A 288,358-nucleotide genomic window follows, 5' to 3' on the forward strand; every position below is an offset into this window, starting at 1 on the left:
CTGATACAACAAAATTAATATATCTGATATAAATACCTGTGGGAAAAGTTCACCACTTGCTTTCAAACAATCCATGCAAAATTAAATCAGGATGTCATTTTGCTTTCTCTATACACTCTTTCCATCAGGAGAGCTAGGTTGTTAAGACATTTTTGGAAAAAGATATAATTGGAGCATTTTGTGAATGAATCAGATTTTCTGGCAAGTGTTTTCATAGAAAACACATGACTATGACATTATTGTGTTACTGGATCCCAAATAGCAATTATTAGGGGCGTTTATTCCTTATCCTAAGTCTCACTTTCTGTGGAACTTGTAAAGGTAAATGTTTTTGTGGCATTTTAATTGTTTTTATTACAACTAAAGGAATGTTATTCCACTGACATGTGGTGTCACTGCACAGCTTTACTCTCTTGGTTGAGGTTTCTTTGGGACAGACTCAGAAATAAGGTTAAAATCAGCCACAACTGGCTTAAGGTTTTCCAATTCTATTGATGGTAGCATTCATAGCATGATTGTTCCCACCTCATTCCAGGTCATTACGGACACTTTCTCCAGACCTGAACTCTTCATACACAAATCATTAATTTCAGGTGTGTTAGCTTAATTAGATCAATGGGAGAAAAACGACCACATTATCCAGAATGCATCAGGCTATCACACAAAAGTCTAGGACTGGAAACAGTGCCCATAGTGATCTTGAATTAGGTTGGCCATCCCATCTCTGGTAAAATAGTGGCCCTTGCATACTGGCTGTGGTGTAGCAAGGATACCATTGGCTCCATGCAAGGAAAATGAGCTTTGTAACCGACAGAAGGTAGCAATAGAGAACTATAACTTGGGTGCAGTGGACCTTTTTACATTCCTGGGCTTGGTGCCATGGCATTCATGACCTAGGCCCTCATTATGACTTTGGCGGTCTTTTTGTAAGAACGCCAAAGCCGCTGCAGCTATCAGACAGCCAGTGCTGGTGGTCTGCTGACCGTCACATTTGGAGTCATTGGAGGACTTCCACTCATTTATGGGTAGAAGTTTAACTCCTGAAGAGGTGGTTGCATCGCCATGGCTGCAAGACTCCACCCACCATATTACGAGCCGCAATACAGCTTGGCGAGTCTTGCTGGTGTGGTGGTGCTGGCGGTACAAGACTGCCAGGACCCATCCCCTCCTGGACTACCATCTTGACGGTGACAGAGAAGGTAAGTTATCGACCAAAAAGGTGGGCACGGGGGAGTGTTGGGTGCATGTGTGTGGGGTGTGCGTGCATGTGTGCGAATGTGGATGCATGTGTGCAAGTCTGAGTCAATGGGGTGCATGTGTGCAAGTGTGCGTTTGTGGAGTGGGGAGTGTGTGAATGTATGCGTGCGTGGAGGCGTTAGGGGTGTGAATGATTGTGGATGGGGTGGTGTTTGTGGATGCGTGTGTGCATGTGTTTGTGTGAGTGAACATGGAGAGCGGGTGAGTATGAATGCAGTGCCGAGGGGGAAGGAAGGTGTGAATGTTAGCAGAAGGGGATGAAAATGTGAGAGTGGTGTGTGTCAGTGTGAGTGCGGGTGTGGATGGATGGATGTGTACAGTTGGGGGGATGTAAGTGTGAGATGGTAGCGGATGCATAGGGGTGTGGGGACATGTGTGTGCTGGCACAGGAAAGGAGCATTCCTATAACCGGGTGCATTACTTCCAGTGTTTTGGTGGAGGGGTGACCGCCACGGAGAGCCTGGCAGTCTGCAGCCTTGTAATCCAGCCAGCAGCAGGCTGAGGCCTGCCACCGGGTTGGAGGTGCTCACCACCGTCCGGCGGCGTTGTTGAGGTTTGGCTTCTGCCTAACCCCACAACTTGTAATATGGCAGTCTTTACCGCCGGATCCGCGACAATAAGACCGCCACTGTTAGGCTGGCGGTCTGATGACCACCAGCTTTGTAATGAGGGCCCTAGTCTGGACATCCATGACATGATGGTAATCACCTATTTCATCTTTGTCAATAACAGAAAAAGGTGTATATAGCATCTGCAAAAAGGGCAACGGAGGGACTGCTGAGCAAAGTAAGCCAAAGTTAGGCTTCTTCGTGTGTGAAACTGATGCCATGCATTTTAAATAAGTTGCATGGACAAGCCTTAATACTTCAATTTACAAGATGGTGGTCTTTTGTAGATTTTTGAGTGGGGATGTCTAATGGCTATTGGGGGTGAATTTATGTAAAACCCACTAAAGAGAGGCTAAACACGTACCATCAGTGCATGTTCTAACAGATCTCTGAGTTCTAGGTAAAATGTAAATCCTACTGCAGGACTGTGGTATTTTTAACGTTCATGAATACAATTGATTAGTTTAAGGTGTGAACTATTCTAGTAATTTGGTGAGAATAAACTACTGCTAAAGTACTGTAATTGACCTAGAGGTGATCCTTAAGAATATACCTTTGTCCCAGGTTTCTATCAGGGACTCAGGCAACCGTAATTTTCTCATGTTCCTCACCAATCCCCAATCTCTTGGTCCCAAGATGCCTCTGGCTTCTAGACCTCTATGACGAGGGCTGGGGCATGTGGATGAACAAAAGCAAATCCATCCTAGTGCCTGTCAACAGTGACACCGAATTGGTTTCCTGGCAAGGGTCTATACTAATCCATCACCTTAGTTTATCTAGGCATCACCATATCTCTCAAACTCAAGCGGAACTTGAATATAACCCTGCTTCTTACAAAGATATGTATTTTTTAAAAAAACAAGTCTCTTTCTACAAAATAATAGTCCTCCATTCATTCCTATGCACCCTTTAAAAATCCCCATTGATGATCCCAAACTCATGTCCCTACGGCTGGGGCCTCGGAAATCTGCTCCTTTCTCTGGGCCAACCAACCCCCGAATTACCAAATAGAGACTCTACATATGCTGGATGGATGGGAATGGTCGATATGAAACTATACTTTTTGCCATCCATGTGTTGGTTGTCAACATTTGGCTCTGTGGAGGCTGGAACGACCCAGCATACCATGGAGGACTCTTAGGGTTGGACAAGTTGGTGGGGTTATTATATGGTGACCTGATCCTCTAGGATCTCCCTGGGATCACTAGCATGTTGTTCCTGATCTGGCGGGCGACGCTACGCTCCACAGAGTGGTGGACCAAACAAACTCTCCTTTGGCACAATCAATACCCATGCCACACAGCACAATTAGAGGGGTTTGCCAAATGGGACAAGATTAAAATTGCAACTTTTGGGGGCGTCTAGTGTGGAAACTACTTATGCTCTTTTCAAGACCTTCAGTCACACTTCCAGTTTTTTTAAGAACCAGTTTCTGAAAAACCATTCAACTCTGACACGCACTGGCAGAATATAAGATCTAAATGACGAACCTTCCCAATTACAACAGTCAAGGCCAATCTCCTTGTGGGGAGCAAGGGAGGAGTATCCCAAAACTATTGGAAACTATTGCTTAAGGCACCCTATCCCCTGGTTCCCCTCAGGCAGAAATGGGAAAGCTGGGTGGGCCCCGGTCCCCCCCCCTCCTGAAGTTGTTGACTGATGCGAGGCCTGTTGCCCCCTTGTGCACTGGTCGTAATCTCCCATCTCTGGCTGACTCTGCTCCACTACCTCTGCATTTTGTACCTTACACCCCAACTCTCATGGCATGCTGGCCACGTCACAAGTCAGGCCTGCCCACAATGTGACTGCCCAGATGCTAATTTCTTTCATGTGTACTAGTGGTGTTTTGTGATTGAGGTTTCTAGAACCGGACTACTAGTACCCTCTCCCGAGTCCTAGGGAGCAATATCTGATGCACAGGTCATCCTTCTCGGCCTCTCCAGGCACTTGACAGGAGGAACATAAGAGGGCTTATGCAAGAACCATATACGGAGTATTGTCTAAAAACACAGCACTCTGTAGGCGGATGTCTGGACTGCACATCTGAGGGGCATAATTAATCTACAATTCAACAATCGATTTTATTTAGCAGACATACTGTGCATTTCTCGGGCAGCACAATATATCTGTTAAAATGGGGCATTCAGGGCTAACATAAGTGCATTCAGGGGCCCAACAAAAGTCCATAAGGAGCATCAAGGATGTGATCTCTAACTCGGTCCCAGATTACGGTAGGAACGTGCTTCATTCAAGTCCTAGCAGAAGCTAGCAATGATTCTGACCCTGCTGCTCCGTCAGGATTCTCGTTTCCACACACGAATTATATCTTGCTGTCTCGAATGTCCAGTACGTTATTCCTGTGCTTTTACTACATGAAGGAGTCCCCGATAGAGGTCGCAAGGTAAATTTAAAAAAACAAGCCAATGTTACTGCCCTGTTTATGTGCGAGAATGTGTGCATGTGTGTTTGTGGGTAAATGAGACTGAGTGTGAATCAGTAAGGGTCTGAGTGTGTTTGTATCTAGAAGTAGGTACCTGGCAGACAGACAGTGCACACAGCATATATTTTTGAGCTGTTGGAAGACCAATAAAGTTGGGAGTGGAGCTCCGGATCCATGCTGAAGGGCCCAGAAAGAAAGGAGCTGAATTCAGCATGCTGGAGTGGTTCATATATGAATGGGACTTCACGGTCACTTCCAGATTGGTTTGGAGGCAATATAGAGTTACATGGCACTACCCTTTAACCATGCAGAAGAATTGCAGAGAAAAATATTTTGATCCATTCTGGCTCCTAGGGACATTGTTAAAGTGAGGAATCTGGTTAGAAATACATATAAGAATGTTCTTTATTAATGAATCATGTTACACTATTCCATACACTCCCACTATAACATACAGAGAATCAAAATGGCCATAAGGGTTTCAGGAGAAAATTACATTTATGAAATCACAGGGGCTATAAAGACGCTAAGTAGCACCTGTTATCTTCCATTAGGGTCACGGTAAGGTTGCTATATTCCCTGCATGGAAACTTTATAAAACGAGTCGGAAAACTAAAAAGGGATGCTGGGAAATCGGTAAAGCACCAGCCTTACTTAAAAAACTGCCCATCTTTTCAAATCTATTCTGAGGTGAGAGACCTCCATATGCAAATCATTTCTAATGCTATCTCAGGAGGTGCACTTATTCCGCAAACATGACTAGGTGTGGAAATGATTCTAGTGTTAAAAAAAAAAAAAAAAAAGTAATGGCCTGGGCAATTGTCATTAAGACTTATTGGTGATATATAAACACATTTTTGTAACTCTGCCGATGATGAGAAGAATTCAGAAAAACGTCAGGTGATCCAAACAGTGGCACTAATGGCAAACACTATTCTTCCTGAGGGCAACTGAAAGTGAGAAAACTGACTCGCGTCTGACATACTGGATCTAGGAGAACTGGCCCTGTTATGCCAAAGGTGTGCTCTCTGCCCCACTTAATTGCTGTCAACTGGTCTTGGACAATTTGAAGGAATTGACTAATGACCCAAGTGCACTTTCCCATCTTCAAGCAGGATTTACAGGAAAGGTTGGGACTGCTGACCAAGTCCTATTTTATTAATTTGAAAAACTGTGCCCCCTAAAATGGAAGCATAATACTTTGCATTTGTCGACCTATAATCAATCGCCTCTGATAATGTGGTATATTCCAATCTGTGGAATACTCTCTTTTGAATGACTATTTAAGGACATTTGTGAATAGTAATTATTTGGGTATATCCATATAAGATGGGACCGAAACAAGGAGACCTTGAACCTAAACTGGTATTAATATAAGTCGGCACCATGGGTGTGGTGGCACTCCAACTTTTTTCACCCTCTTAGATGGTATTATTGACTCCTACACTAGCAGGTGAAAAAAATACTCTAGTTTTTACAGAGGATACTCTGATTATTTGAAAGAGCCCCACGTGACTGCAATCTCCTCCGAATAGGTTTTCACAATTGTGCCAGAACAGAGCCTTAGCACTAATGTACCATCAGCAAAGGTTCTTGCCATTAAGCCTCAGATATTTTCTAGACAGCCTATATTTGTTAGAAATAATGCTTGAAAATATCTTCTAATTCGACTACATGAGTATTTTAGTGGCTAACAATTCTTTTTTTGTTACAAACAGGTTGATCAGACTGAAGCACACAGCCAATTCAACACTCCGCATTGCAGAACAATCCGTCTATTTCTCCTGGTTTGAGGGTCTATTGGGCGAAGGCACAATCTGCTTTTTAATATGGATCTACCCTATGGGATAATAATGTGATGGGTAAATCGAGAGCATTGGGGAACGGTTTCTCAAAACACTGCTAAAACTATCTTCAAGTACATTTTCTATTACTTTGCTATTAGAGTTGGGAATAAAGAACTGAGAGCTTTAAGTTTGGTGGACCAGATTCTCCATCGCAGATGTAGGAGCTGCCCTGTCCACCCTAATACAAGCGTTGTGGCAGTTCTAATATAGCAGAAGGGATATCTGCAACGATCTGAAGCAGCATTAGTTTCACCCATAGTTTCCATTGCAAATGTTAGACCACCAATACTTTTGGTCCACTTTTTGTAAAACTAGGATGTATGTCCCTAAAAGGCTGCACATTGCGAGGTTCTACATATTGGGGGTGCCTAGAATTTGCCATGGTTTCTCCATAAACGCCTAACTCTTGCATCATTGGGGCTGTCACAATATTAGAACCACCAAGCATCTAATAACTAATACGTCTAACTTATTAAAACAAAATTTGGTGAAATATTGATCATAGCAACTTAAATAGGTTCTCGCAAAAAGGCATCAGAGGGAGCTTCATAATTCTTTAATATACACCATAATTTAAAATGTATAGGGAAAACATTGAACCCCAATTCGATAGTTTTGTACATGAAATTTAGACTAGCCATTTTACCTTTCTTTATCTACATACAGCAAAAACTGGACTTCAAACAGGATATTGTTGATATGATAGTTTTGTGACTCAACTGCCGAGATCGAAGTCCATTTCTAATTGTCATGTCGAGCATATCGATCAAAAAGAGAAACTGAATGTGCCATCCCTCTGTCATCTAGTATCCGCTTGGCTTCCTTTCTTTTTGATAAAACGTGATACTCTCAGCCTCCCAGTTTTAGCCTTATTTAATTTTTTTAGTTTTATAATTTGGTAGGCTGGATGCATGCTCGTCACTTGCTTCTTAAGGTATTTTTATGATGATTTTCGGGTAGTGAGACAAGTGGATTTTCATTTCCTTGCATTTCTGATTATGAATGAGGATGTTGTCACACTGCACTTTATAATCAAGTTCCTGGAATATTTTAAGTACTATTTAGATTCATTTTGTGACTATGAACTATGTTAATCTGATTTTCTTTTAATTACAATAGCTTATCCATCTCATTGTACTTTAAGTAAAATACGTTCCTATTGAATGTTCTGTGTGTTATCTTATCCGAAAATAACTCTTTGATTCTTAATATTCCAACTCCAGCCATCTAGGTTGTGGGGCAGGATGAAATTTATGTAGGTAGGCACTATGCAAGTTTGAAATGTTGGTACCTTATGTGTTTGCAAAATATGTTTTCACTTGCTATCCTCCAAACCATAAGAACTTAATTAAAAAAATGATACTTACATGACCCTCCTATGTCTCTGGTGTCTACAGCCTGTCAATGTGAGGGTTCTTGTTTCTACCTTGCCTCATTCAAGGAGGTTCCTTATCCGAACATACAGCTAAGAATCCCCTTGAGAAGGGCAGGGTGAAATCACGAATAGCAGTAAAAGTTACATGTGTCGAAAAGTACAATGCATGCTGAAAAGTCATGTTAAGTTGAATTTTCTAACAAATGGGTCATCTTTGGCACACTACCTTTTTGAGATAAATCATTCTGAAAACGCACTATTTTTCAACCATTTGTTTTGAGTAAGGTGAAATCCTAACAAATGTAGTTTGGGCGGGTAAGTCTGACACAGCTTAAAAGTATTGGAACCTCTAGATCTTTGGCTTTTGAATAAAATGCACTACATAAGCACTTTAAAAAGTTAATTCCCATCCACTGTCATTGGCAATCCTAGGTATCTCGAAAGGCTCAAGGAAGTCTAATTTTCCATAAACAGCTAAATTGATTCAGTGTTCAACATCAACTCTGAAGGCTTCGAGTGGGAGTGACTGCCTTTAATTATGGGCATTTCACTTTGGTAGAAAGTAAAGTAACTGACTTTAGAATTTAGGTAAACACTACTGGGGACTTTTAGGTGCAATTTCGGCAAATAGGCTAATTTCACAAAAATCATTAACACCCCCACTTTCTGCCTGAATGCAATGTTAAGTTGGTTGCCCTACTCAACAAATGGCCTCTACTCTAAAAGAAAGTGCCAAATAGTTTAAGTCTTCTAAAAAGTACTGCAAGTAAGTTAATGGAAATTAAAAGGGACAGAGAAGGAAAATAAATGCACACCAAGTGGTCAAATGTATTTCTGAGCACAGCCATTGTGTCTTCCTTTCTAGGATTGTTTGCAGGGGTAATTGTCCTCTCACATGCTTCCATTTCCAGTTATACAGCAGCAAGCAGTGCAGCAAAATCACAAAGTAAATATGCACAGCAATAGAAGAGGTGGATATTTTTTAGGTAAATATGTACCATTTGTGAGCCAAGAACACATTTTTGTAATCAGACTTTGGAAACCTTCATGGTATGCTGGTGTCTGAGCGACTACTATTTTGTGTCATGTATTTGGCATTTTAGGGACCTTAGCTTCGCCATTTTTGCGACAATGCTACTAATGTTGTGGAGCCTGTCTCCAATCTGAGAGTCAGCAATCCACTCTTAAGAAAGGTGTCTTATGACAGAGTAAATGTCCTTCAGTGGACTTTGCCAATGACTGACTTGGGGGTGGACATGGAGCATCTGGGTGCATGAATTTTAAATCGCTCCTTGGTCCAATGAACAATTGTAATCTAACACGAGATGGCTCTGCCAACTTGTACTCAACAAAATGCATGCAATACCACCAACAGTAGGTGTGAGTATAAAAGAAAGAACCCACCCAACTTCCATGAACTAGTAACTTCCTTGAACTTTATTTCTGTGTACACATGCAATCATCTTTACATTTATATAAAAAATACAGTAGACCTTCTGCTATTTATAGCGAAGATGTTCGTCAGGGGGCACGAAAAACGGCACACAGTTTTTGTACATATATAAAAACACTCCACAGAAAACGAATACTAAAAACGATACTTATTTTTTCCTCTGCTTATAAATGCGGTACATTAAGAAATGAAGTTTGTCAGTGAAGTTTAATGAACAATTCTCCTACACAGGTAGGAAGAGGTTTTGTGTTTTAAAAGAAGCACTGACAAATATGAAGATACTACCGAACTAAAACATATTTGTAAATTCCAAGAAATTGCGAAAACTCTACTCCGGAATGTGTGGGAGAAATGTATAACATTTTAACAAACACAAAATGCAGCAGGTAAATATTCTTCCTCTTCATGGAAAGGATCTGCATGCTCTTCAAGGTTTGATAATCTGGCCCATAAAGAGTACAGCACCTAAGAGAGAACAAAAAAAAGTTACTTGTGTGTGAAATATTGCACTCCTTATCTTAAGACGTCTACCTTTGCCAGCCTATTGAAATTACCATGGCCCTCCTTATTTTAATTAAAATACGACACATTCTATAGGGAAGCGCAGTGAAATAAAGCTGTGGTGCTGTGGGTGTGTTCTCCTGCCTTTCCTGCCCTTAAGAGAGCTACCTGGGAACACAGTGCCAGTGATTTGCAACTGATCACTTCTAATTTGGAGGGCACATTTTTTGTCACACTTATCGAAAAAAGTAAAACAAACTAACTACTAATACAATCGCTTAGACGTCTGTACAGTGAAAAGGATTCTGCAAGCTGCAGTAAGACGCACAAAAGCAGCACCACATGGCTGCAGCAATGCAGAATTCCCTCACACAAAGACTAAATAGAAAGTTCTGTTTTTTTTTTTGCTAGCAACATTTGACTTCTGTTCACACAATTGTGAAGCAGTGTGCAGGGGCCCTTGAGCAAGACAATGCTGGATCCACATGTGCAAGGAGGCGCAGTCGATACACTTGGAAAGAGATACAAGTGAATGGACAAAGAGGGCAGAGGTAGGAAATATGGGGCGGGAGTCACAAACTACATAGATACTTTAGGACTCAGGAGGTTGGAGTAGGAAGGTGCAGAGGTATGAGGGAACTGGAGAGTGGGCAGTGAGAAGCTAGGATATCAGGGAGGTGCAGGCTGCGAGCATGGAAGAGGGTCACGGGGTTTGAGGATGTGTTGGGAAAATGAGGAAGGTGTAGTGGGGCATGGGGTTACATAGGGAGGAATGGGCAGAGAAAGCAGAAGAAATGGAACGGATGCAGTGAGGCACGGGCAGTATGACTGAGCAGTGGTCTTAAAATCAATGGGAGGTCCAAGAGGCATGGCTGCGACAGGAAGAACAAAGTCGTCAGAGTCTATGAGCAGTCAGTCCAAACTGGTGCGCAACTCTGCCATAGTTCCTAGCTTTCCCACCCCAGGATAGTCACCACCACGAGCCCCAGCCAACTGCAAACCTAGTCATAGATTCAAAACCTTCGCCACAGGCAACACTTAAATAGGCCTCCGGCAGCCTTCTGTTTCATGCTCCACTCCCACTTCTAAAGGTGGGAGAGAAAATTTCGAAATGTCAAAGTTGCAGTGCCCTGCTTCTCTGTGCGAGTTGTCAACAATCTCCAATGTTTGCAGGGCGTGGGTCAAGAGGAATCAAGGACATTTAGGATGTTGGGTGGTGACAAAATGAAGAAGGCTCCTACCAAACTGTGTACTAAGCTAAATTTCAACCTATGAAGCATCTCATGCAAGCGTCTTATTAATATTATCAATATAATTAATATTATTATTAGGAGATTTGATAAGTGCTACGTTCACTCTTGCAGAGTATCTTGGCACTGCGGAGGAAAGCTAGATTCCCATTCATTGCAGGAAGTTTCTGGTTTTGAGTTGCTCTCAACATTTTTAGAATTTGGGGTTCTGTGTTGGCTTCCAGGAGGGACATATTATAGGTCAATGTTCCTACACCCCATTGCCTATATTAAGTTTTTGGGATCTCAAACAGGTACTGAGGACTAACATCAGCAGGCTTTCCTTTTACTAGAGTATGTCAGAGACATGTCTGAGTTATGTAAGAACTCTTGGTGACTGACAGGACTTAAGTCTAACGTGCTGACAGATCATCCATCGCTCAACAAGCTATAAAGAGGACAATGACAACTAAAAGAAAATCTTCCTAAATTAACTAATAATCAGTAGAGCCAGTCAGGTGGCTTGAATATGCTCCTGGTATTAGACTGATAAAATCATTCTCATATACATTTTATGGGCCACCTGCAGTCAAAATAAAATTTGGAAAGACCCAAATATGGTTGCCTTAGACAAGTCCTAATGAGATCACAGGTGTGAGAATAATTTTGTTTGTATTTATTTGATGGTTGAAAAATTATCCTAAGAACTCAGTGTGAAAAAAGTCCAGACCATTGCTTTGCATACAGTGGCAAAGATGAGATATGATCAAATGTAAGCACCCAGCACCACGATGGGCACAGAAAAAAGTGGAGTCTGGCTGGAAGGTCACAAATTACAATCCAAATTCCAGCATTTTGGCACAAGCTGGTTACCTTGTGTTTTTGAAGTTTACTTTGAAGTAGTTGTATGCCAACCGGTATTCAAGATGAACTAAGCCTCAAGATGATCTGTGCGCCATCAGCCTGCACTTAAACAATACAGCTAAATGGGCGAATTAAGGCATTCAGTGGAAGACACAGTTGTAAAAATAGAACTTCAAGAGCACTCTTAAGGTACCACAAAGGTGGCAATAGGTCAAAGTACAAAAGGGTAGTGCAACCATCCAACCTTTATACGGCAGTAAAGAGGCCATTCATTATGTACGATTGCACAAAAGCTTACTGTCTTAAGACGGGATATCAGAGATGGGAAGATGGCAGTGCCATAGGTCATTGCTACATCCAATAATATCAACCAGAGACACTGAGGCCATCCAAAGTTCTTTTCACGTCATCAAGCATTACAATACTGTTATGTGCCTCACAAAAACATCTTTCAATGTAGTCCTCGGTACTATTACAGCTACAGTTGATAAAGAATGAAGACCAAATTTCAAAATGTCAGTTTTAGCAAGCGTGAAGATCAGACCCAGGCTCTGAAATGAGCAACATTAAAATCACGCCTTCAACTGAGAATGTAATTCGAACTCTATACCTCCTGAATTAATCTGCCACAAAATGTTCCTCTCTTTGCCTTTTCTCACCAGAAAAGTGTGCTAGAAGCTCCTTATTACCCTCAATGTAGATTTTGTTCTAATTTTAAAGCACCTATTCAGTACATGCTGAAAGTTAGTTTTGTCAAAGTAAATTGCACGTGATGTAGCTACATCGTGTGTTTTCTTGCTTTTAACACAATACGTCGCTGTGCTGTAACATTTTGCAGACCATGATCCCAGTCTACATAATGGCTGGACATCAGCTTGAAAGGCAAATATGCGGTCTAAGTGAGAGAGTCAGCATGAGATAGATATAAAATGGCTTTAGGAGTGAGGGGGTGTTTTTTTTTTTATGCACCAGTTACATTACACAAGGACACATGTTGGAGCATACATTTTAATAAAGCTTTAGTGGCACAGAAGTCAGCACTAGGTGACTTTTATATTTGTATTTAAAGCTGAACAGGCAATTACACTAACATATTTTAAAAGTGCATATGTTTTAATATTGTGGTGGACATTGTACCTACCATGGCAGACGTTGTGCCTATCAGAACCGAGAAAGTGTCAACATGATTTAACAATGTTGAAAGGCTGTGATCATTAGAATGAATTAGTATGAGTAGAAATGAATAGGATTTATGATTTATTATTTTAAAGTTACAGATGTGCAGAAAAAATGCATATCTTCGTCAAATCTACTGTAATGCTTTAACAAAGATTGCAATTAACACTGAAATGCTTTTGCATATTTTTATGATATATAATATGAAATGTCATGTCATCTTCTTTCCCTCCAATATGAATTTTTCCATTAGGTTTTTTCGCATGAACTGTAAAGCGCATTATGTATCATGTATTATGTGTAAGCTTTTCTCCACTGACCTTAAATATGGTACATCAAGATCTGGAATCAAGACAAATCCTATTGTTTTAACTACCCGGTCTCATAAGAAACATTGAACGTGACCCATGGGAAGATGTTGGAATGTATCAAGTAATGAACAGAAATGCTGGTTATTGCTGATGTCACATGGAAGAAGAGATTACTAGACCTGGGAATCTTCATCGTTGTTGCAAATTTATATTGAGTTTCATTTTTCACTGGATATGCCCTTTTTGCGCAATGTTTGCCCCATCGAACTGACCAACTGAATTGGTTTGCATATTTTAGTATAGGGATGGACATTTCAGTCAGCTCTCTTGATTCTGGTCCTGGGTATTCCCCATTTTGCACTTGAATTGTTAAGCCATACTCTTGGACTTTTCCTGTTTCTTATCAACCCATGTTCTGCGCTTTCCCCTTGATGGTGTTTCTAATGGACTTTGCCGAAGATTCTTTGCTTTGTTTACAAAGCCTGAATTGCCTGCTGATCCCAGGAGAGGTATATTCAATTGAAATGCTAATTGCCCCCCTTGCCCTGTTTTTCCAGTTAGAGTTAGCGTGTTGCTAACTGTCTATTTTTTTTTTTTTAGTTAGACTAACTTAGCCCAAGGTAGATTTTTCCAAATTATTTTTGTCTTCTTTTTGCTTTTGCCTGTAGGTGTCAGCCTGTTCCAACACATGCTTGTCCTAATCTGAAATAGTAGTACGTTGTCCTATACGTTGTTCATCAAAATTTTATATATTGATTTGTGAAATTGGCTTGACTAATGTTAACAAATTATTTGAAATCTCTTTCTGTTGCACACATTTTTTTGTTGCTAGTATGCGTAATTCTTTTGGAATGTCTAATGGGGCTGATATTGATTAGTTTAAACTTGTTTCGTAGATTGTCAATCTATGTTTTTTCTTTACTTGCATAACTTTATCTTTCACATTTTACGATACTTTAGCTCTGTAGTTATAATAAAGCTCTGAAACTTTTCACAGATTGGAGTTTTGTTTCCGTGGCCACATTGATCATGGTGTTTAAGTTTTGTTGCTGTATTGATTGAGATTGGAATGATTGTATACAGTCAACTAGGCTCCTCACTGGGTCCAAAGATCCCATCGACCTTGAGGAAAGTGTTTTCTAATCCTGACTGGGAGGAGAAAACACGTTAGCACACATTCATCTTTTGTAGACACAAGGAGATTAAGTGATTTGCCCAGAATCACACAATGCTAAGCCAGCACAGAGACTTGAAGCGGGTTCGCCATCTGCAAAGTTGGAGCTCTGGTCGTTATGCCACATACTCTGCCAAAGGCTCAACATCTTGTGATTCTGAATTACTTAATGTCCTGTGCACAAAAAACACATAATGAGAACTTGTGTAAAGTAACTGGTGCTTATGTAAAGCGTTCCAATACCTTCAGGTCGGGTCTTGGTTGCACTACATAAAGATGTCAAAAATAGAAGAAACAGTACCTCAATCACAGCGGAGTAGCATGCGGACACTAAATAACTTGAATTAATCTGTACTTTGCTGTCAAAGCTCCAAACTAAGAACAGGAAGTGACAAGTCGCTCTCAATACTGAATTAGAAAGCAGCAAAGATTAGTGATAAAGATGTCAACAAATGGTAAGTAATGTGCTGGCTAAAAGCCCCTTCAGATTTTTTTTGCCAGATCGAATAGGTTGTTGCAATAGTGACAGCACATGCACGCTGCCCCCAGGCTCAACCTAAAAATGGTGGCTATCCCATCCACCGTGTGACAAGTGGCAGAGGCTATAAACACAAGAAATCCCTCTAAGCAAGACAAAGCCAAAATAAGTAAATCAAGGAAGGGTTCCTGAAATCGGAATCCCTAAAACACACACGAAACAAACACAAATTCAAAGAGTCATCCACACTAATAATATAGATTACACATTTCATACTTTTTAATTATTCAAATATATATTATTTAGTTAGATCACCAAAATACCTTTATTACTAATCAGCTAAAAAAATAATAAAGTGGATAGTCCTCTCTAGGAGAAATGAATGAATAAAAAACAATATACACAATCACTCCAATACATTCACACAAATCCTAAAAAAATATATACATAAAAAAGGACAAAATAAACTGTAACAGCAAGGGGAAAATCCCCCACACAACCAAATAGATGCTATCAAAATAAACAATCTTTCTCAGAAATACAGGATTAACATTACTCCATAATATTGCAATGTCCAATTTTCATAATCCTCCTAGTCTCATCTGTCATGAGATTCTTTGGAATCTTGCAACTTGATGATGGTTCCATTCATATTCCTGGAATGTCCATATCAGACCTTCAATTAGTGCCCACTGGGCTATGTGGCTATGTCAGGTCAATCCAAAGCAATGTCCTTGATTTATAGGCCAGTGCCGACGTACGTTTCGGTGAAGTGCCAGAGGCTATAATTCACTTGTAATATGGCAGACGGTATATCCACCACATTTCATGATGGAGTATCCCATCTGGAAACTCTAAATAAGGCCCTCTGTCGGTATTGCCATATCTCTTGTCTGTTAAACAAGCATCCTTCATGTTACTAGTTTAATGTTTGTTTCACGCCTGATCTGCATTCAGCATAACACCTGCAAGCCAGGTATGATTTACTTGCTATAAATTCTCTGAAAGCCAGGACTCATTTACATTTAAAATGGGTCATCCACATTAGACATTATCACATTTCCCATGTCTCCCTTGAGTTCTACATCTCATTTTCATTGCAAATATCCTCTGTATTCAAAATTTCTCATATAGATTCCAAAACTCTTGTGTAGCCCAGTTTGCATCACAAGTCATGCATTTGTCACACACGAATTCTAGATCTATGTTTTGAACCAAATATGTTAATCTTTCTCACACCAACTGCCAGCATTGTCCTATCTAAATCTATCCTAGTTTTTGTAGTTTGTCTTTCAGGTGACCATTTTCTTCTGAATGTCACCCTTGCCCTGGTATGTTCCCAAAATTCAATCTTTATTTTCAAATTCTGCCTTACTCTTCATTGACAACATGCTGTGTGCAACTGGGAAACAAATAAAGCTACCCAAGAGTAAATATTACTCTTGGGATGGAATTTGCTAGCTCGGAATGGAAGGGTGAATGCGACACATTCCTACAGCAATGTACCTTACTGTGTTTTTTCATTGTGATTTGAACAAACATTGGTAGTTCAATAAAAACAGGACTCACCTGTGTAATTATGTCTGATGAAGAATACAAATGGCCGATCTACTATAAACCAAGGAGGAGAGGACCTTGCCATTAGGATAGCAGCTGCAGAAAGAAAAATACATTATTAGGCAATTCACATACAAGTACTGAAAACACTTATTTGAAAGTTTTTACAAAAGCAGTTACTGTCCTGTTCCACAGCATTCTTTAAAAAAAACCTGGATGGGCAAGCAGAGGGTACAAATTATAGGAGGGGAGTATAGTGGAGGAAAATTAGGATGTGTATAGGAGTACCATGATCCTTACACTCTTTTGGTCGCCCATTTTTAAATCTATACCATATATCTTACTCCAGGGTTTCAAGGCTGTTGTGTTGTAGGAGGTTCATCCTGATTTTCTCACATTCTGAAGTCCGGAAGCACAAGGATGAAACAGTCAGTGTGTCTACCTGTCTCCCCAGATAATGAGATGAAAAAAAACAGAGCACAACACGGTCTCACGCAAAAGCTGTGCAGCTCTCAGGTTTCACACTGTGTTGCACATGGCATACGGTCTTCTGAGCCTAGATGGGGAAAAAAAGCATGCTACAAAGTCTTAAACACACCCCGCTACAAAGTGGCTGAACTCCCAACGGAGAGCAGGCAGGTGGAAGGGCGAAGCAACTGCAGTATTTAGTGCAGTCACTCGAGAGAGTAGTTTGGCAGAACTGAAGTGCACAAATGACAGCTTCTGCCCTGTCCCCCGCTCATGTGCGCAGCTGTTACTCAGTCCCACCCACTGCACCTTGATGCAGAGGACATCCAACTCTTAAGAAACAGATCTACCAGCAGGCTTGACATCCACAGAGGCCCATTAGCTAAGTGCGTCTTTCGAGACTTACTGAAACGAAGTTAAAAAAGGCACAGATATATCAATCAGCTCGTATCCTACTGCATAATCTAAAAGGATAGCACCTAGGCAATAAAGTTATCAAACCTAGATGGCTGCAACCAGGGTTGAGGCTGGGCAGGGGCAGTTTCCCAGGGCTCTGCACCAGGGCAGCACATTCGGCCACAGCAGCAAACTTGTTCTTTTGTGCCCCCTGCCTTTCGAATTGAAAGGTGTCTCGTAATTGGGCTCCACAGGAGAGGGGCTCCCTCATATAGTCCCAGTTGCAAGGAGACATTCTCCTGGGTTGTCCCGCAATTAGGCCTCCTGCCCGGCTTCCCACACTGAGGCATCATGGGATGCATAGACTCACAAACATTTTGCCAGGGGGCCACAAAGTATGGTTTGTGGCGAGCCAGAGGGCCGCACTGATGCTAGCAGGGTGGGAGTGAGGCTTTGTGGGTGGTGAAATGGTGCAGGACTGTTTATTTGCTTCTTTTCCTTTACTTCAGTTAGTTTGTGAATAAACGTTTCCCCATTCATTTAACATCTTTCTGAATGTTTGTGCACAGCCCAATGCTGCTGTTAGCCTGGGGGGCCGCATGTGAAGGTTAGGAGAGCCGCAGGCAAGTCCGGGCCATACTTTGAGTATGACTGTCCTACAGTTTACCTTACTCCCTCCAGTATTAGCACATTAGCAGCTCTCACGCCAGATGCTTGAGGGTGGCTGAGGGAGGGGCTACAGCCCAGGAGGGGTCGACACAAAGCAGCTTCAAGGCCATCTATTGAGATGCTAATAGCGCTGAATGTTTCTCCTTGTATGAAAATTAGAGGGGCCAGCCCATTCCCTTTCTGCTCTGGGCAGCAAAAATCATAGGAGCGTCCTCGGCTGCAACACACTTTAGGTATAAACTGAGCCAGCGGATTAACAGTACAAGTAATTTATACAAAACCCTGGCACAGTACCAAGCACAGTAGCTAGGAAGAGAGAACACGGAGCTGAAAAGTTACGACCACCCCACATGAAACTTAGAATAGCTACAGCTTTGGATACAAGGTGCAATACACAACAACCCCTCCCATCTCTGTGGGCAATGAACATTCCTGGAAGCCCGCCGTTCCAGGCTTCTCCCTCCCTTCATTGCATAGCCTGCAAAAATTACGTGGGTGCCTATTTACTACTTATTTATGGTAATTTTAAAGTGCAACTCAGTAGTGATTTCTTGGTGTTCTACACATTGTTTCAACCAACTGACATGACCTGGTTTCAGGTAGACAGAACTATAATCTAAGTAGAGAAAACCAGTCGTTTTAGCATCTTTTGGAACCTCGGGTGGATCCAAATGTTTAAAGGAACACATTTCCAAAGCAATGCCCCTTAAACTGTAAGGACTCTTCTGACCCATAACATCTCAATTTTGGAACAAACAAAAAAAACAAAAAAAAAGAGCATTTTAGGAGTGGATGGTAGATTTTCCTCAAGGCAAAGCTTTCAAGTAACATATTTGGTTTTGAAAGCAATTTTTTTTTATTTAAAGAAAGCTAGTTCAGCTGATGGCGTGAATCAGATGCATGGTCAATTTTTTAACCAAAATATACAGAATATATTGAAGTCTGGCAATGGTCTACCGAAGTCTATCTGGAATAGGGGGAATACAGAAACCGTCATAAAATAAAAAATCTCAATGCCCAGAGATAACAGAAACAGTGATTGTGTTTGCCAACTGCTACAGGAGAGCTGCAAGTCAATCCATGCCCACATTCTGAACTATCTATACTCACCATACCAAATGCCCAGTGTTTGTACACATGTTGATCAAATACACATTTTTACCTGTTTCATTAGGATGATCTTCGTCTTTGGCAGGTTAAGCTTTAAGAAATCATTATGCAATCGGTCACAGACAGCATCTAAGGAAGACGCGTTTGTTTAAACACTTCAGAATACCCTCCTTGCAAACTGAAAAGGATGTGGGCTTTGTCTACATACATACAGAATGTCAACTGGAACTTGTGATATGGATGCTATAAATAAAGATGAAATAGCGATGGGGACAACGCCAATGTTTGTGGCATTACCCAAAAGACATGTTTGTGTTCAGAGAAGTAACCAAGTTGGATTCTATCACTAGAAAGCAGCCTTATCCATTTTCGCACTGTACCTTGACTAGAGTAGGCTCACAACCACTAGTTGAGCAGTTGACAGTTCATGTCAAAACAACTTAGACAAATTATATAGGACCAGTGCAACCAAACTCACCACCATTAAATCCTTAAATAGTCTTTCTTGAGTCGTCAACTGTTCATTTTAAGCACTCTGCAGGTCGATTTTGGATCAGGTGCAATATTCCGTAAAAAAAAAAAAACACCAAAAAAAAACCCCCTCAAAACCCATGTGTTTTAGGCCTCCCTCAAAATGTGCATGTTTCTCATCTGTCCATCCCAACCAGGTTTCCAAAAAGCATACGTGGTAAGTGTGCTACAACCTCTAGTGCATCACAATGAAAAAAATTAAAAATGTGTAAACCATACTACAAATTAATCTCTAAATGAAAATCACATTCACACTCCCCGGGGGAATACTGCGCAACACAAAAAAATAAGCAAGAGCACCAATTTATATTTCTTTCATCAAAACATAAAAAAGGAATGAATGTACCAAAATTACGTTTCGTGGAAAAAACGCACCTGTTGCAGCTGAAGCTTTTGTTCCATCTTCATTTACTTCAATTTTTGCTTTTTGTAGTACCTGGGACACATGAAGGTTTTCCGTTCCTAGTTAAAAATATATGAACATATATAAGAAAGAGGAAAAACAGGATCCTGGCTTGTATGTGGAGTTCTTTTACAGACACAGGCATGCAGATGTAGAGTCACAAGATCACATTTTTGACTTGCATGATTCCCATGTAAAAGTCTTCACTCAAAATAAACATATTTCAAGCCTGACTACTGCCAGACTTGGCTCCTTCGCAAGTGCTTACACTACATATGTGCACACAGAGGAATAAAGAACCTACATTCTCAATTATCAGATGTGGAAATGTGGCAGCCATGGTGACGGTTGGACCTGGCCCTTTTTGCTGGGTAATTCCCAAACCTTTTGCATCCTTCCTCCTATTTTTTTTACCTGTTTTGCTGGCTTTAGGACTGTAGGCACTTTACCACTGCTATCCAGAGCTAAAGTGCATATGCTCTCTGTGTAAATTGTATTGGTAATTGTATTTCCACGATTGGCATTTTTGATTTACTGGTAAGTCCCTAGTAAAGTGCACTAGAGGTGCCCAGGGCATGTATATCAAATGCTACTAGTGGGCCTGCAGCACTGATTGTGCCAACCATACGAGTAGCCCTGTAAACAGGACTCCGGCCTGCCACTGCAGTGTCTGTGTGTGCAGTCTTCCACTGCCAATTCGACCTGGCAAGTGTACCCACTTGCCAGGTCCAAACCTTCCCTTTTACTACACGTACATCACCCCTAAAGTAGGCCTTAGGTAGCCCAAAGGGCAGCATGCCGTGTATTTAAAAGGTAGGGCATGCAGTGGTGTGTTTTACTTGTCCAGATAGTGAAATACTGCCATTTCACAACTGCAAGGCCTATCTCTCCCATAGGTTAACATGGGGACTAACTTCACATATTTTTTAAGTGCCGTTTCCCACTGGGAGCAGATAGAGCTGTGGAGTTTTGGGTCTCTGAACTCACAATTTAAGAATACATCTTTTCGTAGAGTTGGTTTTAGATTGTCTGTTTGGAAATGCCACTTTTAGAAAGTGGTCATTTTCTAGCTTAAACATTCTGTGCCTCTGCCTGCCTGTGGAATCCATGTCTGGGCCAGACTGACAGTGGAGCTGTTTGTGAATTCCCTCTAGACAATGACACAAAGCGAGATGGTGTGTAGCCTGCATATCGAGGTGAGTCTCTTGGGCTAGAGTGGGAAGGGAGGAGCTAACACCTACACCAGAAAGGGCTGTGCCTGTCCTCACACTATGCAGTCTCCAGCCCCCTGGAGTGTGTCTGATGCCAGGCCTGGGCAAGGCAGGATCTTGTGAACAACAGACTTTCCTTTTAAGTTTGCCTACTTCAAAGGTCATAACTGGTATAAGTAGTGGACACACAACCCCAGACTTTTAGAACACTTCTGGATCAAGAGGAACCTCTGCCAAGATAAAGAGCTGGAGTAGGAGTACTGCCCCTTTGCTGTGTATGCTTTTCTGGGTTGGAGTGCAGTTGCTTTTTCTGCCTTAAAGAGGACAAAGACTGGACTCTGCCGAGTATCCTGCTTGTGAAATTTCTCCAAGGGCTTGAAGTAGAGCTTGCCTACTGTTGGAAGTCTCAGGAATATCAAAGACGTGAAGTTCATCTGCCTACAGCACTGGGAACTTTGCGTTTTGTGCTGCAACAGAAGAAAAACCACCACGATGCCATCAACGACACCGATGACTGCACTGTGACCTGACGGAGATGCACGGAGTCGTGCCTCGATTTGAAACGCAACCCTGGTCTCACCGCCGCTGCCACCTTATGCAGTCACAGAGTCACTGCTTGCACCGTGACCCGTGGGCCCTGCACGGAGCATCACCTTGCTCACAACGCAGCCTTGGCATCCCCAATGATGCCGATCCATGAGGACTCCGGCACTGCTGCCTGCGCAGTGGCTCGAGGTCACCGCTCCTGAGGTACACAACGCACTATCCCGTACTGCACCGCAGTCCTGGTCCACTGATGACAGCACCATTGACTCCAGCCTCGGCAACAGACGCCCCTGTCTGCACCACAACCCGTGGGTGCCTCACAGAGCCTGTCCCACGCTGCACCACCGCCTTGGGCCTACCAACTACAGTGCATCAACAACAACGACTGTTGCTGCCTGCATCGTGATCTGGAGACACCGCATGTTACACCGCAGCCCTGGTCTCATAGATGCCACAGAACACCATCACCAACCACTACCTGCACCCGGATCTATGGGCACCGCACGTCGCATCGAACCACTTTACACCGCAGCCCCAACGCCATCAATGCCAGCACTTCTGACTTTGTCATCAGCCCGGAGTTCAATCTGCAATGAGTGTGACTTCAAGGGTCCAACGGCTCTCACACTGACCTCCGGAACAGCCACCTGCAACGCCGCACTCCAGATCTCATCGCAAGGATCACAACGCCCTGCATTTCCAGTATACTGTTTGCCAGTCTTCCGAACACTGTAAGCTGGCCTGCGATGCCGTGGCCGGCCTGAAATGTTGGATTTGTTGTTCACAACACCGTGATAGCCCCGGACGGATCTATCTACTTAAAAATATTTTTAAATTAATTCTTGCAATACTCATATCTTTATTACTGTATTTTTCTCGTTTTGGTCTGGTTTTTACACGGATACATATTGGCTATTTTTCTAATACTGGTTTGGTGTCCTTTTGTAGTGTTTTCACTGTATTACTGGGTCTTAAGTGCAAATGTTTTACACACTGCTTCTGAGATAAGCCTGACTGCTTGTGCCAAGGTACCAAGTGGGTGAGCAGGGGTTATCCAAGCTGGGTATCTTACTTAACCTGACTAGAGTGAGGGTCCCTATTTTGACAGGATGTAAACTGACTGCAAACTAGAGACTTAGAGCTATTAGTATTGTAAATTCCTATCTGGACTTTTCTTGCCACATAAATTGAAAATGAAAAGTAAAACAGTTTACATAAGCAAGTCAATCCAAAGTGCCACGGCCGCTATGAGTGTGAGAGTTATTGGCTCCCTGTGTGAATGTCTGGAAAGGATGGCGGCTGGGATGAAAGGCAAACCAAAACCGGAGGAGGGGCCATCACACACTGTAACAGGAGGAAGCGTGACGTAGTGTGATGGCCAGCAAAAATGTTCACTTACTGAAATTGCTTGGAAGGGAACTCAGCATACAAAGGAGGGACATTTCACAAAATGCACCAATAAAATGAAGCATTTAAAACAAGCACACCAAAGAATGAATAGCACAAGCGGCCGTGGTTAAAAGCCCACAGAGAGATTACAACAGGCCAGAGCGCTTGCATGCTCGACCCTAAAAAGGGCCACATGGGTTGCGTAAGCTACTTGGGTCCATCACAGGGTTAATTGGGATAAAGTGAAGATTGTTATTTTAAAACAAATATTGAGGTGCGTTTCAAAATTTGGGTCATGGAAGCTGATATCTTTGGGAGACACAAGACTTGCTCCCAAACCGAGCCATGTCCTGTGGGACAACTGAGACAGTCTTGGACTTTTAACCAACAGCACTTTGTATGCTTGAATATTTTTAAAACACATACCACTTGTTGGACCTGGCCCTTTTACGGGGTCATCCCCCAGACTTTTTTCTTTTTGCCTCCTTATTTTTCTGACCTTTGTTGGCTGACGTTTTGACTCCGAGCACTTTTTCACTGCTAACCAGTGCTTAAGTGCGTGTGCTCTCCCTTTGGTATGATTGGATTATACCCGATTGGCATATTTTATTTACCTATAAGTCCCTTATAAAATGGTATCCCTATACCCAGGGCCTGTAAATTAAATGCTACAAGTGGGCCTGCAGCGCTGCTTGCGCCACCCACTGAAATAGCCTGTCAAACCTATCTAAGGCCTGCTAGCGCAGAGCCTGTGTGCGCAGTTTCCTGCCACAGGGACCTGGCATCTAAATTTACTTGCCAGGCCCAGGACTCCCCTTTTACTACATGTAAGTCACCCCTAAGGTACGCCCTAGCTAGCCATTTGGGCAGGGTGCCATGTATGTAGAAGGCAGGACATGTGCCATGTGCGTGACCTGCCCTGGTAGTGACAAACAGCCTAACTTGGTGTCTCACTGCTGTGAGTGCTCCCTCCTCATAGGATTGCATTGGAAATGCCCTGCCTTATGTGTATGGGGTATTGTCTGATTTATGAGGGGTAGCGTAGGCATGTTTGGTATGGTTGTGATAGTGGTGAGAAATGCTGCTTACTGGTGTAGGTGTATTTTTTATTACTATCACAGAAATGCCACTTCTAGAAAGTGCCCATTTACCTGTGCCTAGGACTTTGGTGTTTTGCAGCTTGCCTCCAATCTACGTCTGGGTAGACTGACAGTTGGGGCTTTGTGCATACTTCTCAGACAGCCTGAACACACGGAGGGTGGAAGTGTCACAGAGCTGTAAAGCCTTCCGGGGCTGAGAGAAGGGAGAGGCGGGGCAAACCTGCATTTGTAAAGGCTGTGCCCTGGCCTCACACAAAAGGGCCGTTAACCCGCCACAGATGTTTGGAGCCTCTGCTGAAAGGAGAGAGGGGAAACTCCCAGAACCAGTTGTAACTGTCTGGAACCTCCTCTCCCTACCATTGTGAAACACACTAAGTCCAGTATAAGTACAGGGGAATTTTCCCCACAATTTGAACATTCTTGGAACTTGAAACTGGACACAGAATGCTGATGAATGGACTCACCAGGAAACCACCTTGGACTGCTGCTGCTGTGCTGACCTGTGACCTGCCTGGTCACTAGGAGGAACTGCCACCATCTGCACCCCTTGTGCTGGCCTGTAGCTGGGCCCACCAACCCTGTGCTTCTTCTTGTTTTGTTATTCCCAGGGGCAGGGTGCTGTGGCCCCTGACCCCTGCCACGATCTCTACAGCTTAGCCTGTAGCGCTTGGGAAAAGCGCTCTCTTGAATTGTCTGCAGGAGATCAACGCCGCAGCCCGGGCTTCAGTTGTGCCTTAGCGCTCGGAAAAGCGCTTTATTTTTATCCCTGAAATCACTGTCGCAGCTTGGGCCGGGGACAGAGCCCTCGCGCTTTCCATAGCACACTGTTTTCTTAGTGCCCGAATCACCGCCACCGCTCTGGGAAGTTATTTTGGTAAAGCGCGAGTGTAGCACGCTTACCGGTGGCCCCAGGGCACGAAGAAAACCTTATTTTCACCTGGAACAAGCGTGCTCCTATTGGTGCCCCCAGGGCGAGGACTGCTCCGTGGAGCACCCCCGGGGCACTGGAAGGCCCTGCCTTGGGCCAGGACATCGTCAGGAGAAGGAGGGAGAGGAGGACGCCTCTCCCTCGCCTGTGGGAGTCCCGGAGGACTCTCCTTTGATTGGCAGCCAGGCGGTAGCCTCACCGGAGGCTCGCCCGGACCGCCGACTTCCTTTGTGCCCCCCTAGTGGGCCAGTGGCCTTTCTCGTAGGTTCCCCCCGTGTGAGGGCCGGCAGAGGCCCGGGGAGACCCCAGGAGTTTGCGGGTCCCTGGTGGGGCCCGCTTTCAAGCCAGAGGGGGGTGCGTGGTGCCCCACTCCTTCCTCAGAAGATTTCCCTGACTTGGAGCCCACCTCGTGAGGGCCGGTGGAGGCCTAGGGAGGCCCCTAGTAATCTCGGTCCCCAGAGGGGCCCATTAACGGAATAGAGGAGGTGCATGCCGCCCTCTTCTCCTCAAAAGGAAATCAGAGGCCCCCGTTTTGCGCATAGGAGCGCAGGGGGCCCCCTTGTTCATCTTCTAGGCACTAGGAGTGCCTCTTCATCAGAAACAAGTACTCTCTTGGCCTACATGTTTTACCAGTGTTCTTGCTACGGGCATTAGGGATGTGTATTTTCATGACCTTGCATATATGTGCTAACGTTCCTTTTATGGTCATGTCTAGCTGATATGTATTTTATGTGATTTGTAATATGCTCTCTGATATTCCTTCTATGGGTAGTTCCCTTGCAAGTGCATAGGACTTTTACTGTAATTCCGGACTACTGCTTATGTTGCAGAATCCTGAGTACTTACGTGTTCTAATGTGACAACTGCCTATTCTTGCAGAGTATTAGTAACTTGTGTAACGATCTGACAACTGCTAAGGTAGCAGGGTATTACTTACGTGTAATGTTGGTCTAATTATTTTTTGTGCAATACAGATCATTTTTACATAGCTCATTGTTGTGTTTACTTTGTGGTGTACATTTTGTGTCACGTGTGTTGTGCAAACGCTTTACACATTGCTTCTGGGATAGGCCTGACTGCTCGTGCCAAGCTACCAAGGGGTGAGCAGGGGTTATCTTGGACGTGTAACTCCCTTGCCCTGACTAGAGTGGGTAGGTTCTGCCTGGCTGAGGTGCATACCCTAGCCAACCAGAAACCCCATTTCTAACACCACTTATAATACAAGTCAAACTACAAGTTCAAGAATGCCAAATACCATTAGCTGCCATTTAACATATGGGGCCACATGGTCAGTATGCCAATGAATATAATGAGAATTACTTGTAGTTTCAGTACATGATTTAGGGTTTAATGCAGACAGACGTGATTTTGAAGTCACTGTGTTCTGAACGAGAACACAAAGCTAGTCAGGCAAGGAACAGACAAAAAACCCATGTCCCCTGCTTGCCTCTCACACCTCTGCTTCCTGCTTACATCCCGAGGTTTAGGAGGTGAGCAAGCATTTTGGGCGTCAACAGCTGTGCTAGATCAACAGTAGGCTTCCAAAAAGTCACGTTAAAACATACAAACAGGCATAAATATTCATAGATCATGAGATATACAGGCACCCACACAAGTGCAAATAACAAATCGGGACAAATATACAGATACTCATGCTCACTAACACAATATATTCCTGATCACAAGCAGAGGTAAAAGTATAACATTAATAGGAACCCCTTTACTCAGAAACACACGTACAAAGGCATGTATGTACAGGTACCAATGCTTACTGGCCAACAGGCGGCCATATTAGTATCCACGTGGAGGGGTTCGGATGCACAAAAACAGCCACAAGCATTCAGGCACACATACTGACACACATTTGCTCAAAAGCACGATTATATAGAAGAAATAATGCAAACTCAAACAGCCACACGTGCAATCATAGAGCATGTTTAAACAAACACATAGTTGGGTAGGTGATCAAAGGGGTCGCTACATGGATAACCAGGAGTGCGGAGATTGCTAGATAAAGGGATTTTTGACTCAATGGTATGAGGGTGTATAAGAATGACACTGATCGGGGTGATCGGGCTTTGAAACCATGAGTGGGTTAATCAATAACCTATTAATTGATGCACTCATCCATGCACTCACTTGTCCGTTCACTTATGCCCCTACCATTCAATTATGTCCGCACGCATCTAAGTATTCATACAAGCATGCATGTGGTCGTTTATCCATTTATGCATCCACTCAGCCATTTACTCATACTCCCATTCACCCACAAAGAAACTCTTAATCGACGATTAATGAAGTAGTCACTTACAATGATCAGACCAGTTGTTTTGTCAATGTTTACTTTGCTGTTGTGCCACAGTTCAGAAACCACTCATTTGTCTACCACATCCTCAGGATATACTAATCGGGATGATTCACTATTTGTGTTTCAGTATCATTTAACAAGTGTGTGCCAATAAAATTGCTAACCTGTTCTAAATTGTGTTGGGTATATTACTGACATGTTTGGCGTTTTGCAGCTGTTGTAATGAGATTCCCAAGCTTGGACTTAGAGCATTAAATGGAGCCAACACTACATGATAACGACTGATATAATTGTGTCTGCAGCTGTATTCGTGTAACCGATGTCCCAGCAGACCTGCATCTTTCATCTAGTTCATAGTTCGTAGCCTAGGGCACCGAATCCTGCCTCGGAAAAATCAAAAAGATTTCGCTTTTATGTTTTTTAATCTTGAAAGTGATAGTGACATTTATTGGTCTGTAAACGCAGGCCTAAGTTCAACCAATGCTCTATATATGAACCTCCCTGCAATGGCGTTTACATAATGACTAAAACAAGATACTCAGAGTAACACTTGGCTTGAAATCACTTCTTGTGGTCGAAAGACAATATTCCCCTTTATGTACTTTAGATAAGTGTTTTTTAAACTTCAGATTTCTTTGGACACCCACGTCATCATAACCCGAATCCGGGGACTCCCTCCCAACGGTTCACTATTGGAATCCGGAGACCCCCAGAGTCATTATTGGAATCAAAGGACTAAGCAATTTCGAGGATGTGAACCGTAAAACAAAACACACAATTACGGAAACAAGCATTTATTAAACAAATACTCAAATGCTGAAATCTCTTCCATACTATATTCTGTTTGATGAGCTTTCACTTCCCCCGCAAATCAATCAGATACCAACTTGCGGCCTCATTTAGAGATTGGTGTAGTGGGTACTCCGTTGCAATACTGACGGAGTACCCTCTCTGCCAAATTGAAGGTCTCCTCTCCTAATTTGGAGTCAGGTGGGTCTTCGTTATGTCGAAAGTGGAGACAACTCCATCTCTGCAACCTACATAAGCCTCTGACGGCAAGTGCTTAATTTAAGCTGATGGTTTCCAATGCTCGGTACCGGCATTTAATTGTAAGTGCAGGCACATAATTCTCAACATTGGCACTTATAATAGTCTACCACATGGTGGGGCTCTCTGTCTAATTTAAAGACAAGCACAACAATAGTGGTTAATCATTCAATACACATTAAAAATTACTAATAACTTCACCCTACTCTCAAGCCATTCTTAGTTTTCTGGGCCTGGAATAGCCTGAACTGTCACACTTGTAGGAGTGTGATGCTTAGTGGTTGTGTTGGTAATGACACTGGCAGTGCAGGAAAGGACAATGGAAGATGCAAGTTGCAGTGGCCTTTTCAAGTGCACAGATGCTTCATTTTTCACAACTTAAGCACTGCTGATGGCCCGACAGAGTGAGGGCTGTTGGAGGTTTGGCCATGCGTCTGCCAGATTATAGAGTGGACGAACGCAAGGCCAGTTTTCACGGTCTCTAACCTGGTGGTAAGGGGCAGGGAAAACTGCAAAATGCCCCCCTTGCACGGGAGAAAACTCCAATGGTAAGCATTGTTTTTTTTGTTTTCCAAAACAAAATCTAACTTTGGGTTTTTGTTTTGGAAAATCAAAAAATATATATTGTAAGTTTGCCATGCAGCTCTGTCATGTTGACAGAGTAGTCAATCAAGCTTACAATACATTGACAGAAACCACTGTGATGAAAGTTCCTGCTAATGCTACAGGTCTGTCAAGTCAGTGGACATCTAAAAATTGGGCAGCTAGGGACTCAATGAGGGTGAATAATTAACATTACTCTGTCGAACTGACTGAATAAACACACTTCCGTCAAACTCTAAATCGGGCATCCAATTTCAAATTCATTCACATTTACAGAACAGTTTTAAATTTTAAAAACCACACATTCTGATTCCTTATCTATCCATTGATAATCTCTTAATATTATAAAATAAGCAGAGGCAGACTCCCTGTGTATACCTTGTGGAACCCCAGGGGTCCCCGGTCCACAGGTTAAGAATCGCTGCTCTAGACAAGATGTTGGATGATCTGTGTGTTTTGGGTTAGTGAAGTACTTTCATTTAATGGCTATCCATTTAGCAGAAATAGCTGTGCTTTTGTTTGGTAGTGCCAAGTGTGGACAGTTGGTTCTCAGTCTCTGTTACCAAAGATAATGGATGTCCCTCTTACTCACAAGAACCCAAACAAATTACACAGCCTGTGTAGTGCTCCACATCGATCCAGGAGTGTTAGACCCATTCATGATAACAGTCTACCTAAATGAGTTCCAGACACATTCAATACAAGCAAATGAATCTTTTGTCACTATTCCAAAAGTTTGGCATGGATCTACACAGACCTGCTCTCCTTGCAGGATAATTACTTAGGCCTGCATTATAAGTGGCCTGGTAAATGGGCTGGGTTTTCCTCACATCTGAAATTACTGATACTAGTAAATCTGGGTGTAGGAAAAATCGGTCTCTTTACAAGTTGGAACCTGAAGGTTCACTAAGAAATATGAATTACTATGGTAATCAGGAGTTAAATTCCACTGGTAATGCCTTGTATTGGCCTGACATTCCCTCTGGTGATTCGTACTGATTAAAGCAGCTGAAATATTAGGCTGAAAGTTAAGAGATTTAAGATGTTCCTGCTGGTCTCAATTTCGATGGGACTGGTAACTACTATTAACCATCCCATCAGAATTAATAGTCCACTCATAATGAGGACCTCAGCCATACCAAAGACTTTGAATCCCTTGGGTCCCTCACGGATAACATTTCTTTAAAACTCTTAGAAATCTCCCTGGTTAGAGACAACATCAAATTGCATAAATTTTTTTTTTTTTTTTTTTAAAACAGTACCAGCGCCAAAAGGACAAGGTTTTTTGAAGCAGACGTGGTGGTTATTTTTTAAAAAAAATATATGGCTATCATATGCAGGCCTCAAAAAATCATAAAAGTGTTACTAGACCTGCAGGCCGAGTAACGTGAATAATCGACTCAATCTAACTGTAATGTACTTGACCTCAACTCGGATACCTGTACGTGTCTCAATGTGTATGTGTGATACTAGGCAAATATTTTATTTTACAGAGTTGCCTTTTTCTTCATTCTCACGAGTGCACATTCAAAGAAGTTGAACATTTCTGCTGAACAAAAAAAACACACTTGTTTGATTAAATAGACTAAACGTTTGCTTAATCTATAATGAGAATCTAGCCCAATTATAGGGTGCACATGATCCAGGACTTGTGCTTAGTTTACTAACAACATTGCCATCAGGGCAGGAGTGTTTCTCAGTTTATGTTTAAACACTTTAAAAATATATATTACTAAAGCATGACGAGGTAGCACACTGTCATTTACAGACAGTAAATTTCTAAAAACCTTCCCACTAACTTGCAGCTTTCCTGATAAAACTAGTGTATTAACGATAATCAGTGAAAATTGATTTTCAGAAAACATATTTATGATTTGCACATCAACAAGTAAAAGGTTCTGATCTGTTTTCATCCTAATACATTTTTTCCATCACACAAATACAGAAAAATGGGCTTCCATAATTACTGACATATTTTGAAGTGTTTGTACAGTTGACTGATATAAATATCTTGTATGTTAGGAAAAACCTAACACCATGCAGCTTTTCATTTCACACTTTACAGCAGGTCAGACTGTTCACCTTACAAAATCCTGAAGCTCTGCAGTCAGAAAGAAATAAACTGACTTTTGACCTCTGTGTCTGAACACAGAGCAAACGGGACAAGAACAAGATTTAAAGGTGTCTTGATTGCTCCTTCACTTTTTGACTGAACAGGGGGGAAGAAAACTATCACCTAATTGTGGCGGCCATATACTTGCATTACAAAAAATGTAATGGAAAAAACCCATCACATAAGTATTTAGTAAAACATAAGAGTACTTCATATCAGGCAGAGGTAATTAGAACATGTCTAAAAACAATTTTTCACTTTAATCACAGCAAAGGAAAATATTATCTACTCTCTATCTGTTCATAGAGAACAGTGTTGTAGAATCAATCACAAGCTCTGCATACTTCCTCCATCGAGTGTTATGATCATGCATTTACAACTTATTTTTCTTTGAATACATTTGAAGTCACAACACCTGCTGTGACTCCTCCCTTAGTATATAATACACCAGGACAAAGACTTCACCGCAGATTTTGTTCTCCGTTGGTGAGAAGGGTAAGTGGAGGGTCAAAGAAAAGTGTACTGCACATTGTGAACTATAAATTCCAATGAAAGATCAAAATATCTGATCATCACTGGCTTCCAGGGAGAAGCTTGGCCTCATGTGAATATACCGCTCTACATTCTACAAGACAGATGTTTACAGAGTAACATTTTCTGTTCATAGCATGTGTGGCGGTACATATGCCCTGCACAGACTGTAAAGCTGTTTTCCCCTAAAGTTGTGGCTAGTGAGCAGATTTAGATGTTTGTAATGAAGTTCTAAACATGGTTGGCCAATTAAAGCAGTTGATCAGCTTCAATGTCCACCCAACAGTGTTTAGGAAACGTGTGGGGTATTGACTAGGTGGCAGCTTTACAGATGCTAAAAAGGATGTTATTTTCAAAATGTGACAGTGGCTACCCTTTTCCACATGGAATATGCTCTAGAAGGCAGAGACTGTGTGCCCTTTGATTGTTAAATGCATACAAACTGCTACACAAAGGCCATCTCGCCATGCAAGAGTTGGAGATGTGGTATTCCACATGTGGTTTAGCAAAGGCCAGGAAAAGCTATTTTGTCTTATGGAAGTATTTTACACTGTCAATTTACTTCATGAATGCACTTTTAACAATTAGTAGTTGTAAACCCTTTTTTGTTATGGAGTCTGGGTAAAAAAAGAAAATGGGCAGAAAAATGCTTTGGTTAGTATGACAAGGTGACACTACCTTTAGCAGGAATTGGAATGGTTTTTGAGGACCATCCTTACCCAGTGGACATAAATGAAGGTCTTCTCTTGTTAAAGCCTGCAACTCATTTATGTGTCGGAGGGAGGTGATAGTTCTCAAGAAGGCCGTCTTCCAGTGGGGTGGTTCAAATGATAGACTCAACAGCTGTGAGAGCCATATTCAGGTTCCACATAGGGGCTGGAGACTTTATGGGAGATATAACTCTTGAATTCCTTTAACAGATATTTTAACAAAGGGATGTCTGTTCCCAGCACTGTAAGTATGCTGCAACTGCAGCCAGATATAGATGGATTAAAGTGGATGCTAACACGTTCTTCTGGGGATGTAGCAGGTAGCAGATATCTTGCACATAGACCTTGAGGGGGCTATGTGTTTAGCAACGCAGTAGAGGACAAACCTTTTCCACTGTGCTGCATAGGAGGCTCTAATAGAGGCGTGTGTGCCTCATGCAGAATGAGCATACACTCCTCTGGGAGCATGAGGTATTTGAACTCCAACATCTTGGGTTCCAAATCGCAAAGTTTCTCAGCTGACCCAGTGAGAAACTCTGGCCTCAGCAGACGTTACTTACGCAGGCTGACCAAAAACTACAGGAGCATGGAGTACCAAGGTTGACTGGCTCAGGTCATCACCACTAGGATTAGGGTCATGGACACTTCTCATTTTCCTCACCACATATGGAAGGAGAGGAAGAGGAGGAAAATAATAAACAATGACCTTTTATCGTTCTCGACCTAGTCATGAACAACATGAGGCAGTATCCAATCCTAGAAAGAAAATGCTTACTGATCCCACCCACCCTCTGGCTACGGGCTAGAATTAGCTAGCCTTACCACATCTTTTCTTGTTTTGTTTCCAGTCTCCGATGGGATACAGCTGATCTAGACGTGACTGACGGGCTTTCACCTCCAACAGTTCTGGTCACTCGATTCTCCTTCTGCAGGGCTTTTGGGGCACCTGTGGCCAACGTGGGAGCCGCAAGATTGAGAACGCGCATATGGCCTCCTATGACCTGATTTACTCCAGGTACTGATTATGCAATGCGGTCTGCATGCCGCCGGGAGAACTGCCCGCTTGGCTTGTTGGTTCTCCGGTGACGGCGTCGGAGGCAAACACGTTTGTTGTGTTTGCTCCGGTTGTTTTTGCGCCATCTCCCACTCAAGGCAATGTTTGCAGGGTAAGTGGGGGTGCCAGCTTCCTTCTCCAGCGTGTGCAGTCAGAGATCTAGCCACCTGCATGCGCTGCAATACCAGAAAAGCTTTGCTCTTACAGCTGCAGGAGCAGCGTGTATGAGCAGGAGAGAAAGAGCGAAGGACTGGATTGGAGTGTAGCGTGCAGGCATTCCTGCAAATGCCACGTGGCGATTGTCCGTGAGTTTTGGAAACTACTCTGTCGATCACGCACGCATTCAAGTTTAAAAGCTCTTTGAACTGCTTTTGGCTGTTGTGAAGGCAGCAAAATACTTTTGCTGCTGGCATTCTGTTCTGATGAGTTATGTGGAATTCTGCCAATTAAGATTAGAACATGGGTCAACGTGCAGGGAAAAGGAGGCATTGTTCCCCAACTTCATCACCCTCATCAACGTCCAATCTATCGCAGCCACCCCACATAAGAAGAACTTGGGTTTGGAAAAGAAGCTTAAAAGGCTGATTTGGGAAACCTTATCTACACTGAAGAAAAAGAAAGAAAGCCCTCAGCCTAGAGGTGTTCAGAAACTATATGGTGGTCGACAATGCCCAAGACACAAAAAAAAAAAAAAAAAAAAAAAAAAGAAGAAATAAGACAATTACGGATCCAACCACTAGATGGCAGAATAATACACAGCATGTGAATCCAGAAAAGGAGTCATGCTGCAAAACTATATTCTAATATTTCCAGTTCGATTTTTCAGACGAGTCTTCTTTGGGTTCATTAAAGCATAAAGGAAAATATATATCTAAGAACATGTTAACCCACATTCTTGCTCATGTAAGTGATAACATCGGACTTCCAGAGGAAGAAGTGGCCACCACCTCTCACCACACTGTTACCATAATTTAGAAAGCAAGTAAGGAAAAACATGGCCATTCATCCACATTTGTGATGGACGTTTTCTTTGCATGTACAGAGGATCCAGAATGCTTTATTGTGCCCCGCTTCATGTCGATGGTTTATCCATTGAGACATGGAGGATAAAAACTCCTTGGAACTGTCCATGTGGACTCTACTTTGCAAGTTTGGTGAGGCGCCAGTCAATGGCTGAAGAATATATTCCTAAAGATGGGGCAGGCAAGACGGTTGACACTTCCTTGAAGAAGGCTTATGCTGGGTCTCATCTAGCCATTCATTCTGGAATATATGGGGCATATGTAGCACAATCTTTGTTGTTGGTTGACTTTAAGACTTTGCTTGCGACTATGCAAGAAGGTGGACGTTGTCCGGAATTGCTAGAGCCAATGGAAAGAAACAGAATTTCTTTCTGATATAGCTTTTGACTAAGTCAGGGAATCGGATCTGTTTTGTAGTACATCTTTTGTGGCCCTGCATAAACTTTTTCTGAAAAGTTGTAATACTGATTCTACTCAAAGTTCTATGGCTGTGAGGTCGCCAATTACAGGTCCACAACTCTTCAGTAAATCTTGGAGGACAATCTTCATAAGGTTTTCAAAGAATGGAAACATTCTCTTTGCATTCGGAAGCAACAGCAGAATGAACAAACACTCTTTCTCCTGCTCTGCGCAATAATTTAGTCAGCCTTCCTGCAGGCAAAGAAATGCAGTGGTGGGCAGAAATTCCATGGCAAAGGGTTCCAAGGAAAGTTCTAGAAGAAATCCCAGCAGGATCTTGGAAATTCTATGTTGCCACAGTGGGTCCAAATGACAAAGTACACGATGCTGGTGGGAGACTTCTATTTTTTCAGGAGATTTGGCGAGACAACTTCTGAGAAGTGGATGCGGAGTATTCTGGTAAATAGTTATCAGACTGAATTTGTGTTTTTACCCCTCATCGTCAAGAACTGTTCAAATGCCTCTTCCAAAGAATCCACCTAGAAGAAGGGCATTGCTGGAAGGGATATGTTCCCTCCTCAAGAAAGCAACTGTTCCAGTCCCGAAGGAGCAGAGGGGGATGAGGGTGTGAATGCCTTGTCAAAACATGGCCTCCAATGTTGCTGTATGCCTTTCCACTTATTCAGTCATTTCTGTTAAAGGTTCAGCGGGAGAGGGCTCTATGGTGGTGTTGTTGATGTACTGGCCACTTAGATCTTGGTTCCTGTTCTTGATGAGTACGACCATGATTCCTTCTTGTATCCGGCCTTGGATTCCATCTCCTCTACAGTTTCAGTCTGCAACAGATGGTTCCTCTAACATTACCGGTCTGGAAGTTGCATGGCAGGCTCCGAAGAGGCACAGTTTGCCTGCCCACATTGGTTCAGTGGTACAGGGTTCTCTCGAAGGACTTCACTGTATTCCTATTCTAAACACTGGCTAATTTTGATATTTGGTGTTCTCTTCAGGGTCTTTCTTCTACGTCTTGCTCTATCTCTGCTACTCTATAATCCTTTCTGGATGGATTTAATAAGGGTTATGCATGGTCTACTTTGAAAGTCCAGTGGGCAGCTATTCGGGAATTCAGAGATTCAATTTCGTTTTCCTCAAATACCGCACTTAGTTTCCAGGATGTTTTTTAGTTTTTCCCCTAAAATCACCCAATGTCTAACCTTTTGTTCCTGCATGGGATCTTTTCTTGGTTCTTCACACCCCTCAATTTCCTCCATTTGAACCTTTATCCTCTGTGGATGTTGAACTCCTTTCCTTTAAAGTGGTCTTTCTAGTGGCTATCCCGCCAGCCAGGAAGTTAGGGGAGCTTTCGGCTCTGAGAGGTTCCCCTTTGAGATTCATGGAAAATACAGTGGTTTTGAGACTGGATTCTGTATTTTTTTTTCTGAAGGTTCATTTCAAATTTTATTCTTTTCAGAAACTGGTATTACCATGTCTATATCCTTCTCCCTATTCTCCTGAGGATCAAGTGTTGCACACTTTGGATGTCAAATGTGCTTTGTCTGCATATGTTGACATCTGCTGCATTTCAGAGTTCTGACAGTCTTTTTATAAATTTTGGTCTTGCAGGGCAAAGAAAGGCAGTGTCTATGAGGACTAAGTCGCTGGGTTAAGGACACCATCTCCTTGGCATATCATGGCTCCGACTTGTCCCTCCAACATTCAAGCAAAATCCACTAGAGGAGTATCAGCTTTGTGGGTCGCTTTTAAAGGAGTGTCCTTGGATGAGATTTGTCAGGCTGGGATTTGGGCTTCTGAGCACACTTTTATTACACACTATAGTTTGAATTGTGCACAAAACAAATGTTTGAATTTTGGGAGTGGTGTGTTACGGGCTACTGTTGCGCTTGCTTCTGTTTGATGTTTTTTTGATACAGCATTAAATTGACATGGGTATGCTTTATGCCCTGTGTTTTTTTTCAGGTATCAGTATTTGTGAAGGCCTTCATCTTGGGAGTATGCTTTGGTATATCTCATGTTGTTTATGACTGGGTCGAAGCCAAGGGATGTAGAGGTAATGTCCTCACCGGTAATGAGGATTACTCTTAATCCTACTGGTCTTTGACCCTTTGGGTTGCGTGGTATTTCAGGAAATGCTGAGGTAAGGCTAGTTTATTACAGCCCTTAGTCAGAGGGTGGGTGTGGTTAGCAAATGTTTCCTGTTTTGTTTCATGTCTGTGTTTGGATACCACCTCATGTTGTTTATGACTGGGTCGAGAACAAGTAGGACAAACAGTAAAGTGGATTACCAGTAAGTAATCAGGACAATATACCAGACCAGTTCACCGATAGTGCATTGCCATGGACAGTGGATGTGGGTACCTGAAAGTGAATTTTTGGCTTTTTGCATTTTTCTGGGTGGCAAACAGGTAGACAGTCGGAGTGCTACACTACTAGAGTACCATTTAGATTACTTATGGTTTCAGTACCCATTCATGAACTTGTTGGTACGACCTGCTTTGAAGGTCCACAAAGTCAGTGTCAACCCTGGCAAAAGCTCCACTAAGATCTGGATTTTATTGCTAATACCCTAATGTCAAATCTCCTGGGTGAGCACAGACAGCTGGGTGCAGGGTGTGCCACCATTTACAAATGTAAAGCCCGGACGTGTGTTGAAATGGCTGTGGGAGCATGGTACAATGCTACATACATGGCTGTCGTGCCACATTATCAAACAAATCTGAAGGGAAATATTCACACTCATACAAGCCATTATGAATACTACCCTCTCGTCGGAGACATTGATGACATAACTAGGCCATTAATGCATTCAGTGACTCTTCCCCCATTACCACTCCACTAGGGAAGCTGATCACCCACGTTTCAATAGCAGATTGCCTCAGCACAGCCCAGATGGGGTAATCACAAAGCGCCCCTACTCTCAACATATGGTGGTGGGAGGTATGGTCCACTTATGCAATGAAAAAAAAAAAAAGCTTGCAACGATCCACAACTGGATGCACAAATGTGACTAGCTAAGGCACCACTTTGTGACATACAGGAGAAAGGAGAATTGCATTGGGGGTGGGTTGGTGGACCACAATGGGCATGTCCCATATGTCGAGCAGCTCAGGCATTTTGAAGTGGTCTCGCCCAGATACAGACCTTCAAGAAAAACATGTAGTCAGTTGACAAATAGCCCTACCTTTGCTAATTTCTGCATGTTTTAGCTACCGTAAAACAATATGTTGAGAATGTATACCTAGAACTGTCGTCTTGTGAATATCAATACAACAGATCTAGGTGCCAAAATGCTCAGTATTTATACATAACTTGTGAACCTCTGTTCACAAGGTATACATTCAGTAAACCTAAAAATAAAGCAGCAAAAAAAAAAAAAAAAAAACACATTACAAAAAAAAAAAAAAAACATTCTATGTACCAGCAGCTTTTGGATGCCACCCTCACTCTTTGCTGGGGTATACTTTGCAGGTGATCGTGGTTAGAAGGAACCATAAGCAAGGCTGCATATGCCGGAGATGAGGTGGGATTGGTTGGCAATGATGGTGAATCTTAAATTTGTGGAGTAAGGACACTGCTGTTTCACTGTGTGCTAGGCATTGTTGTTTGCTACTGCGTTTTATCAGCCAATCGTCTAGATATGGAAAGATGCAAATGATGTTCGTACAATGTTCTGTGACCACCACGGTTAGGAAATTTGTTAACACCCTTGGAGGCATAGTGAACCCCAAAGCACAGAACTTTGAACAGGTAGAGTGCTCCACTTACTACAAAGTGAAGGCTCCAGTGGTTGACTGGATAAAAGGGGCATGTGGGAGTCTGCGTCGTATGTCCAGCGCCATCATGAAGCCCCCTTAACGAGCAGGAGGATGAAGTTTTGCAGGGTGGGAATGGGGAAGTGCTATGTCAGGATGTATTGTTTTTACAGGGCAGAGTACTCCGACCTTCTGGAGGGACCCATTCTTCAGTATTAAGAAATAGACTTCTTTGCTGGACTGGTGGCATCTTTTGCTATTATCAATTACACCTCCTTCTCCTTGAGCAGCCAAGGATGGTCTGGCCTTAGGATGTGGCATTGAGGTGGCATGTTTGGGGGTGTAGTGTGAAACTCTAGGTATTACCTGTAATATGCCACAGAAAGCTCTCATTTGTCGGAGGTAATTCTGTCACACTGAGAAAGGAATCTCCGTAGTCGTCCCCCACAACTGTAGAAGAAGGACAGTGACTGCTTTCAGACTGATGTGCCCCAGATGGAGCCGCCTCTGCCGTTGCCCCTGTAACCATGTCTTATACAGTTCTTGGAGGGCAGCATAACCTGGAAGGATGGTGGCAGACCTGCTGTTCAGTGGATCCTGGAGCACTAGACCACCAATTGGTCTGGTGGTTTTAAAAAGTGTGTCTTAAGGTGGGGAACTTGATGGCACCCAATGATTTTACTAGGTCCCTTTTTGATCTTCTCCAGCATCTCATCAACTTGATAGCGGACAGAACGCCTATATCAATCTCAACATGTAGCTGATGAGCCCTAATAAGGGCAAAATTGGTCCTAGATTGCTTGTGTTCATGTTCGGGAGGACCGGGCCTGGCGGTTCAAGCTGGTACGTGGCCAATGGAGCAAGGTTATGAATGATTTGCATGTAGCTGGGTCCAAATGGGGGTGGCATTGGGTGGATAACAATAGACTGGAATGCAGCCAAAGTAATTACCATTAGGTCAGATTAATTTAAGTATTCTATATTCATCACTTTTGAGTATACTTTAATATTTTGGGGACTGGCACAGGTTATGCACATCATGGCTGTCTCACCAAGGGTACTTGGTATTACACCTAGGACAGAACCAAAATTAGAACATTGGAATCGTGGCAGCTCCATTGAAAACAATGGAGTGCTCCGGGCTTTTATTGGCTAGTAAAAGCCCGGAGCGCCAACATTCCAATCTTTGTTCACAGCAACAGCTGTGCCTTCGGCTCGGGCCTTTAACGTGGGAGCGGGCCTTTAATAGCCAGTAGAGCCCGCTACGGCGGGTTCTAAGGCTATATTATGTCCATTCCATCACACCCACAAAACAGTCATTCTCTGGAATAGGACTTTAAGTGCTTCGAAGTGCTGTGAAATATATCTGTTTGTGGGGGAAGTCGAGTCACAATGCATAAACAAGATTTTGGGAACAGTGCGCAAAAAAAGCAAACTGGGTTCAGTGGAGAGACCTCCGGCCAGGCACTGCATAGGCACTAATTGTCATTGAAGTCATGAGAGTTTGAAGAATCAAAGCCTGGTCCAGAAGAATCTAGTGAAGCAGAGACAGTTCCAGAGCTGGCACTTGAAAGTCGGGTCATATGGCGGATCACAACAAACTGAGGTGGAATCCTGCCCATTGTGGATTGAGGGAGAAGTCACAACAGGTCTAGCGACTCGAAAGATCTTTAGAGAAACAAGTTGCAAATGTACAGGCCAAGTACTGGTTGGCACAAGTATGCAGAGTATTATATATGTATAGCCACACATGCTACAAACCCAGAATTCTTGCTGTTGTGAAGAAAGATACAAAATCAAAAAGTTTCAGGGTTTCTTGCGGAGGGTAAACAATGCACCCTACTCATTGGGCTTATGAGTGAAATCAAACTGCTACTCTAATTAGTGGAGTATTTAAGGAAAAAAAATACACCACCTACACTTTGTCGTATGCATCATCGTAGGCTATTCCACGGTGGGCTAAAACGGATGCCTCAACATGAGCAATTTCTTTGAATCCATGGAGGGTTGCTAATAGTGTATTAAATGGAGAAGTGGCATTGCTTTATGAGGTATATCCAGGGCCACTGGAATTATGCGGCAAGAGAACACCAAACTAAGAGGCAGGGTTGATTACATTTTTCCTGAACGAAAGGCAAATTATGCTGCGTAATGAGGCAAATTTTTTGATAATATTTGCTTTTATTACAATAGGCTGCCAAAACAATTAAAGCGGTCTCTAGGCCAAAACTCAAAAACACTCACTTGATATCTTTGCAAAGTTTGCCTTTGAAGTATCAAACATATCCGTAATGCCGAGATTTTTAAGAGGATCCATCAAATCAGTGTCAGCTTCTGCTGTGAACCTGTGTAGAGGACCAAAATACAAGGCATCAGATATGTATCGCAGCACTTTCATTTCTAAACTAAACGAAAAGGAAAAATAAACAAGCATTTGCAATGCAATAGGTCTTGCTTTTGTGAGAGTTAGAGCTATTGGAATTGTAAATGATAACTCCTTTTACCTATGTGTTTTGTAATGTAGTGGATGTATGTGGTGTGCAGTGGAATTATATGTGTTGCACTGGAATTGTTAGTTATTTATTTGTGTGGTTTGTAATTGTGTGTTGTGTAGTGTATTTGTGTCGTAGAATTATGTGGCATAGTGAATAAATAATGGTGAACGCTGTAGAGAATAGATAGAATGGAAGAATTAGTGGTATAGGTAGTTGGTGCAGGTAGTGGTTATTGACATTGAGAGAGAAGAGCAGAAATAGTGTGCGAGAAAGAGAAAGAAGTGGAGAGCAGGCCACAGATCCTTAAAGAGGGAGCTTTTGTGTTTGTAGAAGACACCCTTAGAAGAGTAGGAAAGTGTGTGTTTGAGGTATGGAAACATTGAAAATGGACGGAAAAGAAACTTTGCGTGAAGGTCTGAAGTTCACCATATTAGTGAGATGGGGACAGTGCATGAGAGAGCGAGATGGATGGGTGAGAGGGAGTATAAAAGAGATAGAGGGAGAAGTGGAAGGGGCTTATGGAGGGAGTGGGAGAAGAGGATCAGTGCACAGTGTTAGGAGGTATAGGAAGGTTGTATGTGTTAGGAGGTAGTATATAGGAGATAGATAATGTGATGAATGGATGAGAGGAGTAGTATTGTGAGATGAGAGGGAGTAGTGGCATTGTGAGAGAATAAGAAGGGAAGTTGGTGTGTGGGAAGATGGCAGTGTCAGTAGAGGGGAAAGTGAGAAATGTGTTGTATGTGTATTGCTTTTTGTGGAAATGTGTGGTGCGGAACTGTGCGGGTAGTAAATAAATTGCATTTAGTGCATTGGAATTATGTACTGTGAGAACGTGGGTTACATAGTTAAGGATGTGTAAATATATGGAATGGTAGTGTGTGTAGTGGCATCCTATGGAGTTTGTGGTGTGCTGGTATTTTTTTGTAGTAGGATGTAGAAATATGTTGTGTGCTTTCATAGTAAGTATGTGGTGTGCGTTTAACAATCCTTGCGAGGATTGAATCTGAATAGCCAGTTTCATGCAAAGGGTGGAATTATAACCAGGGCCACCAGAATTATGCAGACCAAGAGGGCCAAATTATGCGACAGGGCTGAATAATGAAAATGTCACTTACCCAGTGTACATCTGTTCGTGGCATCAGTCGCTGTAGATTCGCATGTTTTGCATAGCTCGCCATCTGGTGTTGGGCCGGAGTGTTACAAGTTGTTTTTCTTCGAAGAAGTCTTTCGAGTCACGGGACCGAGTGACTCCTCCTTTTGTCTCCATTGCGCATGGGCGTCGACTCCATCTTCGATTGTTTTTCCCCGCAGAGGGTGAGGTAGGAGTTGAATTGTAGTAATAGTGCCCATGCAATGGAGTGACTAAGTATGTACCTATTTAAGGTTGAGATAATACATATACAAATAGTTGAAGGTAACTTCCAAACTGCTACAGGCTCCCGGGGAGGCGGGTGGGCACATGCGAATCTACAGCGACTGATGCCACGAACAGATGTACACTGGGTAAGTGACATTTTCAGTTCGATGGCATCTGTCGCTGTAGATACGCATGTTTTGCATAGACTAGTAAGCAGTTATCTCCCCAAAAGCGGTGGCTCAGGCTGTAGGAGTGGAAGTAGTTTGAAATAATGTTCTTAATACGGCTTGACCTACTGTGGCTTGTGCGGATAACACGTCTACACAGTAGTGCTTGGTGAATGTGTGAGGCGTAGACCATGTGGCTGCCTTACATATTTCTTGCATTGGGATGTTTCCTAGAAAGGCCATGGTAGCACCTTTCTTTCTGGTTGAGTGTGCCCTTGGTGTAATGGGCAGCTGTTGTTTAGCTTTAAGGTAGCAGATTTGGATGCATTTAACTATCCATCTGGCTATACCTTGTTTTGATATTGGGTTTCCTGCATGAGGTTTTTGAAATGCAATAAATAGTTGTTTAGTCTTTCTGATGTTCTTTGTTCTGTCAATGTAATACATTAATGCTCTTTTGACATCTAATGTATGTAGTGCCCTTTCAGCTACGGTATCTGGCTGTGGAAAGAACACTGGAAGTTCCACTGTTTGATTTAGATGGAACGGTGAAATAACCTTTGGCAAAAATTTAGGATTAGTCCCTAGGACGACCTTATTCTTGTGTAGTTGTATAAAAGGTTCTTGTATTGTAAACGCCTGAATCTCGCTTACTCTTCTTAGGGAAGTAATGGCGATGAGAAATGCAACCTTCCAGGTTAGGAACTGTATTTCGCAGGAGTGCATGGGTTCAAAAGGTGGACCCATAAGTCTAGTTAGGACAACATTTAGGTTCCATGAAGGAACAGGTGGTGTTCTTGGTGGTATAATTCTCCTAAGGCCCTCCATGAATGCTTTAATGACTGGTATCTTATATAGGGAAGTTGAATAGGTAGTCTGCAGGTATGCAGATATTGCTGCAAGGTGTATTTTAATGGAAGAGAAAGCCAGGTTAGATTTTTGTAAGTGAAGCAAGTAACCCACTACATGTTCTGGAGTTGTGTGTAATGGTTGTATTTGATTAATATGGCAGTAGCAAACAAACCTCTTCCATTTACTTGCATAGCAGTGCCTGGTGGATGGCCTTCTGGCTTGCTTTATGACTTCCATACATTCTTGGGTAAGTTGTAAGTGCCCGAATTCTAGGATTTCAGGAGCCAGATTGCTAGATTCAGCGATGCTGGATCTGGGTGTCTGATCTTTTGGTTGTGTTGTGTCAACAGATCTGGCCTGTTGGGCAATTTGATGTAGGGTACTACTGATAGGTCTAGCAGCGTTGTGTACCAGGGTTGCCTTGCCCAAGTTGGTGCTATTAATATGAGTTTGAGTTTGTTTTGACTGAGTTTGTTTACCAGGTAAGGAAGGAGAGGGAGAGGAGGAAAAGCGTAAGCAAATATCCCTGACCAGTTCATCCATAGGGCATTGCCTTGGGACTGTTTGTGTGGGTATCTGGATGCGAAGTTTTGGCATTTTGCGTTCTCCTTCGTCGCAAACAAGTCTATTTGAGGTGTTCCCCAGAGTTTGAAATAGGTGTTCAGAATTTGGGGGTGAATTTCCCATTCGTGGACCTGTTGGTGATCGAGAGAGATTGTCTGCGAGTTGATTTTGGATCCCTGGTATAAAAATTGTGCTATTAGGCGAATTTGGTTGTGAATTGCCCAACGCCAATTTTTTGTGCTAGCAGGCTTAACTGCGTGGAGTGCGTCCCCCCTTGCTTGTTTAGATAATACATTGTTGTCATGTTGTCTGTCTTGACGAGAATGTTTTTGTGAACTATTATTGGTTGGAGAGCTTTTAGTGCTTGAAAAACTGCTAGAAGTTCTAGGTGATTTATATGCAGTTTTGTTTGATGTACGTTCCATTGTCCTTGTATGCCGTGTTGATCGAGGTGTGCTCCCCACCCTGTCATGGAAGCATCTGTTATTACGTATTGTGGCACTGGGTCTTGGAAAGGCCGCCCTTTGTTTAAATTTATGTTGTTCCACCACAGAAGCGAGAGGTAAGTTTGGCGGTCTATTAACACCAGATCTAGAAGATGACCCTGTGCTTGAGACCACTGTGATGCTAGGCACTGTTGTAAGGGCCTCATGTGCAGTCTTGCGTTTGGGACAATGGCTATGCATGAAGACATCATGCCTAGGAGTTGTAATATCTTTGCTTGTATCTTTTGTGTTGGATACATGCGTTGTATGATGGTGTTGAAATTTTGAATTCTTTGGGGACTGAGTGGCTACTCCTTTTGTTGTGTCTATTATGGCTCCTAGGTATTGTTGTACCTTGCACGGCAGAATGTTGGATTTCGTGAAGTTGACGGTGAACCCTAGTTTGAAGAGGGTTTGTATGATCTGATTTGTGTGATTTGAGCACTCTATTAACGAATGGGCCTTGATTAGCCAGTCGTCTAGATATGGGAACACATGTATTTGCTGCCTTCTGATGTGTGCAGTGACTACCGCTAGACATTTGGTAAAGACTCTTGGTGCGGTTGTTAATCCGAAAGGCAGTACCTTGAATTGGTAATGTATTCCTTTGAATACAAACCTTAGGTATTTCCTGTGCGATGGGTGTATTGGTATATGGAAATACGCGTCCTTGAGGTCTAAAGTGGTCATGTAGTCGTGTAGTTTTAGCAATGGTAATACTTCTTGTAGTGTGACCATGTGAAAGTGGTCTGATTTGATGAATGTGTTCACTATTCTGAGGTCTAGGATTGGTCTCAGCGTTTTGTCCTTCTTTGGTATCAGAAAGTACAGTGAGTAAACTCCTGTGTTTATTTGTGTGTTTGGCACCAATTCGATTGCATTCTTTTGCAATAGTGCCTGCACTTCTATCTCCAGGAGATTGGAATGATGTTTTGTCAAATTTTGTGCTTTTGGTGGTATGTTTGGAGGGAATTGTAGAAATTCTATGCAATAACCATGTTGGATAATTGCTAGAACCCAAGTGTCTGTAGTGATTTCCTCCCATGCTTTGTAATAATGACTTATTCTTCCCCCCACTGGTGTTGTGTGGAGGGGGTGAGTGACATGAGACACTGCTTAGTAGTAGGGGTTTTGGGGCTTTGAAATTTTCCTCTATTCCTAGGGAATTGCCCTCCTCTATATTGTCCCCGAAAACCTCCTCTGTACTGTCCCTGGTAACTGGACGGTGTTGCCTGTGAGGTGCTGGCTTGTGTGCTCTGACCCCGAAACCCCCCTCTAAAGGGTGTTTTACGGAATGTGCTGTAATTCCCTCTGCTCTGCGGGGAGTAGAGTGCGCCCATGGCTTTAGCAGTGTCCGTGTCTTTTTTGAGTTTCTCAATCGCTGTGTCCACTTCTGGACCGAACAGTTCTTTTTCGTTAAAAGGCATATTGAGAACTGCTTGCTGAATCTCTGGTTTAAATCCAGACGTTCGGAGCCATGCATGCCTTCTGATAGTTACAGATGTATTAATTGTCCGTGCAGCTGTATCTGCAGCGTCCATGGAGGAGCGGATTTGGTTGTTGGAAATGGTCTGTCCCTCCTCAACCACTTGTTTTGCCCTATTTTGTAGGTCCTTGGGCAGATGGTCAATGAGATGTTGAATCTCATCCCAATGGGCTCTGTCATAGCGCGCAAGTAGTGCCTGGGAGTTAGCGATGCGCCACTGGTTTGCAGCTTGTGCTGCGACTCTTACCAGCTGCATCGAACTTGCGGCTTTCTTTATCTGGGGGTGGTGCATCTCCAGATGTGTGGGAGTTGGCCCTTTTCCTAGCTGCTCCTACAACGACAGAGTCTGGTGGCAGCTGTGTAGTGATGAAAGCCGGGTCTGTAGGAGGCGCCTTATACTTTTTTTCCACTCTTGGTGTGATTGCCCTACTTTTGACCGGCTCCTTAAAGATTTCTTTTGCGTGCCGGAGCATACCAGGGAGCATAGGCAGGCTTTGGTAGGAGCTGTGGGTGGAGGAGAGTGTGTTGAATAAAAAGTCATCCTCGACCTGTTCTGAGTTGAGGCATACATTGTGAAATTGTGCTGCTCTAGCCACCACTTGAGAATACGCAGTGCTGTCCTCTGGTGGAGATGGCTTCGTAGGGTATGCCTCCGGACTGTTATCTGACACTGGGGCGTCGTATAAGTCCCATGCGTCTTGATCTTGGTCACCCTGGCTCATGGTGGTGTGAGCTGGGGAAAGTGATTGAGTTTGTGCTGGTGAGACGTTAATCACAGGTGGAGGAGAGGGTGGTGGGGTAACTTTTTTCACCACTTTTGTTTGTGGTGTTTGTTCAGTTTGGAACTCCAATCTTCTCTTTCTTCTAATAGGGGGAAGGGTGCTTATTTTTCCTGTCCCCTGCTGTATGAAAATACGCTTTTGCGTATGGTCTACATCAGTTGAGTGTAGCTCTTCCTCAAACCTATGCTTTTGCATTTGGGAGGTTAGCGAGTGCTCTTCTGTATAAGAGCCTGAAACTGGGTCGGTTGCAGTTTGTTTTGGCACCGAAACCCTGTCTGCATCTTTTTTCGGCTCCGAGGTGACTTTTTTCTTTTTCGGGGCCGAAACCTCTCGGCGTCGATCTCCTTCGGTGCCGCTGTCTCGGCGTCGAGCCGTGTCTACACCGGTATCTCGGTGTCGAAGCTTGTCTCCAGCACTTTCTCGGTCCCGAGAAGGCTGCCTGCCGGTGTCTCGACCGGAGTCGGACGATCTCGGCACTGTTTGGGACTTTTTCGGTGCAGACGGTCGGTCACCGAATTTATGGGTCGAGCCATGGCCTGGTGGCAGTGGCGTCCCCTGGGCCTTGTAAATCTTCTTCTGAGTGGTTTTCGACGTCTTACTCACGGTTTGTGTGTCGTCGAATCCTTCGGAGTCCGATTCTTGGATCGAAAAGGTTCCCTCCTCTTCTTGTTCCTCGAACTCCCGGTGGGCTGTCGGCGCGGACGCCATCTGAAGTCTTCTGGCTCGACGGTCTCGGAGTGTTTTTCGGGACCGGAACGCACGACAGGCCTCGCAGGTGTCTTCACTGTGCTCAGGTGACAGGCACAGGTTGCAGACCAAGTGTTGGTCTGTATAGGGGTATTTATTGTGGCATTTGGGACAGAAACGGAACGGGGTCCGTTCCATCGGCGTTCTTCTGCACGCGGTCGGGCCGACCAGGCCCCGACGGGGGATCGAAAAAATTACCCCGAAGGGCACCGGAGCTCTTCGATCTTAGACGCGGTGTTGAATCTAACTACGCCGATCCCGAACGCAACAATACCGACGAAAATCTTCCGAAATTAGCTATCTTTCCGTTCCGAAACTCGGAGCGACAGGAACACGTCCGAACCCGATGGCGGAAAAAAAACAATCGAAGATGTAGTCGACGCCCATGCGCAATGGAGACAAAAGGAGGAGTCACTCGGTCCCGTGACTCGAAAGACTTCTTCGAAGAAAAACAACTTGTAACACTCCGGCCCAACACCAGATGGCGAGCTATGCAAAACATGCGTATCTACAGCGACAGATGCCATCGAACATTATGTTTTAAGAAAGGGCAGATTATGCAGCATATTGTGGCACAGTTTGATATAGTATTACTACATTAGTCATTTTAAAACTTGGCAACACTGTCTGGGCCTTGGTTGCACCTCATTAGTTCCAATTTAATGCTCAAATATAACAATATGCAACAGAAAGGTAACCTGTCCAGCTTTGTGACGGGCCTTCCACCATGCAACAGTAAGTTTTTATTAACTTTTGAACCGTTTGAGCTAGAAACAATTTTTTGGTTAAAATCTGCAGATTATGCATCACATGATGGATTATGTGGCAAAAGCAGAAAATCATTAATTATGCGAAAATCACCACAGCTGCCCAATTGCAAAATTCCAGTGGCCCTGATTATAGCCCTAGGGGCAGCCTGCCTCATAAGAATGCACAGAAGCTACCTACGGATTATGCAAACATGTGTAACTTTACATTTTGAGGCCATTGACATGTCTGGGAAGTAATCTTGTGTATTTGCGACAATGCTGCTTAATCCCAGGCATCCCAACCACTTGGCCAAACTCTCGAATCTAATAATTTGTGTTTTTTTGTCAGAGCCTTTTTTCAACACATGCAGTGGGTTTCAAAACGACCATATTAATGGAATGGGTGAGAAAGCAATCTTGTCTGTGACAAATCACAGATCATTCAGGGCTCAGAACAACACTTTGATGTTAGCGAGAAAACACACATTGGACATGCTATGTCTTCCGTCTTGCAAGGCAGTAAGAGTATTAAATGCGTGTTGTTCGTAGGCCCCATGCTCGTCTAGGTACTCTTAAGGTGCAGTAATTTAATAAGAGTGACTGGCAGTTTGTCAGCCTTTAATCAGGAGAGTCACACGCAGTCTCTAACATGCAGACTCCTCTTGAAACAAAAGCATGCTGCTAGACAAAAAACAAAATAGAAAACACAAACAGCAACATTGTCTTAAAAAGTTACAATCTATTTTGCCTGCCTGTGGCCCTGTATTTCAATGCATCCCACACAATCACGTTTTCGTTTCCGGATCCAAGCAAATCAGATATTGTAAAATAAACAGCAAGGACCTAGTTCTGTGGTAAACTCCAGCGTTAAATGCACCACGCTCTGCTGCTTTTTAAAAATCTAACATAAAAGAAAGATCCTAAAAGACTTGTTTTTATGTCGATATGCATTCGCCCTCAGCTCTTCCTGTAGGAAAACAAACTGTTTACATGAAAAAGACAGGTTCATGTTCGAGGCTTACATTTGTAGGCAGAAAAGCAGAAGCACACCATCAGGCTGACAGTGGGGTGCCCTACCTTTGCAGTGGATCCCGGCTGTGGCGGTAGTCACAGCTGCCCTTGCGTCCTCTGCCCGCTGTATAGAGACAGCAACAAGTTGTACCTCGGAGTGACCCGGAGGGCTGCGGCTGCCCTCAAAAAACATTGTCTGACATTTGACTGGTTGGCACCATGCCGCTTAAAGCACGGAGCCACCAGTTCTTTGCTTAGACAATTGATTAGTAGCCACGGACACGAAGACCGGCAAGATCAGGCAGGACTGACACAGCACTCAGTTTCTTTTGGTTTTCTTTTTTGTGCAATGAAACAAAAATAGCATGAGACAGTACCATGGCAAAACCACACTGCTGCAGTGACCCATCGTCCCCACCCTTCCCAATGGCATCCAATAATGCACGGAGCAAATTAAATATTGAACGAGCTAATAAAAAAAGAAAAAAAAAAAAAAACGGCGCTTGAAGTTAGAAGCAAACTTTTGGCGCAACCGCTACATAAACAAATCAAATGCAACCTAAAAACAAACATGAGCAGAGTCACGAGTGATCGTGTGCTTGTACAAATACATTTACGCACACCCGCAACACAAATAAAAAAACAAAAAGGAAAAGGAAACACAAGCGAAGACACACAAGCATATTAATCCCTTTCACAACAACAAAAAAGAAGTTCCACAAACTCATGCTATTCTTCTAACCAGTGGAGGGATAGTGTACTAGGTCGCTGCGCTCGGGGAGGAATAAACACTAAAGGAGGCATGCCGAATGCATGCCATAAACAAATAAAAAGCAAGATAGCGAGAGGGACAATGGAACCCAGCAATCACAAGTGTATGGGCAAGGTTAAGCCCCTGTACTGATTACACCATGTCTCACCGAGACAGCGCATGCGCTGCCTAGGCTCGACCTAAAAAGACGTTTACAAATATATCCAAATTTAAATAGGAATCCTAATGAACAGTTGAGAATGACAAGGATGGACTCTGATTACTCAACGTATTGTGAACTTTTTGTAGGACTGGAATGGGTCAAACTGGTCTATACAAAGTCTTTGTGCAAGACGATAAAGAAAAAAGCAAATCAATGACAATGCATAGTTGGATAACACTCCAATCAAAAGAATCCCAGCTTCGAAGCTATGGATGATTTCATTCCTACATGAAAAACGGTAACAGAAGGAAATATGTCTTTCTACAAAAATGATTAAGCTGTGACATGATAATTTAAGATAAAACGTATTATGAACAAAACTAGTTTAAAGACAGATGGGACACTTAAGGTCCTGAGAGAAACCTGATGTCTCATTCAAGCAACCATGCCCAAAGAAAACAATTAGCATAAGATTCTTGGGAAGTTAACAGAAAGCACGGTTAAACTAAAGTGAAGATACATAAAGACTACAAAAAGCAAAAGTCAAAACAAAGTTAAACTCAACAGAAGTGAAATAGGCGTAAGGTTACCTAAATGTACAGGGCTATTAAAAACCGAATATTAAGAAACAAACAGCCTTAACACATTGATCGTAACACTCCAACTAGTAACCTGCAAAGAAAAACACATGTTCAGCCCAACTGCAGGACATGTAAGCTGATGGCATTGTGAACTGTACAATCTATTTTCTAATCAGTAGAAATAGTTTTTTTATGGTCACGGTTTCTGGTGTATTAACTTTGAATACATTCATCATTAATGTTCATTAGCATTTCATTGTGCGAGGTTTTTCCCAATGTAATTAACCTTTCCAGCTTCAGAAGGAGGTCTTCAAGCCATGACAACGGTTTGAACAGTACTAATCCAAACTTCTTACTAAAACCATCTCCACCTATAACAGGTAAGGCACACAATGGTATTGCTGAAGACCCGATAATTGGTTTTGTGCAGTGGCACAATGATGGAGTGGAACAGTGATAGTGGTCCTCGAGCACATAGGTCCTGAACTCTTTCCTGAATTGAAGGAGAAGGCAAGCAAACCTGATTTGGAGAGGATGGTTTTTCACACTCTGGACTGTCACACCATAAGAACTTGCCTCAGTCTTGATTTCTCATAACTTTTTTGTTTTTTTTTGTTTTTGTTTTGTTGGAGCATTACCATTGTTTAGCACCTGGTGTTGCTGTACTAACCTGAGAGGATGGGCTTCTCCATCAGAGAGGATGGTAGCTGTCACGATGGCCATGGGGGATGTACCTTCATTTGAAGGAGTACCGGAGTACTGTGGAAGCGAGGGCAATTCAATTGGGACTGAGGTGAAGAGAACACACTTTCACTATAATTTGATGAGCCATGGTGGAGTAGGTAGAAAGACTTAGATGGTGGATAAAAATAGGATACTTGTGGATCAGCAAGGGTGCTTTGCGGGATTCTGTGGGAATGGCGCAGTGCGCTCCTTTTGTTAAGTAAAACATTTTTTAAGCTTTCATGTTAAAACAAATTAATTTGTGAGATCTGGCCTAGAGACAAGGCCTGCCAACTTTGGAACCTAGGTTTAGGTTTCAGCCTTAGTAATTGGCTCAACATCATGGAATTCTGGGCAATACACTTCAACTCAGTGCCTAAAAACGTGAAATGTGTGCAATCCCCACTTAATGTACATGATCATCTCCAGTATCACCCCTGTAATATACAGTGCTTCTTACCTAGTGTTTCTAAGTAACATTTGCCAAATTACACAGCCCTTATCAAATGTAAATTGAGAAATATAGGAAGGGTCTCAGTCCCATCTCAGCATCTATGATATTTTGGAACACCCGCAGTCCGATTTTAGCCCATAATGGTTGGATCTGCCTATTATTCATCCATGACCTCCAGCGGGACACAGCTTTTGAGAGAATTGGCAATGGTGATCGGAAAAGTAAAGATTTTCTTTGATATGACAATCATAAGGTGGATTGTGATTTTTAACTGAAGGGACACCATGTCAAACTATGAATTTAGCAACCTATGTGATAGAGGAAGGTGGCCTCCCAAAACGCTTCTCATTGTCCCTGAATTTTGTATGCTCTTTCTGATCCGATTCATAGTCAAGGCATGTGCTTTCAGTATTATGCTGACAAAACTCAAGTTATATTCAAGGAGATCGCGCTACCTAACCAAGAGTCAAACCAAAATGAAAATCTATTACTATGTCTTTGAAAGCTAAAACCCAGGATGCATTAGAGATGGCTTTAACTAGTTCTAATACAACTGAAGTAATACATTTTGGTCCCACACCCAAGTTATGAAGTGGCATTTGTTTCTCCCTACTAATGAAATTCTTTGACCAATAAACTACATTCAGAGACTAGAGATGTGACGCAACAAGTGATTTTAAAGGCGTTACTAACTCAGTCTACAAGTAGAACCTGCCGGAATCACAGATAAAAAAAGAAATCAAGAATATAGAGCACACATTACTTCCCTTCTACAGTTTCATTGTAAATATCCAATGTACATGCACAATAACATCTCAAATATGTGTTGAAGTGCTTTAGTCCTATAATCGATTAATTCATGATTTCTGCTTTCAACCCGATTTAAAACAGACCAAACCATATCATGACATACCATACAGGCGTTTCTGCACTCATCTAATACTTGCTTTTTTATAGTTCTTTAAATGTAATTTTGGAACAATCTGATATACATATATAAAAGCTACTAACTTTGGTACAATGACTTGCACTTTCCTCTGGCCCATGGACATCCAGCTCTGTATAGTTTTGGTACTGATGTGAGGAATTATGGAAGAGAGTGGTGTGCTTTCATCAGAAGGGACAGCAATCAACATGCTGATAGTTTCTCCATGGTAAGGTAGCTCGATTACATTGTAGCGAAGACCGTTGGGAGTGCTTGTTGAACCTGTTGGGCGATAAGATTCCGAAACAAGTTACCAAGCAAATAGAGTATTGAAAAAAAAACAGTGTTCTAAAAAGACTGATCCATTTCACTGCTACAAATAGCTACTCCTAGCCTACAAATAAAGTAAACATTTCAGGACCTTATTTCATTCTTCCGAAAGAGGTAGAGTTGAAATCGGAGAGAATTTAATGTTAAAATTCACAGAAAGATTAGTTTAAGCTCTGTTAAATTTCAACTTAGGTTGCTGCCCGAAAATGTATTATGCTTTTGGATCACCTAGATAGTAACAGGGGCATCAAGTGTAAGTCTTAGATGGCTGTGTCAATTTCAGATGTTGAGGATATTACCAAAATATATATGTACACACACTGAATCTAAGTTCAAATAATTGACATTGTCAGTGGTTAACCTACAAATCAGTCATAGATCTGACATTCCGGGAAATTACATGACCTAGAAAATACATCAACGCATTATAAACCTTCTAAATAGGAAGCAAAGATGCTGACAAAATCAAAACCAGTGTGTAACAATTAAAATGAATCCACTACTACAGTTTGTCAAGGTACAGCAAATTCTGTTCAATACTTTGTTGGTTTACTGCTCCGTCAGTTTGGTATATTCAGAGAAATATATAACTAATGTTGCACAGATACAACCAATAAAAATGTAACTGGAAATCTTATATAGAACATGGGTGGTAAGTACATCAATCTTAAAATTAAAAAAGCACTAGATGTCCAAATGACTTTTTTTGCATCGTGCTGTAAACATGTTAACACTAAGTAGCTACCTTTTTTCAGCTGCCCAAGTGTTGCAATCATTAACGTTTTACCACTGAAAAAGAAGCTATCTATAATAGTCATGCAAAAAGATGTTGTAATGGTTGTTGAAAACCCACAACTTTAGGTTTTAATTATAAAGCATACATATTCTATCTTAAAAAAGGTTAAAAGTTAGTGACACAAATTTACCCTGATCTGGCATTTATACTGAGCCAGCCTGACACTTAGATTTGTTTCTATTTTTTGTTCCTCAGCAATTATACATCCAATCAAAGACTGAAACTATGAAGGTAAATGTTGACTTGAAAGCAAAATCGACACTTCATAGGCACCGCACTGACTACTGCTCATCAGTCCACATTGTCTTCTACCGTCAAGAAAGCTGACATTAGCTGGATTATCAAATCATTAAAAAGCATAACCCTTTTTCCAATGTACTTGTTACAATATCAGCATCACCTGGAGATTACCTCAAGAACTAACACAGTGAGAGAGTGGTCACATGCGAGTATGCATGCGGTTAGACTTTTCATCCTTGGCGTGGTCTCCCTTAACTTTTTGCCTCTGTTCCCCAGGTTGTTGATGTGTGCTGGACTCTGATTTTGCTGTTTGTTACTCTGGGCACTTTACCACTGCTAACCAGTGCTAAAGTGCAAGTGCTCCTGTTTAAGATGTGTACGTAATTGGTTCTCCATGATTGGCATATTTGTTTTACTGTTAAGTCCCTAGTAAAGTGCACTAGAGGTGCCCAGGGCCTGTAAATCAAATGTTACTAGTGGGCCTGCAGCACTGGTTGTGCCACCCACACAAGTAACCCTGTAATCATGTCTCAGACCTGCCACTGCAGTGTGTGTGTGTATTTTTACACTGTAAATTCGACTTGGCAAGTGTACCTACTTGCCAGGCCTAAACCTTCCCTTTTCTTACATGTAAGGCACCCCTAAGGTAGGCCCTAGGTAGCCCCAAGGGCAGGGTGCACTGTATGGATAAGGTAGGACATTTAGTAATGTGGTTTATATGTCCTGACAGTGAAATACTGCCAACTTAGTTTTTCACTGTTGCAAGGCCTGTCTCTCTTATAGGATAATATGGGGGCTACCTTTAAATATGATTAAAGTGTAGATTCCCCTAGAGAGTAGACGGACATGTGGAGTTTGATGTCCCTGAGCTCACAATTTAAAAATACATCTTTTAGTAAAGTTGATTTTAAGATTGAGCGTTTGAAAATGCCACTTTTAGAAAGTGAGCATTTTCTTGCTTAAGCCATTATGTGACTCTGCCTGGTTTGTGGATTCCGTGTCTGGGTCAGTTTGACAGTTGGGTTGTTTTTCACCTCGCACTAGACAGTGACACAAAGGGAGCTGGGGTGTAACCTGCATTTCCTGATTAGCCATCTCTGCTAGGAGGGAGGGGTGGAGTGGAGTGGACACTCATCTGAAAGGATGGTGCCTGCCTCTGACAATGCAGACTCCAACCCCCTGGTGTGTGTCTGAGGCCATGCCTGGGCAAGGCAGGATTTCCCAAGTAGGTGTGAGTCCCCTTTGAAGAAAGGTGACTTCAAAGACTAAAATGGGTATAAGAAGGGCACCCAAATCTACAGAATTTAGAAACACTTCTGAAACCAAGAGGAACCTCTGCCTGGAGAAGAGCTGAGGAAGAAGTGCTGCCCTGCCTGTGACTGTGCTTTGTGGAGCTTTCCTGCAGTGCTGCTTCTGCCAGAGTAAGAGGGCAAAGACTGGACTTTGTGTGCCTTCCATCTTGTGAACTAATCTCCAAGGGCTTGAGTTAGAGCTTGCCTCCTGTTGTTTGAAGTCTCAGGGACAGCAAAGACTTCTCTCTGCCAGCACCTGGAGTCTCTGGAGAGACTCCTGCTCTGACACGTGGTGCCCTATCCAGTCCCTGGGCCCTTGAAAGGAAAGCTGGTGGAAATGTCAGAAAGTGCGACTTAATATGTCCAAGTCAAGGTTTGTTTGTGGTGATGTGGAAGGACATGAGGGTGTATATTTCAAAATGCATGCATGGGCATGCAGGAGAGCATGTCCGTTAATTAAAAATTGCTAACAAGTGAATGTAAAGAAAACATGCATGCAGGGAGGCGCGTGTAAAAAAAAAAAAAAAAAAAAAAAACACACAACAACAAAAAACGAGAATGCACATGCACCATTGAACCCTAGTGATTAATCCATAATATATCGGCATGTACATGTGATGGGCATCACTTTATGACGGTTAACAGTTAGTGATGGTATGTCGATTTTTGGATAATACTTTTTTATTTTTATTTTCAAAGAAGCAACACACACTGTGATCAATGTTTATAAAGATACTTATTGACATGCGTGAACACTATGTATAATATTTAATTCTATTCTGCAAAATTTGATAAGTGTGATTTAGAAACCAACCTTAACCCAGCCTTCTGTTTCCATAGATGTTGAAGGTTTACCTTTCTAATCAGCAGCTATATGGCACTGGAAAAGGGATATGGTTTTTTATTACACAATGAGTTAATGATGTGACAATGTTGATTCCAGCCTGGAATAAATCACGGTTTCACTGCCGAAAAAACACGTATTGGCCGGAAGACCGTATACATAGGATAAATGTCAAGAGAGTGCGACCAAGAACTGAACTGGATCGGACTATATATTGGAAAGTTTTAATGGAGGGCACACACATGAAATAAAGCGCCAATGGACTTGTGCTATGGTATGCAAGCACTCTAAATAATTAGAGCCTATAGAAGCAAACCTTAAAAGACAGGTAGGTAATAGACCAGTTAACCTCAACTCCCCCTCCACCATCATTTGTAGAATGTGGCAAGCATATAGCACGAGACGGTGGGTCCGATTCGGATGTCTGCATTAACGAGGAGAAAAAATTACAAGTATGCCAAGTAAGTAGCTTGACTCCCTTCCTAAAATCAGCTAATTCAACATGGCTTGATATTTCCCAAAGCATATATGAGTGCAACGTTTTTTTTTTTCTCCTGGTGATGTAGTTTTAATTCCTTAGCTAACTCCTGAAATCGATTGTTTTATAATTGTGGGCCATTATGGAGATTCTGCCCGTTTTAATCCAACCTTGTAGTCGGTGTTTAATTTGTAAATAAACAAGTGCCGGTGCCCAAAGCTCTTCTCTTAAGCATGCGGCTGCTGCAATTAAATGTGCGATCATCTTGTGCCTATTCAATCCATTTACAGCCACTCCTGCCCCTACAGCTCACTCCTGCAGGTTTCTGCTTTTTACCATTGTAACGCTTTTTCGTTTTTCCCCTTCCTCCGTCTTTCCCATATGTTTCTTTTCCTCGCAGTAAATGCTTGAGGCAGAAAAATAAGTGCCGGCCCTCAAAAATAAGTGCCGGTGCTCCGCACCGGATAGAATAGGCACAAATTAAGCACTAGTTGTAGTTTAAAAGGAGGAGCAAAAGACTCCAATTTTATCCGGTGATTGTTGAAATTACTTTTCTGGAGAAAAGCTAATCCATCTGACCAAGAGTGTTGCTGCCCAGGAAATTAACAATTAAGGATGCAGAAGGCAGATACGACTTCAAAGAGGCTAATTTGAGCTGCATGTCTTTTTCTACTTCTATAACAAAGTAATGTAACAAAATGATTTCGCCTTAAAGATGCTCTTTGCACCAGTACATTGTTTATGTAACAGAGCCAGTGGTCCTATCCACAGTCAGCATCAGTCAGTGCTTCGGGAGCCACCATTGTCACCTTCCTCCAGCTATGCCTTCTCATAGGCTCATTCTGAGACCTGTGGTAAATCAGAAATCGGGCACAAGTAACGTTTGCATCCAATTTCAAATACAAAGTAGAGCGCAAATGCCAATCAGAACCATAACTTTTCTACCATGCACATGTCTGTGTGTACCAGGCGGGTTGGGCAGGGGTAAAACAATGTGGAATGTTTACTGGTTGGCAAGACTAAGATCACATTATTCCACTTTCTAATATTGAAAACAAATCGTCTGGGGCAAGTACCCAGGATAATACGAACACCACATTGTTTTACCAATCGATTTTCCCAGGGGGTTGAGTGTTTTTGAAGCCTATATAAGGTGATTCTACCAGTACCCTGACACTGCTACCAGAACCTAGGATTTTTTTTTCTTGCAGTGGCTACTCCGTTTCATCAATGCGATCTGCCACCCAGCAGACGAGACTACAAGCCCTGGCCCCTACTTCTCCAGCAACATGTATTTGGCTGTCCTGAGTAAATCCCAAATCCTACCAAGACTAAGGATTTTTTATGTTCTCTATGCCCCAGCCATTTGGACCTATTTTCCCAGCATTTCCTTTGAATGGAAGCGAAATCGAAAACCATCCCAAAACTTCCTGGTGAGGGTTAGACTTGGTTGCTCTCTCTGGTTGCCTGTTTTTTGCACTTCCAGACTGGGAAGAATTTCCACTTCCTCTCACTTTAGTTGTTTCGTGCACATCATAGAACAAGCGCATCCTTGAAATAAAAAGAACAGAGAGGATGGGTAAACTTGTTCTCACGCTCTGCCACACTCCGGTGCCAGTGTCCCATTTCAACACAAGTTATTCCAAATGATAAAGATGGACACACGCAGACGTACATATAGGGACATCTAATCTGTGACCAGCATCAACACATAGCTAAGCACTAGGCATTCAGGGATGAAGACGCTAGTCATGCCACATTCCATTTTTTCTGTTGACATGCCCACTGGTTACTTCTTAAAACGGTGCGTTGGGTGACGGGGAGATCTCCTCCTCAACTTTATCTTCCCTACAATCTCCTGACTTGCACAAGTAATATTTACAAAGGGCACATGATTAGGTTCTTCCCTTGCCTAACATGCATAGATGGAGGATGACTGCTCAGATATTTTAGAATCCATTGTAATAAGTTGTGTGGGAAGGCGTAAGATATGTTCTTCGATTTAACTTACCTTTTTTGCAGTACACTGAACTATAATGCACCATCAAAGAGCAGCAAATAGAAAGATTAAACTCAATTTTTCTCCTCTGTTTTTGGGATACTCTATAGCAAACCCTCATTTCAGGCCTTCTTGGGATGCCACATAAATCACTATTGCTCCCGAAGGAACCATTTAGATTAAGATTGTGACAAGTAATTCAATGAATAAATCTAGGGACAGCTGTCCAATACATCCCAGCTAGCATTTGTTTCATCACATGAGTAATCATATCGACAAAACAGTTTCAACTGATATACAACCTACACTGTCCTATCTAAAACACAGAAAATACATTTGATTGATACAATAATAAAAAGTTTGAAACGGGAATCAAAGACACAAATATGGCTCCAACAAAATCAAACACAAGACCTTGCATGATGTATATATGTAAGAATCCGCAGTATGTGGATTAGTGTCTCTAAGGTTACATATTCATTTACTAATTTACACTTAACATGCTAAATTATCCAAAGAGATGCGGAATTGACATCTATTCTCAAATCCTTTTTTAGTGTTAAATACACGAATTGATATGCAATAACAAACAGACCATAACAATCCTAGTTTTTCACATTTCATCATAATAATTCACCCAGATTTGATTTACACAACCAACTCAAAAAAGCTTACTTAGTTGAACGTTACTTTATTCTAAGCACCAGTTACAAAAAGACAGGCTTGGAATTTGATTAATTTTTCGCTCATTCTTTTAAAAAAACACCACCAGCTTAGAAATCTAACAATTGTCAACACAATGTCAAACTATTGGGATGCACCACCTAGTCTACCACAAGAGTGTCTTACTTCAAATAAATGGGTACTTGATGCTGTGAGAAAGAGCCCCTTAAACAATAGTTATACCACTCCACTAAACAGTGCTTCCTAGCTAGCGCACAGAAGCATAGTGAAACTTCATATAATGTAATATATGCAAGCTAAACATGATGCTACTTAAACAAGGGATCGAATTCCAATCAGAAAAAATAAACGCTCTCACGTCCAATATCTGAATGCTCACCATAACAAAGTGCATTTACCTCCTTATGAGACTAACTGTAGCGGGCATCCAAAATGGACCCCACTGTTCCCCGTACTCAAACTTATCACACACAGAAACTTGTTACCATGCATGACCTACGCATTCACATGGAACGTCAGCACAAGTGTCGGGGGGGGGGGGGGGGGGGGAGGGGGGAGGGGGGAGACACTAAGGCAGAGCTAGTTCTGCAGCCACCAGAAAACCAGAGACATGTTGTCAATGTGCGAGCCAGTTCGGCCAGGGAAGCTGCCATATGCGGTCACTGTGAGCTCGAGAGGCCTGGGAGGCAGCAACTGCATATAATCAGTTGAGCCTGATCAGCCTGGGAGGTATGCCAATCCTGAAGAGGGTATGTTGTGACACCTGGGCCTGTGATCAGCCTTCACCGAGCAATGGTGGCACCAAAGAGGGGCTACCACAAAGATGGAATGTATGGGCTGTGCCCGTATCGCCACCTGACCTGCGAGAAGCGGCACACAGGCAATGCGAGGCTTTACCCACAACTGCACCAAAATGACTGTGATGCACTCCTGGAAAGCGAACATGCAACTTTTCATGGAACATTACCACTATCCATGACAAGGAGACCTCTCCTCCTGCTACATCACGGCACACAATCATGAATCACACACCAGGGCATGTGTCCCATGTTCAGCGCTCTGCTGGTTCTACAAATACCATTACATACTCGAAATATCAAAGATGCAGTGGGGATATTCCAGAATCCTGTTTCATGGGAACGTATTGCTCCGGTATGGCCACTCTTTGGACACTGGGAAACAAAGTGTTTGATGCATTTTTGCCCATGCACCTGTCATATAATGCTGGAGCATGGGTGAATACGTTATGTCATTTGCAAGAGGCTATAACCCATGCACATAAATATGGGCTGGACATAGAAAGATCTGGTTGCAAAAAAACAGTCGCAATTTGAGACCAGCATTTTTCCAACCACAAAAGAATTTTACGAACCGACCTATATAATAATAGGTCAGTTTGTAATATTTGAAATTGGAGTCACTGTAATCAGACCTACGTCATGAATAATAATGGCATAGGCTGCAAATTTACTCAGTCCAATTGGTCGTCTTGACCACTACCTGCTACCCAAAGAACCTTTATAAAAAAAATATATTAAAAAAAAAAAAAAAATCACAAAGAGGGCTGAAGGGAACCCCTTCCATTTTGTGAAGGGGTTAAAATTAGTCTAACATGGGAGCTAGTAGCGTTTGAATGTCAGGCACCCAGATTTGGGTCTCAAAACATCGATTTGGTGTCCTACAATATGCTGCTTCCAAATAGCGATTTGGTAACGGGTCGAAATCTCATTTTAATAGTCTGAAGAGGTTTACTGACTCCTAAAATTGGATTTGCACATTTTTAAAAGCATACTGCTGCCGTAAACTTTGAATTGGAGCATTTGTGACCGGAAAAATCCGCAGCATATCCGACCCTCATGTCTACTTCACATATTGCACCCAGGCAAAGGGTAATAGAGAAACGACCACTCAAAAGCATCCATCCTCTTCTATCCGCACTTGCGAATGAAAGTTTCTGTATACATAGGGAGCACTTAGTTACGCAACTAGCTTTGTGAATTAGCTCCTGTGTGTTCAGGTGGGGGTTGCTTCCTGATAAGGGTATGCAATTAACACTTCGTGTATACTCTAGCAGTAGCGGAATTGTGTCATTTAAGAGAAACAACACGAAGATTGTACTTGTGCTGGTTTATAAATGCATACCTTACCAACTAGAACGAGAATGTTAATTCTGAAGATCACTATATTAATAATAATACACCTATTTAGTATCCGTTTCATAGAAAGTATTTACATCGTTTAGATGAAGATCAATATAATGCAGAGTGATCGTGAGAGAATGGTGGCTAACAACGTTAATAAGCTACAAATGATTAAACTACGCAGCACAAAAAGGTAATCAATAGACCTAAGAAGGTTTGATTTGCTAGGCACCTCGTTATGCACGAAGAAGGTCATTCACCCGAGTTGGCGAGAATAACTAGTTTTCCTATCCGTTCAATAAACTGACCTCAGTCTGACCATAAACTTGATTGACAGGTTTAATTACCGTAGTTATTCTTGCGCGCACAAAAAACAAAGCCGGCCTGATTTTCGAGGAGCACGAACTCCGGTAGACAAGTCGCAGCATATCGAGGTCATCAGAGAGCCAAGGTCAGGGGGATGCGATGGCCTTGGGTTTGTCAGTTATTATATGGTTAAGTGACATGTGTCCCGGCCTGGTGGACCATAAAATGAATATATCCAGGATTTGTAAAGCGTGGCAAATCATCCGTTTTGGTCTCAAGGCAAGGGGGGAGACTTCGCGCCAGATGTATCAAGATATTTTGAATTCACAAACAGTGCGAATCGCAAGATTCCACTGTTTGCGAATGCAAAATTGCCTTTCATGATTTATGAAAGGCATTGCAGTGTAATTTTAGAGAATCGCAATTTTAGCAATTCCCTAAAATTGCAACTTCGAAAAAGGAATCGCAAATTGCGATTCCCTAAATAGGAAATCGCAAATAGGGAATTCCTATTTGCGATTTCCTATGCACAAATATCATGCATTTCCTAAATGTGAACTGGCCGTTTAGGAAATGCAGTTACCACCAACTCCAAGTTGGTGGGAACCATGTGCAAATTTAAAAATGCATTTTTAAAAGTGCCATGTAGCGCACACACACACACCCTTGGGCATGTGTGCGCTTTAGAAGTGCACAATTTCTTTTGGGGGGGTGCACCAAGGGGGTGGGTCTTAGGCCCCCAGCACCCTTGGATTTGCATTACCCAAGTTGCGAATTCCTAAACGGAATTTACAAATTAGGAACTTAGTTAATCGCTATTAGGGAATGGTACTCCATTCATCCCTATGATGGTTTTGCATTTCCTAATAGCGATTGCGAATTTTAAGAAATGGCTATTAGGGATTCGCTATTTTCTTAATAGCGTTTGGCATTTATCAAATAGCGATTTCTAATAATTTGCCATTTAGGAAATGCAAATCGGTACTTTGATACATCTGGCCCGTAGTGATCTGCTCAGAACCACAACATGTTGAGCCGACCTGCTTCCCCTAACTCCGAAGTCGTCAGCTCAGGCCGTTACACCACACCCTGGACACAATTAGCAATTACCAAAAAAGCCACAAGCGAGAGCAGTACCCATTGCACGCAACTTCATAAATGTCTGCCTCTGACAATCCTTTACAAGCCAAATACTTGCACACTGCACATTCAGGTTAGTGTTTATAGAGTATCACTATCTCAACAATAGCCCCTTTATGGCATGCTGTTAATTTCAATGCAGAAAGCTGTGCACTATGCGATTAAATGGACATGCTAACTAGAGCTGGAAATTTCATTTTACCACTGTAATTTGGACACACTGTGGCTACAATGTTGAATTTTGGACACCACAGAAGAAACGGAATATAGTAATGATTCGGAAAAGACTACCAAATAGTTAAAACGGACGAGACTTTATACAAAGACTCAATTATTGATTAAAAGAAAAGGATGACGGGGGTTGAGTTAAGCTTGAGTTCAACTCCGTTTGAAATAACTTCAACATCTGCCTCTGCATCACAGTGCATAAACTGTTGCACTATTCCCTATTACTTAGCCGAGATTCCGTAATCAAGTCGAACTTGGAATAGACTACGTATCCCCGGCATGAAGGCCACGTTTAACAAATAAAATAGCATTAGACAGCTCACCTGGCATCAGGATAAGTATACTGACAGTGAGATCGCGAGAGGACACCTCCAAAACTTCCATGCATTAAGCGATGCTATCTGATTAACTTGGAGATTGCACATTGCCCAGGCCCTCCCGTTCGGTTAGTGCAACAAAAATGCAACAAACAGTAAAGGCGACCAATGAAACCTAAGAGGATCCTTCCTGGAGGACCAGTACAAACATCTTACCCTCCGGGCCACGCAGGCATGCCTGGCAACCCATTGCTTTGGATTCCAGCGAGCACCTTGTTATCAGAGTCGCTTTTGTGCACATGAATGTGCACTGGAGTGCTATCAGAAGCAAGACTCAGAGACTGTCCTGGTGGTGGCTGTGGAATCAGCTCCCTGATAGTTCCACACAGAACTTGGGGAGGCTCCAATGGCCATGTAATGTGAGGCAAGCTCCTTATATCACCTCATAGGCTTCCAGCGGTGTGGAGGTCAGGCAGGTTGAATGGCAGGGTGGAGGAGTGTACAGTTTAACAGAGCAGTGGAGCAACCCTTTGAGATGGGTACTTGGTAAAGCACCCGAGATAGATGAAAGGCTTCTCCACCCTTCAAATTATAGAAGACATTGGCACGGCACTAGCAGGCTGAACTGATCCCACGGGGGCAAAGGTCCATACAAGGGGTGTTAGCAAGTAACCTGGTGCCTATTCTGGGTGCAGGGGATGCTTAACTTGAGGTGGGACCCGAGTGCCATTGCGATTCCTCACAGCAGAAAATGCAACGGCGATTCCGGTGGATAGAAGGTGGCAGTGAGGTGATACAGTGGGGTTCCTCACAATCACTGCTTAGTTTTTAAAGAGGAAGCAACTAAATAACAGTAGAGGCCAGAAAGGGAGGGCCATGCTGTGTTTGAGAGCAAGTAAAGAAACCTCAATTCCTGTGTCTGGTGAGTACCATCACTTAGAGAGGCCACCATGCCCAGAAAACAATGCCAAACTGTCTATAGCCCTGCACTTTACAGGGAGTGCAGAATTATTAGGCAAGTTGTATTTTTGAGGATTAATTTTATTATTGAACAACAACCATGTTCTCAATGAACCCAAAAAACTCATTAATATCAAAGCTGAATATTTTTGGAAGTAGTTTTTAGTTTGTTTTTAGTTTTAGCTATGTTAGGGGGATATCTGTGTGTGCAGGTGACTATTACTGTGCATAATTATTAGGCAACTTAACAAAAAATATATATATACCCATTTCAATTATTTCTTATTACCAGTGAAACCAATATAACATCTCAACATTCACAAATATACATTTCTGACATTCAAAAACAAAACAAAAACAAATCAGTGACCAATATAGCCACCTTTCTTTGCAAGGACACTCAAAAGCCTGCCATCTATGGATTCTGTCAGTGTTTTGATCTGTTCACCATCAACATTGCGTGCAGCAGCAACCACAGCCTCCCAGACACTGTTCAGAGAGGTGTACTGTTTTCCCTCCTTGTAAATCTCACATTTGATGATGGACCACAGGTTCTCAATGGGGTTCAGCTCAGGTGAACAAGGAGGCCATGTCATTAGATTTCCTTCTTTTATACCCTTTCTTGCCAGCCACGCTGTGGAGTACTTGGACGCGTGTGATAGAGCATTGTCCTGCATGGAAATCATGTTTTTCTTGAAGGATGCAGACTTCTTCCTGTACCACTGCTTGAAGAAGGTGTCTTCCAGGAACTGGCAGTAGGACGGAGTTGAGCTTGACTCCATCCTCAACCCGAAAAGGCCCCACAAGCTCATCTTTGATGATACCAGCCCAAACCAGTACTCCACCTCCACCTTGCTGGCGTCTGAGTCGGACTGGAGCTCTCTGCCCTTTACCAATCCAGCCACGGGCCCATCCATCTGGCCCATCAAGACTCACTCTCATTTCATCAGTCCATAAAACCTTAGAAAAATCAGTCTTGAGATATTTATTGGCCCAGTCTTGACGTTTCAGCTTGTGCGTCTTGTTCAGTGGTGGTCGTCTTTCAGCCTTTCTTACCTTGGCCATGTCTCTGAGTATTGCACACCTTGTGCTTTTGGGCACTCCAGTGATGTTGCAGCTCTGAAATATGGCCAAACTGGTGGCAAGTGGCATCGTGGCAGCTGCACGCTTGACTTTTCTCAGTTCATGGGCAGTTATTTTGCGCCTTGGTTTTTCCACACGCTTCTTGCGACCCTGTTGACTATTTTGAATGAAACGCTTGATTGTTCGATGATCACGCTTCAGAAGCTTTGCAATTTTAAGAGTGCTGCATCCCTCTGCAAGATATCTCACTATTTTTGACTTTTCGGAGCCTGTCAAGTCCTTCTTTTAACCCATTTTGCCAAAGGAAAGGAAGTTGCCTAATAATTATGCACACCTGATATAGGGTGTTGATGTCATTAGACCACACCCCTTCTCATTACAGAGATGCACATCACCTAATATGCTTAATTGGTAGTAGGCTTTCGAGCCTATACAGCTTGGAGTAAGACAACATGCATAAAGAGGATGATGTGGTCAAAATACTCATTTGCCTAATAATTCTGCACTCCCTGTATTGGGATGGCTTAGGACTCAAACTGCTTATCCAGAAAATAGTGTGATTTCAAGCAGACAGAGGTTGGAGTGCATACAGCAAATCAACCGGACCAACTGAACAGTTCCGGCAAATCAATGTGGAACTATAGGGACAGGCCCTTCAGTGGAGGAGGATGGAGATATGACTACACATACTTAAGCTTGTGAGGCACGTTACAAAGGAATCATGTCTAACCTAGACCCCCATTAGACACATCTGGGGGGGGGGAAAAAAAAAAAAAAAAAAAAAAAACTTTCTTGAATGCTTCATTATCTTCACAACAAAACGGAGGGAAGAGTTACAAAATTGGAGAGGAAAGAGGATGCAACCATTTAAACTGTACTCCTGATCAGCCCCTGCAAGAGGGGTGGCATAAGCAGCACACACAGGAACAAGACAAGTATGGGTAAGAGAAAGGTTGCCGAGATCCTAATCCAGGAAGACTGTTCAAGATGACATTCAATCTGCCTGCTGCTTTTTGAATGCATTTCAACAATACATAAGTTATAACTGTCCAATTTCCAATCAGATTCCTGAATTTCAAGAAGGAATGGTGGACAATAACGTATTCCGTTGATGAATATCAGTTTAATTCTTAAACAATCCAAATACAATTTCAACGAAAGCCTCTAAAGGCAACCCTATCAATTGCCTTGATTAACAGATGAAAGAACCATGAATAAAATACCTTTTGTGCTAGGGAAGGAAACTGCAGTTGCATTTCAAATTCATTTTGCTTTGTTAATACTAATGTGCAATTACATTCTTTCTAGCTGACCTGTTGATAATGAATACTTGATTGGTTAGTGGTGCTCCACCTTATGAAAATAAGGCACACACTATGCATCCTATCAGTAGCTTGGTGGAGCACCTATACATCCAAGGGAAGAGAGCTGGTCTGACTGGATATGAGAGATCCAAAAGTCTCCAAAACAGAAGAAACTCCACCACCAGGTTCCAAATGTTGTTCAATCAATCAATATTTGTAAAGCGTGGTTACTAACCCGTGATGGTCGCAAGGCGCTGTGGGGGAGGGGAGGGGCCTCATCCGAAGAGCCATGTCTTGAGGGTCCTCCTGAAGATGGTGAGCGACGGGCTTTGTCTGAGGTGCAGGGGGAAGGTTGTTCCAGCTCTTTGTTGCAGTGTAACTAAAAGATCATCCTCCGGCTGTGGTTTTGCGGATGCAAGGGATGGTGGTCAGGGCCATCTGGGCAGAGCTGAGCAGAGGGATCTGGTGGGGGTGTGGAAGGAGACACAGTGGTTCAGGTAGGCTGGTCCTGCCTTGCTGTTTTGCCCTGTATGCGTGGGTTAGAAGCTTGAAGGTGATTCGCTTCTCGACGGAAGCCAGTGGAGGTTCCTCAGGTATTAGGAGATGTGTTCTCGGCGAGAGTGGTCCACAATGAGTCTGGCGGAGGTGTTCTGGATGAGTTGAGGTTTTTTGATGTTCCTAGTTGAGGTGCCGGCGTGGAGGGTGTTGCCGTAGTCGAGCTTGCTTGTGACTAAGGCGATGGTGACTGTCCTGTGACATTCTGCTGTGATCCATCTGAAGATCTTCTGGAGTTTGCGGAGTGTGTGCCAGCAGGAGGAGGCAACAGAGTTTACCTGGCAAGTCATGGACAGGGAGGAGTAGAGGATGATTTCTAAGTTGCGGTCGTGCTCGGTTGGCGCAGGGGGACCCTAAGGGATGTGGGCCACCAGGAGTCGTCCCAAGCTGAGGTGGGTTTTCCGAAGATGAGGAGCTCAGTCTTGTTGAGTTGAGCTTGAGGCAGCTTTCTCTCATTCAGGGGGCGACGGCTTCCATTCCTGCGTGAAAGTTCCTTTTGGCAGTGTCCTGGTCTTCAGTGAGGGAAATGAGTTGTGCGTCATTGGCATATGACACGAAGTTCATACCGTGGCTTCTTATGATGGCAGCAAAGGGGCTGTGTATACGTTGAACAGTGTGGGATTCAGTGAGGATCCTTGGGGGCCTCTGCAGTTGACTCCTGTGGGTCTGGAGGTGTAGGGCGGGAGTCTGACCCTCTGCGTCCTACCGGAGAGGAAAGAGTGGATCCATTCCAGGGCTCTTCTGTGGATTCCTGTCTTGGAGTCTGGTGTGCAGAGTGCTGTGGAAGACAGTGTTGTTAAGCATTAATGGTTAAAAAATGTAACCAACCTAAGATGTATGTTGCTTATGGAATTTTGGAATACTATCCCTATATCTTGCCAATTAGGAACACAATTTTTTAAGTTCCTTATGCTCGGGATGAACAGAATAGAAGGGTAGAATGTTCTGTTCACGATGAAACCACAGGAGACTGCGTGAAATTGAGGTACGTTTATAAAAAAGATACATCAAGCCCCAGTCAGGGGAAGAAACCTGGGCCAAATACCAATCTCTGGAACCTTATCGGTCAATGGAACGTTCGCAGGCAAGATGCCAAATAGAGAACTTGACATGCAGACAGTGGGTGGAAGAGTATGGCTGTCTTCCCAAAGAAAAGGATCCAGGCAAGTAGTTTGATGTTTCCTGGGTTTTAACCCAATTTTGTTACTACTCACATGCATGATGAAAAACTGGTAACAAGTATTGTGACACTGAACAAGTGGCATATATGGGGTATTATTGACAGCCATACCTAGTAATATGCAACAATTCTCCAAAAACGATAAATATGATTTGTCTGATTCACCACAACAAAGCAAAATGATGTATGATGTGCAGGAGTGTGATTAACCAAGTACAGGCTCCTACAAAAATATAGCTTGTGAGCCCAGTTTAGTAAATTTGAAGCTTTTGCTTGGTTGAATGAATAAATGGAACCCCCAGTATTGGAAAACATATTTGAGATAAAAATATAAAGTTCAATCTAATATTGGAGTCATAAATCATGAGGTGTTGTGATATTCCTAATATTACCTTGGCACCAAGGGCATTGCAGAGATGGCTCTCGTTTATTAACCATGTTGCGGCATCTGGATTGATAAAACATTTTCCCTATTATAGCTGACAACCCCAGTTTGATGCAATGATGTGATCGCTGACAGTTATCTTGTTTGGGGGTGGCCACTAATGTAATATTGTACGATGTGGCTGCCTTCAGCACACTAACGTTAGTAGCTCAGCATGAGTTTCAATAAACTTAAGTGAGGTTGGAGACCCCTGCTCTAGCACCTTTTAGTCCTCGTTTTCTTTTGTATCTGGGCATAAATAACCCAACAGAGGCCAGGAAGTAAGATCTGGAAACAATTATAACATATGATGAGTTACTTCTAGTCATTTTGGAATTTAAACTGAATAAAGCCCCGAGCAAGACAGTGTAACAACGCTATTTAATAAAAGGTTCAACACATAGCAGCTGGGTTTTTTGACAGGCAGTTATATTTTATTCTAGGACTTGAAATGGATACAGAGATTATGTTTCCAAACTACCACACTCAGTGAAGACTATGCTCTTAAGGTGCAAGCAACCAATTGTCTTATTTAACGTTTGCGAGAAAGTGGATTATTAGTTGGGGTGAGTGGGAGTCCGCTACAACTAAAATGTCATCTTGTTAGGTGCAGTTAAGGTTTGTGTAATTTAAACCTGAGATTAACCCATGATACCTATGGCACAGACCACACAGGTTTATGAAAATGTGTGAAGCATTCAGAAGTATCAAAACAGTTAAAAATGTAAAAACCCAAACAAATAGAAATCCTACTCCAATTTATAGAAGTAGACAATAAGTTAATGAACAAGATGAACCAAAAATGACAAAAATTAAATAATGGAAATCTGAATTGCCCTCGTACAGAACCTAGGCGTAATTTAAGGCTGCCTGTGATGGCGCACAGGTAGGATAGAGAAACCGGATTCAATCTGGTCAAAGCATTACCTTCTGTCTTAGTCTCTAAAATGGAAGCCAAAGTCCTAAGCGGGGTAAGGCAGCAGGTTGTGTCAAGAAGGGCTGGACGAGGTCCCATTGAAGCCCTTGATTTTTGCTGGAAAATCACCAAGTAGGAGAAATTAAAAAATCATGCTGAAGGAATGTCCCCTGCTAGCCAAATACTTTTGCTGCTCGTATTCCTTCAGTGGGCCAAGGCAGCAAGCCGTAGCCCAACAGGGCTAGATTTGCTGCTGCAGAAAAAGCTCAGAGTGGGAGCAACCCAAGTCTCTGGCAAAGCTGCAACACACATTTGTTGGACTGAGCTTTGCAGGTTTGCCCAGGTCCTCCGGAGGTTTTTTGAGCCGAAAGTCTTCCAAGATTCAGGTTTTTCAGGATCTGAGAAGTAGTACACTTTGACATAGCCACAGGTTACAGGTCCTCAGAAACAGCACTTGTGTGTCAAGACTCACTCCAGTAGAAGCCACCAGCAGGGTCTTGGACAGATTTAGTTGGAAATGGTCAGCTGGGCTCTTCGGGAAAAGGGCTTCTCGAAACTTTTGTAGCCCTATAGCTTAACAGGACATCAGTACACTGACCCTTTGAGTCCAAGTCTTTGCTCTGGGGTACACATGGGGAAGTCTAGCCCTTCTGGCCTTCTCAGAGGTCTGAACAGCTGGTGCAGACTTTTTTCCCTGATTTCCATAGGTCCAGTGTTCAAGAAGATACCCACCAATCCCACACTGCCCCCCTCTGCCCGAATCCAAAATGGTGAAGCCCTTTTCACCTTGTGCAGAGCCTGTGTGCCAACCCCAGAGGTGTGGCCCGTGAAATGAGCAACACCTTCTCGGTGGTCACTTCAAACCAGTCCTGGGGGTAGTTCCTCTACTATCAAGATGGGTGCCAGTCTAGCTTGTGGGGAGAACCACGAAGGACCAAGCCCAGTTATCAGCTAACATTTGCCTGTGACAGTGTGTGCCTCTAGGATCACTTTTCACACCTCAAAAGGGGCAATTCAGGCGACAGTTGGAATACATGCCAAGGGGCCGCCAGAGGCTTCAGGTAGGGAAAAGGTAACTTTCTAAAAGTACTTTCCTTAATAGTTATTTATTTATAAAAAGTCGAATTTGACCATTAACTTGAATTTTGATGAACTATTAAAAAGATTTATTGAATTACATTTCTAGCTCTTCCTAACCCAAATTAGCATTTTTAATGTAAACATGTAACCCAGTGTTTTCCTATGGAACAGCCAGACTTGTTACAATGAAAATTTCTCTTTGGTGCTTTCCACTGTAAGGACATGTTTAATATCAAACGTTTACATGTTCTACTTTTAAATGTCATGAACCTTGTGTTATGGGGTTGCCCTAATATTTGAAAGAAAAATTGAGGCCTGTCAAAAGGGATTATTATGACAGGGTGAATTTGCAATTTAAAACTGCAACAACCAGGCTACAATGGAAGGCTTGCAGCCATGTTTGCATAGTCACTGTAGTGGAATGCACAATGGATGCTGCAATCCACTATGGATAATTAACTGACAGGCCCTGGGTACACGTTATATGATAAACTAGGAAATTATAGGTAAGTTAATTATGAAATTAGAGGAATAACAAATTCATCATGTTTGCCAACCAAGCACCAGTGCATGTGCTTTAAGAGTCCCAGTGCACAGGGTAAAAAAAAAAAAAAAAAAAAAAAAAAAGCAGAGTAAAACCACAAAAAAATAGAGTGATCATGCCGCAAAAAGGTATTTTCCTACAATGTTAATGCAAACATCTTTTTTCAGAAGAACTTGCAATGTATATGGATTACATCCTGCAACACTTAATATATCCTTGTCAGTCAGGATTTGTCTGAGGGCGACAGGCTGCATACAATATTAGACTGGCAAGATACCCTTGACCACACTGAATAGTCACACATAGGCAATGATTCTGGGCAATACGAACATGAAAAGGCTTTTGCTCAGGTTGAATGAGTTTTAAAGAATTGTGTTAGAATACGTGACTTCATAAATTGGGTTGTGACATGCTACAGCGGTCTTCCCACTTAGGAGCTTTGTCAATGGCAACAACTTGCATATAGTACACTCTTTGGGATGTCCAAAGTCCTATTATTGTTCACATTAAGCTGTTTGCCCAACTCACTGGAGACTACAAGTATGGTCTGGGTATTATTATAGGCTAAAACACTTGTGAGTACTCGCAATATTGCACACACTTATGTTTCAAAAAAGTCTCTGGTGATGGGATCAATATGCACAAATACCTATGTTTTTGCTTACTGTAGGTGGACTCTCTGTATGAGATCTTGATTTGAGACTCAATTTTAAAAGTGCTATGAGATCTATTAAATGTTTTGGTCTTCATGTGCACTCAACCAAGACCTCTATGTGGACACTTACCTGAAGATATTTGAAGAGGTAGGCAGAGAACTGGAGAGGCTGACTATTGTTTCCTGAGATTTGCAACAAGATGAACATGTTGCCAACACTTCCATGCATTGAAAATCCTGCTCAACAGAAGCAAACTGTGTGAGCTTGAACACAGCTCATAGTTTTGACACTGAATCGGGGAGTGTATTTGCTCTGTACAAGTGTCTACGACGTTATGGAGAACCTCGTAGATGAACGGTATAAACACAGTTGAATGAAACTGAACATTTGATTGGTAAACAAAATCTAGAAACTTCTCTTGACACAAATAATGTTTAATTATAGGTGTGCACTATGAGCCAACGTATTACATAAGATTGTTTTATCAGTATTACATCCATGTGATGCTTAAGAAAATAAATGCTTCACAGACACTTGTTTAATGAGATATGGGTTGATGGGAATATGAATTGTGTTGTACGGAACTGTTCTAAAATTGCAAAGAAGAAATAATTCTTAATGTGTTAGGTGTAATTCATAGATATCTGAAGTATGATGGAGTAGCCCTATGCAATGCATAACTACTCACATCAGAGCTCACTGATGCCACATATGCTTTCAGTTGCCAAATAGACTGTTTGATAAAAAGACCACAATACAGGTTTAGTGGATATCAGGTCAATGTAAATATATGAAATGAACTGGTTCTCGAGAAGGTCCACAGCAATCACATCCACTACAATTCAGTCCTGACAAAACAGTCACTTTTCTTATGTCAAGGTAATTATATTTTTCTACCGACTGTGGTCCCAAAGTATCACACAAAATTAGGAGTTTATGGCCTAGAAGCCTTGTTGAGATAAACACGTGGGCCCTTCTGTGGCAGTCTCCTAGAAGAACCAGCAGAATTAGCTCTTATACAAGCATTGGCAAAGACAATATGTCTATATTTAAAGAGCACATTTGCCTGCCATTGAAAAGCTGCAATTGTCACTTTGCTGATGTAGGTTGCAATGCCTTAAGATGTTACTATAGGTCCCTCACATAGGACCGACACTTGATGTACCTACCAAGCTGCACAACCTTCAGCCTTTACTAGGGGTCTCCTCTCTGCCGTAGATGCCAAATACATTTTTACTTATAGGTGACAGTTCATGATGGTTAGCGAGCAAATGTGTGAAATTTCAGGCAAACAGTACAGAAGTACTTTTTTCATCAGTTCCTGTTTTGCAAGTGAGGAAGGAGTGATTTTCATTCGCACTGAACTGTGAAATTTTAATGAAACACATCATGGTCAGCGTATAAACCAGATGGAAAGCCGCAATAAAATTCTGTTTACTTGAAGCAACTGTAATAATTTGAAGACCATGACTACTAACTGTAGATGAAAAACACAAAGGGGTCTGTTCCTCGCACGTTGTCATGGTTGAACGTGTCCCAGAAATACAATGTCGAACACCGCTGTCGGATCTCAAACAGCTGCTGCAAGTTCATTTTGCATATAAGATGAAGTTTAGGCATAAAAAACCTACAGCAGTTCGGGTTGAAGATGCCACAGGGAACAGCTGCCTTTTGCCCGTACACAAAAATAATGTGTTTAAAAAAAAATTAACAAAAATTATATCTATCTATATATATACACAACTCTCTCTCTCGAGGGTATTTATCAGTGTATTCTAATTAAGACTGGGAAAATATATACGATACGATTCATAAATAGTGTGTATGGCTGGGCACCCTTGGTGCTCAGAATTTAAAAAATAAAAACTCCACTCTGGATTTCTAAAGAGCACTGGGCAAATGCAGGAAAGCCAAGCATTGGCAATGCCAATAGGTCTCGCCTATGCGAAAGCTATTGGCTTCCTCAATGGGTTTTAGCCATGTTGTATACCAGGGTGGCTGCTGTTCAGCACGGCTAAAAATGAGTGGCATATAGGACAGTCACATGGAGTGTCGTAGAATTGAATGTCGAAGAGTGGAGTAGAGTGTTGTAGAGTGTAGTGGCAAAGAGTGTTGTGTATTGGAGTCGCATGGCGTGGCGTACACTGGTGGGGCATAGAGTGGACTGGCGAAGAGTGCACTGTCACAGAGTGTTGCAGACTATAGTGGTGCAGAGTGCAGTGGCATCAAATGAGGCAGCATACAATGCAGTGTCATAGAATCAAGTGGCGCAGATTAGAGTGGTGTAGAATGCAGTGGTGCAGAGAAGAGCAGCACAGAGTTGAGCGGCGCAGCCGGCAATGGTACAGTAGACTCGAGTGGCATGGAGTACAGTGTCGTAGAGTGTAGGGCAGAGTAGTAGCAGAGTGCAGTGGTGTTTAGTGGTGCATAATAGAGTAGCACAGATTGGTGCAGGGTATAGTTTAGTGCTGTGGCGTGGCAGAGTGGAGTAACACAGTGGAGTAGCACAGTGGAGTAGCACAGAGTGGAGTAGCACAGAGTGGAGTAGCACAGAGTGGAGTAGCACAGAGTGGAGTAGCACAGAGTGGAGTAGCACAGAGTGGAGTAGCACAGAGTGGAGTAGCACAGAGTGGAGTAGAGTGGCACAGAGTTAGTGGCGGAGACTGCAGTATTGCAAAGTAGAGAGTCAGGGTAGTAGAGAACATGGATGCAGAGTAGAGTGCAGTGGCATAGAGTCCAGTAACAGTGCAGTAGTTAAGAGCAGGGTGGCACAGAGTGCAGTGGCATAGAGTAGCAGTAGTGCCAGAGTGGAGTCGTACAGGGTAGGGTACAGTTGCACAGAGTGGCATACTTTGTTATGGAGTAAAGTGGTGTAGAGTGCAGTGGCATAGAGTGCAGTGTTGCAGAGTAGATTAGAGTGGCGTACAGTGCATAGGTGTAGAGTGCAGGGGCATAGAGTTGTATGTTACAGAGTAAAGTGAATTGGCATGGAGTGTATTGGCATAGAGTGCAGTGTTGCAGCGTAGAGTGGAGCTGAGTGGCGTAGAGTGGAGTTGTGCAGAGTAGATTGGTGTCAGCTGGAGTGGTGGAGTGCAGTGGTGTAGAGCAAAATGGCAAAGACTGCATTGGCACATGGTAGAGTTGTACAGGGTACAGTAGAGAGGGGCAGCATAAAGTGGCACAGAGAAGAGTGGTGCAGTGTCATGGAGTGGTGTATAGTGGAATAGTGCAGTAGTGTGGAGTGGCGCAGGGTAGAGTGGAGCAGCATACAGCGGAGTATGCATGGTATGGTAGCGGATTGCTGTTACAGACAATACATTTTCAGTTGAAATAACCAATACGTTTGCTTAGACAAAGTCTTACTAGTAAAACTATACACTGCATCAACTAAACTGCGGGGAAAATCCCACCACTAGAGTAATGATTTCTTTTGATCACATTAAAGTATTTGTTTTCAACACACTTCAGAAATACCAAAAATTTGCTTCATTTGTGTTTCCAGTTCTGATATATTCTGAAATACTTACCCAGTTCATTTAAATATTGTTGTGTGCTAGAAGTAACCTCTTTCCTATCCCCAGAATCCGCAAAGCTTGTCACATAAATCTTCTCACTTCGAAGTCAGAGAAAGAAAAGTAAACAAGCCCTTCGGAAGACAGTGTCTGACATTTGACATCTGTCTTTAAATGCACAGCAAATGTGACAAGATAAGAACAAGATTTAAAGGGCTATTTACAGAAAAGGATTTTGTAGAAGGATACAGTAAAAACAAGGTTTAGACAACGGGAGGGACAAACGGAACCTAGAGAGCCTAAAGCAAATAAAGCCACAAATAGAAAGCCAGAAAATGTGAGTTACAAACCACAAAGCCAATGGTTATCAATGGATGGAATGCACTGTTAGGCCAATTTTCTGAAAGTCCTCAAGATGTCTTTAGCAAACCAGTCAGCTGCCCTGTCTGATAGGCTGCGACCTTAAAAGGACTGCAACAGCCACAGAAGTGAGTCCCAACCAAAGGTGTGCTGTGAAGTAGTCACTTCTGAGCCACCTACCGTGAAACCTGGAGCCATTTTGCGGCAATCGGCAGGGGGGGGACCCTGCACAGTTATAGTGTGCGAGGTGGTGCTCCAGCATATACTGGACATCTTGAAGGCCCTGCTCAAGAGGAAACGGCAAGGGTTGATGGGATATTGATAGCAAAGGCGCAAGACTGTAGCTCACTTATTTAGTACTCAAAATTCCATTACTGCTTGGGGGAATGATGGAGGTTGGGATGACAGAGTGAGGAAGACAGAAGAGTGAGGGAGACAGAATGGCAGAGATGAGGAGTAACCATGAGATTAACAGTCAAAAGTAAAAGCTGCATAATGCCCTCAACAACACCCATTGGTACAGAAATGGGACACTGTAACCGTCCTGAAAAGCCATGGGTTTTACAACTAGCCAATCCAACCAATGGCAAAGAATAAACAAGCATTTGCAATGCAATAGGTCTCACATTTGCAAGGGTTAGTGCTATTGCTGTTGTAAATGCCTAATTGAACTTTTATTGCCACATAAATTGGTCAACCCTGCCTCATTATTTGGTCCTTTCCTGCCACATAATTCCAATGGTCCAGCAAATAAATTAAAGCACTTCAATTTACCTTCCTCCACCTTTTTCAGATAAAACTGAAAATGTTGCCATTTAGCATCCTAATTTAAACCTACCATGCTGATTACAATAGAACATCACATTCACCACCCCACCATCAGAGCTGCTGGCTGGCTAACAATTCCCCAAATGACAGCGCATATGGATGGACTGAAAAAGAAGTAAAGGGAATAATAATCCACCAAATATTAAACTTCAATCTGGCTCTCAGAACACCCATTATAAATATGCATGAGATGAACTGAAGCATAATTAATTTCAAGAGAGAGTATTTGCATGTTTGTTAATGTTTTTGAAAAACACTACTAGATTTGATTCCGTGGGTACAAGACTCCATCTCAAGGCATAAAAATTCCACAAAACAGTTTGTGATAAGATGTTGTATAAGACAGTAAAGTGTGTGCACATAAATAACACCACATCACACCTTCTCCTCAAGGTTTCCATATTTTCTCATGAAGAAATAGCGTGATATTTAAGTTTTAAATCACCAGCTTATGAAGTTCTCCATATCTTTTAAAACAATGTGCACAACATAGCAAATATCAAACTGCTTCCAAACGCACGTGGTTTTCAGGTGAAAGGCCAATGAAGAAAGTGGTAGCTCAGCAGTACAAAAAGCGCACAATGCGACTAGGCTCTTGGCAGCTTACTGACACAGCTACCAATTAACACCCATTAACACAAGCCTGAACAGCTCCAAATATTGTCATCATGAATACCAAGGAAACGAGCAGTGTTGTGGGAAGGGTGAGAGGAACGGTACGGGGAGAGTAACTGACCTGCGAAGCTGAGGAGCCATCTGTCAACCATGCATTGCGATGGCCGACCAGGAGGAACCGTGTAACAGATAAGTGAAAACAATCAAAATGCAAAATTTGCTAAAGCTATATAGGGCAATGTGCAATCCAAAAAGAGCATAATGGACAGAGCTGCCAACTTTAGAGCTGAGGATCCAGGTTCCAGTCTCCGCGTTGGCTCAACATTCTGCGGATCTGGGCAAGACACTCAATATCCCTGTGCCAACAAAAATATAAAAATAAAATAGTAACGCCTATTTAACACCTTGGGTGCCTTGGACGAGCTCGTCTCAGCCACGGTTGCCGTGTGCAAAGGCGAGACCAGCTCGTCCGGCACCTGGCCCACAGGGGGAGCACGAGCGCTTCCCCCATGGGCCTCCCACCCCCTTCCCCTGGGCAGAGACGGAAGGGGAATCACTTCCCCTTCCACCATGTTGTTCCCCCTCCCCGTGACGTCTGATGATGTCACACGCTGACCTCATCAGAGGTCACCCCCACTGGAAGAGATCTTCCGATTGGGGGTGGGGGAAGATCAGAGAGGCACCAAAGGAAAGGAAAGGCTTTTCCTTTCCTTTGATGTCTTTGAGGACTCCTGCATCCCGATCGCTGCTGCAGGAATGCCCACTAGACACCAGGGAGTTTAATTTGTGTAAGCAAACAAGGGAAGTGGCCGCTCCCCAAGGAGGGCATTTTTTTTATTAGGCCTTTTTTGCCCCCTGGGGGGGCCGGGCAGAAGCCACTAGGCACCAGGGATAATATTTAAAAAAAATATTTACAGGTGGGGAGCAACCCCCTTAGGCAAGGGTCGCTCCCCTTGGGGAGCAATTTTATTTTTATGGCATTTCTGTCCACCTTGGGGGCAGATCAGCCTATAGACACCAGTAATTATTTATTTGCACCAGTTATGCCCCTACCCCAACTGAAGGGGGTAACAGTCTTTCAGCTCTCCCCCCGAACACTAAAAGATCTTATCCCAATGGAATGCAAGAGGACATTTGATTATTTTGGGTTCTGGTTTTACACTCGGGCCAGGAGCGATTGACTAATTCTCAAAATCGTCCCACTTGGAATGGTGAGGGCTGCACTTTTTGGACTTTGGGACGCAGCAATCTAGAAAAATCTATGAGACCTAGACACATCCGAAAACTAAACATCTGAGTGTATCCAGGGTGGTGTGCTTCACATGCACCTGGCACCATTTTCTTACCCACAATGCCCTGCAAACCTCCAACTTTGCTTGAAATCACACATTTTCCCCCACGTGTGTGATGGAACCTTCTGGAATCTGCAAGAATCCACAAAAATCCTACCACCTAGTATTGTCGCATCTATACAGATAAAAATTCTGCCCCACTTGTCAGCCTGCAAACGTTTTTTTTTTTTTTTTTTTTTCCAAACTGCCCGTTTGGACCCGCTTTGGTTCCCCTTCAATTTCGACATGTTTTTGGCTCTTCCCTGTCACAGGCACTTAGCCCACTACACAAGTGAGGTATCATTTTTATAGGGAGACTGAGGGGAATGTTGGATGGCAGGAAATTTGTGCCGGTGCAGTGATCCCACACAGAAATGTAGGGATTTTTTATTTTTATTAGCTAAATTTGAGGTTTCCTGAGGATTCTGGTTATGAAAATGCCAGGGGATCCAAGCAAGTCACACCTCCCTGGACTTCTTCAGGTGTCTAGTTTTCAGAAATGTCTGGGTTTGGTAGGTTTCCCTACATAGCTGCTGAGCCCAGGACCAAAAACGCAGGTGCTTCCCACACTCCCGCCGCAAAAAGCATGTATTTATTTAATTGATAATTTTGATGTGTCTGCATAGTGTTTTGGGGCATTTTGTGGGAACTAGGCCTACTAACACAAGTGGGGTACCATTTCTATTGGGAGATGTGGGAGAATGCTGGGTAGAAGGACGTTTGAGGATCCCCTCAGATTCCAGAACTTTGCAGCACCGAAATGTGAAGAAAAAGTGTTTTTTTGCTACATTTTGAGGTTTGCTAAGGATTCTGGGTAACAGAACCTGGTGAGAGAGCCACAAGTTAAACCATCCTGGGTTCTCCTAGGTGGCTAGTTTACAGAAATTTCCAGGTTTGCTAGGTTTTCCAAGGTGCCGGATGACTTAGAGGCCAAAATCCACAGCTAGGCACTTTCCAAAAACACGTCAGTTGTCAATGTAAACATTTGATGTACCCATGTTGCGTTTTGGGGGGTTTCCTGTCGTGGGCACTAGGCCTACCAACACAAGTAAGGTTCCATTTTTATCGGGAGACTTGGGGTTATGCTGGGTGGAAGGAAATGTGTGGCTCCTCTCAGATTCAAGAACTTGCTATCACTGAAATGTGAAGAAGATGTTTTCCCCCCCCCCAACTTTTGAGGTTTGGAAACGATTTTGGTAACAGAACCGGGTGAGGCAGCCACAAGTTACCTCATCCTGGGATCCCCTGTGTGTCTAGTTTTCCAAAATGTTTAGGTTTGCTATTTTTCCCTAGGTGCTGGCTGACCTAGAGTCCAAAATCCACAGCTAGGCACTTTGTAAAAAAAAATAAAAAAAAGGTCAGTTTCCTTTTGGCAAATCTGACATGTCCATGTTTTAGGGTATTTCCTGTCATGGGCAATAGGCCTACCCACACAAGTGAGGTACCATTTTTATCCGGAGACTTGGGGGAACACAGAATAGAAGAACAAGTTTTATTGCCCCTGGTCTTTCTCTACATTTTTCACTTCCAAATGTAAGAGTGTGTTAAAAACAAAAAAAGACGTCTATTTGAGAAATGCTAGTATGGTGACCCCCTGGAATTCAGAGATGTGCAAATAACCACTGCTTCTCAACACCTTATCTTGTGCCCATTTTGGAAAACAAAGGTTTCCTTGATACCTATTTTTCACTCTTTACATTTCACCAAATGAATTGCTATATACCCGGTATACAATGAAAACCCATTGCAAGGTGCAGCTCATTTATTGGCTCTGGGTACCTAGGGTTCATGATGAACCTACAAGCCCTATATATCCCAGCAACCAAAAGAATCCAGGAGATGTAACACTATATTGCTTTAAAAAATATGGGTAGCTTATGTGGAGAAAAAGTTGAGGGCCTAAGTGCGAGCTACCCCAAATAGCCAAAAAAAGGCGTGGCATCGGTGAGGGGGGGGGGGGGGGAGATGAGTCCTGGCAGTGAAGGGGTTAAACCAAAATGAGTACGAATGCAGAGTTATTTACTGAAAACCTACTTTGATTCAGTAAAAATGTGAGGTACCTGGTTCTTTTGCAAAGCGCACCAATACCTCCGATGGAGTTCGCTCTTCAGACTGTCATGGAGCGCGAAGGGGAGAGAGAAAAGCAAAATTGTAAAAATTACTCAAATTCTCTAACAAAGTTAACAATGGGACATAGCTGGTAGTGATGCAAGGGGCTCCAGTACCTCCAATCAAGTTTGCGGTATATGAAACTTCAAAGTACCTTGGCCGCCATGGAGCCCAAAGGGGAGAAACAAAACAAAAAAAGGACTGCACACACACACACACTAAAGTTTATAGCCGATCAAGCAATAATCCATGTAACAGGGTCAGTCTGCAAGACGGTAAAGCAGCCTCAAGGTGGGACAAACTTAAAGCATTTACAAGCGACATCAAGGGATTTTTAAAAGGCAGGCCCAGGAACGAATTAACCTTTTAGGTGCGTGCGGCCCAAAAAAAAAAATAGTCCCCCGGTAGGAGACGCGGAAGAACTTCCGCGTCTCCATCCCACCCCCCTCCCGCCCCTTTGTGACATCAGCGCGCCGCGAGGCGCGTTGACGTCACTGTTTTTCCCCACCGGAGAAGAAGAGAAGCAGGTAAGCGTTCTCTTGTTCTCAGGTGGGGAAAAAAAGGCCAAAACGGCCTCCCCAGATGCCAGGGTGGCCTTGATGGAAAGGGGCCTCCCTGGCACCGTTTCCTGGCCATGGATCGCAGAGCGGCTGCGATCCATGGCTAGGAAACGCCCCTAGGCACCAGGGATCTTCTTTGGGGGGCAGGGGGGTCGGCCCCCTTATAAAAGGGCCACCCCCTCCCCCGGGGGCAATATTTAATTATTTCAACTGTTTTGGGGGGGGGGGGGCGATCACGCCCCCCACATTTGAAAAAAACCCAAAAAATAAAAAAATGGGAAAACAAAATGGCGGGGTCGGCCCTCAGAACACGGGCCGACCCCTGGGGCTAAAAAAAAAAAAAAAAAAAAAAAAAAAAAAAAAAAAACACGTGTAGTTTTCCCTGTGGGGGGGGGGGGGGGGGGTAAGATCGCCCCCCTAGGGTAAAAATAGTACAAAAAAAAAAAATTATAATCTATGGGGCCAATTTTTTTTTTTATACATGTGTGCTTTGCCAAGGGCAAGCACACATGTATGCAAAAAAAAGTTATGTGAAATGAGGGTCTTGTTTTCTCTCTCTCTCTATATATATATATATATATATATATATATATATATATATATATATATATATATAGTTTTTTGTTTTTTTTTAAGGTTGAGCATTGCTGCTTTTCTGACTTGGTGTGGATCTGGGCTTCTGACAACGCCCATCACTACCACTCGTTCGTGGGCTTGCCCTTCAAAAATCCTTTGATTACATTGGTAAATGGTTTACCTTTGTCCCTCCTTGGGGAGGTTTTGTTACCGCCTTGGCCATCGCTCCTGGTACATGGCTAATTGCACTTTTGCTGTTACGTTTAACTGCGAGCGAACTTCTTTTCCTTTTGTGCATCTCTTCACCTGATGCTCATGGTGGCCGTGGCACTGTGAATCGTCTCTCTTATGTGAAAGTGTTTAACTTTCAATTATCAATTTATGTGGCAAGAAAAGTTGGGTTAGGAGTTTATAACGCTAATAGCTCTAACTCTAGCAGATGCGAGACCCATTGCATTGTACATGCTTGTTTTTCTTGTGTGTTTTATAATGGTGAACAATTTCACCGCACTCCACGAGGACCGTGATCAAGACTCCTTGGTGAGTCGAAACACGTTGGTGGTTATTGACTGCAATAAAATACACGTTTATTTGTACCTCGTGGAGTGCGGTGACATTTTTCGGCATTACATAATTTTGAGATTGGTCTTCTCTGTCACTGGGCACCGGCAGTGGAGTGCGCCGCCCAGCAACCCTTCAACCACTTTGTTTCTAAATATATATATATATATATATATATATATATATATATATATATATATATATATATATATATATATATATATATATATATATGCGCAACACAAATTGGTTAAAAGATTGTTGCGCAGCGCACTCCACTGCCGGTGCTCAGTGATGGAGGAGAGCAACCTCGAAAATATTTTGTGAACAATAATCTCACCGCACTCCATGAGGTTCAAATTGACATGTTTTATTGCAAGTATAAAAAATGAAAGAAAAGAGGGACTCATTTACTGTGATCAAGACTCCTTGAGAGTCGAAACGCGTACATGGCTGTTGCTTGCAATAAAAGATGCCAATTTGAACCTCGTGGAGTGCGGTGAGATTCTGGTGGCAGTTGCCATAAAGTAGTGCAGATGGTTTATTGTCCTGCTGCAAAGGAGATACATTTATATGTATTTAGCTGAGTGGATTAGTAAAGGCAAGCGTTACCTGCGCTTTAAAAAAAATGTTATGCCAGGGGGACTATGGAGATATGAGTGGCACTTTTGCTGGGTAGTACTGAGGGAATTAGAAGAGGAGGTAATGGGAGGCAGAGCACCAAAAAAGACTGTTGCACAGGGTGTGTGGTAAGGTGAATAATACATTATTTTTTTGATTTCTTCAGTGTTTTCAGAGAATCTGCAGAATTGGAGAAGCAGCAAAGGTAAGGTGACGACATTTCCTATTGTACACAACAAACATACCCACAAGCAATTTTGTGACTATCTGCCTTCTACGTAGGCTAGTAATTTAGAGGGACAGTTTAGCCAGTTGCAGAGATGGCGTCTCGTTGGATGACTGCTGATCAAGCCCTAACTCAGCCTCTGAGCCTACATCAGACCTGTCCTCCATAACCTGAGACAGCAGACACCGAGACAGCATCTGAGGGAGAGGACAATGGGGCAGATTCTGGGAGTGATTTTTCAGTCGGCGGAGTCCCATCCGACGACACCTCTTCCAGTGAGTCTGAAGGAGACAATGACGACATCCGTGCTGTCCCTTCGCAAGCACATTCTGGGCAGCGGGACCACATTGGGTTAGCCAAACCCAGAGAGCACGTGCTTGCTGCCGCGAGCACCGAGAGAGTGCTCTCTTGGCAGCCCCCCTGTTTGGTTCAGCCCCAAATTCCACCTTTTACTGGTGGCGCTGGATGTAAAGTCGATACAGCTAACTTTTTGCCAGTCGACTACATCTATTTTTGGATGTTGACTTCCTTCAGAAAGTTGTGCAGCAAACAAATTTGCGTGCAGACTAATTTCTGAGGGAGCGCGGAGGCACTCTAGGGCCCCGTTCTAGGGCACGCCAGTGGACTCCCACTTCGCTGGCGGAGTTGAAGATATTTTTGGGCCTTACGCTCAAAATGGGGTTAGTGCAGAAACCCACCTTGCAGTCCTACTGGACGACTTGCACGGTTTGGGTAACTCCCATCTTCGCACCATACATGAGCAGAGATCGTTTTTTGCTACTGCAGTGCATGCTGCATTTCAATGACAATTCTGCTGAATTGCCCCGGGACCATCCAGATCATGACAGGTTGTTCAAAATTCGGCCTGTTGTGGAACATTTGTCTGCCAGGTTTCCAGAGATCTATACTCCTGGAAGGAATATAGCAGTCGATGAGTCCTTGATCCTGTACAAAGGACGGCTGCTTTTCAGACAGTACATTGCGAGCAAAAGAGCTTGCTATGGCATAAAGCTGTACATGCTGTGTGAGAGCTCTTCTGGCTATGTGTACAGCTTGAGAGTGTATACAGGGAAGGATTCTACCCTAAATCTTGTAGGTTGCCCTCCCGCGTTAAGGGTCACAGGTAAGATTGTATGGGAACTTGTCCAGCCACTTCTTCACAAAGGTTATAACCTTTGTGGACAATTTCTATACAGGAGTAGAGCTGTTCAGTGAGCTCTACAAAGCTGGCACTGTGGCCTGCGGTACAGTTCGTTGTAGCCGCAAAGGATTCCCGCAGGAGCTTGTTTGTAAGAAGCTCCAGAAATCCCAGAGTACTGTATTGCGTTCTAACGAACTGCTCGCAGTCAAGTTTCTAGATAGGCGTGATGTATACGTGCTCACTACAATTCATGATGAGAGCACTTCTCCCATCACGGTTTGGGGTCAGATGGCCGAAGTCCACAAGCCCATCTGTATACTTGATTACAATAAGTACATGGGCGGCGTGGACAAGAACGACCAGGTTCTTCAACCATACAATGCGTGTCGTAAAACTTGCACTTGGTACAAGAAACTGTTTACCCACCTGATTCAGATGGCAACATATAATGCGTATGTTGTTTACCGTCAGACAACAACAGGAAGACTCATGACTTTCCTGGACTTCCAGTCGTCTGTAATTGAAAGCCTCACTGCTGTTACAGAAGAAGCAGCAGCCTCCATCTCATATGTTCTGGAGGATGTGGCAAGGCTGCAGGAGCGAAACTTTGCTGATCGCATTCCTAAAACACCCAAAAAGGATTGTCCATGTCGTCGCTGTAAAGTGTGCTGGAAGCATGGAAAGCGGCAGAAGAGTCAGTATTACTGTCCCCAGTGTCCATCACAACCAGGCCTCTGTATCCCTACTTGCTTTACGTTGTATCATACTAAAGCAAAGTTCGACTGAGGTTGAGCTGCCGTTGGGTAATCCTTTCAGTGGCAGTGCATGGATACTGAACGTCCATGGGCCACTGCTTCGTTGGGCAAGGAGCCACAGATTTTACTTCATCATGGACTTCCTTTTGGACTGCTTGACAGCTAAATCCACTGTCAGAGCGTGGTCGGTATTCTGTTCAATTAACATGCATTATATTCACCCTACTGCATATACTAGTGGACAGAACATATGCCACATTGCCACGGAGTACCCTTTCTACACCAGCATGTCTACCTTACTTTCAACGGTAGATATGTTCTCGCAGTTCGAGGAATCACTTTGTACGGCATACTCGGAAACCCCCAACTTGCTTCCACAAACTAGTATAGGTTCACTTGGCAATTATACAGGATTAGCCAGGACTGATGAGAACAGAGACATGAATGGGTAAGGAAAGCTTATGGTAGGAGTGCCTTCACAGGGTTATTGCACAGGTAGAAGGCAGAAAGTAAAGGTAGTACAGATGTACATCATCTACACCTATGGATTCAAACCCATTGGTGCCATCCCAGCACTGAAGGAGAAGGACTTGTATAGGTCAGTGTTTGACCTGCTTTTCATGTTCATCCTCCATCAGAACTTAGTAGATGTTCAGTTTGCTGTATAAGTGCATTATAGTCACATCACTGCACATAATGTTGGCTGGGACATATGCTACGTTCTCATGGACTCCCCTATGTACCAAACACTACCCTTTTTCATAGCCTATGACCTTCTCTTTAGGGAACATCATGAGAAATCCCCAGCATGTCTCCCTTAGTTTCAAAGGTAGATATGCTCTCTCGGTTCGAGGAATCGCTTTGTACGGCATACTCGGACACCCCCAACTTGCATCCACAAACTGGAAGGAGTTGGATTTAGCACAGAGAGCGCGTTAAAAGCGCATGAAAAACATGTCTTCCTGAGCCTCAGGTGGCTGTCACAGGAGTAATTAGTAAAGGTTTGTTACGCATCTATTTGGTAATGTTAAGGAAGAAGGAGGCAGTTACTTGACAGGTGGTAAAATGTAGTCAAACTTATTCCGTTCTGTGGCGTATGATTGTGATGGGCCCTTGTCTGGCAGCGGTAAGTTAATGTGAGTGCAGTGATTGGTTGGATTGGGCCCATGGCTGGCGATATGAAAGGGTTCTTTGTTGTGCGTGAATGGCGTGTGAATGGACCATAAAGAGGTTGGTGCCTGGAAGCGGCTTTATGGCCCACCTTCAGAAGGCTTGGTTTCTATATTCAGATACTTTGATAAGTAATCATGCTTTGAAACCATAATTTCTGGAGGTGCTAAAACCAACCAGTGTGAGTGGTGGGTTAACTTTAACAAACTAGTACCAGGGGAGTCCAAGGGTGCAGGACTTGCGTGGCTCACCAGTTTTCCTTCACCCAGAATCCCCATGAAATCACAAAATGTGCTTAAAAAAAAAAAACACATTTTCCTTGCATTCCAATGAGCAGAAGTCCAGGGATCTGCAGGGATCCTCAAAATTCCTACCACCCAGTGTTTCCCCACTTGTCCTGATAAAAACACAACCCCGCTTATGTGCCTGCGCCTAGTGCCTGCTTCAGGAATGAATCACTCCAGGGTTAACAGTAGCCCTCATGAAAGGGCTACCATTGACCCTTGTGTGATCCATTCCTGTCTCGGGCACTAGGCCTACCCAAACAAGTGAGGTATCATTTTTATCGGGAGACTTGGGGGAACGCTGGGTAGAAGGAAATTTGTGACTCCTCTCAGATTCCAGAACTTTGTGTCACCGAAATGTGAGGAAAACTTGTTTTTTTTTTTAGCCACTTTGAGGTTTGCAAAGGATTCTGGTTAACAGAACCTGGTCAGAGCCCCACAAGTCACCCCATCTCGGATTCCACTAGGTCTCTAGTTTTCAAAAATGCACAGGTTTGGTAGGTTTCCCTAGGTGCCGGCTGAGCTAGAGGCCAAAATCTACAGGTAGGCACTTTGCAAAAAACAGCTGTGTTTTCTGTCAAAAAAAAGGGATGTGTCCACGTTGTCTTTTGGGGCATTTCCTGTCGCGGGCGCTAGGCCTACCCACACAAGTGAGGTATCATTTTTATCGGGAGACTTGGGGGAACGCTGGGTGGAAGGAAATTTGTGGCTCCTCTCAGATTCCAGAACTGTCACCGAAATGTGAGGAAAACATTTTTTAGCCACTTTGAGGTTTGCAAAGGATTCTGGTTAACAGAACCTGGTCAGAGCCCCACAAGTCACCCCATCTCGGATTCCCCTAGGTCTCTAGTTTTAAAAAATGCACAGGTTTGGTAGGTTTCCCTAGGTGCTGGCTGAGCTAGAGGCCAAAATCTACAGGCAGGCACTTTGCAAAAAATGGGATGTGTCCACGTTGTGTTTTGGGGCATTTCCTGTCGCGGGCGCTAAGCCTACCCACACAAGTGAGGTATCATTTTTATCGGGAGACTTGGGGGGAACATAGAATAGCAAAACAAGTGTTATTTCCCCTTATCTTTCTCTGCATTTTTTCCTTCCAAATATAAGAAAGTGTGTAAAAAAGACGTCTATGAGAAATGCCCTGCAATTCACATGCTAGTATGGGCACCCCAGAATTCAGAGATGTGCAAATAACCACTGCTCCTCCAAACCTTATCTTGAGCCCATTTTGGAAATGCAAAGGTTTTCTTGATACCTATTTTTCACTCTTCATATTTCAGCAAATGAATTGCAGTATACCCAGTATAGAATGAAAACCAACTGCATGGTGCAGCTCATTTATTGGCTCTGGGTACCCAAGGTTCTTGATGAACCTACAAGCCCTATATATCCCCGCAACCAGAAGAGTCCAACAGACATAACGGTATATTGCTTTCAAAAATCTGACATCGCAGGAAAAAGTTAGAGTAAAACAAAGAAAAATGGCTGTTTTCAGCTCAATTTCAATATTTTTTTATTTCAGCTGTTATTTTCTGTAGGAAAACCTTGTAGGATCTACAAAAATGACCCCTTGCTGAATTCAGAATTTTGTCTACTTTTCAGAAATGTAGAGCTTTCCGGGATCCAGCATTGGTTTCACACCCATTCCTGTCACTAACTGGAAGGAGGCTGAAAGCACCAAAAATAGTAAAAATGGGATTTGTCCCAGTAAAATGCCAAATTTGTGTTGAAAAATGTGGTTTTCTGATTCAAGTGTGCCCGTTCCTGAAAGGTGGGAAGATGGTGATTTTAGCACCAGAAACCCTTTGTTGATGCCATTTTCAGGGAAAAAACCACAAGCCTTCTTCGGCAGCCCTTTTTCCCAATTCTTTTGGAAAAAACGAAATTTACACTGTATTTTGAATAATTTCTTGGTCTCCTCCAGGGGAAACCACAAACTCTGGGTACCATTAGAATCCCTAAGATATTGGAAAAAAAGGACGCAAATTTGGCGTGGATAGCTTATGTGGACAAAAAGTTATGAAGGCATAAGGGCGAACTATCCCAAATAGCCAAAAAAGGGCTCAGCACTGGGGGGGGGAAACGGCCCAGCAGCTAAGGGGTTAAAGTGATGGGCGTGGCTAAAACCCACAGAATAGATTGTAACAATAGATGTGCACTGCTATGCTCAACCTGAAAAAGGGAAAGGTCAATACCTGAACGGGGCAGAACCAACACCCACTCTTTCGCTCTATTTCTTTATCATGCTTTTTGTGGGTTTTTTTTGCACTGCTGACATGCGTTCTAGAAACAGACCACTAAAGCTATTCTCTATACAGACCTACAAAAAAGTGCATTCGGAACACTACTATTATGGAAGAATGGTTCTAAGTTTACTAACAAGACATAGTGAGTTATGCAATCTATGTATTTCAATACAAACTCAAAAGACTTGGAATATCTATCTGAACATAATTAGCAGCTAGAAACATGAGTCTTGAAAACAGAAAAGGTACGACTGCACCAAGTTCTTCTTTACATGTAGAAAACCCCTTAGTATAAAACATGGAGGCCGCTTAAAAAAAATAATAAAAAAATATTTAATGAGCATCTAGACAAAAAACTGTAACCACCAATAAAGGTTTCATTTATTGCTGTACTGCAAGATGCGTGCATTTCTAAATGATTGGACTAGTAAACCAGCTTGGATGTATACTGTACCCAGATTTAAGAATGCTAGAAGCCAAAGGCAAAAAAAATTAAAACACTTCAGCACCAACAGACATGATTTAGAAACAAAATAAAACAAAATAAAAGCAATTTCAGCAGTTTAGAAACCGTGACATTGCCAGAAAGCCCCACTTCACGGATAGGGAAAAGACTACGGATCATAATGATGATGTGCATGTGCAAAACCTTGTCAAGGGGAGGCAATACTTCCCAAGAGGAAATAGTGGAGCGCTTCCCTGCAATCGCACAGATTACAGTCCTTATGAACAAAGATATTCCATACAAAGTGGGCAAAACACTAAAATGTTTGATTGACTGAAAGGTGCAATTACCAGAGACCTGTACCGTGTCCTTTGTTTCACTGCACTGTTGTTGCAGCACACCGAATAGAAGTGTATTCAATATTTGTTAAGTCAACATAGCACAACCCATAACATCACCATTTATTTTTTTCTCCTAAAGATGAGTCTTGATGCTTAGGACCTTTTAAATGAGACAGTGGAGCTGGAACAATTTTGAAAAAGGGGTGCTGCCATCCATGCTACATCAGTGAAGTCATATGGATTGTTTAAAATCCAACCATCACACAAAGAACAAGTGTAGCAAATCAACCATACCCATTCAGCAGGGGAGTGCTAAGGGTGTGGCATACAGTCAGTGTCACTTTTTCGAGCACATTGCTGCAAATATAGTACTACAGCATGTTGTAGGAGTGCCTGCCTTGTACAGGTAGCACATTCTATATTGAAAATTTCAATGGACACTATATTTGCACAGACAGCTTTACTTATAAAACTATACAAGGTACAAATGATGTATGGAAATGTTCTTTCTGTGAATATTTATCATTTTTGCATCACCAAGCGTCTTGATTTGTTTTGCTTCTATTAAAATATTTATTTCTATCACTCTGCAGTCAAAGAAACAAAACTGAGCAATACCCTTTATGTGAGAAAATAGGCAGCAATTTACCAGAAGAGACAGACTGCCTACCTCAGGCAGCCCTATGTTTTCCTAATTGCTTTATATTGTGTCATACAATAATGAAGTACTGGGAAATTGACTGGGGTGGATCTGCGTTAGGTAAATCTTTCAATGGCTATGCATGGTACCTACCTCCCCTGGGCCACTACTTCGCTAGACAAGCAGCCACAGAATTGTAGTTTCTCTACTTGAGGAAATCACACACTTCCTTATGGCCTGCTCAACATCTTTATCTGCCGTCAGAATGTGGTAGGTCTTCTGTTTGCAGACTGATAACTGTTTTATTGTTCCCACACAGCACATAATGGTGGACAGAACATATGTCACGGAGGTACCCTGTGTGGCAAAATGTTAAAGGCTTAACTAGGTTTTGAAGTGCTTTTTAGGGAACTTATGAATAGTAGACAAAGACCACCCTGATTGCCCAGGAGAACCAGATTAAGTGTAATTAGTCAAACAAAAGTCCTATGGAACTTAACATTTCTACTTGCTTTGAAATTATGCAGGCTCAATTATTAACTTGTATCATAACCAATGTTTTGGAAAAGGGGTACATGACAATATATTGTATGATTGTTTTCACATCTTATACTGAAAATGTGAAAACAATCATCATAAAAGATAGTTTGTCCAGTATCCTTTTACAATAATAATGGGTATAATACAAGTTAGGAACTTAGTTTTCACACTTTCAAAGCAAACTTAGAAGTGTTGTTGAAAGATTCCCACAGCACGTGTTTGGCTTATTACTTTAGGGGACTTGGGCAGTATTCCCAAGCATGCTTGCCTTAGTTTCAACTGTAAATATGCTCACTCAGTTCGAGGGATGAAGCCTCAGAAGGCATCCTTGGGCACCCCCAACCTGCATCCACAAATTGTAAGGAGTTGGATTTAGCATGGTAAGTGAAGTGATGGTGCGTGAAAGACATGTTTTGAGCTTCAAGTAGCTAGTGACAGATGGCATTAGTATAGATTCACTTGGCAGTTATACAGGATTAGTCCAGACTCTGATGAGGACAGAGACATGAATGGGTAAGAAAAGCTTATGGTAGGTGTGTTTTCCCAGGGGTATTGCATAGGTACAAAGCACAGAGTAAAGGTAGTACAGATACACATGCCATGACTTCATCTTCACATAACGATTCAAACCCACTGGCGCCAAACTCACCCAGATACTGAATGTCTATGGTACGTATGGGTAATGTCTGACTTGCTTGCCATGTTCATGCTCCTTCAGAACTTATTAGATGTTCCGTTTGCTGTATGATAAGTGATTTCAGTGACAACACCACACAACAGTGGATGGGACATATGCTACGTTCTGACAGAGTACCTCAGATGTCAAATCTACAGTTCTTTGTAGTTTAGGACGTTCTCCTTAGTTAACTTCATCAGTAATCCCCATCATGTTTGCATTCATTTCAAAGGTAGATATGCTTGCTCAGTTCGAGGAATGAAGGCCTTAGGAGGCATACTCACACACCCCCAACTTGCATCCACAATCTGGAAGGATTTAGATTTAGCACAGAGAGTGGACTAAAGGCACATGTAACATGTCTTCCTGAGCCTCATGTGGCTGTCACTGGGGAGTCATTGGTAAAGGTTCACGAGGCATGCATTGGGTAAGGTTCAGAAAGAAGAAGGTGGTTACTTACAGTGGTAAAAGGCATGGGGTGGTTTGGAGTGGATTGGATTCCGTCCTGTGGAGTATGAATGTGATGGGCCACTGCGTGGCGGTGGTATGTTCATGTGAGTGCACTGAACAGTTGGATTGGGTCCATGGCCAGCGAAAAACAATCGTGTTTGGTGCGTGAATGGACCATAAAACGGTTGATGGCCTGACATGGCTTTACCGCTCACCTTCCGAAGTCTTGGCATCAATATTCAGATGCTTTGATAAGTATTTCTGCTATATGAAGCCATATTTATGGAGGTGCTAAAATCAACCAGTCTAAGTGGTGGATTAACTTTAAAAAATGAGTACCAGATTTATATCTGTGGCGGTAAGATGTCTCTTACTAAGAACACCTATTTTTTTAGGCCCTAGCTCTGCTGGCACCTAAGCACTCCTGCACATTTTTGAAAACTAGACAACAGGGGGAATCCAGGGGTGTATGAAAATGCTGTACAAGTCTCAAACTAGGACTGAAACTACATATTTAAACTTCCATTTCTGTAATGGAAAGTTCCGGAATCCGTAGGAATCCGCAAAATTCCTACCACTCTGCATTTCTCCACTTGTGCTGATAAAAATGCTGCCGCACTTGTGTGGCTGGGCCTAGTGCCCACTACAGAAATGACTCAAAGGTCCACATGAGCCCTCGCCAGGAGACTCCCATTGACCTTGGTTTGATCTGTTTTTGTCACGGGCACTAGGTCTACCTACAAAAGTGAGGTACCACTTTTATCGGGAGACTTGGTGGAATGCCAGCTGGAAGCAAGTTTCTGGGTTCCCACATATTCCAGAACTTTCCATCATATAAATGTGAGGAAAATGTGTTTTCTAGTTCAAATTTGACTTTGCAAGAGATTACGGGTAACAAAATGAGACAAGACCCAAGAAAGTTGGCCCACTCCGGACACCCCTAGGTGGCTAGTTTTAAAAAATGTACGGGTTGGCTAGGTTTTACTAGGTCCTGGCCACTGGAAAACCAGCATTGGCAACACAAACAGGTCTCGCTAATACAAGAGAATTGGCTTTGACAATGTATTTGCCATGTTGTTCACCAGTGACATTGCTGTTCAGCATGGTTAAAAGCTAGAGTCGTAGAGTGGATTTGTTGGTATAGAGTGGAGTCGATTAGGCCGATTAGAGTGTCAGAGTTGAGTAGAGGGGAGTAGAGTTCACTGGTTCAGTGGCACAGAGTGACAAACTGCAGTGAAGTAGACTGTAGAGGCATATAGTGGAGTAGGTTGGAGTGGATTGAGGTAGTGGAGTGGCATAGAGTGGGTAGACTGTATTGGGGTAGAGTGGGGTGGACTGAATGGGGCTGATTCAAGTGGGTGGACTGGACGGGGTGGATTGGATTCAAGCGGGGCAGACTGAAATGGGGATAGGTGGATTAGATTGGGGTGGTTTGGAGTGGACAGGATTGTAGTGGGAGGACTGGAGTGACAGGACAGGGGTAGTGGACTGGATTAGAATGGAGTGGGGTGGATTTGATTGGACGAGGGAATAGGAGTGGTGCGGATTGTACTGGAGAGGGATGGACTGGAAGGGGTGGATTGGATTGAGTGGGGTGGGGGATTTCAGTGGGGCAGGCAGGTTGGATTGAGGTGGACTGGAGTAGAGACAGACTGGATTGGAGTGGGGTGCATTGGAATGGAGTGGATGGTCTAGAGAGGATGGGGTGGACAGAAATGAGGTGGGTGGATTGGAGTTGGGTGCGGTGGACTGGAGGGAGTTGGGTTGGAGTGGGTTGGGCTGGATTGGTGTGAAATGGATGGAGTGGTGTGGACTGAATTGGAGTGGGGTGGAATGGAGTGGGTGGATTGGACTGGCATGAGGTGGGGTGGATTGAAGAGAAATGGACTGCAGTAGGGTGGACAGGGCTGGAGTGAAGTGGATTGGACAGTTGGGTGGATTGGAGTCAACTGGATTTGGGTGGAATGGAGTAGTGTAGTGTGCACAGGATTGGAATGAGGTGGCCGGAATTGGGGTGGTGTGGATTGAATGGAGGTGAATTGGATTGGGGGGGGATTGGAAAGGGGTGGACTGGACTGATATGGGGTGCACTTAATTGGAGTGGCGTGGAATTGACTGGGGTTGATTAGGGTGGGTTTCGGTGGACTGGATTTGTGTGGGGTGGATATGAGCTGCATGGATTAAGGTGGTTTAGAATGGGGTGAATTAGAGTGGGATGCATTGAAGTGGGGTGGATTAAGATGGACTGGTGTGGGATGGATTAAGGTGGACTGGATGGATTTAAGAGGCGGTGCGTGGATTGGACTGGAGTGGGGTGGATTGTGGTATAGTTGATGGGATTGGAGAGGGGTGGATTGGAGTGAGGTGGAATGGATTTGAGTGGGTGGACTGGGTTGAATTGGAGGGGAAGATGGGAGTGGGCAGGTCGCAGTGAGTGTTTTTTTCTTTTAAGAAATGAGTGGGATAGACTGTCGTGAGGTGAACTATCTTGGATTATAGTGGAGCAGATTGTTCTAAATTGGAGTGGGATAGATTGGAGTGGGACAGAGCACTCTGGATTGTAGTGGAGCAGATGGAGGGGTACAGATGGTTTTAGATTGAAGTGGGGCAGAATTTCTTTTAGAATTGGAGCAGATTACTTTGGATAGGAGAAGGACAGATTGTTTTGGATTGGAGTGAGGAAAATTGTTTTGGACTGGAGTGGGGCAAATTGTTTTAAATATGAGTGGGGCAGATTGTTTTGGATTGGAGCAGATTGTTTTGGACTGGAGTGGGGCAAACTGGAGACTGGCAGATTGTTTTGGACTGGAGTAGGGCAGACTGGAGTAAGGCTGATTGTTTGGATTGAGGATGGGCAGATTGTTTTGGATGGGAGTGAGCAGATTGTTTTATACTGGAGAGGGGCAGATTGGATTGGGGCTGTTATACCTGGCACTCTTAGGGTGGTCTTACCCCAGACTTTTTGCCTTTACCGCCTGTTTTGTTGCTGTAACCTTTTGTTGCATTTAGGACTATGAGCACTTTACCACTGCTAACCAGTGCTAAAGTGCATGAGCGTCTAACCTGAGCATGGTAACATAGGTACATCCATAATTGGCATAGCTAAATTACATACAAGTCCCTTGTAAATTGGTATGCCATATACCCAGGGCCTGTAAATTAAATTCTACTAGTGGGCCTGCAAAAAAGAACAGTTGATGGACAGAATGTAGACCAAATAAAACATTCACCCCCAGTCACAGATCTGGGACTAATTCATTTTTTTTTTTGCTCACCATGCCATTCCAGTTTGGACCCAGCCGTATGCAAATCAGTCTTGACTCTGTTGCCCATGGGAACTGTCCAGCCTGAACTGCCAGGCCAGGTCCTCTCCCATGGGGGAACATGGTCAAGACTGATTTGCATATGGCTGTGTCCAAACTGGGGTGGCATGGTGAGCAAAAGAATGGATGGATGGATTAAACCCAGATCTGTGTCTGGGTGTGAATGTTTGATTGGTTCCGCATTCCGTCCATCATTTGTGTTTGTTTACTAGTGGGCCTGCAGCACTGCTTGTGTCTCCCACTTAAGTAGCCCTGTAAACATGTCTCAGGCCTGCCACTGCATAGCCTGTGTGTGTAGTCTCACTGCTACCTCGGCCTGGCATCGAAAACCTCCTGTCAAAACCTTAAACTCACTTTTCTTGGATATAACTCACCTCTAAGGTAGGCCCTAGGTAGCCCATTTATGCAGGGTGCCTATGTAAGTAAAAGGCAGAACATGTACTTTGTAGTTTTAGAAGTCCTGGTAATAATAAAAACTCCCAAAGTCGTTTTTCATTACTGTGAGTCCTGCTCCTGTCACAGGCCGGTATCAGGGATTCCTTAAAATACTTTTAAGCTGTAATTTGAGATCAGAGAGGAGTAGCTACATCAGGTTTAGTAGCATTGGAATGGTAATGATAACTCCTCTTTACTGCTAAAGCCAGACTTATTACTATTTTAGAAATGCCACTTGTAAAAAGTATTTTAAACAAAAAGGGGCGGACCCTGTCACCCATGGCCCTGGGTAAGCAAGTATAAGATAAGAAGTGGTCCCTGTGGGCGATATGTAAGCCTCGACTTCCGCGGCAGTAGTAGAACAAACCCTCCCTGAAGGTAAGGTTTTGTACATTAACTTCATTTACATAAGTTTTCTTCTTTATATGCAAAACAAATTTCTTTGTAGTTAATTTGTCATATATGAACTCAACATCACATGATATCAAAAGTTCAAAAATAAAAGCAACATTAAAAGTATATATAGGTGCTCCTATCAGGTGATGGCCTAGTAAAAGTAAACTTAGGTGTAACAGTGTTATATACAAATATATACATCCACATGCGACACCCGTATCTTGAGTGCCGCAAATCCTCAGCTAAGAAATTACAAACAGTCCACGTTTCGACCTTAGAAGTAAGTAAATTACCAATGGGTCATCATCAGGTCGAAGAGTATGTATAGGAGACATCTAAGAAGAAACTCTTTGAAGACAAAGAAAACAATCTAAGGTCCTGTATCACCAAAAAAGCTCCAAAGCCCTCACAGATGCTCTGCAGGTTATTCAAGCCAGAATAAATCTAATTTCCGTATCACGGTCTGCCAGTGTATCGTAAAAGAAGGAAAACCAACTAGGAAGGATTCAGTGATGAAACCTAAAGTTGCAGATGGAAAGTTTCTCTGAAGTAGGCAGTAATTAATCACGTCTCTTGGCAAAGCCAGATCGACTTAGTGGTCTTCACCTCACTGTCATCTATATTCAGAGAAACTTTCCATTTGCAACTTTCATCACTGAATCCTTCTTAGATCACGTAGCGACTTCAGCTCGACCGACTGCTGCATGTGTGTGTGTGTGTTGCACAAATACCTAACACACACTGCCTTCTAAGTTAAGCCTGCCTGCTCTGAGCCAAGCTACCAGAGGGCGAGCACAGGTTAATTTAGGTTGTGTATATTAGCGTACCCTGACGAGGATTGCGGTCCCTACTTGGACAGGGTGCATACCGCTGCCAATTAGAGACCCAATTTCTAACCGGGGCAGATTGTTTTGGTTTGGAGCAGACTTGAGTGGGGGAGATTGTTTTGGATTGAAGCAGGGCAGATTGGAGTGGGGCAAATTGTTTTGGATTGGAGTGGGGTGAGTTGGGAGGATTTGAGTGGATTGGGGCGAGAAGTTTTAATTGGAGTGGAGTTGATTGGGGTGGGGTGGATTGGACTGGAGTGGATTAGGTTTAGTGGGGTGGACTGATGTGGAGTGAGGTAGACTGGCACTGATTGAAGTGGCATGGATAGGGGTGTACTGCACGATTATGTTTTAAAACAGTTTCGGAAATTACACCTAACAAAGAAACAATGTGGCTTTGCAATATTTAGAACAAGATAATCATCATCTTTTAAGAACAGAGGCCACGAGCAAAAATAAAAACAAAACATGAATGCAAAGTGAGAAAAGAAGACTTGTCAAAATAAAAAAGTTAACTATGAAAATAAAATACTTTGCAATTTTGTTGTCCTGCTGGCCATGTTTTTGCCAGTCACAGATCTTCTGTTTGCAGGGCACTAGAAGTTAAAAAGAACAAAATGGTACCTCAGTCATGTCATGAGCAGTGGACGGGCAATGTTGAAGTTTAATCAATCAGTGCGTGGTCCCTGCTCCACAGAGAGGGAGAGAAATGATGCTAGGCCTGCAGCGACTGATTACAAGACTGTAAAGAATAGTGCCAGGCAAGCCAACAAATGGTAAGCAACGGGCGGGCTCCAAGTCCTTTTGTGTTAACATTAGTGTCTTGCAAGCGAGACGCATGTGCAAGCACATGCTCTCACAGGCGCAACCGAAAGAGGGTCAGTTTTACAGAAAAATGTAACGTGTTCATGTTGCTTTTCGGGCAGTTTCCTGTCCTGGACAGTAGGTCTACCCACATAAGTGAGGTACCATTTTTATCAGGAGATTGGGGGAGTGCTGGGTGGAAGGACGTTTGTGTATCCCTGCAGAATCCAGAACTTTCCATCACAGAATTGTGGGGAAAATTTGTTCTCTTAGTCCACATTTGAGATTTGCAAGGGATTCCGGGTAAAGCAAATGTTGCGAGACCCACGCAAGTTAGCCCACCCTGGATACCTGTAGGTGTCTAGTTTTAAAAAAATCTGCAGGTTGGCTAGGTTTCCCTAGGTGCTGGCTGAGCTAGGGTCTAAAATCTAGAGCTACCCACATTGGAAAAAGAGGGTCATTTTTCGGTGAATGTATTGCATCCATGTTGCATTTTGGGCCATTTCCTGTTGCAGCCACTAGGCCTACCCACACAAGGTCCTATTTTTTATTGAAAAACATGTGGGAGCATGGAATTAGATGTTGCTACATTTGTGCCTTTCAAATGTAAACCAGTTTATAAGAAAATAAAGAAAAATACCCTCTAAATCATACACTAGTATGGGTACCCACAAATTCAGAGGCGTACAAATAACCACTGCTCCTGCACTTCATATCTTGTACCCATTTACAAAATACATCGGTTTCCTAGATTCCGATTTTTAACTCTGCTTATTTCGCTATATGAATTAGTCTATACTTGGCACTCAATGATAAAACATTTTACAGTGCAGCTCAGTTGTTGGCTCTGAGTAGCTTGGGGTCTTGGACAGCCAACAAACCCTATATATCCCTGCAACCAGACTGGTCTAGCGGACCTAATGGTATATGTATATTGCTTTTGTAAATCGGACCTTGGAACAAAAATGTTGTTTTTCCTACTCATTTTCAATATTTCAACAGTTATTGACCATGGGAAAACAATGAGGAATCTACACATATTGATCCCTTGCTGAATTCAGAATGTTGTCTTATTTATAGCCTCTCAGTCAGCAATTGGTTTTATACTGGTTTCCACCACAAACTAGAAGTAAATTGAGAGCACAAAAAGTAGGGAAAATAGGCTACCTCTTAGAAGAAGGAGAGGGCTGTGGGTGGGGTGGCCCGAAAGGTCCGGCAGCTTAGAGGTTAAGCCAGCTACATGAACTACAACTCACCACTCTACCATGCACAGTGTTCTAACAAATGATGTAGGTTGAGATGTCATAAGTGTCTGTTAGACCTGCCAGGCGTAAGGTGGTCTTCCCCCAAACTGTTTGCCTTACTCGTCCATTTTTGCTGATCACATTTTTAGTGTCCTTAAAACTCTGTGCATTTTACCACTTTTAACCAGTGCTAAAGCACCTATGCCCTCTCCTTTAAATGTGGTGAAATTGGCCTGCACCCAATTGGCACATTTAACTTACTTTTACAGTCTATAGTGAAGTTGTACTATATGTACTAACGGTACATATAGTACAACTTTACTATATAATTAAAAGCTACTAGTAGCCTGCAGCACTCATTGTGCCAATAATTTAGGTAGCCTTTGAAACATGTTCCAGACCTGTTACTGTAGCCTGTTTTCTGGGTCGAAATGGCAGTTTAAAACTGCACAAAGTATTCCTTTTGCCAGACTGAAACCTTCCTTTTTAAATACATATACGTCACCCCAAGGGTAGGCCCATAGGACAGGGTTATTAAAAAGTTGGACATGTACCTTTTTTTAGTTTTACATGTCCTGAATTCATTTTTCACTACTTCGAGGCCTGCCTCTTCCACAGGATAACATTGGGTTAACTCATTAGATTTAATAAGTGATAACTTTAAATTGGGAGCAGGTAGGAATAAGAGTTTGATGTCTAAAGAATTGTAATTAGGCCCTATTTAATGGTTTAGATTTTAAGCCACAATTGTGAAAATGCCTTTTAAAAAGCTGGAACATTCTAGTCCCAACCCTTTGGTGACTGGAGCCTGTATCCTAGGTCACAGGGCTAGAACTAGCTGGCAGTTGGTCTTTATGTATTGCTCCCAGACAGGGAGGCAAAGGTGAATGGTGGCTGGCAGAAGTGCCATCTCTGACAAGATGAGGGGGGAAGAGCGGTCATCTACCACATTTCCACATCACAAAGGTTCTGCCCAGCACCCTCGCAAAACTTTGACACTAGTCTTTTGTGACCCCAGACAAGCTCTGGCTAGGGAAGGGAGGCAGGAAATCCCAAACACCTCTGAGGGGGAGAAACCTCTAGAACCTACTCCTGTTTCAAAGTGGGCACCAGCTATAAATAACAAACCCAACTCTTCAGTGCACCTCTGGACCCATGGAAGACTCCGAAGGACCGCAGTGCTTCTCTGCAAGAAGGACTGCCACTCTGCTGTCCTGATGCTTAGGGAGAAGGACTGGTCCTGCACCTTGATCCCAGGACCTCCACAGTGACTCCAAGGGCTAGTTGGCTGGGCTTGTGATCAGAGACTCAGGAACAGAAAAGGCTCCAATCACCTTGAACTCAGCACTTGGACTCTAACTGCTGTGAATCTTGCTCCCAAGTGCTGCTACCCCAGTCATGGACCCTTGGATGTTGGCCTGAAGGTACTCTGCCAGCCTAGCTCTGGTCCAGTGAGCAGAACCAACACAGTGTGAGGCATCTCATCGCAACTGCTGCAGTGCGATGCATCCCTGACACAGGACCTTGCACCTCAGAATGTAGTCTCCTCAGAACCTCAACTGCTCAATGCATCCTCTATGCAGTCCTTTGCATTGCAAGCCCCTAAGCTATGGCATCCTCAAAGATGAAGCAGGACTCTGCCTCCCAACTTCTTGGAACCGCTGCTGCACGACGCATCCACTATGAGGGATCTCGAAAGCTCTTCAAACCAGGACTTAAGGTACTTGATTCAACAAGCCTAACGTGGTCCCTATACCCTCACTCAATAACGGCCAGCCTGAACTTGTGATTTTTTTTCCCCAGTGCGGTGTGACCAGACAACCACAGTAGGCACCTTGTGCTTCTAAGCACTTTTGCTTAATTCTTTAAAGTTGCATATCCCCAGTCCTACCAATTGGATTTTTGTTGTTTTGGTCTCAAATAATTTATTACATTTTACTCCATTTTTACAAATTGGTGTTTTTTTTTTTTGTATTGTGTTCACTTGTTTAACGTTTGAAGTGCTGCATTCTTTACACACTGTCTCCAAGTAATGCCTGAGTGCTCCTATACCAAGCTACCAGAGCGCTCATCACAGGTTAATTTTGGGTTTGCATGTGACGTCACCCAAACAGAAATTGTGGTAACGAGTAACCCAATTTCCAACTGAGTGGTTATAAATGCTATAATTTCACAAATTAGAACTGATGTTATGTTAAATCCTATAATAAGTGCATCGCAGATGCAAGTTACAGTTAATGTATTCTGGCTTGTGAGCTGACAACAGCCTATACAGAGGTGAGCAGGTTTTACTAATGTGCAGGAGGTGCTTAAATGAGAAATTTAAGGAATAACTATATCATTTCTAATGTTTGTGTAGTTTAAGTTTAGTTTGTACAGAAAAAATGATACATGTGTGATCGAGACTCTGAAGAGTTGAAAAGTGTTGCCTTTTCTACCCTTAATAAATATATAACAAAACCTGAGATTTCTTCAATATATATAAATTTATAGATATGTATACATACATACATACACACACACACACGGCATGCTCAGGTCTAGAGCAGCAGCAGAACCATGCTTTCAGTCATCAGTAACCGTAAATCTGCCACTGCACCCCTACAAATGCGGAGTAAAGAAATGTGCACCATACTTGGCTGATCCCCTCTTCCATCTTCTAATTAGCCAACCTTCCCATTGTCAATAACAGAGGACTGCTGCACCCCGTCATGTGCTTTCTATGCAAAGTATAGTCGCAGAGGTGCTCATATGTCTTTGGGAAGTATTATAGGTTGTTGTTGTTGCTGGGCAGCAAACTTCCGGCCTAGTCACTAAAAGGCAGCTGTACCACTGAGCCATTTATCAACCATCCAAAGCAGGCCCCTGTCACAACTCATGGGCACCTGCCTTTGCCCCCACAGGAAAGCTATCGCGATCAGCCAGCATACTCCTACAGGAGTGCAACACGCCCAAACAGGCCAGCCTTTGGAGGCACTGAAATGATGTGGTCTATAACCAGTGACATAGAAAGAAAGGCATTCTCCCAAAGCTACCTAATCCCTGAACAGTACTAAAACAGGTGCATAAAGTCCACACTTTTAGTAGAACATCTTATTGCATATACAGAATGGGTCTCATCCATCTAACACAGGAGGGGTATAATTAACCCTGTGACAAAATCATAAGCAGAAAAGTCTGTGTCCACTGCTCAAAGATATAGATGCTGTGTGTGCCTTCAGCAAAACTCCTGCCATTCATCTGCTAATACAGCATCTAAATCTGCTCTCATATCCTCTGAAGCTACGTGCAATTCCTTCCGTGTCACCAAAGTATAGTACAAAACAGAGAAGCCCAATGTCTGGGGGAGAATCATTAGGGTAAGTGGAGTGTATTCTACAGGTTCGAGGAAATGCATGCCTAACCCTCGTAGCGTGTGCATCAAAATATAATAGAGAAATCTATAATGATGTTACCTCTCTGTGTCCACTACAAGCATCAAGTGTTAGAAGGATCGTTATATAGGTCACATAGTGTCATCAGTACTGACATCTCTAAGGCCACCCTTCTCTTGGTAAAGGCAGTAGTGGGTTGTCCAACTGCGAGAAGTGCGGGGTCTTGAACCATGAAAGCACAGCAAGGGCTGACCATGTTCCTAGAGTGAAATGGACCACAAGGATAAGGTGTTGCTCATTGGCTGAGTGGGGGGGGGGGCGGGGGGAACAAAACAGAAGTATACATCATGCGGTCTTCCAAATCCAAATACTTGGTCACTACTGTGTGGTATGCCTGGGGAGGGCGGGGGGGGGGGGGGGTGGAGAATACCAACAGGCCGCAAAAGAGGCTTGTGTTGCTTAAATAATGTTCCAGGTTAAGGTAGCACTAGTATCTTCCATTTAATGAGGGCCTGCCCGTTCACTCCTGTAAGTTGTAATAAAGGCATATGGAGTGGTTTGAAAAATGTTTTTGGAAGGGATAGCAAGTTATCAAAGAAGTGCAAAAGCTTTGTGAGTACCAGCATCGTTAGGAAGGCTATTCAGCCCGATACCTACGACAGCAGGTCAATCCACATTGCAAATCAGGCTTGTAAGGTATGTGTCTAAGGTCCTATAATAAACTTGCATAATCAATTATTAATCCTATGTGCCTGAATTTTTAATTATTGGACAGAATCCAAGTACCATTTCAACCATTCTTAGAAGATTAGATTTCACTGCCTCATGGAACGTAGCAAAAGGCCTATCAAGAGGATATCCACAGAGAAGACTAAGTACTCTCCCTCCTGAAACCCGTTGAGGAATAATTTCAATATCACATGATAACCTACTGGAAGTTGTTGTAAAATCGTAACCACTGTGCTTTAAAATTCAGCGGTCTCAAACCTCCCAGAAACAGATTTGCTTTGCAGCCACTCTAGCTGTGGCAAACCTGGGCATCCTACACTAATGGCAGCAGGTGGCAGTCCCCACCATTGGAGGACGGCATGTGGAACTTCATATCAGTGCAGCTCACGAGTGGATGACGTACAAGCTCAATGACAACCTCAACATCTATGAGGCAGTCTGGAGTCCCTTTCTTGTGGTTGTTGGCCCGCATTCACCATTAGGAAATTCGAGGACCACCTTCCACACAGCCCACACATGCTTTGGTGGTTTCCCGTTATGCTCCTCTGGCAACTGGCTGTTGTCACTCCTGTTCTTTGATTCCCCTTCTGCCACTTTGTGCCAGGTGCCCCCTCCAGAGCACTCCCACCCTGGGCATCAGCATGGATTTCCCAAACTGTTTCTTCTATCCCCCTGGGCATGTGTACCCCCTTCCCTATGGCTGAGGGCCCATTGTCCCCTTATCCCTTCCTGGCCCTGGCCACAGGCCGTCATGCGCCCCTGACTGCCAACATAATAGGGGGAGGGCTGGCCTCTGCACCCAGTCCCGGGCAACAGCCTGTTTGTCATCCCCTGTGGGCTCCGCAATTGCCACTGGGTTCTGCCGGTCTACAGCGACTTCCTTTCACCCCCCCCCCCCTTTTTATTTTTTTTATTTACTCTCTGGTTTGTTCCTGGAAACTCTACTGGTTGTTATGCATAAATAACCGGCTGTTGCATTTTTTTCTCTGTTTTGGAAAAACTGAATAATTCCCAATAAAGAGTTGTTGCAAAAGAAAAAAAAAAAAATCCACCAAAAAAAGTTAGAATAGTTCCATCCATGTCGAAGATTTAGTGAGGTGGTAAAATTAAAATGGTGGTCAGTGGGCAGAAGGAGTGCAACATATAAGGGAAAACCTGGATTTTCCATGCAACGTTTTTTCAAAAAGCAGTCAAGTCCCTCCACTTAATGAAGCCTAGCCTTTGCATAATGGTGTAAGAAATATAATATCACATAAACATAAGGAAATGGACCAAACAGGATTTCCAAGTTCCCCCTGGGAAGTATTATTCAAATACAGACTTTGAGATAGTATCTCCTTAAACTCTGATAGTAAACTCCTGGCTTGCTAGTATGTCTTCTTCCTTGGCTTGAGAGTACTTGTTACCATCTGATTTTCTAGATACAGCTTGAATGCTCTTTAAAAGGGGCTTGTTAGGCCTTGAATTTTGGTTTGGGTACAGTTACATATGCAGCATATGCCTCTGAAGCACTGACTAAAGCCTTCCAGATCTTTTTGAAGGCAGGCTCATGTCAGGGACCTGCCCACGTTGAAAAATTCCAGCTTTCCAGTATTATTACAATGCCCAAAATACCTAAGTACTCACTATGCTGGCTCTGAAAGAATTCCATTCGGGGGACGGGTAGTATATTTTGTAGTCTAATGACAAACAAATATTTCGGATTAGTGGTTTTTCAGGTGGCATCCGAATGGAACCATTTGGAGCGCAAATTGCCTCCTCCAAAATCGTGGTTGAGAAAAACACCTCTACCCTCTGCCTACAGCTAGAGACCAATTCATTACAGGTAGGGCAAAAGCTATGTTAAAAAAAGGTTTGAAGAAAATCTATGAAAAAATAGAAAATTGGGAATCTATTAAATCTGGTTTTCAGTGACAAAGCCTTCAGAAGAACTAAGACTAGTTTTAGACTTTGTTTTGGTTGTGGTATCCACACCACCTGTGCATGCCCAAGAACCGTGGTAGTTTTCGTGGTCATGGGGCTCAGAAGACGCCACATGAAGCACGCAGCTGGAAGCTGTAGGTTTCACTCACTTAAGGTCACCTTCCCTCTTGCTCCTATTTGTTACTCCTTACTCCTCTACCCCTAAAATAGCAATCACCTTTTAAAGGTGCTCCACAGCTATTCCACTTCAGATTTTCATTCTATTATCTTTTCTAATACAGAGGTTTTGCTTATTATTATTAAGCAGGAGTAAGTCTCCTCTGCAAGTGGTGGTGAGAATACGGATCAAGGAATGGTTTGCCTTGTACGTTTATGAATGGCAACAGACACGTCTGTGAGCATTCACAAACTCCTATATAAACCTTTTCCACCATGGAAACGTTTGTAGATTTATACCAGTCAAGGACTGAACTAAATTCCTTACAGAAATAGGACAGGGGAGGGATACATTCTAAAAACTTTGTTGGATTGTACATGAAGGGATTTCACCACGAGGATAAAGGCTTTAACTAAAAAAAAAAAATTTAAAAAAGTGAGCATGTGCATGAAAGTGTTGCCTATCCCCAAAACTAAATGTGTACCGTGCATGCTTTCCGTACCAAGCAAGGGCTAACAAATGAGTCTAGGTAATTTCAAATGAGTTAGCCTGGAAACTAACCACTAGTATATCTTTCCAGACAAATTATTATTAAGTAGTTTTAAATAAAAAAATTAAAAAAATTAAAAAAAAAAAATCTTATAAGGCTGCACAAGCAAGATATTAAATCTCCAAAAGTGTATGTTTTGTGAATCGGGCCGAAAGGCATTAGCAGGTTCTGTAAAGTAGGTTTTATATGAGCAAAGTATTTGTTTTAATGAAAAAGCTTACCACTTCTGAAGACAGACAACTGGGACATCATAGGTACTTGATTAATACCATCTGGTCCATTAAAGTTACGCTTTTTTGTATTTTCAGGTTGAAATAGGGATTTCCACTGCCCCTTGAAATACAAAGCATTGACGATGATGAGCCTGGTTAGTGCGCTGTCAATAAGCTCCGGTGCAATCAGACTTTCAATCATCCCTACAAAGGAAAGAAATGTATAAACATTTACAAAAAGTGAATTAACATAATGCACAGATGAAACTACTAATGGCTTCATTAGGAGGTCTCTTGCAGTTCTCCTGCCACCACCAATGGCAGCGACTGGCTCCATCGTAGATGTGAGATTCTTGTGGATCTGTGGTATTTCCCTTAGAGAATCTCCAGGTCAAATATCACGGCCACATAAGAAATTACAGGGTGGACTGTACCCAGAATTAACGATGCCCCTTGTAATTCTTAATTTCTCAGCAGATTTCACGGGTACAACTCCGAACCTCCATTAATTCCACATTCCGGGAGATAAGTGAATAACAGTATAGTTATTTCCGAGGCGCAAAATCAACAACCCGCATCAGAGACACTTGCAATGAGGCCCAAAAACTAATTTGAAGGCCAGACATTTGTCATCTAAACTGCTTGACAAACTTCTTACAAGGTTCTAGCTTCCTAAACATTTTCCTAAATTTCTACTTCCAGCGAAAGTGGTATATTTGTGTTCTTTCTACAAATGACACCTTTTATACAGACTCTCCTTCCCCATCCCTTCGTCCAAAGCTTTATTCTTCAATCCAGGTTTAACTCTTTTCTTAGTCTCAGAGATTTCCTTACTTATTTTATTAGAATTTCAATAAAAAGTTACCATAACGGAGTTGACAATAGAAAATGAATAAAATATACTGTGTGTAATACATTCACAATTCAAGGCACTAGGTTGTCCAGTAGCATTGAGGAGGCCCTAACACTTGCAGTCTAAAAGATCTAATTTAGTTGCCTCCTCAGGGCTAGTACTGATAAACTCACAATAGTGAGTCAACGAAATTTACAGTAAGGGTACAATCCTGGTTAGGCTTGTGAGAGCCTAAATAAGTACTAATAAATATTCCAATGAATAATAAATAAGAATTAACATGCAGTAGGCAAATAAATTTAAAGTCGAGAATTTTGGTCAATGTGCCCACCGTAGGTGGTAGCCATAACAAAGACAACTTATAAATGAAAATACATGTTCAGAGAAGATGCACATGTAGAATTAAAATGTATTTTTGGTTTATATTAATAGGAAGTAATGAAATTGTTTGTGCATAAATTGAACCGGACTAAACTACTATGAAATAAACGGCCTACTCGAGAAGGCCTCATGTCAAGTTTTATACATTAGAAAATGTTTAAACATGGTTTTCTCCATCTCAGCAGAATTCAAACGTGTCCATTGTTCACATGGTGCTAACCTAACGTATAATTTGCAATGATTTATTTTTTTTGTTTTCCTGGGAGAATGTGTAGGGATGCTGTGTTCGAACCATTGCTACAAATGTATCTTTCGACCATGATAAGATGCTGTTCCCAGGACAGGACAATGGGCCCACTGAATTGAGTTATGGTTTGCAACAAAAATTACACGGAACTGGTGATAAAAGTGAAGGAAGACGATCCAATCCTAAACGTGTGAAAGACTGTTGAACTTTATCACATAAGGAGAGTTTGAACCTATTGGTTCAGACATGAACACCCCATGAGGCTGACCAATGAAAAATGCCCAAGTTACTTTTAGGATTTCAATATATCAAGACTGACACTTGGAATTTGAGACTACCACTAGAGACCAGACTAGAGACGAGAGACTAATGAGAAATGCTCAGAACCTTTATGCCCGGATGCTGTTGCCCTTAGCCCATGTCCCTGCTAAACTGGTGAAGTTAGCTTACATCCAACTGTGGCTGAACCAATTCTCCTCCTCATTGCCCCCTACCGGATGAAGACCTGGAAGTGTCCAACTGACGAAGAGAACTCGGTTTGCTGATTCATTTAGTGGAGGTATAACAAAATGCATGTGCCTTTGCAGTAGATTTGTGTCCTTTTCTTTTAGGTATCAACTGCTAATTTTCTTAGAACCATGGCCAGATGTTCTTCCAAATTAAATTTTGTCTGTTTGTCTTTTTGCATGAAACCCAAACATGCTTTTCAAATGAGACTATTAGTTAGAATGTTGTTGGAAAGGTCAAATTTAAGCCTTTGTAACCGAAAATTGCTTTTTTTTTTTTTTTTTTAAATATACAAACCCCAAAATGAATTCTGATAATATTACCGAAATACAATTTGTGTTTTAGCCAAAAATACAGAACCAGCATTTGAGGGCGCATGTAAATGGCATTCCTTCCCAATACAGACTCCTTAACTTATGTATCCAGGTTTTTAACTGGATTCCGGCTGCTAATCATTCATATTTTACCATCAAAAGCATTTTAATATGAATCATTTGCAAATGGGGAGTGGGCCCCTAAAGAGATCCCTTCCCCTTTGTGAAAGTAGCCAAAAACATTTTTTAGGGGTTAGGTAGTGGTCCCTATTAAAATAGAGGTTGGCTTACAAAATAACTAGGCATCCTCTAGACGTCAGTGTGTAACGGGCACCCACTTCCACCCAATCCACTTTAGTAGATTCTTAATACAAAATTGCAAATTATTATTTGATGAAATTTAGGATTTCATATTAGGAATTTGTATACATCAGGCACGTAGTTTATTATTCATACTTGCCCATTTAACCTTCTGGACAAAATGTTAAAACTATTTTCCTCAAGCACTTGTTTTTCTTTCTACAGTTTTAAGAGTTGTATTTGAACGTAAAGAATAAAATCTTTCTAAATTCTCCTTTTCTGGGCATACTGTCCCAAGAATAGGTAGACCATCAGACAAGGCTGACCCCGCAGTTGGGACAGATGGCACTGATGATTTAGAATAGTTGCCCGCTTGTGTGTTCTTACACTTGGAAAAAAAAAAAAAAGCAAATACAAAAAGCAGCCCATTGTCTGAATAACCCTGAACCTCCAGTGTACTGATCATTCTCTACTGAAGAAGGACTATGTCCCGAAAAGACATGATTCCCTTCCACCAAATTTTAACACCATCTTCTCCTTAACTATTCGAAATCATTATGCAAAATATCGAGCACTCATTCATCTCTTGGTATTGTCTGCCACAATAGAAAATGGTTAGAATATTTCCTCCTATTAGGTGCAGAACAATCGTGGCATAATGAAGAAATCCATATTCCTGGAAGGAAGGTTTCGTACAGCAAAGGAAGGCAGTAGACACCGCAACTTTTGTGTTTTCTAATGATTAAATTGAATTTATTGCTGCCATTTTTGGAACCATTGCGGTTGCTGCTAAACCTTCCAAAAAGTATAATCATAGGTAGACTCGACCATGCCCCTCATGACAGATTTTCAGGAAGCCCTTGCAATTCTTGAAACCCACCGACTTCAGAGTCTCTACTTCATTCTCTTTAAGCTGTGTGTCATCAACATGAGTACCAATAAAGTTATGAAGACCAAATTCTGGAACATATGTTGGGCCCTGTAGAGACAGCGACATCCACCACAGCCAGAAAGGATTCTTTATAAAGAAATAACATTTCTGTAGCCTCAGGCTGTCAAATATGAGTCTTTAGATGCACTGATGGATTGACTAAGTAACTATTCCATTCTTGAGGATGTCAAGGAAATCTCCCTTATTCTCACTTCAAAGCTTGGTGAACATCTCCACCGTAACTCAGAGTCATGCTGCAAGGCTCCAAGACAGCACAAAAGCTAACTGCGGTCATGGAAGTACTCATGAACTTGCCGCTCCCCATCTCAGAGTGAGATGATGTGGAACAATTCTGATGAGGGGTGTTCCACAGGAAAAAAAAAAAAAAAGACGGACATTCCAGCAGATTGCTGAGGAGGCTGCACATCATCTTTTCAAGGGCGTGGTGAATGCTTCTCAGGTGAAAGATTAGCACATTGCAGAGATGAATTTGTACTGCAACCTTAACATCTAGAGTATTTACGAAAGCTTGGAATTCACTGAGGATAGCAACATCGAAAAAATCATTTTGACACAGTTGGGTGCCTCAGTGTAAAATTGGTGGCATCGTTGACCTTAATCATCCAACCTCTTTCAGGATCCATACTCTAAGACAGTACCAAGATCCATCAATGTAGCGATGACAATGAAGTACACCTCAAAATCACCTCAACCAATGAGATACAGCGTTGCAAAATCTGCATAAAAAAAATCTACAATTTAATGTATATTACTTTAACCTACTTTATACCCATCCTAATAAACCTGAGAAGACTAAATTCCTCTTAATTTACCAACAGCTCCAACAACTTCAGACAGTAAGGCCCTCATTACAACCCTGGCGGTAAATCCCGCATACCGCCGTGCAGAAGACCGCCAACATAACGCAGCGGCCGCGGAATTCCGCTACAGGTATTACGACCCACAGCTCGGAATCCGCCACAATACAGACACCCACACAAGTCCACCACACCAAAGGTCAGTGATAAACTGGCGATACCAAAACCGACACCATCACGCCAACAAGAATACGCCCACACTATCATGACCCACGAATCAATGCGCCGGTCTTTCAACCGCAGTAAACCATTGGTGGTACACACCACCGCACTCAAAATACACACACACTTACAAAACACAACCACATTGGACAATTCAAAATACACACACCTGATACACATACACACACCACTCCCACACACCCAATCCAATATAAAACACACCCACATTACCCACAAACCCTTACTACCAAAAATTTGAAAGCAGGCCAGAGAGAGACACTACCAAAAACAACACCAGCATCCACATACACACAAACACCATCACCTACACCTACACAACATCCACGCACCTCAAACACACACCTACACATCCCCTCACACATCACAACAGACACCACCTCACACATCACCCACACCACATCATGGCGCCTCAAAAGACACCCCAGGTTCTCTGAGGAGGAGCTTAGGGTCATGGTGGAGGAAATCATCCGGGTAGAGCCACAGCTATTCAGATCACAGGTGCAGCACACCTCCATTGCTAGGAAGATGGAGCTATGGCACAGAATTGTCGGCAGGGTAAATGCAGTGGGACAGCATCCAAGAACACGGGATGACATCAGGAAGAGGTGGAACGACCTATGGGGAAAGGTGCGTTCCAGGGTATCCAGACACCAGATTGCTGTACAGAAGACTGGCGGTGGGCCCCCACCTCCTCCCCCACAACTAACATGGGAGGAACAATTCTTTGCAATTATGCATCCTGAGGGCCTTGCAGGAGTAGCAGGACTGGACTCTGGTAAGGCAAATCTTTACTACCTTATCCCACACATCCCACCTGCATGCCACCACATACTCCCACCCTCACCCCCATCACCCCAACAACCCACAGATACCCCACCAACACAACCCACACATTCCAAAACCAAGCCCTGCATGTAACACCAATGCATGGACACCCATCACCCAAGCATGTCCAGTACAGAGACTCACTCATGCCCCAAAATCACCAATCACAAGGACCAAGCCAATATTACAAGAACTGGAGTAGAGGGTCACTCACCCATTGCACACGATGGCACACACAGATACAATAACTATACATTTACACCCCAACAGGACCCCTACCCAACGTCACCGGACAGGAGGTGCCAGACATATCTAGTCCCCCCCATAGAACAGGCCCACAAGTGATGACAGCAGCTCTGCACGCCTGGATCAAGATGACCAGCCCGGCCCATCAGGGACCTCAGGACAGTCAGTTCCCCTGCCACTGTCACAAGCCACCACAGAGCCTCCCCCCTCAGGAAACACCAGCACAGCACCCACCCACTGGGCCCATCCCTCTGTCCCCAGGACGCGTCAAGCAGCAGTGTGTCCACCACTACAGGGAACCCAGGCAACCCCACTAACACAGGACGATCAGGGACCTGGGGGCAGTGGGCACACGGGTCAGGGGACAGAGGCACAGGATAACAGGGAAACTGGGAGGAGTGCTGTGCGACGGGGGTACAGGCCTAGGGAACCGACACTCCACGAGGCACTCTCCATCATGGGAGCTTACCATCATTCCCAGGAGACCATGGCAACGGTACTGGCTAAGTTTCAGGCGACCCAGCGGCTGCAGGAGGAACACTACCTCGGGATCAGGGAGGACTTGAAGTCCATTAACACCACCCTGGTCACCATTGCAGGGGTGCTGGCAGACCTTCTCAACACCAGGAGGGACACACTGGCACAACAAGGTGCCCCTGACACTAGCCTGGACGATGAACAGCCCTCCACCTCAGCCAGCGCTAGTGGACAGGAGGCACCACCACAGGAACTACAGGACACCAGCACCCCACCCCCAGCAGATAGAGAACCACCCCTCAAACAGTCCCTGAGATCCAGGAACAAGACAGATAACATTGCCAAGACCACCGCCAGGAAACGAGACCCCCCCTGAATGTCACCCTTCTGTCCCACTATGTTACCCTGTCCATCCTTAAACTGCCATTGCTCCACTTCCTATGCCCCTTTGGACAATGCACCTGTGAAACAAATGGACTGGACTCTGCCATGGACATTCCTCCACCATCACCCCAGCCCATTTTACAACTAACCTCCACTTATTTGCACAGCAATAAACACTTCAATCACAAAACAATCTGGAGTCAGTCTGTGCTTTCACAAATGTGTAATTACAATAACTATGGAATATAGCAATGTCAATGTACTTGTTCACATACCAATGTGTAACAGCTGTAGGCCAGGGGTAAACAGAGCAGAGGGCACAAAGTGGAACCCAGATCTGTGAAATGGAAAGTCAAAGTGACAAGTCAGGGTCCATACACGGAGTGAAAATGACAGACTCATGCTAGCTCAAGTAACAGTATGAGATGTGGGAAGCAGTTATATCTTCTTATCTGTGGCTCACTGGAAGTATTGCATGATGTTGTTTCGGTTGTCGATATCCTCTTCTTCTGCCTCCTCTTCTTCACTGTCCACAGGCTCCACAGCTGCCAAAAGACCACCATCTGGCCCATTCTCCTGCAGAAAAGGCACCTGCCGTCGCAAAGCCAGGTTGTGCAGCATACAGCAGGCCACGATTATCTGGCACACCTTCTTCGGTGAGTAGTATAGGGAGCCAGCTGTCAGATGGAGGCACCGAAATCTGGCCTTCAGGAGGCCGAAGGTGCGTTCGATCACCCTCCTAGTTCGCCCATGTGCCTCATTGTAGCATTCCTCTGCCCTTGTCCTGGGATTCCTCACTGGGGTCAGTAGCCATGACAGGTTGGGGTAACCAGAGTCACCTGCAAATGTCGAGAGATATCTGTTAGACACACACTAAGCCTTAGGGACAGCCCCATACCCAGACACTTATGTCAACTGTATTGGGACCTTGGCCTCACCTATTAGCCACACACGGTGCCTCTGGAGTTGCCCCATCACATAAGGGATGCTGCTATTTCTCAAAATGTAAGCATCATACACAGAGCTAGGATACTTGGCATTGACATGGGAGATGTACTGGTCTCCCAAACACACCATCTGCACATTCATCGAATGTTAGCTCTTCCGGTTTCTATACACCCGTTCATTCCTGCGGGGGGTACAAATGCCACATGTGTCCCCATCAAATGAACCAATGATGTTGGGTATATGTCCCAGGGCATAGAAGTCACCTTTCACTGTAGGCAAATCCTCCACCTGAAGGAAAACGATGAAGCAGTGCATGTGTTTCAGCAGGGCAGATAACACTCTGGACAACACGTTAGAGAACATTGGCTGGGACATCCCTGATGCCATGGCCACTGTTGTTTGAAAAGATCCACTGGCCAGGAAATGGAGTACAGACTGAATCTGCACTAGAGGGGGGATTCCTGTGGGATGGCGGATAGCTGAAATCAGGTCTGGCTCCAACTGGGCACACAGTTCCAGGATTGTTGCATGATCAAGCCTGTATGTGGCTAGTATGTGTCTCTCTTCCATTGTCGACAAGTCCACCAGGGGTCTGTACACCGGAGAATGCCGCCATCTCATCACTTGCCCCAGCAGACGTGCCCTATGGAGGAGAACAGCGAGCAGAGAGTCATCCAACACTGAGGTATCACAATTTGCAGATTAATAACGTTTCTGCAAATAACAATGTGCCGGTATGCGTCTATATTCCCAGCCCAGAGAGATGTGACACAGTTAACATTCATCCCATGTGGCCTCCTGAAACGGCAGCTGCCTGACCTATAAGGTGGGACAAGGGGATATGAGGTAACTGCGCTGGCGTTGTACACTGTTGCGGCGTAATTCTGCATTGGTTAACATTGGGCCCTATGGGTCCCAGGAGCCAATGACTATGTACGCCGGCAGTGACGGTACGCACCACCGCGGACGTGACCGCCATTTTCTGTCTGTTCCCTCACTTGATACATGACCTTCAACAGGAGAGGACCTACACTGCAAGTGCTGCTGTGACCTGTGTCCGGAAGCGACGATGGCTACAGTGTCTGGGGAAAGGGCCCCTGCCTTCACTTTGGAGGAGTTGGAGAAACTAGTGGATGGGGTCCTCCCAAAGTACACGCAACTGTACGGTCCTCCATACAAACAGGTGAGTACACTGTGAGCATGCTGCATGGGCAATGCCTGTTTTGAGTGGTGTGGATGGAAGATACATGGGGGGGGCTGAGGCCTGCATGTGCGGATGGTGAGTGTATGTGCATCAGGGCATGGGTGGGAACTGGTGGGCAATGAGTAGGACGGTCCAGACGGGTAAGTACTTTCCTTTCCCCCTGTACCATTCCTCTAGGTCAGCGCCCACCAGAAGAAGGGTATTTGGCGTGCCATCGCCAAGGAGGTCCAGACCCTGGGGGTCTACCACAGACTGAGCACAAACTACCGTAAAAGATGGGAGGACCTGCGCCGTGGAGCAAGAAAACGTCAGAGGCATAGCTGGGGATGGCCTCCCAACGTGGGAGGGGTGCCCGTCGCACCATGACCCCCCCCTGATGTGCCAGATCCTGGCGTGGCCTATCCGGAGTTAGATGGGCGCTTGAGGGCATCCCAGCAGCCACAAGGGGGTGAGTACACTCTCATTCAGCTGACTCGGCACGCATTACAAGGTGTCTGGGTGGGGGAGGTGGGCAGTGGGTTCCCCTAGGCCAGGGCGAACTTGGTAGGCAAGGTCCCTTGTGAGGCAGGCTATGTGGCACCCCAACCCCACCAATGGTAAGAGCCATCTACACCTAGTCAGGCTCCTGTGACTTCCAGGTGTGCAGCAATTGGTCTTAGGCCTCGTACCCCATGGTCAGCTGAAATTTCTAGGAACGGTCAGTGCATGGCGTAGTGCAGAGGGCTGCTCCATGTGTGTTGTGTCCTTGTGTCCACCAACGGTAATGGTGTTGCATGCACTGAACATGTCTTTCTTCTGTCTCTCTCCCCGCCCCCCCCCCCCCTTTTTGTGGTCTCCCTGTTCTTGTGTGCAATAGCATCAGGCGGAGGAGCATTGGCACCGGAGCAGGAGGGAGCTGCAACCCCCTTGGCCCTGGAGGGTGAAGCAACGGAGTCTGAAGCCACCAGTGGGACAGAGGGTGAGGGGAGCTCCATGGCGGGGACAGGAGCAGACAGCAGTGACAGCGACTCCTCCTCTGATGGGAGCTCCCTTGCGGGGGCGGGCACCTCTGTGCTCACCGCATCAACAGGTACAGCCGCCACCCCTCCTACCAGCACCGCGCTCCCAGCAGCCCATCAGCGTGTGGCCCGTGCCCGCTCACCCAGGAGGGTGGGCATCTCCTTCGCCCCAGGCACCTCAGGCCCTGCCCCAGTCAGCCCTGCTGTCCTCAGTGAGGAGGCTATTGACCTCCTAAGATCCCTCACTGTTGGGCAATCTACCATTGTGAATGCCATCCAGGGTTGTGGCGGGTTGATTGGCGATCACCCGCACACTTCCTTGTCCTGTACGGACTCTGCCCCTGAGGACCGTTGCCTGACCCGCCTCCCGTCCCGCGATTGGTGGGACTCTCAGGATTGGCGGGCCGCCGCCGGGTTAAATTTGCCTCCGACAGCACTGGCTGGTATCGATGGTGTGGAGGAAGCGGACAGATGATCACAAGAGGAGGAAAGAATCGGGCCACCGGAGGTCACCAAAGAGGAAGAAGGGCGGCGCTTCGAGACCCGGACCCAGCAACTGCCGAATGCAACTCGGAGAAACCAGCCGGAGATGCCAGACAGGTCCCGCAGGAGCAGGCAGCTGGGAGGACAAAACGCTAATGCCCGCCACGCTTCCGGAGAAGCGTGGCGAACCCAGGTGCATGGGATTACATACCTGAGTGGGGAAAAGAGAGAAAGAGCGAGAGTGAGAGAGATGTATGAAAGGGGTAGAGGGGGGGGGGGGGAGAAGAAAAGGTGGGGAGGAACGAGGGAATAATAAAGGGAGGGGGGGGGGGGGGGAACAGAGCACCGACACCCTCTCGCATCGAGCACACTGAAGCACTTTTATATTTAGACTAAGGCACTTGAAAGGCACTGCACCTAAGAAACTATAGAAGGCACAACGGAAGAAGGGAAAAGACATTAACGCACTCAAAAGCCCAGAAGACCGGTTTTCAGAACAGACGTACAAAGAGAGACAGCAAGCAAAAGAGAGACAGTGATATCATAGCCGTTGTAAAACGTGAAGTAACACAGGCAGAGACTAGAAAGAGAAAGGAAAGATAAAAACCCCAAAAGTGATCCCTCCACTTACCCTATGTCCTCTGTTCTCTTCACATGTACCTCCCGGGACACCTGTACGCCGAGAAAACAAAAGAGGAGTGAGAGCGACCACAACAAGAAATCACCCACCACCCAAAGGAGAAAACCTTTAAAAACTGACCTGCACCATCCCTCACCGACTATCCTCTTGTTCTAATAAAACACTGGTACACCTGACCAACGCGTTCGAGTATTCCTTCCACACGGGAACCGATCACAAGTGGTGTCAGAAGTGGGATTGGATAGTATCCCCACCATGGAAGAAAAGGCAACCATGGCCGATGTAATCGCACAATTAGCTGAAGGACAACGCCACCTACAGTTAATATGGGAGCAACAAATAAAAGAGGCAAAAGAAGAGCGGGAGGCATTACAAACTGCTCTTAAGAGTCAGGCCACAATTATGGCCAATAATCAGCTGGTGCATGAGACCGCATTGGGGAAGCTGACAAACACTATCGCCCATACTAAAGTACACCCTAATGTACCAAGCAGTGTGTTGCAGCGGTATCAGGAGCAGGAAGATCCCGACTCATTCTTCACAAACTGAGAGGGTAGCTAGTACAGCTAATTGGCCCGAGGATAAATGGGGCCAGTACATCGCCCCACTTCTCACTGGTCACCTGCAGTCTGCCTATCAAGCAATTAATCCGAGTGGGACTCTTCCCTATAGAGACATCAAGAAAGCCATTCTAGAAAGAGTGGGCCTCGACAGTGAAAGCTACCGGACCAGATTCAGACAAATTAAATGGCAGCATCAGGAGAACCCTCGCACTTTATACTACCGCGTGCAACACGCAGCTGGCAGGTGGTTACATCCCTCTGAAATATCCAGGGAAGAAATGTTTGATATTATAGTCCTAGAGCAATACCTGGACGCATTACCTTCTACTACTCGCAATTGGGTACGGCAGCATCCCGGTCTCACTAATGAAACGGCTATGGATCTAGCCTGTGCTTATCATAGGAGTCCGGACTTCAGCGCTTCCGGAAGATAAGCTCCTCCCCCTCCAATCCGCCCAGGTGTATCTAGAACTGTTCCCCATCAACCTGTGGCGAGTCATGGATCTGACTGCCCTCAACCTATGGGCCCAGTCGGTTCTGGATACCCCGGCGCAGGCCCACAACGTTACAACTGCTCTGAATGGGGCCACAAAGCCAGGTATTGCCCTCAAAGAAAAGACGCTGAAGAACCCATGGAGATCGGCCTGACTAAAGGGAGAGTATTTTGGACGGGAGGGGGAAAACCCAAATATACCCTCCCTATCCTTGTCAATGGTATAGAAAGAATAGCGTTAATTGATTCAGGCTGCAGCCAGAGGGTTATCAGAGGGAATCTGGTATTACCAGGTCAGGAAGATCCGGAAACTCAAGTACTCATAGCCTGTGTTCACGGTGATTGATGATACTACCCCCTTGCCACGATCTGGTTGAAATGGAGTGAACAACAGGAGGAATTACAGGTCGGGGTACTCTCTAAGTTAGAGGAAGACATTATACTAGGGACGGACTATGAGGGATTTCCTTTTTTATTAGAGAAGGCTGGACAGGAGCATGTGTTGAGACTGGTGGAAGGAGGCACCCAGTGGGGTGGTTATAGAGGACCTAAAACCCATACGAGCTAATCTCAGTAGGAGACAAAAAAGGGAGCAACGGCGTTCTTATGGGCAGAATAACGCCTCCCCGGAGAAACTTAGAAATGCGGGAACAGTTTGTACGATCACTGGGGATTTCCGACGGAGTCAGAATGAAGACCCCACATTGAAGCATGCATGGCAACAGGCAACCGTCAGGGCAGTACAAGGGGAAGGTCCCAGATTCCTGATCCAAAATAATCTATTGTATAGGAAACCCAACAACTCAAGAGGGAATGTCCTGCAATTAGTGGGTCCCCGTAGCCACCGCCAACAGGTATTACAGCTAGCACATGGGGACAATGGGGAAGGCCATTTAGGAAGAGAGAAAACAGAGGAAGCTGTACTGAAACGATTCTATTGGCCGGGTGTTTATGGAGAGGTTTGTAGGCATTGCTCCGAGTGTACAAAATGCCAGCTATACAATCCCTCTAATACAAGACCTCTTCTCTTACAACCACTTCCAGTCATAGATATTCCCTTTACCAGAGTTGGAATGGATATTATTGGTCCTCTCACCCCTTCTACCCGAGGTAGACAATATGTATTAGTGGATTATGCCACGAGATATCCAGAAGCCATTGCCCTCCCCAGTATGCATACAAAAGCAGTTGCCCAGGCAATGATAGAGTTATTTTCGAGGGTAGGATTCCCGAATGCAATATTAACGGATCAGGGGACTCCTTTTATGTCCAGACTAATGACTGAGATTTGTCGATCACTAGGGGTGAAACAAATCCGTACTTCTGTATACCACCCCCAAACAGACGGACTAGTGGAAAGATACAACAAAACCATTAAGTCTCTCCTACGGAAAAGTATATCTGAGGCGGGTAAGGATTGGGAAAATAAACTTCCTCTGGTCCTATACACTATCCGGACCCATATGCAATCCTCTTTAGGTCATAGCTCTTTTGAAGTGTTGTTCGGCCGACAACCTCATACATTGCTAGATATGTTAGCGGAACAATGGGAAGACACTGAAGAAGAGGTCAAAGATTTGTTAACGTATACCCGAGATTTACGAGAAAACCTCAATACAGTATGGGAAGAAACCCACACTGCCTTGCGTGCTGCCCAGCAGAAGCAAAAGCAGTCGTACGACACTCACAGTGCTGTTAGAACATTGGCAGTCTGTGATAAAGCACTGGTCTTACTCCCAAGCACTGATAATAAATTATTGGCCCGATGGCAAGGTCCCTTTGAAGTAACTGCCCAAATAAACCCCACCACATATAAGTTATCCATGTCCCAAAATGGCGGAAGAGAACAGATATATCATATCAACCGTCTTAAGAAATGGATAGAACCCACTGATGGACAAACCATCCATTATGTTACCGCCGAGGTAAATGAGGACATTCCGTATCCCATCCTTACACCCCACAATGTATCTAGTCCAGGAAAGCCCTGGATCAATCCTAATCTGACACAGCAATACTTTAACCAGCTACAGCACGTGGTGACCCAAAATCAAGACGTATTTTCCAAATATCCGGGAAGAACCTCCTTAATACAACATCCCATTCGCCTTAAAGAAAATACGGTATCTCGCCAGACCGTACCGCATCCCTGAAGCCAAACAGAAAATTAGAGAAGGAAGTCCAGGCCATGTTAGCAGCCGGTATTATAGAGCCATCAGCCAGCCCTTGGTGCTCGCCAGTCGTGTTAGTTCTTAAACCCGAAGGCAGCACCCGATTTTGTGTTGATTATAGGGGTGTCAATAACTTAACATACTTTGATGCATATCCTATGCCTAGAATTGACGAGCTGGTTGAAAGGTTGGGTCAAGCCAAATATCTAACCACACTGGACCTCACGAAGGGATATTGGCAAATACCCTTGAGAGAGGAGGATAAAGAAAAAACAGCCTTTGCCACCCCTTCAGGCTTATACCAATTCACTGTCTTGCCGTTTAGGTTACACGGGGCCCCTGCCACCTTCCAAAGGCTCATGGATGACATTTTACGACCATACAGGCAGTATGCAGCTGCCTATCTGGATGACATCGTTATCTATAGCAAAACATGGGCTGAACACATGTCCCACCTTGAGTCCGTTCTAAGTGTCCTTAGAAAAGCTCAGCTAACCGCCAATCCAGAGAAATGTAGGCTGGGGCAAACTAGTATTAAATATCTGGGTTACGTTGTAGGAGGTGGTAAAATAAGACCCCAAGTAGAGAAACTAGACGCTATTTCCCAGATGTCCTATACGGAAAAGAAAAAAGATATTAGGGCGTTTTTGGGGCTTGTTGGCTATTACAGACGTTTTATTCCCCATTTTTCAACAATCGCCGAACCCCTTTCTAACTTGTTGCGAAAGACATTTCCCAGTACTCTTAGACCTCCTTCGGATACCGAGTTGGGTAGTTTTGACAAACTCAAGACCGCTCTTATCTCTGCACCAGTTCTCTGCTGTCCGGATTTTGATAAACCTTTTGTGCTCTTAACTGATGCCTTGGAGGTGGGCCTTGGGGCTGTGCTAACGCAACCTCAGGATGATGAGTCTCTCCACCCCCTTCTGTACATCAGCCGGAAACTTCTCCCGCGTGAACGGCACTATCCGGCTATAGAAAAGGAGTGCTTGCCAATTAAATGGGCTACTGAATCTCTTCGATATTATCTGTCTGGCTGAACTTTTACCCTGGTCACAGACCATGCCCCTCTCACCTGGCTCGCCCATCATAAGGACTCTAATTCCTGGGTGCTGCGCTGGTTCCTTTCCTTACAGCCTTTTTCGTTTCAGATCCGGCATCTCCCAGGTAGCCAAATGGTGACGGCTGATTTTCTGTCCCGGTATCCTGCATCTCCGTGTCTCGACAGTCCACTCTCTAGGGGGAGTGTTTGTGACGGGTTGATTGGCGATCACCCGCACACTTCCAGGTCCTGTACTGACTCTGCCCCGGAGGACCGTTGCCTGACCCGCCTCCCGTCCTGTGATTGGTGGGACTCTCAGGATTGGCGGGCCGCCGCCGGGTTAAATTTGCCTCAGACAGCACTGGCGGGTATCGATGGTGTGGAGGAAGCGGACAGACGATCACAAGAGGAGGAAAGAATCGGGCCACCGGAGGTCACCAAAGAGGAAGAAGGGCGGCGCTTCGAGACCCGGACCCAGCAACTGCCGAATGCAACTCTGAGAAACCAGCCGGAGACGCCTGACAGGTCCTGCGGGAGCAAGCAGCCGGGAGGACGAAACGCTAATGCCCGCCACGCTTCCGGAGAAGCGTGGCAAATCCAGGTGCGTGGGATTACATACCTGAGTGGGGAAAAGAGAGAGAAAGAGAGCGAGAGAGAGAGATGTATGAAAGGGGTAGGGGGGGGAGAAGAAAAGGTGGGGAGGAACGAGGGAATAATAAAGGGAGGGGGGGGGAAAAAAGAGCACTGACACCCTCTCGCATCGAGCACACTGAAGCACTTTTATATTTAGACTAAGGCACTTGAAAGGCACTGCACCTAAGAAACTATAGAAGGCACAACGGAAGAAGGGAAAAGACATTAACGCACTGAAAAGGCCAGAAGACCGGTTTTCAGAACAGACGTACAAAGAGAGACAGCAAGCAAAAGAGAGACAGTGATATCATAGCCGTTGTAAAACGTGAAGTAACACAGGCAGAGACTAGAAAGAGAAAGGAAAGATAAAAACCCCAAAAGTGATCCCTCCACTTACCCTATGTCCTCTGTTCTCTTCACGTGTAACTCCCGGGACACCTGTACGCCAAGAAAACAAAAGAGAAGAGTGAGAGCGACCACAACAAGAAATCACCCACCACCCAAAGGAGAAAACCTTTAAAAACTTACCTGCACCATCCCTCACCGACTATCCTCTTGTTCTAATAAAACACTGGTACACCTGACCAACGCATTCGAGTAATCCTACCACACGGGAACCGATCACAAGGGTGTAGAGAGGCATTTGCAACAAAACAAATGCATACCTGGAGGGCATTCATTCTGGCCAGGCAGTCCAGAGAGCATTTCAGGCTCTGGCCTCAGCACTGATGGCAGCCATTGTCCCGGTGTCCAGCCTCCCCCCTCCAACTTCCTCCACCCAGACCCAATCCCCTGTACCTCAGCCTATCCCAAGCACGCCATCAGTCCAGCATGCACACACATCAACACAAAAGAGTGGACATGGCAAACATAAGCACCACACATCCCACAGGCACTCACACAAGCACCATCCCCATGCAGACACAGCAACATCCACTGCCTCCACTGTGTCCCCCTTCTCCACATCCTCCTTCTCCTGCTCCCTCCCTCATCTCCACTCACACCTGCATGCACTACATCCTCAGCCACTACCTCCATCACCAGCACGCCCATCTCCACACACCGCTCACGTGCACTCACCACCCCCATTACCATTCACACATCCCCAGTGTCCTCTCCCAGTGTGTCAGTGAGCCCTCCTTCCAAAGTACACAAACGCAGGCACACACCCACCCAACAGCCATCCACCTCACAACAGCCTCCGGCCCATGCACCTTCACCCAAATCCAGCAGACGTACAACTCCTACAACCACTTCCTCTACCTCTACCTCCCCTCCCAAACCCCATCCATCTTCCCCTCCCAGTGTGTCTAAAAAAAAAATTCCTGGCAAGCTTTAACCTCTTCCCTTCACCTCCCCCCCCGTCCTTCCCCCTAGGGCCAGGCTTTCCAGGTCCCAGCCCAGCACCTCAGTCACCAGATCCCCAGGCACAGTGGTGCCAGCAACTGTGGGGTAATCGAGTGCGCCACCCATCAGGGCTGCCAGTGTGCCACGTAGTGAGGGCAAGGACATTCCGCCACCTGCCAAGGTGAAAAAGGTGCCCACATCCCAGAGGGAGAAGCCGAAACTACCAGCCACCAAGGGCTCAGCAAAAACAAAAGGGGATAGTGGCAAGACAACTGTAGCACCATCAAAGGTGGGGAAGGGCCAAAACCAGAAGAGCAGGTCAGGATAGGGCATGATGCACTGACTGAGGGACCAGTGTCACAGCTTCTGTCCACGACCACACCAACCTGTACGGCGGCGAACACCGCTAGCAGTCCCGCCACCACAACCGCCACCTGCACGTCTACAGCCTCAGCAACAGTCCCCAGCCTCTTCCCCAGAGGGAAGCCATCCGAGGCTGCAGGAGACGTTCTGCTTTGTCCCTCAGCAGGTGCTGACCCATGCACCGCCGCCAGCACCCCCGCCACAGACACCGCCGCAAGCACTGCAACCGGCCCCGCGGAGTCCTCGGACACTGGCACCACTGCTGACATGGCTACCATCCCCAGTGGTCAGTCATCTGAGGCTGGGGGTGAGTTTGTGGATCCTGGCCAGCTTCCATGAGGCATGACTTCCATCACTGTTTGCACCTGCAGGTGGAAGGCGAAGCCGCAGCAGTGTGGGGTATGTCGCTGCCTCCATGGCGTATCATGCTACCTGAACCTCACCAATCTCGTGGCACGTACACCCCGGTGAGGGAATTGTACCGGCCACACTGCACGTGAAGCACTCTGGGCACCAGGCCCCCTCCAGAACCAGTGGAGAATCACATCCACTAACTCAGTCCTTGGCAGGATGAAGCACTTTGGGCACCAGGCCCCCTCCAGAACCAGTGGAGAATCACATCCACTACCTCAGTCCTTGGCAGGATGAAGCACTCTGGGCACCATGCCCCCTCCAGAAACAGTGGAGACTGTTATCCACTTGAAAGACTGTGGCTTTGCACTCCCCAGGATGAAGCAGTGGGCAAACCACCCACTGGAGAGACTTGAGACCGTGGCTTTGCACTCCCCAGGCTACAGCAATGGGCATGGAGCCCCCTCGTGCAGCAGTGGCATCGTGCGTTCATCAGGCTGAGGTGCCCCCCCCCCCCCTTCCCCTCTCCCCGAGGTGCCTGTGTATTTTCGATCTGATGCCCCAGCAGTGTTCTCTCTGTTTCGAGCCAGGTATCATGTGTGGGCTACGCCCATGCATTTTGGGCCCAGTGGTCTACGGACAGTGATTGGTACACTATCCGGACTTGTGTAGTTGGTGTACATATTTGTATATACTGAATTTTTAACTTTTGACTAATGGATTTTTAATGATTACAATAATTTCCTTTTGTCCTTGTGTTCTTCCAGGGGTGGAGGGGTGTATGTGTAATGTTGATGCATGTATTTGTGTGTATGGTGCTGTGGGTGAGGGTGGGGGTGTTGCGTGTGTGATTCACTCTCTTTCCTCCCCCCTCCCCTGTGTTGTAGGTGCAGTACTCACTGTAGTCGCCGCAGTTGGTACTCCTGGTAGAAGAGGAGATAAACCTACATGGGTAACGCCTGAAGTTCAGGCTCCATGGCGTCCTGGTTCCTCGTTGGGTGTCGAGAGGTGAGTGTTTTCTCTTCTGTGTTCGGTTTCTGCCGTGCTTTTGGTAGCGTTGGTTCCGCCCCGGAAAAGGTGGCAAATAGGCGTCTTGAAATACAGTGGGCAGTACTTTGTCTTCCGCCTGTCTGTTGGTGGTTACCGCCGCGGTGTTTGTTTCTACCGCCGTGGCGGTCGGAGTGTTAAAGTGGCTGTCTATGTTGGCGATTTCCGCCACGGCCGTAATCCCTTTTTTTTTCCGCCAGTCTGTTTGCGGTATTTCTGCCGCTTTAATACCGACCGCCAGGGTCGTAATGAGGACCTAGGTTCTGTGTAACAATCCTAGACAACTTCACTTTCCTACCCAGCTAGGAGGAGGCAAAATCATGTGGATTCATGCCATTAATATGGAGCTCACTTTATAACAACACATCACTAGGCAGAACCAAGACTGTGATTCCAGCTTCCAAACTGAAAAAGATGAAACCCTTTCCCCAGCACACTTGAGAACAACAGCTGTAATCTTCTCCCACCTTGCTGGTGCAACGCCATAATTACTGGCTTTTCACACATCACTTTGACACCCCTGAAAGGTATCCAAGACACAGGACTGCACCTCATGAAAGGCCTGAAGAATTCTGAGCAGATCACCCAAAAACTGAGGGGAACTGCACTAGCTCCCCCTGCAGTTCCAAGTCATCTTCCATCCAGATGCATAGCTGTAGAGTTGATGGAATTTTCCTATGTAATGTAGAATGTGGAACTAGGACCATGGACTGGATCTCTATAGAGAAAGTGGAGTTGGAAAGAGGATAACTAACAGAGAGAGCTGTAGGTAACTTGATAAAGAACAAGCTTGGATGTTTACTACTAAATACCGTGCAGTGGACCTCTACATAACTGGTGACGAGTGGAAGTCTGTGCAGGGGACAGACATCGGAGTGCCACCACCCCTGCATAAAAGATTGTAAGAATCTAGCAAACCAGCTACCTGGCAATTACATGAGTAATTAGAGATGCATGGATGAAGACATGGAAAAACTGCTGTTTTACCATGTGGGAGTGGCTTTCTATCAAAGAATTTCATCAGGACTTAATAAACAGAAATAAGGGCGTAGAACAAAGATCTGCTGTATTTCTAGCCACTATAACAAGCTCTGAATGCTAGAGTGGTTGCATTGAACTGGGAGGTATCACGCAACTTAGAAACTAAACAAGAGTTTAACTCTAACATCAACCTTCCTTCCCACTCTGGGAAACAGTGGAGGAAATTGTTTATCACTTACATGTTAGCAACTGGGGCAGAGAAGTATTAACCTTTAAGAAGGCAAGCAATTTCACTCCATCATCTTGGTGTCAAGGGGCGACAGCTATATGAGGATCTTCCGGAGATCCCTATTGGTATGAGAGATGGTTAACCCAACAATGTTTACGAAATGATTTTACGGATGTTGGATGTACGTTTTGTGACAAAGGTAAACATTGTGCTAGAGCAACACAAGTTTTTTCTCTTGTATACATAGAGCAGATAAAGACATCACTTCTTATTCTAGCGGCTTTCGGGGTCTATCGTTAACAAGTCGATTTGAAAACTTGGTTCTCTTATACAAGATCAAATAGTAAGGTGCAAAAATAATAAAAGAATAAAGGATAAAAGATTCCACACTAGAAGACTCCATACAGATTGCCAAGGGCTTAGAACACATTTAACAATGGATAAAAGAGATGGACAAGAGCAGTGGCAATTCATCACTAAAAGACCACTCAACTAAGGTATCAGAAGTGTACATGCCGATAGAAGAAGTTACGAAAGCTAAAGTGAAATCTAGTGACATAGGTGAGCTGCCGGACAAACCGAATGATAAATTACAATCCCAAACTGCATCACAGAGAGTGCTAGAGTAATTAAGTGTTACCGTTGTGGTGCTCCTGGTCACATTGCATTTAGAACCAAGTATGAGAAGAAACGTCACGTGAAAACTGTGGTAAAAGGGGACATTTGGCTAAGGTTTGCAAGTCACGGAACAAATTGGTAAAAATGAAGAAAGTAGATGACACATTAGAAAATATACAAGAGCTAGTCCTTGCAGTGGAAGATAGCGATGATCCTGTTGGCAAAAATTGTGAACACAGTTAGCACAACTTCCTTAGTCACAGATGTGGGTAAGGAGAGCACGGGTAAGTTGGTAAAAAACCCACTGCAGCATAAGTCTTTATGACTGTGATGTGAGAATGTTGGGTGGGGGAAGGAATTCAGGGAGCTCGTACACATTATCAAGGGACACTTACAGTAAGAATTGGAAAGAAATTACTCCAGAAATGGAGTAGATCTGCTATCAAGGCCGTGGGACATGGAAACTAATGAAATATTGGGAATGAAATGGATGGTAATAAGCTTTAATATAAAGAAGGTGTTATGCAAGTATATATAACGAGGCAAGGATTGGATCTTCTGGGTTGGCATCATCAAAAAGATCAACATAATTCTGAACCCCAATGCTGAGAAACCAGTTATGACTGTTAAAGTACAAAATGTGGAGATAAGCTAAAATGGGGGGGGGGGGGGGGGGGGGGGGTTATGATATAATGGGAAAATATCCTGAAGTGTTTACTGATGACTTAGGAAAGCTCAAGGGTTTTACCACATGCAATATTTTAAAGAAGAATGCTACTTCGGTATTGTATAAAGTAAGACATGTTACGCATTTAATAGGGAGGCTCTACAAAATGAATTGACTAAGTTGCTGGAACAAGGCACCATAGAAACTATTGAGTCTTCCAAGTGGCTGGCTTCTACAGTTGTGGCTCTAAAGGAGCGGGGCAAAATTCGATTGTGTGTGGATTCATGTGATTTGAACAGGAACATATGGGTAAACAGACAACGTGTGCCCAATATTTCGGAAATACCAACAGCCATGGGAGGAGGTACGATTTTCAGCATGGTAGATATGTCTGCTGCGTACCATCAAATAGACTTGCATGAACATTCTACGCCTCTTACATTGTTTATCACACCGCTGGGGGTATTCCATTATTGCAGAATGCCTTTCAAGTTAGCATTGGCCTCTGCAGTGTTGTCATGGCTGTGGAGGAGACACCTACACCCACAAATAAGGACCAACTGAAATCTTTCCTAGGGCAAGTGGAATATTGTTCCATATTTGTGGTTGAAGTTGACTCCTTTGTTCATTAAAACTCTCAAAGATTCCAAATCTCCGTAAATTTAAATGGAATGAAAGATGTGACATGGTTTTCTACAGGGTAAAAGAGGGTATTCTCCAAGCTCCCACACTTGGTCATTTTGATGTAACAGTGAAAACTTAAATAAATCGCTGATGCTAGTAATGTGGGTATAGGGGCTGTGTAGACACAAGTAAAGAATAATTGGTTTTGCTTCAAGATTTCTTCAAAAAGCGGTATCTTCTTATTCTGTCATTGAAAGGGAAGTTTTTGCCTATTGCTGGAGAATCAAGCATTACAGATACTTTGAGTGGGTGTTACCTTTCACTGATCATATGCCTTTAATTTGTTTGTTAAAAGGGAAAGGGCTGAAAGGCTATGTAACGCCAAGGATATCCAGATGGAGGCTGTTAGTGTATAACTTTGAAATGGAGTATGTGGAGGATTTGAAAAATATGGTCGCTGATTATTTATCCAAAATGCCTGTGGAGGAGTCGAACCAAGGTGCAGAAGTGGATATCGACATGGTGACAGAACGAAAAGGAAGAAATGGCCTAGGAAGGGTACAATGGGACATGGAAAAGTCAGAGGATGTTTTACTGCTAAACGTAAGGAAGTGTCTTTCTGGAGGGTGGGACAACAGTCAGGCTTGCAATACCCAACTTAAAGGTTATCACAATGTGAAAGATGAATTGAGTATGTGATGGGAAGCTCTGGAGGAGTCGAATCATACCACCAGAAAGACTTCAGAGGCTGATCATTCAAATTGCACATGAGGGGCATCCAGGCCAAAATATGATGAAAAGAAGGGTCAGTCAGTCTTTATGGTTGCCTGCAATCAATGAAATCATTGAATGTGTGGTCAAGGAGTGCTATGCATGTGCTAATAGTGACAAGACAATAGTTGTGAGGCAACCTCCTTTGAGCTGTGTTGGTTTACCGAAGAGAGCCTGGGAGAGAGTAGCAATTGATTTTCTTGGTCCCATTACCAAACTTGCTGCGAGAAGCCATTATATGATTGTTTTGACCAATTATCATTCAAAATGGTTCGTTAAGGTGCCAATATCTGACAAAGGGGTGCAATTCATCTCAGAGAGCATGAAGGAATTCTTAGATAGAATGGGTGTCAAGCATGAGAGAGCTGCTTTGTTCAGGCCTCAGGCAAAGGGATTAGTTAAGTCAACAACCTGATCATGGAGAATGTCCAGCTCTCCATGACTAATGGGTTGTCACAGAGAAGTGAATTGAGGAGGCAGACTTTGGCATATAGGGTAACACCCCATTCAGTGACTGGAGTGTCCCCATTCAGATCCTTGAAAGGGAGAGAACCAGGTTTGAAAGAGGTCCTGGGGTGATTGAGAAGCAAGGAATGTGCGTGGATGGATCGGTGTGCTATGGAAAAGGATGTGACGGAAAGACAACTAAGAACCAAGAGGTTTTATGACGCAAGAAGAGGTGCCAAAACAACGGAAATCAGGAAGGATGACTGGCAATCAGGAGGGGTGGTATAGTCAGAAAAGGAGAAAGTAAGTTCTCCAAACCAATGAAAGTGAAGGAAGTGACTAAACGTGTTGTTGTCTTAATGGAAGGGTCTGTGTGGAGTTTGGGAAACTTGTGCAGATGTCCACAAGGATTTATGGACAATGTGTTGAAAGTAGATTATTTCTAATGTGAAATGTTATCGCCTCATTGTGGGGGTACTTTGTGATGTATAACATTTTAATGCTACATGGTGTATTTTGTTCACACGTACTTTTGCTAGTCAATTATATGTTTTTGATGTGTTTATTTTATGCAAAGAAGGGAGATGTAAGGAGTTTATGGAATGTTCCAATGTAATGTAGAATGTGGAACAAGGACTATGGAATGAATATCTATAAAGAAATGGGAGTTGGAGAGAGGATAACTGTATGAGAGAGCTGGAGTTAACTTGATGAAGAATAAACTTGGATTTTTACAACTAAATACAGTGTAGTGGACCTTTAGAATACTTAAATCCCTCAAAATAAATAGCCCAACATACCTGGCAAACAATGCAACACTTCAGGAGGAGGGTTCCACAACAGAAGTCAGGAAACTAAGAAGTGTAAGAAATAAAATAACAGTAGTCAAGTCTTCACTAAGCACCCAGGATCTTGAACAATGCCCTCATTTTCATAAGAAAATATCTAACCCTACTGCAATTCAGTCCATATATGAACGGCACATCTCTTGAAGAAGCGCTACTCAGTAGAACCTTTGGTACCCAACTCATTGTAAACAATCTGACGTGTACATTGTTTAGCACTCTTGCTCCCAACCAAGTTTACTCTACATGCACAGCTAATACCCCAAATCCTGTTTCAACAAGAGATGCACACTCAACCTGACCCAAAGACTCCTATAAGGCATCTCAATTTTACACTACTTCATGGAGTGAGTTTGACATGCAGATACACCTGTCTTTTCAAGACGCCTCACTCCACAATGCAGACTTGCCAATTATAGCCAGTATGGCATCTTAGAAAAAAGGCTGATGAGACCAAACACATAAAAGTTACATTGGTGATAATTAAAGTTATACAATTATATAATGCAACTTGTGACCAGCTGGCATGCATAATGCTGTGTGATCAACAAGCAGATGCTCACTGAAATTGAGTGACACCACTATGCCTCTGCAAAAAGGGAATTTCTAGTCACAAATAAGCTTTCAAGGTAGCTGGTATGTTCAGGGATTTCTTTCCAATTACCTATAAAAAATAAACTGCCTGGCTCACCTTGTAGGGCACAAGGAGACACTGCAGCTTCTGGAATTCTTAAACAAGTAGTGCTAGTTGTTCATTCTGTTTATATGTCTAAGAAAGATTTTATAAAGAGGTGCTTTCAGTCAAACCCACTTTCAGAACTTTTAGACTTTTATTGGCAGATTTCTTGATTTAGACTGAAAATGTAGAACTACAGAATCGTAAGAACACGTTTTATAACGTAAGTGTGAAGAAATAATTTGCTCTTTAATCATAATGGAGAATAAAGTTTCATTTTTGGAGGGGGGCCTTCACCAAAATGAGGTTCCCTGGCTCCAGTTCACATATTTATATAGAAATAGGAATGTAAGCAGTACATTAAGACACTAATACAATTATGTAAACTGATGGCAGCTATTACATTTAATTATGTTGGAAGAGATCTTTACGCACCAGAGGTACAAAAACAGCAAAGGCACATTGCATTTACGTTTCTGCAGTTGTCAAATGTGTGTTGTTAGGTACTGGGTAAGGCAAATACATTGCTTGCCCAATTTCAACAAAAGCAAAGAGTGATTTAGATAAATTCTCTTGTAATTTATTTTATTTAGGGAGCTTAGTTAGATAGGTGTATGTTAGTATAAACGGAATTAACATACATTGAACTTCTAGCAAATTTATTTTTTGGGGCCTCGCTAAAGCCTTGGGTGTTTGCCCTTATTTTAAGATGGCGTTTTACAATAGTAGGATTTCTCCATGCAATACCTAAAGAAGAGAAGGGGAAATAAGTAAAGGAGCCAGCAGGCTAACGCATGCTGCCACTCCAGAATGACCATTTTATGGTTCTTTGCCCATGAGTTTTATAGCCCTTTCTAATTTTCTCTACAAATGCCTGCTTCTCCGACCACAATCTTCAGTAATTCTCTCTTGAAATCTATACCAATCATGAACTTTCCCAAAACTTAGAAAATCTCACCCAAACCCCACCTGCACTTGTAAAGAAAGCACAATTGTAAACAAGCATGTTTTTTTTTTAAACATGCATCTTTCTAGTTAATCAGAGTCTCATGAACAAGGACTTGGACTCAGATGTCTTTAACACAGCCGATCATCCCATCCTCATACACTCCGTGGAGACTTGAATGGGATTTACAGGCAATGGCCTTTATCGCTTCTTCTCCAAGCGTTATAATCAAGCTCAGTTTGTGCACATTGGCACGTCCAGATCATAAAAGATCCCCATTATCTATTGAGCCCGCCTTCCTTAAAAGGGCTCCATAGGGTCTCCTGTCATCTTTAAACTATACATGGAGCTGCTTGCAGCTCTACTCAGATATCAGCATCAAGATTCATCAACATGCCGACAACACTACTTGAAGGTCTCCTTTGCTTCAGACATCCAGCACCTCAAACACTGCTTGCACATCATCCAGTTCTGAAAGTCTGCCACCTAGCTGGAACTCAACCCAAGCAAGACAGAATTTCTCTTATGTATCAACAACAATAAACAAAAAACAGTACAAACCTGGCTCAATACATGAACCATGACTGCTTCGAACCCAAAGTTTCACAGAATGCCAAGTCACTTGGATTCACTCTGGACACCAAAATCGGCCCCCCCCCAAAAAAAAAGGGGAAGACTGCCTGGTACCAATTCTCTTCTAAAGACTGTGAAACCATTTCTTCCAAAAAGTGACTTCAGAACTGCTGTTCAAGCCCTCAAACTCCTGCACCCGGGTGGAGATACTGACATATTCCATGGACTACAGATTCCACACTGGTATGAGGAAATACGATTGCATTGCCTGCCCCCATCCTCCTTTGGTTCTCCTTCCCAGCATGCACCTTCTTAAAAGCCAGCCACACCATTGAGAAAGCAATCACAGCTAGCACCTCTCCTTATCTTGTAGACAAGCTCACTATCTCTGGTGGAGCTTAGCACAGTCACAGCCTGGGCACCATTAGATTACAGACTAAGAAGTGTTAAAAAAGAAAAGCAAGAGAGCAGGCCTTTTCCATTTATGTTCCCAGAATCTGATGTGGTCCTGATGTTATTACATTAAGTACTCCACCGCCTTTTGGTTAGGTTGGCTATAGAAATAGCCACTACATGCATACATACATAAAACCCTAGAAAGGTTTTGGATTTTTGACCGTAGACCTCACAATGGACAACAATTAAACTGTTGTTCATAGGTGGTCTGCAACTAGCTGAGAAGAGCATTCCTTCAGCAGAAATTCATCAAGATACCAGAATATATACATTACAAGCATGCAAAGATGGGCCGCAAGCACCATCAACTTTGTGAATTGCAAATATTCTGACCCCACTACAAACCACTTGCTGTGCCTGTGGATCTACACGGTTGGCACAGGAATGCAAGGTCCAAGGACACATACAGTCTTTAGGATTCAAGGCTTACAGGACCTGGACCAACATCAACGTTCTGAAGTTGTCCATCCTAGGGAAGATGTGCAGAAGCCTTAGGCGTCGTAACTGCTTCAGCCCTCGATCCTTCTTGAGAAACTGTACATGAGGAACAGCTTGGCTGCCGCTGCAGATGGCCACCTAATATCAGAGCTCTGCTGAGCTAGAGGCCCAAGGAGAGCAGTAAAGTCATCCGATAGTCACTGGCTGCTTCTTTCATCTGTGCTTGTGTGACTAGCTGGAGATGCCCTGGGAGTAGTCCTGCCTGCTGCCAGAGTCCCTGTGCCCGGGGACAGATGCAGCAGTTTTGCAGCCTAGGGGCTGTGGCCCCGGTCTACACAGCGTGCAATAGAAACTATGCAGAGGAGCAGCAAAGTTATCCTGCATGCTTGCTACCATCAATAGTGCTTCTGAGCTCTGCAGCGATCCCTGCGAGGAAGGGGCTACACCAGGCTATAGCATCCCGTTCATATTACCTGCAATGTGTTCCTGTATCGGGCGGCCACCTTACACCAAGGATGTGAGCCACACAGCTTTTATAGGACCCAGCCCGCCTGCTCCATCTGGGCCCGTGGGCGATGCCGAAGGACAACTGAGGCCCGCCAGACGTTTTGGCGATGGGGGGCCCTGACTGGCATAAGGGCCATGATGTGGCTGTGCAGTGTGGTGAATTGAGACAGCGTGCCTTCCCCACTACTTGCCCAGCAGTTGGAACCCCTGAACATTACTACAGAGCTGGGGGCATTGCCAGTGGGTTCTTTGAATGGGCGGGCGGCCATCTTACAGGGGGGAGCCACGTCATCACACAGCAGGGTGTGAAGCATGACGTCCTTGTGCTACACCCTTAACTTAATCTCCTGGAACATTAATTGGCTCACACATTATGTGAAGCATAAGAAAGTTCTGGTGTACCTCAACTTCAAACACACATACCTAGCCCTGCTCTAGATGAACCCCTTATGGGGGCTGAAGAAGCTCCGGCAGGATTGGATGGGCAGGAAGAACCATAATTGTTGTCCCCCGTGGGTAGCAGACACCCCCCCCTCCCTTCACCCCCCCCCCCCCGGAATCTCAAACGCAGGGTGGCCATTTTGATCCGCAGGTCCCTGCGTCACATGGTGCTTAAGACGTGGATTGAACCAGAGGGCTGATATGCGTTTGACAACCTGAAAGTCGGCAGGAGGGTGATATGCATAGGCTCAAGGCCCTATCGACAATGGGGACTGGGCTCCCCTACGTGACATTCAGGAAGACCATCGCCTCTATGTCATGTGGTGCCTTTTCCACCGATGGACAAAAGTATACCTACCTGTACTCAAGTCCATGGCACGCAATTGCAGCTGGACTTTTTCCCCTGGTGACCCACCCCCTGCTATCAATTATGGTTGAGGATTCCATTCTGGTGGGCGCACTCAGACGACTCTCCGGTCAGGCGGACAGGCTGATCCAAGTCTGTTGCGGCTAATCGTAAGCCCCAGACCCTCAACATCTCCTGCTACAACCACCTGCCTGGGTAAGCACCTCCTCAAATCTCACACCCATACCTACTGGTAGCACAACCAGGCCTTGGTGGATAGTCCTGACTGTGGGCGGCACCAAGGCGATTATTAGGGGCCAACTAATCAAGGATGCAACCCTGTCCAGTAGGCAGCGACGAACGGCAGGCTACATTGGAAAGGGACATTGTCCGCCTCATGCACACTTACACAGCCCTCCCCTCTGATGCTGCCAGGCAAAGCCTTGAGAAGGACTGTAGGGACCTCAATTCCCTCATCACCTCCAAAGCAGAATATGAGCTCTGGATACTGAGATACAGGCATTGAGAACATTGGGAGAAGGCGGGCAGGTTATTGCTGGCACAAATGAGGCACACAGAGGCGGGGATGGCCATATCCACCATTATCACTGTCTTGGGAGCCCTGGTCACCAAACTGCAGAAGATGGCAGATGCCTTTACATTGTATTACAGGGTTGTTTATTCTCTGAGGCAGTCCCAGAGGCGGCACAGGCCATTTGCCTGGTCTCACAGACGAAGGGCATGGACCTGCGGTGGGGCGAGATCACCAAGGAGGAGATCGCGAAGGCCTTTTCGAACTTGCCCTATCACATGGCCCCAGGTGAAGCCAACTTTACAGACTAGTTCTACAGGAATACCATGGTGGTGGATCTGCTCTACAAAGACTTTCCTGCAGCAGACCCGTCGGGCTCCCAGGACCCCGATATCAGTTCTCCCCAAGCCAGCGAAGGACTCTCCTCTGTAGCAGTTAACATCCCATTACCTTGCTCAATGGGGATGTTAAGATAAGGGCTAGGATTCGTGCAACCAGCCCTCCTGTCCCTTATCCCCCACCATACACGAGAGGTGCTCTGGGCCGCTTGTTGCATAACCACCAGCGAACACTGGTGCATGCAGTATGGAAGGTGGTGGCCCTACTGGAGGAGACCCTGGCACTGCAGTTGGAGCCCAAGAAAGCCTTTGACAGGCTATAGTGGGACTACCTGGTTGCAGCACTCTGGATGTTTGGCCTGGTCAAGGATTTTATCTCTAATGTGTGCTGGCTCTACAGCTCTCCCTCGGTGCAGGTAACTGTGGAGACTTTCCCTCTGACACATTCCCAGCTCACAGAGGCACACAGCAGGAATGCTCGCCCTCCCCCCCTTGCTATTTCTCCTCAACATGGAGCCCTTGGTGGCAGTGTTGCGCCAGTAGGATCAGACTGTGGGACTACCTACACCCGGGGGACCCTTGACGCTGTACCTGTATGCGTATGACATCTTCCTTACCCTGTCTGATACTCCATACTCCATACTCCATACTCCACTCACCTTTGCAGCCATATCTGGACAAAGTGCAACTGGAGAAAAAGAGTGAGGCCCTCCCATTATCTAGGATGACCACATGCACTGCCATCGCTGGGTAGCCATTCCAGTGTAATACTTGGCATGAGTATTTAGGCATATTTGTTAACAGAGAACATAGTGATGGATAATCTCAACCCGCTCCTACATCGCTTGTGTTTGGCTTTTGCCTAGTGGTCCCACATAAATCTTTTGCAGTGGGATCTCACACACGCAGGGAAAACGGTACTGTTCCGCGATTCACCTATGTGCTAGGGATGCTTCTCCAGCGGATGCACCTCTTGGTGCTCAGTCAGGTGATAGGGCAATCAAAGCCTTTCTTTGGGGGCCCATTTGGCCATTCAGAAGCTCATCGTTCATAGGTCCGCAAGTGGCCTGAGCCTCCAGTCTGTGGAACATTACTGTATGGCCTATTGCCTGGAGCAGTTGGTATACATTTCTCACCTGGGTCTGTGACCCCCCAGTTTTGGGTCATGATAGAAAAATAACTTGTGGCGAGGGAGAAGGAAACATTTGCTCCCAGCTACAACACACTACCACCACCCTTTTCATTTGCATGACAAAAGGGCAGGAGAAAGTGGGACAAAGTCCATGCCCATATCTCTAATGTCCTTAAAACTATTCCAGGGCCAAATCAGCTTCAACAAATTGCCTTGCTCCATCAAAAGGTATACCAATCTAGGAAGCTGGGCTGTCTATGGAAAAAGCTGACAGCATGCATCCAAGGGCGAGGCCTAGTGATTGTGCTGGTGCCCAAGCGTTGGGTGACACAATCTGTAGTACGAGTTAGAATAGGCCCACCCACACATTTAAAGGTCCTGAAATCATTGACAGAGTGTGCGAACACTGAGTGCTGGAAAGTTTTTCTGTTTCCTATGGTTAGAAATTAGGTCCCTCATTGACAGAGGTTTGCACTCCTCATTAAGGCAAGTAAGATAAACACCAAAGGTTTATCTGTGCTTATCCTCTGGTAGCTTGGCACAGAGCAGTCAGGCTAAACTAAAGTATTTGTAACTTAAAAAGGAATTCTCTGCAGTGCAAAAGGATCCCTTTCAACCCAAGCTGGTCTCCAGACTACCAGTTGGGGGAAATCAGCTCTTTTGGTGAGGGCATGACACAGCTTATTCAGACGTAAGCGTGAACTGCCTCTCCCTCTCTCTGCCCAAGACAACTATCAGTATGCAGATGAACACAGATGTATCTCCTGTCGTACCCAGTCTTTCCTGTTTGTGGGTGTCTGGAGAGAATGCACAAATGTTGTGGTTGCCTAAACTTAGACGTGTATTCAGAGACGGTCTAAGGCATAGAATGGTTAAAGTAAGAAAATGCCATCTTTGTAACAGTGGCATTTTCAGAGCTGCAATTTAAAAAACAACTTTACCAAAAAATGTAGTTTTAAACGTGAGTGCAGACACCAAACTCAATATTTCTATCTTTTCCCAATTGGAAATTACACTTAGAAGATGTTCCAAGGTTTCCCCAATGCCTGTCTATGGGAGATATAGTCCTTGCAATAGTGAAAAACAAATTTCCGTTTTTGTACACTACTAGGACATGTTAAACTTAAAAAAAGGTACAAATGCAGCTTTTTAAATACACTGCTCCCTGCCCTTAGGGCCAACCAGGGCCTATCTTAGGGGTGACTTACATGCAATAAAAAAAAAAGGAAGGTTTGGGCCTGCCAGGTCAAAATGGAAGTTTAAAATGCACACACATGCTCTACAATAAGAGGCCTGAGACTTGTTTGAAAGGCTACCATAGTGGGTGGCACAACCAGTGCTGCAGGTCCACTAGTAGCATTTGATTTACAGGCACTGGGCATACAGTGCACATTACTAGGGACTTATCCATAATTGGCATATTTGATTTACTAATAAGCTAATGTTACTGTGTTGTAGAGTCAGCAAATGCACTTTAGCACTGGATAGCAGCAAATGCGGAGTTCAGCGCACAGTCAAAACATAAGGTCAGAAAGCAAAAAGTCACAGGAAACCACACCAAAAGATGTCAGGTCTAAATCCTATGTATTCTGGAAATTTCCATCAAAGAAAAGTGAGAGAATTTTCTTTTTAACTAATGTTAGACTAATGTTTTGGGTAAGAAAAAGTGCTAGCATCCACACTGGCCACACCACCCAGGACTCCTCAAGGTGCCTAGTGTTGAGAAATCTCTGGCTGGGGCTATGTTTTCCTGGATACTGGTCAACCAGAGGCCTGGACAAGCAGTTTAAATTGTCCTTGTAGAAAGCTAGTGTCCAAGCTCCTTGCTCTCCTTACAGGTGTTTCCTCACCTGCATTGAGACAGGCCTGGCTTGAATTTTTCTGAGGCCAAGAAAAAAATCCAAACACCCTTCCATGGATGAGGGTTGGTGGTCTGTGTTGTGTCCCAGCAAAAAGGCAGACATGGTTCAGATTTTTTTCTGAGGCTAAATAATCTAAACGGAGTACAGGTTCCTTGCTGGGGCACAGATGAGTGTTACTGTATCGCCATGAGGAGTGGGCAGTGTTTGTAATTTTCTGAGACTAAGAAAAAACACACCATCAATGCTCCTAAAGGGGCATATATGGTGAGTATGTGTTTGTGTGTGCCTGCATCCCAAGGAGCAAGAAGCTGTTGTGATTTTATTCTAAGACACTGCACACCATGAATCCAGCCTATGCAGTGGTTTTCTCTTTCACTGGATGCAGAAAAAAAAGACATTTGGGAGAGTAAAAGACGGGCAAATGTAAATTGCAGAAACCACATACGATGTCAAAGGCGGGCAGATGTGAATAACTAACTTATGCTCTCAGAAAACTTAAGGGTATACAAACTGAAAGGGCCTGAAGTTCACCAACCAAGATAGCCAAAGTAATCACCAATAACAGAAATGTTTTTAGAATAAGGGCCTGATGTAGATCTTGGCGGAGGGAACTACTGCATCATAAACATGATGGCTACCCAGTCCACCATAATTCAATTCCATTATAGCCTATGGAGATTATAAACCAGCGGAAGGGATATCCGTCACGTTTGTGACAGAGTATTCCATCTGCCGAGATCTAAATAAGACCCAAATCAAACTGGGAAGCTGTGCATCAGTTCAAGTAGTGATTTCGTCAAGAAAGGGAGGGACTGAGGTCAGGGCCTGACCATAGTCCTGCAAGAGCAGTTCCCCTTTCTATAGACTTAAGTGACCGAATGCGGAGAGCCAACATATCTCATACTGGATCCTCCTTGACAAATTAGAAGCAATCAGAATCAGCTGCATCCGATCCTCGGCTATTTCCAAGGTACTTTGTGCAAAAGTGGAATTGGTGGGGGTTGAGGACTTGGCAAAGAGATCCACAACAGGAAACTCTAATGTGGAATAGATTACCTCTGTCACCTAGGGGTGTAAAACCCAGCTCATAGTCCTTCAGCAAGAGAAGACTCAAGGCATCCATTCAAATTAGGGGAACCTGCAAGACAGACTTACTGGGAAGATTCTCTTATCAAAGCATCGAATCGCCTCCCAAAATAGGACCCACAAGCCTGTTTGTTAATTTAATGAATGGTAGTGGTGTTGTCCAACAGAACCTAGTTGTTGACCAGTGAGATGGAAGGGAGAAAAGTCTTTAAGGCAAGGCAGACCACCTGTAGCTCAAGCACGCATGTGCTGTTCTGACAGGCACCAAAGGCTAGGGCTCCATCATCTCGCTCAGATGAACGCCAGAGGCCAACAAGGAGGCGTCCATGACCAAAGTAGCATGATCCTAACCGGGGCTGAATGGTGACCCAATTGAAGGTCGGAGTGGTTAATCCACCAGTATAGATTCAGATTCACCAATCTTAAATCTGTAAATAAGCCAAGAGGCTTCTTTGGAGCTGCAGCTACTGACTTCAACACTGAACAGCTCGCAGGAGCCACCTGGCTTAAGACATCAATAGGATGAAGGTGGCAATGAGGCCTAGCAAGTGCAAAGCCTGCAGGATAGCCATTTGATTCAGACACTAGAAACAACATGCGAATAACTACAGTGCTTGAAGGAGGATTATGGCCTTCATAAGGGAAGTATAAAGCAGCCCGCAATAAAAGTAAGTCTTCATGTCAGAGTGGGGTAAGAGTTTTGGACATTGGTGTTAAAGCTCAGGACTGGAGAAGAGCCACTGTCCCAGAAGATGATACTAGACCAGTGTTAGGGATTCGCCTTCACCAGTCAGTCATCCTAATAAGGGAATGTGGAGACTCCTGCCCCCGCAGTGATCATGCCATGATCACCCATGCCTTAGTAAAGACACTTAGCACCGCTTTCAGTCCAAAAGAAAGAGTCGCAAACTGAATGTGTTGGGATACCTCGCTATGAACCGTAAGTAGCACCTCTGGGCAGGGAGAATTCCAAAATGGAACTAGCATTGCGGAGGTCCCGAGACACCATGCAAGTTTCTGAGTTCAAGGACAGCTGGACGTGCCTCAAGGACAGCATGTTGAACATAGATTCATGATGGGCCTTAAGCCTGTCAATCAAGTGGCTATGCTGGAGGAACAGTTATTTGACTTTTCCATGCCTCTATAGTCCAACCTGTAATGTCATGTTCTCCCAGATTGATGGCCTAGCCTTTCTTGCCCGACATCAACCATTTCTGGTCTCTTATAAAAAGACCATTCCTCAATATCCACCATTCCATAAGAGACTCCACCCCTCAGCTGCCTCAGCATGCAAGAAGCTGCTTGGGCCCATCCCTCCAGCACAACTTGAACAATCATACTTTGGTGTACCTTGCTGGCTCCCAAACACTGCCACTTCAAGGCACACATGCACTTGAACGTTGTTTCAAAAATACTGTGGTGCATCCATGATCCAATTATTTTTTCACAGTATTTGCAGACCTAACACGCTCACTGGTGTGTCAGCTCCCAACTTTACTCTGTTTTTATCTTGCCACATCCCATTACTTAAAGCCTCAGCAAACGATTATTTTGGAACACTGCAGAACTTGCCACATCTGGCTTCATGTTCACAAACCTTAGAAGACAGTATTTGTAATGTTTTTCAATTCGTGCTTTTATTTATCCATTTTCCAAACCATGCTACGCTGAACATAGGTCCCTGACAAAGGGTTCAAACTGAACGCATTGAGGCAATTGTGATTTTCTCAATGGCTTCATAAAGTGAATAAATAGAATGATTGAAGAATAATATATGCAGTATCATACTTAAGAAATATTTTGATTAAGAACATGAATAACAGGATTCAGCACATAAGCGCACTTCAAGTTGTGCAGTAGGAGGCAGAGGCCAACGCTTAACTGGTGTCTTAGTGAATTTACCTGTGACCTTGGGCTAAACAGATCATATCTTGATTTCACGAAAAATTGACTAAAGGCTATAACACATTATTAGAAACTATACTATTGGTCAGTACTATGGGACTCATTTAATCTCACTTCTTAATTAAAATGACATCAGCCAGAACCTGGGCTGCGTCGTCTTGTAAATGTACCTTCTCCTGTGTACATTTTATTTAATGTCTGGAAAACCCAAATGGAGCTCAAATGTTTTTGCTAGGATTGCTACATGTGTTGTCCGACAGACCTTGTGTTCCATGCCACTACAGTCAGTGGTTGGTAGGGGACTGCTTTACTAATTGGAGTGTTGTACTGCCAAGATTGTGTTTTCCACCCATTGCACTAAATAGGACTGTTTACCCGGTATAAGTAGGTGACTTAGGTGGGCTATTTCTGCAACACAAAAATGTTACAACACAAGACACAAAAGGCTACAATATCGGCTAACTTCTCAAACTCTAAATGAGGAGGAAAGCTATGAATAAGGGGGTGGGGGCAATGGTAAATATAGACACCTCGATTCATCTGGAAAATGAAGGGAAAGAATAATGTTAACTCAAGAAGGGTACTTTATTTTACAGACAATTTAGTATTTAATTTGTTAAAGTGTGTTCTCAGAATATGAAGCCCTAATAGGGGACTGAAAAAAAAAGTGGAGTACAAAAAATGTCAAATACTTTCACACGGAGGTGTAAGTAGGAGTCAGCAGTCATGAAAAGATGAGCAGTGAAGCTTTTTGCATTAGGAAATAGATGCGTGTTCTTCGTCCCTGCAAGCACAGAGATGTTTTCTTCAATCTGGTCATCGCAGGGAGAGCCATTCCTTGGAATCTGCCTGATGAAGACGCAACACTGTTGGCTACGCATTACTGCAATTTAACAACACAATTATTGTGTGACACTCAGAAGACTATTGAGGTGGTATCTCTAGCCTGAGAATTTGACCACTGTGCTGAACAGCTTATGAACCACTGCGACTTATGACTCTGCTACATATGTCAAGCAAATCAAAATTTCAGATCTTTTCTCAATATTATTCATAACTAGAAGCAATCTCATCAATGGTTAAATGAACTCCGGTTGTATACTGAATTTTATAAACTGCTGATGGTACAGTTTATGTACGTTTATCATTTATTACATGGTTTCCAGAACACACTGTATTTGTGGATATATTTATGGATTTTTCAAATCTATCTTTTTCTTTTATCTTTCTTGTTCACAAAGTAATTTTGCCATGATATTTGTGCAATATAAAAAAAACAATCCTCAAGTTTGAAAAGATCAGTACATTACTTATGCTCAAACATTACAAGAGTTTTATGAACTGAGTATGCAACGTTTGTAGAGGGCAACGAGGTGACCCCGGCATGCCTCACTTTTCACTTGAGGAACCCTACCTGACTTAGCTAGATAAACGTGCCTGGTTTAGTTCCCCTAGGGATTTTCAGCACATCAGCTCTGGCGGCAGGGGCATGCTGGCCGGGAGACACCACGATCCACAGAACAGGGGGTGTTTTCACACCATGCTCAGGGAGGAAATATCTTGAAAACGAAGAATGTGCTATCTTATATAGTTGAGCCTGTAGTACTTCTTTAAGGAACTGTGGATGGCGAATCAGAGCAATACTGTATTCTTGGCTAGTTGGAGAGGGATTGTCAGAGTTACTTTTCCAGTCCCTCCAATTTCCAAACAGTTCTTCTACTTAATGAGTTAAGATCATACAAGTACAGAAAAATGCTGATCCCTTTCAATGAATTAGTGATATGGGGATCTGGTCCATGTGATGGTAGCTTGAAAATTTGCTGGGTTTCAGTGGATCAATTAGGGGTTTTAAATATTTCTCAGCATTTAGAGTTGCCATGAGCTCCTCTGACTATATATAATTTGTTTGCAGTTTTAGTTAGCACAAACATGGCCTAAAGCCTTTTGAGGGATTACACTACACAAGGTCAGATATTTTGTTGAATTTTTTTTTTTTTTTTTTTAAGCATGGGGTAATTGCCCAGGATCACATGATGAGGCAGACACCAGGACTCAAACCTGTTATCCTAGTCCAAAGTTAGCAGCGTATGCCATTAGGCCACATCATCTCCCATTGGTGATACATAATAGATGATGGGATTAAAGTGCACTTAGAAACGAGAGCCGGTTGCCATCCAGTTATGGATTTTTTCCAATGCATTACATAATGATCCTCCTTACCACATTTATATTCTATTAGTTCCTTCTCTACCACCCATGATGCAGTGTAATTCTGGACCGAGTTAGGCCAAAATGCAATATGGAATACAACTAATAGTTAAATTGCAATTACCATTCCTCTACTGAATTGTATCTTAATTGCTATGGATCACAAAACCTACTTATCCCATTAAATCCTTTTTTTCGAGTGAGTTTGTTTTTATACCTTTTTGACACACAAAGAATATTAAAACGTTGCATTCTAAAGCCATAAAACAATCCGCCAACAAGAATTAAACACGAACAGCTGAATTTAAAAAAGCTAGATTAAATAAAACACTGGGAAATACATATTTACCCCCTTGGCATTTTCCCCTAAAAACCAGATCGAATAAGGGTTTTTTCCTAGCTAGCAGGAAATTATGAGGGAAAATCAACTCTTCAAAACTCCATACTATATTCTGAGGCATGTATCTAATTGCTCGGTTTCATTTTAGCAAAACACAAAAAAGGAGCAGAGTATTCACATTTCATTTTCTTGTAAATTATAATTTTTATCCATTTCAAAGAACTGCACTGTACGTTCTTTTTCAAGGTCATTCAAGGTAATAATAAAAAAGCTAAGGAACGCAAGACTCAAATTCCAAAGGTGCAGATGAACAATCTATTAGATGCTGCCAGACAACTCGATCAGGAAAAATTTCAACAAATCAGGTCAACCCTGCTCCAGCTTGCTAAACAGAACAGCAGCGGGACTAAACACCACTATTTCAAGTTCTTTATCTTGAAGTCATACCAGACAACCTAAAGATTTACAATATTAAAGTGTTTTCGTCTAAATGCGCTACCAAATGTATGTGTACATCATCAAGAAGTCGGTCCAAATTGCTTAAACATTACAGTCCTTTAATCACAGAATAAACTAATTGTTGAAATGAGTAACTTCATAAAATCTTTTCAAAGCTAACCACTAATTCTTCTATTAATGCCAAGAGAATTTGCCACCACCCGTGTGTTGGTACAGGCAGACCAAACCGTAGGCACAGAGAAGCTGTTTGCGGCCTTTGTTGTCCTCGAAGCCTGGCTAAGGGACTTTGGTCTGATCATTCGTCTCACACGACCCTCACTTCAGGAACTTGTCACCATGTTTGGACGAATATTATTCAGAAATGTTAAATCTTTGACACAAAATGTGGATCTACCACCTTATTCAGAGAATGTATGTGTCTGGAAATCTATGAAAGTCTACTGCCCTATTCTTACTCCATTTGCTTGTCTGAACAGTGGGAAGCCTGTGATGGAAGTACTTCAGACATATACATTTACACATTTCCCACTTTCTATTTGGGTCTGTATTATTCTGTGCTTGGGGGTGGGAGGGTTGGGGGCGTGCCACCTTCTGTAATTCTAATAGCGCAAGTGAACACGTGAACATGTAATGGCAGTGCTATCTTAAGCGGGTGTTCCCTAATCTGCACAGGTGAAAGGCCTCATGCAACTAAGGGACTCACATTGCCTCCACGTCCATGTCCAATTTCAGACACGGGTTCTGAGCCAAATAGGCCCTTCGACTCCTCAGACAATAACTCTGTATGTGGGTGCAGTCACTGGCCGCACCAGCCAGCAGAGGCATCTCTGTTTCCTCTTTATAGCGTTGGTGGCTGTCACCTGCATCAGACCAGAGCGGCTTTGAAGCAGCTGCTGCGTCCTTCAGTGAATGTTTCCCCACAGGGCACACGATTGCAGCTGCCCTGAGGGCAGCACATTCATGATAGTAGGGTGCACTATCCCAGTCTGTACCCATCTATGATAAGGGTCATAAAACGATGTTGGTATGAGGACAAAAGTCTTTATCTATACGTAAGTTACAGGTGTAAATAAATGAGTAGACCACTGGGATGCTTTGACATCACCCACTAAGGAATAACTGCAGTTATTCCCCTGCACCATCCTGTGAACCTTCATGGTCACTCTCTCACTCTAAATGTATGACCTCCAAAAAGCAGATGTTACTGTGGATTTTCCACACAGAAATGTGGAGTTTAAGGTTGGAAAATTATGCCACACCGGATTTTGGAAGACATTTTGCAGCTTTAATTTACACTTGCCATTGAAAAATAAATACTTTGGGTATCCTGCCTTTTTGCTTTACTCCCGAGTGAACATGCGAAATGGTACACTAATTAATGCAACATGTCAGTTAATTCCAAAATAAACGGCCCGAGTAGGAGTTTGGCGTACAAGATGACCTGTCTGCCAAACTTCAGACAGGGCGGTTGCTGCCATAATGGCTACCTCCTCGCCAGGCCCATTACGACTTTCCCGCCCATCAGCCCAGCGGGAAAGTGGCAGCATTGTCGCCGGCCCGTAATATAGCCAGCGCAATGTTGCCGCCCACAGGGTGCACCAGCAGACAGTCAACACTGTGAGGGTGTTGAGCAGGGGGACCCCTGCACTGCTAATGCCAAGTGCATCAGCAGTGCAGGGCTCCCTCCGTGGCCCCCTGCACCTGTTCCCCGCCAGCCTTTTCATAGCAGTGAAACCACCATGAAAAGGCTGGCGGAGAACCAGGTCATAATCAGTAGGGAGTTGATGAGTTTAGTGCTGCTCTGGCTGACTGAGATCGACCGCTGTCAGTCTGTTGGAAATATTGTTCCTGGTGGAGACAGCAGTAGTTTGGCGGTCTGACTAATCTGGCGGTGGGCAGTCTCAAAACTGCCCTCCTCGTAATGAGGCCCTAAATCAAGAATGACCTCAGAGGCTGACCTTTCTACTTTCTTTCCAAGCAAAAAACCATTACTATTCATTTCGAAATTTCCACTAAGATAGGCAATTTTGTGGCAATATTCTTAACATTCATTACACTTAGCTAACAAAAGCTACAGAATGCACTTGCTCTGCAAACGTCTGCAACAGTGTTCAGTTTGTTGAGTATTGCTTCAAAATTTAAATGAGTTGCACATGTTTAATGTGCAAAGAACACTTACCCCTGGTTTCGTTTTTTACCCACTGGTTTATTATGGATGCTGCTGCGTTGCGGTCCTCAAAATCCACACTTCTGACTTCACTCTGAAACACCTCTTTGTTTCGTGCCATAAAGGAAGCTTCCATTTTAAATCCACTCTTTGAGAACACTCCATTGGCATTTAAAACAATGTCTTTATTCTTTTTTGAAACAAGAACTTTGTTGATCTTCTTAAGGATTTTACCAACTCCTTTATGCAAGGAAACAAGAAATACAAACTGATGTAGTCATATGCTCACAAGAATAAGCTTTATTTGAGCTACATGTTTCATACAGAAGAATGCACATTTTAAGAAAAGAATCGGAGGTTAAATGTAACAAGAACATAAAATATTATGTATAAAAGTTATAAAACGTCACTCATATTTTCAAGCATAAGAAACAGGACCCAGTTCACAAAACCCTGGCTAACAATCTTGGACACCTACCTTTGTAGAGTTACTCCTAAGTGTGGAGTAAATTTCAGACTTTAGAAACAGTACTTCCGTAAATTTGAGAGCAATAAATTCTCTGACGTACTCTAATGAACCAGTTACTTAATGGTAATCTTCATTATCCTGATTCCAATTCCTCCTCATTCCAGTCCCCGTTAAATGAGACAGGAAGCCTCAATTAGTTAGCACTGTGACGAGGAGGACCGAAATGAGGAGTTGATGGCTATAATTTGCATAAAATGCATTTACACCGGTATTTACAAGTGTTTTCAAAGTGGGACAAATATGAGACATACTATCAACTTACACAAGTTTGTGGGTGTTTATCTACTTTGTCTTTATGCCCCCCCCCCCCCCCAAAAAAAAAAAAAAAAAAAAAACACAACACACACACACACACACACACACACACACACACCAAACCACAATTCTGCTCCTAACACCAAACATGTGAATGCAGAAATGTTGCCATACTGGCGGATGTTCCACATTCATGAAGACACCTTGCAAATGAAAAATTGTATTCGGTTGGATTCTGACGAGCAGTATGCAGGACGGACGTTTGTCAAGTAGCTTTTTTGCATTCTCAAAAGCCACTTCGTTATAGAAAAAAAAAAAATCTCTTAGTTGTATCCACGCTGAAGAATCGTGAATAGCCTTTAAGACAAACACCCCGGGCAATGGCTGGGGGAACTGAAGTGACAAGGTTATTTGTGAGTAGATATTGAAAGCAATTCTTACCTCTTATTCCTAATCCTAAATTGCTGCTTGCATCCAGAGTTTATTGTACTGCAGTAACGTTTACCAATCTGATTATTGTTCATTTAAATGTTTTAGACGATGGCCTTCTGTACCTCTTATTAATCAACTTTAACGCCATGAAGATTAGATGGAGCTTGCTTTCCACCAAGCGCTTTGTTTTTTTTGTAACCGAAACCTGCTCGATGTCAAACGGTTCTAGAGCATCATTCTCCATGAGTTGGTTTAGTTAATGTATAACTTGGTGAAAACCCTTCATGTCAGAAAAACATCCGTACATTCCTTTTTCAAAGGACAACGTAGTTCCATTTTTGTCCTACGTGGAAACCCTTGGCACCCCTCATCTTCGAAATCCAGGGGAATCCACAATATTCCTACCACACAGCACTGCCCCACTTGTGCCAATAAAAATGCTGTACCACTTCTGTGGCTGGGCCTAGTGCTCACAACAGGAATGCATCAAACAAAGGTCAATGTTAGCCCTCGATTGAGGACTCCCACTGACCTCGGTTTGATCTACTCCTGCCGTGGGCACCTGGCCCAACTACACAAGTGGCACAGCGTTGTTATTGGCACAAGTGGAGCAATGCTGGGTGGTAGGAATTTTGTGGAATCCTGTGAATTCTGGAAGTTTTCATCACAAAAATGTACGGAAAATGTATGATTTCATGCAAAGTTTGATGTTGCTGGACACTGTGGATAAGAAAGCCATGTGGGATTCATGCAAGGCACACCACTCTGAAATTTCCAGTTGTCTAATTTTCAAAAATGTCTGTGGTTGGTAGGTTTCTATGGGTGGCGGCCCAGCGTGGCCCCAAATCCACAGGGTTAGCCCAATTGCTGATCTCTTCACGTAGCAGTTTAGGGCCTTGTGTGTGTGTCAAGGTCTCTTGGCCCATCCACACAAGTTAGGTTCCATTTTTATTGACAGACTTTGGGGAATGCTGTGTGGTAGGAAATGTGTGTCTCCGTACCAATTTCAGACGTTTTCCTCACAGAAATCTGAGGAAATGTGTTTTTCATCCAGGTTAGAGGTTTGCAGGGCATTGTGGGTAAGAAAATGGTGTGGAATGCATGTGAAGCCCACCACCCTGGACTCCCTCAGATGACTAGTTTTCCGAAGTGTCTGAGTCTGCTAGGTTTTTGCAGGTGGCAGCCTACCCAAGCCCAAAAAGTGCAGCTTTTTCGCCATTGCAAGTGTGACAATATTGGGAGTTACCTACATTCTCCTGGCTCATATGTAAAAATAGCACACAAGAACCAAGTGTCCTCATGTTTGTCATTGGGATGGGATGGGATGGGATGGGATGGGATGGGATGGGATGGGATGGGATGGGATGGGATGGGATGGGATGGGATGGGATGGGATGGGATGGGATGGGATGGGATGGGATGGGATGGGATGGGATGGGATGCTTTAGTTCGCGCAGGAGCAGAAAGACAGATAAGGTTTTAGGGGTAAGGATGAAACCTAAGTGTTAGGATGGTCAAGACCCACCACATATACTTTTAATAAAGTAATCATACTCCCATATAGTGGGCTTTCTGGCACCCAAGGGGGGGGGGGTAGAAAAAGGTAATTACCCCCATCTACCCCCCAGTGGGGCAGAAAGACTGTTGCCCCCTTTGATTTAAAGGCCGGCGGCATGGCCAAGCCCATGCTTGACAGCCACTACCCCAATACTTTTAGTTAAAAAAATTTGATGGAGTCTAGAGGGTTTTCTGAGCACCATGGGGGTAGACAGATCTGGGGGTAATTACCAAAATCTGTATTCATAGGGTGGGCACAAGGACTATTGCCCCATTTATTTGGCAGCCCTCCACCCTTTATTTAACAGGGAAAAAAAAGCTCTCCCTGGCGTTAAGTGGGCTTTCTGCCCCAACCCTTGGGGACAGATCAGGGGTAATTTCCCCATTTCCCCCCCCCCCCCCCCCCCCAGGGGGGTAGAAAAACTGTTTCCACATTTAATTGGGCTGGAGGCATGCTGGGCAGCCCCTATCCCTAAATCTTTATATAACTAAAACATTTCTGGTGTCTAGTGGGCTTTCTGAGAAGCAGATTGGGGGTAATTGCCCCCATCATCTGACCTCAGACAGACTAAAATATACAAGTTTCCAAGGGGAATCCCTGCCTGGGAATCCCTCTCCTGTGGCGATCCCCAAACAGGGATCCACTGGATAGAGGCATCATTGGAAAGGGGATATTCTTCACTCTCCAACGATGTGTCTACTGTAAAAATCAGTGCTTCAGGGCCAAGATATGCCCTGCAGCACTGATTCGGTGGAAGTAAAATGAGCCAACCAGCTCTTTTTACTTCAATTTTACTGCAATGACATCAGATAACCTTTTGCCCTGGTCGCCATTGCAGGAAAAAAAAAAAAAAACAGGCTTCTCAGGAAGCTCTTCCCAAGCAACCTGATGAAATAATAAAATAAAGGACTCCCTCTAATGCAGAGCACCAGAGGGGCCTATATAACCCTCCCCAGTGTCTGTCAATGGCAAACACAGACACTGGTGAGTAGTGCGGGCGTCAGCCACTGGCTGATGTCCGCACTTAAGCGGTAAACTGAGGAAATAGAAATCTGTATTCTAAATAGTGAAGTATCAGGAATGGACTGAGTTATTAATGTGGCCTGTTGTAAGTAAGGTCACAAGAATGAAGAGTTCCACTATTTATTACAGGTCATAAAATGTGTATTTTGAGGCTACATCACCGGAAAAGGCTTAATTGACAGAACAATAATACTTTGTTTCCAGTGACAAAATTAGTTTATTTGGGGTAGAAACATTTTTAACAGGGAAGTTAATCTCAATGTAGGGCTACTGGGACCTCACTTTAGGGGATGGACAATACTATTGCCCTAGAGTGACTAGAGGCTGTTGAAACGTTTTGACAAGGGTTCCAGATATAGTATCAGCAAAGTACCTCGCAGGATTTCAAACAGGCACTAACATTCTAAACCACACATGGCAAATGGGTGTAATAAAGGCCCCTGATTGCAGTACTTTGTAAGCAGAAAAAGTAAAGGGTGAAATCAACAACAGAAAAAAAAGCAACAGGCTTAGCCAACTATTTCTTCTGGGTATTAAACATGTAACCACTGAGCCTCATTGTCAAGCAGATGAGCACAAAGGCTCCTGAAATAAAAAAATATAAGGGAAATGGCAGATATGCTTCTTGTCAAAGGTCTAGGTTAAACAGGTGGGGATTACTAACCAAAATAAGAGAATGGAGGTGAATATGTCTGTATATTATAATTGGATTCTGCCCACTACATCTTTCCGGACACCATTTTCAAATACCAAGACGTATTCAAACTACATGGTAAGAACCAGCTTAATCTTTTATATAATTGGGCATACTTGATCACAGGCCAATATATGTGGGGCTTGCGGGTAAACTAATGGGTCCGAGTAAAGTAAAGAGATCGAGGGATACACTCTATGTCCAAAAGAATGGTTTTGTGAAGGCGATGACATCTTATTAACCAAACTAATAACCGTTACATAGGTGAATGTAGCAGCTTTTGGGACGTCACTTGACCCTTTACTAAATGGAATTTTAAGTAATAAAAAAATAACATATCAATGATTTCAGCAACAGGAGGAAAGATGAGACACGGGAATTTGGAAGAAGTAGTGCAGGCTGTCATTTGTGGAGTTTCATACTCACTTTTGAATACCACAGTGTGCGTTGTAGAAAGAAATGCAGCGGTACTCTGCTAAACTCATGGCTTGGTCATGGATACTGAAAGGCTTGATTTTTATTTTTTCCTGTATGATTCAAAGTATTTGTGAAAGAAGACAAAATTATTCTTACTGCCTAGAGAGCCGAGTGAGTGCTGTAATTATTTGATGGGGTAAATTAGGCCAACAAACTGGTTTAGGGAATGGTTGGTTAAAAAATAAAACGCTGCAAGTAATAGGTAATTGTGTGTAGAATTTGGCTTTAACCCCTTTGACGCCATGGACGTAATGGTTACGTCTATGGCTGCGCCTGTGTGGCACCATGGACGAAACCATTACGTCCATTAACGGCCCTCGGGGGAAATCGCTTCCCCTTACACCCCCGACCCCCCCAGTGACATCTGATGAGGTCAGCATGTGAAAGCGTGCTGACCTCAGAGGTCAGCATGTGAAAGCGTGCTGACCTCAGAGGTCACCTCCCATCGCTATGGAAGCATGCTTCCAGCGCGATTGCAGAAGAGAAATGCTCAGCATTTCTCTTACGCTTGGGAGGAGGGGGCCGGCAGAGACTTGAAAGGAAAGGCCTTTCCTTTCATGTCTCTGCAAGCATTTCTGCTGCCCGATCGCAATGAGATCGGGCAGCAGAAATGCAGACTAAACACCAGGGAATTCTTTTCTTTTTTGAATGGACATAAGGGGAGCGGCCCCTTGGGCAAGGGCCGTTCCACGGGGGGCACATTACTGTTGGCCATTTCTGTCCCCCTTTTGTTGTTTTTTTTTCTTTTATGTTTAGGGAGCGACCCCTTCAGCAAGGGTCGCTCCCTGGGGGGGCCAAATTGTTCTAGGCCATTTTTGCCCCCCGGGGGCTGAAACCACTGGACACCAGGGAATTTTTTTTTATCTTATACTTACGTATAAGGGGAGCGGCCCCTTGGGTAAGGGTCGCTCCCCAGGGGGGCAAATAATTTTTAGGCCATTACTGCCCCCGGGGTGGAGGGGAGTGCAGAAACAACTAGCCACCAGGGATTGGTGTGTGTGTTTGTGTGTGTGTGCATGTGTGTGTTTTGTTTGGGGGGGGGGGGGGCTGCTCCTTGGGCAAGGGTCGCTTCCCATGGGGGCACATTACTGTTGGCCATATCTGCCCCCCTTTGGGGCAGATCAGCCTATTTGTGAAAGGCCCATCTGCCGCCAAGGGGTGCAGAAAGCCCACCAGAGACCAGGGAAGATTTTTTCAAAATAAGAGGGTGGGGGTATGACCATACCCCCATCCCAAATAAATGGGGCCAAAGTTGTTCTGCCCACCAGTTGGCAGATGGGGCAATTACCCCCCGAGCCACACCCCGGAGGGTGGGGGTAGAAAGTCTACAAGAATGCATGGAATAAAAAAAAATAAAAAAAAAAAATAGTGTGGTGGTGGGCTACCAACCAGTATGGGCCTGGGTATGCCCCTACCCCAAATGATGGGGTTAACAGTCTTTCAGCTCTCCCCCGCACAATAAAACATTTTATCCCATGGCAAGCAAGAAGACATTTGATTCTTTTTGGTTTTACATTTGGGCCAAGAGAGCTTGGTAACTCAAAATCGTCCAACTTGGAATGGTGAGGGCTGCACTTTTTTGACTTTGGGAAGCCCCCATGTAGAAAAATCCACACGACCCAGACACATCTGAAAAAGAAACATCTGGTTGATTCCAGGGTGGTGTGCTTCACATGCACCCCCGCACCATTTTCTTACCCACAATGCCCTGCAAACCTCCAACTTGGCTGAAAATCACACATTTTTCCCACATTTTTGTGATGGAACCTTCCGGAATCTGCAGGAATCCACAAAATTCCTACCACCCAACATTGTCCCATCTATACCGATAAAATTTCTGCCGCACTTGTCAGACTAAAAATGTTTTTTTTTCCAAACTGCCTTTTTGGACCCGCTTTGGTTGCCCCGTCAATTTCAACATGTTTTTGACTCTTCCCTGTCACAGGCACTTGGCCCACCAACACAAGTGAGATATCATTTTTACTGGGAGACTGAGGGGGAACGTTGGGTGGTAGGAAATTTGTCCTGGTGCGGTGATTCCCACACAGAAATGTGGGAAAAAGTTATTTTTTAGCTAAATTTAAGGTTTGCTGAGGATTCTGGGTAAGAAATCATTGGGGGGATCCACTCAAGTCACACCTCTCTGGACTCCCTCGGGTGTCTAGTTTTCAGAAATGTCTGGGGTTGGTAGGTCTCCCTAGACTGCTGATGAGCCCAGGACCAAAAACGCAGGTTGCCCGCGCGCCTCCCCCCCAAAAAATAGTTAGTTTTGTATTTGATCATTCTGATGTGTCCAGATAGTGTTTTGGGGCATTTCCTGTCGCAGGCACTAGGCCTACCCACACAAGTGAGGTATCATTTTTAATCGGGAGACTTGGGGGAATGCTGGGGTGAAGGGAATTTGTGGCTTCTCTCAGATTCCAGAACTTTCAGTCACCGAAATGTGAAGAGAAAGTGTTTTTTTAGCCAAAATGAGGTTTGCAAAGGATTCTGGGTAACAAAACCTGGTGAGAGCCCAACAAGTCACCCCATCTTGGATTCCCCAAGGTGTCTAGTTTTCAAAAATGCACAGGTTTACTAGGTTTCCCTATTGGCTCTGGGTACCTAGGGTTCTTGATAAACCTACAAGCCCTATATATCCCCGCAACCAGAAGAGTCCAGCAGACATAACGGTATACTGCTTTCAAAAATCTGACATTGCAGGAAAAAGTTACAAAGTAAAACAGAGAAAAATGGCTGTTCTTTTCCCCTCAATTTCAATATTTTTTTATTTCAGTTTATTTTCTTTAGGAAACCAAATTACCCATTGTTGAATTCAGAATTTAGTCTACTTTTCAGAAAGGTTTAGGTTTCTGGGATCCAGCATTGGTTTCACACCCATTTCTGTCACTGACTGGGCTGAAAGCACACACAAAAAAAAAAATTGGGTTTTCTGATTTAAGTCTTCTTGTTCCTGAAAGCAGGGAAGCTGGTGATTTTAGCACCGCAAACCCTTTGTTGGTGCCATTTTCAGGGAAAAAACACAAGTCTTCTTCTGCGGCCCTTTTTACCCATTTGTTTGAAAAAAACTAAATTTTCAATGTATTTTGGCTAATTTCTTGGTCTCCTTCAGGGGAACCCACTAAGTCTGGGTACCTCTAGAAGCCCTAGGATGTTGGTAAAAAGGACGTAAATTTGGTGTGGGTAGCTTATGTGGACAAAAGGTTATGAGGGCCTAAGTGTGAACTGCCCCAAATAGCCAAAAAAAGGCTTGGCACCTTAGGGGGAAAAGGCCTGGCAGCAAAGGGGTTAAGTCACAACTCAAATAAAATTCAGTCATCCTGGATTTAGTGTCGATTATCTTGAATTTGCTAAACTGATATTTTCTTATGTTTTTCTTTTCAGGAGTGGAAAACTAGTACCCCATTGAGGTCCAATACACTGTTAAATCTGCACCTGAATGATAGTTTGGCCTGAATAATTACACTTCTATATGCTTAGACAGGGGTGTCTGCAAACTAGGGTACTAGTTGTGCGCATTTCCAACTTCAAAAGACTGGTTCATTCTTCTGCTGGGTTCTGGGTAATTTATTGTTAACAATTAGATTTACAAGTATACCAGGTTGTGTGAACGTCGTTATTGGTGGCACATGGAAAATATTTCACTCAATATCTTGTCTTGAGTTAGCGTTTGTTGCCAGGCCTTGATAATATTTCTGTTGGCTCCAGGCAGACTCCATGTAATGACTGAGTGGGCACAATGAGATAGTTTCCTAACCCATTATCCTAAAAGATGTTCTCGGACTTTTACATGGCATGGCATATTCAATTATTTTCTGTATGACATTGTGGCCCATTTTGGATGAATTACTTGCAAAGAGTTAAGAGATGTTGAACTTGATTGCTCGTCTCAGAATAAATTCAGTGGTATCTGATAGCCTGAATGAAGAACATATTTTTAGGTCTCTGTTAAAAAAGCTTTAACTGTGTCTGAGACATGCTATTTCAAATACATTACAAACATTGAGGCGACGTTTGACAGCTCCTTGCTTATGATTGGATAGCTTTTTTTCTTTATAGTATATTGTATTTCCATGATCCTTATTCAATGGTTTTCCTCATTATTTTTGCGTTTGTACAGATGCGGACCACAGACATTCCTTCCCAGGACATATGAGGAACTATTTTCTTTCCTTCTCTGCTACCCCTTCTCTTTATCCCCATCCCACCTTCAGTGTCAATCTGGCCTCCAATCCCCTTTACTATGCGTGTGTCAACCAGAGCAGCCATCTTACATTCGGTTTTTTTACCACTCTAGGAAGCATTGCATCTGTGCGCATTAGCACACCTATGTGCAGGGCATTGTGACAGGACTTTCTTTTTTTAACACTGCATTCAAAGAGGTCACAGAGATACATGCTCCCACATCAGCCATCTTTCAACACAATTTGCTAAGGTACAACAAAATGCATTCAAAAATAGATGCCTTGGAAGGCTATATGGTTAAAAATAAAAAGCTATAGCGTAATGGAAGGAAAGGTCTTACCATGAACATTGTACCTCATCACAGTCGTCAGCTGCTTTTTCGTTTTGCCATCTGCTCCAAACTGAAGCATTCCTAGCACTGATGCAATTCCATGGGGTGAAACCACAACATTCTGCTGAGGCTTAGATTTGACGACTTGATTGAATACCTGGATTCCTATGTCAGATCCAAGCTCCTCCAGGGATAACAGATTGAATGGAGATTCAGAACATAAAGTCACTGTGGCCAACAAAAGGAAGGTACAAAGTTTCTGCATGATTCTGCGCCACGAAAGCACTACCTACGAAACAAGAGGGAAAGAACAACCAATCAAGATTAGACAAGAGGAAATCTTGTAACATGTCCCAGAGGTTCAGCATTAATACAGCAGTGAAGCACAGTCTTATTGTAATCCCCATGTCCAGAGGGTTGCCATACAGCATTAGTTACTTCCTCTGTAATATCATGTTAGACCAAATAAAAATACTATCACATTGGGAATTAGAATACGATACCAATGGAAATATATATAGTTGTAGTGGAATTGCAGACTAAAACGCTCACCAGCAAACAAAGAGCATGGCAGGTAAAAACTAGAAACATCCACTTACGCCCTTCGCTTCGGCATCAAATGTTTCACATGAAATCGTTTGTGTTGTACGGGAACTCATAGAAACACTTCAGGGGTTACACGAAAACAGTCTTCTGGTCACTTGGGTTATTTTTTCCATGGCGTTTCAAACGTGGCCAGATTGTGTAGAAGAATTCTTGTTGATGCCTGATCTTACCTGGCTCTGAAATGGTGATGCCTGATCGTATGCCTGCACTGGTTCAGAAAGGGCTATTCTCCCAAGTACTTACTCCACTACCAAACACATGGCCTAAGTGTAAGATCGGCAGTGGTTTATTTTTTAATCTGTTCTAAAGCGCAAAGCAGAAAAGGAAAGGTGCACATTGGCCACCTTTTTGTCAGGTCTTAAGGTTCTTACACCTTGTGGAGCCTGCCTCCACCTTACACGACTGTAATGCTTAGTATTCCAATTTGTACTCTATGCCCTAGGGTGAGACCTGGAACGTGACCATAGGCATGACTCTAAGAATTAGACAAAGTGATATAGAAAGGATTTGTTGAATAATGTTAGAACAGATGCCAGTTAAGATCCTGTTCGGATTCTTCTTTGGTGGGGGGGAAAACATCTGGGTGATTGGCGGGAGGGCAACTTATTAGGAAAAATTATTGTATTATGGAAGGACTCCAATGCTTCATGGATATTAAGTGTTCTATCACCATTTCACTTGGTACTGTTTTAAGTAGGAAATCTTTTCACATCGCTGGAAGTCTGATGATTTGTCAGCCGAATTCACAGTACTCTAAGAAGTGTTGCAGTTCGTTGTTGGCGTGAAAACAGGTGCTATTTTTAATGCCTGTTATGGTTTGAGGGGATATGAAACAAAGATGAAGGTCACACTTATTTGATGGAGAAAACATTGCACAGTAGCAGCTGCCCATAGGGTGCACCTCTACTGCTCAGCATAGTACAGCTTTAATATGAAAGGAAACAATCTCAAGGATCGTTTGTTTGCATGTAAAAGCTGTAATATTACCTTGCCAGCAGAAGAGGGCTCCGTCACCAGTTTTGTGTCAGGTAAAAGCAGTTACAAGCCGGCGTCACAAACAAACATAAACATGCTGCACTACAGTCACACAGTGCAGCATGTCTGATAATGGAGTTTCTGGGCTTCTCAATCAAATGCCTTCTTGTCCTATCAGAAGTTGAAATAGAGAAAAAAGGTTTACCTCAGTACCGTAAACCCAATTTCAGCTTCTCAGTTGTGGGGAAGTTCGTGGATCTGCCTCTGGCTGCTGCAGAGAGCCAGGGGAGTCTGAAATTGTGGGCCTGTCTCAGGTAGGTAAGTTTTTATTAATATATTTCGAAGTGTGTCTGTGTTCTGGGGATTGTATGTGTATGTATGTGTAAATGTCTGTGTGTGCATGCCTGCAACTGAGGGTGTATGTATCCGTGCATGTCAGCTCGTGTGAGATGTGAAAATCTGGCTCGGGGACTGGCAAGAGGCAGAGTGTTGGATGTCTCTTTTGGGCCCCGCCACTTCCATAATGAACCAGCTGCCACCGTCACTGAATTTATTCGCTTTTCATGGACGACTGTGACATTGTCACAGCATAAGCAGTTTCATACTGAATGAAAGGCCCAAATGGAAGAAATTGTTCAGACGGAAAATAAAAGTTCACCACAGCCAAGAAAGATGAAAGGAGCAAATTACTCATGGAAGGTCTACATGGAGTCGGTTTTCCAGTAATTAATGAGCATTTTATAGGGTGAAAGAGGGGACAGAACTTAACAGTGGGCATTTGCCAGAGTCTGTGGGTGTCTAAGAGTTCCCAGCTGTACTCCCTGGGTCTAGGTGGAATCCCCACAAACAAGAACAATTCAAGGACACACTTTAAAAGCCACTGCCCGGAAGCTTTAAGGAATGGTCCCCTGGAATGAAAGCTTTGATGTTCAGCTACTCAATGTGACCGAAGTGACATGGTCTAGCCTTCTAGGAGGTGGGCTGTCGTGATCATGAGCAAAAGGAAGAATAATCGAGTGATGCTATAAGAAATCAGCTGGTGAAACTAGCATTATAATTCCGAATGATCCTCCAAATTGTCAGGGACATCGGGGAAGGAGGTGCAGGAGTCCATATAGGACTTCTATTTCTTGGAGTACATGAGGTGCCGGGCTACATGATGGAGGAAGAGGGAACTTCTTTTTTAAGTAAAAAGAGTGCATTGCCAACCAAAACTCTACTCACAACAAAGTAAAAACAAAAAAACAAAAAAAATAGATGAGGGTCCTCTTGATACAAGGAATGCACAGGTTTTGTTATTTGGCGGTTATGTGGCAAGCTCCCCCCAACTGAACAGACAGTTGAGGTAGTCAAAAAACAGAACTGGTACTAGTATGCCCTGGACTCATCTTAAACAGACTCCAATCCGGTCATCCCCTACGCGATCATGAAGGACATTTTTAGGGTTGAGCTTGCGTTGCATGCACTCGTGCATGCGTATCGCAGCAAGACGCTTTAGTGTTTAGAAAAGGGCTCGGAACCCTGTCGAAGTCACGTCAGTGTTTTTCATTGGTTTGTGGGCTTGCCTAATAAAATCTGCTTGCTTTCATTAGTCGAAGGCATGCATACGTCATGCCTTTTCCGGTGGCTAGCCCTCCTCGAGCGCATCGACCAAGTACAGAAAACATGCGACGCTCGCTGTTTTCTGTCCGGCTCGTGGACTACTTTTTCTCTAATTTACTAGCGCGATTTCGCTTGGCATAGTTAATTGCACTTTTTCAGGTTACAAACATAAATGCACTTTTGCCGATAGGTGAAAAGTCGGGTTAGGAGTTTACAACGCTATCAGCTCTAACATGAGCAAATGCGAGACCTGTTGCATTGCAAGTGCTTGTTGCCTACTGTGGTCTGTCGAAGAATGGAAAACAGAACTTTAGGTGCATCTCCTCCACTTTGTAGGAGGCTGGCCTGAAGTGGGTACCAAGGGGTACTTACACTTTGTACCAGGTCCAGTTATCCCTTATTAGTGTAGAAGAGGTGTCTAGCAGCTTAGGCTGATAGAAAAGGTAGCTTAGCAGAGCAGCTTAGGCTGAACTAGGAGACATGCAAAGCTCCTACTATACCACTGGTGTCATATGCACAATATCATAAGAAAACACAATACACAGATATACTAAAAATAAAGGTACTTTATTTTTATGACAATATGCCAAAAGCATCTCAGTGAGTACCCTCAGTATGAGGATAGCAAATATACACAAGATATATGTACACAATACCAAAAATATGCAGTAATAGCAAAAGGAAGTAATGCAAGCAGTGTGAAGTTACCATAGATTGCAATAGGAGCACATCAGTACAGGGGCAACACAAACCATATGCTCCAAAAGTGGAATGCGAATAACGTAGGGACCCCAAACCTATGTGAGCTTGTAGAGGGTCGCTGGGACTGTAAGAAAACAGTGAGGGTTAGAAAAATAGCCCACCCCAAGACCCTGAAAAGTAGGTGTAAAGTGCACCTATATTCCCCAGAGAGCACAGAAGTCGTGATAGGGGAAAGAACCAAAGTGGATTTCCGGACGAGAGTACCTGTGGAACAAGGGGATCAAAGTCCAAGAGTCGCGACAAAGTCGAGATTGGGCAGATGCCCAGGAAATGCCAGCTGAGGGTGCAAAGAAGCTGTCACCGGATGGTAGAAGCTGTGGATTCTGCAAGAACGAAGAGTACTAGGAACTTCCCCTTTGGAGGATGGATGTCCCACGTCGTGAAGAAGCTTGCAGAGGTGTTCCCACACAGAAAGACTGCAAACAAGCCTTGCTAGCTGCAAGGGTCGCGGTTAGGGTTTTTGGATGCTGCTGTGGCCCAGGAGGGACCAGGATGTCGCCAATTGCGTGAGGAGATAGAGGGGGCACCCAGCAAGGTAGGGAGCCCTCACAGAAGCAGGCAGCACCTGCAGAAGTGCCGGAGCAGGCACTACGAAGAAGAATTAACCGGAGCTCACCCGAAGTCACAAAAGGAGATCCCACGACACCGGAGGACAACTCAGAAGGTTGTGTACTGCAGGTTAGAGTGTCGGGGACCCAGGCTTGGCTGTGCACAAAGGAAATCCTGGAAGAGGGCACAGGAGCCGGAGCAGCTGCAAATCTCGCGGTACCCAGCAATGCAGTCTAGCGTGGGGAGGCAAGGACTTACCTCCACCAAACTTGGACTGAAGAGGCACTGGACTGTGGGAGTCACTTGGACAGAGTTGCTGAGTTCCAGGGACCACGCTCGTCGTGCTGAGAGGGGACCCAGAGGACCGGTGATGCAGTCTTTTGTTGCCTGCGGTTGCAGGGGGAAGATTCCGTCGACCCACGGGAGATTTCTTTGGAGCTTCTAGTGCAGAGAGAAGGCAGACTACCCCCACAGCATGCACCACAAGGAAAACAGTCGAGAAGGCGACAGGATCAGTGTTACAAGGTTGCAGTAGTCGTCTTTGCTACTTTGTTGTGGTTTTGCAGGAGTCCTGAGCAGTCAGCGGTCGATTCCGTGGCAGAAGGTGAAGAGAGAGATGCAGAGGAACTCTGATGAGCTCTTGCATTCGTTATCTAAAGAATTCCCCAAAGCAGAGACCCTAAATAGCCAGAAAAGGGAGGTTTGGCTACCTAGGAAGGAGGATAGGCTAGTAACACAGGTAAGAGTCTATCAGGAGGAGTCTGACGTCACCTGCTGGCACTGGCCACTCAGAGCAGTCCAGTGTGCCAGCAGCACCTCTGTTTCCAAGATGGCAGAGGTCTGGAGCACACTGGAGGAGCTCTGGGCACCTCCCCTGGGAGGTGCAGGTCTGGGGAGTGGTCCCTCCCCTTTCCTTTGTCCAGTTTCGAGCCAGAGCAGGGCTGGGGGATCCCTGAACCGGTGTAGACTGGCTTATGCAGAGATGGGCACCATCTGTGCCCATCAAAGCATTTCCAGAGGCTGGGGGAGGCTACTCCTCCCCAGCCCTGACACTTTTTTCCAAAGGGAGAGGGTGTAACACCCTCTCTCTCGGAGGAAGTCCTTTGTTCTGCCTTCCTGGGCCAAGCCTGGCTGGACCCCAGGAGGGCAGAAACCTGTCTGAGGGGTTGGCAGCAGCAGCAGCGAAACCCCGGGAAAGGTAGTTTGGCAGTACCCGGGTCTGTGCTAGAGACCTGGGGGACCATGAAATTGTCTCCCCAATGCCAGGATGGCATTGGGGTGACAATTCCATGATCTTAGACATGTTATATGGCCATGTTCGGAGTTACCATTGTGAAGCTATACATAGGTAGTGACCTATGTATAGTGCACGCGTGTAATGGTGTCCCCGCACTCACAAAGTCCGGGGAATTTGCCATGAACAATGTGGGGGCACCCTGGCTGGTGCCAGGGTGCCCACACACTAAGTAACTTAGCACCCAACCTTTACCAGGTAAAGGTTAGACATATAGGTGACTTATAAGTTACTTAAGTGCAGTGGTAAATGGCTGTGAAATAACGTGGACGTTATTTCACTCAGGCTGCAGTGGCAGGCCTGTGTAAGAATTGTCAGAGCCTCCTATGGGTGGCAAAAGAAATGCTGCAGCCCATAGGGATCTCCTGGAACCCCAATACCCTGGGTACCTCAGTACCATATACTAGGGAATTATAAGGGTGTTCCAGTAAGCCAATGTAAATTGGTAACATTGGTCACTAGCCTGTTTGTGACAATTTAGAAAGAAATGAGAGAGCATAACCACTGAGGTTCTGATTAGCAGAGCCTCATTGAGACAGTTAGTCACTACACAGGTAACACATTCAGGCACACTTATGAGCACTGGGGCCCTGGTGAACAGGGTCCCAGTGACACATACAACTAAAACAACATATATACAGTGAAATGTGGGGGTAACATGCCAGGCAAGATGGTACTTTCCTACACACTTAAAGAAGGTCAGGACCCAAAATGAAAGTTTTGAAACCACATTACACACACCTAAGTGCCATTCACATACCTGAATTGCTAGCTCAGCAGTTTGCTCTAGCTACGATGGACTAATATGGAGATTTAACACCCTTCAGCTCACGGAAATTTTGCACCAGCAATCAAAAGTGCCCCTGCCGTATTTATTTACATTTGTAATCATGTTTCTGCTTAACCGCTCATAAACACAGATATCCCAGCTACTCTTAACTCCGTACCTCTCTACCCCAAACTCTATTTAGAGGATTACCTATCTAATCTTTTATCTGCAAAGCCCTTTCACTGATACTTGCTAAATTCTTGCTTTTTACCTGTCACCTATGCTCCTAAGCTGAGCTGAGCAACTCTGAGGCCCCCTCGCTGTTATTTCTCATTGTGTGGTACTGGGACCTAGAAAGCGCGCGCAGGACAAAGGCATCTCCTATCTTAAACATTTCACAGAAGGTCCTCTTCATCAGCCACACTGAGATCGAGGAACGAATATCGAGAAAAAAAAAAAAAAAGACAGACAGGTAAGTCTAGAGTTCCGATACCCAATTTCACATATATGAATTGACAAGGTACATATATCTTCAAGCTATATATAAGTGGAATTAGAAATAGTAAATCTATACTTCCCCATATGCACGTACCTTTCTATATTTATATATGCGCTACCCTTTCGATATTTTTCCCCTCGATATTCTCATAAAACTATATTCTGCGGGTCAGGAACAGCGTTTATTGCACTGAGGATTAAACAGGGCTGTTTATTTTTTGCTTTTGCTTCCCAGCTTGTACTTGTCTGGATTCGATCCTTCATGTGCTGCTGGGCTGCTGACATTTCTCTTTGGCAGCCTCACCCGTTCCTCGTGGCAGCTTTACTGTGCGTTTATTGTGGCTCCAGCTCAGCCTTCATGACCCAAGGGCCTTTCTATGTAAACAGTGGTTTATCGAAAGCTTGCTATGGGAATGCACAGAGCCTGGCTCAGAATGTACTTATGTACTTCTCTGAGCAGCACAGACCTTTAGTACCCTATGCACGTCGTTCTTTTAGTTTTCATTCAGGATGGGGATTTATTCTGACATAAAAACACTTAACTATAGTTTGTAGCTCTTTTGACCAGGCATACTGTATTTAGGCGCTAGAAACAAACTACAATCTGCTTTACATTACAAATGTTCTTGCCTTAGATAACAGCTCCTAACCAACAGTCTACATACTACTGTCGCCTGAAAATTATACTTCACCTTGACTCGGCATTCTTCTGCAGGACAATCTGTGAAACTAGATGTTAAAACAGTGTGACCAAAGTTAACATTGTATAATGGGCACAGTTTCAAATGTTAGGTCGTCGCATTCCTTTATTTCATTATGATGCCTCTTTTTACAGCCACGTTTACTTGCTTTTGTATGCGTACTTCTCTTCTAGGGATAAAAAGAGGGGATGCAAAGATCCAGCGTCAGCCTGGGACAGATAACAGGGCGGGGCGCCAAATAAAAAAGTGGCCCCCACTAGTGAATTAGATGGCGAAATTGTTGCCCATGCAAGCAAATCTGGTCAGTTTAAAATCTGTATAAGTGTTTTGCAAGGTATGGAAGACTGCATAGATTTATGCTGCTGCAAGCAATATTTGTGTTCATATCCTGGAAATCTGCATTAAAAGCCGTCCCAGTAGACCAGGAAACAGGCCCACAACAGCCACAAAAAAAAACACCTCATACACTGACCGGTCAGACCAGCCCGTCGCACATCGGCTGATTGCCCTATAGGCCAGTGCGACCCTGCGAAGATGGCGACAGTACATACAACCGAATGATAAACCGAGTTTGTGAGGAAAATAAAGACCAATAAAGGGACCTGGTTAAGTGTGAAAGAGTGAGCTAGCAAGACACCAAACTCATGTGATGGAATGAGTGCATAAGTAAGAGTCCGGTGAAGGCTGATAAATAGGGTATGGGTGGGAGAAAACAGGAGCTGTAGATGGAAATGAAAATGGGGGAAGAGAAAACGGCTTTACAAGCAGATTGAGAAAGAGAGGGTGAGGATGAAACAGAGAGAGACAAGACAACCATTCTGTGGCACCGTAAGTGATGGTGGTTATATGCTGCTTTAGAAGACAAATGCCATCTGAGTGTGAAGGTGAGACCTGTAGAACACAGAGCAAATATTTCAGGTTCACAGTCTCCAAAACACCATACGTGAAAGAGAAGCTTTCTGTGGTACATTTAACTGCAGGGCAGATGCTTTGGTCACTGTGACTGATGGTGAAGTAGGTTTCCTCATGTTCTATGTCACAGTAACTCTAATTGTTAGTGTAGCAGGACAGACATCAACCTTTCTGAGGACTGGCAATTATTTTCCAAATATTTTTTCCTGCCACCTGAAATTTGATGGACAGTGTGTGGCATTTCTCAATTTCATGGGTACCACAGTTCCTGGTTTATGTATAATGCATCTGTATATACAGTGGGGTCTGATGATGATTTCATGAGTTTACATTCAGACCTCACTCGAAACATGACTTTTTAGCAAGTGCAAGTAAATACAGCGAATATGCTTTTATACTATGTAGCACCATATATTTGCTAATTTACTGAGCACTAATTCCTAGCAATCTTCCAAGTGGAAGCTTGATAACAGCTACACACACCACAAAACAAGGGTGGACATAAATATTCTCTTCTGTACACACACAGAAATTATTAGAGGGACCATCACTGATCGTTATCGACTTATTTATTTTTTAACAAAACAAATCTCGGTCAAAGGGACTAGTGCATTAACTCTCAACACTATTGAATAGTGTCCGTTTCTCAACTGCACTAACTTTATCTAGCAGAAGCTTCAAAAAATTAAAATTATTTTAGCAGTCCCTAACCCACTACTTAATTTGTAAAAGAAGAATTTTTGGTACCCAGGATTTTCATTGTTCCAGAAGTCTGCAAACGGTCTATAAACACAAAGAGTATGGGGTTCACTTATATGATGTAGCCGCTGGCGAGGGATTTCGCCTAGGGCTCCTCAAACCCACACTATGAGTTTCCGTGTTGGGTGCTGAGGAAGATAATGCAGTGAGGGGAGTTTCCTTTACGGACTAGGTGGTCTCACACACTATATAGTGCCATGCTTCATCATATGACCACCTAGCCCCACCCAGGAAGGACAGTGCCACCTGGGCGGACTCAACCTCACTGTTAAAGGAACAGGAGGGAGTGCGTAAATTCAGTTTGTCTGGAAAAATGGGATCCAGCTATACTAGGGAAGAAGTAAAAACACCTAGTAAGTCACCTGTGTGATAGTACACCTTTATTCGTGGTGTCTGCTGGTGTGATTAAGAACAAGGATGGGACACTTCTGTGAGAATAAAGACTCACTGGGTCACCTATCTAAAAATTACTGGCAAACATGTTTCTGCCCGCTACTAAGAGCCAAAGGAGGTCTGGGGGCATTCTTTAGGGCCTAGGATCCCTCATAGTCATGCATTACAAATGAAGAACCACTCCGCTAAACGGAGTGCAGATAATATAAAAATAAGGGGCCTAGAGAGGGGAACGGAGTTAGGTGTTAAGCGAGTGCCTCCTTTGGAGTTTGTGACTGTAAGGGGATACTCCACCTCCTTTTGACCTGGGGCCAGTAGCCTTTCAGGTTTAGGGCCTCCATAGGGTATCTCCCCACAGGTAGGCCCCTTATCTTTATATTATCTGCACTCCGGCTATATTATCAGCCAGCGGCTCCATCATATAAGTGAACCCCATACTCTTTGTTTATGGTTCTAGCTGTAGGGAGATAGTATGGGTTTGTTCTTTTTTTCCTCCCGACTCTCTTTGTGTGTTTAGATAGGTCTGCAAACGGTCTGCCAAATGTTGGAATGTGAAATACCAAGATTGTTTACTCTTGGGTCCAGCGCATGTCTCCTAAATTTGCCACCATCATACACTCCCTGCCCCTTTCTCTCACTCTGGCAGGATCTTTTTCATCCCAGTTTCTCCCTTCTACACGGTTTTCCGTATTTTTAGTCTGCTATCCTGCCCTCCTCTACTAGCTTTCCTCGCTCTTCCTCTGGATGAAAGGCTCATTAAAAATAGGTCTAGGTCCTATACAAAAGACGGATGGTAAATGACACCCCCCCCCCCCCCCCCAAGATGCACATAAACGCCCACAGCTCTTACATTTCCAGAAGATACTAGAGTATGAGAATTTATGTTTTCTCATCTTCACAGGAGTCCAGTAAAGCAGAACACAAAATCTTTGTTGAGTCAATCTTCCTGACATGTGCGTGGATTTGTGGAATCGTGGAGAAGTAACTTTCCCATTTCCGTTCAGAGATATTAGCATTTAATTCTTCTGCTCAGTCTGAGACATTTATCGAATACCAGCACCGGGGTGGGGGGGGGGGGGGGGGAAAGACAGGGCAAACCAATATGCCATTTTGAACAATTGAGGGGGGGAAGAAAAGAAAAAAAAAAAAAAAAAAGAGAAATGACTCCATATAAATTTGTTTTTGAAAAAAAAAGTCAGCATTTAATCCTCATCAGTTTCAGTACATGTGAAGGACAAAATGGGCAATACGAGACACATGGCAAGAGATGGATGCACTTCTAAGGTGTACAGAGCAATGCACACTGAAAACACTTTGAAATTCATTAAGACACTACAGCTGGAATTTTGCAATTGTTTGCTAATTATAGGGTTGTTGGAGACAGTTTCCATCAGCGCTGGGGTACTGCCAAAATAGTCCCTCAGATGCTGGATAAAAGTACTCCATTACATGAAGGTGTGTCCAACAACGAACTGATAAACAAAGAAAGACTTCATATCTATAACAAGCATTGGCAAAGCCAGCAGGTCACACCTATGTGAGAGCTGTTGGTTTTGGCAATATGTTGATTGGGATAGAATGGATTGGAGTGGGGTAGGCTGGCACAGTCTCGGATAGACTGGAGTGGGGTAGGGTGGGATGGATTACAGAACGATATAATTAAATGGAGTAGGGGTAGTTTGGATGGGTGCAGATTGGAGCAGTGTGGAGGGGGTAGAGTGGAGTGGTGTGGGGTTGACTGGGGTTGGGTAGATTGGGGCAGAGTGGATATATTGGGGTAAAGCTGTGTAAATTGCAGTGGAATACCTTGGAATACAGCACAATGTGGTAAACGGGAGTGGGGGAATGAGGTAGATTGAATTGGGGTAGATGGGGCGAGTGGCTTGGGATGAGGTAGATTGGGGTGAAGTGAGGCAAACTGGGGTGGAGCGGGCAGAGTAGGGTTTATTAGAGTGAAACAGACTGGAGTGGGATAGACTAGGTTCGGGCAGGGTACACAGGAATGGAGTGGAGTAGATTGGGGTGGAGTGAGGTAGATAGGGGTAAAGCTGTGTAGATTGGAGTGTAGTAGACTGGGGTAAACTGAAGTGTAGGAGTGGGGTAGACTGAATTGTGGAGATTAGGGGAGTAGGTTGAGGTAGAGTGGGGTAGACTGGTGTGGAGTAGGGTAGACTCATGTGGGGTAGGTTAGAGTGGGGCAGACAGGAGTGGGGTAGATGGAGTATATTGGAATGGAGTGTAGTAAAGACTGGAGTGGCTTGGAATGGGGTAGATTTGTATGGGGCAGAATGGATAGTGTAGATTGGAGTAGAGTAGTTTGAGTGGGGTAGGGTATATTGGAGTGGGTTAGACTGAAGTGGGGCAGATTTGAAAGGGTAGCTTGGGGTGGGGTAAACTGGCGTGGAGTGAGGTGGGGTAGACTGAAGTGGGGTAGATTTCCAGGGGTAGCTTGGGGTGGAGCGGGTTACATTGGGTTGGAGTGGGATAGAGCCGACTGGAGTATGGTAGACTAAAATTTACTTCATTTGAACAAAACCTGATATATTCTGAAACATCAGGATAGTATTTCTTTGTTGTGTCCTAATAAAATATAAATAAAAATAAATAAAAAAACCTTCACTCCTCTTACATGGGTACTCAGAAGGATTGTCACATAAATTCTCTCACTTTGCAATCGGAGGGGAAAAAAATAAAACACCAAGCTCCCTTGAAGAGAGTACCAGACATCTGACCTAAGTCTCTGAATGCACAGCAAATGTGACAAGATAACAAGATTTAGAGGCCTATTTACAGAAAGCAAGTTCATGAAGAATACAGTAAACAAGGTTTGGCCAACAGGAGGGGCAAACTCAGCCTAAAGCAAATAAAGCCAGCAGATAGGAAGCCAGAAAATGTGAGTTAGAAACCATAAAGCCAATAATAAGCAACGGGCGGAACGCATGCCTAAGTCAGCTTTCTGAATGCCCCCAAGATGTCTTTAGCAAACCAGACTGGTATGCTTCAACCTAAAAAAGGACAATGGCTCCATTTACAAATTGAATAGCATGTGAGCCAGGAAAGTATCTTAAAACATACAGAAGTGAGGCAGAACAGAGTCCTATCCTGGGTTAAAAAAATACACCTAGTGAGAACGGTTTGGCAGGATGTAGGAAAACCTGACTCAAGTAGGCATTTATGACCTAAATATGTTTGGGACAGTTTCCGCTAATGGCACAAAGGTCACCAGGAGATCCAGAAAGTCCAGTAGACAAGACAGTCGTGTTCGGTCATCGTGTATGACAGCTTTTGTCCAGCTCCTGTAAGTCAGCCTTTCTTAGCTGAGATTTCACACCCAAATATAAGATATATTAAATTCAAAATGGCACTGATTTTCAGAAAGGGAACATGCTTCATAAATACACAATGACCAAATATTAATTACATTTGTTAGCCCCAAGACCTTTTGGTTTTATTAAAATTAAAATATAACATACAAATTAAAAAGAGCTTTCATCCAACCCTCATCATCTGTTGCTGTGTCACTCACATTATTATGTCGCCCACTACAATAAACACCATGGGGAAATGAGTCAGTCCAATTTAGCTACAGGTCAGCTTAATTGAGCAGTGGCGCATCCGCACAAAAGTAGTGCCATTCAGTGTCAGGGTTTTCTTAGGAAATGTGTGTTTAGAGACCCAAAAATATTTTTGCTTTTGGCCAATGTTTATTTTGGCAAGTGTATGGTAGCTTCCCCAACAATAACTTTTTGCTAAAACTACAACAAAACAAGCATTGACAACGCCAAAAGGGCGGCTATGACAAAGCTTGTTTTTTTTTGTTTTGTTATGAAGAGACAAGAAAGTGAGTGATTTTATTACCTTACAACCCCAATGTTGTAAATGAGGTAGCACAGCATCACACACCAAAGCACTCAGGCTGAACATGTTTATCTGCAAAATTTAAAGGTACTTAAAATGCAGTTTTTAAAGACCAACAGAATATAGATTTCTTATGTAGTACGCCGGCTGGCAACAAGAACCACTGTACTTTTGTAGAGAACAACAGCAAGTCTGCATTTAAAAGGTTACAACTAGATCTAAGAAATAAAAAGTAAGTTCTGTGTAGCTATGGCACGATTGCACCTTAGGACAAAGTCTAGAGATCATCTGTCATGAAATGGCATCTTGCTAGAACGGCCTTTGTAAAAGACTCAGGCCCTCATTATGAGTCTGGCAGTCCTAGGACAGCCAGGTTCGCAGTGGCAGTTGGACCGTCGCCAATGCAGTGGCCCAACAGCAACATTATGACCGTGGCGAAAGTGGCAAGGTCCGACAAAAACGGCACCCCCGCTTTTTCACCAGCCAACGGCCTGGTGGTGCTGGCAGTCTTAATCCGCGTTGGATCCGTCATGCAAAGGCTGGCGGAGACAGGGTGCTGGGGCCCCCAAGGGCAGCTCCATTGCACTTTTCACTGCCTGAATTACATGCAGTGAAAAGCTCAATAGGTACTGTCACACCAGACGTACCGCAACATTGCCACCGGCTAGATTACGAGCCGGTGTCAATGTTGTGGGTAGTTTCCCACTGTGCCAGCGGGCGGAAACTCTGTTTTTTCCCACTGGCCCAACAGGAAACTCATAATGGGGCCAGTGGGCGGAAGACCAAACTGGTGGTCTTCCGACCTAATGAGTTTGGCAGGCGGCAGAGGCCGCCTGCCAAACTCATATTGAGGCCCTCAATCTTTTTTGTTTACAGGAAACTTGGTAAAAAAAAATGCTGGCATAGTTTAACACGTTACCCTGCATCAAATAAAATACATTAAAAAAGATGCCAAAAAACTGGAATTAATCTAGACTAAGAAGCTCAAAACATACTGAATTTATAAAAACACCACCAAGAATGAATATAAATTTTACTTGATGAACTTGGAATATATTTTTTTGCACATAAGGCAACTATTTGCCAATGTGAACACAAACTGGTGCGGATTGGATGTTTAACACACACAATTACAAAGTGCTTTAACCCACTTGAGAAGCAGAAACACAAAATGGCATCTTCAAGATGTAAGGCTAGGTGGCCTGCAATTCTTCAATTTTGCTATACTCCGAAGGTGAAGTGCAAATCTAGGCCCATCCACAAGTACTGCTCTGCAGGAACACCCACATTTTATACTTTCTTTAGCCGTAACCATGCATGGATAATGGTGCAAAGATGGGCAACAGTGCAAAGATGGGAAAGAAACGATGTTAGCCACAAGCTGCAATGTACAACCACTGTGACCACAAAGCAAACAAAAACACAACCTCATTCCCAGCAAATTGAAATTAGGCCTAAAATATTAAATATTAACAAATCTGTTTTCTCCCCCCTGACCTGCACATATCTTAACAAGGGTAAGTTGCTACTACCAATCCTCTGTAGTTCTAAATGTTTCTTCACTCGAAAAGGATAGAAGATTCCATTAATATGTGAACACACTGGATCATAGAAATAGTATTTTTTTTAATGAGCTACATCGTTCCTAAAACCCTAGTAAACTTTTCAGTACAAATATATTGTGCATATGTGGGAGGGAGTCCCAAAACAACTGAATAGCTGTAGAAGCTTTGACACGGATGACCACAGGGGTGTGGAATTTATTAAAATATCTACTTGTCCACGGGACAGGCTGCTTCTCAAATCTACTTGTCCTGTAAAAAAGATCTACTTGTCCCTTTGGTGCCATGTAGTGTGGCGCCAAATTATGGCAGCAATCTCATTATGTAAGAGCTCTGATAATAGCCTCTGATTATGCCAGGGCTACTACTATAGTAGGGCTTGAATACTTGCAGTTTCAATCCCTACTGTAGCAATTTCCTTATTTTTCCACCTTTCTGCAGATCTGCATACTGGGGCTGGAGGAAGCAGTAAGCAATAGTTCCAGGGCTGGAATGCCTTTGAGTCTGCAAACCTACTAACCTGCATGTTTTAAAGATTTTCACCAGCTTCTCTCTAATATTTTCCCAAAAAATAAGAAAGGTTGGACATTTACTCCTGACAATGGCAGAATTAGAACTTCTTCCAGGGTTGGGAAGAAAGTGGCTGGAGGGAAAATGAACTTGCAAATGCTCAATAGATTTTCACATGAGAAAATCTACACATGCGTATTTACCCATGCTAAAATACAGTTCACAAATATTTTATAGGGGTACGACATATACCATGGGTGCACTTTTGTGACTTTCTTTAAGATTTGGGGCCACATGTAGGTAGGTTCAGATTTGCGACCCGCAAATCCGAATGTAGGATGGTGTCCCTGACACCATCTGTGATTCGCAAATGCACACCTCATGAAAAATCATGAGGTGGGTCGCAATTTGCGACCCCCTTGCGAATGGCGGCCTCACAGGGATGGTGGCCTGCTGGAGACAGCAGACCACCAGGTCTGTGACTGCTTTTCAATAAAGCAGTTTTTTTTGTTTTTTTTTTTGTAATGCAGCCCGTTTTCCTTAAAGGAAAACGAGATGCATTACAAAAACGAAAAATGAAACGTTTTAGTTTCATTTTTTCAGAGCTGGCAGTGGTCCGCAGGACCACTGCCTGCTCTGAAAAAATGTTTACAGTGACATTCACAATGGGGAAGGGGTCCCAGGGGGACCCCTTCCCTTTTGTGAAAGTGTTAGCACCCATTTGAAATGGGTGCAAACTGCGATTGGCTTGCGCCCGCGTTCGCAAAGCAATCCTACATTGCACTGCGAGTCGCAATTAGGAAGGGAACACCCTTTCCTAATTGCGAGTCGCAAACCCGTTTTGCGATTCGGTAACCAGGTTACCGAATCGCAAAACTGGGTTTGTGCAGCTTTTTGCACGTCGCAAACAGCGAAAGTCGCTGTTTGCGACATGCAAAAAGCTACCTACATGTGGGTCTTGGTCCCTAATTAGGTCTGGTGTTAAAAGACATTTTGTTTTTATTAAACTTCTATTTCTCTCTCTTTCGGCTGGCTTTACTGTGAGTGATCGCATTCTTCTCTTCCACAAGGAGCATATTGGCACACAAAGTAGTTTTGTTCAGTGTCAGGAACAACAGTGGCAATCGGTGACGCAACAAAACTGGAGGGTGCCCCTTTGCAAAGAACATGGAGGAGCCCCCTCTCCAGACTCACTCAGGGCAGGTGCTGTGCTGAAGGGGCCCCCTGGAGCACGGCTGCGGGGCCTTGGTTATGCCACTGGTGGCAACGTGTGCTTTTGGAGTTCAAAAACGTTTTGGTTTTTTTTTGCCAGTGTTTGTTACAATGTTGAGGGCCTGGTAGCTCCCACAACAATAAAGTGTTACAAAAGCCATGTCAAAACAAGACACGCATTGATGAAACTAAAAGACTTATAAAAATATGTCAGATCAGTTGGCTTTGTCAGTGTTTGTTTATTTTCATGCTTCCCATAATCGTGTTGAAAATGGGTACACTGATTTTCCATTCGAAATATTTTTGGGAAATACTAGCATGCATCAAAACATTTTACTAAATGACACTTCATTTGCATCTAATCAGAGAGCATTATACTTAGCCTCATAGCCTAAACTTTTCAAACATGTGTATACACTTTTTTTTTTTTGTACCGGAACCAACATCAGTAGTGAAGTGTGGCCTTAAAACATTTATTTACAGCAATCACCCTAATAATGAAGGTTTTCAAATAATGAACCGTAAATACAAGTTCGAACAGCATTATCTTTTGGAAAAACATTACCTCAACTGCAGAGAGTTCCACTCTCTGTAAACAGGTAGCCAAAGGGTTTGGGCTGCAGAGGGTTGGGCCTACTTGTCCCAAGGACAAAGTGAACATAAAAACTTGTTGCCCTTGACCTCAAACAAGATGTACCGGGCGTCGGGCGATAAGAATTCCACATCCCTGCGACCACTTTGCTGATAGCCTCAACTATGATTCCGAGGGTCGGGCAATACCCAGGTGGAAATCCTGCATTAAATATTATAACAAATTGGTCACAATTATATGCAAACATAGCTTCAACTCTAGCAAACGTGTACCAGGTATGAGGGAACTGGATCTTTGGAAGATTAACTCCCAGACCACGTTTACATCAATTTAGTGAATTTGATTGCAGGGAACCATTGTAAAGTATGGTGATACATATTTTTGTTTATTGTTTAGAGGATTCAAACTCTCATGTCCTTTAATGAGCTAGGGACAATACAAACATTAATGTTCTTAGGTTCACATTTTTGACCAGTATTCCTTGTACTTTTCATTTTTTATTTTACAATTGTTTGAACTTTGACAATTGTCTAAGGATCAGTCTTCAGGAGCTTCCAATTTACACATAATAGAAGATATCTAGTAGTACTTTGGAGAAAAGACAGACTATGAACCGCTATTTGGATGTATTGGATTCCTAGATGAAGCTTGATATATATATATATATATATTTTTTTTAAACAATATACATTCAATAATATGTGAAGCACATTAGACGACAACTACCCAGTTTGCACCATGAAGGTTTATTTAAAGTTAAAGATTTACAGAAGGCAAAATCATAAGGCTAGTTGTCATTCAAAATCAAAATATGTATGCTTCACATATGTAATAATATGCAAGTCATTTTTAATATGAAGTCTAATAGATCAGAGGACAATCCAGCATTAGGGATGCCTCATATGAAAGACACAAAGAAAAATCTAAATTCTGCTGTACTTCAGTCAAACGTCTAAATCATATTGATGTACTTAATTCAGTTCTACACCATCTTAAAAGCACAATTCTCACATTTCAGACACCTAAACACAGTTAGGAGGAAAGCTGTCCAATCATGTTAAAGAAAAGTGATACAATTACATAGTCTGCAGTTCCTCAAGGCTTTTTCACTAACTAGTTTCCAGCCAAATCCTTCAAGATTATACTATCATTAACCAGATAGAAATCATAAACTCATCAGCCCACTGCCGGTTTCTTCTGTCAGTGATATTCCATAATACACTTATTATAGGAAAGTAAGAGAAACAACTTTATGTTCATCAATATTAGAAACAGAAATCCAGCTTGCCTAGAAACAGAATGTCCACGTTTTATAGAGCAAAGTTGGCAACCAAAGTTAGTCACTTTAAAACTGAGTCAATTTTAGCATGAACAAACATGATTTCAGGGCGCAAAACAACATTTGCGTCTTTGTGCGTTACGGTCAGGTTATTATTATAAAAACATTTAACAATATTAACAATAAAAAGCACGACCATATCCCCGGTTCCTCATTACAAAGGCTTTTATTTCATAACATCTGGTAGAATCGCCTTCAAACTCCAAGAAATCAAGGGATGCATTTTTGGAGAAGTTGTCCTATATGTTTATGATGTGCGCAGGGTATTTTTCTTGAAACCAATCCACCATTTTGACTTTGACAGTGTTAAGAGCTCTTTTTATATCTCTCTTCTGTTAAAAAAAATAAAATGAAAAATAAACTAACCTCCTAACCCCCCCCCCACACTTCACTTCACTTCCTACAACAACAATTCTTGAGTATTGAATGATGGGAGTGCTACAGCTTTTGTAGACCAGACACTTAGGTAATTTCTTAATATGTCACTTCTTCCATATTTCATGATGACATGGGTTGATGAGTGAGTGTGCTACAAGTTCGGACCCTTTGAAACCAGATATTGTGATCACTTCATGCTAGGTCAGTTTAATTTCTGGGTTTTGGTGGCACTCATGGGCAAGTCACTTCTATGTTGGCGTTCAGAGTCAGAGGGCATAAGTGATGCCATTTCTGATGCGTGAAAAAGCTGTGTGCTACCGGTCACATTTAGCAAGCCAGGTACACTTTTGAGATTGATGGTAAGTATTGCTTTATACTATTTATGATTAGGGCTCCCGGTTTTATTGTGTTTTTTTTTGTTTTGTTTAACATTTGTCTGTATTTATCAATATTTATTTTTTGGCCACCTTTTTGATATTCATCCATATTTGTTTTGTACTTTGAGAATAAAAGGAGTTGTAAAATGGCTTTTTGCCGCGTTAATTTAACTGATAAACATTTTCTCACAATTTGATGCCTGTCTTGTATTTACAAATTAGGCGGCCAAATATGACAAAACACTACACCCATAGGTAAATATTAGCATCATATACAAACATATGGTAACATATGCCTGTATTTAAGGAAATCTCATCCTATTTTTTTTCTTTTTTTTTTTTTTTTAACTACCTGTGTTTGCTAGCTGCTCAGCTGTTGGCCTGGAAGTCATGAACAGCTGCATTAAGAGTCGCTCACAAGAAGCACAACTTTCTGTATTTTTCAGCTTTTAAAAATAAATACAGACCGACGACAAATTATTTTCTGTCTGTATTCATCTATAAAAATCAGCGAAAACGGAAAACTGAGAGCCTTATTTATGATATTTGCATGACCACTCTTCAAATACACCAGAGGTGCCAACCTGACCAAAATGTATTTTTATAATTAGGTATCACAAAAAGACCGAGACTAGGTCCGTATCCCTAAATAAATTGCACATTATTATTCACCAACACCATTGTCCGGCAGCCTTTCTGGTGTGTGATGTCGAGTGGAAACCATAGGAGGCGATTCACCTATACTAATCAGATTGGGCTGGTGAACATGGTGAAACGTGCAGCTGCATATATGCGTCAGGCATGCACAGGCCTACAAAATAACAATGACAGTGCATGCAGTACTGCAGTAGCACACAGGCTGTTTAAGGTAGAAGTGCTGGGCAACAATTTGCTGCCTGGCCTGCACGCCAAAAAACAAATAACTTAAAAAAATAAATAAAAAAAAAGGATATAACTCCACCAAATGACACAAAGTCCAACACGGCACACACAGGAATCCTTGTGCTTGAAATTTATTCTTCAAACATAGATGATATACCCAAACACCACCAACGTGTTTCAACCACCAAGGTCTTGATCAAGGTGGGTAAGTGATCCATATACAACTTAATTCATAGATACTCCTATTGTCTGCCATTATGGGGCATTCTGGGATATGTAGTTATACCAATGTTACCATAGTGTACCACCACACAGTGACAAAATGCAAATTATTTCAAACCCCCCACACCACAAATTAATAAAACAAAAATAAATATAAATTTTAGAAATGTTAAAAACAATATCTTTTGATCTTTTCTTATTTACACACATTAGATTTCTTTTAAAATATTTTTTTTAGATGTTTAACTTGTTCAAAAGGGGGACCAAATCGCAGAAGGAGCCAATTATATGTCAGGGAGATACCCAACAGAAAGAGATATTGACTTTATTGTTATTCCTTTCGACATTTAGGTTTACAGATTTATTTACATCTCTTAAATTATGTTTCAACAGGAGATCCGGTCATTTTCTAACCGAATAATACTAAAGAAGTTTCTACTTCTTAGCCTATCCCCGACTATCTTGTACGTCTTGACCACTCTTTACCTACACGATGATGTTCAACCTATTTCACTATTTGAGTATTAGTATTCATAACTCCCTGTATGTCAACATCCTGATTTTCCACAGACTCCTAACCTTGTTGTGCACCCCCTCACAGAAAGGCAGCCACCTACCATATTCATTCAAAATTTTTAATTTATGGGGCAAATTAAAGATGACAAGATAATTCTTCACCCCCATTGATCCTGTATGGGGTCTTAGTTTTTAATCTGATTATAAGACTTTGAATCCAGGTGTCTCAACTTTAACACTGTCTCCTCCTCTCTCATGTTTTTCACCACCGCTATGCCAAAGAATCTCATATGTAGCAAATCTGCTCCCACATGATTTTTCAAGTGTTTAGTCATTGTATAGTTGCTATCACCATTTTGGACTGCCCTTATATGTTCTAAAATTTGTTTTCTTAAAGGGCATATATATATATATATATATATATATATATATATATATATATATATATATATATATCCATGCATGCCAGATTTTCAGGACAACCACAAAATAATTTTACATATAGTGAATCTGGATTGACTTCTTTTACAAAGTCCCTAATTTCCAGAAAAATCGGGCAGGAAGTCACACCTTTTTGACCTACTTCAAACACTTCTGGGCAAAACAAATACTAGTAACATCCATATATCAAGAGTCAGAATTACACCTACAATGTTCAGGCAAATATCTGAGAGCGACATGATTGTTCAACTAACCGAAAACTGGCTTTAGACAGAAGGACACCAAACTGCATTTAAGAGCTGAAAAGATATTTACAATGTTTTATCGCCTGTCTCAAGCCTGTAAACTTGAAATTGCAATTATTTGACACCACTGTACCCCACAGTGTATATACATGCAAGGGGGGGGGGGGGGACGGAGTTGGAATTGATCTGGGCTGCATTAGGTGCTGACAAAATGTTGCAGATTTACTATATCCACGCTACTACATGTAAATCTACTACATTCTTACTACTCACCTGACACTTATGAGGTTCTGCAAGAGGAATTGAAAAGAATAAAGGAATGTGAGCAACAGAAGTCAGTAATGATCTATTAACAATATGAATAACTGAATAGATCTATATTTACACTTTTGATTATCTTTTGAATAGCTACTTACTAGTTTTGGGTAGAGCATGTGTGGAAGAAGAAACTCACATTTGTCAACTCATTTCAGGAACTCACCTCTTAACTGGGCATGGACTGTTAACTTAAACAACCACTAGCAAAGCCAAAAGATCTGGCTGGTTTTAGATATGTGTGTTCTTTTTTGTGATTGTCATAACTTGCTGATTGGAAACACTGCCATAAAACATACTTACAGGCAACCAATGGCATTCAGGCAACACCCAGATGCACATGTGCGAACACCCAAATACAGCAGACATATACAGTCATAAAGCAGTGGATATTCAGCCAAATGTTCAGGCAGACCAACGAGTACACACTGTTAGGCATTAAACACATGCTGTTAAAGTTACTTTTTCCAGGGGTTTCAGCTTAGCGTGCACCAGGTCGGTTTAGGCCAGAAACCTAAAGAAAGGATTCCAAGTGCAGTTTTTTTTTTTTGTCCTCATTCACCACAGCCTCTGAACCATCTCTATTCCAAAAATACTTTTCCCACCCTCACAATGAACAAAGACGGCCCATGCCAGGGGGCTCCATTTAACTCTCATACAACCTTTCTCCATGGAGGGAGAAAACCACTGCGGGGCAGGAGATCCTAGAGAGAGATGTATAATGATTGGACATCCGAGCTTCCTTACCCTCTGTTTTATCATTAAATACCTACCTACTCCACAGCTCACTCAAAAGAACTCAGATTGATTTCCACTCCATTCTATCAAAGAGGCCCAAAGATTCCCTCTTGTCCTCCTAGTACTTTGTGATTCCAAGTCCATTTTTGAAGTATGAAAGATGGCAGTAAGCCAATCCGAATGTCTGGGGGGGGGGGGGGGGGGCGGGGGGAGGTAACAGACATACATCTTCTACAAATTTCTCTTCTAGCCAACAGGATAACATAAAACAAAAAATGTATCCTATTGTTTCGTCCCTTTCTACTCCCCAATTCAATTCCCGTGACTGCCCAAATATAATCAAGGGGAGAGATACTATAATTTCCCAACCTAAAATACCCGAAATGGTACTACATACTTCCTCCCAAAATGAATAAATGTCTGGACATTCCCAAAACATATGAACATCTGTTGCCCTTTCAAAACCACATTTCAGGCATTTCACCACCTCTCCTTTTTTTCTTTAAAACTTTGGACAACTTTTTTCGGCGAAACATAAGCTCTGTGTATGGTGTAGAGATGGTTTTTCCTTAATGGAGCTGGTTTTACTACATCAAACAAAATTGACAAATATTTTGTACACCATCTGTGTACCATCTCCCTGGATATGAGATCCCCCCCCAAAGATCCATAGGCAATTTAAAGTCTCTGTTTAATCCTCCCACAATTTCCCAATACCAAACCGCAATCTTCTTTGGAGCCAAGGAAAACACAGGGAGACGATCTTCCAAAATATTTGCTGAACCCAAACACTCCTTAACCCCCTGTGACCATTCCTTTATCTGCGAGAACGTCAGTCTGGACAGGGATCCTCCCGTTTTCTCCATCAGCTCTTCCCTTGAGAGAAAGTTTCCTTCAAGAAAGAGGTCCCCCCCCAAACTTCAATTCCCGCCTTTTTAATTGGCAAGGCAAGAACATCTTTGAAGCATTCTGGTGTACCCGGAGGGTCCCAAATAGGCATATTGTGACTATAGTAGTTGGCTTTTGCTGCTAGTCTTAGCTGATACCAACACTTTGCGAGATCTTGCAGTATTTTCAACGTGATTTTTTTTTCTTTTACTTGGGGTCTCCAAATTTGTGCAAAAAGTGTCTTGATGCCCCTTTAACAGTCATAACCATAGCCTTATACATTACACCAATTGCTGTAGAGTCCATACATGTGAATAACATCCTTGAATTTTAAGTAAAAATGCCCAAGCATAGTATCTCAAGTACGGCAAGGCCAAACCTCCCTTCTCCTACGCAGCTTTTTCCAAGATATTCTTGGGTCCTTTGACCTCCGTATGAAAGCATTTTGGGCCTGCTGGATTTTATCTAAATATCTTTTATGCATTATAACAGGAATAGCTTGGAACAAAAAGTTCCACTTAGGTAGAATTATCATTTTAACCAGATGGGCCCATCTTTGCATTCCACCAACAATTTGTTGATTCCTCTCTGCCAAATCTTCAAGATAGTGTGTTACCATTATACCTAAATACCTCACTTCTTTCTTTCCATATACTGAGTTTTCCTTCAGATTCCAGGACATTGTATCTGTTTATTCAACATTCACCCGGTATCCTGATATGCTGCCAAATTTCTTAGCTAACTCTATCACCGCGGGAAGAGCTGTTGATAACTTATCAGTATATACAAGAAGATCATCCGCATATAAAGCTACCTTTTTCACCCAACCTTTACAACTAAAAGGGGAAATTGACAATTTCTGCCTGATCTTCCTAGCCAATGGTCCTAAATACAAATTAAACAATACGGGAGGCAAAGGGCATCCCTGCCTAGTACCTCTTGTGATTGAGAGGAGTCCTGTGAGGTTTCCGTTTACTAATACCCTAGCCGAGGAGGCTTTATAAATCTGATCGATGGTCCTGCAAAAGTTGTCCCCCAAATTACCACGTCTCAAGATTAATTTCAAATAGTTCCAGTTAACCTGATCAAAAGCCTTCATTGCAGCTATGATAATAATCACCAAAGGAGATTCAATAGAAGTGGCCAAATCTATTGCCCCAATCAGATTAAAAGTCAGTTCATGCAAAAATCTTCCTCTAGAAAAACCTCTCTGATCAGGGTGTATCTGGTTAATTACTACTCTACTTAACCTATCTGCTAATATTTTGGCAAATAGTTTGTAATCGCTGTTCAACAGTGATATAGGCCTGTACGATGCACATTTTGCAGGATTTGTATCTGGTTTCAAGATTAATGTGATGATAGCCTCACTCCACGAAGTAGGTATGCGAGTTCCATTTTCAAGAATCCCTCCAAATAATTCCATTAAGGCTGAAATAATGGAGTCCCCAAATACTTTATGTAATTCCACTGGGATACCATCTGGACCAGGGGCTGCCCCCCCCCGCCCACCTTACTCCCACTTAAAACTCCTATTATCTCTTCTGAGGTTATAGGTCTATTCAAGAGTGCCTGCTCCCACTGTGAAATACTAGGGAGTATGTCAGGCCCCAACCAATCATCAACCATTTCCTCTCCCACCTCTAAATCCTCTGTGTAAAGTTGAGTAAAAAAAGTTTTGAAAGTAAATCCATCGAGATGGTCTATTTGTTACTCTTTCTCCTGATTTACTTCAATTTCTTTAATATAAAATTCTGTACTTGGTCTGATTTACTCTTCCAAGCTAACAACTTTCCCGTATATTCTCTATATTCAAAATGGCTGGCCTCCCACTTTGTATAATTCTGCCTTGCAGCACATCTTCCAGCTGTCGTTTCAACTTATCCAAATTAATCCTGAAAGCCTCAGTTTCGCCCATCTCCACCAGCTGATGCTCATTCCTGGATATTTCCTGCTGAATTTTATTTGTATTTTATTCCTAAATTGCTTGTTTTTTGTATAGCTGGATATGCTCATAATCTTCCCTCTTATAACTGCTTTAAATGTATCCCAAACTACTGATGGCAGAGCAGACCCCACATTAACTCTAGAAAAGTCCTGTCTCCTTGCGTAATTGAGATACAACCTCATTGTCTAATAATAATAATAATGAACGGTCTAATGGCCATCTTTTACTGGTTGTCTTATGAATTTAAGCAATCTCTAGCAGAACAGCTGTGTGATCTGATAAATAAGCCGGCAGATTTACTAAGTTTTCCACACATTCTCTCAACCGTATATCTAACAAGAAAGAGTCTATACTGGAGGCATGCCTATATTTTTTTTTTATTAAAAAGGGAGAAATCCCTTTTGTTCCCAACTCTCTGCCTCCATATATCACACAAGCCAAGTTCCTACCTCATCCCCCTCAAGTATTGCTGGGACTTCGGAGTTCCTAAAGAGTTACAATTATCTGACCTATCTAGCTTATTATCTACATTAAAGTCTCCCATCATTATAACCGGATCTGAGAACTCAGATAACTTTGAAAACATCTGTAAGTCAGGGTTCTGCAAATTCTGTCCTGGAGAGCCAGGTCCATGCCAGATTTTTAGCATATCCACATTTAGAAAAAAGATGTTTCAGAAATCTACATGTTTCTAAATGTGGAAATGCTAAAAATCTGGCATGGACCCGGCTCTCCAGGACCAACTTTGCAGAACCGTGGTCTAAGTGGTTCTATATTGTTGCAGTTCGGACCATAATACCCTACCAGTACAATTTCTCTACCACCAGCCTGTACCCTGACTATAAACTAAACGTCCTGCTAAATCTGATCTTGCATCTAATACTAGTATGTTGGCTTGCTGTTTAAATAATTTAACCACACCTTTAGTGTGGAAATTATGTTCAGTGCAAATGGACGTTTGGACCCACCTCTCTGTTTTAAATAGTTTTATACACTCATCTCTCACCACATGAGTCTCTTGCAAGACCAATATTTGTGCTTGTGAGTCCCTTAAGTATTGTAATATTCTGTCTCTTCTTCCTTTAGTTCTCAAGCCATTAACATTCCATGAGAGAATTTGGGAATCAATTCCTCTGGACCCCTGGCCCCTACCCCTACTAGCTATCCCTAAGGAGCAATATAAGAACTGACTGAGGTGAACAAGGCTTTTTTTTTTTCTATCTTACCCATATGCTCCCCACCTAGTGATCCCCCACCGCCCGGGAGAACATGGCGGGCTGCAACAGCGGAGCAGCACGCTAGAACGCTTACCTGTTTTCCTGGGTGATGGTGGCGATGCCTGGAAGTGAGGGCACACTTTTCTGATGTGTGGGCCATTCACGAGGGCAGGAAGCATGCTGAGGAGTGCTTTGGTGGCGTGGACAACAGCTGGTGTGGTGCATTTGAGCCGTGCCGTGCTGGAGCTCTGTCAGACGCGCCGAGGGGCAGCGTGTATTCCCCTTCGGGAAAGCAGTGGTAGCGGCTGAACAAACAAGGCTGCGGGCATGGTGGGAGAGGCGTCTGGAGTAGAGGTGAGGAAGGCTGCGATGGTGGAGGCAGAGGCAGCCGGTGGAGCAAAGGTAAGACAGAGCGGGGGGGATTGTGGTTCACCCGCTCCTAGGATTTTGGAAGGAGGAGGAAGACTGGGGCAGGAGGTGTTCCGCAGAAGGCAGAAAGGGGGCTCTGAAGCAGGGAGACCAGGCAAAAGTAAAGAGCCCGAGTATAGCAGGAACCGTGTTAAGAAGGGAAGTGAAAATAAACATAAAATGAAAGTAAACTTACGCCTTCCTTGAGGTCTTACTTCAGGGTTAGACCCGAGGTTACAGTGCTTACCCCTGGTCAGGCAAAGATTACTCAGAACAAACAGGTAATGAAAGTATAGCCTGCCAGGAAGGGGGGGGGGGGGGGGGGGGGGAGAATCAGAATGGTGGTGCTATTGGGATAGTAAAAAAAAAATAATTCGTACTCCAGCCCCCTCAAGTCAATGGGTATACTGAGGAGATGCAAGTAAGATCTGGGGTTTCTTCTCTCTCGCAGAGAAACAGCGAGGCTGCTTCCGCTGCAAGCCGTTGATCCACCACTTTTGGCCCCTCCAGGTGCCTTAGGTTCAGACTGTGTCGGAGTCCATAACCTCTATTTCCCCTTGCTCTATCTCCTCAATCGAGACAATTATCCTCTCTATTTCTGAAGACATAAAAAAGGGCTTCGCAAATCCCGCAATAAATCAGGGGGAGATAAGGGAAGCCTGCGAGGTATTAGAAAGAAAGTTTGACATCCTGACAGCAAGAACCAAGCTTTGGAAGAAACTGTGGGAGGAATGAGGGAAGAATTGAGATTATATAAAGAAGAGATTCAGGCATTAAAAGGGAAAGAGCAGGAGCTACAAAATAAATTAGAACAATTGGAAAATAACTCACGAAGAAATAACTTGAGACTATTGAAGGTACCGGAAGGAGTGGAAGGGGAGAACTTGAAGTCCTTTGTGGTTTCCCTTACCAAATCACCAATTATGCTCAATGAAAGCAAAGAAGAGATTGAAAGGGATATTTAGAGGATCCATAGAGATCCCTTTAGAAGGAGGCCCAACAGTAGTAAACTTCGCAAAATGTTGATACATTTTCTAACCTATAAGTTGAAAGAGAGAATTTTGGCTATAGCATTAAAACAAAAAACCTTAAGAGTAGAGGAGGTCTCGTTTGAGATTAGGTCATATTTATCTAGGTCTACCATGGATAAGCAGTGGGAAACGCTTAAGGAATTTAAGAGGCTAGGGGCATCAGCACAGCTAAAATTCCCTGCCTCTCTTCGATTTATGTATAATAACAAAATGTTAACGGAGCAGATGAATTGTTGGCAGTAATTAGGAGTGGGCAGGCCGAGCACCAGTGAAGGTTTTCTTCTTTTTTGCGCGGTTGATTATACCCAGGAATACAGGAACGTTCTAAAAAAAATGGGTTAACACCGGCCCTTAAATTGGCGGGGGGGGGGGGTCCTCCAAGTGCAGTCTTTTAATAAAGGACTTTACGTGCTCCAGTGCAAAGCGGAGTGACTTTGATGGCCAGAGAATGGCTTTTTTGCAGCAATGTTTCTAAAGTTGCTTGTGACATTTAAAGCAGCAATTGTTCTATTGGCGCAACACAGGGCTCGATAAGGTTTTCAAATAAAGCACTGTACTTGGCGCTTTGTAGAATGCTGTAAAGGGTGGAAGACTTAGATTAGAAAGCATTTGATAGAGAATTACCAGGAGAGATTTTGAAAACTATACTTTGAAAACGCTGTATCAGAAGACACCATCACTTGGGTATCAAACATGTTGCCAGATTTCAACTTTTCGCAAAGTACAAAAATACAGTTACTTATTCAATACATTTTCCATCCACAGTGTTTGCAGCATGAAAGTGTTGCATCAATTACATGCTTTTAACAGCGTTTTCACGTGCATGTTCCTTTAGGAGGACTCTTTTTTTAGACTGAATGCTTACTATACTGAACATCAGGACCCAACATTTTGGCCCCGATATTTCAGGTTGCACTAATGAAGCGTTTTCTAGGCTTCTTGCTTACAAATCATAGCACGATGTTAAGGAGCAGACAAAAACGCACTATTAATAAAGCACGTTTACTTGCTTATAGCAGAGTGGTTGCAATCTGTTTATAATTGTTGCTCAGAATTTGCACTACAAAATATAAAAGATCAAACATGTACAGTACGAAAAGAAATGTGTTAAACTGCCTTCCAGGAAGAGTATTGTGAAAAGGATTCGGAAGACTAACTTGGTTTTAGAAGTTGTGAACAAAAACAGCATTCTCAGCGAATTATTGCATAGTAGATTGATATTTGAAAGGCTAGTATTTTTGCTGTATCTTTAAGAAAGCCTATATACATGCCAGTCTTTACATGACAGGAATCTAAAACAAGTGATATGCACAGTTAGCAGCTTTACTAAATATTCTAAATTAATTTGAGTTTCCCACAGCTGAATTAAGCGGTCTCGGGCTGAACAACATTATGTAACCATTGTGTGAATTTCATGTAGCACAAGAGTGAGAAGAGCCTCAAATGTATTTTGTAGCAAATGTTTCTCTTTGACTCCTATTGGTTAGCAGCCTGAGAACCATGGGCCAGATGTAGCAAAGGTTTTTACCCATTCTGTGTCTATGGGAAAAAGTGTTCGTACATATGGCCCTAAATTCTAACGCTATGAATGTATAAACCATTCGTCTAAAATCCTATAAGGAGTATAATTCGGGGAGAAAAAGAGAAGTCTTTTCCCTATTCTTTGAAGGTGAATTTACCACTTGTTTCTGAACTCCAGAGTTTCTGATACTCTGTATGTTTGGCTTAACACTTTGAGTGAATTTTCACTTGAGATGCGTTTGGCCTTTATGAGAACCTATTGTGCTTGGATAACAAGACACTACTGATTTTCCAATAAACAAGAGATATGGGTCCATCAAGAACCACCGAAGTTCGTAGCAGCACTACACCACTCTCAGTGTAAGAAAGCCAGTGACTACATTGGAAAACACAGGAAAGGGTGAGTTTGCATGCTGACTGATCCATGGATTCACTGCATAAATGTTTAACAGCTAAACTAATCAACCTTAAACACTGCACCACAGCGTCAGTATCCCTCATTATAAATGCAATGACAAGAAACAAAAAAAACACCATTAGAAATACTGAGCTATGGCTTTAATGTACCTCAACAAACGCTACTGTATTACGAAAAAAAAAAAAAAGTGCTCTAAAATAGTACTTTGTTGAGGAAAATTCTCCCCAGAATATATATTTTTCTGATGTAAAAATTCTATAGCAAAGCAAGACATTAGAAGGAAAACAAGATGGTGAAATCAACAATGTAAAAGGTTAGGTTAAAGAAAGAATAGTATGAACGTTTAGAAAAGTGAGGGAGATAATTACAGGTGATAATTGAACATCTCATGAGAGGCTTATGCAAAATGTGAAAAAATATTTGAAAACATTTCTAGTTACCTTTTGAAAAGGTAAGTTCCCCTTTGTTCTCATTATCCCCCACCTTACAGTGCCTTCCTGGGGATGGCACAGCACAGACGCAGCCCTTGGGCACACCCCAGATTGTACTTTAAGGCCCCAGAAAAAAATGTATGTGAGTACCAGTGACTCAGAGGAACTCTGAGCTCTACTATTAACAGCTACGCTCAATCAGAGCTCCTTATAAACAGCAGGCATGTTTTACTATTTTATTGTATACAATTATAATTGTACTTAGTACATATTGGACCGTCAATAGCAGACTTCTAATTAGTGCCAGAGTGCTCTGTATGGCTTTCTGGATTCATACTCCTGCTGTACAGACCCAAGAATGCTTCAGAATAAAAATGAATACATGTGTTAGAAATCTGGTGGTATAGCGTAACTGAGCACAAGACTTGGCCATTGTACCTTGAATAAACCAATTTGTGGGTCTACAAGTGTGCCACCGAGAAATGAAAAAGGAGACATAAAAAGCAACAATTGTGTGCTTCCATGTTTGCTCACATCACAAAGTAAAATGAATGGCACACGCATTTATGTCCTCTGAACCCAAAATATTTGTTTTCATTGCACTCCAGCACCAAGAGCAATGCGTGTCATCTGTACTTTAAATGTAGGTTCGATATTCTGAAAATGTTCAGAACTTAAGGATACTAGCAAATGCTTTTTGCAAATGTGAAGTTTGAAAGTTCTTCACTATATGCATTCTGCTTCCAACTCCTCCTCAAACACAGCAAATGTTACCAAGCGCCAAGTTATAACAAGTCGCCAGTATTCAGCCAAACATTTAAGGCTGGATATGCTTCAGAAAAGCCGAAACAGTGATTGCAGAAGACAGTTCCCCCTAGTTTAATTATACTTACCTTTTGCTCCATGCATTCAAACAGGCTATGGAGAAAGTGTTTAAAGGGTGCCATTAATGCCACTCTCTTTTGGCAGTCTTTCAAGTTTATTAGTCATTACAAGACAGTGGCAGGGACAAGTATAAAGAGATTCTTGTCAGTTTGGGAGCGGAGTGAGTTGGTCAGTGGGACAGGGTTATAATATGGTGAGACGCTATGAGAAGATAAGTTTCATTTGCTTATAGAAGAAGAGAATGGAGAGTGTCAGTCGGCCATAGAATGAAATTGTGTTCCACAGTTGCATGTAGCAAGAGCGAGATAGTTGTGCATTTATCTCTTCATGCCTTCTCTTGCCTTCCAATATTGCCAAGTTGGTCCTTCAGGAGCTGTGTCTTTCATCGGAGATTTTGATCTTGAAGGAGAGGATCTTCTTGGGCAGTACTTTGTAATTTATGGAGCTCATCATTAAGGTAATGAGGGCTGAGAGGGCGAGACACTGGGTGCTCAAAAAGCAGGTGTAATACTGTTCAACCTCTGGACATGTCATCACTGCAGATGTTAGGAGGGGGAAGTTGGATTTAGGTGTCCCTGTGAGCAGAGCCTGGTCTTTATCAAAGTGTGAGAGAGCCTGAGCTTGTACAGCAGCTCCGAGTCTGCCTTCAGAAGGAAGGTCTTTTTTTTTTCCAGAGCAATTATAGTTGATGCCTTGTAGTTCCTCTGAACAATATGGGTCTTAAAGAGGAGGGAAGTTATAATGTGGCAGCTAAGTATTTGAGCAGGTTGGTCAGTTGCGAGCCCATCAAGATTCATTAACGAGGCCCAGTCAGGTATCTAAATAGTTTTTTTGCTGGTCTGAGTTGGAAGTAAACTTTAGACATCCAGGTATTCATGGTGGTGAAGCAGTTCTTTAGACAGTCAACATCATGTAAGGATGGCGTTTTCAGGAAAAGATGTGTCAGCCACCACTGATGTATCGGGAGGCCCTACTAGCCAGAAGTGTTCTACCGACCTCCATGTATAGGTTGAAACTCACCACATAGGAATGAGATTTGTGGTATAATGGGTCACTATGATGTGTCGTGATCTGGCAGTGGCTGTCTTGATGAGCAGGGTAAAATTCATTAAGTATAGCCTCAACCACTTCAGTGGGTGTCCTCTAAATCTCATTCTATTGGAGGGGGTGCTGGTCAATTACAGCAAAGTACACAGAAAGAATAAAGAGAAAAAAAGGAGACAGGGGTTTAAGTTATCAGTTATGTGGAGTGCACTGTTCAGCTCTTGGATGGTGAGTGATGCTCTGCTGAGCTATGGCATGATTCTAGACAGGTAGTCCAGTAGCAGGTTCTGATTTTATTTTCTTGCGTACTTAGGGAGGAGATTAGGTTTCAATCATTTTCCAAAGTAGGAAAAATTGGTGGGTGATTTAAGGTCGTTAATAGGTTACGCTAGGTTTCTTCAGTGGGACTGGATGTGCCATTTTTCCAAGAAGTCTTGGAAGATGCCTTGACGATGTTGAGAAGAGGGGTTAGAATGTTGTCGCTGATCTATTTTGTGGCAGATAGGTTGATGTCCTCGCTGTAGAGTGTGAATTTCAGAGATTGTAAGAGGGTGACCAAATCATCCAAGAAGCAGGTGTTGAAGTTGATCCATTAGGGTGCATTATGAGGATGGGCTGAGGTGACAAAATATGGGTTATAGTGTAAACGTGCTGCCTGATCTCATTGATCTGATCGGTGAAAAACTCAGTTAGAATGGTGCATTTTTCTTTGGCGAAGGCTAGAGGCACAGGTGATGTGGGGGCATGAAGTGTTTTGGCGGCTTTTTTTTTGAGGTGTTGTAGAAAGTCGTTTTGGTTAATGGAACAAGCTGTCTGCAGGTATGGCAGAGAATTGTCAAGAGCCATAGATGATCTTGTTAAGATCAACATAATTTCCTCACCTAGTGTCAGTTGAGACAATTGCTATTGGAAAGCTCTTGGTTGTTTGGGGAGGAGGGCTGATTCCCATTCTGTCACTAGAGACTGGTTTGTGAGTGGATGTCTGCTATCACCAAGAGACTGAAGCCACGGAGAGAGTCTACATTTTGGAATTGGGCTTGGAGGAGGTTGTCAAAAGGCTATCATTTAGTGCGTTGAAATTCTTGAATGATTTTTGAGGCAAATGTATGTGCGGTGCAAATTTCATAAACATTCAGTTCCATTAGGAGGAGGGTTGGATTGGAAGTTCTCACTTTCTTAACTACAACAACACTGAACAAACAGCCTCTGGAACACAAGGAAGGTGGAGTACATATTGGGCGCACTGCATTCATAATAAACATTCATGGGTGAAATTAAACTCCATTAGATACAAATGGCCAAGACTGTCAAATATATTACCTGGAATGTCCACGGACTGAATAATTTTGTTTGATGATACACATTCTACATATTAGTGATAATATTCCAAAGGTATACATCTACAAGAGAAAGATCTCAAGAAAGCAGAGGAGAAACTCACCAAAAAGTTGTGGGGACAAATGTTCTTGTCAACATATTTAGCCCAAGTGTGGGGTGGGGGTTGTTTGATATGAGTGCCCTTAGGAATTTTTGAAAGATTTACATTTTTTTTTTTTTTAAACAAACTCCCAAAGTGGGATTTTGTTTGTTTTAAAACTGTAATGCTATGGGCCCTCTCCCCACACCATGAGTTCCTCTGAGGGAGTGGGAGATATTTTTCTTTTTACTGTGCCTCACAGTCAGGTTTTAACTGGCGTTGAGGAACAGGAAAAAGACCACTTACCAGATTAGACTCCATCACAAACATACTACTGGTCTTCCCAGCAATAAATCTGGTGGTGAACTAATAGAATGGCGGAAAGGCTATTCCTTTTCCACCGCTATACACTAAAATCTAAATAGGACCCTTAGTACCAAGCCAATATTTATCAGATCATTTTCCTCTTGTTGTATAGCAAGGGTACCCAGGCCAGTATAAACAATTTTTTGAACAGTAATAGATGCTGCAATTTCAATGCATTGCCATGGTTTCTGAGGATCCACAAATAGAAGACTTAGTGAATGGTATGCTATGAAAGTAGGGGGCTGTATGATTACAGGATACAGGGCCAAGAGGCATTTGCAGAAAACCCTGAAAGCACAGGAATAATTTGAACTACAATTCCAAATAAACTTAAACTGATGGAAACCCAAAATGGAGTTGGGAGAAATCTGGAACACTCAAAAACTCAGAGAGACTATACGTATTGCTTTCACATGGACACAACACATATAGTAAGATCCTGCCGTGTTTGCTACAAAAGGCAGAACACCGACTCACTCATACTAGCTATAATCAAGCTGAATGGGCTTCTGGCAGTGACCCTGACAAATATCAACACAACATTGACATGGTTTCTAACCCATCTACATAGGGTACAGAAAGAAATCCTGAATTTCAGAATATCCCAGCAAGATCACCATCCCCAGCTTGGGAAAGAACAGGCATTTGAACTACAGCTGGAAATATGAAAAGTCGGTAATACCGCAGGCAGCTGAAGGGATGGAATGGGGAAGTTCCCCTATGGGGTAGGGTGGCTTGCTTGTAGATTGGTATAAGAACGACAAACTTCATTTCCTTGAGCGAACACTGGAGGTGTACAACATTGTCAAACTAAGTGGTAAGCTGCCACCATCCATGAGAGGCACTATCATAACCATGGACCAGAAACCCAATAAGGACCCCTTAGAACCAACCTCATATAGACCCCCTGTCCATGGAGGTACACTGATTTTAAAATCTTTTGTTAACTTCTGGCAGATTACTGTGTGCCATGAGAGTGCATGTTCATGATGCCCAATCAGGGTTTATCCCAGGATGCAGTACCCTAATAATCATATGCAGACTCATTCATGTACTGCATGGCACTAATCAAATGGAAAACGGTGACCTTATTACTATAGTTATAGAGAGGGTATTCAACACCTAAGAATGGGGCACCATGTTTAAGGTCCTGACAGAGTACAGATTTGGAAGAAACCTCTTCAGTTGGGTTTGATCAATATATTCCAAACTCAAATTGAGAGTGAAACCAAGGGGCATAATTTCTGATAGCTGGAAAATACAATTTGGTACCACAAACAGGTGGCCACTCTGCTTATTGCACTTGTGATGGCACCCTTAGAAATACTACTGGAAATATTCCATTGTGAGCAAGCTGCAAGGATGTGGAGTTAAGAGTGTCTGAAACAGAGCATATTAAACAATAAATCGGTGATGCCATTCACCCAGTTCGGGCAGTCCCATTGCTCCTTACAAAGCTCAGTTTTTTTAAAATTTATTTTTTTAAGTATTGGGCCTAAGAACCAACTGCGACAAATCTGTTATAATTCACGTCGAGGGGCATAGGGGTTGGCACAAGGTCAAACCCCCTGCATTGGTTCTCCGGTGGAAAAAGGATATGTTCAGATCCTTGAGGACGCAGGTGGCCCACTCTGAAGAAAAAGTGTACACATAACATGGGCAAAGTCAAACAAGGATTAATATCATTGGTCATGTTCTGGAAGATGTTCCCCTTTGAAATTATGGGTCATATTGCTCTAGCTAAAATGGTGTTCCTACAAGATCTGATAGAATTTTTTTATGTGCCCTATTCCCAGGGAAACCTTCAGGGAGCTAGATAAGTTATTGATGACTCTTGTGTGGACTAGTAAATGGATAACAGTCAGACCAGACATACTTAATTTAGACTGGGAAGATGGAGGTCTTGCTTTGCCAAATTTGAAATTGTATTATTTGCCATGTCAGCTTGAACACGCAACAAAATGATGCTCACTAGTAAATAGCTAGGAAAACACTACTACAGGGTTCGGTTGATGATGATTTCCTAACTGTGCTGCTTATGAAAAGGGGTAATACCACAGCAGAACCTATACTTAAGAGGCATGGGAAGAGCTTGAGTCATGGCAATGAAGAGAGCTTTACAATAGGCCCCTTTCTCTAGGTTCTTAGACATCTGGTGACTACAGCCCTTTAAAAGTATATCATAGATAGTAACAAACTGGATAACTGGTTGAGGAGGGTGAAACCTTATTCCAGCAGCAACCCCAATTCTTGTCAGGAAGAGACACAAGCCAACCCTAAACGAACCTGTGCTCACCCTATGGTAGCTTGGCACAGACCAGTCAGGCTTAACTTAGAGGCAATTTGTAAAGTATTTGTGCAACACATCAAACAGTAAAACAGTGAAAACAAACACCACACAAAAATATCCTACACGAATTCATAAAAACAGAGTAAATGTTAATAAATAAATCAAGATCAAAATGACAATAATCCAGTTAGTGTAACCGCAGATACGCAAGTTTAAAGATTTCAGTGAAAAGAGCCTCAAAAAGCACAAAGGGCCAACTATGGAAATCTGGTCGCATTGGAGCAGGACAAAGTCACAAGATCAGGTTGGCTGTAATGGAGCGTGTACCAGCTACAGAGACCCAGTATGGCCTGCTGAAAAAACTACCTTAAACCCAGGCTTACGGAGCATTGCGGGAGTCCGTGTCGAGGATGCATTGCGAAGCCGAAGCGATGCACTTATTCTGAGTTGGCGATGCAAGGTCCTGCTTCGTCATCAAGGGTCCCGTCGACAAGGGTGAGGCTGCATGGAAGCAACACCAATGCTACATCTCTACAAGCCTTGCAGTGCAGCTTCCCACTATCAGGACATGGAAAACCTAAAAACTACATGTCCTAATTGTTAACCAGATTGCATCCTGTACTCTGGGATGTCCAGGGCATATACTAGGGGTGAAGTATATATTTTGAAAAGGAAGGTTTGGGCTTGGCAAAAAGGTTTATTTTGCCAGGTCAGAATGGCAGTTTAAAACTGCACACACAGGCTACAATGGCAGACTTGAGACATGTTCAAAGTGTTACTTAAGTGAGTGGCACATTCAGTGCTGCAGGCCTGCTAGTAGCATTTAATTTACAGGCTCTGGGCACAGGTAGTGGCACTTTACTAGGGACATCTATTGAACTATGGTCAGACATTAAAGCTAAGAGCAGGGAAACTTTTTTTTTTTTTTTTTTTTAACAGCTTGTCCATTGCTTTGGGTCATATATTATTTTGCTTACCTGCTGATTTTAAATTCTCTATTAACAGGAGTATTTGGAGAAATGGACTGGATTGCTTTTATTCTTCTAATTGGTGTAACACAAAGACAGCTCTACATGTCAGCAAAAACAGTTTGACGGAGGTTAAAACAGTTTTGGCAAACTTCTAAGTGGAAGGGTCCATTTTACCAACTTGATCTACGTATTCAGTTACATTTCAGTTGGCATTTATTTGTAGTAATGTCAATGGTGGGCATCAAGCAGCTGAAGTCTCAGGTCAGTGGGATACGTTTTTAAGTATATTCATTAAACAATGTTGGAATATGGGAGTCTGCATACTGGGAATCCTGCACTGGACTATTTAACCGTTGGAGCAGCTTAGAATCCAACAATAGTTTTCTCCTCGTATCATCGTTTTGTGAATCACATATTGAGTCTGGGATACTCATTTCTGTTCAGTGCGTCTATGTAACCCTATGGTGTTTAAAACAATTCTCTTAGAACAGATTTATGTTTCTGTCTCGTTTCAGGAATGAAGAATTCATACATGGCACTGTAGAGAACGAAATCCTCTCCTTTGCCTGTAATATTCAGTGAGCACAGCAGATATGTGGTAAAAAAAAAAAAAAAGTACTCCTGCTGCAACAAAAGATATAATGCAATTATAATTCAGCCAGAAGTAATCAAATAAAGTTACCTGCATTATTTCAATGAACTCCTATTCATTGCCCTGCCCTACCATCCTGCCCCCCAAAAAAAGACAAAAAAAAACAGAAACTCCCTTTGAAAACAGATTCAAATTATGAGCAAACGCCCAAACTGGGCTCTTTGCTTGAAGATGTTTTAAAGGAAACTCGGAGAAACTCATTCACCCCGCACAACAAGCAGAGAGATAGAAGCAGCAACAAAGGTCAACACTTCTTACAGGATGGGATCAAACGAGCTGTGTATGAATGGGAAGCCTTCAAAGGTTTTGCAAGCTTCCTTTCTGCAGCAGAGTACGGCGCGCGCGCGCACACACACACACAGGGAGCGATGTGTTTGCTTTAATATATTTTTCTTAATCGTCTACCATAGAACACAGTTATAAGGGAAAATCATATTTTAATCATATTATTTGCTTCTTCACTTTTAACCATATTGTTCTAGCCTATAAAGCATCCTCACACTCTTGGGTCTGAACAAATTCTTTTGGAATTTGTCATTAGTTTTTGCAGTCCAAAAAAAAACCACCCAGGCATTTATACCAAAATTTACCTGTTGACGAACTTCATCACAAAGTTATTTTGAATCCGGTCATGACGGTTATGCATACAATTTACATCAATTACCTCATCTAAACGATGTTCAAATTAAAGCTTCTAGAATTTTTCTTACACAGCGTGGAATTCTGCGTAATCAATTTATTTGTAGGAAAGAATTAAGTTAATAACTAAATTTATACAACCGGGTTCACAATTCTAGTTTTACAAGGAAGCCAACTCAAGCCTAATGTGTAAAACTTCCATACTACCAGCAGATGTGTGCTGGAGAATGGGAAGTTAACTCAGAAAAAGGTGGGCTCCTCAGTACAACCATATTTTAGAGATCCTCGACCAGTAGGCTCAAGTTATAAGTGATATGTATGATGGCCCATCGTCTAATGCACCCATTGCTGAGATCTGTACCTTGGTGGTCAGACATTTGCATGCCAGCAGGCCTATTCAGTATTTCATTATCCCCGGAACAAAGGACCCAAGGAAGAACATGCATTTTACACATTAGAAAAAAAAAGAAAGAAAAAAAATGCATGTACATATAAACACGAATCACAGGTTCCGAGAGGAGACACACATTAGAATACTCCTTTACATGCATTAGTCAATTTAGACTACCATTGGGACACAAGTATGCAAAAACCAAAGATGTCACATTGAGTGACAACATTTTCAAATAAGGGTTATTCCAAATAAATCAATGCCCTGCTTGGGTTTCTTGAAGCCTTTTCACTGAAAACCTAGTCAGACATGTGTTCCACCTTGTTGACCAGCTTCAATCTTACCAAATGTTATACTTTCGACTCAAGATTTGTTTTTAGTTAAGAGCTTTCATGGTCTGTGAAACTGATTACAAGTACAATGAGCTTACACCTAACCCAGGTAAATTAGTGTATGTCCTAGTACCATCTGCATAAAGAATTTAAGTTATCCAAATACTGTATTTCTACCTACAGGCTTTTGTTGGTCATGTTAATGTCACAAAGGTCTCTGGAGAGCCTTGCGAAGTACCTTACACTGAATTCTATACACTCTCCCTTTAAAGTACCTCCAAACAGTTGTCCACATATTTTTATCAATGGTAAGTGTAGGGAAACTTGGAGTGATACAGAGGACAGAACCGAAATTAAGTTTGTTGCAGTATGCCCAAAAAGGGCATGGATGCCCCTAAGGGCGTGATATTGACCCCGACGATAGAAATCGAATTGACTATAAAGTATAGAAAATGCGATCGAAGACTATACTGACATTGAAAGAAAGGTAGAATAAAGTTCAGGAGATATCGAGCTGAGATTCACCGGATCAAGAGGAAGCACGTCCCAACCTGACGGCAGAGAGAAAACAATCTAACAAAGGACTCTATGTCCATGCGCAGTATCACAGAGAGGAGGAAACAACTTGTAACACTCTGAGCCCAACACTAGAAGGCGGACTTATGCAAAGCATGTGCATTTACAGCTACACATGACATTGAATATATATATATATATATATATATATATACACACACATACATACACTACTTATTACCCAACATATTACATCACTCATGACATCTATCACATCACTAAAATTATCACTGCAACATTTGCAGTGAAACTGATAGAAAACTGCACGGCGGAGTCTGAGTAAGTTATAGTTACCTTGGGGCATGAGTTATAGTTACATGAATAACTACAACTGCCGGAAAAATATATATATATATATCCTACTGGCAGTCACCATTAGGTACTTATAGTTAGGACCTAGATTCCATATGAAAATGTTTTTTCGCCATTTAATAAGTTTTCAAGAAATTTTCAAAATTAGTTTGGCAGTCACTACAGCAGCTGTTAGCAACATTTTGGGTGAGTCATCAAAGGGGGGGTGAGAAAAAAGTGGGTGGGGGGCTCAAAACACGCTTTCTCCATGCATTTTCACAAAGGGATTTTACACATGACTACAGCCCAAACCGCTGAACGGAATTATACCAATTTCGGAAGAAAGCTACACCTTGGGCCAGAAAGAGTACTTTTTGTAATTTGGTGTAAATCTGTTCAGTAGCTTGGGGAGTACTTAAAAAATGATATATATCTTGAGACACGGAGGGTCCGCGTATCAGACAGATCTCATACTGGGATTTGATTGTTAGCCACCACTTCAACCAGGAAGTGGTGGTAGTCATTGAGGACTTGGGACTCCGTCCTAAACAAAAAAAAAATTTAAAAAAAATAAAAAAAAAAATAAAAAAAAAAAAAAACCCACACACACACACCATCAAAAAACACAATGGGGCAGGGTAGGAATAATCAGACACCCTAGTCTGGGCCAAAACATGTTTTGCCACAATTTAACTAAGGAGCTGCGGTTTAAAATGAAATTAAAAATAAAAATGCACATAATACACAAGTAATACTCCTGCAATTTTTTTTTTTTTTTTTTTTAAACCTGCCACAAGTGGCCCAGGTCCTGGGGAGAATAGTCATATTTTGGGGCAGTGGGCGCCTGTGGCCCCCCCCTTGCAAGGCCAATTTCGGTCCTGGTGATCCCATTCTCTGGGGCCCAGCCCATCACCTAGACCGATTTTGGCCATCAGGGACCCCATCCCCTGGGGCCCAGCCACGTATGTAATGTGGAGGGTGGGCTACACGGCATCCTTCGCTGGTCCGATTAGGCCCCGGGGACTCCATCTGTCAGCCCCAAATATAAAAGGAAGGGGGCCATGCTGCCTCCCCCCCCCCTTGAGCCATTAATGGGCCTAGGGACCCGACCGCCCAGGGCCCAGCCACAACTAAAAAGGGAAGAGGGGCTGCAGAGCCCTTCTCCACAAGCAACTAAGGGCCCTGGGGACCCCATCCCCCAGGGCCGGTTCATGCTATGCCCCGGGTTGCCCACCTCCTGTGTTTTCTTTCATTTGGCGGAATTAATTTCAAGATTCCTGCCACGAGGGAGCAAACACCAAGTTCACTACAAGTGGGTGGGAGCATGAAAAAAAGCTCCCACCCCCTGGAGCGGACTAGTTTCTCTGCCCACACTAGAGTGGGCAGGAAAACAGATGAAAAGATTGCACCCGCTGGAGGCAGGGAGCCAGCTGGGACCTTGGGGCTCCCACTGTGTTGGCCCAGGGAGAAGGGGTTGTGTGCACCACAACCCCAATACAGCCATGCCCCAGGGGATGGGGTCCCCTTCACTGAAAATGTCCTAGCGAGGGGCACGTGTGCTCCCTCCACCTTTTGTGCAATATGGCCAGGCCCCGGGGGACTGGAATCCCGGGGCCAAAATCAGTCTGGGGAGGGGTGACCCACAAGCATGCCTCCCCCTGAAATATATTGCTGGGCCGAGGGATAGGTCCTGATGCCCGAAGCAGCCTGGGAAGGAAGGGTTTCATGCCCTAATCCACCCCCCCCCCAAAAAAAAAATGCCATGCCTTGTGGCCATCCTCTATACTGTGCACAGCCAAAAGTTGAGTGCAGCATGGGGTTGGCCACTGGCTTGACTGAAGTCCAGACCCTACTGTCAACTCCATGCTGTACATGGCAGCTGTTGGATTAACGTAGGGTAATTAAATATTAAACTCCATTTAAAAAAAAAAAAATTAAAAAAAAGTGAAGTTCAATGGAAAAAAACAAAAATACAAAGGTTACAGGAATGTTATAGTTAGGTAACAGAATTTAAAAAATGAAATAAAACTTATCAATTCACTTAAAAAAAACAAAGAGTACAGGGACATTACAGTTGGGTTCAGATTTTACACACATAAAAACACAGATACTCAGCAGTTACAGTTATATCAAGAGACTATAACCCACGCCCTCGCCATGCACTGCTAATTACCCCACATTTTACATCAGTCACGACATCTTCTGACATCAATTATTGATGAGAAAAATGTGCATGGCGGGGCGCGAGTTATAGTTGGACTTTGCTATGATGTGATGAAACAGACATTTCATATTTTATTTATAATTAATTTTGTATTTATTCTATGGGCATGATGCAATGAAAATATTGAGAATTGCACTTTAATATATAAATAAATGTGGATCAGGTTCAATAAGAAGATGCTGCTAACCTTTGGAAACTGTTTACAATGTTTTTTGCACCAGTCCACTTTAGGACTGATGTGCACATTTGCACTAGTAGCTATAAGAAGATAATGAAGAAAAAGTAAAAAAGAATGGCGATGGTAAAAGAATTGTTGAATATTTCAATTTAGCTTTTAACCGCATTTTTTAATGTTATTATGTTGGAGTATGAGCTAGATAAGAAATTGAGTTTGTGTAAAAATTCCTGTGGAGTTGTCAACTGAAAATACTTGATCATAATATGTACGCAATGCAAATGTATTTTGTATTGTAATGAAGATCTGCAGGAAGAATAGAAAATAAGGTTGGTGGTCTAGTTGTTTAAGACAAAATGTCTAGATAGGACTGCATAAAAACATTATGTGATGTCACACGGTTGGCCTGGTAGAAGGAGTTTGCCAAAACACGATGGCTACCCATCATGCACGATGAAGAAACTTGAATAAATAAGGATATTTTTAATTCATTGAAGCCTCTGGAGTGGCAATCGCATCGGGAGTATACTAGTGCGGCTGTTCGTCTGAGAAAGGAACGTATTTTAACTACTGATGGTAGTCAGTAGGTATAGTTAGGACCTAGTTTCCATTGAAAAAGTGTTTTTTGACTTGGCTATTTCTCGGGCACAGTTTGACAAAACTTCATGAAATCCACCCCCCTGCCAAAAAAAGTATCAAGTTGAGTCTTGTTGGGCAGGGAAAGTTTGGGGTAATCTGTCAAGCATGTGCCGTGAAAAAGGTGGGTGTCAAAAAAAAAAAAAAAAAAAGTTTCCTATGTTAATATCCATTGAGTCTTTAGACATGCCTTCAGCCCGAACCGCTGGACAGAAATACACCACATTTGTCAGAAAGGTAGCCTTTAGTCTGGCGATCACACTTTTTGATATTATTAGGTGTAAATCCATACAGTAGTTTGAGATATTAAAAGTAATCCAAGTTTGTATATCTAGAAACGCAAATAATTTGGGAATAGTCACAATCTCGTGCTGAGAACCGATTGGCTGCCAACACTTCAACTAGGAAGTGTTGGCAGCCATTTTGACACTCACTTCAACCGAGTCCCAACATTTTTTCAAAAAAATGACAGGGTAGGAATACCCTACCCCCTAGCTTTGGCCCAGGGGATCCCCCTGGCACCCTGCAAGTGCAAAAAAGCATTTAAAAGAACAACGATGGTGCAATTTATTTAAAATAATAAATAAATAGAAGAAAAAGAAAAAAAAAAAAAAAAAAAAAAAAAAAAGGAGGGGTGCATAGGGCACCCCTTCTAGGGCTCTAAAAAGTGCGGGGGACCACCACCTCCCCAGAACTACATGGCATAATTATGTGGGGTGGCCGCGATGATTAGCCTCGTGTACCAGCCCCCGGGGCTACATAATGTAAATAGGGGGGCTCTGCAGACCCTCCTCCAGGGACCACTTCATCCCTGGGGCTAATATTTCATAATTATGCAGGGGCTGGGTGGATCCCCAGGGACCACCTTCACCCTAGGGATACATAAAGAAAAAATAGTGGGGCTGTTGAGGATAATCCCAGTCCCCGGGGACCAATACCTCCCTAGGGCCAGTAAGTTAATTAAAATGAAGGCTTTGTTCTCGGCAGCCCCCCTCCCATGCCAAATACGGCCCCAGGGACGACCACCTCCCCAGGGTCAGCCCATACTAAATAAAGGATGGGGCCATGCGGCCCCCCTCCTGGAGCCATTTATGACCCTGGAGACAACCACCACTCAGGGCCGGATCCTGCTGCATCCCGAGGTGCCCACCCTCAGGAAATAGCTGTGTGCTTTAGTTTTTGGCAGGAGCTATGACAGCTCCCATCAAGCAAAAGCAAACACTACACCTCTAGCAAGCAGTAGCTGCAATAATGCTCCCGTTTGCTGAAAGCAGAGATTTCATCTCCAGAGTCCTCTAATACTTGGTTTGAAATCAGTGGGAACATGTAGACACTAATTTGTCGTCATTACCCTCTTTATAAGTAGGAATTAGCAGTTTTTCCTCTCTGGTAATACCAAGTCCTTTTTAGAGATGTTCTTGTCAGGCTTTTTGTGTAGATTCTAGCTGTTAGTTTCTGGGACAGTGTGTCTCTTCTAATTAAGAATTTGAGCTCTACATTAATTTTTGTTGCATTTTGACTCAATATTTTTATGTCTTGAATTAAATTGTTTTGGACTTTAGGCTTGTTATTTTGTTACTGTACTGCTATTTTGAAATATCCATGCAAATGTACCAACTACATTATAACTGGGCAATGTCTTGCTGCTTGTGCCAATCCAGCAAAGAAGAGATTGGGGTTCCTCACAGGAACCAGTTTACCCTCAAGGGTCAGATTATTTAAACCTTGAAAAAGATTGGTTATATTTCCTATCAGGTATGCAGCTGCTCTCCATAGCTTAACAGTCTCATTAGCTACAGTCTTTCGCCACTTTTTCTTTCAAACAAATGTTTCTTCAATTAAAGTATTTAATTGAAATGATTTTCTCAGAAATATCCTGTCAAAAAAGGAAAGCTTAAAAAACTACCACAGTCAAAGCAGCAGAAGAGGAGATATGACAAGAGTTGTTAGATTTGCACCATAATATTAGGCAACAAGTAGGTGAACTTGAAATAGTAAATGAGGTTTGTGAAACACTGATGCACTGCAAGAAGCACGCCTTTAGTGTGTCAAAGTTATCATGCAGCGCTTTAACACTCAGCTGGAATTTAGCACAGGTGACATTTAGCAAACTGAACTGAATGAATTTTGACAAAGAAAAAAATGTCACCTTGGAAATAAATCTGCAACACTCGAGTAAATCAAGAAAACTGTTGAAATTCAATAAAAGATGCTTTGAGTAATATTAACACTTTATTAATCATAGTGGTTGAATTTATAGTGACATCCAGTTAAACACAAAACTCTGAATAACATCCTACAATATAGCTCCCAGTATTTAACATGAAATAGTCAGACTACTGATTTAAGCAATGATAAAGCGATCTAACGCCAATTAAGACTTCATAAAGTAATACAAATGTCAGAAAACTGCATGCTTTTAGATTATGTCAAGTGCTCATAGTTGATCACGGAGCAAACCTTGCAAACACTGGAAATACAGAACATGGTTTCACTACAACTACATCATAGTTTAATTCGATTTTGCATTAGATGTTTTGCAGTCACAAAGGTACTGAGAAAATTAATTTTGAAATTCATGTCCATGCATCAAAATACTTTTAGATTTGGTTATACATATGGCACATCATGAGAGGTGGTTGGGAATCCTACTTACCAACCCCATCTAAAAATGTGCCAGGCCCAGAGGGATTGTGTCCATTAGGCTGAAATCAACTTGGAGAGGGGGGGGGGGGGGGGGGGGGTGGCACACCCACCTCCCCAACTAAAAGCGAAAAATATTTTTGTAACCTTTTTTCAGGCCAGGGGACTGAATATTCAGGTCCTAAATGGCAAGAACTACTGAACAGATTTACACCAAATCACTAAAAGTACTATCTGGACCAAGATCTAGCTTTTTGCCACATTTAGTGTAAATCCGTTAAGCCGTTTGGGTTGTAGGTTTGTCTAAACATCCTTTGGAAAAATGAATGGAACAACGCATTTTAGGATTCCACCTTTTTCTTCATTCCCGCTTGATAGATCACCTCACAATTTTCCAGGATGGAGCTGAGAAAAAAATGTTTTTGGGAAAGTTTCATAATGAGCTGTCAAAAGGCACTAAAGATAAAAGAAAACCAAAAAATTTGTTTCCTAGAGACCCCAGGGCTCGGCTATATCTCCTGGGTGGCCCACAGGGCTCCCAGTGTGCAATGTGACGGCGGGGGAAGACTGAAGGCCCACATGGTCGCAGCCGGCTTCCCACCTCATGTGAGACCTGGCATTGCGGTCATAGAGAGGGAGCTGCTAAAAATGCAGCTCCCTTTCTGTGAGAGCAATTGTGTCCTCAGTTGGGAAACAGAGGAAACCTCTACTTGGAGAAAGTGAAAGCTGTTTGACAGCTCTCACTTGCTGCAAGTGGAATGCTTGCTCTCACTTGGCAGGAGCTGCCAAAGTTTCCCCCAAGTCAGTGTGTTCTTGTATATACTCATTTGTTTTTTCTTTAATACGTCAAAATCTACTGAACAGATTTACACCAAATAACAAAAAGGGCTCTTTCTGGACCAAGAGCTAGCTTTCTCCCAAATTTGGTGCAATTCCGTCCAGCGGTTCGACCTCTATTCCTATGGAAATTAACATGGGGAAAACATGCTTTAGGACCAGCCCCTTTTTCTCAGCCACCGCTTGACAGATCACCCTGAAACTTTGCAGACAGAAGCTAACGTGAGCATCATATTTTTTTGGGAAAACACAAAATCAACCGGTGCAAAGATATAGGCAAGTTAAAAAAAAAAAAAACAAAAAAAAAAAAAAACCACACACACCACTTTCTATAGAAACTAGGCCCTATTTGTAACTACCTAGTGGCAAGTGCCACTAGGCAATTATATATCTCATCTACACACACAAGGAAATAAGTCACTGTTACCTGTGAAACGCTCCTTAGGTGGTGCTGCTGGTGGTGTGGTCTCAGAGGAACCCTAGATGAGGTCTTAATTTTTTTTTAAATCTAAATTCTTCCATACATTTGCAGAGGATCTAGAAATCAGAGGCAAATTTTAAAAAATGGCCTCCCTCCTTGATCCTCCATCTCCTGGGGCCATTCTAAAAATGAAGGGGAAATGGGTGGCACCACCTCCATGAGCCTTAATAAATCCCTGAGAACACATCCACTGGGCCGACACACAGTGTCCTGGGGAGCCCACCCACAGGACATGGTGATTTCCCAGCCTGCAGAAGCGTGGGCAGGTAAACATAAATCTGGTCCCAACTGGAAGGAGCTTTGAAAATAATTCTGCCGGGTGGAAGCAGATGTCTGCTTTCCTGCCCTCGCTCTTGCGGGCAAGGAAACTCTGATGGCGCCCTCCTGGCGGGAGCAAAGTTGAACAGCAATGCAACCGGGATAGGTGCATGCAGGTAGCTGGCAGGGCCGTGTGAGCCTTCTGGCTCCCCCCAGGGCCCCAACTAGTGGTTTCTGGGTGCCTTTGGTGGGCACCCAACTCTGGCCCCAGGGAAAGGGGTCACAAGGACTATAAAGTCTCAGGGATGGGGGCCATCTTCCCCCTCCCCAATATTTTTTGAGGGCAAAAAAAAAAAAAAAAAACACACACACACACACTCACACACACACACACACACACACACACAGGGCAGGCACCAAGACACCAAGGTGAATAATAAATGAGCAACAGGAGCTGCTCACCATGGAGCCCTGCAGCAGCTTTTTTTGTATTTTTAAAGCTTGGTGTTTATCCTAGAGTAGGGAGGGGCAACACAAAGTATATTTTTAATGTTGTTGGGGGCCTCCAGGAAGTGAAGCAGCCCAATGCAACATAAAAACTAATTTAAAAAAAAAATTTAAGCAAAAAAAAAAAACAAAAAAAAAAAAAAAGGGAAATCTCCCGATTCAATAAAAACATGACCAAGAGAGCAACCATTTTTTTTTTTTCTTAAATCACTCCTAGATGGAGCTCTATGCTTTTTAGTTTGAGTGCAAGGCACTTTGGATTTATGATTGCATTTTGTGGACTAAAAATTGGTGAAAGAAAGACTGACATTGCTTTTTATTTTTTATTTTTAATAACACAATAATATGTCTGAGTCTTCTTTACATTGTTCTGCAAACAAATTAGAAAAATAGAAGCTATATTAAAAGAAATACTCGCAGGCATGGCTATTTTTTAAAGATATATACGTTAATCTAACATGTTTCTAATCATACTCATTATTAAACATTCCATTGTGTGAATTACTGAAATGTACACTAGATTAAAAATATTGGTGTTCTCCGGAGAAAGGCGATATTAAAACATTACTTGAAGTTAAAAGAAAAACCCTAGAAATTCATTGAAAACCTCAAAATGTTAATTTCAGTCAAAACAAACCATTTCAAATGTACAAAGTCACTGAAATTCACTAGTTCTAGTTGCCTCCAGTACCTAGTACTCGTGCCTCAATGTAACTTTAACTCATGCTCTCGCTTAGCACTGCTAATCATCCCACATATCACTCATGACTTTTTTCACTTAAATCATTGATAATATCACTGCAATGTTTGCATTTAAATTATTGATGACAAAACTGTGCATGACTTGGGGGGGGGGGGGGGGGGGAGAGGAGGAGGGTTACAGTTATCTTAATTAACTAAGAATCGTGCCCCAAAGTAACTATAATTGGTGAATTTCAGTGGTTTGGGACTTTTAAAACAGCATGTTTAAACCATAATTTTCACCTAACTATAAGAGCACTATAACTTTTTCTATATATATATATATATATATATATATATATATATATATATATATATATACACACACACACACACACAGCCTATCCAGGATTATTTATGCAAAAAAGACCCTGAAAAAAGGAGAAAAAAAAAAAAACACTGAGCATAGAGCAATATTAGGGCATACAATTAAAAAAAAAAAAAAACAACGGTGGGCATGCATTTTAAGGGATAATATCACAACATCAATAAACTAAAATTTCATATGCCGAAAAGGATATAGGTAGATCGGAAATTGCATGAAAAACACACACTTGCCTGCCAAAATACAATATATACTATCACTGGACAATTAACATAAGTGACTTCATAAAAAAATGATAACATTGAATTCTGGTTTGTTTGAGTTGTTTCGGATTGTACTAAGAGTTGCAAACAAAGTTTTATTCGCACCCATTTTATACCAGCCATCTACACTTACTTACTGATCAAACCCTTCCTGGTAGTGAACTAGCGCAGTTAAACATGCTGTATTCGCAATTATCCAACTGATCGCTGCCAATGAGGTATGTATGACCACTTTGTCCACAGGGTATTCTCTAATGTGTTTTAGCTATATGAAACACATTTAAAATTGCGAGTTTAAATTAATTCTTGACTTTATGATTACCCTTACAGATGTGTTAAAAACAAAAACTACGTAAAGGGAGCATTGATCGAAATGCCCAAATAGAGCCATGTCTCCTCAACCTGAATTTAATACAAATTCAGTTGTTTAACATAGACTAAGAAAAATGACAATAAAACAAATATAGGATTGTTTCATATAAAAGCCCAAAGTATTATTTTGTTACAAAGCATGAATTTCATGAAATTGCAAAAATAATACTGCAATGAACAGGAGTAAACACAAGTAGAGAAATAGTGCAATGTGGGACACCAAACATGAAAGTTTGGTGCATAAATAATTCAATATATTCTCTGTCCCTGACCGGGAATCCACCAGGAGAGTATACAACTAATTCGGAAATGGAACTTCAAGTATTCAACATTGAAAGTAATTGTCTCCTACTAAACAGAGACAACATTGCTACACAGTGCTAGGAGACCCACAGCCTCCTTTGCCTTTTGGATGATTGCAAGTTTAGTTGAGCCAATTAAGTATGAGGGGAGAGTATTTGGGCCTCAGTAGCAGAGAGAAAAGAGGCTCTGCAGTCCATAGGTAAGGTGCAACTACCGGCAACTGTTACTGGGCACTGCTATGTAGCTCATGAAAGCTTCTGTTCTACCATGTGTGCTGCTTACATTCATCACAAGATTGCCCGCATGTGAAAGCGGGACTCCCTTAAGGCATTTTCAAGGGGTACAAATGCATTTTCAAATACATTTTTGCACGGTTCCGCTCGTAAAGGATACGAGCGAGAGTACAAGTCAAGCTACTTTCTCCTTGGACAGCTGGAAGGCAGTGAGAGATCAGGATGGGGCAGCATGATAGTAGAATATTGACCTAAATATTTTTTATAAAAATACTGCCCCACTGGAGTTGGTATTAGAAAATAAGCAGCCGAAGGGAGGATACTATTGTAAATTATATTTAGGACAAGATGTTTATGCAAGACCATATTTTGTCAATTTTATTCTGACATACAACAGATTACCAATGGGGCCACTCTACTGAACCTTGAACATCTGAATTGTTCTGGTTAAGCCGTGTCAAGACAGGAGTTCCTCCACTGGGATTTATTTCCAGTTTATCACTGAATACGGGCACCGCCTTTGTCCAAATATCACTTCAAAAAAACAGATGCACTTAATCCATCTAGTAAGGCTCCCTCTTTTATGCCCAAAATGACCAAAACCGTAAATAATTTTAGACATTCCATAATTGCACTATGCTGGCCAAAACAGAGGCATTTTAATGTTGCAATCACAATGAAGGATCAGGCTTGGAAAATTAAGAATGAATGGAATCTGTTTATGACTTACTCCTTCTCATCAGAGCAGTCTGTGCTGTTCGCTAAATTGGAAATTCAGTCCATTGAGCCTAGGCTGAAACATTCCAAAACAATGGTGGAAGTTAAGATACGTGAAAATAGCTCCAAGCGATTAAATTCTAGCACAAATACTGCCGGCCAAATAAGAGAGAAGATTAACAATCTGAAAATTATTTAGGTCCAGTGCTTAATTTGTAAACTAGTAAGTGCTATGCCCCAAGGTTTTGCTCAAAAGTCAGTCAGGCAGTGGTGCTATTGAATGTCAAATACAAAGGCTGCATTGTCTTTTTTGCACATCATTCCTATTTCATCTACCCCATAAACTCTCTGCCCGTTTAGCTCACTCTTTCGGTTTCTTTTTAATCAGTTTTCTTTTTGTCACTGTTTTCAGTCATTTTCTTTTCCTTCTTCCCCCCGTTTGCGTTTCTCTCTCTTGGACAGGTTAAGTTCTGATGAGGGAAAATAAGTGCTGGTCCCCAAAATAGAAAGCCGGTGGACCCCACTTGCAATCACCATCTCTAATTAAACACTTTAGGTCTGATCCGAGGCAGGAGATACCCACCACACAGCCTGAAGAATAACAGCCATGTTTTCTGCCCATTCCTGATCATATGTAGACTAGTCTGGGGCACTTATTGTTACATTGTTAGATTCCTTTGAAAAGGTCTGCACCACATTTGGAAAGCTACTTCGCCTCCTGTCTTCGCTTATGCAGCTCTTTGGTTCACCAAAACCCAATCTTCATGTAAGGATGGGAAGAGCTTCTTGTTGAGTGGGCTGTGCCATGATGGGACGTGCCCTCTCTCAAATGATTCTTTTGAGTGCAGGTGCTGCACACACCATAGCTATCCGTCCACAGCACCAGTTTTGTGTGACTCGCTTTCAGCTGGATTTTCCTTCCAGTGCTTGTTTAAACCATGGCCCTCTGTCAGGCTCCTCAAACCCTTGAAGAGCAGCCTCAGTTGAGTTACAGTCCTAGATCCGTTACATTTGCTTATTCATATGGTTTGAGGGGATGAAATTTAGAGGTCTGTGTGACCCAACAATCTAAGTCCTTCTCCACAGACCTGCTTCAATAGGTAGCATCACAGTGGATGGTAGCCACACTCTTCACATTATGCACATGAGCCATTAGGAAACATGTCCTGCTCTGCTCCCAATTGCCTCTACTCCCCTGAATTGAATGTAGTTTTCACCAAGGCTCCTCGCTCCCCAATCTATCTTGAGCTTTACGCTAAGCTCAACCAGTTGTAGTAATGCTGTTTTTAAATGTTTGGGGTCAAAATGATGACCAGAAAACACTGGGACATACCTTGATTAAGTGTTTACTTTGTCACCTATCGGCGGCTGGCATACGTCCTCCCTGTCTGGATCAAAAGCAATATGCTCTTCCCTTCCTTGATATAGAGAATGTAGTCAACTCTATCAGCTGGGAGTATATATGGCTGGTCCCTGAAAAGTGGGTCTGGTTCCCCACTAAATAGAGTGGGTGAAACTACTCTTCACTCAGCTACCAATAACCCGGATGCACACTGCCATCTAGCATCGGACTTGATCAGATTACAGCAGGAACCACACAGGGCTGTTTCAGTTGTTGTTCACCTTAGCCATGAACCAGTGGGGTGCATGTTACACCAGGAGTTACAAAGATGGGGTGTCCCTGTATGCGGATAACGCTATGACACCACAGATGCTGCTATTATTAAGATATCCTTGTTTAATGTAAATGTGTCCATCTCTCTGAAAAGCCAAGAGGCCTTCTCCCATCCATGCACTCAGGGTCCGGAACAACATCCTCATATTGATCACAACTGCCATTACACTGCTGCTGGATTTTTAGGAAAGAGATGAAGACATACCTCTTCAAAGGGCATTGTTTCACGATGCAATAGTGGGCCACTTGTTCTCATAGAATCCAGCTATCCCACCAATCTGCATCGTCATTGATCCTGTACAGCACACCACTGACCCTCAGCCAGGCCTGCACTACATAATTACACAAATGCACACATGGTGTGGTGTGTATGTGCTGAGGGAGCATAGTAATATATAATGCTCCAAGAAGAGGTCAGGTGTTATTTCGCTAACTTACTGAAAGATTTCAAATGCAATCTCTCACAAACGTCTGTCTCTACAACAAAACATACTGAGCCTCAAAGAGGATAAGCATATTTGGCCAAAGGGGCCTGAAATGGACAAAACAAGACACTCTTAATACTGAAAAAAAGGTTAAAGTGACAGACACGTATATGCTTTAAACGAGCAATGGCAAAGCCAACAGGCCTGACTTTTGGTTAGGGAAGTATTTGGTGCTGAGAGAGCGTAGTCTAAACATTACCTATTATAGATGTGAAATGCTTATGTTTAACAATGCTGCATTAATAATATTCTTCATTGAAACGTATTCTAAACGTAGAGAATTTTTCATATGCGTAAACTAATGTCGACTGTAAGAAATGACTGTTTGTATTATGATTAACTGAAAACATTAAACACGTATAAAACTATATTCATTACAAATTCATACATCTTAAGTTAGCGTGAGTCGAAAACTGGCTGTGTAACTCTCATATTAAAGCGTATTTTTCTGTTTCTCCAGTGTGCGGACTTGCAAAAGGCCATGACCAAGCAATTGTTCTTTTCTTCACTTATTTGCAACAATGCTAGATTTTCTCATCCGCATGCTAGTAGCTTTAGTATAAAAATTATGGAATTCGAAACAAACATGGACACTTTCAAGGACATTAAAGCGAGGAGAAGAGAACTCTTGACCCGATGTGTGTGCCAGAAAATAAAGTAACCCCGGATATGCCACCTACGAAAAACGTCAATTATGAAGACCAATTAGAAACTCAAGAAATATCGTAAAGTGACAAATGCATTACTTAATGTATTATTTGATAGGTTACAGATAGTGGGGTGTAGCGACTGTCCAATAGAATTTTGGGGGAATGTATTTTGGAAAAAGGGATAAAAACCTATGACACAAGAGACAAGCAACATTAGGTAGGGAAGGATATCGATTGCATCCAGAAACTCTGTCACTTTATTTGGCGATTTGAGACTTCGACAAAACCATCCTCACCCATAGACGGCCCCCATCACACTTTCCTCCTTATGAGGAAAGTGTCCCTTGCCCTTAGCTTAAATAGACTGACGGCGATCTAACTGATGTTCTGAAGACGAAGACTGACCCTGTGTGCTGACCTATTCCGAGGAGGGTAATTATGGTTGCTAATGGAAATTCACTTATTTTGCCTTTTCTTTCTAGGTACCAACTGCTGTGTGTTTTGATTAGAGACTTTAGTTAGACGTTTTCTAAATTGATGTTCTAAATTGTTTTTGCATGAAGCCCAACATGCTAATGCTAATCCGTGGTTAGATGAGGCGCTCTTCTTGACTGACTTAATTGACATGACTGACATGGTGCTATGCTGAACTAAGACTTCTACGAGGTGCTATGCCTTTTGATCGGTTTGTCCTCATATGATTATCTTATGTTGGTGATCTTTGCTTTGTTGAAAACTTACCATAGTTGCCGCCTTGTGATTATGTTCTTTTGCTTCTTGGTTTTGAGACTAATACATTTTCTATTAGATTGTAATCAATAGGGAATAAAAATTCACAAAACTTAAATAAGGTGTGGTTATTCATGACTGAAAGGTCATGGTTGCGCCGATAATTTACTAATGTCTAAAGTGAAATATGTTGTAGTAATATATGTTAACAATATAATTGCCATATGTGTTGATCAGTTCTCATCTTACGGTGTCTCACCACTGGGTCCAAAGATTCATCGGCCTAAAACAAGTCCTGATGTGTATAAATTAACATAGACGGACGCGTTAACAGTTCTGTCTAGGCGATAGTGTGTTGGACTCAGATGTTCTAGAAATATCATCCTATAATGAAGCAACATCTTGGATTATAACAATATGGGAGCAGGGGTAGGGTCCTCTCCTGAACGTACTCCATTAGCAGAGTTAAGCTATGCCTTCAACAAAGAGGGTTAAGAAAGGAGTCAGAAGATGAAGCCTGTGTTATAAGTGCTGTACATAAAAGATACATCAAAATAATGCATGGCAGATAATTTAGACAAGTGGTATGTAATTGTGCAGCATTTTTTTTTTTTTTTTAAAGCCTATATCTGAGCACTTCAATACTTTGTGAGCAAAAAACTCTGTGTTCCAAAAACATGTTATTAGGCAAGCAAACTAATATAAAGGAATGTGTGAGGGTGATTAGGGAAATCATCCGCAAACAGCATTCCCAAAGAGCAGCCCTTCCTAATCAAGTAAGCTAAAAATCTGCAATTAAAGCGTCACTGTGCCTATACACAGAGTCTTAATTACAAGCTATACGTCTCTAGGCGCTCACTCCCAGAAACGAATGGGAACACAAAACGGGACAACATAACCATCCGTGAGATGCCAAGGCCATGATGGACAGCCCCACCCAAGCAATGGCAAACCATCTAAAACCCACAAAAGCCAATAGGTAAAGGTGTCCAACACAAAACACACACTTTCTGTACTTGAAGAACTAATGACAGGTGGTCCGTAGCTATAAAAATTTGCCACAATAAGGACCCCTATATATGAAAATGTGACGCTTGTAAAACCAACAGAAAACAAGAAGTCTGACGCGCAATACACAGTTTTGTTCATGTGATATTAAGTTTTACTTTCACTCGTTTAGATAAATGAATCAAGCTCACATTTCTGATTTGTTCAGTTTCTTCCTCAATAGCAAGATCACCATTTTTGTGAACATGCTGCAGCTCATCTTTGCCAACATTCTGAAGCTCGATAAAAGTGATAACTCAACCCAGCCTGCAGTTGCTTGCTTGTTGCTTGATCTGATGGTCACTAAGCTTCAGAAAACTAACACCCTCCAATGCGAACATTTTAACTAAGCTCGAAGTAAAATGTATACTGATCTTGCTCAACAGATTTTAGGATCTACAGGAAAATGGCCACTTGGGGCGTACAGCTGCAGAAACAGAAGGTTCGTTCTTAATAGAGTTATTTAATTGCATAGTCGTAGGCTTAAGTGGAGAGAAGTCCCCATGCCGATTCAAACAGGCAGTGAATGTAATGTCAGATCATGTGGTGATAAGAATATAGCTCCGAGACTTACTGTCATTTATGAACGGCTTAATCTTTTTGCCTAAGGAGCAAATGAAGCAAGCTCTGCATACTTATCTTTTTACCTGAATTTCTACTAATCTAATTTTTATCTGAATTGTTAAGCATTCTTCACGTCGCATGCAGTGGTATTTGCCAAAAACAGAGTGAATTTAAAAATAAAAAAAAACTGGAATCTGGAAACAATCTTGCACCTGTATAAAGCTGGCAAACCAGCAGTTTAGTCTCGAATTGCTGCCAATTTCGTAAAATAGGAAAATTAAACAAATTACAACCACTGATGTCTAGAGCAGCTGTGGCCATGATTATTCCATGAGCAGACATTAAATCCGTGCCAGGCAAAGGAGCTTTAGTTCACCTGAGATAATTAACTGCTCCAAAAATATCGCCAAGCATGTTGTAGGGAGCCACCCCAAGCAGTACAAATATGGCTGGAAAAGCCCATGGTTCTACAATTAGGACACCGGTGATTGAATGTTCCTCACACCGCTGTGGTACAGAAATAATTTGACAGACTGATGACTGGTGCTCCTGTTAAATGGATGCTCTTAAAGTAATTGGAAACTTATCTGTGGAGGGGCCTTTGCACTGCAGACCAATGTGACCCCCTTGATGAGTCTTGGCAACTAAGCTTAACAGGATAAGAGGAGACCAGGAGCACTAGCTGATCGTGGCTATTAAGTGCAGCAGGACAGAGAACTGGAAGCGCAATCCGTTTAGTGTTCCAGAGGGAGCAAAACAGCTCAGTGGGAGCTCTGAGCGCACATCCTAAAGGAAAAAAAGTGCAGCTCCCATGAGAGTCAAGGATCACCAGACAACAAAAAAAACATTGGCAAAGCCACTTGGTCTGGTGTTGGCTGCCAGCATTTTTACTTTTTTTAAAGACCATTTGTCATAGGTTTACAAAAACCTCGTTGTTGATGGGAATTATCAGGCTTTCGGCAAAATAAAGCAAAAGAAAATTTCTAAAAGCAAAAATATTTTTTAATCTCAAAAAGCACATACTTTTACAGTAATCCCTGGCACTAAAGGGAACTACTTCCTGTGTGTATGTGCTCCTTGTGGAAGAGCTGAATGTATTCAATCACAGTGAAGCTAGGCAATGACTGATGTGGAGTAACCTATTACCCTAAGCTGTAATGCTGTAGTGGGCAGAACAACAAGCATTTGCAATGCAATAGGTCTCGCACATTTCGAACAAGTTAATGGTCATCTTTTGATAACAGAACCCATGAGCAAAAAATAAATAAACAAACCTGAGAAAAGGCGGCTTGCCAAAATAAAGTTAGCTTTAACCCCTACTGTGCCCTGGACTAGTTGGTCTCGGCCATGGTTGGCGTGTGCAGGGGACGAGACCAGCTCGTCCTGCAACCAACCCATGGGGGGGCGTCCAGCGCTCCCCTGTGGGCCTCCCACCCCCATCCCTGGTCATGGATGGAAGGGGAAATTGCTTCCCCTTCCACCCCTGACCCACCTCACCCCTGTGAAGTCTGACGACATCAGCATGCGATTGCGTGATGCCCTCATCAGAGGTCACCTCCCATCGTGCTGGAAGCTGTGCTTCCAGCGCGAGATCTGGAAGAGAAATGCTTCGCATTTCTCTTCTGACCAGGAGGTGGGGGCAGGCATGAAAGGAAAGGCCACTCCTTTAAAGTCTCTGTAAGCATATCTGCAGACCGATCGTGAAGCGATGGAGCTGCAGAACTGCCCACTAGGAACCAGGGATTTTCTTTTTATGTTTATAAAAAAGGGGAGCGGCCCCTTGGGCAAGGGTCACTTCCTCGGGGGCATTTAATTATTAGGGCTTTTCTGCCCCGCCCCCCCACCCCCCGGGGGGCAGACCAGCCTATTTAAATTAGGGGGGGGGCAAAAGCCGCTAGACACCAGGGATAATTATTTATTTATTTTAGACGTGGGGTGTGCCCCCCTAAGGCATGCGTCACTCCCCTGGGGGCAAAATTGTATTGCCTATTTTTGGAAGGCCAATCCACCCCCAAGGGGTGCAGAAAGCACCAGGGTTTTTTTTTTTTTTTTGTGATTTTTTTTTTTTTTTTTTTAACATCAGTTTCACGTAAAGAGAGTGACCCCCTAGGCATGGGTTACTCCCCTGGGGGGGAGCAAATTTATTTTAGCCCATTTAGATTGGCCTAGTTTTATTAGGCTGATCTGTCCCCGGGGCGGGAGAAACCACTAGACGTCAAGGATTTTTTTTTGCACTAATTTCACGCAAGGGGAACGACCCCTCGGGTAAGGGTCGCTCCCCTGGGGGCAAATTTATTTGAAGCCATTTCTGCCCCCCTTGGGGGCAAATCGGCCTATTTTTATTAGGATGAACTGTCCCATCCGCCCCCAAGGTGGGGCAGAAACCACTAGGCACCAGGGATGTTAAGTTTATTTTTTAAAGATGGGGAGCGACCCCTTAGGCAGGGGTCGCTCCCCTGGGGGGCAAATTTATTTCAGGCCATTTCTGTCCCTCTTGGGGACAGATCGCTCTATTTCTATTAGGCAGCTCTGCCCCCAGGGGGGTGCAGAAACCACTTGGGCACAAGGGATTGGCATGTGTGTGTTTTGTTTAGGGGGGCAGCCCCTTGGGCAAAGGCCATACCCCCACCCTAAATAAACGGGGCCAAAGTTGTTCAGTCCACTGGAGAGATGGGGCAACTACCCCTGATCCACTCCGGGGGGGGGGGGGGGGGGGTCGAAAGCCTACTAGATGCCAGGGAATTAAAAAATATATATAATAATAAAAAAAAGAAATAGTGTGGTGGTGGCTCCCAACCAGTATGGGCCTGGTTATGCCCCCACCCCCAACTGAAGGGGGTAACAGTCTTTCAGCTCTCCCCCGCACACTAAAACATCTTATCCAACAGCAAGCAAGACGACATTTGATTATTTTGGGTTTTAGTTTTACATTTGGCCCATGAGAGCTTGTCTAACTCTCAAAATCGTCCCACTTGGAATGGCGAGGGCTGCACTTTGGGATGCCGACATGTAGAATAATCCACAAGACCTAGACAAATCTGAAAACTAAACATTTGGGTGATTCCAGGGTGGTGTGCTACAAATGCACCCGCACCATTTTCTTACCCACAATGCCCTGCAAATCTCCAACTTTGCTGGAAATCACACATTTTTGTGATGGAATCATCTGGAATCTGCAGGAATCCACAAAATTCCTACAACCCAGAATTGTCGCACCTATACCGATAAAAATTCTGCCCCACTTGTCAGTAAACTGCCCTATTGGACCCGCTTTGGTTCCCCCTCAATTTCAACATGTTTTTGGCTCTTCACTGTCACAGGCACTTGGCCCACCTACACAAGTGAGTTATCATTTTTACCGGGAGACTGAGGGGAACGTTGGGTGGTAGGAAATTTGTCCCAGTGCGGTGATCCTACACAGAAATGTGATTTTTTTTTGGCTAAATTTGAGGTTTGCTGAGGATTCTAGGTAAGAAAACCTAGGGGGATCCACGCAAGTCACACCTCCTTGGACTCCCTCGGTGTCTAGTTTTCAGAAATGTTTGGGTTTGGTAGGTTTCCCTATATGACTGCTGAGCCCAGGACCAAAAAACGCAGGTGCGCCCCACCGCAAAAACAGTTTGTTTTGTATCTGATAATTTTGGTGTGTCATTTCCTTTCGCGGGCACTAGGCCTACCCCCCCACAAGTGAGGTACCATTTTTATCGGGAGACTTGGGAGAACGCTGGGTGGAAGGAAATGTGTGGCTCCTCTTAGATTCCAGAGCTTTCTATTCAAAATGTGAGGAAAAGTGTTTTTTTGGCCAAATTGAGGTTTGCAAATGATTCTGGGTAACAGATCCTGGTGAGTCACCCCATCCTGGATTCTCCTCGGTGTCTAGTTTTTTTAAACAAATGCACAGGTTTGGTAGGTTTCCTTCGGTGCCGACTGAGCTAAAGGCCAAAATCCACAGCTAGACACTTTGCAAAAAAAATGTCAGATTTCAATGTAAAAACATAATGTGTCCATGTTGCGTTTCCTGTTGCAGGCACTAGGCTGACCCACACAAGTGAGGTACCATTTTTATCGAGAGACTTAGGGGAACACAGAATAGAACAAGAAGTGTTAGTGCCTAGTCTTTCTCAACATTTTTTCCTTCCAAATGTAAGGCAGTCTATTTGAGAAATGCACTGTAATTCACGTGCTAATATGGGGACCACGGAATTCAGAGATGTGCAAATAACCACTGCTTCTCAACACCTTATCTTGTGCCCATTTTGGAAATACAAAGGTTTCCTTGATACCTATTTTTCCACTCTTTATATTTCACCAAATGAATTGCTGTATACCTGGTGTAGAATGAAAACCCATTGCAAGGTGAAGCTCATTTACTGTCTCTGGGTACCTAGGGTTCTTGATGAACCTACAAGCCCTATATATATCCACAACCAGAAGAGTCCAGCAAACTTACGTGGAGAAAAGGGGTTATTATTTTCACCTGAATTTCAATATTTTTCCTTCATTTCAGCTGTTATTTTCTGTAGGAAAACCTTGTAGGATCTACACAAATAACTCCTTGCTGAATTCAAAATGGTCTACTTTTCAGAAATGTTTAGCTTTCCTGGATCCAGCATTGGTTTCACACCCATTTCGGTCACTAACTGGAATGAGGCTAAAAGCACAAAATATAGTAAATATGGGTATGTCCGAGCAAAATGCCAAAATTGTGGTTTTCTGATTCAAGTCTGCCTGTTCCTGAAAGCTGGGAAAATTATGATTTTAGCACCACAAACTTTGTTGATGCCTTTTTCGGGGGAAGAAAAAAAAAAAAAAAAAAAAAAAAAAAAAAAAAAAAAAAAAAAAAAAAAAAAAAAAAAAAACACACACACACACACACACACACACACACACACACACACACACACGCGCCTTCTTCTGCAGCCCTTTTTTTTTTTTTTTAACGAAATTTCCGCTGTATTTTGGCTAATTTCTTTGTCTCCTCCAGGGGAACACACAAACTCTGGGTACCTCTAGAATACCTAGGCATTGGAAAAAAAGTAGATACATTTGGCAAGGGTAGCTTATTTGGACAAAAAGGTATGAGGGCCTAAGTGCAAGCTGCCCCAAATAGCCAAAAAAAGGCCTGGCAACTGAGGGGGAAAATGCCTGGCAACAAAGGGGTTAAAAAAAATTAATAGTAACAAAAAAAAAATAAAAAAAATTGTACGTCTATCCCGTCAGGAGCAGCGAATGCGCACAAATGTAGATTTTCCTAGTATTTTATGACAGAAAGTCTTAATTTTATTAAAGACACGGAGGCGAGTATTATGCTTCTCTGACTTGCTTTATTTCAACAGCAGTAGTAAAGAAAACTACAACTCCCATGAGGCTTGGGGAACAAAAAGACAATGGGAAAGAAAAACGTATCGGCATATGCACCAATAGGAACATCAGGGGTAATATAATCACTACGCTTGACTGCGACCAGCCCTCTTTCTTGATATGAAAAGGCTAGAAAACAGGGTTAAAATAGCTAGGACAATTGAAACTGCTAAGAACAACGAACAAAGTTATCGAATAAAGTTCAACCAGAACTGGCATGAAGGGGAAATCCAATAGGGAGGAGGAAGACTCTGCTGCCAACGAGATGGATCTCTTGAAGATGAACCTTGAGACGACAAACCCATCCTACGATCAAGAGGAAGGTTGAGGTTGAGTAGATGTTGCTGTGAGGGAGGGAAAGAGAGCAAAAACAAATGTTAGAAAAGTCTCCTTTTGCAGTGGGATAATACTCGCCTCCGTGCCTTTAATAAAATTAAGACTTTCCGTCATAGAATACTAGGAAAATCTACATTTTATGTCAAGACCGGAGGCTTATATTATGCTTTTTTTAAAGCATGTTAATAACCACAGAAGTTGCAGTATGAACTGGTTTACAATAAAAAGTTCTAAAAACATTATCGTTAGACCAGTCGGCTGACCTCAGAATGTCTTCCAATCTGGAACCCACACAGAAAGCCTTGGAAGCCATAGCTCCCCTAGAAGAATGAGCCCCGAAAACAGAGGTGTCAATATCAGCCAGGGACAAAACCCAACAAACCCATCTGGCCAGAGTAGCGGAAGGCACAGGTTTGTGAGGCTTACAGAAAGAAATAAGGAGTGGGGAAAGAACTGACGTTCTGTGATTGGCCACACGGTCTTCATAACACTTGAGACACTGCCCTACACACAATTTGGGTTGATTGGGAAAATAAGGATTTAAAAAAAAAAAAAAAAAAAAAGTGTATGTATATTGGTTTTGGTACGTTTATTAATAGAGAACAACACTCCAGTAGGGGAAAATTGGTGAGAAGAAATGTCTAAGGCTTTAACATCAGATATACGTTTAATGGAAACCCGAGAGTAACATAGTAAGTTTGGCTGAAAGCATTTTCAATTATAGTTCCGTATGATTAGGCCAAGATAAGAACAAATTCCTCACAACATTGACATCCCATAGTTTTGAATATTTGGGTAAAGGAGGAATAGTACATTTTACTCCCTTTAAAAAGGTGACAAAGAGGATGTTCTCCCACAGGTTTTCCATTGATGTAAGTATGATGTATAGAAATGGCTGATCTGTATAAATTGATCGTTCTGTAGGACTTACCGGCACTAGCCTGGGGAGCTAGAAAATTAATTACTTAATTTATATCAGCTGAAATTGGATTGAGATCCCTTCCCATACACCAGCTTGACCAAAGAGACCAGGCGGAACTGTATGCTTTTCTGGTGCCAGGTGCCCAGGCTTTTTGATAAAGTCTGTAGCTTCCGCCGAAATAGAGATGGAAGGTTGGGAAGACCCAACACCTTCCAGGCAGAAAGAGTGAGCGTACTGTTGAGTACCAGGGAGTGCGGATTCCCTAGAGGATCTAAAAGAAGGGGAGGGAAAAGAGGGAGGAGGATTGGGAAAAAAAAAATCGATTGCTAACTCCAGGAGAGGGGGAAACAATACTTGTGATTGCCAAAAAAGAACTACTATTACCAATGTCACTTTCTGACATCTGACTTGGGTGAGAACTCTGGTAATCATTAGAAAAGGAGGGAACGCATAATTGACCAAATGGGACCAATCCTGTAGAAAAGCGTCTGAGGCTAACACCGAATGATCCGTACGCCAGATGAAAAACAGAGGTAACTGGGTATTGAGGCGAGAGGTCTATGCCGAAGGGACCCCATTTGCTGAGAAGAGATTGGAATACTGAAGAGTGGAGCCTCCAATTGCTGGAATCCCTGAGAAAACGGAAGTACCAATCTGCTGCTTAGTTGAGGGACTCCGGAAGATATTCTGCTGAGAGCAAAATCTCGTTGAGCAGACAAAAATCCCATAAGCTTTTCACTAGATCCGCCAAGGGTTTTGGCCTGGTGCCAACCAAATGGTTTATGTAGCGGACAGCCGATACATTGTCCATACGGAGGAGAATGGTACTCTGTACTTTGTCTTTTACAAAGCTCGTGATTGCAAAAGGAGCCCACAAGCATCTCTAAATAATTGATATGCAATTTGGACTCCTCTAACGACCATGTACCTCCAGTTGAGATTGGACCACAACGGACACCCCAACCCGTCAGGCTTGCATCGGATTCTAACACAAGATCTGGGGCTGACGCAAAGATAGCTCTGCCATTCCAAGCATCTAAATGGTCTATCCAACACTGAAGCTCTAAGCGAGAGTCTTGGTCTAAGTTGATCATTTCGGAGTACGAAAGACCTTTTCTGAGATGATGAATCTTTAACCTTTGAAGAGCCCGGTAATGAAGTCGACCGGGGAAGATAGCCTGAATCGAGGAAGACAGAAGGCCCACTATCCTGGCTAAGGTTCTTAAAAACAAATTTGGGACCTGTGAAGAGTTTTTAAAGTCTCTGACATTATGGATTTTACCTGTTGCGGAGGCAGGTGGAGAGTAGTGGAAGAGGAATCTCTCTCGAACCCCATGAACTCTATTCTTTGGGAAGAGATTGTGTTTGATTTTTCTTTGTCGAGTAAGAAGCCTAGTTGAGATAGAAGAGAACACGTTACTTGTCGATGGGATTGAAGAGTAAGTCGACTCTGATGCATGATGAGAATGTCATCCAGATAAATTAACACTGGTAGCCCCTGCCTCGTTGAGGGTAGAACTAGGGTTTGTAGGATTGTGATCCCTAAGAGGAGTTGAAGGAGCCTGCCTCTATAACCTTGCGGACTAAAGGAGCAGCCGGTAGAGCGGCCCCTGCCTGTACCAGCCATTGCAAAAACCAGTTGATTGAAAACTTTAATGTTTTGTTGAGCCTTGTCTATGGAGGCAAAAGTAGAAACGAACTTTCCCAGGTCTTTGATAAAAGAATCTCCAAAAATAAGACCGGCCACCTTGATGCCAGGATCCATAGTGGCTAGATGAGCTAACTTGGGGTCTAGCTTCAAAAGCAGACCTTTTCTTCTCTCGTGGATGATGGCGGAGTTCGCATTGCCTAAAAGGCAAAAGGCTCTTTGGATCCATAGTGAAAGAGCCATTGGATCAATGCCTGCATTCTCCATCCTGGCAGATTCTGCCATATCAAAGATACGGGCCAGAGGACCCACCAAATCCAAAATTTTATCCTGGCAGTGCGACCAGGCCTTGTCTACCCCTTTACGTGGACTTTTCCGAATTTAGAAAAGAATGTGAGAAGGGGTTGATTGATAGCAGGAGTAGAGGTGATGTTGGAAAAAAGAGAAGAAGGTCTGGGGCATTCTGATTTCAATTCGGCTCTAGTCTGTTTATCCAGCAGGAGTCTTAATCTGGAGGCAATATACTTTCCAACATGGGACGAAGGAATCCATTCCGTGGAATTGGGGTAATGTAGGAGAGAAGGGGCAAACATAGGTTTGCCATCCGAATCAAAAATGGATTTGGCTGCAAAAGGGTCAGAAGGATCTAATTTAGGCTTCTTGGGAGGGGGTGAGGAATGAGATTGTGAACCCCAAATATGTGAGCTGTCGTCCAAATCATCCATGTCATCATCGGTATCCGAAATAGGAGAAATCACAATCTTTTTTGGCGCAGTTGCAGTATGCTTAGTTTTTGATTCGCATTTTTCATGAGAAATCTTAGAATTCCCATCCTTAGAAGGAGGCCTGGGAGGAGACTCGTCCTCAATCTGGGGCGAAGAAACTTCAGTCAAGGAAGCACCATCTGATGCTTTTTGTGAAGACAACTCCTTAAGTTTACGTTTTCTGCTATCCCCCGCAGAATGGGCTAATAAGGATTTGAAAACCATGTTTTGGACAGAAGATTCAATATTTGACATTTTATTCATTGTGGCTAAAACAGCCTTCGACACAGCTTCGTTAATAAAAGCTCCAATATAGTAGTTATCATTTAAGTTCTCAAAAGAGAACTGTTGCTCCATTATATGTAGAGAAACAAGAGAAAAAAAAAACACCACAAAGCAATTCCCGGTGGTTAAAGGGTTAACTCCTGATCAAAAAACGAGCTGAAGAAACAGTACACACCCAAAGGGGCGTGACTGACTTGTAAAGGCGGAAATGTGAAGAAAATGGGCGAGGCAAAGGTCCGACACGCAGCAGAGCAGATGTGGCGGCGACCGGAGCCTTCAGGCGAAGCGTGAGGTAAGCAGCGAGTCAGGCAGTTAAAATAACAAACGCCTGTTGCGAGTACAAAGGGAGCGCACGCGAGCGTTCAGGAAAGGTGAAATGAAAGAAGCGCAAAGGGGAGAGGAAATTCATACATCAAAAACGAGCGCTGTAGTTAAAAATAAACCATACAATAAACATCGCATTAGAAATAAATGAAGGAGTAAATAGTCACTTATCTTGCCTGCGAGCAGCAAGAAAGAGGGCTGGTCGCAGTCAAGCGTAGTGATTATATTACCCCTGATGTTCCTATTGGTGCATATGCCAATTTGTTTTTCTTTCCCATTGGCTTTTTGTTCCTCAAGCCTCATGGGAGTTGTAGTTTCTTGACTGCTGTTGAAATAAAGCAAGTCAGAGAAGCATAATATGAGCCTCCGGTCTTGACATAAAATTAAGTTGAAATTAGGAAGTGCTTGATCCCTGTCCACACAGACGAACAGAAATTATGCCAGCCATGCCTCGACGATTTACAAGGCTGTAAAGAAGAGTGCCATGCAAACCAACAAATGGTGAGTGGCAGGCGGGCTCCAAGCCCTGTACTGAACACAATAGTCTTGCATGAGAGATACATGCACTTGCAGACTCGACCCTAAGAATGAAGAAAAATGCAATGACAACAAACAAACCAATGGATGGAGAGGGGTTGCCAAAGACAACTATCACAGCATTATTATATCTAACATAGACCTAAAAAGGAAGTGAAGGCAGGGGATTTTTTTTTTTTTTTTTTTTAAATTAAAAAAAAGGCACATCTCTAACTTAAGAATCCATCAAACTATAAAATGAGAGATGACTAAAAGAGGTAAGAAATCAATCCTAACTGGACAGACATACTGTTTGGTAATATATTGTTTCTAGTTCAATCAGACAGACATTTGCTACAGGAAACATGGCGCTAACAGCGCACAAAAGAGGCAGACACTTGATAAAAATTAACTGGTCACTTTTCAGATGTTGATTCATACTAATGGGGTGAAAATGTTGCCTAGTCTGCATTAATGTTCTCGGTGTATGTTTTGTGGAAGGGCATTTGTTTAACTAACTGCTGCTCCGTTAAGAGCATCCGAGACGGATCTCACAGTATAGAAAAAAAATAGTACATTTTACTTCTATTTTTCTGGTAGAATTGTTTTATTATTATTAAAGTCCTTATTGAGACACTTCGAATACAGATATGAAACGTCAACTATTTTAGCGTGGGGTTCTGTGTTTTTGATGGAAAAAGGTGCTTCTAAAGATCCAAGCATGGACATAGAGTAAACACAAATCCGAAGACCAGACTTTAAACAAGCAGAGACCAGACGTGCTGTACCCAATGTTGCCCATGTGGTGGTCCCACTACAGATTCATAACAGAAGGGTGTTGTTGCTGGAATGGTTATTCTTATAACAGGAAATTACCAAACCTGAGGATAAACTGGATCTATTACTGGCCCCTTCGGAAATCATAAGTCTGTGCCCCCTGTCACATGCGAAACCTGCTTTGCCAATGCTTGTTGTACATATATTAAGAGGTGCTGGAGCATCGTAAGAGATGGAAAATATGTGACCAACAACATCCGTCAATCAAATGTCTTCTATATGTCCTCTTCTTTTAATCAAATCATGTTGATAACAAGGTCTAACTTCAATGCTATATTGTTTATTGTTCCCTTCTTTGTTTCCAACAGAGTACTTGGGGTGATTGCTTCACCGAACCTGTGCCACTTATCTTTCTCAAAGCTTGCATGCACTGAAGAAGTACTATAAACATATCTTACATACCATTTTGTTTTTCTGTCTGACCAAACGCGTAGCTAAGATATGCAGACCAAAAGTGATACACTTCTTATTTCAAGTTTGTGCATATAAACTTTTTTTTCTGTTGAGTGTTGCAGCCATGCTAACCAACAATCACTGCCTGGTGGTGAATAACATTTTCAACACATTCTGGTGAATATGCGTACTTTTCTTTCTTAAGAGAAATATTTGCAATTTGTGGATCACTTTTGTACCGATGTGTGTTTAAGTGATAAAACAGTAAAATAATAGAGCCACAAAATATGCGCCATGATTTTATTTTTCCTGTTGCATAGTTTATTCAATCACCCTGCTACAAAGTTTGGTAAGCCATGCTGTATTATTACAGTAACCCTGTCGACGTAAGCAGATAAATCCCTTAATGCTAGTGGGTGAGTGAGAACCCTCACTGTAAAGTAGTTCCATTCTAAAATGTGCAGTTTTGCTAATTCTTGAAGCTAGAACACCGGGATCCCAGGGACCTCTTCCTAAATATCAAAGTAAGAATATTCAGAATACAAAACATAAAAACAAGCATGGTCAATGGTTTAAGGGCACTTAATAGGGGCCACAGAGCACATGCATGCAACATTTTCTCACCTCTCTCTTATTTTTTTATTTGCCCATTCAGGGTGGTGGATGCTAAGGTGTGGTAAATGGAAAAAAAAAAAAACCTTCAAACAACGCTAATAATGTTCTTTTTTTTTTTTAATAAGTGGAGGAAATGATTGACAGCAAATGGCATCAACGCGCCCTCCAATTTTTATTTTTTTCCATAAATAACACTGAGTTGGTGTGGGAGAGAAGCAACTGAGAGTGGGCGGTGTGTAGGCCGACAGACAGGGGAACAATAATTAGAACATTTGTTTAAAAAAAAAAAAAAGGGCTAAGGCAAAGATATGAATGGACAGGGCTGAAAGTGGAGGAAGCAACACTGAGCACGGAGATGAGGGAGGGAATGGACCAACAAGCAGAATAAAGGAGAGCAAAAGTGTGAAACGAGTGATCAACATAGAATGTTTAGGCGTGCAGGGATTTGCTGGGAAGGAGAATTCAGCACACAAGGGAGAGATTATGACATGCACTCTCAGAGTGCTTAAAGAACAAGTTGTTGCCTAAGTATGAGCAGTAGAAATATACAAGTCCATCAAAAGGATGGTAAGGAGGCTGTACTTTGGAGGGGTGGGGGGGGGGCGCAGACAAACACAAGAAGAGGAAGGTAAACCATTGAAAACCAAGCAAGCAAATGAGTGACACAGTCATCCAGTGGTAAGATTTGGGCAAGCTCAAAGCCCATACTAAGATTTTGGCATGTCCACATCATGCCTTTCGCCACCAGAAAGGTCAAAACCTGTGTGGGAGGCAAGCCCAATAATTCCAGTCTTGAGAAATTACATTTTTGTGGGGGCCTAACGAAGAGGTAAGACATCTCTGCACTCTATTTTTATTTTCATTTTACTATAATTTAAGTGAGCTTCCTTACTAACAGCAGAGGGTTGTACAGAAGGAATTTAAAAAATGTGTTTTTTTGTGTGTTTGTGATGAGATACGTTGCTAAAGGCCTCTGAAAAATGCAGTAAATGCTTTTCAATGAGAGAGTGTTACAAGGCGAGTCACGTCCATGTGCTAGTATATGCAACTGGTAATAGATTAAACATGCTGAACACAAGTAAACCAGCACTGTAGCTTGGTGCCCTGAACACCCACTGAGGAAATCTAAGATCAGAGTGTAACTGGCAAGCGAGCAGAGTGAAAGCTATCCAGCTCTCCCTCTCCAACAGGGAATAGAGGTTGGCATACTACTCTCTTCTAACACCCAAACTCCAACATGTCCTCAGTGCCTTAAGCAAGCAGGTCCAAGAGTAAATGCAACCGAATGGTTGTGGGAGTGTGCACTGAGATAGCATTTGGCTATTACCCATCAATGAAAATCAATTTTGGGGGGTTATGAGATCCTTGACAAGTGGACCTAGTGATCCTCAAGAAGCAATTGTGGGATACATTAAGTGAAATTATAACATACAGGTGGAAGGAACATGCACCTATGTTGTTAAAGCAGTTTACATTCCATATGAAGACACGTTTTAGCACCAGGAATAAATTGCCAGGTCTCGACAATATTACCACAAACACTAAGAAAAAAAAAAAAAAAAAAAAAAAAAAAAAACACACCCCAGTACAAAACTCTGAAATCCATCTAGCTAAATTTGATGCAGATGGATAGAGAGAGAAAAATGACAAGAGACAGATATTCCAAAAAGAAACGTGTTCCTTCATTTAACAAAGAAATCCCTGTGGAAAAATTTTGACATAAAAAAAGTCATAAAACAAAATCCAAATACAGGTGTTGTTAAACATTGGGGGAAAAACATGCTTCCCTTTTGAAAAGGTTGCCCCTAATTTATCATGTTTACAAGAGGGTAAAACCTATTTGTTTATTTATAATAATAAAAAAAACAGACAATTGCTCCTGGACACAGTTTGAACGAGAACAAAGTAAAATGACAAACAGCAGAAAAGAGAGCCCATGCTGCATTATACACAAGGGGGGTTTCTCAGACCCACCCACGAAGATCTCCCCCGGACTGTCACACCGGCCAGAGATAGAGCAAAGAATAAACAGGCCTTTATTTCTACCCCAGACCTAGCCAGGATCATGGCTGGTGGGGTACAGATTGACAAATACAACTAGTCCTTTGCAAAGGGCTAGAGTCTATAAAGCATTCTCTCCAGTACTATCAAATTAGTCAGATGATTTCCTCCCCTCCTTGTTGACTGTGCACAAGGGCAGGGGAGGGCTATATCCGCCCCCTCTCCTCACCACCAGCTAAATGGTAGAGGAACTTTATCCCATCTTTGTATGTTATACCTTCCCCAAGGGTCAGAGTAGGGATGATATTTAAGTGGTAAAGGTTTTTTTTCTGATTTCTTTTTTTTTTTTTTTTTTTTTTTAAACACCATCCTATCTTTCCCCCTCCGTACCCCTCCCCTTACTATATTGCTCCAGAATGTGGTGGGGGTGGTGACTGTCACATTTACTCTTTACCCCTCCCTAAAGCTAAAAGCAGTGTACTTCAGCAAGATTGTTCAAACTCTTGTATATTTGAAAACACCAGGAGAGATTTTAAAACCATATTTTCTTTAACTTTAGCAACTCCTTTAGTGGTCTGCGTGAGGCGAAAGTTCTACAAAGCATATCTTTCTTAAAGTTAGAGGAATATTTTGCGCCTGTAGACAAATGACCACACCACCTCCAGGTTTTCCCACAGTCCCAGTAGGGTCACTGTGGCCACCGCCCACATTTCCAGTTGTAGATTGGAGTTAGGATTAAGTCAATACTTTTTCTGCTCCATTTCATGTCTTCAGAGGATTATTTTTTTTAATCTAATCAAGTATCCTCCATCAACCTTAACTAAAGTTTTTTGTGAGTATATGCATAAATAAAGGAGTAACCTATTCATTTAACGACAATCGGTGCTTTCATTATCGGTAGATGGCGGCAACAGCTGAATTATGGATGCAGAGCACACACCTGATCACTGGTGACCTGCGGTCGCCCTCTCCTAATTAGGAAATGTAAAGGAAAATATGATAACTATATTTAAAGTAGGGTGCATCATGGAGGCTGTTTCCTGACAGTAAAAGAAGATTTGTTTATGTCCTCCAAAAAAAGTAGTGTCGTTAGAGTGAAACAGAGGAGTAACGCACAATGATGCCCCCAACCCCGCAGACCGGGATGAGAACACCCTGAGCGTCCCATACCTAACAAATGTTACTTGGGAAGGGGTGGGTCAGCTGTCTCCCCGACAGATATCGCATCACGGCAACCACTTACCTTACGGAACTTAAACACTGAATAAACACTTAAGGTCGCTCTACAAAGATTCACCCTGAGTTTCATACTTCTACTGAAGCCCCAGCCACTTTGATGCAAGCAAAGTAGAGATCAGTGGATGCTGCCAATAGTTATATGTAGATAGTAGTGTTACCCCGTTTACTCACGACTGCTTCAACAGTCGCACTTCAAACATCAAGCAATGGGTCCGTACGTCGTTCAACCAAGCAGTACTTGACTAGTTCCGCTTGAACGCAGAGACGTACAACGCTTAAATAAGAAAAGCTTAAACTCAACGAACAAATAAATAAAAAAAAATACAAGATAAAGCTTTGACGCAAATCAATTTATCTCAGTGAAGAAGCATTTCGGAGACACTCGGGTTTGCGGTACCATCCAGCCTTCGCATCTCTGATCGCCTCACATCGCACACAGAGCACAATCTATCCAAAACATCAATTTTTACAATGTGTTTTATTTATTTTACCTTGCTATGGGAAACACACGAAGCATGCGTTTTTAAACACACACCGTTTAGGCACGCTTTCACTCCCACTACCACCCTCTGCCGCAAAAAGCAAACCTTTCTCAAACTTTCTACTTCTGCTTCACAAACCTTGCCTTACAAAATTAGGACGGCGTGTCCCATTAGCATGCCAATCTCTTTAAAGATCTTTACCAGATGTATTTGAAAAACAAATACGACATCGTTCACTGAATTATCAAAACAAAAAAAGACTTCTATGGGAAACACAACTCAAAAGGACTCAATGCCAAGCTTCCCCCTAGCGCTTACCTTCCTCAGGGATTACTCTTGCCTTACTGAAGCTTCCAGTTTTCGGAAAATACGCCCTGAAATGCAGAGGTAAGTAAGCCCTCGGGTCTTCCTTCTAAGAAGCACTTCACTCTTTCGGTGTATTCCACAATTCCCACCCCTTTCACTCCGAAGGGCAGACCACACTGATGCTCTCAGCTCCAGGGACTGTGTGTGTGTGTGTTTCGAAAGAGTCCTCCCTGCTTTTAACTGGTAGGCCCCGCCTCTCGATCAGACAGAGAGACGCTCCCCCTTCCTTGCTTTAATCAGCTTCGCGTTTAGCCGTGCTGCTTGGGGGAAGCAGGCCCTCCTTGCTTTCTGTAACTCGCCATTTGCGGACTAGAAGGAACACCCCAGCCATGTAACATGTCTGCCACGTAACTGCAGGGCATAAAATCCACCGCGGCACGTGCCACATTATATCATTTCTCTGTGTCGTACCAACGAACGTTGATATAAACTGATACAAAACGACCTGTCGCTTTCATTTTGAAAAGAATAACGTGTTATCCCAAGCTTCTTTGTTCTCTGTTTTAACCTACTATTGCAAATATAGTTAACTCATTCAGTCAAGAGCGTCCACAACGCTCAACAGTTATCAGTATTTATTATACGTTGTTCCGACACACATTTAGAGCAATATTTATAAATAAATCGCATGCTTGATCCGGGCCTAGGTTCCCTACATGCTAACATTTTGGAACAGATAAGAGGGAGGTTTTAAAAAAAATTGGTTTCATTTTATATCCCCATTTACTTCTACTAAAATGGAAGACATTTTAAGCAAGAGAAATAATGCCATATTTCTTTAAAAATCGTGAGTCCCTTCCCCTAGCCACAAGCGCACGTATATTCTGGGTTCTCAGCAACGTATGAGATAAGGCACTATAGATAAGGCGCTTGGCAGAAACAACGAAAACTTTTAAGGCACTTATGTAGAGTAAAAAACCCAGTTGGGCACCTGGCTACCGATGTAATAATTAATCTTTATTAGTCCTTGGTCAAACAATCAATCAAATATATCTTTATTCGACATATTTCTATGGCACAAAAGAATAAAACAATAAAGCCACGCAAAGTAAAAAGTCACAATATAATAATACAGATGGATTCAGAGTTGGAAAATTACAGTATTACACATTTTCTAATTATTCAAATCTGCCAAATAAAAGAGGCCACCGAGCAACATATCAGAGGGGTATGAAACTACTGGAGAAAATAACAGAGCTGGTCTACATTGACGAAATTCTAAATCTTTAAAATTGGCAATATAAGCTTATTTCTATGCATTAGATAAAAAGAGCAAAATAACACAATATGTAGGTTCGACTGAACAGACTTCCCATCACAGGGGCATGCACGGAGTTTCTGTAAAGTGCCAAAATAGGTACGAAACCTCATCAAGAGAGTTATCACATTAACACGAAACCTGGTGTGGACTAAGCGTTGTTGTCCATTATGAATAAAAGCGAGATACTATTGGAGGCCCTGGAGAACGTGCACCAGATTATACGCCTGCACAGTGGATTTAAGATTATCTAAAAAATCTCTCTTTAACACAACCTTCTCATTAAACATGTGCTTTAAAGTGCTCTTTTCCAAGAGGTGGCACGATTCTGGGACGGCAAAAAGGCCTGATTGGCCAGTCTGCTCACAAACAGACTTCACATATGCGAGATACGGGATATCTAGGGCAGAGTCAAGTCATAAACAGTCCTTTATGACAAGCGTGTTAAGGACAGTCTCCTCCCTTACCCACCTAGCATGCCACAGTAGAGGAGTGAAAGTTGAATGTTGTCCTTTATAAAGGGGGTAGCCCCGTAAAATGCAATGGCCACACATTTACTTACATACATCGAAGAAATCTCTTTTACTGGGTTCAAGCCCAGCTTTTTACAGAAACAATGCAGGCCAATAATAGATTTTTCAAAGACGGCTTTCCTGCTATACAACATTAGTTTCCATTTATATTTTTGACCAAACAGGATAACTAAGCAAGAAAAGGTGGCCGCGACCAAATTATCAATAAAATGAGCTCTTTTTTGGCCGTTCTTGCCCCACAGATCATTGTAAACATCTTACTCTTGTTAACTTTCAGATCAAGATCCTTAATAAAGACAATGAAATCGTTGATTAAACTTTGAAGCCCTCTCCTTGTTCTGGCCAGTAAGAGTCCATCATCAGCTTATAAAATAATTGGAAGAGAGCGAGCCCCAATGTAAGTAGTGTCCTTAACTCTCAGCTGTAAATATTTCTCAACTCTATTAACATACATGGAGAATAAAAACGGGGCAAGCGCGCATTGTTGTCTTACTCCTCATCTAATAGTAAATGTGTCTGTGCATTCACCATCCTTTCCATAACGGACACAGGCAACAAACGGCATCCCTATATAATTGTCTGATAAAGGTAATACTGCCTTGCTCCACACCCAACTCAGACATAATGGGTTATAATTTGTGAAACACAATCAAAAGCTGCTGTAAGATCCATGAAGACATATATATATATTTTAGCTACTGCATACTTGCCTATGATTAAACTTAGGTTTAGGCATGGATCTACAGTGCCAAGGCCTTTCTTAAAATCCTACTGGGTGTCAGCTAACACGTCACTCTCAACTGCCCAATCCTTAAGCCTACGTAATGAAATAAGGCCCATTATTTTTACAGTAGCATTTAGTACAGATATGGGTCTATAATTCTTTAGCTGAGCTTTGTTCCCTTTTTTATAAATGGGAATTATTACAGAGCCAATTCATGACTTAGTAGGGAAGGGCTACCTTAACTATTACGTTAAACATGTTGGTCAACATAGGGGCCCACAGATCTGACCTATCTAAAATGACATTTAGTGGGACCCCAAAAGCACTACATACCTCTGTATACACAATAACCAGCAGGGGGGCTGATCAATTCTACGGAGTCCCCTAACCAGTCCTCTACTAGATTCACCAGGGAGTTCTGGATGGTATAGATGCTAGAAAAGTAATCTACCCACTGATGTTGTGGAATACGCAGTTCAGTAGATTAACCCAATGGATCAGTAAAATAGGGGGCATTAACCACCTGCCAAAAAGTGGCCCCATCTTTGTGCACACTAGCTAAATGCAAGGCATTCCAACGCATCCTCCTGTATCTGCTTTTTCCTAACTACCAAAGATGACTTGTAAAGTGCTTCTGCATTCCTAATTATCTCCACATCTCGAGGTCTAATAGGTAGGGCAGTGTGAACGGCCTTGTGTGCTTTAGCACATACACTATCAAACCACCTGAAAGGCTAGCGTGGAGGTGGTTTTCTAGAGCACAATAAGGACTGCCTTACCTTTTCCGAAATTTCAATGAATGCAGACCTAACTTCATTGACCTCTGCTTCAATATAAAGGCAGGTAGCAACCACTGCATGATTCTGTTGGATAGGGGAGGTTAGGAAATTGTTAGTGTCAACCTTGGCCCACTGTAAGGTGAAACCATTTTTACGCGCAAGAACAGGATTATGATGAACTATAGGCTGTGTTTTTTACAAAACCCTCATCACCACCCTTAAGGTAACAGCTGCATGGTCACTGTGACATGTGAACACTGAATCAAAATCACTGCCACTGTTACTCATGGTTTCAGAGATCATAACAAAGTCAATTGTGGATGTGCACAGATTGCTTGAAAACGTAGGAGCTAAATTTGGGGAAACTGCTCCCATATCATTGGTCACAATCAGGTTATACTTGACTAACATGTTATTCAACATGTTCCCATAGCAATCATGAATGAAAGGAGTCACGTCCTGTCGGTTTGAATCGACAAACCCACACACTGACTTAGCTGGCAGATTACACTGGTGGACATTAAATCACCACCACAAAACAGTTTAGAGAGGCTTAGAGTGCTCACTAATAATCCTTTAAGGAAACTCATGCAAATCTACCATCACTTGACTTCTGTTTGCATTAAAGCAATTGTTCTTAAAATTAATTATAGTCAAATCCCACTCTCTCTGCAACCCAAAGACAAGTAAATGAAGAGAAACGTGGAATTGATACAAAACATTTCAAGCTTCCCAGGGAAAGTGTTTAAAATGTGTTGGAAGACCTCCCTTGACCCTTCCTGAGTGAGACGGATGGGCTGGTGTGGAATACACCACGCAACCGTCAATGTACCCGCCCTGTAGCACCCATTGTTCTTGGAAGCAAAGGATATGGAATTTATAGATGCATTCCCTCCAATCAGCAATATTCAGATTTTAATTTAACCCTGCTATGTTTCATGATATAAGACCCACTACATTTGTATCGTTCATAGCACTATGGGAAACCTCAATGTTGGCTAGGCTAGGAGATAACACCTCATTTGTTATGACAGGAACAATAGATAGGGGTAGAAAAGATAAGTCACATTTTACAGACTCAATGCCAAGAGATTCACCCATGTGCGGCAACCTAACTGAAGGGAGTCAATCTAGGCAGCTAAGATCACCCAGACAAAGACAACTGTTACCCCTCCTCCAGTCATTATCATATTGTGAGCCAGGTTAGTCATTGAACTGAAATGGGTGTGGGTTCTCCAAAGATGTTGCCAAATATGTAGCCATTGTGGGTGGCTTGTAAAAATATCCTAAAGGTACCACCAAGATGGTCTTTGACAATATGTGAGTATCAGAGCAGGCGTGGAGGATTTTCTCGGCCAAAGTGGGCTGATGGAAATTAATTACAATACAATCCCTGTGTGTGTCTTCACTCCTCTGCCTACCCAACGGCCCAACTAAGCATATTCACATTTTTAAACAGAACATTTGTTAATCCCACCCTGCAACCCAATCATTGCATACATTTGTTTTTAAGTTCCCTCTACAATTCTTGTGAGTTCTCAGGAAGTGGAGGCATCCCTACCATCACCAGTGCATAAGGTGCTGACTCAGGCGGTAGATTCAAAGTTGTCAGTGACAGCTTGGTGGGGATGTCGGGGTGGGTTATGAGGGGGCTTGCTATACATTACAGGTTGCCTGATCTATAGGACGTAAAGGTCTCTTCTGCAGTATGAGTTGTATAGAGTCATGTTCATTTCTCGCCTCAACCCGATTACAGCCCCCTCCGGGGACCAAATACTCCAGTTTGAACACAGGTTGAAAGCAAACATTGGTGAGAATATGGGGTCTGCGCCCTATGAGAAAGTCCCAGTGAACTTGCACTAGTCTCTAATAGAGATTCCACTGATGCCAGTCTTGTTAATATGGAGGTCAAATGGTATGTAGTATGTTGCTCCTTTGCTACAATCGGGGCCCTCCATTGACTAACCACTGCATTTTGGAGGGACTGAAGATCAGAGTTGGAGATAGACTCCAAGCTAGCACTGCCAAATGTGATAGGCTGCTTCGAAGGTTGGACTCGAACCGTCCGTGTTTTTGATCTCTTTTTAGGGGGCGGTCCAGGGCCCTGTGTGGAGAACTGGAAATAGTAGACTCTGTACAGGCCTCTGCTCGGCCAATAGTATTATCACCTCCAGGAACATTCTAAGTGTCCACAGTATTCACTCCTGGATCTGTATTAATGGGAGGCCTACTCTGGAGATCAAACAATTATGAAACAGATTTGATGGTTGCTTCAATTTCAGCCTCAGCGTACTGATTTCTTTATTCAGAGCCCCCCTTGCTTCTCATATCAATTGTTCCAGTGTCAAAGTCCCCTCGTTAATGTAATGTTGTGCTTCCTCTTACCCATAATAAACTGGTGGGTCAGTCAGGCAATAAAGTATCCAGCAAAGATTAAAGCAGGGCACACCTTGTACAAAGTTACTACCTCACCCCCCCAACCTTAAGACACTCATACAGGGAGCAAAACTAAAGCAACTTATTCCTGGCTATCAGCAGTGAACATGCTCCAAACTGCCCAAGGCTGATGGCAGGGAAAAGAATCCTGATGTAGAACCACATGAGGTGGGCCATCCCAGCCTCAGCCGACGGCAGACGGGCCCAAATGGGCCTGCTCTTGGACCGCTCCTCACACGGGAACATGCCCAGGTGAATCCCAAGTGCGCCCTGCACCGCAGGGTTTCAATAGCCCTCTCCTAGTGCTGGCGTGGCATGCTGCAGGCCCCTCCTCTGGGCAGGTGAAGTGTGTGCTGCGGGACAAAGTCCTACCCCAGCACTGGCCCAAATACAAAGTTCCTTGCTCCCTTAGTCACCTAGTCAGGTGTCTGTCAGTTTGGTGCCACACTGCCTGTTCATGTGTACATAGGCTCCCTTTGAATTTTGCTGATTTTGATTTGCATTGGGGAGTTGAGGATGCTCTGTATTTAATTCCCTGGCATGATTGTATAGCAGAGGGGAAGGACTGGATGTTGTAGTGTTCTAATGTTTTTGCATGATTTGCTACACAGCCAGAGTTTCAAACTGGTACACAAAATGGGCCCTGGAACCAAAATAGAAGTGCCCCCCCAATTAATGAATTGGATACCTCAAAAGTGTCCCTTGCCTGTAAATTTGGGCAGTTTTGAACTTGTAAGGACACGCTGTATGAGTGTTTTGCAAGGTATGAAAGACTGATTAGTTTTGAGCTTGCTGCAGGCAATGTTTGTTTTAATGACAGGGAAATCAACAGTAAAATTCTGGTTAAACACACCAAAAAATATTCCCACAGACAGCCACAGTTGAAAAACTGGTCCACTCTGTGACCGATCAGACCAGCCCATGGTGCACTGCCTGATTGCCCTACATGCCAATCTCTCCCAGCACAACCATTTCAGTGTTCACTCGCCATGCAACATATATATTAGGGTACCAATGAACCTTTCTACTTTTCTATTAGCTTGCAAATACAGAGGAGCATGTGCCTGTTGCTATCTCCCACCGACAAAGGGATCACTATGGGGCTGATTTATCAAATCAAATCAAATCATTAACATTTATAAAGCGCGCTATTCACCCGTGCGGGTCTCAAGGCGCTGGGGGACGGGGTTACTGCTGCTCGAAGAGCCAGGTCTTGAGGAGTCTCCTGAAAACGGAGTGGTCCTGGGTGGTCCTGAGGATGGTGGGGAGGGTGTTCCAAGTCTTGGCCGCCAGGTAGGAGAAGGACCTCCCACCCGCTGTGGAGCGGCGGATGCGAGGGACGGCGGCGAGAGCGAGGCTGGTGGAGCAGAGGAGACGGGTGGGGGCGTAGAAGCTGAGGCGGCGGTTGAGGTGTTCTGGTCCCTTGTTGTGGAGGGCTTTGTGTGCGTGGGTGAGGAGTCGGAAGGTGATCCTTTTGCTGACGGGAAGCCAATGCAGGTGTCTCAGGTGGGCGGAGATGTGGCTGTTGCGGGGTATGTCGAGGATGAGGCGGGCGGAGGAGTTTTGAATTAGTTGCAGATGTTTCTGGAGTTTTGCGGTGGTCCCAGCATAAAGGGTGTTGCCGTAGTCCAGGCGGCTAGTGACGAGGGCGTGGTCACGGTCTTTCTGGTGTCGGCGGGATCCAGCGGAAGATCTTCCGGAGCATGCGGAGGATGAGGAAGCAGGAGGAGGACACGGCGTTGACTTGTTTGGTCATGGTGAGAAGTGGGTCCAAGATGAAGCCGAGGTTGCGAGCGTGGTCTGAGGGGGTCGGTGCGGTGCCAAGGGCCGTGGGCCACCAGGAGTCGTCCCAGGCGGTCGGGGTGTTACAGAGGATGAGGACTTCCGTTTTGTCTGAGTTCAGTTTCAGACGGCTGAGTCTCATCCAATCTGCGACGTCCTTCATACCATCTTGCAGGTTGGTCTTTGCGCTGGTGGGGTCCTTGGTGAGGGAGAGTATAAGTTGAGTGTCGTCGGCGTAGGAGGTGATGATAATGCTGTGCTTGCGTACGGTGTCGGCGAGGGGGCTCATGTAGACATTGAAGAGTGTCGGGCTGAGCGAGGAGCCTTGTGGGACGCCGCAGATGATCTCGGTGGGGTCTGAGCGAAAAGGTGGGAGGTAGACTCTTTGAGAGCGGTTGAAGAGGAAGGAGGCGATCCAGTCCATGGCCTGACCTTGGATCCCGGTGGAGCGGAGGCGGGTTATTAGGGTGCGGTGACAGACGGTGTCGAAGGCAGCCGAGAGGTCGAGGAGGATGAGGGCGACTGTTTCACTGTTGTCCATCAGGGTTCTGATGTCGTCTGTGACTGAGTTGAGGGCGGTTTCAGTGCTGTGGTTGGCTCGGAATCCGGATTGAGAGGGGTCGAGAAGGTTGTTGTCTTCAAGGAAGTTGGTAAGCTGCTTGTTGACGGTCTTCTCTATGACTTTGTCAGGGAAGGGGAGGAGCGAGATGGGGCGGAAGTTCTTCAGGTCGCTTGGGTCAGCCGTAGGTTTCTTCAGTAGGGCGTTGACTTCAGCGTGTTTCCAGCTTTCGGGGAAGGTAGCAGACGAAAACGAGGAGTTGATGATGGTCTGGAGGTGCGGGGCAATGATGGGCCATTAAGAGCCCCTTGTGCCTCCTTGCGCAACATTAGTGAAATTTTTTTACGTTAATGTGGCCAGAGGCCAAAATCAATGCGCCAAATTTACAAAGTGGTGCAATGCATGAATTGTGCCATTTTGTAACCCTTTGAGCTACATTATGCCTGTACCAGGCATAATGTATGCAAAGGGAGCATTCCCCTGTTAGAGGGCGGAAAAAAATGGCACAAAGAAATGTAAAAGATTTCTTTGCGTAATTTATTTTGGCACTTTAAACACTTGCTCAGACCAGGGGTTAAAAAGAGGCATGCAATTGTTTTAAATGGTCCTTTAAGGGCTTTGCAGGATCAGTGACAAATTTTTTTATGCTAATCCCTCAAAGCTTGGAACTAGCGTCAAAAGCGTTGACGCTAGTTCCCCTAACTCTACCACTATGGTGCGTCGTATCTTAGATACGGCGCACACATGGCGGCTTTAGGGGGGCGCTAAGGGGAGCAAGAAAAGTGGCGTTGCACTGGGTGCAGCACCAGTTTTCTTAAATCAGGGCCTATATTTCACCCACTTAGAATGTTAGTTGCAGAGGCATAACGGACACTCCCACAGTACGGGTGGCCCCTGTCTTTAGAGCATAAAGGGGCCCCCCTCAGCTTTTCTGTGCTGCAACCGTGTGTGTCTCCCTAAAGTACTTGAAGTGAGCAGCATCATCTGCATCCTTGTGCATCCTTGTGCAGTCACACAACTAAAAAGAAACAAAATAGTTAAAATAAGACAGTCGGTCACCCCAGCCTACTCACAGTCCACCACAGAGCCTCCCCCATCAGTATCCAACAGCACAGCACCCACTGTCCCCAGGACACGTCAGTCAGCAGTGTGCCCACCTGTACTGGGACCCCAGTCCACACCTCGCCCCCAAGACAATCGGGGACCTGGGGTCAGTGGCAGTGGGCACAACGGTCAGGGGACACAGGCACAGGGCAACAGGGACACTGGGAGGACTGATGTGTGCCAGGCAGAGGACAGGCCCAGGGAACCGACTCTCCAGGAGAGACTCACGAGATCCTGGGAGCCTACCATCATTCCCAGGACACAATGGGCCAGATCCTTGCCAAAGTGCAGGAGAACAGGCGACTGCAGGAGGAACAGGATCAGGGGATCAGGGAGGACTTGCAGGCCATCCACACCACCTTGATCTCCATAGCAGGGGTGCTGGCAGACTTGGCCAACATCATGGGGACGCAACAACACAGCAGCGGGCCCCTATCGCTAGCCGGTCGACTGAGCAGCCCTCCACTTCCGCTGCAGCTAGAGGGCAGGAGGCCCCGCCACAGGACCCTCAGGCCACCAGCACTCCACCCCCTTCAGAAGGTGAACCACCCTGTAAACATTTTCTGCGAGCCAGAGACACTTGCCAAGACCACCGCCGGGAAATGAGACTCTCCTGATTGTCCCTCTTGTGTCACACACTGTCACCTTGTCCATTTGGAACTGCCTTTGCTACCCTTCCTATGGCACCTTGGACACTGGACCTGTGCTACAAACAGACTGGAACAATACCCTGGACTTTCCTCCATCTTCACCCAATTCCATTGCACTTTTCCCTCAATTTCATAGCACTACAATAAACACCCTTGAACACAACTTGACTACTCGTATTTTATGTGTTGAAAATGTGCATTTATGGAATCAGTCACATCTAGTGCAAATGATCTGAATACTGTGAGAGCATAGAAATAATGACCTGTAGCTGCCTCTAGTCATCACATCAGTACACAGTTGTTATCTCACAAACATCTGTAACATGATAACCCATAGGTGACAGTAAGTTGAGAAGCAAAGGAAGCTAATGCCATCCTGCTACAGCCACACAGAAAACATCAATAGTCAGAGGAATGGTCAGTTGCACTGTCTCACCTGATGTTCGGTTTTCCTCATCCTCATCAACTGCTTCCTCATCCTCACTGTCCTCAGGGTCCACAGCTGCCACAGGGGCATCTCCAGTCTCTTCCTCTTGCAGAAAAGGTACATGCCATCTGAGGGCCAGGTTGTGCAACATGCAGCATGCCATTACTATCTGGCAGACCTTCCCAGGTGAGTAGCACAGGGATCCACCTGTCAGATGGAGGCACCTGAACCTGGCCTTCAGGAGGCCGAAGGTCCTCTCAATGATCCTTCTGGTTCGCCCATGTGCCTCATTATAACGTTCCTCAGCCCCTATCTTGGCATTCCTCACAGGGGTCAGCAGCCATGATAGGTTTGGGTAGCCAGTGTCACCTGCAAGTACTGAGGGACAACATTTAGCCTCACACAATGCTACGGGGATGACACCTAAAGGCATACACTAACATACACTGGGTGGGGACCATGGCTCACCTATCAGTCACACCCTGTGCCTCTTTAGTTGGGCCATCACATTTGGGATGCTGCTTTTCCTCAGGACAAAGGCGTCATGCACTAATCCAGGATACTTGGCAGTGACGTGGGAGATGTACTGGTCCGCCAGTCACACCATTTGCACATTCAGTGAGTGGAAACTGTTCATTCTGGCAGGGGGGACTAATGCAATATGTGTCCCGTCAATCGCCCCAACAATATTGGGGATATGTCCCATTGCATAGAATCCGGCCTTCACAGGGGCCAGATCTTCCTCCTGCTGGAAAGCGATGTAGCTGCACATGTGTTTCACCAGGGCAGACAAATCTCTTGCCAGCACGATTGAAAACATTGGCTGTGACATTCCTGCTACCAAGCCCACTGTCACTTGAAAAGAACCAGTTGCTAGGAAATGGAGCACTGATAGCACTTGCACAAGAGGGGGGATCCCAGTTGGATGACGGATAGCAGATATCAGGTCAGGCTCCAATTGGGCACACAGCTCTGTGATTGTGGCCCTGTCCAGTCTATAGGTGAGTTTAATGTGCCTGTCCTCCGGTGTGGACAAGTCCACAAGGGGTCTGTACACGGGGTTTGTGTCCTCCTCCTATTCATTCGCAGCAGTAGGTATCTAAGGGACACAAGAGTGAGTAGGCTGTCACAATTTGAACAATGGAACTACCACCTCAGTGTACATAGTGCATTTATGTAATGGGGCAGTGGGAATGGTGAGGTATGTGCTAATCTAGGCTGTGACGCAGTTAATGTTGATATGATCATTGTCCATCACCAAGAAATGGCGACCACCTGTACTGTATGTAGGGATAGGTGGAAGTGAGGTAACTCCGCTGCCTTGGATGTCGTGACGGAAGGTGGTCTTGCACTGCCGTGCAATTCCTCATTGGATAAAATGGGGCTCTATGGAGTACGATGGCCAATGGGGATCAGCGCCGGCGGTGAAGGTGTACACAGCCGTGGATGTGACCGCCATTTTCCATCAGATTCCTCACTTGTTTCCTGACCTTCAACAGGAGAACACCTACACTGCGTGTGGAGCTGTGACCTGTGTCTGGAACCTACTGTGGCCCGGGTGACCGGGGAAAGGGCCTCTGCCTTCCCTGCGGAGGAGAGGAGTTTGAGTGATTGGTGGATGGGGTCCTACCTCAGTATGGACTGCTGTATGGGCCTCCAGACCAACAGGTGAGTACACATTGGACACGATGCATGTATGAAGGAGACATGAGGATGTGTATGCAAGCATCGTGTAATAGGGGGGGGTGTCTTGTGGTGGTGTTCATGGTGTGCGCCAGGCGATGCGTGTGCCAATGGTGATGGAAACGGGTATGGTGGGGCATTTGTGTGACAGGCTGAACTGTTTGTTTAATGGTGTTCTCCTGTCTGTATTGCCTCTGCAGGTCAGTGCCCATCAAAAGAAAGGATTATGGCGTGCCATCGCCAGGGCGTGCGGACCCTAGGGGTCTATGGCAGGTGGAGCACCCACTGTCGGAAACAGTGGGAGGACCTGAGATACTGGGAACGGAAGACCACGAAGGCCCAGCTGGGGATGGCCTCCCAAAGAGGAAGGGGGGCCCATTGGAATCTGACCCCCCTGATGGCCTGCATACTGGCGGTGGCCTACCCAGAGCTGGATGGGCGCTTGAGGGCATCACAGCAGCCACAAAGGGGTGAGTACAGTGGGCATTACTACAATGGGATTCGGGTGGTGGGTGTGAGTTAGTGGGTGCCCCTTACTGCCAGGTCATTGCAGCGTGTTCCAGCTCAAGGGTAATGGGTGTATGGCAAATGCAGGTAACCTAGCTTGTTAGCATTCCTTGTCAGTCTGGGCTTTGTGGGTCCCAGGATGGGTGCAGTTGGCGGTGTGTGGCCCTCATCTTGCCGTGGCATCTAGCCAAATCACTGGCAGTGCAATGCATAGTGCTCAATTCTGGTCCCTGTGTGACGGTGCTGTGTATGCCAACTGTGGTGTTGGTGCTGTAATTGACCCAGTGTTTCCTTTCTCTCGCTCCCCCCTTTTTTTAATTCTGTCATCCTGTTCATGTGTGCATTAGAATCATCTGGCGGAGGAGCAGGGGCACCGGCAACAGAGGGAGCTGTATCCCACAGGACCCTGGAGGCAGAGTCCACAGACGCTGAGGGAACCAGTGGGACGGAGGGCGAGGGGGGCACCATAGTGAAGACAGGAGGTGACAACACAGACTCAGATACCTCCTCTGATGTAAGCTCCCTGGTGGTGGCGGACACCTCTGTGACCACCCCAGCTGCAGGTACAGCCACCCCCCTGTACCAGCACAACCCTCCCAGTAGCCCCTCAGTGAGTTGCCCGTGCCCGCTCACCCAGGAGGGTGGGCATCTCCTTCGCCCCAGGCACCTCAGGCCCTGCCCCAGTGAGCCCTGCTGCCCTGAGTGAAGAGGCTATTGACCTCCTGAGATCCATCTCTATAGGGCAGTCAACCATTGTGAATGCCATCCAGTGGCTGGCATTCCAGATGCAGCAATGCAATGCATTCCTGGAGGGCATCCACAGTGGATTGGCGGCCCAACAGAGATCTATTCAGGCTCTTGCCTCCTTTCCGATGGCAACCATTGTCCCTGTTCCCACCTCACATCAGCACACTTCCCATGCACCTGCACCCAAGTCCAGCAGACATGCAACTCCAACAACCACTCTCCCAACCTCCACTCCCATCCCTCCTCCCTCATCCCGCCCCACCGTCCCTTAGAAGCTTTTCCTTACCCAACTTGACCTCTTCCCTGCCCCTCCCCCCTTTTCTGCCAGTAAGAGCAGGGTCCCAACGACCCAGCCCAGCACCTCAGCCAAACAGTCCATGCGGACAGTGGAGGCACCTCCTAGTTGTGGTGGCAAGACAGTGAAGGATCCCACTCCACCAGCCAGGAAGGTTAAGGACCCCACACCTCCTGCCATGAAGGGGAAGAAGCCCTCAACTCCTGCCATGAAGGGGAAGGAGCCCGCACCTTCTGCCATGAAGAGGAAGAAGCCATTGACTCCTGCCAGAAGGCTAAGGAGCCTGCACATCCTGCTATGAAGGGGAAGAAGCCATCAACCCCTGCCAGGAAGGCTAAGGATCCCACACCTCCTGCCATGAAGGGGAAGAAGCCCTCAACTCCAGTGGAGGCTGTCATGGTGACACCACTACCACCAGTGGTCAGGGAGCCCTCACCACCAGCTCAGGAAGTGCAGCCTACTCCTCCTGCAGAGGCTGCCCAGGAGGCACCTTCACCTGCTGAGACAGTGCAGCCCTCACCTCCTGCAGAGGCAGCCCAGGAGGCACCTTCACCTGCTGGCACAGTGCAGCCCTCACCTCCAGCAGAGGCTGTCTGGGTGACACCACCACCACCACCAGTGATCATGGAGCCCTCACAGCCAGCTGAGGAAGTGCAGCCCACTCCTCCTGCAGAGGCTGCCCAGGAGGCACCTTCACCTGCTGAGACAGTGCAGCCCTCACCTCCAGCAGAGGCTGCCTAGGAGGCACCTTCACCTGTTGACACAGTGCAGCCCTTACCTCCAGATGACACAGTGCAGCCCTCACCACCAGCGGAGGGCATGTAGGCCACCCTCCAGGGACTGCTGTAGCAGGGGCCCCCTCCAGAAGTAGTAGGCATGTTCCCCACCCAAGAGACTGTGATCTTGCACTCCCCAGCAGAGAGAAATAGGCATGGAGCTCCCTCCAGAACTAGTGGGCAAGTCAGCCACCTAAGAGACTGTGACCTTGCGCTCCCCAGCAGAGATAAAAGGGCATGGAGCCCCCTCCAGAACCAGTGGGCATGTTCTCCACCTCAGAGACTGTGACCTTGCACTCACCAGCACAGAGAAATGGGCATGGAGCCCCCCTCCAGAAACAGTGGGCATGTTTCCCACCTCAGAGACTGTGACCTTGCACTCCCCAGCCCAGAGAAATGGGCATGGAGCCCTCTTCAGAACCAGAGGGCATGTTCCCCACCTCAGAGACTGTGACCTTGCACTCCCCAGCAGAAAGAAATGGGCATGGAGCCCCCTCCAGAACCAGTGGGCTTGTTCCCGTATTCGGCTGAGGTGCTCCCCACCCCACTGAGGTGCCTGCCCACTTGCAAACTGATGCCCCTGCAGAGTTCTATCCGGATGAAGTCAGGATTCGATTTGGGCCTTGGACTGTGCCCTGTGGCCATGTGGGCCCTTAGTACTTTGGACTGGGTATTGGCCCTTTGTGTACATTTGTACATATCTGTTTTTCATACAATTGGTTCTTTTAGTAGCTGTTCACAATCAATACATTCTCATTACTGCATTCTTGTAGTCCTTGCATTATTATGCTGTGTGTCATGTGCCATTGTTTTTCATCTGCAGCTGGTTGTGTGTATGGTGTGTGTGTCGGGTGAGTGTCGGGTGTGTGTCGTGCGTGTGTGTGTCACTCACCTTTTCCTCCCTCCCTCCCTAGTGTGCTAGGCAGCTGTACTCACCGTCGTCGTATCCGTTGGCGTTGGTGTTCCAGGTGAAGCATGGCATAGATGAGCATGGGGAAGACTTGCAGTTCAGATTTCATGGCGGCTTTGTCCTTCTCTGTGTCTCCGATGGTGAGTCCTTGGTCTTCTGTGATGTGTTTCCACCAGGCTTTTGATGGTGTTGGTACCACCCCGGAAATCGTGGTGGTTTCCTGGGTCATGATATGGTTGGCAGTACTTTGGGGGTGATTCTGACCCCGGCGGTCAGAGACCGCCGGGGCCAGGGTCGGCGGGAGCACCACCGACAGGCCGGTGGTGCCCCGCAGGGCATTCTGACTGCGGCGGTTCGGCCGCGGTCAGATGCGGAAAACCGGCGGTCTCCCGCCGGTTTTCCGCTGCCCTTGTGAATCCTCCATGGCGGCGGAGTGCGCTCCGCCGCCATGGGGATTCTGACACCCCCTACCGCCATCCTGTTCCTGGCGGGTCTCCCGCCAGGAACAGGATGGCGGTAGGGGGTGCCGCGGGCCCCCGTAAGAGGGCCCCACTTTGTATTTCAGTGTCTGCTATGCAGACACTGAAATACGCGACGGGTGCCACTGCACCCGTTGCACCTTCCCACTCCGCCGGCTCAATTCTGAGCCGGCGTCCTCGTGGGAAGCATGATTTGCCCTGGGCTGGCGGGCGGCCTTTTGGCGGTCGCCCGCCAGCCCAGGGCAAATCCCAAAATACCCTCAGCGGTCTTTCGACCGTGGAGCGGTATTTTGGAGGGGGAAGTCTGGCGGGCGGCCTCCGCCGCCCGCCAGACTTAGAATGACCCCCTTTGTCTTCCGCCTGACTGTTAACGGCTACCGCCATGGTCAGTGGTGTTAACGCCCTGGCGTTGGTGTGGTACATTGGCTGTCTATGGGAGTTATTACCGCCATGTTCATAATTTGGCGGTAATTACCGCCAGCCTGTTGGTGGTATTACCACCACTTTATCACTCACCGCCAACGTCATAATGAGGGCCATACTCACCATACATTGTCAACCCAAGTGATATGAGTTTTACGAAAATGGATGAATAAAAAGGACACACTCTATTGGTGATTCTTCCCCGTCCTTTTTGAAGTATTAAATGTTTAATTGCATAAAGTGACTTTAGTTGAGTCTCCTGTCATTCTACTTTAGAGCAGCAAGGCTCAAAAGTGTCATGCTTCCCGGAAACCAGACTCATCTGTACACTGTTTATTAAATACACTTAGACTCAGCAAATAAAAAACATTAGTCAACATTGATATCTATTTTATATGTTTTGAATAATGGCTTTTAGAAATGTCATATCCTACTTTTTGCCAGTCTATAACCATGCAACTTTATCTGTTGCCTGTCTTGAATCCCTACAGAGCATTAGTGATTAGTGATTACTTTCTCTTATACTTCCAACAAGTCTAGGAAAGGTGTAAAGAGGTGCGGAAGGACTTCAGATCTGACGCTTTCTCATGACAGCAAACTTCCTCACCTCAGTGGTTCTCCTTTTCTGACTGCCATCTGACAAAAGCAGCATATGATTGATGAAGGGCCTCCTCAAATCAAGAACCTACTGCTAGCCTCTGTCTTCTATTTGGCAACCTGGAGAAAAGAGACATTTGACATTTTCCAGAGGCCAGCTTTGACCAGAGGTACCCTGTAGTTTGTTCCACGGAAGAAAGGGAAACAGTCCAGTGAATCCTTTTGACATTAGAAGGTCAATACTATAACAATGAGCTTTGGTCCATGGGATGATGACTCCTAGGTGCTGAGAAGTAGAATGCTTCACTTTGAACATAAATAGGCTTTAAGAGGTGGCCTCATGGATAAGGCTAAAAAGCTAATAGTCTTACACAGGGGCCCTTTTCACCATTTTAAAATGCTGGAAAATAGGGACTTGTAGGATAAGCTTCCTTGATAAGTCATAGGAACAGGCTCATAGTGTTTACTAACTTTAATGTTGTTTTTACTACTGCTGTTTGTCACCACATACATTTTCTCTGAAGAAGCCTCACTTCCTGTGCCAAGATTCCAAAGGTAGGTGTTTTGGATTCACCACAAGTGAGTGTTTGCTTTGAGGCAAGAGATTGCTTTAACTGTGTAGGAGTTCAGCTACAGTTCACACCAAAACTAATACATTGTCTACCTTAGCTTAACAATCTGCTTTCCTACACCAAGGGTAGCAGGTGAGAGGTCTCATGACAGGTGGTTGGCAGAGTTTGTGACCCCAGAAGGTACTGTATGACCAGGTGGTACTGCTGCAAATACATTGTACACTTTACCATGCTGGAATCTTCTGTGGAAGAGGAATACCAATGGCTCGTGATCTGTGGTCACCCTCAGCTGTCAATACAAATGCAGGTGGAAGTACCTGGATTACAGTGAATGGGAACAGTTTTTTTAAAATTTAAGATGATCTCTATTTCACATTGGTTAGCATCTGGTTGGCACTGGCTCCCTGGTATGTAGTGCTCTTTTAATGCCTCTGGAGGATTTATGCACATCCATAGGGGCTTGAGTCCATCAATAGCTCAGTGTCTGTGGAAAAGACTTATCCCACTCTCGCCTTTCCTGTGAGAAACACCACAGATCCTCCCTTGCTCCTCCCAAAGTGCCACTGGAACCTGCAAGGAAAACAAATGAAGGACATTAGAGCAGAAGAGGGGCTGAGTGATGCTAAATGTCGCAAACAGTGAGAACAGTCTTCTTATTTCAGGTAAAGAAGAGCAGAGTAACAGGACAGAAAAGGAGGTGGACCCGGAAGACGGCGGGCAAAGACCCAGAAGCAACTCCAAAGAGACAAAGGAAACTGAAGAAGCATGCCAAGACTTTGCTACTGGGTAGAAGAGACCTAACGGCCAAGAGCCCAGGTGCAGCATCACGGAAGAGACAGGAGAGAACCCCAGTGAAGTAAGCACCATCAAGAAACCCCCAGAGACCTGGTGCGAGGACTGATGGATGCCACTAGGGGACGTGCAAGAGGCAGCCACAACTCAGGAGAGTTGTGGCAGTGCGGTGAGTGATCACAGAAGGGGGTGATTTGGAGTTGTAGGAGCACATAAAGGCATGAGAGAGCTGTTATTTTCTTTAGGGGTTCTTTTTTTTTGTTTTGCTCATGGTGTGCTGCCTAAACTCATATCTCTCTGCCCTTGTGTATGCTGCTAATATCACAAGTTACTATGTGAGCACACCTTATTCCAGATGCTTATCACTGTCTGTGAGACAAGACATATAGACCCTCATCACAACCCTGGTGATCCGAAGACCGCCAAGGAGGCTGTGGCGGTGTCACCGCTGACAGGCTGGCGGTGAATACTGCCAAATTAGGAGCTTGGCTTTTGGCCGAAGCCAAACCGCCGAGCCTCCACCCGTTGTCCCACATTACCGCGTTCCATTGGGCTGGAGGTGAACGCTTCCAGCACGGCGGATGGCGGATACCGCTATTGGTATCACGAGGTGGGAGACCGCCAGCATTTTTCTGCTGGTCACACTGCCAGAAAAAGATAACGATCTTGCACCCTGGTGACAGAAATTAGCATTCCTGTCACCAGGATACACTTGCACACATGTCCACATACCCGCACACATGCACTGACATACTTCTACGCACAAACAAACGCACCCCCACTCACCCACGCAAATGCAACATCCACACCCATTCACACTGACAAACACCGCATACAAGCACGCATTCACTCCATGCACATACATACATTCACACACACACAACCTGTACCCCATACACACATGCATTCACCCCCTCCCCATGCTCTTATATACATTCACACACACACACCCCTGCACCTCATACATGCACGCATTCACTCTCCTCTCGCCCTTCCACATGCTCATACACACATTCACACACACACCCCTGTACCACATACACGCACGCATTCACTCCGCCTCCTCATGTGCATACATAAATTCACTCCCCCAGTGCATAAATATATTCTCACTCCCCTCCCAGTGCATACATATATTCACACCCCCTCCCGCGTGCACCGCATACACGCACTCACAACACTCTCCCCGTCCACTGACACACACGCTGTCCCAGTTCACTCATACAAACATGCACCCCCTTCCCCTGTTAACTCACACAAACCCCACTCCCCGTTCACTCACACAAACATGCAACCCCTTCCCTGTTCACTCACACAAACATGCACCTCCTGTTCAGTTCACTTACATACACATGCACACGTATACACACAATCACTCCTTCCATCTGCTCAATCGCACACACGCACTCAATCGCTCACACCCGCACATACACACTCATGCGCTCACCCCATCCCCAAACACTCACATGCCCCAACCCCCATCCACAAACACTCACTCATCCCCTTCACCCCATCCACAAACACTCACTCACCCCCCTCACCCCATCCACAATTACTCACACATGTAGACACACACCCACAAAAAAAACCTCTCTCCCCGCATTCACAACATTCACATACTCACTTGCACACGCAGGCACGTGCACACACACACACACACACACACACACACACACACACACACCCTCCCCTGTTGGATGATCCACTTAACTCGTCTGTCGAGGAGGTCATTCGGGAGGGGGCAGGTCCTGGAGCTTTCACTACCGGCAGCTCCTCGCCATCTGGACACCGCCACACCGTATTACAGGTTGTAACATGGTGTGCAGTCTCTTTTTGGCGTGGCGGTACCGGTGACAGTACTGCCTCTGCACCGCCGACCGCCAGACCGACTGATCTCGGAATTCCATACGATTTCAGGCAGAAGTAAGAGATCAGTCGTATTAAGGCGGTCTTAAGACTGCCAGCACTCGCAGTATTTTGGTGCCGGCAGCTTCAGCAGTCTTTGGAAAAGACTGCTGAAGTCGAAATGAGGGTTATACTCTCCATACACCGTCAACTCAAGTGATATGACTTCTAGGAAAACGGATGAATAAAAACGTCACAATCTATTGGTGATTCTTCCCCATCCCGATATCAAGGTAACCTAACTTACTTGCTACTTCTTTACAAACCCACGACCCACGGTGTGAGCACCTTCCTTGCCTATAGAAACTGCCACACATTCATTATAGAATATCACAGGTGTTTTTGGTGAAGGAAAAATACAAATATCTTAGTATAGCTTTAAATAATGACAGCATCCTTTCCTGTTTTCCCAAGGGAACTTTTCGGCAGAAAACCACCACCTGGAACCTTAGGAGAAAAAAAGAGCAACATTAACAGCTACTATCTATGGATGTCAATTCACCAAAATGCCAGGGGTAGTGGAAGTGATATCACATGCCTTTTGACCCCATATGACAGCACATGACTTTTATACCTGATGACAGCATGGGAAGTGATGTGTGATGTTGTGCCCTGAAGGAGCCACAAAAATTTACTTTAGGGAAGTGGATGTACCATTATTATATTCTAATGCTATGTTTGAATTTCCTATCAGTTGCAAAGCTCGAGGCTGCACAGGACTTTTATAACCAGCAAATAGGGAAAAATCAGTCTTACATCACACTTTTGATGTCACCAATGCCTAGTTAAAAAACAGAACAATTTATTCAGATGTTTTCTCTTATTGCCCATCTACAGACTAGGGTTCCCTTCTCTGAATCCAGACGAAAAGAGAAAAACACTCAACCCAACCAGCAATGATCACTTCTAGGGGCGTAGTAGTTGAAAAAGACCTACCAGTGGTTAACCTGACCTTCATCAAGTTGAAGATTAAATAACAGTGCTTGTAAGCTTCACACTTCCGACAGTAAATGCTATATAAATGCCGCATAATCAATGCTCATTTTATATATTAATTATTCAAATAAGACATTAATGTTACCAAAATCTCACTGAAACATGTGCCAGAGGATGGGCCTGGATGAGGGTAACTGTGACTGCAGCACATCTTCCTAAGCTTCATGAAATCAAGGAGTGGCAGAAAGGCAGGGAAGAGTGCTAACAGGGAAGGGGTGTTCAAGCAGGAGGTCAGCAGTACCATCTGTCTTTCTTTCCTCTCTTTCTCCTGTCTCACTCTTGTGTTCCATCTATTTCTTCAATGTTGTTACCCTTCCCTCTTCATCTAACCCTCCTTCGTGCTCCCATCTCTCCCTACCTCTAAAACTAGCTTGTTTTATCTCTGCCTCTCTGTTTAGCTGTCAGCCATCTTGCTTCTCCCTCTCTCACAAGCACTCAACCTCTTGGCTAGTTTCTCTGTGGCTCTACACTATGTGCCTCACTCTCTGCTCTTAAGTATTTCACCTAATATCTGTATCTCAACATCTTTCCCTTGCCTTTTCTTTCTGTTTTACCACTAGTAGTAATAATAATTTTATACGATCAATAGATGATCATTTAAAGAAAATACATTATCGTCTCATAAAATACATAAATAAATTTTTTTAAATATAAAAACACAAGGTGCATTTCTAGCAGTCAGTATACAAAAACAATAATACAACATAAGATACACCTAAAATGACATCTACAAGGATCATCAGAGCTACACCATCTCCAAAAGTAGATAATACTAATTCTGGACTAATATTTTGTTCCTAATCCGCCATGAAAAAAGAAGGTACCTTGATATGGAAAACACAAGCAATTCCGTATTAACTGATCCTAAAATGCTCATAGCTTCTGCAGTTCGTGAAATACACATTAATCAGCAGGCTGGAACTATCCATCTTCTTCTGGTCTTCACATATACAGGGCTAAAAAACATAAAATGCTCTACAGATTCAGGACAGAGACTACAGGCTGGACAAGTCAAAGATACTATAGAGTGCTTCCATTTGCTGTTACTTAAATTCACAGGAAATTTCCCATTCCTGAATTGTAAGTAAAGTGCATGTGAAGTGGTGGTTCTATCTGATCCATGAATACCTCCAGAAAGAAAGTGCATTTAATACCCAGAAACTGTCCAGTTAAAGTGTCAAGTGCCAACAAATTAAAAAGCGAGCCCTGAGTGAAGTCCAAGAATATCAGCTTTAACAATGAAACTGAATCCTTGGTCACGGACTCCGGATCCTCCCACAGTTCCCTGAAATGTAATTTATACAACCAATGTTTAATCTTCTTGACCAAGGGGATACGTCCTGCCACCATGTCTAATGTTTGCATCCCGGCAGCAGCAGCTTTGACAGATATCTGTGACTTGCCTGTCCAAAGTCTCACTCAAAACACTAAGGCCCTCATTACAACCCTGGCGGTCGGTGATAGTGGTGGTAATAACGCCAACAGGCTGGCGGTAACTACCGTCAAATTATGACCATGGCAGTGAGAAGTCAGATAGACAGCCACTTTACCACACTGACCGCCAGGGCGGAAACAACAGCCACCAGGGCGGTAGCCGCCTACTGCCAGGCAGAAGTCAATGTTCCACCCACGATATTATGGGACAGGAAACCGCCACCTTTTCCGGGGTGGTACCAACTACATCAAAAGCCTGGCGGAAACAGACCTCAGAAGGGAAAGGACTTCCCTTTGGAGACATAGGGAACAACCGCGCAGCCATGGAGCCCAAGCTGCAAATATTTCCAGTGATTTTCTACGTCCTGCTCCACCACGAACTCCAACGATGGCAAAGACGACCACGGTGAGTCCTGCCACCTAGCACACAGGGGAGGGGGGGAGAAAAAAGAGAGTGACACAGACATGCAACACACACACACCTAGCCCCAACACCATACACACATGCAGCTGCAACAATAAAACATATTTACCCTCCACCCCTGAGGAATAAAGCAAGGACAAAAGGATTGTGCAAAAGTGAGTGTATTAACATCAACACAATAGAAATATGAAAATGCAATGTAACTGTTATATACTTATGTACAGTTCAAGGGACACTGCCCAGTCCTCATTGTGCGTGGGCCACAGGCCAAAGTCCAAAGCCCCACCTGTCAGCTGCAGCAACACGAAGAGAACACTGCAGGAGCATCAGTTGGAAAATAGGCAGGCACCTCAGGGGGACGGGGAATGGGGGGCACCTCAGCCGGCAGATGGAACATGACCACTTGTCCTGGAGGGGGCAACATGCCCTGTGCCTGATCCTGGGGAGTGCAAGGCCACAGTCTCTCAGGTGGGTGACTTGCCCACATGCTCTGGAGGGGGCAACATGCCCTGTGCTAGGTCCTGGGGAGTGCAAGACCACAGTCTCTCAGGTGAGTGTCTTACCCACTGGTTCTGGAGTGGGCATCAGGCCCTGTGCTCTTGATCCTGTGGAGGTTGGGGTTGGTGGGTGTCTTACCCACTGCTTCTGGAGGGGGCATTGTGCCCTGTGCTCTTGATCCTGGGGAGTGCAAGGTCACAGTCTCACAGGTAGGTGTCATACCCACTGGATTTGCAGGGAGCAGGCCGCACAGCAGCCCATGGACGCAGGACTACATACCATCCGCCGGCGGTGACGGCTGCTCAGTGGTGGTAGTGGTGCTACAGCTGGTGGTAAGGGGAAGCTCCAGCCCATCCCCTGCAGCCTCAGATGGCTGCCTTTTGGTGGTGCTGGTGGTGGTGGGGGGGGGCTCCAGCCCTTCCCCAGCCTCAGATGGCTGCCCACTGGTGGTGGTGGTGGTGGTGCTGCTGCTGCTGGTGATGGTGGTGGTGGCTCCGTCTGAGTCCCTGCCCCAGGCCCCTTGTCCTTCCTGCCTGCTGGTGCTGGCTCCTTACCCTTCCTGGCAGCAGCTGGGGCTGGCTCCTTGCCCTTCCTGGCAGCAGCTGGGCCTGGCCTGTCCATAGCTCCTTGCCCTTCCTGGCAGCAGCTGGGACTGGCTCCTTGCCCTTCCTGCCAGCAGCTGGGGGGTGCTCCTTGGTCTTCTGTCCTGCACCTGGGCCTGGCTCCTTGGTATTCCGGCCCACAGCTGTGGCAGGCACACTTTCCTTGAGGCTGCCTGGTGCAGGCTCCTTCAACCTCTGGACATGTGCCCTGGATCCTTTCCCACCACGAGTGGGTGTGGAGGCTACTGGGCCCATGGACTGGTTGGCTGAGGTGCTTGCCTGGGCTTTTGCCACCCTGGCCAGAAGTGAAGGATGGGGTGGGAGGGGTAGGGAAGAGGTCAGTGGTGGAGAGGAAAAACGTCTTAGGGTCATTGGGGTGGGGAGAGGGATAAGGTTTGGGAGTGGAGGAAGATGGAGTGGTTGTAGGAGGTGTCTGTCTGCTGTGTTTGGGTGCAGGTGCATGGGCTTGATGCTGTTGTGAGGTGGATGGCTGTTGGGTGGCTGAGAGTTTGCGATTGTGTACCTTGGGAGGGGGGGGAGAAACACAGTGGGAAAGGACACAGGAGATGTGTGCATGGCTGTTGTGGAGGTGTCTGCCAGTGAGGTGTGTGTTCTGCTAGGTGTGGTGGTGATGCTGGTAGTGGATAAGGATGTAGTGCATACAGGTGTGAGTTTAGATGGAACCAGAAGGGAGGTGGAGGAGGAGGAGGAGGGAGACACAGTGGAAATTGTGGATGTTGGTATGTCTGCATCTGGATGGTGTTTGTGTGAGTGCCTGTGGGATGATGTGTGGTGCTTGTGTTTGCCTTTGCCACTCTTGTCTGTTGTCTTGTGTGCATGCTCGTCTGCCTGTGTCCGTGGGATGGGTTAGGGTTGAAGGGAATGAGATTGGGAAGAGGAAGTTGGAGGGGGATGGTGGAAACAGGGACCAAGGCTGCCATCAGAGAGGAGGACAGAGCATGGATGGATCTCTGTTGGGCTGCCAAGCCAGTGTGACTGCCCTCCAGGAATGCACTAGTCTGTTGCATCTGGGCTGCCAGCTCATGGATGGCATTTACATTGGTTGACTGCCCTACATAGATGGATCTCAGGAAGTCAATAGGCTCCTCACTCAGGGCACCAGGGCTAACTGGGGCAGGGCTTGAGGTGCCTGGGGCGAAGGAGATGCCCACCCTCCTGGGTGAGCGGGCACAGGCAACTCGATGAGGGGCTGCTGGGAAGGTGGTGCTGGTACGGGGGTGGCGGCTGTACCTATAGTTGAGGTGGGCACAGAGGTGTCCGCCACCACCAGGGAGCTTCCAACGGAAGAGGTATCTGTGTCCGAATTTTCCCTCCAGTCTCTGCTGTGGTGCTCCCTTCGCCCTCCATCCCACTGGTGCCCTCACCGTCAGTGGACTCTGCCTCCTGTGTCCTGTGGGATGCAGCTCCCTCCGTCGCCGGTGCCTCTGCTCCTCCACCAGATTATGCTAATGCACATAAGGGCAGGGTGACAAAATATAAAGGGGGGAAGAGACAAAGGATAAACTGGGTCAATGGCTGCATGAACACCACCGTTGGCGTACACACCACCCTCACACACAGAGAACAGCCCTACGCACTGTGCATTGTACTACCAGTTATAATGCTAGCCACCAAGGCATGGGGAGGGACACACATCGCCAAATGCAGCACACCTGGGACCCACACAGCCCTGACCAGTTGTGGATGCCTACTAGCTAGGTAGCAGGATTATCAATTCAGAACCCTGGCCAACATGGGATCTACTCTGCAATGTCAGGCCTTGCCTAGGGGCACCCACTGACACACATCCCCCACCCGGATACCACCCTACCATGCAAAAGTTGTAATGATGGGCACTGTACTCACCCCCTTGTGGCTTCTGTGATGCCCTCAAGCGCCCATCCAGCTCCGGAGAGGCCACCACCAGTATGCGGGCCATCGGGGAGGCAGGATTCGATGGGCACCCCTTCCTCGTTGGGAGGCCATCCCTATCTGGGCCTCCCCGTCTTCCATGCCCAGCGTCTCAGGCCCTCCCACCATTTCCGACAGTGGGTACCCCACCTGACGTAGACCGCCAGGGTCTGCATGTCCTTGGCGATGGCACGCCATATACCCTTCTTTTGATGGGCGCTGACCTCCAGAGGAAATACACACAGGAAATGGTATCAGTCAGACCGCCCTGCCTGTTACACTTATAGCCCACCATACCCTTTCAAATCACCATTTACACACCCATGGCCCACCACACAAGCTGTACACCGCCCAGGGGACATCCACCCACCCACCCTACATGAGGCCTTCACACACACCACTCCATACCTTCATGCCACATGCATCGTGCCCACAGTGTACTTACATGATGGTCTGAAGGCCCATATAGCAGTCTGTACTGGGGTAGGACCTCATCCACCTGTCACTCCAACTCCACTGAGGTGAAGGCAGGGGCCCTTTCCCCAGTCACATGGGCCATGGTACGTTCCAGACATAGGTCACAGCAGCACATGCAGTGTAGGTTCTCTCCTGTTGAAGGTCAGGTAGCAAATGAGTGATCAGATAGAAAATGGCGGTCACCTCTGCGGAGGTGCATGCCATCACCATTGGCCACTGTACCCCATAGGGCCCAATATTAACCAACGAGGAGTTGCACGGCAGTTCCCGACCACCTACCGCAACGGCGCACAATGTCAGCGAAATTACCTCACTCCCACCTGTCCCTCTACACAGGACAGGATGATGCCATTTCATGGGGGGGAGGGCAGGCCCGGGATAATAACTGAGTCACAGTTAAAAACTGGACATCCAGGACAAATCCCTCTTTACCATTACTAATTAACATCATGTATTGTACTGTTGTGGCTCCAATGTTCAGTTTGTGACTGGCTCCTCACACTTTTGTCCCTTAGACTGCAACCGCTGCGGATGAATACGAGATGGAGACATACCCCCATGTTTAGACCCCTGGTGGACTTGGCAACAATGGAGGACAGGCACATTATCCTCACCTATAGACTTGACAGGGCCACAATCACTGAGCTGTGTTTCCAACTGGAGCCTGACCTGATATCTGCAATCCGTCACCCGACTGGGATCCCCCTTTTTGTGCAAGTCCTATCTGTGCTCCATTTCTTGGTAACTAGTTCTTTCCAAGTAAAAGTGGACTTGGCAGCAGGAGTGCCACAGCCAATTTTCTCAACAGTGCTGACCAGAGTGTTGTCTGTTCTGATTAAACACATGTGCAGCTACATTGTTTTCCCCCAAGTGGAGGATTTGGCCACAGTGAAGGCTGACATCTATGCAATGGGACATATCCCCAACATAATTGGGGCAATTGATGGAACTCATATTGCATTTGTCCCCCCGGCAAAATGAACAGGTGTTCAGAAGTTGTAAGAGTTTCCACTCTATGAATGTACAGATGGTGTGCTTGGCGAACCAGTACATCTCCCATGTCAATGCTGAGTATCCTGGGTCTGTGCATGATGCCTTTATCCTGAGCATTCCAAATGTGATGGCCCAACTAGAGAGGCACCGGGTGTGGCTAATAGGTGTGCCCTGGTTCCCACCCAGCATATGTTGGTGTATGGGTATGGTGTGGGCCATATAGGATAGTGTGTGGCTAAATGTTGTCCCTCGATATTTGTAGGTGACTCGGGTTACCCCAACCTATCATGGCTACCGGCCCCTGTGAGGAATGCCAGGACAAGGGCAGAAGAACGTTACAATGAGGCACAGTGGCAAACAAGAAGGAAAATCAAACAGACCTTTGGCCTCCTGAAGGCCAGGTTCAGGTGCCTCCATCTAACTGGTGGATCCATGTGCTATTCACCCAAGTAGGTCTGCCGGATAATCGTGGCATGTTGCATGTTGCACAACCTTGCCTTGAGACACCATGTGCCTTTTCTGCAGGAGGAGGAGGCTGGAGATGGCTGTGTGGCAGCAGTGGACGCTGTGGACAGCGAGGATGAGGAGGCAGAGGATGAGGATGAGGACAACAGAACAGCAGTGATACAACAATACTTCCAACGACACACAGGTAAGACAGTGTTACTTCACATTTCATTGTCATTATTTAGATTATCTTTGGCACTGGCATGCTGTTATTTCCCACTTCTATGCCCACTCATTGCACCCTTTGGCAATTCATTTTGCAGATGTTGGTGCCCCACTATCGTTCCTGGTGTGATCACTGCAGGAAACTACAGGTCTTTCCTATGTGAAAATTACTGTACAGTTGAATTGAAATGTTCAAACCTAGTTAAAGAACTACATACTTTTAATTTTTACGTACTCAATACTTTTCCAAGGGTGTTTATTGATGTGCTAAGAAGAAGAGGGGCAAGTGCATTGGGATGGGGTGATGATGGAGGAAAGTCCAGGGTATTGTTCCAGTCTATTTGTGGCACAAGTGCATTGTCCAAGGGGAGATAGGAAGGGGAGCAATGGAAGTTCAAGGTGGACAGGGTGACAGAGTTGGACACAAAGGTGATAATCAAGAGAGTCTCATTTCCTGGCGGGGGTCTTGGCAATAGTCTCTGGCTTCTGCCTGGATCGCAGGGAACGTTTGCAGGGTGGTTCACCTTCTGCAGGGGGAGGAGTGCTGGTGACCCGTTGGTCCTAAGGTGGGGCCTCCTGTCCACTAGCGGCAGTGGAGGCGGAAGACAGTTCAGATGTCTGGCTAGTGGCAGGGGACCGCTGGTGTGAGACTGCCTCCGTCATAATGTTGGCCATATCTGCTAGCACCCCTGCAATGAATACCAGGGTGGTGTTGATGGCCTGCAAGTCCTCCCTGATCCACTGGTACTGTCCCCCCTGAAACCGTCTGTTCTCCTGCACGTTGTCCAGGATCTGGCCCAGTGTATCCTGGGAATATTGGTAGGCTCCCAGGATCTCGGTAAATGCTGCCTCCTGAAGAGTCGGTTCCCAGGTCCTGTCCTCCCCCTGGCGCACAGCACTCCTCCCTGTTTCCCTGTTGTCCTGTGCCTCTGCCCCCTGAACCGTGTGCCCACTGCCACTGAACCCAGGTCCCTGATTGTCTTGGGTATGAGGTGTGCCCTGGGGTCACTGTAGTGGAGGACACACTGCAGATTGTCGTGTCCTGGGGGTAGAGGTATGGGTACGCTGGGTGGGTGCTGTGGTGGTGTTTCCAGATGGGGGAGACTCTGTGGTGGTGTGTGCTTGGGCCTGGGTAACCGACTGTCCAGAGGTCCCTGATGGATCAGGTTAGTCATCCAGATCCAGGAGACCAGAGTTGCTGTCATCACTGTGGGCCTCTTCAGTTGGGGGACTGGATGTTGCTGGCACCTCCTCTCCACTGACATTGGCTGGGATCCCTGTGGGGATATAAATGCTGTGTTATTGTTTCGGTGTCTGACATATTGTGCATCAGTGGGTTTCCCTATTTGTTTGTATTTGTCCTGGCACCTTTAACTTGTGTAGGTTGGTATGTGGTGGGCTAGCTGATCCTCTCTAGTGCGCATGCTTTGGTGAGAGGTGACCATGCAGGGCTGTGAGTGATGTCCATGTATTGGTGGTGCATGCAGGGTTTGCCATTGGGATGGGTGGGAACTGATGGTGGGGTGTGTGGGAGGTGGTGGAGTGATGGGAGTGAGGGTGGAGGTATGTGATGGCATGCAGGTAGGGGGTGATAGTAGTATAGAGTTGAATTACCAGAGTCCAGTCCTCCTCCTACTCCGGCCAGGCCCTCAGGATGCATGATTGCCAAGACTTGCTCCTCCCATGTTGTTAGTTGTGCGGGAGAAGGTGGGGGTCCACCGCCAGTCCTCTGTATAGCGAGCTAGTTTCTTGCTGCTATAGAATGCACCTTCCCCCATAGGTCGTTACACCTCTTCCTGATGTCGTCCCTTGTTCTGAGGTGCTGTCCCACTTCATTGACCCAGTCCACGATCCTCCGCCATAGCTCCATCTTCCTAGCAATGGCTATCTGCTGCACCTGTGCTCCAAATAGCTGAGGTTCTACCCTGATGATTTCCTCAAACCATGACCCTTAGCTCCTCCTCTGAGAATCTGGGGTGTCTTTGTGGTGCCAGGGGTGTTGTGTGAGCTGTGTAGGTGAGGGTGTGTAGGGTGATGTGTTGGGGTGTGTGATGTGGAGTGCGTGGGTGGTGTATAGGTGTGGGTGGTTTGTGGCTCTGGTTTTGTCTGTAGTCGTGGTGACTGTCTTGTGCCAATGGTTTGTATTCATAAGGAGTTGTGGATAATGTGAGTTGTGTTTTACAGTGGTGTTGGTGTGTGCGTGTGGTGTGTGTATGAGTGTCAGGTGTGTGTTATTCAATTTGACCAATGTAGTGTTGTTTTGTATGCATGTGTGCATTTTGAGCGCAGCGGTATGTACCGCCAATGGTTTACCGCCGTTGAATGTCCGCTGTGGTGATTTGTGGGTCATAATGTGGTGGGCGTTGTTCTGTTGGCGTAACGGTGTGGGTTTTGATACTGCCAGTTTATCACTGACCTTTGGTGTGACGGACTTGTGTATTTGGCTCAATAGTGACAGATTGGTGTGTGTGTGTGTCATAATGCGAACGGATATCCGCAGCTGCGGCGGTATGTTGGCGGCAGTCAGCGTGGCGGTAAGTGGGATTTACCGCCAATGTCATAATGAGGGCCTAAGGCTTTTAGGGCATCAATATGAAAAATACTTCTTAGACTAAGGTCAAGGAGTACCGGGACTAGTGATGTACATAATGGTAAATTCAATATAGATCTTATTTATTTATTCTCAACAAGCTGTAATCCCTTTTTCTTTTCCAAGCCCCTCAATTCAGCCCCATATAAAGCTGCACACAGCCCCTTACCTTGATAGATTTCAAGAACTGAGGAAATGGGGCGAAAGACATACCGGTTTAAGTTATTAATAATCGCCGCCTCTACATGTTTCAGTAACATTTCTCTTTTTTGACTCTGGGCAGACCATGACAGATTGCTAGAGAATCTAACCCCTAAATAATCAAACACCTTAACTTGCTCAAGAATCTTTGATCCCAACTGCAACTTCCCCTTGAATGATTGATGAGGCCGAAATGCATACATTTTGTTTTAAAACAATTTTAGTAAACTTATTTAATCTATTCTGCTGCCCATTGGTGTTTTTGAAATTAACAGCATATCATTGTCAAAGAGAAGTGCTGGCATTGGACGACCCCCTAGTTTATGGGGGTCACCTCCGCAGCTATAAAGTGTAATACCTATCCAAGTCATATGTAATGTAAATAATGATGGGGCTAGGACACAGCCTTTTGCAAACCCCTCTGGAAACATTAATTTTCTTGGTGAGCTTACCACCCTTACCCCAACTAACATGAGCATACTTATCGTCATGCAGGTGAGCAATAAGCTGCAACAGGCTAGGGGACATCCCAGAATCCTTCAGGGCAACCCACAGTTTGTCCAGGGATATTAAATCAAAAGCGGATTTAAGGTCCACAAACACAATGTAAAAGTACCCCTTTCCAATTACAACCGTGTTCCAGACAATTAATAAAAAGTGAAACACATGATCTAGGGTGCTAGTATGTACTCTAAAGCCAGCTTGAAAATAGGATAACACCCTGTTATCCTCCATCCACGTTTGCATCTGTGTCAACATTTGTTTCCAGAATACTTTCTGCACAGTATCTATCAGGCTGATTGGTCTATAATTTGCAGGGTCTCTTTTATCCCCTTTTTTGTTTTATAAATTGGGATTATTTCAGCACCCTTCCATGTGCATGGTATATCTCCACCCCAGGCAATGGTGTTAAAAACTACATTGACTATATAGCCCCCAAATAGTCAACTCTGAACTATAAAAGTATCCAGGAATTATATCTAGCCCTAGTGCTCTACCCCTTTTCATACTGTCAATAGCAGTTATAGTATCAGCCACTGTAAACCTAACAATTTCCCCTCCCTCTGAGTCTAAAGGTTTATACTGTACTTCCTTCTTGGTGTCTAGTCTTATTTGCCCATCCCCCCCAGAGTGAAATTTGGAGAAGTGCTGTTCTCATACATGGGGTTGCATAAAAAAGTTATCTTCCTTGACAATGTGAGGTACCCCTTTGGACAATAATTGCCACAATATCTGGATCTCTTTCAGTTTTGATGCGCTTGCTAGTTCATGCAAATTGTCCTCCTCCCAGCTTTTCTTGGTGTGCCACTGAGTTCCATTGTAAGCCTTCCTCTGTTTGGCTCTCAACTCTGTTATCAACTCTCTTTACAGCTTAGATAAGGGCTGATCTTGCTAGCTTGCAATTTACATTATACCACAGCACATCTTTCCGCTTGGCTGGAACATTATAACATTGTCTATAAAAATAGCCCATTATAGACGTAAGTAAATTAGTCAAACTATTCATATTGGACAAATGATCTGACTCGGTATTCTCGAAAGTGAATAAAGTCTGGATTGCTTCCTCGTAGATACCTACTAATGACTCCCTATCAGATTCTCCATTCAACATTTTACCTTCCTTTCATTATTACAAGAAACTATAGGAATATCCGGTACAACATAACTAATAGTAAAAAAGGGGATATCAACTAATTCCATAACCAAGGTGTTGTTATCACTGTCGGATCTATCTACGACTTTCATGTCATGTACATTAGACCACAAGTCCATATCTACCATATTGTAGTCTATCCTAGACTGAATGTTTGCCCTTTTAAAGGTGAAAGATGCACCCAGATCTGAGGTTGTTTGTCCATTGCAAGCATGTAAGCCATAGACTAGGGCTAGGCAAATAACTTGCTGGGCAACCTTCGAACTTCTCCAAAGAGTGGGAATCTGTGGATTTTGTACCCCCTTGCTACCTCTCCTCATTGACAAGTTCTTGTATAAAATCTATCGACTCCTTTGACATATTAAAATCTCCTGCTAAAAAGATAATGATTTCTCCCTATGCCATCCAAGAAATTAGCCAGGTTCAGAAGTGTGGCAGATGCCTGATTCAAACTATTAAAATCATGATAAATGTTCACCAGTTTAACTGCAAACTTCCCTCCTATTTATTCAATGTCGAGTCCCAGGATATCTACTGAGTCATGACAAGTCAAACTTTATTGTTTAGTTAATTAAAACCATAACAATGAAAAAATCAGCAATAAGCAACTGTCTAAATTAAAGTTCTTGGTAGGCACCTATAGTTTGAAAGACAAAAATGTGAATCAATAGTAAATCAATACGTTATTAAAGGGAATATAAATTATGTCATCTACAAAACGTAACTACCCAATTAAAACCTTTTGAAGCAAGGGCCTAAGGTGCTTGTGCAACACACATACTTAGTTAATTGAAACCATGACACAGGCCATAACATTAATTAATTACAGTACAATTTCATATCCAAACCTTACCCAATAACAAAATTATTATGATTATTTTTTTTTAAATACAAAATATTATAATTTATACAACGTTTAAGACCCTAAATAAAATTCCATTACATTTTTATTTATACATATAAAAATTACTTAGTCAATACTTAGGGGGTCATTCCTACCCTGGCGGTCCGAGACCGCCAGGGTAGGGGACCGCGGATGCACCGCCAACAGGCTGGCGGTGCATCCCGGCCCATTCTGACCGCGGCGGTAAAGCCACGGTCAGAAAAGGGAAACCGGCGGTTTCCCGCCGGTTTTCCCCTGGGCTGCAGAATCCTCCATGGCGGCGCTGCAGGCAGCGCCGCCATGGGGATTCTGACCCCCTTCCCGCCAGCCTGGTTCTGGCGGTTTTGACCGCCAGAACCAGGCTGGCGGGAACGGGTGTTGTGGGGCCCCTGGGGGCCCCTGCAGTGCCCATGCCAATGGCATGGGCACTGCTGGGGCCCCCTAACAGGGCCCCACATTGATTTCCAGTGTCTGCATATCAGACACTGGAAATCGCGACGGGTGCAACTGCACCCGTCGCACAAAAGCAACTCCGCCGGCTCCATTCGGAGCCGGCTTCATCGTTGCTGTGGCTTTCCCGCTGGGCGGGCGGGCGGCCTTTTGGCGGTCGCCCGCCCGCCCAGCGGGAAAGCCAGAATGACCGCCGCGGTCTTTTGACCGCGGTACGGTCTTCTGGCGGTTCCCGCTTGGCGGAAACTAGGAATCAGCCCCTTATTCTCATTAAAACAGTCTACTGTTAATTTGATTAATAAAATAAAAGTCCTACCATACCAATATCTCATTGGCTAAGACCTTATTGACTAGCAATCTCTGTATGTCGGCTGGCATCTTGTCAGTTAAAAATCTAATGACCAGAACTCAAAGTCGTTCCACACCCACTACTGATTTTAGCGTACTCCAAGCTTCCAGTTTTTTCGAGGCCTGACTTAGAAACTTTACTAACCTAACATTCAATGAAGATTCAGAGGAATTCAAACAGGCAGTCACAGCCTGCTTAAAAGTACGTATGAGTATTTGATTGAACAAGACCTTGATGTACCTTCTTCGTTCTTGCCCAAGCTTTGGCATATGCAAATCAGGTGTAACAGAACCCCTACTCCACTCCCACGTAGAGAGCATGATGCTGAGGATGTGGACAACAGAACATTAGTGATCCGTCAGTACGTCCAATGACACACAGGCGAGACAGTGAAACTTCACATTTCTATGAATATTGTTTTCTGTGTGGCACTGGCATGCTGGCATTACCCACTTGTTTCCTCTACTTACTGTCACTTATGGACTGTCATTTTTACAGATGTTGGTAATATGACAACAATGTCCTGATGTGATCACAACAGCCAGCAACAGGTCATTCATTCTATGCTCTCACTATGTACAGTTCATTTGCAATGGATATAGCTGTTCAATGAATACAAATTTGCAAAACATGAAATACTAGTAGTCGAAGTTTGTCCAAAAGTGCAAAATCTTAACCACCAGGAAGTTGACGAAATCTATATTTAATAAATGGATCTTTTTCTTTTTTTGACCAACCCCGGTCCATATACAACTGGCATTTTAGAATTTTATATTCCTTGATTATAAACCCCAAATGAGATCCACCAACAAGGAGACTCATCCACAACTAGGGACTTTTTCTTTACCATATGATTAATAATTTTTGTTAAAGTGGCCACTGGCAAACTCTGATCCCATAATGAATGGGCACTCAGATCATCCAAGGACTGGTCACAATATAACCGTGGGAGGACCTTGGTTCCATATTTAGCTCTTTCCAAAGAGCTTTGCTTAACCCATTTTCATTTGGAAGTTGCACTCTTTTCCAGAGTTTAATATAGACCCCCTGTCTTGCAATCACTTGATTTTCATACCCGAACTCCAGCCTAATTTGGGACTGAGATGCTTTCTTGGGAAGGTGGAAAAGATATCTAAAAACGTTCCCAATAATCCCATTCAGGGTGATTGCATCCCTACCCCTCAGGGCTTCGCTACCATAGGTAACACTCAGAATTAACTTGGCGGCTATCACTTGTAACAGAGGTCTGTAACTGGGGCCATCTAACACTCTTAATAAGGAACGAAAAGCAAGCAACAAGGTATTTCCTTTTTGTACTAAATCCATCATCTGGGGGGAAAATGACCCCCTCTCATAGTACCCTCAAATATCTATATGATTTGACTTGTTCAAGTTTTGAGCCATGAAGGTACCATTTATATTTTTCTGTCTTTTGCTGCTTATTTCCATAATCTTTGTTTTCTTCTCATTTATAGCGAAACCATTTTGTGCTGCAAAATCTGCCAATTTCATTACCAAACACTGTAAACCAATTTTTGTGTAATTTAAAAGGACAACGTTGTCAGCGTAAAGCAGATTTGAGATGAAGAGATCCCCAATCTTTGGGGGGTGCGCATTTACCCATTTATTATATAGGACAGATCTGATAAATAAAGATTGAAAAGATAGGGCGCTCGGACACAGCCTTGTTTAAGACCGCGTTCAGAACCCACCTTACTTAATAGAAAGGTACCACCCCCAATTTTCCACTCTAATCCACGTGTCAGAATATAGCATCTGCACTGCTTTTAATAATTTCGGCGGGATACCCCAGGAGTTTAATTTTGCCCACAGCTTTGCTGTGCCGAGTCGCAGCCGGATTTAAAATCCACAAAAAATACATACAGACGTTGTTTTCTTTGTTTACATTTATCTATAATAGTAGTGAGGGATAGGATGTTTCCTGCTGTTCCAAGCTCCTTTATAAATCCTGACTGATTAATCGGAATAATATTTGTTTGAGCAGCCCACATCTGTAGATCTTCCAAGAGGGCTCCCGCATAGTATTTAGCCTCAGTGTCAGTTAAGGTGATTAATCGATAATTCTCAGGGTTGGAATGATCACCTCCTTTAAAAATCGGGTGGATAATGGCACCTTTCCAGGAGCATGGGATAGTTTCACGCTCCAATGCGCTATTATAGATCATGACCAACCTCTCTGCCCTGAAGCCTGGGTTGGTTTTATATAAAGCATTTTGGATCCCATTCGGGCCGGGGGCCCCTTCCTGCCTGCTTCTATTAATAAGTTTTGTTATCTGCAGAACGGAGAACATTTGATCATTATCATCCGTAGATCTATAACTCACTGAATTTTCATCCGATTGCAGCCCATGAGTCACTGATAGACTCCCTGTGCAAAGCGCCTCTTCTTTAGTTTGTTTATCATGATTAAAATACTGAGTAAGAAAATCGTACCAAGAGAACTCAGAGATATCTGAACTTGATAGAAGTGTAGGTGCCCTGTCTAGGTTATTAATCATTTTCCAGAAGGCCTGAGAGTTCTTTTGTTTGTTTAGGAAATAGGCCTTTGCCCAAAAGTCTTGCCTTTTCTTAGTTTTTTCTTCCCATATCTGTTTACGATATTGACTATTTATGACTTTTAAGTCTTTTTGTATACCAGGATCATTAAAGTGCTTTTTGGCTAATCTTGATAACCGGTTCCTCTTTTTCCTCAACAGTGTAGTGGTCGCTGTAATTTTTATTTTATCTCTATTATTTTCCTTTTCTGACTCATAGTGCAGATGAGGTTTATGGGGGGGGGGGCAGAGAGAAATCCAGCTACAAATGTCTCCAGGAATAATGCGATAGGATTATTGGTTCATCAGTTGAATTGCACCTAATATGGTTAAAAATCTCCTCAGACATTTTCCAAATACTTTCGATTGAATCTCCACGCCACTGAAGCTTCTTGTAATTGGTTGAGATAAGGTTCCTAGGAGAGGTAATAGCTGGTTTATGCGTAGGAACATTACAATGTATCTCAATACTTTGCAAGCCGTGGTCACTTAAATCTGTCCTTACAATACAGTAGGATGCAATTAACGCCAAAAGTGGCAGAGTAACCATTGCATAATTGATTACTGATTGAAATCCCAAAGCAGAGCAGGTAGGGGAAGGAGGGGTGTCCTGTTGGTATCTCCAGTTCAAGATTCTGAGGCCGAACACCTCCAGATCTTTAACTAAAGCAACCACTTTAGACTCTCCCCGCCCCTAACTTGATTCCTCAAAGTTTGTTTGTGGAACAGACCATATAAAATCCTGATTTACTATCTGTTCCTCGCTCTCATATGCTTGCAATAACTTCATGTTAAAATCTCCTGCTATTAGTAGCTCCGAGGCATCAGATTCTTGCATCCCCGTTAAGACTAATTCCACAAGTTTAGAGGACAATAGCTTCTTAGAGTGGGCATCCAGGTGTATATAAACATTTATTAGCCACAGAGATCTACCCAATGTCTTCTGCCAATCTAGCAGTTTTATTACCAAAATATCAGCATAGTCTTATTTTAATTGAATATAGGTCACCTTCAGCCCAACTGCTATAAAGGTCACCAGACCCCCTTAGGACGCCCAAATTTCTTCACCTTATAGGATGGGGAGAAACAACCCAAATAGTCATCAATTGTGAAAGGATTTATTGTCGTCTCCTGAAGAAACACAATTTGAAAGTCTTTTAACAGGGATAGATTTTTTCACTGGTTATTGGCACTTATCCCGTTTATGTTCCAGGAACAGATTTTTAATAAGTTACGATGACAGTTAACTTTGGGAGATCTAAATAGAGAGGAATGTTGTCAGGGTTAACACCATAGTGGAGAGCTGCTGAAAGCTATCCTATAGTTAATTGCCCTGGATCATGTCCGTTATCTAACGTGTAATTTATTAGGCGATAAATATCCGGTGTGATGTTTCCAGTTGCTGTCCTCAAAATTGAATAAGGTTTTAAGGGTTTACTCTTTCTTATGGGATCTACCTTGCGGCTAACCGAAACCAAGGGTTCTGGAGAGCCGATCAGCTGGGGAGTTTAAGCTCAATTCCCCATTGATTAAAGACATTTTTCTGCTTAAGAACCCTGTTGGTGACAGATGCCGAAGACCAGGTCACCAAGGTGGATTCTTAGTGGGGGCTGTTTAGCATCCGTTCCCCAGTTAAAAATTCTATGGATTCTATGTCTGCAGATTGAATATTCTCAAGCGGGGGTATGGCGGCTTGCAGGAGTTTAAGTATATTCCCCCGATTTAATATGTCTTGTGAACCCCTAGTCCGATATCTCGGAAGAAAAATCAACTTATTTCCACCCCTGGCTAGTTCCTGCTGGTAACCCTCTGCTACTGGGTCCGGACATACTTCACGGGACAGTCCTTGCTGAGCACTCATAGAGGTATTCAATGGTAGTTTGCCATGATCAAGATCTATTCTTATGCTAACATTCATAATCGGCTCTGTGGAGGGCTCGATAAGCCCGCCGTCCTGACCAGCAACATTTTTTGAAGCTTTTTCATCTGCCTTCCTTCTACAATTCCCTCTTTGACCTTCTTTTTTCTTGATTCCCGATTCGAGAACTACTTTTTGATAATTCCACCATGCCTCTTGTTGCACTTGGGCTTCTACTTCCCCATAACATAGATTATCCATATTTTATATAGCCTCAGTCTCTTCTAAACAAGGGGTGGACACACTTGACCCTAAAATGAAAGACCGCCCTTTTTGAATGTGGAATAAAGGGTATACCTTGGTCGTTAAAAGACTACTCCGAATTTTTGAGTTGTTTTTAATACTTTGCCCTTTTTTAGGAATAATACTTTCAGGAATTGGAATATTTTGCATATTTGTGTCATTAGTCATAAGGGGACCTTTCAACCTTTTCCTAGCCTTTCTTTGCTTTTTTCTTTGCCTTTTAGTTTCTGGTGGTTTAGATAGCTGTCGAAGTTGTGTTTTTATAGGCAGGGTGGAGGAAGAAGAAAGGGGCAAAAGAAGTTGGTTGGATAGCCCACCTGTGCTCCTATTAAGTCATTTTCTGGTGGCACTGTGATGCATTCATTAGCAGGGCTATGATAAACCTTATTTTCACCGTTCCCGTTATACTAAGTAACTCTATAAAACCTTCATTATTAGGGCAATGACAAACCTTTTGTTTACCAACCCTTAGTTCACCCCCTTCTTCCCCTTCACTGTTTCCAACACCAACTTGTTCACCCATATTTACCTTTAAATCCATTTCATAACTTTTTGAGGTGGCCAGATTAGCTTTTAAATCAGTCAACAGGGAGTTCATAACCTCAGGAATTGAGGCTAATTTATTGATTATTGGGGCGCAGATGAGATCATGCTCTGTTGTTTCAACATAGGTCTGGGCTCGTTGGATCAAAGCATTTAAGTCTGCCAATTTTTGGTCAATCCCACAAACCAAATGCGCCATTATGTTCAATAGGTCCACCTGCACATCCATCTTTGTAGATTGATGGGATAAAGCGTCCAAAGTTAATTGTGAAGTTTTAAAGAAGATGTCCTAAACTTTATTTTGGTCTAAAGGACCCTCCTGGGTCTCTTCAAGAACGGGCCAATCATATTGTTGAGCTAGCATTGGGTCCTTCTCCTTTAGGCTCAGTTTGCCTTGTGATGATAAATTGGATTGATATTAGGTTGCAGTAATCTGCGCTATATGCAGCACATCCACAGACTCTATTTTAGAATAGTTTTTTGAATCGCTGGATATGCAGTTACCTTGGCCTTTTTGGGAACATAACTGCCATTCATTACATAGTCTCCCGCTGCCCACACTGGAACTTATGGCTACTGTTTCTGTAGAATGTGGGACAGTTTGCTGCTGACTGCCGGAGTAGCTTTGAGAACCCACCATTGACTATTTACTAACCAGCATTTTGGTATATTCAGTAGCTATTGTCTTCCTAATGATGACATTTATTTCTAGAGAGGCAGAACCTTTAGTCAGCAAAAGGTTATTGGCTCTATTAAGAAATGTTGATAATGGAGGAGAGGGAGATCTCATTGTCAGTAGTTCCAAATCAGTAATCAAGCTCCAGTAATTTCCTTTATCAACCAATGAGTTGCTAATATTTACCGGGGAGTTCTTTACCCCTTCCCCATCAAATTCTATTTCACCTTGATTCCTGTAAGTGTTTATCGAGTTCCTCCCAGTAGATTCACTCAATTACAGAGAGGTCGAAATATGGGATGACCCTCGAGTTGCAGGAGCTTCAAGAGAGGCAAAATCAACCTGGGCATTTGTTGGAACCATTTGACCAGGATCTAGCCCACCATTATTCCCCTTTCCAATTACGATGCTGCCTTCACTTTTTGTTGGAGAAATGGGAGACAGGAGAACTGTTTGGTCTTTGGTAGAGGAAAAAATCACTTCCAAGAGGTCAGCCAAAAAGTCAAATTTATGGAGCGTTTTTGCTCCCTTCTGAAATATACGCGCAATGGGTGAAATCAGGGTCAAACTCTTCCTCTGAGTTTTTTAGTCGCTTTAACTTCACAGATTGCATGGTAGGCGATTTTTGTTTCCTCTTGTTTTTTTTTTGCTTGTGAAAGAGATGCCCTCTCTTTCCCTGAACGCATTCTCCCTTGCGAAGAATAAATACTTCCTTTGGACTGGGATATTCGCCTGTGTTGGCTTTGCTGCTTTACAGACTTGAAGGAATATCAATTGGTGAGGAGTACTAGAATGCACTAGTACGCGCTGCCACACCTCGACAATCAAGGGGCACGAGCATGCAGGAGACCATTAATTGGGGGGAACAGAGGGAGGAGAGGAAAGGATTATAGTATATTGTAGTTTGTTGTGGCTTATCACCACTTCCTGTTTGCAAGCTGCACCCCTAATCTGGGACCGCTCCTGCAATCCACTGCCTCCAAAATTCCTCCAATTTCCACCTGAAGTTCCTCCAAGGAAGCCCCACCACTCCCACGCTCAACACACATGGACAAGTGTTGTCTCTTGTGGGCCTCTGATAGTCCTAAGCTACTGGTGCAAGTGGGGCTCACAGGCCTCACAGCAAGCCTCACCCGAACCTGGTCAGGCCGCTTCCGCAGTGAGCTCGGGCTCACTCTCAGCAGTGGACGAGTATGTCCACTACACTTGCTGTAGATTGGACTCCTTCCAGGCACTACCCTAGTGCCGTTTTGGCCATATGGCCTTTAAATTCTCATGGCCCTGTATTTTCTGAAAAAGGCTGGTTCTTAATGAGTCTGGATCTTGAAACGGCAGTCAGGCCAAGGTTGATGTATTTGATGCTGTTAGTGCTGATTATGCAGCTGACCACATAGTTGAAATAACTGCTAGCCGCCAACCACCGGAACAGGTACAAGGGCGGAAAATGGTGGGAGCGCAAAGTCTGTAGTCTGTAGGGCGGGTAGGTAGGTGGTGAGGCTAAGGCAGCAGATGGCGAAGTGAGGGCAGCAAGGGCAGCAAGACAATTGATATTGAATGGCAAGAGTGGTAGGATAAGGAGGGCAGCAGGTCAGTAGGGCACGTACAGGGCAGCGCTGCAGAGCGGGAGAAGCTGAGGGCGGAACCTGCTATTGGTATAGCAGCATCAACTCACCGCTCGCTGCCTGCAGCCCTCAAACTCTCTGGATGCAGCTCAGTCCAGCTGAGTTCCAGCGCGACTTCCAAACTCCGCACTCCTGACTCCGGAGTGTCAGGGAGATTCGCCCCCCCTCTCCCATGCAGTGTTGTGCACCACGGCCGTATTCCAATGCTCTGCGGACACGAGGGGGACACATGGTGTTTGCTCCTCACTGTGAGGTCCACAGAGACTACAGACCCTTCCTGCACGCCGCACTCACGTTGGTCTCACTGCAACTTCAGTTTAAGGTTAATCTCTGTAACTGCTGCCACTTTTCCCAACAGGGTTCTCGGAGCTCTCAAGTTTTCTACTGAGTCAATCATTTAACCTATGTATTTTGCAGGCCAAACTTGTCTTTCTACAAATTGGTAAACCTGCCACTGTGTGCCCTGCTGGTGATGGTCTAGCCTGAACACTAACATTTGTGGAACCCACCCTAAAAAGAGGTTGAGTTGCCAAATTTTCTTGGAATAGACAAATATGACACCCATCTATAAACTCACCCCATTCTGGAGCTTTCAGCTTTGACCTCAATCCAGCAACATTCCAGGAGATTATCTAAAGGTGTATCGGTCTTAATCAGCTGGGTTTCTCTAGTCTTGTGGACTATGCCCTGCTTTATGGGTCTCTCTGCAACCATATTACCAACTAATCTACAACTACCCTCTGAACAAGCTTGGGGCTGGGTTGGTTCTCTAACTCAATAACTCCTTCATTGGTTATATGTTTGTCCCAACATTTTTACATTGGGGGGCCCTACTTAAGCTGGCACGTGGTACTTGTTATGACCCATCGGATGTCAGTCTAAACTATCAACATCTGTGAGTGGATGGAACCTATTATGAATTGTAATTGTAGATCTCGATGGTTCCATAAACCTGCTTTAAGCAGAAATATCTCCAGTTTGAATGATCGGGCAAGGGGGGATAAGATGATTATAAAAATATCCCAAGGGGACAATGCCTAAGCCAAGCCCCATACCCTCACAGTGAAGTTTGGGACCATAGCTAACAAGTTTGGGGTATCTACAATTCACCACAATGTAATCACCAGTAAAATGCTTGGGTGATGGGCCAACCCACACAACCCGTCTAACAAACAAAATGTCCTGAAAATCAGTATTCTTGAAATCAGTATTCCATGATAACCAATGGCAAACTTTGTTCTTCAGCTGGAATGTCGACTCCTCATTACTAGGACTCAGTCGGAGAACATTAGTTATAATAGCCACATAGATGCAACAGTCGGGGGCAGATCCAAGGTAACCTGATTGGGGTAGGGGTGCTGACTTGTGGATTTTTCAGTTGGTTTATCAGGTATAGAACTGGAACCCCCAGTGAGCCTTTATGTTGACACCACTCTACCACACCACCAGTTGTAGTGTTACGACCTCTTACAGTGCCTTCGGCCTGAGGCTCTCCTAACCCAGCATCAGGACCCCTGTTGTTGATGGAAGAGGAAAAATTGTTGCAGGGTCAAGAAGATGGATGCCCGCCTGAGAGCTGCCCTCTTCTGGGCCATCGTTCCCCACTATAGCCTGATTTTTAGCCCCTTAGTTGTAGGCTATCCAATGAGTTCTGAAGCAAAAACTCAATGTCCTCCACTTTGCTAAGTCTAGCCAATATTGGTGAAATGCTTGCTGTTAACAAAAACTCAAAATTGCTATAAATAGAGGTCAAATCCATAATCAATTGCAGTGTGTGACCAGAGGTTTCTGAAGTTGTATTTAACAGCAAGAGTAATGAGGGGGTATCGACCATGGTGCTCTGAGCATTCATAGCCCTAATTGCTCTAGAACTTACAACCCTTTTTTGGCGTGTTTGCTTAGTTTTCTTTTGATTTTTTGATGGAGGCCCATTCATACTAGCGATTAATGATTTGGGTGACAACTGGGAAGTCCGCAAATCTTGAGAGGCAGCCTCCAACTGAGCCACCTCAGCCATATGGCTACTTTTGTTACTATTGTTACAGTTGGGGGGGGGTCTCTGAAGTGCTGAGGCTTTCTATGGGCAACATGATAGGCTCTCCCATCTCCATCAATAGATGACGTTCTGTCAGGGGATCTCATTATCAATAACCCTGACAGCAGGCACCAAAAAAAGAATCCAGAGTAGTGTCATGCGGCCTCTTAGGTGAGACTTCCTTGTCCCCCTTGTCTCCCTTAACCCCCAGTAACTTCTGTTTCACCATTCCCACTGTATTTACGCACTGCGGTGGTGAAAGGTGTTTTTCAAGCTCAATGAAGACCCTCCTTTTTAGTGGTGTTGGAGTGTGCTTGCAATATAATGTGTGGTGAAACTGCATAGAAATATGTTAACATAGAAAATAATACACACGTTTCAAATGTGCCCGCGGGGAGTGACCACCAACGTATACGATGATTAATGAAACTGATTAATGATGAATTAATAATGTACTAATGTATGACTTTGTATTAGCATTAAGAGTTATTTATTCGTTTTTTGTTAAATTAATCACTAGGCCTTAGTTAGCGAACGTCTGGGCCTAGCTGCCTGGTCTCATATTAACTGTGTTTTTTTAACGTGCAATGTGCTGTTTTCCTGAAGGACACTAAGCTGTACTTTTCCAGAAGCTAGAGATGTGTGTAGTCATAGTAAATTCTTTCTCATGGGACCCGACTTGCTCAAGAAGACATTCTTGACGAATGCAACAGTGTAATTCGCAACAGGTGCAAGGCCGTCTGGACTAGGAGAAGACAATGGAACTACTGACTGGAGCGTAAAGTGTAACTTTTCTTACCTGACATTCCACCCAATGAAGACGTCAATCACAGGAGCCAGTCGACTGCATGAGAACTGTGTTAGGTGAAGATTCTAGTAAGGTGTGTGGTGAATTATTGGACAGAGATAATGATGCACCAAATATTGCCCAATGGGCAATTAGAGACTTGTTAGACTGTTTTGATATAATCGCTTGACCGGAGGAGAAATCAGACATTCTTCGCCATTCTTCTTCACCAACCCTTGCCATTATGAGCCAATATTAGTTTGACTTCCTGCCATCCTTCTTCAACTTCTGCAATGCTGAGAGACTTTGGGGGTCATTCTGACCCTGGCGGCCGGTGGCCGCCAGGGCCACCGACCACGGGAGCACCGCCAACAGGCTGGCGGTGCTCCCACGAGCATTCTGACCGCGGCGGTTCAGCCGCGGTCAGAAGCGGCAAGTCGGCGGGCTCCCGCCGACTTACCGCTGCTCGGGGGAATCCTTCATGGCGGCGGAGCGTGCTCCGCCGCCATGAGGATTCTGACAGCCCCTACCGCCATCCTGTTCATGGCGGGAAACCCGCCATGAACAGGATGGCGGTAGGGGGTGCCGCGGGGCCCCTGGGGGCCCCTGCCGTGCCCATGCCAATGGCATGGGCACGGCAGGGGCCCCCGTAAGAGGGCCCCGCAAAGTATTTCAGTGTCTGCCTTGCAGACACTGAAATACGCGACGGGTGCAACTGCACCCGTCGCACCCCTGCAACTACGCCGGCTCAATTCTGAGCCGGCGTCCTCGTTGCAGGGGCATTTCCTCTGGGCCGGCGGGCGCTCTTTTGGAGAGCGCCCGCCGGCCCAGAGGAAATGTCTGAATGGCCGCTGCGGTCTTTTGACCGCGGTGCGGTCATTTGGCGGCGGTACTATGGCGGACGGTAGTCAGAATCACCCCCTTTGTCTTTAGCCGTCTGATACTTTAAACCATCCACATCTTATTCCTTGCCCGATACACACTCCTCCTTATGAGAGAAGAGCCTTATTCTTTAACTATGCCCTACTGAGGCTTGCCCTGTCCTATCCTTGCTGATGGCCAATCGACTGATGTCCTGAGGACAAAGACTGACGCTGATTGCTGATACGTTGGAGGGGTAAATATCTGATGATAATTGTAATTGTCTTTGCCTTTTCTTTCTAGGTACCAACTGCTCTTTTGATAGAGGCCATAGTTAAATGTTTTCCAAATTTGTGTTTGCCAAATTGTTTTGCATGAAGCCCAAAATGCTGATGCTAATTCGAAGGTAGTTAAGGAGTTCACTAATATCGGATACAAATAGACAAATGACTAAATTCTTGCTTTGTTGAATAATGTCCTAATGATACTCTGCTAAAGTTGATTCATATTCACGTCGTGCTCCATTTTAAATGTCCATGATCTATGCTTTGATAAAGTTTTGCTCTGATTGCCAAGTTATAGGGGTTTTGACGTGCTTGTTGATATCGAAACACATAATATGATATTAGATTGTAACTAATAGGGAATAAATATCCTAACACATAACTAGATTTGTGTGGTTATTCATGGCTGAAAGGTCATGGTGCGTTCGCTGTATTGATCTATATCAAATGTTATTGATTAGCTTAAATGATTAGTTATTGTGAATATTGAAGGAGTTATTGACATAACGATCGTGATGCTAAAAGGATATCTCGTTCTGGGAAGTCTCCAAACGTGGTCAAAAGGTTCATTAGCATAGACGTGTCTCCTTGTAAGTTTACTTATCAAGGTTCTGACGTGTTATCAGTTTTGGTAGCAGAGGTAGATGGTTTGGCCCTTTGGGGCACCAGGACGAGGGACCACTGTTTGAAAATTGTTTTAAAATAATGCAAATTGGAGAGATGATGTGCCCCTAAGTCCTGAATGACTTTCCCAGAATCTCAGAGCTTACTGAAGTGAGTTGGGTATGTTCTCGGCGTCCTAGTGATAGTGTGAATGAAATAGGGTTTGCGCTTGCACAGCGTGTGCATACCGCAAGTGAATTGTGAGGTTTTTGAGAATTATAGGCCAGGTAATGTTTAGTAGGAGTGTGCGTTCTCCACAGTATGAGAGTAGGGAAGTCGGCGAACTTCATGTGAGTGTGACGCTTTGTGCAAAAAAATTGTCCACGTGGTTGTTGGTGATGTACAACCCTGCGTGGTCTAAGGCTCTGGAGTATACTGATAAGTGTATGAGACACTTGGTTTATGTTGTAATTTGCGCGGTTTAATAGGTCAATCGGGCGTGGTTGACGAGTCGAGTTTGAGTCAAAGTGAGTGAATGAAAACTTCGATTGAGCTTTGGTGAGTTCTAAAGGGCACTAGAACAACCCATTGACAAGTCGAGAGTAAAATTTGCGGGTCAAATTTTGCTTGCGAGTGCGGGATCTGAGATGGAGAGAATAGCGGCTGAGGCTAAGCAAAATCTCTGTAAAGTTCTGAAGCGATTGTGTTACCCTTTTCTGTAGTAAACTGGCATATTTGAGATTTGATAGTGCTTGCAATATATTGCATTAGTTTGTGTGTGAGTTGGGAGCAAGGGAAACAAGCCGCAAGACTTTGTCAGCCGCAGTGTGTGTGAGTGTGACATAATTGGAGCCGCGCTGGGATAGGTCGGTTTGTGAGAAGGGTCACGCACGGATTGGCAGCCGTCCGTGAGAGGCAATTGGATGAGAAGGTGAGCGTAGAGAGTTCTGGGAATTAAAGTCACTTCCTGATTCGATTGTTAGCAAAATAGGAGGAGCAAAAATTAAGTTTTTCAAGGCTTTAAAGAGCGCTTTGAGGGGAGATGTGTACATTACAGCGAGTGTAGGGGAACCTACACCGCCAGAGGATACACTGGCTTATGCCGTAATGGAGGAGAGGGGAGTCGCGCCATGTCTTTGGCTAAAGCAATGGTGCAAAGTGACAGAGAAAGAAGGGTGTTCGGCGTTTCCGGAGCACGTAACGTTCAATATAAGGATTTTGGAAAATTTGTGGAGGGCGTTAAATGAGCTAAAGCCACCTCCGAGGCCAGCACAGTTTGAGGCGCTAGCAATTTGGGAACTGATGGCAATACGACAACAGCAACAGAAATTTGAGAGGAGAATGAGGAAAGCAGAAAAGACACTAGCAGAGGCTAGGTGGGATAGCGCACAGAGGGTTTAGAGGAGAGAAACAATAGAGGGAGTTAGAATGTTTCCAGCAATAACTCAAGAAAGTGAAACCCAAGGAGGGGAAGCCAAATGTAAGTCTGACAAGGGTTCTAGCAAAGAAAAGGAGACTAAGAAGTCCTGGGCAGAGGCAGATTACTCAGATGATGATGAGTTCCTTAATCAGTTGCTAAATGATCAACCACCGCCATATGCCCTAGATGACAATAGACCAAGTACTAATGCAGGTCCTATAGATTCGACTCAAAACCAGGGAACAACAAATACGGTACAGGTTAATACTGTTGCAACACCAGTTCCAGTGCAGAATAGTGTCAGTGTGTCTACTGCTCCAGAGATGCAATCTCAGCTACAGCCACCACAGGTTCAGAGACTTTACCCTGATGTCCCAATACTAGAGACTACTACGAATTTGATGGTGTCGGCCGAGCCGGCATATACGAGACCAAAACTGATACAGACTGAACCAACTCCACTTTAACTGCCTCAGGTACAGCAACAGATGGTTCCGAATTACACAGTCAGCCATAGCACCAGGAGTGAATCAGAATATGGGAGTTAATGCTCCACAGGTTTTGGGAAGCAGGCAGACGCCAGCTGCCATATCCTTGCCCATTACAGTTGGTAACCAGTACCATTGTATGAGCAGGCAAAGCTTAGTTATGCGAACAGGGAGTAACGACCCAAGAAATGACAAGAGGAGGGTTCGTAGGGAGCTCTCAAGGGATGACCCCAGTGGAGCCGACATTTGAAAGATCTAGGTCTTTGTTAGACTTCAGTCCGATTGGGGTTCCTCCAGATACCATAAGACAATCAGGTTTGGGACTGCTGACTCCGCAGATCTCAAGTGCGAATGTACCGCAAACACCGATAGTGCAGGCTGGAAAGATCTCATTGCAAGGTTTAACTGCGCAACAACTGAATGAATGGTTAGACAAGTTAAATTCACCACAGACCACTCCTGCGACAACAGAGCGGTCGGAAAGAGAAGCGTACCTGAGTTTTGTGAGGTTGGGCATGGAGGCAAACAAACTAGTTGAAGGGAGCATGGGAGTGAACAGGCTAGAGTTTTATACTGAAGCAGAATTGAGGTATTTGTGCCCAAAAATAACCAAAGAAGTGAGCAGGGTGCACCAGAGGTTGGCGAACCTGGCAGATAAATATGGAATAGATTTAGAAAATACCAAACATCTGAAGAGAAGTTATAGGTTAGATTTTGAACCTAAGGATTTTGAACACATGAGGTCTACTGGGATGAAGGCACACCTCAAAGAGATACTGCAGAGTGCACAAGTTTGGGAAGCCTTAGAGAAGTGGGAAGGCAGATGGGTGAAGAAAAGAGACAAAAGGAAGAGTGACAGCCTAGAGCAGCAGGCGAAAGCCGTGCCGGATACCGGTACAATAAAGATGTTACCAATGAGAGAAACGGACAGAGGGGTTCTTGTCCATGTACCGTGGACCAGAGGTGATATTCTGTCATTCACAAATGATTTCCCCAGGCTGAGAGAGAAGCCAATAGAGTGGTATCAGCAGACAGACAGGTTTGTGAAGCTTGCGAAGTGTCTTTGGGAAGACCTGAATACTCTTTTTGAGATCATAGTTCCAGGTGATTTGTGGCTTGAGTGCAAGAGAAGTGTGGATTGGCCGGCTGCGGAACCGGCAAGGGGTAGAGTCACAGGAGCACCGTCTCCCAAGGTGATGAAGTACTACTGTAAGGTGATTGAGTTCTTGAAACAGAGGGTTTCGCCGTTAAATATTGATTGGCAAAAGATTGATCGAACAGCGCAGGAGGCCAAGGAGTCAATACATGCATACTATGAGAGGTTGTTGAAGGCGTTCAAGCACTACAGCGGTACAGAGGTTGTAGTGGCGAAGGACATGAATCACCTTGTGTTCAGATTTGTTAAGGGATTGAGACCTGAGATTAGTCAGATGATTAAGAATCATTTGATCTATTGGCAAGCGAAGCCGATTGACGAGGTGTTGCAGGATGCAAAGTACTGTAGTGATGAAATTGAGTTGAAACAGAGAAAGTTGAAGGAGAAAGTGATGGTGATGCAAATTAAGGTGGCACAGTCAGGGATGCAGGGAGGTTGCGTACAGCAGATGGTGCAACAGCTGCTAGGAAACAGGATGTTTCAGGCGCAAGTGAGAGGCAGAGGTCGAGGAGGTTTTGTGAACCGTGGTCCAGATCTGAATACCGTAATGGTTCAGAACGATGTATAGGGGATGAAGAAGGTGTTACCTTGTCATGCTTGTGGGGGTGTTGGACACTGGATGCGGGAGTGCCAGATGATGGTGCAGGAGGGTGTCGTTCAACAAAGCAATGATGTCAATGCATTCCAAAACGTTAAAGGACCAAGGTTGAGAGGTCCTAATCTGAACTTTCAGAATAACATGGTTCAGATGCAGGTTCTCTAACACATGCAACAAGTGCAGATGCCACGTGTAAAACTGATGCAGATGCAGCAAATGCAACAGCAGGTTCCTGTGGTACCTAGACAGCAAATGCAGTTGCCCTTAGCACCAATGGAACAGCAACAGGTGATGCTTCCTCAACAGGTCACAGGTCAAAGAATGAGTCAAAATAACACAGTACAACAGTTCCCATTACGTGGTGAGAATGGAATAAACGATGAATGGTCGGATGAGAGTTCAGATGGTGAGGAGTGTAGGCTTGCAGTGTCCCTAGAAGTAGATCAGAAAGGGCCCTATGTTCAGTGGAAGGTAATGGGTCACAAGGTCTCATTTTTGGTTGACACAGGAGCTGCACGCTCTACAGTCAGAAGTGCAGAGGTTCCGAAGCTGCCTCTTTTGGGACGTACAGTCAAGGTGGTAGGAGTGGCAAATCAACTTCTGACAAACCGATCACAGATCCTGTTCAGGTTGAGCTTTCAGGGGTTGCACAGGTTTGTGGTTTGTGATTCGAGTCCTGTGTCCCTACTGGGAAGAGACATACTGAGCAAGACAAGGTGCTTGATCACCTGTTCCAATGAAGGAACTGAGGTGCAGACAAACAGTGACGATGAAGGAGATGAGGGGCAGGTTTCAGAGCCTGAAACGGAGATCACACACAAGGAGTATCCTCTGATTAATTTCTTCCCAATGTTCACAGTGACTGATCTGCCAGCAGACTTGCAGGGGACAGTCAGAGAGAAAGTGTGGGACTTGACAAGGAAGGAAGTAGGACTGATAAAAGGGGTGGAACCAGTCAAAGTCAGTGTTAAGCCAAATGCTGTGTTCCCCCAGGTACCGCAGTGCCACATGGCGCAAGATGTCCTCATAAGGTGGCCCAATTAATTGCAGATTTTGTGAAACAGGGAGTTTTGAAATAGGTGATGAGCAGTCCATGTAATTCACCGATAATGGGACTGAGAAAGCCTTGTGGGAAAGTCCCCATCGTCCAAGACTTGAGCAAGATCAATGACATAGTGGTGAAGTGTTGCCCAGTCCTGCCAAATCCAGCTGTAATTATGTTTCAAGTTCCATGTGATGCAGAGTGGTTCACAGTAGTTGATTTGTCCCAAGTGTTCTTTTCTGTGCCTCTTCATGAGGAGAGCCAATTTCTTCTTGGTTTCAAATTCCTGGATAAGGTTTACAATTGGTGTCGAATTCCTCAAGGGTTTTCGGAATCACCTTCCATCTTCAATCAGATATTGAAGAAGGATTTGGAGTCATTGGAGTTGCCTTTTCAATCAACTCTAGTGCAGTACATTGATGATTTGTTGATCTCTTCCAAGACAAAGGATGACTGCAAGTATGATTCCATTGCCTTACTGAACCACTTGGGAAAGAACGGGCATAAGGTGTCCCCAAAGAAGCTACAATACTGCCAGAAGGAGGTGAAGTATTTGGGTCATCAAACTGAGAAAGGGTCGAGGAAGTTGTCCCGGGAAAGAGTGACTGCCCTGTTACAGATGAATCCCCCAACGACACGGAGAGATGTTAGAATGTTTCTGGGAATGGTGGGCTACTGTCGTCAGTGGATCCCAAATTTCTCAGTCATCTCCAAGCCATTGGTGAGACTGACGGTAAAGGGTGGGCCAGATGTCGTAACACTGTCAGAAAAGGAAATGAATGCGTTTACTCAGCTAAGGGAGTATATGTGCAGGGCTCCAGCTCTAGGTATGCCTGATTACACAAAGCCTTTTGTTCTTTTTCTGTCCTGACACAGGTCCATGGATGTGTAAAGAGACCAGTAGCATATTTTTCGGCTACTTTGGACCTAGTTGCAGCAGCCTTACCGGGATGTCTGTGTGCAGTAGCAGCAGTTGGTCAAAGCCTCGCACAATGTGAAAGCATAGTGATGGGACATCCTTTAACAGTCATGGTCCCACACTCAGTTGAGATCTTGCTAACCCGTACAAAAACGCAACACATGACAAATGCAAGACTGACGAAATATGAAACAATTATATTGGGGTCGCCAAATGTAACGTTGAAAAGATATACAGTGCTGAACCCTGCAACTTTGCTTCCAAATGAAAACACAGAAGTTGAAGATGCCGAAGATGTAGAACATGATTGTCTTGAGGTAACAGAAATGTGCACCAAACCGAGGCCCGATATTAAAGATACCCAATTGGAAGAAAATGACAAAATTATCTTTGTTGATGTCTCATGTTTAAGAGACTCGGTAGGAGTGCTGAGAGCTGGATATGCTGTATATACAATCTCTGGTATCCTGGAAGCGTCTTGGCTTGAGAGAGTATATTCTGCCCAAGTGGCTGAATTGGTTGCTTTTACTAGAGCTTGCCATGCTGCTGCCCAGTTAAAGTGACTATCTATACTGATAGCAGATACAGATTTGGAATTGTTCATGATTTTGTCCAGCTATGGTCACAGAGGGGTTTCCTGACCTCTTCTGGTTCTCCAGTGAAAAATGGTTAAAGAATTAAGGAGTTGTGGCACGCAATTCAATTACCTCATGAAATTGCTGTGGTGAAGTGCAGTGCTCATTTGAAATCACAAGACTTTGTTTCAATGGGAAATGGATATGCGGATCAAGTCGCAAGGTTTTACGCATTGAACTGTATATCTGTCAGAGTCACCAGATCCTCGGGGTCTGTGCACGTTCCCAACACTTCCACCACAAGACAGCTCCAATACTCTGATGAGATTTGTCACAGAGTCTAAGAGAGTCCAAGTGGGGAAAAGGGGATTAGGAAGGGAACAGCTGGGAAGGAAACCTGTTGGAAGCAAGAAGGTTAAAGCACACAATATCACGATTCTATCATATAACTTAATACTAGACTATAACTCTAAACATTGTCATTCTAAAAGCATGGACAACCTAAGCATAGAATTAAAATGACTCGGCTTCAAGATGACTGAGTACCTGTGAGGGAATCAAGAAAAGTTAAATACAACTTTCAAATTCAAGTACCATTCTTTGCCTGAGGATCAGGAAACAATCTGAATGATTTCTAAAGCATCATATGAATCAGGTTTTGAGGGACATATTAGGAACACACAACATTACATATTGAAAACTCTGGCTTTTTGTTCCCTCAAATTGCCGGAACATGAATTGCGCACATTGCAGATTTTCACATAGGGAGAAAATACCATTGAATGATTTGTGCACCATGAATAACACAAATTTGACTTGGGAAATAAAGCACGCGACTTGCCAACTAGAAAGCCACCAAGTAAATGCCTTAAAAATGGTAGCGCATAATGAACACCGTGATTGTTGAACACGGAAAAGGAATCGCGCGGCTTGCTGATTCGAAGGTCACCAAACGAATGTCAGCAAATGATAGTGCACCGTGAATAACATGAATTACACACAGGGAAACAATTGCGCGTCTTGCCGGTACAAGTACCACCATATAAATATCAAGGAATGGTAACGCACAAGGAATGACATGAATTAAGCACGAGGAAAGAATTGCGCGTCTTGCCGATTCGAATGCCACCATTTAATTGCCAAGGAATGGTAGCGCACAATGAATTTCAAGGGTTAAAGTACACGAAAACGAATCGCGCGTCTTGCCGATTCGTAGGCCCCCATGTAACTGCCAAGGAATGGTAGCGCACAATGAATAACATGAATTAAGCACGAGAAAAGAATTGCGCGTCTTGCCGATTCGAATGCCACCATGTAACTGCCAAGGAATGGTAGTTCACAATGAATAACATGAATTAAGAACGAAAAAAGAATCGCGCGTCTTGACGATTCGAATGCCACCATGTAATTGCCAAGGAATGGTAGCGCACAATGAATTTCAAGGGTTAAAGTACACGAAAATGAATCGCAAGTCTTGCCGATTGTTAGGCCACCATGTAACTGCCAAGGAATGGTAGCGCACAATGAATAACATGAATGAAGCACGAGAAAAGAATCGCGCGTCTTGCCGATTCGAATGCCACCATGTTATTGCCAAGGAATGGTAGCGCACAATGAATTTCAAGGGTTAAAGTACACGAAAACGAATCGCGCGTGTTGCCGATTCATAGGCCACCATGTAACTGCCAAGGAATGGTAGCGCACAATGAATAACATGAATTAAGCATGAGAAAAGAATCGCGCGTCTTGCCGATTCGAGTATCCCCATGCAAATGCCATTAAACGTCCAAGCGCACACTCACACGCACACGACTCAAATCATTAATCATGCAAAGATTAGGCCCAAGAACTCGAGCGTCCTCGATAACGGAGTCGGGGCCCAGCCCGACCTCCGTCTTACCGCCCTGATCTATGATCACCAAATGAAGTGAAAAAAGGGCGAGGCCTGGAAGATCAAAGTAGGCCGCCGGAACAGGAGCTCAGGAAGTTGCTGCTGCTCTGGGACCTCTGAATAGTGAGCACGTGGAGCTGGGCTGGCTCCCTTTTATAGAGTCTTTGCCCAGCCCACAAACCACACCCAGGCATGCTGCAGGGAAAACTTCTAGAAGGCTCTGGAAGGGGACCACACCCTGACACAGTCTGAAAGCCTGCAGCAGTACATCACATGTGAACAGTATTTATATGCATGCTGAACATAAGTCTTCGAGATTAAACGCTGCAATGCAAAAGGTTAAACAACATCATATCAGCACAATGCAAAAATTATGTTAGCTTGAAATTGCTAGGTTTTTGCATTTTAGTCGCCCGTAGAGCTCGCACTGCCCTGATGCTGACAATATCGTTTAAGGATCAATGGGAGTTGTTACCTGAAAAAGAAAATGAGACATGCACAGGTTACGCATTAAGGGTGGTTGACACGTTGGAGGAATTGAGATTGTTGCAGGGACGTGCCAGCAAAGATGAAAAGCGTTCTTGGGTTAGGATGCAATATGTACAGAGACCAGATGACTTGTGGGTTTCAGATGAGGGGAAAATGGTTTTGCTGAACAGTTTCCTGTCAGAGTTTGCAAGGTTTTACCATGGTCAAGCACATATTGGGAGAGATGCCATGAACAAGCTGTTCAAAATTGACTGGTTTAACCCAAAATTCAGACAAGCTGCAGAAGTGATCTGTCTCCTGTGTATCATCTGTCAACAGATTAATGCGGGGGAAGGGACAGTGGTGAATTTGTGCCACATTGGGAAAGCAGGAGGTCCATTTAGCAGAATGCAATTGGATTTTATTAAGATGCCTGTGTGTGGAGGTATGAGGTACGTGTTGGTGATTGTGTGTATCTTTAGACACTGGATTGAAGCGTACCCTACACGTAGGAATGACAGTCTCACAGTAGCGAAGCTGCTGCTCAGGAAATTGATACCACGTTTCGGGTTTCTGATCTCTTTAGAATCAGTTGGAGGAAGTCACTTCAACAAAAAGGTGGTTAAGTTATTGTGTGCAGCATTAAACTTTGAACAGAAGTTACATTGTGGTTACCGCTCTGAAGCATCAGGACGAGTGAAGCAGATGAATAGTACCCTGAAGTCGAGAATGGCAAAAATGTGTGCAGCCACGCATTTGAAATGGCCCGATGCATTGCCTTTGGTGTTAATGTCAATGAGAAATACGCCAAACAAGAAAACAGGACTGTATCCTCATGAAATTCTCATGGGCCGAGCTATGAGACTGCCCACAGTGCCTGCAAATGCTCTTGTGAATATCACAGATGATATGGTGTTGGACTACTGCAAGGGTCTGGCTGACGTGGTCCGCTCTTTCTCTCAAAAGGTGGAAGCTACCACACTGCCACCGATAAATGATCCAGGTCACAACCTGAAAGCTGGTGACTGGGTTGTCATCAAGAAACATGTGAGGAAGTTGTGTTTGGAGCCACGTTGGAAGGGGCCATATCAAGTAATACTAACAACTACTACTGCTGTGAAATGTGCGGGAATTCCGAACTGGATCCATGCCAGTCATACGAAAAAGATGATGTGTCTGACTGATGAGGAAGTTGAGTTGTTGAAAGTACCAACAACAAAGAAGGAAGTCTCATGGCCGGAGAGTAATCGAAGGGGAACTGAGACTGAGGGAGAGCCCATTAAGACCGCTTGGTCACTCCAGTAAGAGACGAATGAGACGAGACACAGAGGGGTGACGGTGAGCCTATCTCAACTGAGGCACCAGGAGAGCCGAGTCAGAAGGAGGTTCTCCCAGAAGCAGACGAATATGGACATGAGCTAGATCCCCTGACAGACCCAGAAGGCGAAGGAGTTGAGGCGGAAGAGAGTCAGAGTGTCCAGACTCCTTCTGAGCAAATTGCAGGTCCATCAAGAGAGAACACCATAGAGTCAGAGGAGGGCGAAGGGCTGCCACATGGCAGACAAAAGGCCAAAGAGATACGGAAAGGAGATAAGTGGCCAGAATCTCAAGTGACTAAGGGAAAAGTGGTTGTCGAAGATGCAATAGAGGAAGAGGTCGGTACAACAAGGAGATCTGTGTGAAGGAGAGTTGCAGGGTGATCGCAAGTTGAAAAGAAAGAGAGAAGCAAACAGAAAGTACGCAAGGCCTGAATGGGCATACGCAACGTCAGTTCTTGGCATTCTGTTTTGATCGAGAAGTCCCAGGTCAGTACTTTGGTACCTGAGTCTGGCCAGAGAGACTGTTTTGGCACGAAAATCGTATTAAGGAAAATTGAGAAAAGGAAATGATAACTTACCGAATCTGACACTGTTAACCTGAATTGACTTTTGAGAACTGATTTTGACAAGCTGCTAACCTCAATTGACAAGGTCCCTGGGAATGAATGTGAAAGCTGTAAATAATTGCTGAAGAAAGTTTTGCTTGCTTAAATTTTGCGAAAAAAATAAAATATATATTAATAATAATAAGTTTCAACCATCCTCTGTTGGTTGTTGTTTGAACTAATAATACTTCACTTTCTGATTCTTTATAGATCATAGCTAATACTAGAGAGGATAATAGGGGAAATAGGCGTTGTAAATGTTTGGGTGTTGGTTTGGGTGTTGTGTGTGTGATATTCATCATACTTGTGGTCGTGAGAATGCCATTAGTGGATAAGAGTGGAGCTAACAATGGTACAATTCCTGAGACTGCCACTGCACTAACAGCTTGGGAGAGGTTTGAGCAAGACATAAAGTATTTGCATGAGGGAACTAATGCTAAAGGGGAATTATCAACTAATGTTTTCTATCGCTTGCTGAGTGAGTATGTTGACACTATAGATACGAAGGATTGTTATGTGTGTACACAGATTCCTGTTTCAGTACAAGAGGGGGTTACCTATGATAGTTTGCCTTTAACATATGGGATAAGCTGTAGTCTGTTACTAACAAGATTCTATAACCAGGAAGAGATTCAGGGGCATATTTATACTCGGTTTGCGCCGGAATTGCGTCGTTTTTTTCGACGCAATTTCGACGCAAAACTAACTCCATATTTATACTTTGGCGTTAGACGCGTCTAGCGCCAAAGTCCATGGAGTTAGCGTCATTTTTTAGCGTGGACACCTACTTTGCGTTAATTATATGCAAGGTAGGCATTCCCGTCTAAAAAATCGACTCCGAGGCATGTGCGTCGGATTTATACTCCCGGGCAAAAATCACGCCCGGGAGTGGGCGGGTCAAAAAAAATGACATACGCCCGCTTTTGCGCCGTTATTTAGTGCCTGCAAAAGGCAGGCGTTAAGGGACCTGTGGGCTCTGAAGGAGCCCAGAGGTGCCCTCCCATGCCCCCAGGGACACCCCCTGTCACCCTTGCCCACCCCAGGAGGACACCCAAGGCTGGAGGGACCCATCCCAGGGACATTAAGGTAAGTTCAGGTAAGTTTTTTTTTTTTTTTTTTTGTGGCATAGGGGGGCCTGATTTGTGCCCCCCTACATGCCACTATGCCCAATGACCATGCCCAGGGGACAGAAGTCCCCTCGGCATGGCCATTGGGCAAGGGGGCATGACTCCTGTCTTTGCTAAGACAGGAGTAATTTCTATGGGGGTTGGGAGTCGTAAAAAATGGCGCAAATCGGGTTGAGGCGAAAAAATTGCCTCAACCTGACTTGCCCCATTTCTTGACGCCCAAGCCCCATATCCCCCTACGCCGACGCTGCCTGGGGTACGTCGTTTTTTTTAACGCACACCAGACGGCGCCGGCGGCTAACGCCGGCTAACGTCATTCAATAAATACGGCGCCCGCATGGCGCTTCAGAATGGCGTTAGCCGGCGCTAATTTTTTTGACGCAAAACTGCGTTGGCGCAGTTTTGCGTCAAAAAGTATAAATATGGGCCTCAATATTTTTACTCCAATTACGATCTTGTGTTTTCTTATGTGCCTATTATACAGGATTTGAGTAGTGTAGCTAAATACTATAGCATAAAGTTAGTTAAGGGGTTCTTTGAGGTAACATTAACCATTAGTACATCCTTTGCACACCTCAATAATTTGACATGTTCGCTTACATCTGTAGAGAAAAGCTTTTTAGATCACACGGAAGAAAGAAGAAGGGCATTGAAAGGAAAACTGGAAGAAAGGATTGCAGCAGGGAGCTTTTGCTAGTAGTGAGAGTTACAGTACAATTAGGGAACAAGGGAAGTTAGCTTTAGACGCACTACACGCAGGGAAGCTTTGCATAACGCGACCAAAGTCATATTATGAAAATGTGTTTGTGGGAATGAGTGAATGGAAGCATGTGTTTTTGTTTCAGTATAAGTGGACGTTCATGTTAAATGGACAGGATCCAGCGGTCCCTGGGATCTATTATATTTATGTGGACTTAATGCTTATTACCGTCTTCCAAAGGGATGGTATGGGACATGTTATTTGGGGATAGTTTTCCCAAAGATATATCAACTGGATGATCTGAAAGGGTTTCCTAAATTGTCTGAATTACATCGAACTAGACAGAAGAGAGAGACTGCTGCTGGTGTAGTAGGAGCCATAGTTGGAGCGATAACTCCTTCAGTGGGAGTTATCTTAAACTCTGTAAAGATTCGAAAGTTGTCTACTATTGTGGATAACATGCTAACAAATTTTGCAGTGCCCATGCCATTGGCATTTAATATTAACATGAAAAGCTTGGCATGGGCACTGCAGGGGCCCCCAGGAGCCCCACGGCACCCCATACCGCCATCCTGTTCCTGGTGGGCGAACCGCCAGGAACAGGATGGCGGTATGCGGTGTCAGAATCCCCATGGCGGCGCAGCAAGCTGCGCCGCCATGGCGGATTCCCATGGGCAGCGGAAAGTCGGCGGTACACCGCCGGCTTTCCGCTTCTGGCCGCGGCTGTACCGCTGCGGTCAGAATGCCCGGCGGTGCACCACCAGCCTGTTGGCGGTGCTACCGCCAACCTCCGCCCTGGCGGTATTTACCGCCAGGGTCAGAATGACCCCCTTTGTCTTTAGCCGTCTGATACTTTAAACCATCCTCATCTTATTCCTTGCCCAATACACACTTCTCCTGCTTATGAGAGAAGAGCCTTATTCTTTAGCTATGCCCTACTGGGGCTTGCCCTGTCCTATCTT

At 43.9% G+C, this 288,358-nt stretch overlaps 1 protein-coding gene across 1 annotated transcript; it reads right to left on the reverse strand.

Moving 5' to 3' along the window:
* Positions 1 to 8,943: 8,943 nt before the first annotated feature.
* On the reverse strand, positions 8,944 to 229,198 carry SERPINE2 (serpin family E member 2). The gene is made up of 9 exons (XM_069213484.1): positions 228,842 to 229,198; positions 156,222 to 156,501; positions 146,741 to 146,968; positions 106,335 to 106,529; positions 52,957 to 53,152; positions 40,820 to 40,920; positions 19,820 to 19,906; positions 16,283 to 16,366; positions 8,944 to 9,445 (listed from the first exon to the last, which is right to left on the reverse strand). The coding sequence occupies exons 2-9, from the start codon at positions 156,475 to 156,477 to the stop codon at positions 9,408 to 9,410; spliced, it is 1,185 nt and encodes a 394-aa protein (XP_069069585.1). The 5' UTR covers positions 156,478 to 156,501; positions 228,842 to 229,198; the 3' UTR covers positions 8,944 to 9,407.
* Positions 229,199 to 288,358: the final 59,160 nt, after the last annotated feature.

This window comes from Pleurodeles waltl, chromosome 11 (genome assembly GCF_031143425.1).
Source record: "Pleurodeles waltl isolate 20211129_DDA chromosome 11, aPleWal1.hap1.20221129, whole genome shotgun sequence".
Lineage (NCBI taxonomy): Eukaryota > Metazoa > Chordata > Amphibia > Caudata > Salamandridae > Pleurodeles > Pleurodeles waltl.

Coding starts and splice junctions, on each gene's coding strand:
- SERPINE2 (XM_069213484.1), bottom strand. CDS start 156,477: ATGCAGAAACTTTGTACCTTCCTTTTGTTGGCCACAGTGACTTTATGT. Junction 53,153..106,334: donor GTTGTCTGTCTTCAGAAGTG/GTAAGCTTTTTC, acceptor ATCGCCCAACAG/GTTCAACAAGCACTCCCAAC. Junction 19,907..40,819: donor AAACTTTGCAAAGATATCAA/GTGAGTGTTTTT, acceptor ATTTTTAACTAG/GAACGGAAAACCTTCATGTG.